The sequence below is a fragment of the Cryptomeria japonica genome, chromosome 4, assembly GCF_030272615.1.
Source record: "Cryptomeria japonica chromosome 4, Sugi_1.0, whole genome shotgun sequence".
NCBI lineage: Eukaryota > Viridiplantae > Streptophyta > Pinopsida > Cupressales > Cupressaceae > Cryptomeria > Cryptomeria japonica.
The window spans coordinates 169418080-169706437 of record NC_081408.1 but is presented as its reverse complement, the minus strand read 5'-3'; the positions used below and the strand labels follow the sequence as shown (position 1 = coordinate 169706437).

The 288358-nt window shown below is 37.7% G+C and overlaps 2 protein-coding genes across 3 annotated transcripts; one reads left to right on the top strand and one right to left on the bottom strand.

The window, feature by feature from the left end:
* The first annotated feature begins 92184 nt into the window (after positions 1-92184).
* On the top strand, positions 92185-277467 carry LOC131048987 (uncharacterized). Of its 2 annotated transcripts, XM_057982981.2 has the most exons (9): positions 92185-92527; positions 134716-134820; positions 136160-136241; positions 136522-136603; positions 185537-185576; positions 185681-185815; positions 241656-241799; positions 242020-242108; positions 277098-277467. In XM_057982981.2, exons 1-9 carry the CDS (start codon positions 92259-92261, stop codon positions 277127-277129), a joined length of 978 nt encoding a protein of 325 aa, XP_057838964.2. In that variant the 5' UTR covers positions 92185-92258; the 3' UTR covers positions 277130-277467. The 2 variants fall into 2 exon arrangements, with proteins under 2 accessions (XP_057838964.2, XP_057838963.2); XM_057982980.2 differs by lacking the exon at positions 277098-277467 and having other exon boundaries at positions 242020-244299.
* Positions 277468-278026: 559 nt separating this feature from the next.
* LOC131048988 (probable 2-oxoglutarate-dependent dioxygenase AOP1) lies at positions 278027-280376 on the bottom strand. The gene is made up of 2 exons (XM_057982982.2): positions 279862-280376; positions 278027-278873 (listed from the first exon to the last, which is right to left on the bottom strand). The coding sequence occupies exons 1-2, from the start codon at positions 280239-280241 to the stop codon at positions 278276-278278; spliced, it is 978 nt and encodes a 325-aa protein (XP_057838965.2). The 5' UTR covers positions 280242-280376; the 3' UTR covers positions 278027-278275.
* Between the last annotated feature and the right edge of the window lie 7982 nt (positions 280377-288358).

Below are 288358 nucleotides of genomic sequence, written 5' to 3'. Positions count from 1 at the left end.
TGTGAGCTTAGCGGGCCAGATATGGGATTATGCCCTAGAGATTTTGGATGCTGGCATGACAGATGAGTTCGCCAGATTGTTCGCCACGCGGGCAGTGGCGAGGATATTAGATCCTGAAGAGATGCGGCCTTCATTTGATGATGATGATGATGATGATGACGAGGGAGGTGAAGATGATGAGGTTGATGGAGATGGTGGAGGAGGATGACAAGGGAGAGGAGATCAGGGGAGGAGAGGAGATAGAGGGAGGAGAGGAGATAGAGGGTTGGAGAGAGCAGTTAGACGGGCGGTGATGGACAAAGGGAGAGGCAGGTTGGCCATTGGAGCAGGTGGAGAGGGGAGAGTGGGGGAGGTTCTAGCTGCATTGGGGGGAACTGACAAGGTGACACAGCCAGTTTAGAGGAGGTGGACAGATGTGCTCCCACCTCCAACACCGAGGATAGGCAGAGGGAGAGGGGATACTCTTGCACAGGTACCCCTACGGGTCCGAATCCCTACTCATGTGGGGGATGCACAGATTAGGACCCTACAGATGATGGTACAACAGCTGCAAGCACATCTATTGACGTACCGGCGGTAAATTGCTCAGCTGACCACTGAGCGAAACACGGAGATAGAGCGGCGAGGTCGAGCGGAGGAGCTTGTAGCGAGCGTGCAGAGAGCAACAGTAGGTGGTCCAATGAGAGACACCTTGAGAGAGCTTTCTTTGAGAGCTCAGGAGGCCGAGTACTACTGTCGCCACTACGAGGCTGCGGTACCTAGGGATCACCGAGTGCAGAGCTTCACACAGTCGAGATCGAGCTGATCTCGAGAGACTGGGTCACGGTCAGAGAGCCGAGGTGTGACAAGGCCACCGAGACATGATCCCCTTGGAGATCCAGGGGTGGGGAATTCGAGAGCGAGACCGTCTCCGTCAGGAGATAGTCATACTTGAGAGATGTTGTCTCCGTTATATTTTGATCATTGTATTTATTGTGTATTGGGCACAGATATGACAAATGTTGTACATTTTGATCATTTTTTAGATATATATATATATACGACACCATTTTCTTTGATCATGTTGTGTGTTATATGGATGCATGTTCTATGTGGCCTTTCTTTACTTCATGATAATGCAATGCTTAGATAGATGATATGATGCATGATGTAGGATGTATGTTGTGAAAATGTATCTTGAAAATGAGATGTATGATAATGATATGATGTTAATGTAAGAGTAAAATGATATGCAACTTTAGGAGTAAGATGATAATGATGTACAACTAATGCAAAATGATATGTGACTACTTGTAAAATGATAATGCAACAATGTTAAAATGATATGCGACTATGTTAAAATGATATGCAACTATGTTTTTGGAGCATCCTCATTCTGCATTTGCCATCCTGTTATAACCATATGTTATTTTCTTTTGAGATAAGTGTCATCATTAAGCATTGATTTGTGTGGGATATGTTTGAAAATTTATACAAGCATAATGGTATAATTGAACCATAATGGCCTGAGAAAAATTTACATGATTTTTTTTTTTTTTTTTTTATTTTTTTTGATTTTGCAAGATAGCACAAGCGTCAAGGTATAATTGAACCAGGACGACTTGAGTGCGTATTGCGTATAAACAAACAAGATTAAACCATTTGTATGTGCAAAGTGGATTCATGTCCTCAGTGATATGCTTGGAATCACGTCTCGAGACAAGTATTTACACAGTACAAATGATCGCTTCCCAGACAGAAGACTAAGAAAATATTGGAGTTGCCCCCTGATCTCTAGCTTTGAAGCTTTTAGTGAGAAAATGCAGAGAATCCAATCATTTAAAAAGTTCAAAATGCAAAAATAGTCAAGATTTTATGCTATAATGCAACATTTATTACTTCAGAAAATCATCCATCTCTGGTATTTCTTGTGATGCTTTGTGGTTGTTTTTGCGATGAAGTTTTAACTTTGTTCATTGGATGCGTTGTTTCGGAGGTTTGCAAATAGTTTCGATGTCTTGAAAGTGTTGAAATTTTTGACGATTTATTGCCTCTAGCTAAGTGTGTCTCTTGTCGTGAATATGTACAGTGATTTCCAAGCCATGGTGGAAAGTGGATATGGATAGACCAGGATAGTGACTATGCTAAGTATGTCCTGAATGGATATTTGTTAAGTGTCGGGCGATGGCCGATAGTGTTTTATGGTGAAGATAAGGATGTGGATATAGATAGAGGAGCCATCCTTTCACAATAGCGTCTGTTACCAAGTTTTCACCAGTTGCTTTTATTGTACTTTTTTATTTTCTTTTTCGGGATTTTTTGATTTTTTTTTGTTGTTGCTTATTTTGGCTTTTTCCATGCATTAGACTGCTCAAGTGTAGTATTTCTTCAGATGAATGTTGTTAGTTGGTTCTTCGAGCACATCTCCTTCTGAGGTTGTGAGCTGATAGGCACCTAATCCATAGACTGATATGACGACATAGGGACCCAACCAGTTAGGTTCAAACTTCCCTTTCTTTTCTCGATCTTGCTGATTTCTTGGATTTTCTTTGAGGACTAGGTCACCAACTGTGAAGTTGCGAGGGATGACCTTGTGATTGTAGATCCTGCACATGCGTTGTTGATATGGTTTGAGATGAGTGTAAGCATGCTGACGTATTTCATCTAATAGTTCAAGTTCTTGCAGTCGGTTGACCCGATACTCTTCATCTAGGATTAAGCCATTTAGAGAGACTATGAGAGACGAAATTTCTACCTCTAGTGGTAAAATAGCTTCGGATCCATAGACCAATGAGAAAGGTGTTGCTCCTGTAGGTGTACGGATGCTGGTTCTATATGCCCAAAGTGCTGGATTGAGTTGGATGTGCCAATCTTTGCCCGCATCATTTACTGTTTTCTTAAGGATCTTCAGTATTGTTTTGTTGGATGCTTCTGCTTGACCATTTCCCTGTGGGTAGTATGGTGTAGAGAACCGATGTTGTATTTTGAATTGTTCACATAGTTCTTGAACATCTTGGTTTTTGAAAGGCCATCCATTATCAGTGATAATGGAACTTGGAATACCATATCTGCAAATCAGATAGTTTAGGATAAAAGAGGCAATTTGTTTTCCAGTCACTGTGGTCATTGGGATTGCTTCTATCCACTTGGTGAAGTATTCGGTTGTAGTTATAATGAACTTGTGTCCATTTGAAGATGAAGGATGAATTTTGCCAACCAAATCCAACCCCCACTGACAAAAGGGCCAAGATGTTGTAAATGGCTGCAGTTCCTGTGCTTGTGCATGTATTAGATTGCCATGGATCTGGCATTTAGGACACTTCTTGGTGAAGTGGTAAGAATCTTTCTCCATTGTAGGCTAGTAGTATCCCATCCTTAGAAGCTTTTTAGCAAGAGTAGTCCCACTTGAATGTGTTCCACAAATACCTTCGTGAAGCTCGTGTAAAGCGGAATCAGAATCATTACGATAAAGGCAACGAAGAAGAGTACCATCTAGACCTCGACAGTACAAAGTATTAGCGGTAAGGGTATAACGGGCAGCTTGCTGGATAAAATTACGTTTCTAGTTATGGGATTGGTCAATGGGTAAGATGTTGTTCTTGAGATAATCATATATTGGTCCATACAAAGGGGAATCTGAACTAGTTAAGGCATAGACGACATGGGATTCAGAGTGGTCATAGGCTGGGGAGAACAGTTGCTCTACCATAAACTCGCAACGACTCTGTTGCTCTAGAATTTGTAGTAATGAAGCCATAGTAGCCATGGCATCGGCTACTTTGTTGTTCAACCTTGGTATCTTCTCGAAGGTGATGTGTACGAAATATTGCTTGAAGTCATCCACCATTCATTTTTAGGGTAGTAGCTTGTCATCCTTTATTTGATAGTCGTTGTTGATCTGATTGATGACTAGTTGTGAATCTTTGTAGACCATTAACTCTATGATTTTCCATTCTACGACCATTTTGATGCCTATAACCAATGCCTCATATTCAGCCACATTATTCGTGCATGGGAACATAAGCCTATATGATCTCGATATAGTGTGTCCCTCAGGAGTGATGAAAAGAATGCCAACACCTGAACCGTGTTGGGTGTAGGATCCATCAAAGTATAAAGTCCATTGTTTGGTAGAAAGAGCAAGAATGTCCCTATCCAGAAATTCAATCTCCATAGTTTGTTTTCTTGGTAGCGGTGCTTCAGCTAGTTGATCTGCAATTGCTTGTCCTTTGATGGCTCTTCTTTCTATGCATTGGATGTCGAATTCACTAAGAATCATGACCCATTTAGCCAATCGTCCAGTAAGAGCTGCTTTGCTGAGTAGATATTTGAAAGGATCAATTTTTGCTACTAGCTTAATGGTGTGTGCTAGCATATAATGTCAAAATTTCTGAGATGAGAAGACCACTATTAGACAAGCTTTCTCAATGAATGTGTAGTTGAGTTCATAGCCATTCAATGTCTTGCTGATGTAGTAGATGGCTCTTTCCTTTCCTTGTTGATCTTCTTGTGCCAATAATGCCCCTACTAATATATCTGTTGTTGAGATATATAGGATAAGTGGCTTTCCTGCGACTGGTGGTACTAGGACTGGTGGATTCATCAGGTACTGTTTGATTTGATAAAAAGATTCTGCACACTTGGTCTTCCATCTGAATGGTACATTTTTATGTAACAAATGGTTAAATGGTAGACTTTTATCAGCTAATTGAGCAATGAATCGTCTTATTGATTGAAGCCATCCTTGTAGAGATCTGAGTTGACTGATATTCTTTGGTGGTGGCATTTCCATAATGGCTTGTACCTTGGCTGGATCTACTTCAATACCCTTAGCTGAGACGATGTAGCCTAGTAACTTGCCTGATGTAACCCCGAAGACACACTTCTTAGGGTTGAGCCTAACTTGGAATTTCTCCAATCGATCAAAGATCTTTGTTAGGATGTTGAGATGTTCTGCTCTAGTGAAGGATTTAGCTAGTAAATCGTCCACGTAGTCTTCCATAAATGTGTGCATCATGTCATGGAAGATTGTTGTCATTTCTCTTTGATAAGTAGCCCCTACATTCTTTAAGCCAAAAGGCATAACATTCCAACAGTACGTTCCCCAAGGACAGGTGAATGTGGTTTTATCTTGGTCTTCCGGGGCTATTTTGATCTGATTATAGCCTGAGAAACCATCCATTAGTGAGAGCATTGCATGGCCCGCTATGAGGTCTACAATTATGTCGATGCTGGGCAGAGGAAAGTCGTCTTTTGGATAGGCTTTGTTGACATCTCTAAAATCAGTGTAGATTCTGATACTGTCGTCTGGTTTTGATACTAGTACTATATTGGAAATCCATTCTGCATAGTCAATGGGTCAGATGAATCCGACATCTAATAGTTTCTTCATTTCAACTTTGACCACGAGTGCCACCTGTGGATTCATCTTTCGTAGCTTTTGTTTTACTGGTTTAATTCCTGGAGAGATGGACAAGTGATGGATGATTAAGTGTGGATCTATTCCAGGCATATCGACATATGACCAAGCAAAGTTAATTTGCTTTTCTTTAAAGAAAATGATAAATGTTGATCTTTCCTCCTCTGTCAGAGATTCTGCAAGGTGTATTTTTTTGACTGCTTCTGTGGTACCAATGTTGATTGATTGAGTGGTCTCAATCAATATGGGTGATGGCTCATGAAAGTGCTTCGGAAGAGTGTCAAGTCTCCTATCTTTAGGTGCCTTGAAAAGGTTTTCACCCTCAAATGTGTCCTTTATTTTTACTTTTTTGTGATCTAGAGTTGCCATTGATTGGTTTTTAGCATCAAATCTTTTACTTGATTCATTTTTGTGACTAAGAGACTTGGCACTCCCTGATTTGTTGATATCGTTACTTTGTTTGCTGGTAGAGCCTGTTTCTAGATTAACGGTACATAGGTAGTGGATAATAGACTCATCGTTTGGGAAAATTGGTATATCATGTATCTCGGGTTCATCCCAGTCAATGAGGTCAGGAAAGACCAGTGATAAGGAGTCGTTCGATGGATCAAGTTCTGCTACTGTAAGTATCAAGATAGAGGTTTCATCATGATTGGGCTTGGTTTTAAAGAAGTCCAGGATTTTGTTGAGCTATTCGATGGTATCATTTTCCATATAGACTTGTTCATAATGCTTTTGTTCGCTTTCCTCGGCGTCATAGATATTTTGTGGTCCAAATTCAAGAGGTTTGTCTTCTGTGTTATGCTCTTCCTTAGAAAAGGGTATGGTGCCAATATTATTAGGGATATCTGTAGTAGCATTTGAGCAGGTACCCCATTCATATTCATTGGAATCAGTCTCTGAGGCATCATCCCAGATTCTATCAGTGCTATAAATAGGTATGTTGTATGGTGAAAACAAATCTTTGATGATGGATACCATTTTGATAGTTTTTGTTGATTCGGTGTCAGATCTGGCTTCTACTTTCTATGTTTGTTCATAGACTATGCCTCCTCGAGGAGAAATAACGGTATCCAGAGATGATTTTATTTGTTCTTGAGATAGTGGTGTTTGAATATGAGCTACTGCTGCAGATATGGCCTTCTTGTGGCTTAGAAGCTTTTCTTGATGTAACTTTTGTTCTTGACGTTCCCGTGCCTTGCAGATTGTTTTTGTTGACTCGAATAGTGCTTCCTGCCAGGATTCTTCTTTGTACTTCTTCTTTTCTTTCCATTGTGGTTTTGTAGTTATGCGTGGCAGCTTTCTTAGCAGGAAAGTGATCTTACAACCCAACCTTGTTTTGTCTCTATTGGGTTGTGAAGGAAGATCTATGGGTTCAGTGACTCCTTCTTTGCACTTCCCAATAGGTCCTTTACAATCATATCCCATTTGCTGCATGATTAAGTATCTTTTTCCATATAGGTGTGTTGGTAGAACAATGTCCAGAGTAACTGCTTTGTTATCTTCTTCCTCTTCTTTGTATAACCAGCTAAGAATGTCCTTATCTTCTGATTCATGTGCTAGAGTGCCCAATTGGATGAAAGTACCATCAAATTTGGTGATGGGCTGAGTTACTAGATGCGTTGATGTAGTAGGCAATCCATGAGATCTAGGTGATGTTGGTAATTTGGCCAAACATAGGGATTCCAAAGAGTATTATCCCATACCTTGGTCTTTGATTTGCATTTGTTGCTTGAAATCTCCAGATAATGAGTCGGGCTTTGCTATTTGTAAATCTGATGTTGAAGATCTCTGCTTTTCTCTATTATGAGGAACTAAACTATCTTGGGCTACCCCCATTGCGTTGCAATGTTGAAAGGGGTTGTGATCAGCAGATATGGAGATCTCTTGTCCGTCATAAGGAAATTTGACACACTAGTGATACGTAGAAGGCACTGCTTGCATTTCATGTATCCAGGGTCGCCCTAACAAAATATTGTAGGTGAGATCTATGTCTAAGACCTGACACATAGTATCCTTTTGCACTGGTCCAACTTGAATGGGTAACATCACGGTTCCTTTAGATGACCTCTCCTCATCATCATATGCCTTTATGGTAATCTTCTTACGGGGATCAATAGACTCTTCTGAGAAGCCTAATGCACGGATAAGCTTTAAAGTACATATATTAAGTCCAGCTCCTCCATCTATTAAGACTCTTTTTACTCAGTGTTTATAAATGATGACTTCAATATGGAGAGGAGTGTTATGTGGATGACTCAAGGAAGTATTATCATGCTCTGAGAAGGTGAGGTTATGAGGTCTTGTCATATGGGAGATCATGACTTGAAATCTGTCTCCATCCAGATCTTGAGGTACATTGGTTTCCAGTAACACTTGTTCCAATATGTTTTTGTGTTTGGGTGATAGTTTCAGCAATTCTAGTATGGATATCTGAGCGAGAGTTTTGCGTAGTTGGTTAACCAGGTCATATTGGATCTTTGGTGTAGTAGTTGTAGGCGCGGTATGTCCTTTTAAGACATATCTCTGAGTTCGAGTTGTTACATTGACAGATTCATGATCACACTGATCTCGGATGGTGATGACGTTTACCTGATGATCTTCAGCTGATATGTGATTGATGGTGTTGTTGTAGATATGGTTGATATGAGCTCCGCGTGTATCGTTTGAGGTTGAAGCTCCATCTTTGTTGTAATTTGGAAGAGGGTTTTTAAAGGCTCCGTGGTCACCATTTGTTTTGAGACCATCTACCGTTAAGTCACCTCGATCAATCATGTCTTGCACAATGTTTTTCAATCTCATGCAATCGTTCGTCCGATGACCCTTGTTACGATGGAAATCATAATAGTGTGAATCATTCCACCGAGGTGGTTTGATTTGGGGTTCATAGTTGCTAATTGCAGGCAAGGAGAGAATCTTGTTTGCCAGAAGCTATCTGAATGCTAATTCTAGTGATTGTCCCAGTGGTGTGAAGACACGCTTTTGGAAATTGTTGGTGTTGTCACGTGAATTGTTGTTAGGTCCTGGATTTGTGGTTTTGCTTTGAGTATCGTTGGTGTTGTTTGTGTTAAGTTGTCCCTAATTTCTATTTTGTGCATAGGTGTTAGCGTTTGGATGAGCACCTTTAGGATCTTTCGTAGCTTGAGGATTTCCAGATAATGCAAGTATTGGTTGCTTAGATTTTGGATCATGCAATTCATTGTTGCCTTCGTTTTTGTTTTGAGTCCAGAATCGAGATTTGTCAAAGTTATTGTTGTTCTGGTTATTGTAGTTTGATGAGTTTGTTCCTTCCTTGAAGAATTTGAGTGTTCCCTTTTTGACACACGCTTCCTCTACTTGAATGCCATTTTCAATCAATTTAGCGAAAGATGGTATGCATTGAAGTTTTAACCTATAACTCATTTCACCATTCAAGTTATCGATGAAGATTTCCATTTTCTCCTTTTCGGGAATATCTCGAGGATATCGTGATACCATACGTCACCAGCGTTGAAGGAATAGCATGAATGTTTCGTTGTTCTTTTGTTTAGTGTTGCAGACATCTAGCATGGTTATAGCATGTTGAATGTTATAGGAGTATTGTGTTATGAACTTGTTAACCAATTCATCAAATGATATGACAGGTGGCGTAATTTTGGATAACCATTCCATTGTTTGCCCTCCCAAGCTTCTTGGGAATAACCTCATCAGATAGGTGTCATCATGAGCAAACTCTAGACTCATGGTACAGAATTCTCTGACATGATCACAGGGATCACTTTTTCCATCGCACTTGTCAAATTTAGGTACGTTTGAGTTTGGAGGAAAAGGGATCATGTGCAATCTCCTGTCGAAAGGATAAGGATAGATTTCGTTTAAAGAGTATCGTACTGTTGTCCCTTGTTGCATGTCCTGCATTTGCCTTTGTAATATTTGCATTTGTTGAGTAAGGGCAGCCAAAGGTACATTGTTTTGCCGAGGGAATAGTTCTTCCCTTGTATTCATCCTAGGTTGAAACGGTGTTTGGAACGGTATGTTTTGCTTGGGAAAGTATTGTTTTGGTGTATGTTGTTCTGGTATGTTTTGATCCGGGATGTTTTGTTTAGGGTCTCGTGCTTCCCTTTCCCATTGTCATTCTTGATATTCATAATGTTGAGGGTGTGTCCTAAACACATCTGCATCAAGATTTTTAGGGAGTTTTACTCCTTTACTTGTGAGCATGAGCAAATATTTTTCTTTGTCATTTTCCATGAGCCTTTCTACAAGCTTTTGGAATGAAGTGCTTTCCTGACATTCCTGAAGAAGCTCCTAAGAAATTTCAGTTTCCTCTAGGTGTGGACCTTCAAAAGGATTTGACAACCTTCGATTCATACTAGACTTTGTGTGTGTCTCGCTTTGTTGGTTTTGTTGAGAGCGAGTAACAGGCATTTTAGTATAAGCTTTCAGTGACGAAGGGGACAAAATCCTCTTCGATGTGTTGCTCGGAGGTTGGTGGTTCTGGTCGGGGTGTGTTATAATTGATACACTCATCGGGCAAGAATGTCGGATTGATCCTTCCTCCACGGTTTATGATTTGATTAAAAGCAGACTTTTGACAATATGCCCTAGTTTTTAAAGGCTCTTTGTCAAATTCGTTGAATTTGTTTTGGATATAACGTTTGACATGATGAAGGAATACTCAATGAGATTTGAATAGTTGATGATTGATGTATAAAAACTTATTTCTCTTGATGAATTTGGAAAAACTAGGTTGTTGTTTCTTCAAGTTGATGTTACGATAAAGATTCTTTCTTCTCAGAATATGGGGATTAGTCATGCATGAGTGATCAATGGTTTCCTTTGATTTGTTTGGATTCAGTTTGATCTTGTTTTGAAAATTCAAGTTTTACTCCATCAAAATGAAGATTTAGATGCCCCTTCACGACAAAGTGTGTCAAATGATATGGATAAAAACCTCCCGATATGGAGACTTGATTTGACAACCTGAAATATTTTAAACAAGTGTTTTTGAGATGGAATCCATGAGATGGTAAAGGATTCTATTGATACTGGTGATGAGGTTTACAGATTATGATAGGATAGATATGTTGTATCGTGCGATTAGTTTCAGATTTTTACAACGTTTGTTTTGACACAAATTCGGCTCAAGAAATAGCTTCTAAAGTCTCATTTTCGCTACTCCGCTTTGATGGAAAATGATGTTGATGGAAAGAGGCTTCTGAAAATGTTTTCAAAAATTTTAAAATTCCTCACTGTTTTGCCTCCCGCCTTTTCGCTTTTGGTCATGCGCTAAAAGAGAGACAGGATGCGCTACCAAATTTACTTCACACGCTAAAAGAATGACCACACGCGCTAGGCTGCCCCCAGACATGCCCTAAAAGTTTTGACTATTTAAAATTTTATTCTCTGTTTTGAAAGGTTATGCACTAGTATGGGCCTGCTATGCGCTAACTGTTAACCTAATGCGCTAAAGTTTGGTTTCCATGCGCTAAGCTGATGCTTCAACGCGCTAGATTGTTTTTCTGATGCGCTAAATATTTAACACTATTTTGGACTTGGGTTTAAATGCTACTGTTTGGAACAGACGCGCTAATTTGATGGTTGGATGCACTAACATAAATACCCTACGCGCTAAGAAGTTGTCCCCACATGCTAATCTACCCTGATTTTTCCTTTCGTTGGTTTTTCTGCAATTTTGGGATTTGATTGTGAGTTTTTCAGCTTTGATGGATGATTTTCTGAAGTAATAAATGTAAGCACAACACAAAGAAGACCACCATTTTTGCGTAATCTAACAAAAAGTGTATGTTCTGCAAGGATGTGTTCAAATCCTTAATGTTTTAACAGGTTTGGATATGAAAAACACACTTCAGAAAGACTCTTTATTCAAAGGTCATAAATAACATCATAGCCCACTAGTCTTGATACTCCGTCAGCTCAAACAGCCGTGTCACCCCCTAGAGGGCGCCTGTTTTTTTGCCTTTTGCCAAAAATTAACCCAAAGTGAATTACTTCACAATTGAGCAGTTATCTTAGGAGATATATGGTGAGTAATCTTGGGGGTGGATTCTTCCCCACCCTTGCACTATGATGTTATAAATGTCTGGTTACTGACTCAGTTCAAAGTTTCTATTTCTATGGTTCGTAATCAGGCTTCCCGTTCGGCCGTTAGTGATAAACTCCCTCGAGGCTTCCCAACCTTTAGAACCAAGGCTTTACATATCTCGAGGATACTGGGGGAAGGCTAATCGTTGCGCGCAACTGTTGAAAAGGACTTTTGCCACTTTTCACTTTTGATTATAGTGGGCTGGAACACTTGGCGTCAAAGTCGTTTCCCACTTAGGTCGTTCCCTTCACACCAACCATAAACGGCTTTAAGAGTTGATTTCAACTCCTCAGGAAGGCAGGCCTGCTAAAGGATGTACTGCTTTAAAATAAAGAAAGCTTTTAAGAGTGGTCTGGCTTTTTGATCACCCAGTTAAGGGGAGAGCATATACCTTCCACTTTCGAAACAAGGCAAACAAGGTTCTTTTTAAGCCTTCAATTCAGTGATTTGCTAACCTCTATTTGGAGATGTTGCTCCAAAAAAAGCATGGTGTTTAATTTTACTTCCCCAAATTAGTGATTATTTAATCTAAGGAAATAACCGAGTCAACAAAGCAAAAATGTTCATTTTTGGTCAACAAAGAAAAATCGGTAAAAAGGGGGAATTTCTTCCCTCTTTGATTGTAACAAAGCCTTTTAGGTGAGGTTCTTTCCTTTGCACCGAAATTGAAGATGAATCCTTTTAAACACCAAAGGATGGTGAGGTTCTTTTTATTGATCTATTTTTGCAAAAAGAAATTGTTTGTCTTGTTCTTTTTAGAGCCCAAAAATAGGTTTTCTCCTATGAAAGCAAGAAATGTTCGATTTAGTGATTCTTTTTATAGCCCAAAGGAAATAAGTGAGTTTAATTCTTTTAAGAATAGAAGAAGTTTAAAAATTTAAACTAACTTAACTAAGCTAGTGAAAATACTAACTATCTTAAATTCTAAATGTTTAAGCTCCCACCTGCAACAATTTTTGTTAGAATCTTGCAAGAAGACAAGTTGAAAATGTTAGATGTTTGGTTGACTTCAACAAGTCTATTTTCCTATTTCTGGTTATAGATTTTGGAACTTTGATTTCTGCATGTTTTTGGATGTGTTATAGAACAAACTGTACGTGCTACATAATAGTCTTGATGAGCTAAAAGAAGTCTTCAACGCACTACACTATTTTCGGGATGCGCTACTCTATGTGTCGAAAGCGCTGCTCTGTTTTTCATCCGTGCCGAGACCTACAGGAAAAAATTTAATGGATATGCCCTACTAAATAGACTTGACATGCTAGGTGAGGGACCCCACGCGCCAAACAATGAACCAGATGCGCTAGGCTGTTAACCAGATGCGCTAGGAAATGATTCCCACGCGCTGATTTTAGTTTTCCGCGGACCTGCAAAAGTGGATATATTTCAAAACCGATTAGAGACGTGGGTTTGAGCCCCACGGTGGGCGCCATAAATGTATGCGGGAAAAGTGGGTCGATAGAACTCAATATGTGAAAAACGGAGCTCTATGGAGCCTTGCTCACACACCCACAGGACTTCTTGGTGCAAGCTATGGAGTCATGAAGTATGGCTCAGCTTCCCAAGGTTGGTTCCATGGTTCTTTATCTTGCACAGTCCCTCAAACCAATGTTTTCTCTCTCAGATCACTGAGCAAAATGGTTTAGGGATGGCAAATGCAAGAATGAGAGATGCTTTTGTTGATTTTAAGATGAGATGCATCCTAAGCTATGCATGATTCTAGAAATGCAATAAACTAGCTATAAGATGACAAGATTAGTATAAATACTATCCTAACATGATATATTAGTCTATGATTAAGCTAAATGATAAAGAAAGTATTCTAAACATGCATATTTAGACTAATTCTTAGTTAAAAGAGAGGCTAAATGATGAGCATAAAATGAGATATAAAAGCTTGAATGGATTTGAGTATAAGTGAGATGCTAAAGACTTGGATCCTTTTCTTGGAGGAATGAGAGCTCTATTTATAGCAAAAATAGGGCAATGGATGGTTAGGATTGAAAGAGGCAATCAAGGGTTGAGTTTGAAAGTTGGGAATCCATGTTTGCAATTGGCACCAATGAAATGGTGACAAATGTCAACATAGGGTTGGGTTGAGAGAAGGGGTTGGAGACATTAAATGCCTGAGAAGACCTCATGGTTATCCTAAGGGGTAAGGGTTAAGCTTAAGTTAGGGTTACCCATTGGATTAAGTTTTAATCAAAGGATAAACCCTTGTGCAAATGATTAAGCATAACCATGGTCAAAGCAATAAATGCTTGATGAGACCCTTGGGTTACATGGAGGTTGAGTTTATGGAAATTCTTTAACCATGTAAGAAGGTTTGAGTTAACCATTAATGGTTATGAAGACTTTGGGGACAAAATTGTAAGAGTCCTTCCAAATTTGGGGGCATTCAACAAGTTAGCTTGTTGAATGGATAAAGGCTTTAATGCCTTTTGAAGACTTTAATCCAAATTTGAGAAGTGACCTCCTCAAATTTAGGTGAAAGGGATGATGGATGTGTTTGGGGTAATTAATTAGGATTAGAAGAATCTAGAAGAGGTTAGAATGAGGGTTAGGATGCAAGTGGGAGGTGTAGGATTTTGCAAGTGGGTGGAGAGAAAATAGGTTTTATTAAAATAAATTGCTTTATTTTAATTTGGTTGTAATTTAAATAAATTAGATTTATTTAATTTAGGATAACTATTTTAATTAAATTTGAATTTAATTAAAAAGTGGGTATGGGCTTTAATTGAATAAAATGAATTATCCTATTAAATGGTATAGTGGATTTAATTAAGTAATTTACTTAATTAAATAGAGGAATGCGGATAATTTTAATTAAATTGGATATAATTAAACACAGAAATGAACATAAAATATTCATTTAGGAATATGGTCATTTTTATACGTCTACATCTACAAAAGATGCTTGTAACGTTCAAATGCTTAAATATTATTTTGCAAGACATAGAAACTATCATTCATCCAAACATGCCTCTACATCGAATAATACTCCTCATTCTTTACCAATTATTTTACCTTAAGAAAACAATCCGTATCCTTCCACTACAACACCTTTTCATACATGAAAAGAGACAAGACCTAGTGTTATTGACAACCAATAAAAAATAGCTACAAGAATCTTTTGGAGATTGAAGTGTGATAGGCACGTTATATTTCCTTTTCATAAAATATAATAATAAGAACGAAGAAGGTGACAAGTATTGTATTTTTCACCATTATCATTCTCATTCTCTTGCTAATTATAAAGCTTTTGTTCAAGACCAATATGATTGAGCTCGCATAGCTCTTACAACTAATCTTGCAATTTTTATTGGTGAAGAAGTAGTGCCTTAGCACTCCATTCACCTTATTATGTTGTTCCTTTCCCTATGACATTAGTAGTTAACTTTATTGGGGACTCTTTGTGATGTGTGGCTATGCATCTAAAATTCCAATAAAACTCGAACAACAACATAATTCTTCCTTGTCTCCTTGCTCAGGGTACAAGGATAGTATATTGAATTCTCTCTCCTTTTTAAAGATTGCCTCTTCTTCTGAGTTATATTTCATAATTCGATGTATTTTCTCACATTTAATTGTTCTTCATGTGAGTACATGTGTATTCCTTAGTTAGGACCTATTCTTTGCTTGAAGTGGTGCATCTTTTATGTATAATCTCTCATTAGAGTGAGTGAAATCCTCATCTCTGTCCCTATGCTTGGGGGAGCATTTATTCTATCTTCTATCTCTTATCCTTTCTAAGGATCCACTTTTCTTAGGATGAGCGGTGTCTGCTTATGATACTATTTCATTCCTTATGTGAAGTTGTTTGTTTTCTCAAGGATTCTCTCTTACGCAAGAGGTGTATATCCTTGTGTGAAACCTCTTCTTTACTTGATGATGTATTTCTATTATAAACAAACCCCTTAATTAGGGTCAAAAGTGTGTTGGCCTTCATGAAGGATCCCTTTACCTAGCAATAGGAGGAAGGTATGAATTCTTGTTCTCCTTCCCTTTTTCAGTCAATGATATTATTTTTGTTCAAAATATCCTCTTGAAGGTAGTTTTCTTTGAGAAAAGATATCTTCCTCCTCCTCCAAGGGATTCCCTTTACACATATTGCAAGATACCTCTTTTACAACTATCTTTCCCTTGCTTATAAGAGGCATGCCTCTATAGCTTTAATTTATGTACATTATTGCCTCAAGGATATCTCCTTATTGATGAAGGTGTGTATCCTTGTTTCTATATTCTTTAAGATATTGACATACAACTATGTTGACATCTTAAGGGGGGGGGGGGGGGCATACATCACACCCTCCTTGTACTAGGTCATATTTTTTTATTTTGTATGTCTTATATAGATTGTTGCATGCTCAAAACCAGACCTAACTCTTAGATAATATGCTTCATTCTAAAAACTAGAGGCAATAAAATATGCCTTATACGGGGTCTACATGCTTGAAACCAAATCTGACTCTTAGACAAGATGTTTTCATTCTCAAAACTAGACATATTGTTTTTCAATTGCATGTCTCATACAGGTTGTTGCATGCTTGAAACCAGGCCTAATGTCTTAGATGAGATTTTTAACTCCTAAAATGAAATGATGACATATGCAACATGGTGAGTTTACTAGCATAACACAACTTGCTAGTTCTTTCAACTCTTCCTTTTTTATCTTCTTTAAGGTAGGTTGACTACCATAACACAACTTACTAGACCTATTCAACCCTCCTTCTATGGCAATTTTTAGATGAGTGGAACTAGCATAACAAAACTTGCTAGATTATTTTTTACTCTCATTCTCTACATGAATAAAACAACATAACACAACTTGTTCCATAATTATTCATGTTCTTGTGGATCACCTAGCATAACACAACTTTCTATCCTATAGATTCCATGGTCTCTCTTGCATTTTATTCTCATGGATCATCTAGCATAAAACAACTTGTGGTGTCCATATTCTCTCTTGTCTCCTTCCCATGAGATCAAAGATTTGCTACTTGTTGGATCATGGTTCATCACTTGATGCACGATCTTTCTCTTTTCATGTGACCATTTGTGTTCTTGTAATAGCATTCTGAGAATGAGATTAGTGGTTGAGACATTTTGATTAAATTGAGGTCTCTTAAACTAGTTGACTTGGATCTTTTTATTTTTAGTACTAACACCCTTGAGTTATGTTTCTTTTATCTTTTGTTTGTATTTGTTGTGTCTTTGTCTTGTTTTGTGTGTCCTTGCATGTGATTTTGTAAGTAAATATCGTAAGATTGGGGGCTTGGTTCCTCAAAATTAGTGATGTCCTACCTCTTTGTGATCTCACTCCCAGTTGATTCTCTCTCTCTCTCTCTCTCTCTCTCTCTCTCTCTCTCTCTCTCGTCTTTCTACTTTACCATGAGTATTTGCATAGGATCACACTCCTGTTAAATTGGGGGCTAAATGCAGTGTTGTAAATTGTAACCAGTATAATTCACACCTCATATTTGTGCTCCTACTTTAGTGTGTCCTATCTTTCCTAGGTTCACTTTGCCCCTTTTTACTTCAAACTTGATATCACTTGTGTACATGGTTAAGTTGACCTCATTCTTGGGCTATGCCCCCTTTATTTGGTGTCTCCTTATCCTGTTGTTGGAGGACAAGGGTGCTATGATGCCCCTATCTAGACCATGGCGCTTTGGTCCTCCTTAAATAGGACCCATTTTAAATGTGGTTGGGCATCCCCCTCCTCGATGGATTTTGGTCCTCGTGGCTACACTTGATCGTTGGAGGTCATCCTAATCAACAATTTACTTAGGGAACCCTATATAAGGACATCCTATCAACTCATTTTGGTATCCACAATATACCCCATATTTTGTGCATCTGTCAAGTATTCATCATCAAACATTCTCGAGCATTCAATGTAGCATTTCATCCCTCCATATCCATGAATCATTGTAGAGCAAATTCATATCAATCTTCCTACAAGCATATGTGTTAAATTAGGTCATTTGTGTTCATATTTTTGTCATGCTATTGCATTCAACATTCGTGATCACATCTAAAGAGCATTGCATCATCTATCTTCTTTCTATTGTTCATATTTGAGGTATATCTTCCAACGTTTACTTCAATATTTATATTCAATTCAAGGTAAATTCCTAAACTGGGGCTTGACCTAAGGCAAAACCCTATCCACAACCCTTTTTCTCTCTTTCTATGTGTAGGAGATTGATTCAAGAGCTATGATTGAAGATTCTAACAGAATTGACAAGGATGAACAGGTTTATATTTTGAAGGAGCGAAAAGTGGAGAACCAAGGTGACTTACCACCACTGTCCTGAGAATTTTGCCTGACCATCCAACAGTGGATCTAGTGCATCTTCTTGATCTGAAAAATGATCCCATTCATCTTTTAGAAAGTTACAGGACAAAAGCGACCTACCATCTTGGTCCCTACAATTCAGCCCAAATTTACAACAATAGGTCTTGATTCTCCTCTTCCTCTTAGATATATATTTGTGGCTTTGTCTATAATAATATGTTATTACTATTTCACTTCAATTATCCATTTCTTTGCCCTAAAATTTACAATATAATTCTAATTTCAATTATAAAAGGGGAAACAACCTATTGCTAAATTTAATCAATATCTCACCCCTTTTTCCTAATTGAATCGTGGCTAGATCTATTAAATTTACCTCCCCTTTCTAATGTAATGGTCTATTAAGGAAGATTAGTGGTTTTATTATCTTAATTGGTGAAACCCTAATTTTAAAACCATTATAGGTTGGTGGAAATTGGGTTTTAAATAGGGTATCTCTATCACAAAACACTATTCATGCTATGTAATTATTTTTTAAGACCAATGAAGGAGAGCTACCCCTACAACAATAACTTACCTTAAAAACAATAAGAAAAAGATTAAGATTTAAGACAAATGATTGTGAATGGTGAATTATTGCCTATGTTTTAGGCTTCCAATAACCATGAAACATTTATAATTGAAGATAAAATGCATATATAAAAATTTTATATAGAAGAAGGTCATTTTTATTAACCATTCAATTGGAGATTTGACTGTAAAATGATTTGTCTTTTAACAGTGATGTAAGCAAAACATCTATGTCATTTGCTATTTTCTTCTCTTCCTAATTGTAGTTGGAAAAGTTCATATGAAAGGATTCCATGTATGTTATTTGTTGCAACATAAATTTATTTTATCAATATTATATATTTGGAAACATTTGAGATGACTACAACTTGTTCATGGGCCTAGGCAGGATGATCTGTCTTTGCTGTCAGCAAGTGTACAGATTAAAGATCAATGGGAACCATAAGAGGAAGGATGGATTAAGGTAAACATTGATGATGTATCAAAAGGTAATCTAGGTGATTCGGGTGCAGGGGTGGTGTTTAAGAATTGGTATGGAAACATTTTAGCATTGGGAGCTCAAAGACTGGAGAAAGACACGAACAATGAAACAGAGGTTCAAGCAACTCTTTTGGTGGTTGACTGGGGTTTAAAATTGGGATTTTAAAATATTCATTTGGAAGGGGATTTATTGATAATTATAATTGTAATTATAGAAGGAGAAACATAGGCATGGTTCTTAAAGACTTATTTAAAAATAAATAAAAAATGATTTAAATTTTTTTAGAGACTTCAAAGTCTCTCATGTACGAAGGTTTGGGATGAGGTGGCTGATGTGCTGTCTAAATGGGCCACATCATTCAATGTGTTGCAGGAATGTCACCTTGAAGATTTTCATAACCTGCAAACATATGATGTGGTGGGAGAGTATGATTTTATGAGAACCCCTACATTCAAGCATGTACGAAGAGGTGGAAGTTAGCCATGTTAATTGGCTCAGTATGGTGGTGGATTTATTGTCGCTTTGTTCAACAAGGAATGTTTGTACAATTATTACACTTATTACAATGAATTTATGATAATGTATTGATTAAAATGGAAACTACCGACAGTGAAGAACGTTGGAGTCGGGTAGGGTGGTGCGGATTTAATGATTAAATTGTAGGCTATTAACAGTCAGTGAGTAAAGTCTCTGTTCAATTTTTCGTTTATCTTCTCCATAGGTTGGATTGAAGAGCGGGCATGGTAAGGATTTGAAGGTGGCGTTAATGTAGTGTTCAAAGCAATGGAGGTGAGATTTACACTAAAAACAAAGAAGAAGTTAGTCCCCTTTGTGGGTAGGGTCATAGCCAAATGGTTGCAGGGACTTTTTATGTTCAATGATGAAAGACTGGTGGAGGCGATGAAGTTAATCATGGGGGAGGTCATTGTGCATATAGGCCATAGATACAGGACAAACATGGAGACATATTCCCTAATTGTAACATGGGGTCTACAGTTCGAGGATTCAATGGACAAGGTGAAAAAGATTTTGCGAGCTGTCATTTCAGAAGAGTATCCATTGGGCATGGACTCTATATTCGAATGGGAAAATCCTGGAGTGGGTATTGATGTCTTCGAAGGAGTGAAGGCACCATTTAATTACATACCCTTTATTAGATGGAAAGAGGACAAAATGAAGGCGAGATTCAGGGCCCTTGCAAAACAGGGTTGGGAGGCTTTTAAGACTGTTGTTGAATTGATGAGAGTGGAAGTTGTGTTAAAGGCGATGAATGAGGTGACCAAGGTGGCGGTGGGACATGAGATGAGATCGAGAAAGAGAAAAATGGATGCAATGCTTGAATTGTACAAGTTCTAGGATGGCTCAGAGCCAAATCTTTAACTGCAATATTTCTTTTAGTGTTTCTTTAGCCTGCTAGTAGTCTATGTTTAGGATTGCAATTATGTAAATTATATACTGTTTGAACTTTGACTATTCTCGAGTAGCTAATATGCTCGTTTTGATGGTTTTTGGGATGAATTTTTGGGGGATGTATTTTGTGATATTGTCAGACCTTGATCGGGAGTATGGTCTATTTTTCAAATAACCAGGGTGGATGCATATTACCTATTGTAATCCTTTTCTCCTAATATTAATAAAATCTATATATTACTGACCAAAAAAAACATTTGAGATGAGTACCAAAGAACTCTATAGTTTAAGAGCTCAGTTAGGATAAATAAATAAATAAATTTCAATATAGATATCACTCGATGTTTTTTACATAGATTTTTCTAAATATAGGAATGTTGTTTTATAATTTTATATTCATTCTTATTCTTACCTTTAGAAAAAAAAGGATTTTATCTAGAAACATTATAAAATCCCATTACGTGAATGCATTTAATTAAGAAAAAATAATTTAGTTAGGTATTAAAGATGAATTAAGATTTTATTTTTTAAATACTTTAAAATTTAAAATTCTAAAAAATAATAATTTGACTTAAACTTTGATGATTTGATATTTAGCGTCAAATGCAATGACAAACATAAGAAAAGGATTTACTATTTTTTTTTAAATTTAAGTTTGACCTAAACAAAAAAATATTGAGATATTGTGAGTTGATTGTTTTTTCGCTATGGATCACTAGTGTAGGCACTTAAATATTTCCCTAGCGTGTCTAGTCCCTTTAATTTAGTCAATTCCATCACCTAGGACAAGGGGCCTTCACCTAAGGTCTTCTACACTTAAATGAATAATCATATTATTTATTCAGTTTCATTTTCCCTTATCGCATAAAAAATAAATAATCACTATTTCCACCTATTTTCAACTTCACTCATTCCAAGAATAAAGGGCACCTAAGAACACTTTTCCTTGTGGTTCTATTATTCTCTTTACCAAATCCAACAATATAGGCCACCTAGATGCACATGTAATAACTCGTTGTTTAGGTGTTTAGACTATGTTTTATATTTACTCTTCATTTTGATTATGACGCTAAAAACTTGAATTAATAATGAGAATATGATGATGAATTGTCTTTTTATCACTTTGATATTGTTTTGAATTGGTGTTCATATGAAATTGAATTATACTAGGATGAAAAAGAATGTTATACACTATCGATATATTCAAATGTACTTGTGTAAATTTTCAGGGACTAATTACCCCATTGGTTTGATGAGGTGGATGGAGGAGACTGTTTTCCCCTTTAGTATTATAAGGGAGATTATCACTAAAGACAGAGTAATATATACAAAATGAAATTCCAAGGCTATCATTGTTCTCAAAACACACACTCACATAATTTAATTTGGTTGGAGTGATTATTTATATTTGTCATGAGATGTTTGATTGTAGTGCATTAGTTATTCTTATATGTGTGTTTCAAAATATTGAAATATCATATTTATTACTTTATCTACACATTGATGTTTGTGACATATTTCGTTGGAAAGAATGATGTTAAAAAGATAAATATGTTTGTCAATGAAAATAATTATCCATGAATACAAAATATCTTTTCTAATTTGATGATATCACTACTTAATCAATATCTCCATATTTACGAATTGGGCATGACAAATTTTTCAATATGGTTTAAAAGCATTTTGGTATACTTGTTATCCCCAATTTTAGCTTCGGTGAAAACATGAAATAACCCCTACAAATTCTGTGCAATTTTTAGCCCATGTGCTCTAAGCACAGTGATCGAGGTAAAGTTCCATTTTCCTCATTCATGACTCAGCCCTTGAGAAATCGTCTCAATTTGAGTCTCAAGTTGTCGATCTAAAAGATTGATTGTCTTTTTATGAGTTAGTTTTTATTTTTCTATGTATTTTCAAAGTTAAAACTTTGATTTTGCACATGTCTTAAGACTTCAAGCATTTCAACATTACAAACCTGAAATACACATGTTCGTGCATTTCAGGTTTGTAGCCCCAAAATGCACTTACTATGATTTGGCACAAATTTCATTTATTATTAAGTGTTTGTGTTTGAGTTGATATCTTTGTTCTTTTTATTTCACCTCTTGTACATTTCAATTTCATTATTTTGTGCCCTTCTCTTCATGCTCTCCCGGTGAAGTGTGCCCTAGCCATTTGTTGATCGATTGGACAATTTTGCAAATCAGATTTTTAACATCACATTTGTGTCTGTCATTTTTCATGCATTTTTCTTCCTTCCTTTGTTTTAATTTAAATTTTACAAAATACAAACCCTATATTATTTTAGTTTGTTGTAACAATAATGTTAGGGGTTTTGTGTTTTAATTGTTGAGTTGTATTTTCAATCTCCGAGTTATTTTTTCTTTCATTTTAGATTAATGGTTATGATGTCATTCATATTTGAAACTCCCAACGACATCATTCTCTTTGTTTTCATGTTTCTGTTTATAGTTTCAGTATTGTGCAAATTTTTGATTCTGAAAAACACCCATTGTATTGCACTACATATTGTTACCAAACATGTAGATCAGACTTAGAACTACACACAATTGTTTCTTCTCATTGTAGTTCATACTTGTAAGTCTGATCTACATGATTGTTTCTTGCAACAAACATGGTGTAGTTCGGAATTGTAACTCTAAACTGCATGTTTTACCAAAATCTTATCACATGGGTGTAGTTCGAAGTTACAACTTTGAACTACACCAAAATACCTTTGAAAACTTTAACATGGGTGTAGTTTGGGATTGTAACTCTGAACCACACTTAATCATTACATCAACATGTGGTTTGATATTATAACCTCAAGCTACACTTGTCTTATCATTACACTTGTAAAAATAGTGTAGTTTATAACTCCAAACTATACCATCTTGAATAGAAACTCAATTTGCATTGTGTAAATCACTTTTGTGTCCAACTGACACCCTTCTATCTTCAAGGTGAAATTTGGGTTTTTGAATCCAACTTCTGCAAATGATCTTCTTTAAGAAAATTATTCAAACCAAAGAAACATTTCTCACGAGACTCTATTTCAGTACATGACGATAATCTTTCATACAACTTTAAAAGATTTGTTCCAAATAATGTTACAATTTTAGCTTCTTGACCAATTACGAAGTTGTCTCCTAGTAAGACGACCATGAAGTTTAAAAATCAAGATCCTCATCTGATCTTTTCGCCTTCCTTAGTGTAATCAAATATAGATAACATCAGAGACACTAAGATAGGTCATGTAGATCTTGAGGAGTTTTTGAAACGGGTCAAATAGCCTTCACAGTATTACAAAATGGAATCAACCATTAACAATAGCATCCATTTGGCTTCAGCCTTTCCCATGTTTGCATAAAATCTAGAATTTGTACTTGTAGTAGCTAACCATTTTAATCCTAAAAATAGGAGTATAAAGGATGCAGATGGTAAGAAATTCATCAGGCTAGACGAGGATTAGTTCGACATTGTCTTCAAATGTCCAAGTATAGACAAGTATGTTAACATAGATATGCAATCAGCCCCAACTTATTATGATAATTACTTAGACAAGTGTCGAAGGAATATGAATGATAATTGGCTAAAAACTCCAAGGCCTATTATTGTGAGATGGCCCAAAACCTTCCACCCTAGTGATTTCATAGAAGAAGAGAATGATTTGGTTACTCTTCTCAGTAGGGTGAAAGGTCTTCCCATCTTTGATACATATCATGAATGGATGTATCATTATATTCATGTCATCGGGAAAAAAAAAGAGAAGATATTTTGGGTAAATAGATAAGTGATACATTATGTTGTCAATTCTCCAAGGTACCTATTGCGTTGAAGTTCTTCATGACTTCATATTTGGTGTATGTCACAGCTTCAATGAGACATTTTTCAAGGCTATCTATAGAAGAGGATATAAGACATGTTCTAATTCATGAAATTATTCTCAGCTTGTTTTGAAGAAGAGCTTGCATCATTTCAAGAGAGTTAACATATACTTTCTTTCATTACTATATATGTTCAATAAGGATTTACAAAATAAGAGAGTGTATGATGAGGCTTGAAATGTTGTCAATCAATATGGGTGTGTGATCTTGCAATTTCCAATGTTAAACTACCCAAGGGTAGGATGTTTTAATGGTCAGCCTTTCATGCTTCCAAGGTATCCATCCGATAAATTAGTCTTGATGGAGTTCACTCTACAAATGGTAGCAGTGCGTGAAGGCCAATTAAGTTCTCACAAACCTCTTTTCAAATTCTCACTGACTATTGGAAGGTATTCTATTACTTCATTCTATAAACAAAAGGCAATGGATGAAGAAATGAGAAGTTTTACAATGAAACTTTTCAAGTCCAAAAAAGACTTCAATTACAGAGGAATGAAAAATAGATTGAAGAGGAACTATACTCATGTGCACCACATAGAAGACATTTAGATTGATTGTAGAACAAAGGAATATATTATAATACTCGATTACTATCACCTTACCTTGCAACAGATAAAGAACTTCAATCCAGAAGATTTTCCAGAAGGCCTAAAAGATGATGGGAATATTTTGGATCATATATATGAGAGCAATAAGATTGTTGATATGCCACTTCTACTCATCCAATGGTCTCAAGAGGAAGTTACTTCAATAAGAGCCAAGTTTCAAAATATCCTTGCAAATACAAACATCCAGCTGACACAAAAAGGGATCTAATTAAAACCCTTCACCAATGGATCAGAGGATGATATTGTTGAACCTGTTGGAAGGACATCAGAGCTCAAAACAAAGAATAAACAAGATCTTACCGCTTCATAGAAGACTCCCAAAAATAAGTTTACTTTGGGAAAAGGTAAAGGTGAGGTTCAAGGTGAATCCTCAACTCAAGTTGCTCAATAGAAAAAAAGAGACAAAAGAAGAAGAAGAGTATGAAGGTGAACCTATTGATGAAGAACAACTAGAGAAAGACAAACTACATGATGATGAACATGAAGAGGAGTACGATGAAGAAATATTTCCATAACCTCATAAAGCTTTTCAAGAAGAAAAGACACATGGTTTCATTCCTCGGGTATCATATTCTTCTCCAACTGCTATACCTCCACAAGTTTCTAGCTCTAAGTCTATGCCTTTCATGTCCACAATTTCATATACCTTAGTTGCTCATAATGTGGCCATTTATAATATCCATTCCTCTACTATTGTTGAATCTACTTTAGACACTCTACAACACAATATTGAAAATATGTTTTCTTCTTTACCAAATTTGTCTAAAGTGTCCACTGCAATGCTTGATGATTTTGACAAGTTCATGTTAGAAATTGGACCTATGCCAAACGTGTCGACCACAAAGATTCCATCTATTTTTTTGACTTTTATCCCATCGATTGTAACCATTGTTATACAAGGGCAAGAAAATTCTTCTCAAATAATGGATGCAGGCGTTGAAGATGATTCTTACTTTCCACCTTGGTTACTTTCAAATAGTCCTAATAAGAAGAAACAAGCCATCTCCCTGGATGAAATTGATTTCAAGCAACTTGTTCGTGTTAAGTCGGAGACTACAAAGAAGGCTAAGACCATTTCAAGGGTTAAGGTGGATAAATCCAAGAATAAATATGAGGAGATCATCATGCCTCCTCCCGATAAGAGCATTCATAGGATTCAACCCATGGATTATGCCATAAGGAAAATGGAATTGGGAAAACAAATTCATGAGAGTTCGAAGGTGTAGCGTCCTAAAATTGCGACACTTGCAATTTTGACCGCATTTCGGTCTTCACAATGGCGACGCAACATGGAACCTGAATGGAGACCCCGAAACTTGCTCACGACACCAAAAATTGCATTTTCTTGCACCCTGGCCTGATCCTCCTTTGCACCCTGCTGTCCCGGGAGGTGGGACCAGAGCGCCCAGCGCCCTGGTCCTTCAGGACCAGGGTGCCCAGCGCCCTGGTCCCCCAGGACCATGGCGCCCAGCGCCCTGGTCCCTGGCCCTATTTTGGGCCCGGTCTCCTATGGGACTTCGGGTCTTTTTGTTTGCAATTTGGAAAATAATATTTCCTAGTCGGCCTAAGGTCGGGAAAATCAGTCTATTAACCCTAATTGGCAAGTATATAAACTACTTTTCCTCTCCCATTTTGGTAGATGAAAAAAAGAAGGACATATGTGTACAAGCGTGGAAACGATATTCAAACATTCAAGCATTCAAGCATACAAACATTCCTTCAAGCAATTGATCATTCTAAGTCTCCATTCAAGGCTAAGTGTTGCATTCAAGACAAGGATTCAACCATTGAAGAGGAGATCACATACTACAACATACAACACACAACAAACAACAACATCTATACCTTCGCACATAAGGATACAAACATCCTTACAACAAGGTATTAGTACTTGTTTTACATTGCAATCATTTACATTTACAACATTTCTCATTTCTTGGTTAATTCCAAAACCGGGGTTTGACCTAAAGGCAAACCCCTAATCCCTAACCCCCCAATCGTCTTCACTTTTCTGTGTGTAGGTTGCAGGTACGCGGCTGAAATTGAAGATCTGGAATCCTTGTGCAGAGACGAACAGATCCCCCTTCATTTCGTGGATTTTTCAGAGGACCGTGTGCACGCCGGGCACCATCGTCCCGTCAACTTTTGCTCAAATTTGCAGGACAGCGCCGTATCGACATTTTACAGCTAATTCCAGGTCCGTAGCTTCATCCTATATCCCTATCTCAGTTTATAAGCGAATCTTTCTCACTTTCTATGCATTCCTAGCTTGATCATTCTATGCACATTCTTTACAAAAGAGGGTAGCCTTGCTGTCTTAACCCTTGAAACTCATTTAGAATCCAATCTTGCATTGTGTGGGATTGGATCTTGTGGTTTTCAACCCCTCTTTTGAATGTAAAGTCTCCCCTAAGTGAAAACCATCAACCCTAGCAACCTCCCTTCTCTCTCCTTGGAGTTGGAAGAGGGGAGAGCAACTAGGGTTCGATCGATTTTTCGCTTTACATTTTGGTGAACCCGACGTGAACATCCTTTCTGATTATTCATGGTTAGATTTGAAAATTTGATTCCTTGATTACATTTCCATGTTTGATCTTTTGCAAATTTTAGAGGTTGATTGCATAAAAACCCTAAAATTTCTTTTTAGTAATTGAACTTGTGAAATATATAATTGTTAATGCTTGTTTCAGATCTACCCTTCTATTGCAAATTATCAATTCATATCTGTGCTTTAATTTTGAAAATTAAGTGGTTAAGTGTCAAAACCCTAATTTTTGAAACCCTCTTGATTCAACCTTTGTCCGACAATTTCACTGATCAAAACATCTCCAAATCAGCTGTAACTTTGGATTCCGCAACAAAATCATAAAATCTTTCATCCCCGAAAATTTGGAAAAAAGTTGCGAGGACCGTGTGCACTCCGAGCGCCATCGTCCGCAACATTTTTTTCTGAAATTTCGGGAGCAAGATCTTACTGTATTTTCCTGCTAAAATCCAAAATTTTGGCTGATTTTATCAAATCTAACACTTTCAAAATTACAGTCAAAGTTGGTCTTGTGATTGCTTGGTTTAGGGCTTCTAATCGTTCAAAAATTGTTGAAATTGAAATTTTGTGTCAAAATTGTGTTCTTACTGTCCTAAATCTGAAAAGTGTGTTTGCATTCATTCAAAATTTCAGTGCTTTATTCAAAATTCTTGCAATTTGTGACTTTTGAAATTAAGTGCTTAATTACAACAACTTTGATTTCCGCTTTCAAAATTGAATTTTGCGTGAAATTGAGTCAACTTTTAAATTTCAAAACTTGCATTGCTTTTGGTATTCCCTCTAAAATCATAAAATTCAAAATTTCAGTTTCCCTCTCTTTTTCAAAATTCAAATTTTGCACTTTTCGACAATCTGGGTAGGGTTCAATTTTGAGATTGCAACTTTAATTTGGCCTATCTACAGATCGTAAAATCACTAAATTTTTTCAGGTTAGCTTTAAAATCATCATAACTTTCATCCCTGCAAATTTCGAAAAAAGTTGCGAGAACCGTGTGCACTCCGAGCGCCACGGTCCCTGACATTTTTTTCGAAATTTCGGGAGATTGTCGTGATTGCATTTAACAGCTTAAATCTAGAAGATTGGCTGATTTTACTAAAATTTGCTACCTCTAAATTCAAAATCTTCTCTCCCTTTCTAGTGCATGAGTTTTACAACAATAAGCCCTACTTACACTATTCCCGTTAGACGAAGCCGTAGAATTAAGTCTTTCCGAGGTTTAATTACTGAGGAGATGGAACCTAATTTGAATAGCCTTTTTAACGAGGACATGGGTAATTCCTCTAATCCTCCTAATGATGAAGAAGCTCTCCATGAGGTTTCTGTAGAACAACTTACGAAATTGGATAACCAATTTGACGATTTTCGACAATGGATGTCTCAAGAATACCCCGATAGTCAAGCTCTTCCTTTAATTGAGGGCCTAAAACATATGCTTCAAAGTGATAAGAATGGAATTGATATTTTGCGTGGTATTGCACACATTGTGGATTCGAATGTGATGCCTATAAAGAGTTGTGCTGAAAATTTAGGCTATACACAACCTCCCACTCAAGTCAATCATTCTATTCCTTTGACAACTTCTATTGCTAGCATACCTACCTTTACATCAAACATAATGGCTACTTCAATACAAGACATTCCCCCTATGATTACCAGTCATGGGGGCAATCCTTCCTCTTCAATTAACCCTCTTCCTTCATTTAATCCAACTTCTTCATTCATTCCTTCAATGAGTGTCCCTATTACATCTCCACAAATGAACATGACGCAAGGGGGCAATTCATTCAACCATTCCATTCCTCCTTGTAGTGTTCCTCCTTTCCAATCCTCTCCTATGACTAACTATCATAGTGTCCCGCCACCTTACTCTTTACCTTCTTTCAATAACATAACACCTCCATCTCAATCTAACACATCTAATATGAACTCTTCGACTGAAGCGACCATTAATAATCTTGCACAAACTGTCTCTTCTTTATAGCAACAAATTGCCTCTATGAATCAATCTAAGTTTAGTGTGCCCACATTTGATGTTGCAAGCCCACTTTCTCTTGACATTGTTCGAGCTATCCCTCCTAAACAAGTTGAAATCCTGCATTTGGAGCTTTATAATAGTAAAGGTGATCCTCTAACACATGTTAAGACTTTTCAAACAATATGTACCGATTTTGCTTATGACCAAAGGTTGCTTGCAAAATTGTTTACTAGGACATTAAGAGATAAAGCCCTACAATGGTATTGCTCGTTGCCTTCTTATTCTATTACTTCTTTCAAACAACTTGCAAATTCTTTCATTCAACAATTTCAAAACAATATAAGTCCTAAAGTTACTTTGATTGATTTAATGCATTGTAAACAAGGTGTTAAAGAAAAATTGACTGATTTCATTGGTAGATATAAGCATTTGTATGCTCAAATTTCTTTTCCAGTGCCTGACAATGATATTCAAAGAATCTTTATTTCTAATTTACAAAAAGATATTCGAGACAAACTTTTGTTTTCTGAGTTTACTTATTTCCAACAGTTGTGTGCAACTCTTCACAATTATCAACTGACTGTGAGTCAAATGGAACAATCACATCCTATGGCTCCGAGTGATAAGGGTGATAGCAGTCAACAACCATTTGGAAAGTTTAAACCGAACAGAGATTCCATCAAATTCAATGAAAACATCATCAACAACAATGTGAATGCAGCATCAGGTGTGCCTCCTATTTCTAAGTTTTTCAAGAAAGAAAGAAAGTATACTCCTTTGAATGAATCATTGCATAGTATTATGAATAAGTTATTGGAACAAAATGTGCTTACTCTTCCTCCTATAAGGCAAATTGATCCTGCAAAGATAAATTCACCTTATTTTGATAACAAAGCTTTTTGTCAATTTCATCGTCAACCTGGGCATGATACTGAAAAATGTTTTTCTTTAAAGGGTAAAATTCAAGATTTGATTGATAATAATACTAACTCTGTTTCGGGAGTGAATGATAAAGGCAATACATCTGTAGCTCCTCCTAACCAAAATCTTCAGATTTTTACTGATCCATTACCTTCTCATACCTCTAATGTGATTGAGACTAATGATTCCTCTCTCTCATCTGATGGTCTTGTGTCTATGACTCCGAATGTGATTAACTTTGTAGAGCAGCAAGAAATCCCTAAAGAACCTTCCATCACATTTGATTCTAGTGAAACTATCAGGGCACCCGATGGTCCTTTATACATAGTTGCAAAAGTTAAGGATACACCTTGTCGTGGAGTGCTTATTGACCCTTCTTGCATGGTTAATGTTATTACTGAGGAATTTCTTTTTACTTTGCAATTGAATCAAGTGATCTATGACAAAACAGATGTGATTGTGAAATTATTTGATGCATTTTCTTCTCCTGCAATTGGTTCTATTACATTACCTATTGAGGTCCATAACAAATCCCTTGATGTGAACTTTGCTATTATTCCTTCATCTGAACAATTTCATGTGAAGCTTGGCTATCCTTGGCTATCTTCCATGAAAGCTATTGCTTCTCCTATTCATAAGTGTTTGAAATTTCCCCATAATGGTAAAGTTGTTACTATCAATCATAGTCTCTTTAAACCAGCTGAAAGAACTTCTAGTGTTCCTATTGATTACTTTTGGCCTAAACAATTCCAATCCCTTCCTCCGCGAAGTGATCATCTTTTCAAATCTTATCAGAAGTGGAAAACAGATATGATCCTATCTCTAAGTGAACCTAGTACACCTAAACTTGATATTCCTATCGTTCTTGAGAAGGAAGTTCTTCCTTTGAAAGATAAAACTAATGTCTTTCCTCAAGAAGATTCCCAAACCATTCCTATGGATGTGACTATGTCTATGCCTAATAAACCTTCTAAAAGTAGACCTATACCTCCTCGTCATGATGGACTTGGTCTTCTTCCTAAACCAAAAATTCCTCCTTTATACGGAGCAGTTCCTCCTCCTTCCTTTTATAGAGAGAAGAGACCTTCCTCTTCTCCTATTATCCAGCCTAAGAGACCACAACCTAAACACCCAAGTGATAAGGATGAGAACATTCCTCCTCCTCAATCTTCTCCACTTCCTACTAAGACTAGACTAAATCGTTCTGCACGTGAACGCCAACGAAAGCGTCGTCTTAGAGCTCAAGCAGCTGCTTCTCAAACTTCGCAATCTCCAAAAACACCTTCAACAAGCATTATTCCATTTTCTCCAAAATCTCCTAAACATAAGATGCATGATGATCTTGATCCTGTGCGAGTTAAAGACCCTATTTTTATAAATCTTGATGATGATATAAATGAAAATGTTATTCATGATGAACATGTTACTCCTCTTGCTTCTGATAGTGAATATGAACTTGTTGATATTGATAACCATTTATCTAACGAATTTTCTAAAGCACTTATCCTAGCTCCTAGACAAGAACAATGTGGCTTGGAACATGAACATAGCCCTTGTTTGGATCTTGTGATAGCTCCATCTGCTGTGTTGGATGTTCCTCCTCTAGCATGTTCCCTGCCTTCCCGAAACATTGATCAGGAAGATCGGGGGGTAGGTGACGTGCTAGACTAGTTACATTAGCATAGCAGATTCTCTCCTCCTCTCTTTTGTTAATTCTTCTATGTGTTATTCTCATTCTTCTATTTGTTGTCCTTAGTGTGTTCTACTTGAGGATGATGCAAAGCATTGAGATCTCTTTTGGTCTCTCTCATGTTGACTCAAAAGACACATGTGTTCCCTTCTTCTAGGTGACCTTCCTTGATTGGGGAATGAAGAACAATTATGCATACATACATATGATATATATACATGAACTATCATACAGCATACTGACCCTGAGGAAAGTGAAGTCACCTCGTGCTTTGTGTTTTGTATCTATTATCCTTGGGTTTATCTCACACTTGGGGGCTAAATCTTTGTGATAACGTGCTCCTTTCCCTTCTCATTTCTTATGTGTATCACTACGTTAAAGAAATCACCCCCGTTGAGGCATGTGTGATCACTTTAACGTAGGGGGGCATACACCCCGTCTATCCCTACAGGATACTTGAAAATTTCTTGGCGAACTTAGCTTTGCCTTGAAAATTTTTGGTATTTTTCTTGCATGACTCATAGTGAGGGAACCTTACTACTGACAGTCATGGTTCTCCCTCGTGATCTTCCCTTTTACTTTGTCAATCGAAGTCGTAAGATCCTTAGTCCACTGGGGGCTTGGTTTGTCTTGCCTCCTTGACGTGGTGAAAGTCTTTCAATGTTGTTTCCTTGTACTTTACCAGAAGTATGGGCGTACGCTTATACTCCCGCTAAAGTGGGGGCTAAATGTAGCGTCCTAAAATTGCGACACTTGCAATTTCGACCGCATTTCGGTCTTCACGATGGCGACGCAACATGGAACCTGAATGGAGACCCCGAAACTTGATCACGACACCAAAAACTGCATTTTCTTGCACCCTGGCCTGATCCTCCTTTGCACCCTGCTGTCCTGGGAGGTGGGACCAGAGCGCCCAGCGCCCTGGTCCTTCAGGACCAGGGTGCCCATCGCCCTGGTCCCTGGCCCTATTTTGGGCTCGGTCTCCTATGGGACTTCGGGTCTTTTTGTTTGCAATTTGGAAAATAATATTTCCTGGTCGGCCTAAGGTCGGGAAAATCAGTCTATTAACCCTAATTGGCAAGTATATAAACTACTTTTCCTCTCCCATTTTGGTAGATGAAAAAAAGAAGGACATATGTGTACAAGCGTGGAAACGATATTCAAACATTCAAGCATTCAAGCATATAAACATTCCTTCAAGCAATTGATCATTCTAAGTCTCCATTCAAGGCTAAGTGTTGCATTCAAGACAAGGATTCAACCATTGAAGAGGAGATCACATACTACAACATACAACACACAACAAACAACAACATCTATACCTTCGCACATAAGGATACAAACATCCTTACAACAAGGTATTAGTACTTGTTTTACATTACAATCATTTACATTTACAACATTTCTCATTTCTTGGTTAATTCCAAAACTGGGGTTTGACCTAAAGGCAAACCCCTAATCCCTAACCCCCCAATCGTCTTTGCTTTTCTGTGTGTAGGTTGCAGGTACGCGGCTGAAATTGAAGATCTAGAATCCTTGTGCAGAGACGAAAAGATCCCCCTTCGTTTCGTGGATTTTTCGGAGGACCGTGTGCACGCCGGGCGCCATCGTCTCGTCAACTTTTGCTCAAATTTGCAGGATAGCGCCGTATCGACATTTTACAACTAATTCCAGGTCCGTAGCTTCATCCTATATCCCTATCTCAGTTTATAAGCGAATCTTTCTCACTTTCTATGCATTCCTAGCTTGATCATTCTATGCACATTCTTTACAAAAGAGGGTAGCCTTGCTGTCTTAACCCTTGAAACTCATTTAGAATCCAATCTTGCATTGTGTGGGATTGGATCTTGTGGTTTTCAACCCCTCTTTTGAATGTAAAGTCTCCCCTAAGTGAAAACCATCAACCCTAGCAACCTCCCTTCTCTCTCCTTGGAGTTGGAAGAGGGGAGAGCAACTAGGGTTCGATCAATTTTCCGCTTTACAGAAGGAATATTCTCAAGTAGCCTTTGAATCCCTTGTAGAAAGGTATGATGGAGATAAAATAAAAAAGGATAAGCTTAAGGCACAAGTGGAACAACTCGCCACTATGCTAGTTAAGATAACAAAATCTTCTGAAATAATTGAGCCAATGACTTTGTTAGTGGATGAGGAAGCCATAAAGCAAGTTGAGCGAGTCACCTCTCAGAGAAAAACAATCAATGAATGGTTAGACCGGATGCTTAGCAAAGAGACACATCTTTTGAGCTCTATTGTCGCATTAATCAACAATCTAGAAAGTGTGAAGTCCAAAGTGGACAAAGCACTGGATCTTCTTTCTCAAGAATTGAAAACATAAGAAAAAGACTTTGATGCCTGGTTGAATTTGAACAAGTTTTAATTGAATATCCTAGTTGATAATGGAGTACTTCCCACTTGAAATATGTACATTGAACAATGAGAGGCCTTGGAACATAACTTGAACACTCTAGAGTGGCTTATCAAGGATATGTGGAAAGTATAAAAGGAATGTATTGATAAGGGGAAATAAATTATTGAAAAGATATCATAATTCCCATGCACATTCGTGGATGAAAATTATAAGACTCTTCATGTGGATTCGATCATCACAAAGTTTAGTCTTCTAGTGTAAGTGTAGAAGCTGACAAAAAGGATTTCTCCATATTCTCAATTGACAAGCTAGTGGATTTTCAAGTAGTTCTTGATAATTTGGGGTCTCTCCCAAAGAAACATAAGAAATGTTATATTGGTTTGGAGGATTCCATCAATTAGGTTCAATTCATTAGTAGTCACACCCAAGGAGCTAATGAATAAAAAATGAAGATTGCATTGTATAAGTTTGAAGAGTTTTTGAAACAAGATCATAATGGAAAAGAAGTGTCTGATGACACTTAGTTAATTTTATGCTTTAGTTATTTTGCATATAGGATTGCACAAGTCCTGAGTCAAATAGAACTCTACTTTTTACTTAGTCATAGTTAGTTGAACGTTTCTCTAATTTTGCTCATAGCCCCTCTCCTACATATATGAGGGCATTCATTATAAATATGGATCTTTATGCATAACAACAAAAATCTGCCAGTTTGTGTAGCATTTCAAGACTTTGAGCTTATTTTACAAATCAATTTCAAGTTAATAAAGGAGCAATTGTGCATTCAATGTTTTAGTTGGAGAATTTTCTTATGTGATTACAGTGTCCTTATGTCATTTTGGTTACATAACCCGAGTTTAACTTGAGGTACTATGATGTGACTATTCATTTTAAAGTGAGTTTAAATCTGCTTTTGATAGTATTAGAGCTACAATATTGGAGTTAGATATAGTAATCGACAATTAATTTGAAGACAATTTAAAGTCTTTGAGCTACAAATTATCTCTTCTTTATAAATCTAAAGCTTCAATATACTTGTGAGTCTTTGTACTTCTATATATTATAACTTTGTCATTAGTTTGTAAAAAGGGTTGTAGAAGTCTTTGAGCTTGCGCAAACTCCTTAATCATATTGTGCACTGGTACTACATAGGGATTTTTTTTTGTTTAGTCTTGTGGTATCAATTATTATTGTTTATTATTGTTCATAGTTGTAAGTCTTGAAAGAACTTATTATGAAACAAGAGAATAAGAAGAATGCCAATCCTAAAATAAGATGAATTTATGAAAGTAACATTCAAGTCATTAGTATAGTTTTATTTCCTAATCAACAGTTATTTGGTAACAAGCAATAAGAAGGTAGCCTCCCCTCTATGAGGAGTTATTTAATCTCACACACTATGGTTGAAATTGTAATTTTGTAAACCTTTCTAGTTTACAAAATTTTCACCCAGCAATACTATTTCCCACATATATCAACAAAGAAAATTTGTAAAAATAAAGTTATAATCACCAAATTAGACTTGCTTTTTCTCACATCAATTAAACCAATTATCTAAAAATGCATTTGACTTGCTTAAATTATAAAAGATTTAGAGTGTAAATCTTGGTGAAAATGTTTATTTGATGGTTTTAAACCACATGCATCAAGATGAGGAATAAACAAAGCATCATTTAATATTTTCTTAATTTAATTTTTGTAAAAATAATCAATTAACACAATCTCTTCCACATATAGACTATGCTAATTATTAATCCAAAATAAATATACATTTTTAAAAATAATTTAATGAAAGCAACCCTATCCCATAAAAAAATGAAAATAAAATGAAGAACCCAAATAGTCCAATAGAAATAAAATTCTTTCATTTCATCCACTAAACGTGTTTGAAATTATTGAATGGTCACTAAAAGAAGAATAAAAAGAACAAAACTAATTCCTTTTTAAATAATTTTTTTCCTTCTCAAAACTTTTTAAAAATATAATAATAATACATTCTCATTAAAATAAGATAATGATACAAGATGGCGTGTTAATGGGCTGCTGAGGGCTAATCTTCAGAGTAAGGGCAATTCAATCCCGGAGTGGACTCTGCCTAAGAAGGGGTGGACTAAGATTAATTTTGATGGAGGATCGAGGGGTAACCCAAGAACCTCGGGTGTTGGGGTGATTGCTCGCGATGATCGGGGTAACATTCTAGCCATTGCGGCCAAGAGATTGGTGGATGGATCGAACAATGTTGTTGAATGTCAAGTAGCGTTGGAAGCAATCCTAATGGCTGGGAAATTGGGAGTCAAGAAAATTCATTTGGAAGATGATTCTCAGGTTGTGGTGAATGGGATAGCTCGAGGGAGAATGGAAGCGTGGTTTTTAGACAAGCAGGTGCATAGAATGCAACTTCTGCTAAACAAATTTGAAGATTTTAAGGTAACTCATGTCCTTCGGGAAGCAAATTTGGAAGCTGACAAACTTTCCAACGTGGGAGCAAATGGTTCGTTGGAAAATATGTTTAGTATGTTTGAGGACTTTAGAGATTGTAGTCTTCTTGAGTAAGATTTTGAGTTGATGGCTTTTTTGGAAAAGTGAACCCAAGCTCGATTTGATTTGTCCATTCGTAACCTTGGCTCTGTGGGAATTTAAGTCCCTCATGGTGTGTGTTCTTTAATTTTGCTGCAAGTGGCCTTGAGGTGTTGGATGATGATAGAGGCGAGCGGTGTGAGTGACTGGTGATGATGTTGGGAGTTATGCGAAGCATGTGAAGCTCTCATGACATGTGATGGAGGCGGCTTTAAAGGCCCTTTTGTTTTGATTCTTGGCATTTTATGGTGAAAGCTTGGTGTTTGGCAGAGTGCTCAGGGTTTCATTCTGTGCAGCAGAGAGATAGGATGGAAGCAAATTTCTCGTTGGAATCGAATGGACAATTGCCTGCCTTTCGTGGGCCGGTCTCGAGGATCAGGGTTTCGAACATCTTCAGAGTGGATGGAGACATCTTCTAGAGGGCAGTTAGGCTACTGTTGGGAGAGGAATTTCTTACTCAGGATTGGCGACCTAGAACAAATCTTGACATTTTGTCTCTTTTTATTGCTTTGGCCCTGCAAGTGGGGAAGTCAACTGAGGAAGTGCAACGGATTACTTCCGTGGTTTTAAGACCCAAATGGGCAGGAGGTTTGCAGGATGTGGTGGCCCGTGCTATCATTGGTGTGGGGCTGAAGATGGCGAAGGGTCCGAGCAGGAGGATTGGAGTGGCTGTTGGGGAGCTGCAGCCTTTTGTCGTCTAGTCGGCTTCTCAACTGGTCGCTTTACAGGAGGAGGACGCAAGAAATGGCTAGGCTGACATCATGAACTTTGTTCGCCAGTTGGGGTCGACTGAACGTGTTAAGATCCACAGGAAGGTGACTCCCATTCGGTCCGAGGCCCTCCTGGATGAAAATGGGAGGCCTTTGGTTTGGCACTAGCTTCCAAAGAAATCAGCGAAGGTGGTGGAGCGTGGGTCGTTGTGTGAAAGCAGGCCTGGAATGGTGCCAGGTGGTGGGAGTGCGGCGCAGGAGGCTGGTCCCAGTAGGGTTATTCCCAATTTCTTAAGAGATGAAGCTTTAGGATGGTTTCGTTGCTAGGTTTGGGGTTTGTTGTGTGGTTTTTTGTATATGTAAGCGACCCCTTTTATGGCTATGGGTCATAGTAGGATGATGCTTGGGTTGTTTTTTGTAGTAGGGGCGTGACCCCTTGGTATTGCAGATTGTCTATCTACTCCTTGGATGTGATACTTTTCTATTTTAAGCAATATAATACACTATGTTATCGATCAAAAAAAAGTTAATGATACAAGACATTTTTTTTAATGCACATTCTTGTTTTAAATCAATAATATTAAAATATTATCTTCTTTTTCAATTCTTTGTCAATAGAGCTTAATATGTTATTAAATTGACTCTCTACATCTAATATAACTCAATAGAGCAATTCCAATTTTATCACAAAGTTAGAATATCATAGAATCATAAACGGATTACGAATGAGGGATATTACAACTTCATTCCCAATTGTATAATCACAGAGTGTCTCTCCTCCTTTTTCTTTTGATTCAAATTGTTTTTGAACTGTTGTTCATAGGTGAAAGAAAGGTCTTCTAAAATATGTATCTGTGTCACATGCCCAAATTAAAAATCCAAAAGGTAGATTAGTGGTAGGGGCTTAATTATTTTGCAAGGTGATAAATTAGGAATTATCAGAACCTTAGAATCCCCCCCACTCGATAGTTGAATCTGTATCTTATTCTATCTCGATTCTAAAACTATCTAGCAAGTTATTCTAGTGGGTTGCTTGCCTTCATGAATAGTAGGGGGCTTGTCCTCAAAATTTTATGGGCTACTCACCCTAGAATTCAGTTGGGGGTTATCCTTGTGAGTTGCTCACCTTTAAATAGTAGGGGCCGACATGAACCATAGTTGAGACTCAATTCTAGCAAGCTTCTCGAATTATATAGTTATTCTAGTTCCCTACTATTCTAAAGGGCTAGCAGGCTTCTCAACCAACAATTCTATGGGTCTACTTGAATGGGGGCTCTATTGTTCTAAATTAGGATGAGTTCATTAATAAACTTTCTAGAACCAATGAATCCTCGATAGCTCGATTAGAGGGGGCTAACACTATAATTTTATATAGTGAGTGGGTTCTCAAGAGGACTTATCCTATATCCACCCACCCTACTTCCCAAGTGTACATTAATTAATTAACCTACTATCTCTAGAATCTTTCTCTATCTTTGTCTTATTCTATATATAACATGCTTATAACGTTGTGGGGGCCCACTATTCGCCAAGTAGGGTAGGGGGTTAAAATCCTCTCACCCATCCGAAACTATTGAGTCCCTCCCACCCTACGTACTGCCCCCCAACAATAGCCAAATGTTGGAGGTAGGACAAACTCTATACATAGCATGGGTGGGGGGGATGAAACCTTTCTAGTTTATTTTTTTGGTTAATTTGGACATTTTTTGTCTCATCTATGGACTTTTTTTGTCTCATCTATGGACATTTTTTGTAAATGATCCATACCTTTGTTTATCGCTTATTAATCAAAAATATTAATTTAAAAACTACTATTGAATTTCCCAAGATATTTCTATGAAAAATTGGCCATATTTTTTCAACTAAAGGAATATTTGTTTTGTGACATATCTTAATGCATAATTTTGCATAGATTTGTGGTTGTATGTCTTTTTATGACATTGAACTACTTTTTATGAAGGGAGTGCATATTTTTATAAATATAAGAAAACAAAAAATGATTTTTATCAAAGATTTTATAAATGTTCTCCTAATCTAGAGAGTAAATATTAAATTTTATAAAAAACAACATAAAATGATTAATCGGCTCATTCATGGGCCTAGACAAGATGATCCATCTTCTTGTCCTTCTACTATACAAAATAAGGAACAATGGGAACCACCAGATGAAGGATGGATTAAGGCGATTTTTTATTGAGCTAAAGTCTCTCATGTACGAAGAACAGGGAATGAGGTGGTAGATGTGTTTTCAAAGTGGGCTACATCATTTTAAATGGATAAAGCAACTCATATTAAAGATTTTTGTAATCTTCGGACTGGTGATGTGGAGGCGGATGCTTACGTTGTCGTGCATATTCTAAAAATTGGCAAGTACGGAGAAGGAGGGTGGCGGACATGCTTAATGGATAGTTGGCAAATGGATTTATTGCTACTTCAGTAGGATTAGAATTTTTGTAACATGCCAAGGACAATGCTTTTATGATTTTACATTAATGAGCAGGGTAAATGATGATGTGTGTAGGAGGAATGTTTCTGAAATGGCGGTGCAATGATAGCTGCTATGACTTTTTAGATGTGTCTATTTCCTTGGTAGGTGTTTCCTTTTTTATCTACAAGCTCCTCCTTATCTCACAAAGAGGTTTGGGCGAGGTTGTGAAGGTGGTGGAATTGTTGAATTGGAAGTAATGGAGGCTAGTTTTACATTTAAAATTGAGAAGCGGTTGGTTTCCTTTGTAGGATGTGTCTCAAACATAAGATTGTAGGGCCTATTTTGGTTCAAGGATGAGAGGCTAACTGAGGCAGTGAAATTGGTTATGGGGGAGGAGATAAATTGTATTAGTCACCACTATAGAACAAACATGGATTTATATTTGTTAATGGCTACGTGTGGTTTGAAATTTGAAGACACAATTAAACTGTGAAGATGGTGATGAAGGCTCTGGTTCCTGAAGAATATTTGTTGGTTATGGACACCATATTTGAATAGGCAATGCATAGAGAAGACTTTGATGTGGCTAAAGGAACCAATGAAGAAATTCCTTAAGATAATTTGCCATTTGTGCGATGGTAGGAAGGTGAACTGAAGGAGAGGTTTAGGGCACTAGCAAAGCATGGTTGGGAGGCATTGAAGACCTTCATGGACCTGATGTGAGTGGAGGCAAAATTTAGGGAGGCAATGGAGGAGGCTAGATGGGAGGTGGGATGCAAGGTAAGGCTGATAAAGAGGAAGAATGATGAGGATAGTGCACTACCCAGGTTATAAGGTGGTTTCGCCTGATTTTACCATTTATTTTATGTTTGTTTATATGTTTGATGCAATGTTTGAACTATGATTTGTGTTCTGGTTTAAATGGTAGTTTTAGAATACTTTTAGAAGATGCTAATATGACTATAATCAAGCAAATTTCAGGCTCGTTTTGAAGACTATTTGGGTATATAATGTAGATTTTTGATATAGAAAGGATGTATGGGTTGTTATTTGATGATCAGGGTGATTTTCTGGTTTGCAATGTAAGTTGGATACTTTTATTAATAAAATCTAAATATTACCGACAAAAAAAAAAACATACAACAATTAATTTTCATGTTAATATATCATGTTACCTCAGAACATTACAAACATGCAATAGTATTCAATATCATTCAAGATATTAATATAACTAGCAATTACACCTTGGTGTGCAATGGGTATGTCAAAGAGGGGTGAAATGTCAATTATAGAAAAAAATCATTCTATTTTTTGCATGCATTTGTGTAGTACATGAGCGATAAATTAGTAGGTCATTTAGAAAATAGAATTGATTCTACAACAAGGATATTAATAAAGAAGTGATTGCTTCAAATGAGTTATGCATCCTCTTAGAGATATCTAAACATATGTGCAACAAAATTTGTGAATCAGAAATATCATTAGGTTCCTAAATAAATAGGCTCATGTTGTCTTAGAGAGAGAGAGAGAGAGAGAGAGAGAGAGAGAGAGAGAGAAGCAAACAAATAGATAGAGAGAGGCAGAGCTAAAGATAAAGAGAGAGAGATATAAAGGGAGAGATATAGAGGATAATATATAGAGAGAAGTAGAGATATACAAATTGAGATGGGGAAAGGGAGAAAAATAGAGTGAGACAGAGAGAGGGAGAGAGAAAGAGGAACAAATGGACATGTATGGGAAGAGAAAAAGAGAAACGAACATATGTGAGAAAAGAAGGGGAAAGAAGGGTAGAGAAATAGATAGAGAGAGAGATGGAGACAGATAGTGTGTGTGTGTGAGAGAGAGAGAGAGGGGGGGCGGGAGTAGGGAAAGTGATAGGGAAATGAGTTTCAAGGTTAGGGTTCAATTTCGTTAAAGGTTTGGGTTCAACTTGGTATAGGGTTTGAGTTTAATTTGCTATATGATTAAGGTTCAATTCAATTTGGTTTAAAGTAAACATTAAATTTGTGGTAGGGTTCAATATGATTTAATTAAGTAGGATTTATTTTGGTTTAGTATTAAGGTTAGGTTGAATTTTACTTATTGTTGATATAAATATTAAAAAATATTTTTAACATAATTTATTTTTTTTTTTTTTTATCATAATGTAAATTTATTATTATTATAATAGTATTGTATTTTTAAAGTCTATTACCACATTAATATTATAAAAAAAATTATAGATTTAATTATTTAATAATTATTTTATTTAATTGTGATACAATATATAGTAAATTACATATAAAACTGTATTTGATAGATACAAACATGATAAAAAATTATTTATTCTATTTAAAATATAGAAACATTTTGATTCTCATTTTTTTTTTACTTAACTTCCCTAATTTGTTCATACAAGATTATATATATATAACTTCTCTAGATTTCTTAAAATTAATTATTTTGTTATTCTATTTATATTTATAAGTATATAAAGATATTTTTGATCTAATCTTAATTTATTTGATGTAATTATATTATAAAAAATATCCAGGAATTGTGAATTATGTAATCCTGGAATTTTGGCTCCAAAACACAACTCCCAACATTTTCCTTTCTTGCATGTTTGTAGGTACACCAAAACGTCATGAAATTTAAATATCCAGGAACGTCATGAAATTGTGGATAAAAAGGTGATAAATGGATATATAAAGAAAAAATATATATATCTAATGGAGGGAGTTTGCCACCTCAAGGATGATGGATCCTTGAGAACAAATTGTCCTTCCAATTACCTCTGTGAACTGGCTCTAAGATGAGACAGGGGATAAATCTTAGAGCCAGGGGATAACAGATTTATGCAAGAAGTGTCAGACACCCAAGAAGCGTCTCTAGACGACTCTGTAGAGCCTCTGTCCTTGGGACGAGCGTGCAGATATAGGAAACCAGTGCGATGCGTTGTCATCCTATATGGACGAGGTACAAAGTTCATACATAAATCTCTAAGTGCGGTTATGATACAATAAGAGTACAAAAAATAATGAAACTAAACTAGTAAACGCGATATACAAAATAACCAAGATAGAATGGAAGGATAAATGGGAAGGAGGTAGACAAAAAAAAGTTCCATGCTATGAAGCCTCCCACAAGTTAATCTCCTTTTCATAGTAGGGTACCTACACACATGCAAGAAAGGAAAATGTTGGGAGTTGTGTTTTGGAGCCTGCCTAAGTCATACCCCCGTTTTGGTGTTTCCACCTCCACAGACAACCTAGGAAGCCACAGGAATGATAATATGATAAAGATAATTGAATTTTGCAATACAAGATGGGAAATGAACATTTGGAAAGTAAAAAGGAGAGGTTTAAGAAAACTCCCCTTTCACGAACAGTTACTAGAAATGCTGGTGTAGTGTGCTTGAGATGTTACAACAATGGTGGTGTTGGTGAAATGTTGTCCAAAGTGGTCTCCAAGAGCTTAACCTCCAAGCAGATTGGTGAAATGTTGTCCAAAGTGGTCTCCAAGAGCTTAACCTCCAAGCAGATTGCCAAACTTGTTAAAGAATCCCCCCAAAATGCCTCCAAAGTGAAAGATAAAGGCCCAGGAAGGAATTCGGACGTCGCTGGGTGCATGCAAAGGCGTTACGATTCCTTTCGGGTGCAGGCGTAATGCTCAAACAACTACCTGCGAACTGTCAGATTCACGAGACCTTAGCACGTCATGCGGATGTCTCTGTGGCACCCCTATGTCCCTGAAGGTGACAAATTGGCGGAGTTGGTAATGCTTCGGATAGAGTTGACATTTATGGTCTGAGTGGACAAAAGGACATGATAGCGGATCCTAACCTCCGATGACATGGAGGAAAAATGCCTTTTGTCACATTAATTACAAGGGATAATATTTTTTATATTACATTTTGCCCCCACTTTAGCCAGCATGCCTTCGTCGAGATATGCGAAGCTAAAGTAGAGGAAGGTACATAGAAAGTACAATCACGATAGGGAGGCAAATTTTCATTAATTAGTTGAGGTTGCCCCTAGTGAGATGATGTCGAGATTTGGTGCAGATGTTTCTATTTGGTACATCTCAAACACACTAGCTATAGACTAGCGTGATGGACGGTAAGATAAAGAAATGGATAAGATATCGTAACAAAAACAAACCTTGCTCTAGAGGAAAGCCCCTAGCTACAAAAAGATACGAGATAAGAAACCACCATTGGTATAAGATACGCCAGTATGGGTAGCAAGGTGCGTTATGCTAGATGGCCATACAATAGGGTGTGATATGTCGGTATGGATAACCATACGATAGGCCAGATAAAGATAAAATTTTGCTAGTATAGGTAGCAAAGTGCTAGATAGCCATGCAATAGGGTAAATAAATTTGGTAAGTAGTAGATTGGCCCCTACCAAGGCAAACAAGAGAGATATAGATCAAGAATGGTTTGGCCCCCATGCAGGCAATCTTGGAAAAGAAAAAGATCAAGTGGTTTGGCCCCCACCTAGGCAAACATGAAAAATCAACTTGGCAAAGGAAACTGATACAAGAGCTAAAAGATAAAATGCAGATATGATGGCCCCCCCTTAGATTGATATGCGTGGAAGGCATGTCATTCTAAGGAGAAGAGGAGTTGTGGCACGTCAACATGATGAGATGTTTTCGTGGAATGCTACTAATAGATAGTGACACATAAATGTCCACAACATCAAAAGATGCAATGCAAGAGGACAGGGGGATCTGATAGTTTGACATTGGAACCCATAGCAGTGTCAAAAAAATATATAGTATCACTACGAGATGGATGTGTATATGGTGAAAATGGATAACAATAACAACAATATTGAAAGGCTAAATGAATCCAACCACAAAACCCTAGCCTAACAATGAACAAAGATCCACCATAACATATGAAGATTACCTAAGACAATGCAAATAATTCAAAATCACAACGATTATACCATCACATGTCCAATAGGGTTTTGATCTCCATTCTTCCTATCTCCATTGATCTTGCTTGATATATTTGCTCTCAGATTTTTATATGCACAAGAGCTCAACAAAGAACGGAATGTGGTTGCAAGTAGGATCGTAGTGTAGCCAAGTCTTCAAGATTAGTCATTAGCATGAGTGATTAGGGTTTGACAATGAAGGAAGCATCTCCTTAAATAGAAGACACAATATGAAATGGAGGGTTAAGATTGAGAGGTGTAAAAAAAGAGGTCGGCTAGGATTAGAGGGTAGGTAAAAGAAATACCAAAATAATGAAAGAGGTAGGTAGTGTAGGAATTAAGAGATGAATGACATGTGTCATGTGTAGAAAAAGATAATGAATTAATTAAATAAATAAAGATTTATTTAATTAATAGAAGAAATAGGATAATTAAATAAATAAAATATTTATTTAATTTAGGAAAGGATAATTTAAATAAATAAAATGAGAAATAAGGCTAGAAGAGGATAAATGAATTAATTAAATAAATAAAAATTTATTTAATTAATAGAAGAATTAGGCTTAGATAATTAAATAAATAAAATATTTATTTAATTAATCATGACAATTTTGGGTGTCTACAGGATGTATCATCATATTGCCAAATTTCTCAGATTTGAAGAAGAGCCCATGAAGACAAAGAGAAAATAAAAATTTGGGTCAACATGGAAGAATGCAAAGAATGCCCCCAACACTTTGCATCATCTCTGAATGTCAAAAAGCAAGATACAACAAATAGAAGAAGGAGGTAAACAAATAGAAGAATGTGTATGACATAAAATCCCATGTATCTGAGTACCTATGAAGTAACTCGGGTCCTTTAGGAGAGCACAATAGTTAAAAATAGTCAACCTCCCTTATCCAAGTACCTATAGAGTGAACTAGGTCCTCCGGGAGGGAACAAATAGATAAAGCAAGTACAGGACTGAACACAATAACAAACACATGCAAGTAGATGGAAATAAAAAATAAAAGTCCTAACAATCAACCCTTAGGGGGGATCATACTATAGGAGATCATCATCCTCAAGAAGAGCCTTGTCCTCCCAATTGAGGTCATAGGGAGAAGGGGGGGTGAGTTCGAAGAGGGACTATCGCAAGGGCCACATCAGGTTCCTTACCAGTAGCGAGAGCAAGAGAAAAAGCAGCAGTGACGTCTTCGTTTACAAACTCAGGAGGTGAGGGTCAACAATCGGGTCAAGATCATAGACAAGGTCGAGATATCCTCCAAGGAGCCAAACATGCAGGACTCCGTGGAGGAGGTAAGTGACTCACTTAGAGTAGATGACACAAGAATAGGACTGGTGGCCTCTCAAAGAGGAGCAATGACAAACTCAGGAGAAAGTGGGGCCTTCTTGATTATACAAATAGAAACAGGCAAACCAATAGGCACTGAGATAGGCAAAGGAAGGGATGAAGAACATATTTGTGAAGACTTGCACCGTCGAAACTCTGGAATAGGGCCTTCTTCAAACTTGTGTTTACATGAGATTAGAGTGTCAGCCCTCCTATCAACTGTAGTAGGTTGAAGGACCCTAGGAAAACTCACATGCTAGAGCGGTGGAGAAGCGGGCATGGTAGATAAAGCTACACTAGGTACCACCTGGGTGTGACATGTTAAGGGGCTGGGACAAGGGAGGCATGTCCAACAAAGAAGTGATAAGAGGTGGCTCCAAAGAAGGCATGATGAAGAGCTGCACCTGTTTAGAGGGAGGGTGATTGAAAGCCCCTGAAGTAGCAGGGAGCAAGACCGAGACAGGTTGAGAGATGGGAGGAGCCGAGGGAATAGGCTCTAAAATAACAGCACTAGGTGGCAGAGCCACACTAGCCGACTGTAAGACAACTTCATGCTCACGAGCTCGAGCTCGTCGAAAATGTTTACGTGATTCTGACGGAGGAGAGGACCACCAACCGAAGCTAGAGAAGATTCAGGAGCATTGTGTTCCATAGGAGAGCCCTCTAGAAATGTTTCAAGGATGGGAGAAGTCCCAACTGAGGAGACGAGAGGTACATCCTGGAGAGGTACCACATCCATAGCAATGGGTGCTCGACCTCGTTTCTCTTGAGGAGAGATTGGAGGAACAGAGGGTCCCAACACGGGTTGTGATGAAGGGACATGAGAAGAACACTCCCTATTCTCATAACGAGAGGGTCGAGGAATATCGACCTTCATCGGGAGCTCGAAGGGAGGGCGGGCTACATACTTCAACGACTTGGGTGTCTTTCCCTTGGCTACGTTGGGTACAGTCATGGGAACAACAAACATCGTTGGAGGTTGTGCAGTTCTAGGTGGATGCAAAAGTCTATTTGAGGGACTAGGATTAGCCTTGACCCCCGGTGATGAGGAGACATGAGGCACTACCCACTCCAAGAATAAAATCGATGGAGGAGAGGTCAATGCAAGAGGTGGCAACAAAAAACTAGGTTGTACAGATGCAGGGGCCACCTCCCCTATTTTATACTGATAATAAGCGTGGTACATTAAATCACCGCAGGGAAGCATGCGTCCCACCAAAGCAGGCCAAAAGTGGTCCAACGAAAAATCCCCATGGGCAATTAGGGGTTCGTATCTAGTGTCCTGGATGACATGCATCGTGCCCTCATGAGGAAACTTGAGACATTTGTGCACATCTGAGGGGACTGATTCCATAGCAATCAACTAAGGAATGTCGAGTTTAACTCGAAAGAGGTCTGATTCGAGAATGATGACGAGCACAAAGGACACCAACTTAGGTCCTATGAGGACCATCAAGGTGATACTGCCCAAGGGGTGGATAGAGAACCCATTGTTCATCCTCAGAGTTGCGCAACATTCATCATACGTCAGTCTATGTAAACCCTTCACAAAGAGAGTCTCCTTTGTGATAACATTGACTCTGCTAGATGGGTCAACCATCACACCTATGAAAATTTGATCGTTCAACTTGGTAGGGACATAAAGAGGAGAAGAATCTCCATAATACAAGGCATCCAGAGGCATATATGACAAGGACAGATTAGATACCTTCCCCTTTTGGGTCGGAGGTGAGCTAATGGGAGTTATGGTGACCATGCTCACATATGGACCATCATCTGAAAAATGATCCGATGCAGAAATAAAGTTTGTCGAATGCAGAGGGAAAGGATTGGTATAAATCTACAAGTCATTGTTGGTTTTATCAATAGACTTGTTTGATTTATGCTTCCATGCATCCACCTTGATTGCACCACTGTCAATGTGTTCTTGGACAACATGTTGAAGATGATAACATCGCTCAGTGTCATGACTAGGCACATGATGATAAAGAAAAAACTTCGAACCATCGTACCAATGTGGATAAGACCGACCCTCAGACAACGATTTTATTTTTAGAAGGGTAATAAGGTTATCCTTTAGCAACCGTTGCATTATGCTCAAGTAGGAGTCATTCAACTTAGTGAAGACTCTATTTTGTTGCGGGGCTTGCAGAACCTCCATAGAAGGAATAGTCGTAACATTAGCGACAACCTTATTCTTCCGGGACCCATCCGCAGTAGTTCCTAGAAAGGACCCATCGCGAGGGTTCGAAGAAGTATCGCCGAACTGCGACACAGTGTGTTGGTAATCAGTGAGAGCAAAGCACATGTTAGTGAAGTTTTGATATCAGTTAAGAGATAATTTCTCCCTCAATGTCGGCTGCAGATTGCCGATAAACATCCTCTACAAATCACTATCTAGAATGGCAAAGGGGATCTTGGTTGAGATAGCTTGATATCTCGAAATAAAATTAGTGATTTTTTCATTGGACTTTTGTTTACAATGAACAAGGTTAGCGATAGTGACCATCCTACCAATGTTCACTTGAAACCGTTTAAGGAAAAGATCCATAACCTCACCAAAGGTACAAATAGAGTGGTCAGGTAAGGAACTATACCATTCTAACACTGTACCCTTGAGGGAATACAAGAACAGTTTCAGCAACATGAAATCTAGACTATGATAGTCACTACACATAGTCATGAAAGAGTCTATATGCACATTTGAGTCCCCATCACCATTGAGCCTATCAAACTTCAAGGACTCAACAACAGTTGGAAGGATAATATTCAAGATTGTAATGTCAAGGGGACTCTTCCTGTAATACGCAAGCACAGATGATTGACCAGAGGCAGAGTCCAAGTTTGTCAGTTGTAATTGCAACTACCCAATGTTTTGTAAGATTGTATTCGAGACAAGATTAGAAGGTGAAGGAGGTGGAGGTGGGCCAGATCTGCCGCCACCTCCACTGATGTGGTGCTAGCACTGATTATTGAAACCTGAGCATTGACAGAGGTCAAACTTACATGCCTCTGTAGCCCAAAGGAGTAAGTGAAGCACTAACACTAGGTATGGTGGAGTCCACCATGTGCGCACCCAAGCCTGGAATGCTAACACTAACCTCGGAACTAAAAGGATCATATTGATTATCCAAAGGCGGTGCATCTGCTAGGGGCACATGGCTTTTAACAATCATGGACAAAGCCCTCAACATCTCCAAGACTCTCTTGTCAAAGATTAACATATCTATCAAGGTACTCACGACATTCCCGGCCTAGGGGGGAAATTCTCTGTTCAAGAAACCCTTAAAGTCTCTCAAATTTTGCTCCAACATATTGATCTTCTCAAAGTCTGCAGTGATCACAGAATCGTGATCGACTAAAGGAGGGGAAGACAAGATAGAACTCCTAGGAGAGTTAGGTTATGAATTAGAAGGAGAAGGCTCCCCAGTCAGAATAGATTTTAGACTATGAGAGGTCAAGAACTCATTGGGATCGAATGACTGCTCACCCTAGATGGTGTCAGGTAGAGGAGGACTATAACAATCAAGGGGAAAACTCTGCCTGGACAAGCTCTTGACTACAACTATTGTTGCAGTTTGAGTCGTAAAGCTCATAGACAAGCCACACGATGTTTAGAACCACACTACAGGGACACCTAATGATAAATGGGAGATGCAAAAATTCAAACTAAATGCGAATGAAAGTTTTTTTGTTTTTTATTTTTCTCTTCTTTTTTTTTTTTTTCTTTTTCTTTTTTTTGATAGTTTTCATATTTTTAAACTTTTGAAAAATTAAAATACTAAATGCACCTAAATGGAGCGAAAAGCAAGTACTGCAAAGATAATCTTGGTTCACGTCAAGTTCACCAAAATGTAATGGAGGGAATTTGACACCTCAAGGATGATGGATCCTTGAGGACCTTCCAATTACCTCCGCGAACTGGTGCTAAGATGAGCCAGGGGATAACAGATTTATGCAAGAAGTGCCAGACACCCGAGAAGCATCTTTGGATGACTCTGCAGAGCCTCCATCCTCAGGATGAGCGCGTGGATCTGGGACACCAGCGCGACGCATTATCATCCTATATGGATAAGGTACAAAGTTCATACAAAAATCTCTAAGTTCGGTTATGATGCAATAAGAGTACATAAAATAACAAAACTAAATTAGTAAACGCGATATAGGAAATAACCAAGATAGAATGGAAGGAAAAGGGAAGGAAGTAGACAAACAAAAGGTCGACACTATGAAGCCTCATGCAAATTAATCTCCTCTTCACGACATGGTACCTACACACATACAAGAAAGGAAAATATTGGGGATTATGTTTTGGAGCCTGCCTAAGTCAAACCCCCATTTTGGTGTTTACATCTCCACAACCAACCCAAGAAGCCACAAGAATGATAATATGATAAAGATAATTGAAAATACAATACAAGATGGGAAATTAAGATTTGGAAAGTAAGAAGGAGAGGTTTAAGAAAACTCCCCTTTCACAAACAATTACTGGAAATGCTGGTGTAGCGTGTTTGAGATGTTGCAACAATGGTTGTTTTGATGGAATGCTATCCAAAGTGGTCTCCAAGAGCTTAACCTACAAGCAGATTGCCAAACTTGTCAAAGAATCCCCCCAAAATGCCTCTAAAGTGAAAGATAAAGGCCCAGGAAGGAATTCAAACATCGGTGGGCACATGCAGAGGTGTTACGATTCCTTTGAGGCGCAGGCCTAACACTCAAACGACCACTTGTGGACTATCAGATTCGCAAGACACTAGCATGTCGTGCAGACGTCTTTGTGTTGTGCCTATGTCCCTGAAGGTGACAGATTGGTAGAGTTGGTAACGCTTCAGCCAGAGTTGACATGGATGGTCTGAGTGGACAAAAGGACATGATGGCAGATCCTGACCTTCGATGACATGGAGGAAAAACACCATTTGTCACATTAATTACAAGGGATAATATTTTTTTATATTACAATATATATTGTTGGACATTGTTGTCGCTAGGATATGTTGTTGTCATTGATGTCAACATATTCCTGTGTTTTGGTGTTGTAGAGAATTGTTTTGGTGATCTGGTGATTGCAATGAGTTGATCTGGTTGGTTTATCTATTTGGCATGTTGAGTCAACTAGAGATACTTCATTTTTTATTGTTTTCATGATGCTATGTGATGATTTGATCAAGTTGAGGATTATGATATGGAGGTTGCTTTTCAATGTTCAGTATTGTAGTGTTCCGGTGTTTGATCCATTGTGCACTGTTATGATCATACCTTGTGTTGCATATTTGGGAGAGTGTTTGGGATGTTCGTGTGTATCTTTATTTCATATGGTTTGTGATTTGATGCTCTGTGAGCTATCTTTCTTGTCTGAGTTGTTGTTGTTAAGTGTTCTTAAGTGTTAGCATGTTTATCAATGAAGATTTTATTAAGTGGTGTTGGTGTAACTATTGTGGATGGTTCTAACATTCTTGTTGATGTTCCCTAATCATGTCCTATTTGTTCTGATGGTCTACATTGATCATTGTGCATGTTCTTGACAACCTTCTGGGTCTGGTGATATTCTTTATTTTATGAGGTATTTCTCATGGTGTAACGTGTTGTGGCTGATCTTGGCAAGATTCCTGGTGGTTGTGCGTGATTAAGGAGTTGATTTAGGTCCATGCTATTTTTTTCATGATATTGTATTGGTTTGGTAGTTGATTTATATATCATGTGGTATAATTTTGTAATTAGGTATTAGGGGTTTGGCCGATCTTGTAATCAAGATTGCTGATTTGTATAAATGGGTGTAATATTCATGTAATTTAGGTGTTGGTGTCGAGTCTGCATTATTAGAGAGTGGTGTATGTGTGAAAAAGTGAATTCATCTTTTGATGTGGTGTATTGAGGTGAGAGTGTTGTAGGGTAGACATATGAGCTTAACTAGAACTATCATCAGGCATTAGCAGATGCAATTTTTGTACTTCATCTTTGTCGGATTGTAGTCTGAATATCCTTGTAAGGTAGTGAACCTTCCCTGAGGGTTGTAGCCTTTTGGGTCATTATAATTTGAGCAATAAGCTCTAGGTAGTGTGCCTTAATGCATGTGTATTCCCCATTGTTATATGTACACATACTATTGCAGAGTATCATCTCATTGTGGGTAGGTTCCCACCGTGGTTTTTCCCTTAATCGGGTTTTCCACATCAAAAACATTGGTGTTATGTGTGTAGTTGTTGTTGTTGTTATCTTTATTTTTGTTGTAGTTGATTAGATCTGCGATTGTGGTTAATTTATTTAATCTGGTAAAAACTGATTCACACCCCCCCCCCCCTCTTAGTTTTCCTGTTGTTGCCAACAAGTGGTATCAGAGCTAGATATGTGATGGCAACCTATATGTTCAAGAAGGAGAGTCCTATATTTGGTGGAAATAATTATACTGTATGGAAGGACCAGATGGAAGTTCATTTGAAGTGTCTTGGAGAAGATTATTAGAAGATTACAAAGAATGTCTACAATGTTCCTCCTAATGGACCGATTACTGCAGATGAAATCAAGGAATCTAAACATAACATAAGAGCTAAGGAAGCATTGCTAAGTGCCTTAATTGATTTAGAGATGACTAATGTGACGGGACTTTAGACTGCACATGCGATATGAAAAAAGTTAGAAATCTTATATGAAGGAGATGCACAAGTTAAAGTTGCTAAGTTGCAGAGTTTGAAAGGAAAGTATGAGACATTGAAGATGAAAGAAGATGAGAATATAACATCCTTTATGGCTAAAGTGAATGAACTTGTTATGAACATCAAATGTGTCGATGGAACTCTTAAGGAACATGAGATTGTTGCTAAAGTGTTGAGATCCTTGCCTTCTGCTTACAAAGCTAAAGTTGTTGATATTGATGAGATTCAGAGTGTGACTACTGTGACAAGAGATATGTTTGTTGGTAAGATAGCTGCATTTGAGCTGAGCGAATTTGGTGAATCACATGGTAAATTTGAGACTGCATTTAAAGGCTCTGTATCCGAGAAGTTTTTGTATGATCTGGGAGAGAGTTCATCTAGGGTTTCAAGATATGAAAGAGAAATGAGAAAGATGGAAGAGCAGGAGAGAGGACTGGATGAGCTTGAAGCACTTATTGCTCAGAGATTTCCTAAGGGAGCCGGTAAGTATGATGGCAAGTTTCCTTTGAAATGTTTCACTTGTAATAAGATAGGACATTTTGCTTCTAAGTGTCTTGAAAGAATGTCTAGGTATGATAAGCATGAAAGGCATGATATTTTTGGTAAGCATGATAGATATCAAAAGCATGATAAGTATAAAACTCCCTATAAGCCTAATTGGAAGTACAAGAACCAGAAGGGGTGTTATTATGCTGCTGATGAAGGTGTGATAGACGAGGAATCAAAAAATGAGAATTCAGGAGATGAATTTGTATTTATTGCTATCAAGGAAGATCATCCAGTATCGGTGAATCCTACGAGCTGCATTATTGAGGAGAAAAATTTGGCTACAAGATTGAAGAAAAAGATGAATGGGTAATTGACAACGGTTGTTCACATCATATGACAGGTGATAAAAGTAAAATTGTGAATATGGAAAGGTATGATGGTGGTGTAGTGAGATTTGGAGTTGATAAGCTTGTGTGTTTTGTGGTTGAGGTTCTATATCTTTTGATGGTAAGAATAATACCGATGATGTCTTATATGTTGAAGGTTTAAAGCATAATATTTTGAGTGTTAGACAGATGGTTGACAAGAGATATTATTTGCAATTCAAGAATGGTAAATGAAAGATTCTGAATGCCTCCGACATGGAGATTGCAACATGCACTAAGACAAAAGGTAATATCTTTCACTTGAATGCCGGTGAGAAAAGTTGTTTGATTGTACAGATTGATGAAAGTTGGTTCTAGCATAGGAGGATGTGTCATGTTAACTTTGACTATGTGATAAGGATAAGTTCTACTCAAGCTGTTAGAGATTTGCCTAAGATTGTAAAGCCTTCTAATATGATATGTAAAAACTATGAGTTGGGAAAGAAAGTAAGAACATCATTTAAGAGTAAGTTATACAACTAATGGACTGCTAGATCTTGTGCATACTGACTTCTGTGGTCCTACAAGAGTTAGAAGTATGCAGGGTGATAGGTATTTCATGTTGTTGATTGATGACTACTCTAGAATGACGTGGGTGACTTTTTTAAGGGATAAATCAGAAGCATTGGAGAAATTCAAGATATTCAAAGCTAAGGTGGAGACTGAGATAGGGTTGAAGAAAAAGTGTTTAAGATTTGATAGAGGAGGAGAATTAACATTCAATGAGTTTGATACATTTTATGAGAGGAGTGGAATTAGAAGATAATTATTTGCTTCTAGAACCCCTCAGTAGAATGGAGTTGTGGAAAGGAAGAACAAAACTATCTTGGATGCTACTAGGATGATGTTGATTGAAGGAAATGTTGCACAAACCTTTTGGAAAGAAGCTATTAGCATAGTTGTTTACACATTCAACTGGGTGCATATAAAAGGTGATTCCAGTAAGACTCCTTATGATCTATGGTTTAGTCATGTCCCTACAGATAGATATTTCAAAGTTTTTGGAAGAAAATGTTATATCAAAAGAGACAAGAATATAGGAAAGTTTGATGCAAGATGTGATGAAGGAATCTTCTTGGGATATTCTACTAAGAGCGAAGTCTACCAATGTTACAATAAGAGGCTGAAGAAGATAGTGGAAAGTGCAAATGTGAAGGTTGATGAATGTCATGGGAAGCAGATCAGAGCATGTGGATATGAGATTGATGATCGAGATATTATTTCAAAGTCTGCACAGATTGAGATCCTAAAGTAGAATGCTCCGGTAGAGATAGTTAATTTGGATATTGTTGCTACCGGTGAAGAAGTTCAAGAGCCTGAGAATCAGAAGACTTCGAGGTATGTGAAATTGAATCATTTTGAGAATCATATTAGTGGTGACAAAAATAAAGGCATGATGACTAGAAGAAGACTTATTGCTGAAGAGATATGCTTGATTTCCAAGATTGAACCTAAAGATGTTATTGAAGCATGTAAATATGAGAACTAGATAAAAGCTATGGATGAAAAGTTGAATCAAATTAATGAGAATAACACATGGGAGCTTGTTCTGAGACCTAAAGACAAGATTGTGATTGGTACTAAATGGGTGTTCTTGAATAAATTGAATGAAGCCGGTGAAGCGGTGAGAAAAAAAGCAAGATTGGTGTGTAAATGATTCTCGCATATGGAAGGTATTGATTATGAGGAAATTTTTTCTCTTGTACCTATAATTGAAGTTGTTAGATTGTTTCTTGCATATGCTACTTACAAGAATTTCAAGGTTTATCAGATGGATGTCAAATCATCCTTTTTGAATGGAGATTTGGAAGAGGACCTGTCTACATTGAGTAATCGAAAGGATTTTCATTATTAGATGAAGGAAACATGGTATGCAAATTGAAGCTAGCATTGTATGGACTAAAGCAAGCCCCTAGAGTATGGTATGCTAGATTAGATAAGTATTTGATGAAGTTGGGATTTTGTAAAGGTATTGCTGACAATAATTTATACTTTAAGGTTGAGAATGATAACATTTTGATTGTTGAAGTATTTGTGGATGACATTATTTTTGGAGGAGATGATGACTTGAGTACAAATTTTTCTAATGCTATTCAAAAGGAATTTGAGATGTCTATGATAAGTGAGATGAAACTCTTCTTAGGGTTGCAGATTACACAAACTGGTAAAGGTATTTTCATCTCTCAATATAAGTATGTGAAGCAACTGTTGAAGAAGTTTGGGTTAGTTGATTCTAAACCTATTGGAACTCCTATGGTGACTAGATGCAAGTTGTCTAAGAAAGATGAATGTTAGAAAGTTAATCAGGCCTTGTACAAATCTATGGTTGGTGGACTATTGTACCTGACTTAGACTAGAACGAATATTATGCATGTTGTTTGTCTTTGTGCTAGATTTTAGACTGATCCTAAAGAGACTTATTTTATTGTTGTGAAGAGGAATTTCAGAAACTTGAAGGGAGTTGTTGATTATGGGTTATGGTATCCAAAGAATGATAATTTCATGCTATGTGCCTATACAGATGTTGATTGGGTAGGTGATATAGATGACTGGAAGAGCACTACCGTTGGGGCTTTCTTTTTGGGGAAGATGTTGGTTTCACGAGCAAGTAAGAAATAAGATGCTATATCTCTCTCTACTACTGAAGTTGAATACATTGTTGCTACTAGTAACTGTACTCAGGTAGTTTGGATGAATCAGATGTTGAAGGACATTAGAGTTGTGTATGATGAGCCTACTATTTTTTACTATGACGGTTCAAGTGCTATTAATATTTCCAAGAATCTGGTACTGCATTTTAAAACAAAACATATATCAATTAAGTATCATTTCTTAAGGGAGAATGTCAGTGATGAGGAAGTTAAATTGGAATATGTATCTACAAAGGATCAGATTGTAGATATTTTCACTAAGCCTTTGGTTGCAGATGCATTTGTGTATCAATCTAGTGAACTTCATAGTCTTATTTTCTAAACTGGGTTGATGATTTGGTGCTGCTACTTAGCTCGGGTAGTCAGTGTGTTGTTCAGATTTGTGAGTTTATTCTAAGGGGGAGAGTTTATCTAGTTTGGGGAGAGACAATTGATTTGTTTATGTCTTTGGCATTGTTGTCAAAGGAGGAGAGAAGCATGTGAAAAATTGTCTTATCTTTGGAGGTTTATGTGCATGATCTTAGGGGGAGTTTGTTGGAGTTTACTGATGGTGATTTATTCCTTTAAATTGATTGTTTTTCACATTCATATGTTGCCATCAATGTCAATGGGTGAGATCATTAGACATTGTTGCTCCTAGGCTATGTTGTTGTCATTGGTGTCAATGTATTTCTATGTTTTGGTGTTGCAGAGAATTTTTTTGGTGATCCCATGATTGCAGTGATTTGATCTGGTTTGTTTATTTGTTTGGGATGCTGAATCAACTAGAGATACTTAATTCTTTATTGTTTTCATGATGCTATGTGTGATTTGATCAAGTTGAGGATTTTGGCATGGAGATTGGTTTGCAGTGTTCGGTATTGCAGTGTTCTGGTGTTTGATCCGTTGTGCTCTGGTATGATCATATCTTGTGTTGTAGATTTGGGAGAGTTTTTGGGATGTTCGTGTGTATCTTTATTTCAAATGGTTCACGATTTGATGCTCCGCAAGCTATCTCTCTTGTTTGAGTTGTTATTGTTAAGTGTTTTTGAGTGTTAGCATGTTGATCGATGAAGATTTGATTAAGTGGTGTTGGTACAACTATTGTGGATGGTTTTAACGTGCTTGTTGGTATTTCTTAATCATGTCCTATTTATCCAATGGTCCACATTGATCATTGTGCGTGTTCTTGATGACCTTCTAGGCTCGGTGATATTCTTCATGTTATGCGGTATTTCTGATGGTGTAACGTGTTGCGACTGATCTTGGCGAGATTTCGTGTGGTTGTGCATGATCGAGGAGTTGATTTAGGTTCATACTATGTTGTTCATGATATTGTATTGGTCCGATGGTTGATTTATGTATCGTGTGGTGTAATTTTGTAATTAGGTGTTAAGGGTTTGGCCAACCTTGTAGTCAAGGTTGAAGATTTGTATAATTGGGTGTAATATTCATGTAATTTAGGTGTTGGTGTTGATTTTGCATTATCAGAGAGTGGTGTATGTGTGAACAAGTGAATTAATCTTTCAATGTGGTGTATTGAGGTGAGAGTATTGCAGGGCAGACATATGAGCTTAACCAAAATTGTCATCAAGCATTCGCAAATGCTATTTTTGGAGTTCATCTTTGTCGGATTGTAGTTCGAATATCTTTGTAAGGTAGTGAACCTTCCCAACACCCATTATATTGACATAAATAGTTGGCATGGGCTAGCACACACTATATAGAGATAAAAAAACTTTCCATTACATTTTCAAGTTTCAGTCACTGATCTATTCAACTACTAGAGGCCCATTTCTGCATCGCCTCGATATTATATTTTCGTATCTAATCACATAGATCAAAATGGTTCACCAACCCACAAAATCATGAAAACCAACCAATCAAAATCCCTATACAATTTTTAATTCTACATACAAATTGAGTGGCATCCTATTCCAAAATGATACCCTCAAAGACACAAAAGTGCACACAACTCTCAAAATAGTTTGTCATAAGTATCTAAGCTATATATCAAATACAAAAGGAGCTTACATTGAGCAGTGTGTGAAGAAGACAACTGCAAAGATTCACTCTGCAACTCTAGTTGTTTCTAGGGTTTCAACCCCACATGCAGGGGTCATGGCTCTCTGACCGTGGAGGAGAGCATATGGCCTCCTCCATACAAGTAAGGGTTTTGTGGTTTTTTTAAGTGATTTGTATTTATTTCTCTTGCTTTTCATTCTGGCCGCCTCACTATGTTTTGCATATGTGTTATTATGGATGGCATTCTGGAAACTAGAACATTAAAATTGAACGAGTTGATGGAGGTTTCTCCCACAACTACTCTGGAGAAACCTAAATCTTTTAAGGTGGCCCTTATTGATTCCTCATCATTTTCAATCACCGAGTCAACTTCCATTAAGGTTAGGGTTTCAAACTATTCTTCAAGTAATGATGGAGTCGAGGGAGGAAATGGTAAGCACTCTGGCCCTGATTTGAATACTCTCTTTGTTTCTCCTAAATCTTATATGTGCAAAGCTATTAATTGTGAGAAAGATAGGCTTAAAGAAGTAGCCATTTTTCTAGCATCCACATATATTTCTAATTGTTTGGCTTGTAAATATATGGATGAATGACTTAAAAATATTTGGATTAAGAAATTAGGGTTGCATTTGTCATTTTGTTGAATTATTCAAAAAGGATTGTTTATCATTTTTTTCAATGTATATAAGTCAGAGTTGGGGGTTATGGATAAACAATTTTGGTGTATCAACAAATGCACAATTAGAGCCCTGAGACGCTCTCTCAACACTGTCTATGACGAGGTTCTTGCCTTGTCATGCCCTAGATGGACAGTTATCAAAAACCTTCCACCCCTACTTTGGAGGTTTATTCCACAAATGCTTACTTTTGTTGGTCGTGTTCCAAGAGTGGACAACACTCGCTCCCTAGTTCCCCATCTTTATGTTAGGGTTCTTATCTCACTTGAACCTGGTAAGGACCTCCCTAATTTTGTTGAAATTAATTTGGACAATGATCGAGTTATGGAAGTGGATGACTAATATGCCAGATATCCCTTTGATCATAGGTGGTGATTTTAACATGATTGAGAATCCTGAGGATAAAGTTGTAGGGCTCAATATGGATTGGAAAAGGGGAAAAATTTATTGGGAAATGATGAAGGCTAAGATACAACTCTTTTCCCCCCATTAGGCTTAAAAAATGAACACAAAAACATATGGTATACTTGGTGCAATTCACAAAAAAGTAGGAAAAGGATATACTAGAGGTTAGATCGATTCTATGCTCATAGAAACACTTGCTCATTCATCTAGGATGCCGACGGATCCTCTGTTAAGGTGCTCTCCTACACATTATTAGATCACAACCCAATTATTTCCCATGTCACTATTAGCCTCCCCTTAGCCCCCCAACGTATTAAAGCTACTAACTTCATGCTTAACACCAAATTGCTTTTGAATCAGGATATCAAAGGCACCATGTTTATGATTGACAGATCAATAAGTGGGATTTTCACACCCCATCTGCTATCAATAAAAGTAATAAAAATATCAATATTTGGATAATTCTTTGCCAAAATATTGGAAAGAAGTTTGCCAAGGATGGTAGGAGGAAAGAGAAGGAACTCATTGACATTTTGTTGGCTCAAGAAGACGCGATTTAAAAATATCCCAGTAATGTTGATCTGTCTCTAGCTATAACACAGACCAAGGATAGTCTCAAGAACCTACAACATAAGAAGACTCAAGGGAATAAAGTAAGATCCAGACTTAACTGGCTACAACATGGAGATAAAGGGTCAAAGTTATTCTTTAATATGCTTAGGCAAAAAGAATGCATAGAAAGTATCAATAGAATTTGGGAGGAGGGTGTTGAAATGACTGATGAAGAAGAAATCTTAGATGCCTTCATGACATACTATGATAAGCTCTTCACTTCAGAGATTTGCAACATTGATTCCTCCTTTTCCCTTGACAGATGATGCAAGGCTCTTATCCCAAATAAAATCTCTCCCAAAGGCTTTGATATGCTCAAGGAAGTTGTGTCCTTGGGTGAGATCTGCTCAGCCATTAAAGCCTTGGACAAGGACAAATCTCTAGACCCATATGGTCTTCCTATTGAATTTTATAAAGAGAATATTGAATGGGTTTCTGAGGATCTCTTACAGGTTTACCAAGAAGCCATAAACAAGGGATCCTTAGGAGCCTAAATCAAAAAGGGGGTTATAAATTGATCCCAAAAGATGGGGACAAATCCCTCATGAAGAACTAGAGACCCGTCACTCTCCTCAATGTATCCTACAAGGTCTTGGCTAAGATCCTAACACTTAAAGGAAGATATATCTTGGAAGGTCTTGAAGGAATTTTACCTATTGTAGTTAGTAATACTCAAACAAGATTCATTAAAGGAAGATATATCTTGGAAAATTTGATTACTAGTTGGGAAGCCATGAACTGGGCTAAGATCTCCAACCAGAAGGCTACTACGTTTCTTATTGATTTTGAGAAGGCTTATGACTGTGTAGAGTGGGACTTATTACTCATGATGCTAGATGCTTTTGGTTTCCCAAAGGAATTTTGTCATATGGTATCAATTTTACTAAGCGATGCTTCCACTCATGTCAAGGTTAATAATGCTAGATCTCGGCCCATCTCCTTGAGTAGATCTATGAGGCAAGGTTGCCCCATTGCACCCATTCTATTTGTTATTGTTGTTAAGGATTTATTCTACCTCCTCAGAGACTCCTCCTTATCCCCCAAGGTGAAAGGAATCACCTTGCCCAACAACATGGATCTTATTAACATCCAATTTGTAGATGATACGACCTTCTTTCTAAAGTTGGAAGAGAACAACTAGGACTCTCTCATGTCCAAGATAAAAGTGTTTTGTGATGCTTCTGGAGCAAAAATATCCACCCCCAAATCCATTCTTCTGGCTTGGGATGATTCCCCCACCAAGTGGATGCACAAATTTGGCTTTCAATGTGGTAGCCCTTCCAAGAAAGTGAGGTACTTGGGCATACCATTTGCGATGAATGCCTTCCTTAAGGATATGTGGCACTAGATCATATTTAAGATAAATAATAAATTGAATAAGTGGAATAGGCATTATCTTTCTTTAGCAGGAAGGTTGCAAGTGTGTCAAAAGATCCTCTCTTCCTATAACATTTACTATGCCTTGATCTCAATGTTTAGCAGTTATCAGGTGAATGAGATCCAAAAAAACATTAGAAGTTTCCTTTGGTCTGATGGTAGAGGAAAGAAAAAGTGGCACTTTGTGAATTGGAAATAGTGTTGCATTTCTAAGTCCTTGGGAGGTTTGGGACTGAAAGATTTAAAAATCCAAGGCATTTCCCTTGCAGCCAAATGGATCCTTCATGCACTCGAGGGAGAGGAACCATGGAAGGTACTTATTAGGAATAATATCAAGCTTGTTGTTCCAAAGCAAGCCAAATCTTGGAAGATGCCCCCCTTTGGTGATTTAATTGCTGGAAAATTCCCTGTTTCCCCTACGGGCTCCAATGTCTTCGAGACAATTCAGAAGGCTCGGGAATTCATAAGACACCTAGTTGCTAATAGTGGGGTCACTTATAAACACAATACTATTTGTGGTGAAAAATTTATCTGGTGGAATTTAATGCATAAAGATAAACCCCTTGCCCTAATTCAAGTTTGCTCTCGCAAAAAATGGGCACAAAAGGGAATCCATACCTTCAATGATATTTTCTATAATAATAATCTCCTCTCCTAGTGTGATATCAACCAAAAATTTCATATTCTTCCTAATTGGTCGATCTATGCCATGATTAGAGAGGCCAATTCCATACTTTATCTACCCAGAGCATGTAGCATGAGGGATGATAGATTCCTCTCATACACATGGGTGGATGGATTAATGTTGAAGAATAATAAGGCCAAGATGATTTATCAGTCTTTAATCTCTAACTCTGATATTATTGTGCATCTTAACTCTATATGGAACATGCAACACTCTAATAAGATTTCGAATAAAGTTTTTTCTCTTCTTTGGCATTCTAATATCTCCCCTAAGAAAAAATGTTTTAAATGGCAATTGTTTCTTCATAGACTTCCTATTAAATATTCTCATAATAATCTAGTTATTTGTAATTTATGTAGAGTTCCTGGAAATATTATGCACATATTTTTTGGTTGTACATTTGCGTGACATTTGTTAAAGGAATCTAGAATACATTTGGAATCAACGTTAATAATGATTTTTCCCAGTTGGATGTCTTGCATGGCTATATTAAAGGAATGTAAAAAGATTGCAATATATTTTGGCTTATTCTTTCCTGTCAAATATTATGGATTATATAAAAATTTAGAAATGAATCATTATTTCAAAACTAGGACAGATTGCTTACTGAGTCTCTGAGGAGACTCATATTCCACACTGTTGATATGCAGTTTATATTGATCATCAAGCTTACCCTCGAGAAGTTTGAGAGATTCATTAACGAAGGTGAACTCTGTGTCTACTATGTCAGAGCCCTCCCATGGCTATAATTGGTCAAAGTTCATCAGGGAAAGATCTTCATTTGTGAGTGCACTGGAGGCTTGTGTGAAGGAGATTAATGAAGGTAAAAAGACAAAGCAGCAATATCATGATCATTAACGAAGGTGAAGTCTGTGTCTACTATGTCAGATCTCTCCCATGTCTATGCTTGGTCAAAGTTCATAGGGGAAAGATCTTTGTTTGTGAGTGTGTTGGAGGCCTGCATGAAGGAGATTAATGAAGGGAAGAAGATGGAGCAACAATACTATGACTCGCTGGCTGAGGCTAGAATTTTACAAGGATACAAGACTTCTATCTGGATGTAAGGTCCATTGGGTTGGACCGCATGGATGGATGCCCGAGGGGATCCTCGACAGTCACTTTTTGTCTTCTTTTCGCTAATGTGTGGTTCCACTGTCTAATTAAGCTTGTCTACTATTAGAGTTAATCTGTAATTTTGAGAGTCAGTGTCCATGTATGAAAGCTTATATATATAACTGACTGTTACAACTGTAACTCTCTATACCTATTCCAATATATATTGTATTTATCATGATGTATAGTTGACTATGATGTAATCTCATTTTAAGAAGGTTAACAGTCTATATCTCTACTTGGGTAAGTTGTAATTGTTTACTCTTTATATTTAATATAAAAAACGAGCTTGCATTTCAAAGAAATTTCATTTATTTGTTCTTGGTAGCATCACATGCATGTTCCATTTGCACAACCCCTATTCTTGGGCCCTCATTTGCGATCATCTTTGTATACACTTCCTTAATTGTCACTCTAAAGTCGTCATCCTCTCCAATGAGTTCAAATAATAGCTCAATTTTGTCTATGTTTTCTATACTTTTACTGGTTTTGACAAGGTTCTATATACTATCTAAGTCCTAAAACTTTATTAAATAGTGTTCCTATTATGTTTCCATGAACTTGACAAAATGGCATGAGCTTACCCTTATATATATATTCCTTTTATTCTTAAAAATATGATCAATGATGAAGTGACCATGCTATGTGATTTATCCATATTAATCTTGCATGGAGTTAGATAAATGTTATTCTAACATGGAATAGATATACCTTTGTTTTGTACATGCTAATGACATGATGCATGAGTTAATGAAGAATAGGAAATGGTCAAAGATTCACGGCGTGGGAGTTCATGCTAGTTAGTTGGTTGAGGACAAAGTCTTAACACAATGAGTATTGAAGAAGTCAATAGTTGGTTATCTACAACTTGGAGAGTGTAATAATGAAACTTCGGTATTCATGTTTGTAGGAGAATAAATATAGGAGAGATAGTTATGGTAGATTTCCTCTGTAATTGAAACAACTTGATTGTTTCCTATTCAGAGTGTAACTCTTTGTCCTCTTTCTTATGTTGTAATAAATGGTGTCCTCCTAATGTTCTGGGAGTGGACATGTCGGTGGTTAGAGTTAGTTACGAGTTCCTTTGGTATAAATAAGTTCATTTATCCCTTCTCAGGGACAGTGAACATCAACTATTGTAATGTTCAATCCTTAGTTTTATTGAAGAACAATTTTTAACCAATACTATGGTGTAACAAGTATTCTCTAATCAATAAGATAATATTTCAGTTCTCAGCACGTAGTTGAATTTTGGGAAGACTTGCTAAGGGGGCCCACTTAGCGAGAATTTGATCCTTTGTATTTAGAAGTTATTTTCCTTCAGTATTTAGTTTGTTGTCTTGGAAATTAACTGTTCCTACAGCGACTGGAGATTATCTCGTGACTGTTCCTGCAACCAAGGCAAACAGAGTAGTTTCCTACTTGCAAGCTATGGACTAAGTTATTTTTTTGAATTCAAGGTAGATTCTATTAGTGAATTTTAGTATTCCTTTTTCCATGCACTTTACTTTCAAAAACATTTCCTTCTTGGTAGAATGACTACAATAGGAACTTTAATGCATATACTTTGCTGACCCATTTCAAGTATACACCCCGGGATGACAAAATATGAGCTCTTATAATGATCATACAACTACTTAGTATGGATGTCCAATCCCTAAGTCATGGCCTCAAAGTCTAGTTATTGGAACCATTAGGAGAGCCAAACACTCTCCATCACATGACTAGAAGTTTTGCCTTCATGTATGCTTTGAGCCATTCACCGACCTCATTCATTGTGATCCCCATCATTCACTAACTCAAAAGTATCTCCCAGTTATTAGTTATCAATAGTTCGAACTTGTTATTTTGGGCATGATTGATATATCATCGTAATTATTCTTATTGATACTTGTGCCTTCGTCACCTTTTTTGAATTATATCAATGTATACATTCTAGCCACATTACAAATGTGGGGGCATATTTTCAACCATTGTCCTCAATTGTGTGAAAACAACCTCATCTCATCTCAACACGAGACACCATTCTAATTCCTTTCATTCACAACCTTCTTTGTCAACCTGTCAACCATGCCATTACTCTGTTTGCACACCTGCGTCACCTTAAATTCCTCAAACATTTTGATTAATTCTCTTATCAGTCCTAATCAATGGGAAAGTTTCCAATTTGGGGTTTGATTCTATCTTGTGGCAATGATGAATACAAGTAAGTCACCTACCAGGTGAACATGGTTGACCTTCAACTACAATCCTATCTGTAGTCCCAACAAAGCCGCCTCAAACTCTACTAAATTATTGGTGGATTGTCCAATATACTTAGCTCTCTCTACCACAATCTTCCTCGATTGATCTCTCACCACACAATCAATCTCGCTTGGCCTTGGAATTCCTTTAGAGGCACCATCGAAGTTTATTTTGATCCATCCATTTTCCGATGTTGTCCATTGTATTCCCAATCTAAGATTAACATGAAGAATAACCTTCCTTAAACTATTAACAAGAGATTTAAAGAGAATACTTTTGTTACTATATTAAATTTTATAAACGTGGAAAGATAATTTTGATAAAATCTTAATTTATTTGAGTTTTTCTAGATCCCCTTATATGAAAAAAGGGTGACAGAGAAAAATGCTGAAAAATAATGAATGATCGTGATATTTTGAATCATCTAGCACACTCTTAGAACAATTGTAACCGTTGATCTCAAAAGTTAGGCATAATTATACAATAGAAATGATGTAATGAACAACAATCTCATAATATTCCAATATCAATAACAATACTTATCATTTAAAATATTAAAAGAATAAAAACTCTAATCAAATTTTTTAATACATTATAAATTTTTTAAATTTTGTTTTTGAAGGACTATATAAAAGATAAACAAATTGTAGACGTATAAAAATGACCATATTCCTAAATGAATATTTTATGTTCATTCCTCTATTTTAGTTAAATTTAATTTAATTAAATTACTCACATTCCTCTATTTAATTAAGTAAATTATTCAATTTATTTAGTTAAATTCACTAGAACCTTTTACATCATTTAATTGAATAAATCATTTTATTTAATTAAACCCTTTTCTATCTACTTATAATTACATTTACATTTAATTAATAGTTCATTACAAATTGAATAAATCTAATTTATTCAAATTCCCAAATTACAACCAAATTGAAATAAAGCAATTTATTTTAATTCATTCTATTTTTCCCTCACCCACTTGCATTTTCCTACATCTCCCACTTGCATCCTAAACCCTATTCCTAATTTCTTCTAGAATCCATCTAATCCTAATCAATTAACCTAAATCCATCCATTATCCCTTTTCCCTAAATTTGAGGAGGTCACTTCTCAAATTTGGAGTAAATTTTTCAAAAGACATTAAAGCCTTTATCCATTCAACAAGCTAACTTGTTGAATACCCCCAAATTTGTAAGGACTCTTACAAATTTGTCCCCAAAGTCTTCAAACCATTAATGGTTAACTAACCCTTAGTGGCATGGTTAGAGACTTTTTGACTAACTTAACCCACATCTAACCCAGGGGTCTCATCAAGCATTTATTGCTTTGACCATAGTTATCCTTTTAACCTTTTCACAAGAATTTATCCCTTGGGTAAAAGCTTTATCCATTGGATAACCCTAACCTAACCTTAACCCTTACCTCCTAGGGTAACCATGAGGTCTTCTCAAGCATTTAATGCTTCTTACCTCTCCTCTCAACCAGTCTTATGTTGACAATTGTCACCATTTCATTGGTGAAAATTGTAAACATGGATTGACAACTTTCAAACTTGACCCTTGATTAACTCTTTCAATCCTGACCATCCATTGCCCTATTTTCACTATAAATAGAGCTCTCATTCCTCCATTTTGAGGATCCATGCAAGCTTTTAGTGTCTCATTTATGCTCAATTTTATCAATACATCTAGTCTCTCTTTGCAATAGGAATTAATCTAATATAGAATTTTAGAATATTTCCTTTATCATTAGCTTAAATCATTAACTCGCATATCATGCTAGGATAGTATTTATACTAATCTCATCATCTTATAATATAGTTTATTGCATTTGTAGAATCATGCATAGGTAGGATGCATTTCATCATAAAACAATCTTAAGCATCCCTTGTTCTTGCATTTGTCATCCCTAAGCCACTTTGCTCAGTGATCTGAGAGCAAAGGCATTGGCTTGAGGGACCTTGTGAGATAGAGAACCATGGAACCAACCTTGGTGATAGGGAGCTTGAAAAGACAAGTACTCACAAGGCTAATTTTGTTAATAAGAGTCAATTTACAACCAAAGACTTGTGGAGTTAGCTATGAACGACTATTCAACCCTTCTTGTTGTTATAATACCAATTACTCCATGGTTAACTTGCCAATAAACTCCCTTTTGGGTGATGACTCTTGCCCATCCATAGTTCTACTCAAATTTGCTTATTCTTTCTTACTGCACATTCTCAAGTTTGGCTCTTGGGGTCTTCAAACTTAAGTTTCAGAGTGTAATAGGGCTCTTCCACATGGAAATGAAAGGGCAGCAAGGTATTTCTCAGCTTTGACTATTCACAAACTTTGTTTGAGGTCTTTAACCCTTGGTTTACTCAAGACTTGCTAACAAGCTCTTCTACCCCCAATGAGGTTGCATACTGTCTAAGGCTCCCAAATAACATTTTTTGATCTGTTAGGAATGCTCTCTCATTGTTCCATAACCCCAAGTTTTCATGCTTTAGACAGAAAATAGTCTTTTTCTTTGTGTGTTATGCAACAATGGCTACTAGCCCGTGGAGGCCTAATTGGCCTTGTTTTACTCACCTAGCCCAATGATGGGAATTTCCACCATGAATATTGTTTGGAATGTTGTTAGGGAGGTCTATGCTCAAGTATTTTAAAGGTTTAGTTCACTGTCTTTGCACTTTTAGGACTGTCCACATTTGGTGGCATGTTTTAAGGGTTTGGTAGGGTTTTGAGCAAGTAACTTTGGGAAACACTTCTAACTCCTCTCTTCACACCTCCTCAAAGGATTAGGACCTCTGCCACAACTCAAGGAACCTTCTCCTGATGTTTTCCTACAATCAAAATGCCAAACACTTGGCAAGCACGTGAGAAACCAGTAACACTGCACTTTTCATAGTCTTTTCTCTGCCTTTTACTAGTCAGCAACGTCTTCACTTTGGGACCTGCAAGAATGAAGTATTTGGAAATGGGAAAACACCATTAAGAGGTCTTAAAACATGTATCTCTTCACATATTACATTGCCTTCAAGATGCAAGGCTTGGACTATGCTCAACAAGCATTCCATGGGCATTTTTGCCATTTACAAATTCATGAAAACAGTGGACTCACTGTTTGGTTACAAAAAGAGAAAGATTGAAGTAAGAATAGTTAAATTAGCCATCCAAGAAGATACTCAATGCCCATGGCCAAATCTCCAGGCCCTTGTCACATTCATTTGCTCACTCAAATTACTTTTGAGTGCAAACTATGAGTTTTGTTAAAGTTACTAGCCAAATGACAAACACTTGCCTAGTTATCACTCATTTGCATATTCCCAACATCTCTCTGGAAAAAAAAGAAAGAAATGTACATTATATACACATGGATAAACTTGGAAGAGTCCATTGGAGGGATGCCAGACCTGGATCAACCAAGTTGATTCATCTTGCAACTCCAAAACCCTGGTAGGGCAGCAGATACACAGTTTACAATGATTTTTATTCAAACACCTTGCAAAAGACAAAACACTAAAGCAACTACATGAGAAGTAATATTATATCTACATTTCAACTTCCAAGAAGTTACAATATAGATTTGTACAGCTACAGTACGGATTGATGTTCAAAAGGAAGGAAAAACAGTCATAAAGACAAAAACAACATGTTTCCCATTAAGAATCTCTTTGCAAATACAATCAACAACCCTTCCAAAAGTAAAGGGAGGCCTTTTATAGTTTTCCAAGTTGGTGAAAAAGCCTTGGTATGGACATGAGGCTTTCATATCTTCATTTTTCAAGAGAAACTCAAAATTGACAACTTTTTACAATTTTGCAAGCCACATGACAACTTTTTTTTTTGCTCCAAGATGCATTTTTCACCATCTGAACTTACCAACTTGTCTAAAAAACTTAGACATGACTAAAAACACTAAACAAACATGTTTCAATTCTCTTGAAGATATTAAGAGACCTTTTTGGCAATTTTCCACATTTTTGCCAAAAATTGTCAACTCAAGGCCTGAAATGCAAGATTTGATCTCTTAAGCCCAAAATGAGATCAAAACCACTACAAATGACTCAAAACAACCTAAAACAAAAAAAACAACCTAACACAAGACTTTACAAACATAAAAGCATAAAATACCCAAAAATGGAGTTTTGACTCAACTAGGTGCTCCTGCACCACTTGGGAAGTTGAGTCATTCTTCATGACTCCATAACTTGCACCAAGAAGTCCTGTGGGTGTGTGAACAAGCCTCTTTGAGACCACATATTCACATTTTAAGTTTCAATGACCCACTTTTCCCACACACATTTATGGCACCCATCGTGGGGCACTACCCCATTAATCAAATCGGTTTTTAAAAATAAACACTTTTGCAGGTACGCGGGAAACAGGAATTAGCGCATAGGGAACATCCCCTAGCGCATTTGGTGAATCTTTTAGCGCATCCAACACACTATTTAGCGCATGGGGTATATTTTCTAGCACGTGCAGTCTTTACCTTAGCCCATCATCCCCACTAATACTTTCTTGTAGGTCTCGGCGCGGGAGAAAAACAGAGTAGCGCATCTAAAACACAGTTTAGCGCGTCGGGCCTGTCTGATCACACATCCAGATGGTCTCATAGCGCATACAGTTTGTTCTGTAGCGCATCATAGACAGAGGCAAAACTAAAAAAACTATAACTGAATGTGAAATTAGACTTGTGGAAGTCCACAAAAACCCACATGTTTTCTAACAATTTCACTTGGTATTTTGCAGGGTTTTTAACAAATTGTTCTTACAGGTGGGAACTTAATTTTAGGATCATTTAATAAGTTTAATTTTTTGCTAACTTAGTTAAGTTAGTTAGGATATAAAAATTCTTTGTGATTCTTGTTAAAATTGAACTCACTTTTGTTTAGGGCTTTAAAAAGAACCACAAAACAATTTTTCCTTGCTTTTCTAGGAGAGAAAATTTTCAAATTGGGTTTTAAAAAAAACAAATCAATTTTTTTTCAAACTTTGCAAACAAATGGATTAAAAATAACTTCACCATCCTTTGGTGTATAAAAGGATCAATTTTAGGTTTTAGCAAAGTAAAGAATCACACCAAGTCCCAAAAAGTCTTTTGCAACTAAAGAGGGAAAATCTTCCCCTTTTCAATCGATTTCTTTTCTTGATGAAAATCGCGTTCATTTTGTTGACCAGGGTCTTTTAAAATAGATCAGAAAATCATTGCCTTGAAGGGTTAAAAAGAACACCATGTCTTCATGGAGCAACATCTCCATATAGGATTAGCAAATCATTGCATTGAAAGGATAAAAAGAATTTGTGTACTTTGTCTCGAAAGTGGAAGGTATATGCTCTCCCCTTAATTGGGTGATCAAAAAGCCAAACCACTCTTAAAATCTTTCTTCATTTCAAGCATTTACATCCTTTAGCAGATCTGCCCTTCCAAGGAGCTAATAACTCTTTAAGCCATTTTTATGGTCGGTGAGAGTGGAACGAACTAAGTGGGGAACGACTTTGACGCAAAGTGTTCCAACCCACTATAATCAAAAGTGGAAACTGACGAAAGTCCTTTTCAACGGTTGCGCGTAGCGATTAGCCTTCCCCCAGTATCCTTGAGATACTTAAAGCCTTTGTTCTAAAGGTTGGGAAGCCTCCTGAGGGATTTTATCACTGACGGCCGAACAGAAAGCCTGATTACGAACCTTAGCATAGAAACTTTGAGCCAAGTCAGTAACCAGAAATTTGCAATATCATAGTGCAAGGGTGGGGAAGAATCCGCCCCCAAGATCGCTCACCATATATCTCCCAAGATAACTACTCAATTGTGAAGCAATTCACTTTGAGTTAATTTCTGGCAAAAGGCAAAAAAATGGGCGCCCCCTAGGGGGTGACACGACTGTTTGAGCTGACGGAGTATCGAGACTAGTGGGCTATGATATTGCTTACGACCCTTGAATAAAGAGTCTGATTGAAGTGCATGATGTATCTAAACGTGTCAAAACATTGAAGATTTAAACACGTCCTCTCAGAACATACACTTATTGTTTAGATTAAGCAAAATGGTTGTCTCTTTGGTGTCGTGCTTTCATTTGTTACTTCAGAAAATCATCTATCAGTACTAAAAACTCAAAACAAATTCCAAAAATCACAGAAAAACAACCAAGTCAAAATCTGTCAGGGCAGTTTAGCGCGTGAGAGCAACTTCTTAGCGGGTGGGGACCATCTTTTAGCACATTAAACCTACTTCTTAGCGCATTAAGACTTAACATTAGCGCTTCACTAGAATCCAAAATCAAGAGTTTTACATAGCGCGTTTTGAAAACAGTTTAGCGCGTTGAAGCATCAACTTAGCACGTGGAAGCCAAACTTTAGCGTGTAGGGGTTAAACGTTAGCGCATAGGCGACCCATATTAGCACATGACCTTTTGAACCAAGACAAAAGAAAAATAAATTAGTTAGCGCATATCAGGGGGTAGCGTAGCGCGTAGAGTCCTTTCTCTAGCGCTTTGAGAATTTTCTGTAGTTCATTACGTCTTTGTTTTAGCGCATAGTCAAAATCAGAAAAACAGGGGGCAAAACAAAGGTCAATTTTGAAAATTTTGAAAACAAATTTCAAAAGTTTTCCTTCATCAGCGTGAACTTCATCAAACAGAAAACCAAAAACAGAGTATCAATAGTTGTTTCTAAAGCAAAATCTCCATCGAACAAAGTTGTTTAAAATCTGAAACTAGTCGCAGGATAAACATATCTCTCCTATCAAAATCAGGAAACGTCATCACAGGTGTTAAATAGGTTCTTTAAATCAAAGGAATTTCTATCCCAAAACACACTTGTTTTAAAACTCCAAGTGGTCAAATTGAGTTTCCATATCGAGAAAGCTTGTATTCTATATCATTTGACATGCTTTGTCGTGAGGGGGCATCTAAACCTTCATTTTGATAAAGTAAAACTAGAGTTTCCAAAACAAGCTAAACTAAATCCAAAATAAATCAAAGGAAACCATTGATTGCTTGTGCATGACTAATCCTCATATTCTGAGAAGAAAGAGTATTTATCATAACACTAAATTGAAGAAACAACAACCCAGTTCTTTGAAACTTGCTAAAACAAATAAGTTTTAATACATCAACCGCCAACTCTTCAAGTCTCATCACACATTCCTTCATCATATACGATTATATCTTCAAAACCAAACAAACAAATTTGACAAGGTACCATTGAGAAGTTGAGTATTCTATCAAAAGTCGGCATTCAACCAACAAATAAATCGTGGAGGAAAAATCAATCCCGCATTCTTTCCCGAAGAGTGCATCACTTATAACATACCCCGATTTGAACCACCAACCCCTGAACAACACGTCGAAAAGGAGTTCATCCCCTTTGTCACCGAAAGTTTTTACTAGATGCCCACTGTTACTTGCTCTCAATGAAACAAACAAAGCGAAATGCAACCAAAATCAAGCATGAATCGAAGATTATAAAATCCTTTCAAGGGTCCACACCTAGAGGACACTGAAATTACCGAGAAAATCCTTCAAGAGTGTCAAGAAAGTGCTTCATTTCAAAGGCTTGTGGAAAGGCTCATGGAAAATGACAAAGAAAAATATTTGCTCATGCTCACAAGCAAAGGAGTTAAAATTCCTAAAAATTTGGACATTGACATTTTTAGAACAGAATCTCGACATTATGACTATCAAGAACGACAAAGGGAAGAAGAAGCCCATGATCCTAAATAAAACATACATGAGCAAAATCTACCAAAACAGAACTTACCCGAGCAAGACATCGCTAAATCAAATATACCATTCCACACACCATTTCAACTAAGAACTAATACAAGGGAAGAACCCTTCCCTCGACAAAATAATGCACCTTTGATTGCTCTAACTCAACAAATGCAAACGTTACAGAGACAAATGCAAGACATGCAACAAGGGACAACAGTACGCTACTCCTTAACATAAATTTGTCCTTATCTATTTGATAGACGACTAAACATGGTGCCTTTTCCCCCAAACTCAGACATTCCAAAATTTGACAAATATGATGGGAAAAGTGATCCTCGTGATCATGTTCGAGAATTCTGTACCATGAGTCTTGAATTCGCCCATGATGACACTTATTTGATGAGGTTATTTCCAAGAAGCTTGGGAGGACAAACAATGGAATGGTTATCCAAAATCACACCCCCCGTCAGATCATTTGATGAACTAGTCAACAAATTCATAACTCAATATTCCTATAACATTCAACATGCTATCACTATGCTAGATGTTTGTAATACCAAATAGAAAAACAATGAAACATTCATGGTTTTCCTTCAACGTTGGCGGCATATGGTTTCGAGATATCCTCGAGAAGTGCTTGAAAAGGAAAAGATGGAGATCTTCATCGATAACTTGAATAGTGGGATGAGTTACATACTCAAACTTCAATGCATACCATCTTTCGCCAAATTAATGGAGAATGGCATCCAAGTAGAAGAAGCATGTTTCAAGAAAGGAACGTTAAAATTTTTCAAAGAGGGAACAAACTCATCCAGTTACCAACAACTTAGACAAATCCAGATTTTGGACCAGAAACAAAAACACTGGAAATGAAGGAAGTAATGAATCAAATGATCTAAAATCAAAGCAGCCCGTGCTCGCGTTATCAGGTAATCCGCCAGCTACAAAGAATCCCAAGGGTGCTAACCAAGGCACTAACACTTATGCATCGAATACCGGTCAAGATCAACTCAACACGGACAACACCAACAATGCCCAAAATAATAACACCAATCGAGGACCTAATCCAAACTCACGGGGTAGTGCAAACAACTTTCCAAAACACATTTACACACCACTGGGGCAATCACTGGAGTCAGCATTCATAGAACTCCTGGCAAACAAAATTATCTCCTTACCAGCAATCAACAACTTTGAACCACAAATCAAACCACCCTGGTGGAATGATGCACACTTTTGTGATTTTCATCGTAACAAAGGTCATCAAACAAATGATTGCATGAGATTGAAAAACATTGTTCAAGACATGATTGATAGAGGCGATTTAACAGTTGATGGTCTCAAGACAAATGGTGACCATGGAGCCTTTAAGAATCCTCTTCCAAACTACAACAAGGATGGAGCTTCAACCTCGAACAATACACGTGGAGCTCGTATCAATCACAATTACAATAACACCATCAATCATATATCAGCTGAGGACAATCAAGTAAACGTCATCACAATCAGAAATAAGCATGAACATGAATCTGTCAACGTAACAACCAGAGCTCAAAAATATGTCTTGAAGGGGCATATGTCAACAGCAAACACCATACCCAAAATTCAATATGATCTAGTCAGTCAACTGCACAAAACTCCTGCTCAAATATCCATACTGGAGTTGCTGAAACTTTCGCCAAAACACAAAGACATATTGGAACAAGCGTTATTAGAAACAAATGTACCTCAGGATCTGGATGCTAAAATATTCCAAGCCATGGTCGCTCATATGACAGGGCCTCATAATCTCACTTTTTCTGAGCATGATAATATCTCATTGAGCCATCCACACAATACTCCTCTCCACATTGAAGTCTTGGTCTGCAAGCATTGAGTCAAAAGAGTGTTAATAGATGGAGGAGCTGGACTCAATATCTGTACCTTAAAACTTATCCGTGCATTAGGCTTCTCTAAGGAGTCTATTGATCCATGCAAAAAGATCACTATCAAAGCATATGATGACGAAGAGAGATCATCCCAAGGAACAGTAATGTTGCCAATACAAGTGGGGCCGATACAAAAGGATACTATGTGCCAGGTCTTAGATATAGAGCTCACATACAATATCGTAATAGGCCGACCTTGGATACATGAAATGCAAGCAGTACCTTCTACTTATCATCAGTGTGTTAAGTTTCCCTACAATGGGCAGGAAATTTCTATATCAGCAGATCACAATCCTTTTCAACATTATACTGATATGGGGGCAGCCCAAGACAGTTTGGTTCCACACAACAGAGAAAAAAAAAGTAACTCAGCACCAGATCTTCAATAAGAAAAGTCTACGTTACTATCTATGGATTTCAAACAGAAGATTAAAATCAAAGAGCAAGGCATGGGAGAATACTCCTTGGAGCCTGTATGTTTAGCCAACTTACCAACATCCCCTAAATCTCATGGATTACCTACAGCATCAACATGTCAAGCAACACAACCCATCACCAAGTTTGATGGCACATTTATCCAACTAGGAGCTCTAGCATATGAATCCGAGGAAAATGACATCCTTAGTTGGCTATACGAGGATGAAGAAGAAGACAGAGTAGCTACTATGGAGGTCGCTATACCTACACACTTGTATGGAAAAGACTACTTGATCATGCAACAAATGGGATACAAGGGCAAAGGACCTATTGGAAAATGTAAGGAAGGCGTCACAGAACCATTAGATCCTTCAGCACAATTCAATAAAGACAAAAATGGATTGGGCTTTGAACTTACTCTACTACCAAGGAAACCACCATGCAAGTATCAAAAACCCCAATGGAAAGTAAAGAAGAAATACAAGGAAGACTCTTGGCAGGAGGCACTATTTGAGTCTGCATAGACAATACGCAAAGAATGTGAAAAACATGAACAAAGACAACATCCCGAGAAGCCCATCAAACAAACAAAGGAAGCATCTACTGCAAAAGCACATCATATTCAAGAACCAATATCCGAAAAGGAGGAATCACCTCCTGATAAAATCATTCCTCCCCGAGGAGAGACAGTATATGAACAAATGCAAAGAGTGGAAGCAGGATCTGACACAGAATTAGAGAAGACTATCAAACTAGTATCGATCATCAAAGACCTATTCTCACCCTACAACATACCAGTCCACAGCACTGAAAGAATCTGGGATACTACCTCTGAGACCGATTCTAATGAATATGAATGGGGTAGCTGTTCTAATGTTATTGAAGATATTTGTGCAAATAATAGTCATACACCCATCTCTCAAGAAGAACGCAACACATAATCTAGACCGCTTGAATTTGGTCCATAAAATATCTATGATGCCAAGGAAAATGAGCAGCAACATTACGAGCAAGTCTATATAGAAGATGATACCATCGAAGACCTCGACGAAATCCTTAACTTCTTTGATACCCAGACCAATCATGAAGATACATCCATCCTGACACTTACCGCAACAGAACTTGATCCACCAAACGACTCCTTACTGCTTGTCTTTCCTGACCTCATAGACTGGGAAGAACCTGAAACTCACGATATACCAATTTTCCCAAATGATGAATCCATTATCCATTACTTATGTACTATTAACCCAGAAACAGGCTCTACCAGTGAACAAAGTAACGACATCTGCAATCAAGGGAGTGCCAAGTCTCTTAGTCGCAAAAATGAAACCAATAAAGGATCTACTGCTGAAAACTAGTCAATGGCAGCAATAGATCACGCAAAAGTAAAAATAAAGGATGCATCTGAGGGTGAAAACCTTTTTAAGGCACCTAAAGATGGGAGACTTGACACTCTTCATGAGCATTATCATGAGCGATCACCCATATTGATTGAGCCCACTCAATCAATCAACATTGGTACTACAAAAACAACCAAAAATATTCACCTGGCAGAATCTTTGACGGTGGAAGAAAGCTCAGAGTTTATCCAATTTTTCAAAGAAAAGAAAATCAACTTTGCTTGGTCATATGCAGATATGCTCAGGATTGATCCACAATTAATCACGCATCACTTGTCCATTACTCTAGGAGTTAAGCCAGTCAAGCAAAAACTGCAAAAGATGAATCCACATGTGGCACTCATGGTCAAAGCTGAGCTGAAGAAATTATTAGATGTCGGATTCATTCGACCTATCAACTATGCTGAATGGATTTCCAACATTGTACTAGTATCAAAACCAGATGGCAGTATCAGAATATGCACTGAAATTAGAGATGTCAACAACGCCTATCCCAAGGATGACTTTCCTTTGCCCAGTATCGACATAACTGTAGACCTCACAGCAGGCCATACAATGCTATCACTAATGGATGGTTTTTCAGGCTATAATCAAATCAAGATAGCCCTAGAAGATCAAGATGGAACAACGTTTACCTATCCTTGGGGAATGTACTGTTGGAATGTCATGCCTTTCGACTTAAAGAATGTAGGAGCAACTTATCAATGAGCAATGACAACAATATTTCAAGACATGATGCATACCTTCATGGAAGACTATGTGGATGATCTATTAGCTAAATCCTTCACCAGAGCCGAACATCTAAGCATCTTAGAAAATATTTTTGACATATTAGAGAGATTCCAAGTCAGGCTCAACCCTAAGAAGTGTGTCTTCGGGGTTACACCACGCAAGTTACTAGGCTACATAGTTTCAGCTAAAGGTATTGAAGTAGATCCATCAAAGGTACAAGCCATCATGGAGATGCCACCGCCTAAGAATATCAGGCAACTCAGATCTCTACAAGGACAACTCCAGTCAATCAGGAGATTCATCACTCAACTAGCAGATAAAAGTCTCCCGTTCAATCATTTGCTACATAAAAATGTGCCATTCAGATGGGAAGCCAAATGTGCAGAATCCTTCTATCAAATCAAGCAATATCTAATGAACCCATCAGTTCTAGTACCACCAATAGCAGGGAAGCCACTCATTATCTAAATCTCAACAACAGATATATCATTGGGGGCATTATTAGCACAAGAAGATCAACAAGGCAAGGAACGAGCTATATACTACATCAGCAGGACATTGAACGGATATGAATTAAACTATACATTCATTGAGAAGGCTTGTCTAACAGTGGTATTTGCCTCTCAAAAGTTATGACATTACATGCTAGCGCATACAATTAAGCTGGTTGCAAAAATTAATCCTCTCAAATATCTACTCAGTAAGGCAACTCTTACAAGCAGATTGGCTAAATGGGTCATGATTCTCAGTGAATTTGATATCCACTACACAGAATGACAAGCTATCAAAGGACAAGCAATTGCAGATCAACTGGCTGAAGCACCACTACCTGGAAAATGAACTATGGAGATCGAATTTCTAGACAGGGATGTCCTTGCTCTCTCCACCAATTAATGGACCTTTTACTTTGATGGATCCTACACACAACATGGCTCGGGTGTTGGAATTCTGTTCATCACTCCTGAAGGACACACTATACCAAGATCATATAGGCTTATGTTTCCATGCACAAATAATGTGGTTGAATATGAGGCATTGGTTATAGGCATCAAAATGGCCATAGAATGGAGAATCATAGAGTTAAAAGTCTACGGAGCTTCACAACTAGTTGTCAATCAAATCAACAATGACTATCAGACAAAGGACGACAAGCTGCTACCATACAAGCGAATGGTGGATGATTTCAAGCAATATTTTGTACACATCACCTTCGAACAAATACCAAGGTTGGACAATGGAGCAACTGATGCAATGGCTACTATCGCTTCACTACTGCAAATTCCAGAGCAATAGAGTCGTTACGAGCTTCCAGTAGAGCAACTGTTCTCCCTAGCCTGTGATCATTCTGATTTGCATGTTATCTATGCCTTGACCGGTTTGGACTCTCCATTTTATGGACCGATATACGATTATCTTAAGAACAATATCCTACCCATTGACATATCCTGAAACAAAAAATGCAACTTTATCCGGCAAGCCGCCCATTATACTCTTACTACCAATACTTTGTACCGTCAAGGTCTAGATGGTACTCTTCTTCGTTGCTTTGTTTGTAACGAATCTAACTCCGGTTTACATGAGCTTCACGAAGGTATCTATGGCACACATTCAAGTGGTACTACTCTTGCTAAAAAGCTTATAAGAATGGGATATTACTAGCCAACAATGGAAAAAGACTCTTATCACTTTGCAAAGAAGTGTCCTAAATGCCAAATCCATAGCAATCTTATCCATGCACTAGCACAGGAACTGCAGCCATTCACAACATCCTGGCCCTTTTGCCAGCGGGGACTAGACTTAGTCGACAAAATTCATCCTTCCTCTTCAAATGGACACAAGTTCATTATAACTGCAACATAATACTTTACCAAATGGATTGAAGCAGTCCCCATGACCACAATGACTGGGAAACAAATTGCCTCTTTTATCCTTAATTATCTGATCTGCAGATATGGCGTTCCAAGTTCCATCCTCACAAATAATGGACGACCTTTCAAAAACCAAGATGTACTAGAACTATGTGAAAAATTCAAAATCCAACATCATTTCTCTACACCTTACTACCCACAGGGGAATGGTCAAGCAGAAGCATCCAACAAAACAATAATGAAAATCCTAAAGAAAACAGTGAATGATGCAAGCAAAGATTGGCATGTACAACTCAATCCAACACTTTGGGCATACAGAACTAGCATCCGCACACCTACAGGAGCTACACCATATTCATTGGTATATGGATCAGAGGCAATTTTACCCCTGGAGGTAGAAATTCCATCTCTCAGAGTCTCTCTGAAAGGCTTAATCCCAGATGACGAGTATCGAGTTAACCGACTGCAAGAGCTCGAACTTTTAGATGAAAGATGCCAACGTGTCTACACTCATCTCAAAGCATATCAGCAATGCATGTGAAGGAGCTACAACCACAAGGTTATTCCCTGAATTTTTAAAATTGGTGGCCTAGTACTCAAAGAAAATCCCAGAAATCAACAAGATCGGGAAAAGAAAGGGAATTTTGAACCTAACTGGTTAGGTCCCTATGTCATCATATCAGCGTATGGATTAGGGACCTATCAGCTAACAACTCCAGAAGGAGATGTGCTCAACAACCCAGCTAACAACATCCATTTGAAGAAATACTACACTTGAGTAGTCTAATGCACGAAAAAAATCAAAAATATCAAAAAATCAAGAAAAAGCAAATAAAAAGGTACAATAAAAGCAACTGGTGAAAACCTGGCAACAGGCGCTATTGTGAGAGGGCAGCTCCTCTATCTATATCCATACCATTATATCCACAGTAAAACGCTATTGGCCACTGGCCGACATTTTATCACAATATCCCTCCAGGACATACTTAGCGTAGTCACTATCCTAGTTTATCCGCATCTCACCATGGCTTGGTAATCACTGTACATATCCACATTGAGAGGATCACTTGATTAGAGGCAGTATTAATCAAAACTTGCAATGCGTTCAAGATGTCACAAACTTGTCGCAAACTCAGAACATCATATCCAGCAGACAAAACTCACACAATCGCAAAACCACACATTGATCACTTAACGGGATTCACGAAATATGATGGATGACTTTCTAAAGTATCCAATATTGCATCTTGCATAAAGTTTTGACTATTTTGCACTTGAACTCTTTTTGGATCCTCTAAATTTTCTCAACGATGCTTCAAAGCTAGAGAACATCGAGGAGACCCCAATATTTTCTTAGTTTTCTATCTGTGAGGCAATCATTTGTACTGTGTTGATACTTGTCTCAAGACGTGATTCATAGCATATCACTAAAGACACGATTCCACATCACACATACAAATGGTTTAATCTTGTTTGTTTATACGCAATCCACACTCAGGTCGTCCTGGTTCAATTATACCTTGACACTTGTGCTATCTTGCAAAATAAAAAATCATGTAAATTTTTCTTAGGTCATTATGGTTCAATTATACCATTATGCTTGTATAAATTTTCAATATATCCCAAAACAAATCAATGCTCAATGATGATACATATAAAGAAAGCAAACAACATGTGGCTATACAAGGATGACAAATGCAGAATAAGGATGCTCGAATCAATTAGTTGCATATCATTTTACAATTAGTTGCACATCCTTTTACAATTAGTTGCATATCCTTTTACAATTAGTTGCATATCATATCATACATCTCATTTTCAAGATACATCTCACAACATATCATATCATACATCTCATTTTCAAGATACATCTCACAGCATATCATTTCATACATCTCATTTTCAAGATACATCTCACAACATCATACATTATCACCTCCTATTCATCAACTATCATATCACATACATATATCTAAGAATTGCATCATCATAAAATAAGCAAAAGCATATAGAAATCATGATCCATAACACATCACATGAGGATCAAAGAAAATGGCGTCATATATATATATATCTCAAAAAATGATCAAATGTACAAAATACGTCATGTCTGTGCCAAATACAACACAATGATCAAAATACAATTGAGACAACGTCTCTCAGGTATGACTATCTCCTGAGGGAGATGGTCTCGCTGCAGATGTCCCAACACTTGGATCTCCAGGTGGATCCTATCTAGGAAGCCCTGTCACGCCTCTTCTCTCCGTCCTCGACCAAGTCTCTTGAGATCGACTAGATCTCGACTGTGTAAAACTCTGCACTTGACGCTCCCTAGGCACCACATCCTCATAATGTCTCCTATAATACTCCGCCTCCTTGGCTCTCAAAGCTAGCTCTCTCAAAGTGTCTCTCATCGAGCCACCTACTGCCGCTCTCTGCAAACTCACCGCGAGCTCCTCTGCTCGACCCCACCGCTCTATCTCCATATCGCGCTCTATAGTCAATTGAATAATCTGACGCTGATGCGCTAACAACTGTGTCTGCAAAAGTTGCACTGACAACTGTAGCTATCTAATCTGCGCATCCTCCACACGCATCGGAATCCGCATCTGCAGGGGTACTTGTGAAGGGGTACCCCCTATCCCTCTGCCTATCCTCGGTGCTAGTGGAGGTAAAACATCTGACCTCCTCCTCTGGGTCGGTCGTCTAAAGTCATCATACCCTCCCACCATCGCTATCACCTCCCCAACCCTCTCCTCACCCCCAACTCTAATGGCCAAACCTCCTCTCCCTCTATCCACTGCCACCTGCCACCCTACCCTCTCACCCCTCTGACACCACCATCTCCATCTCTCTCTCCTCTCCTCCCCTGATCCAATCTCCCTCGATCCAATCTCCTCCTCTCCCCTCGCCGACCTCGGCCACCTCCTCTATCACCACCTCCTCCATCATCACCCCCACCGTCAGCACCTCCCTCATCTATCTCCTTACCAACCTCTCCTCGTTGATCGTCCTCATCATCGTCAAAGGCGGGAGCCATCTCCGCTGGATTGGATATACGGGCCACTGCATGCACTGTGAAGAGTGTTGCAAACTCGTCAATCATCCCTGCATCCACTATCTCAGGGGCATAATCCCAAATCTGGCCGGCTAAATGAAAGAGCTCCTCCACTGCCGTTGCGCTATCAATCGTAGGTCCCCAATCCAGAATGTCCTGTCTCCGTCGAGTATACAAACATGCTCCCTGTGGAATACCCTGTCGTCGACCATACTACTGCAGCACCCAGCTATGCAAAAACCTCTCTATAACAAAGGGCGTCCGTCCTATCAAATACCTGGACATGAACACATGGGGCATCTCCATCCCGTCCTCTACCCATACCTCACAACCTGTATATGATCACATGATGACTGTATCAATGTCATCCAACACTCTCCTCCAATGCTATAGTTTTCCCAGCTTATGTTGGACAACTATCCCCCGATATCCGTATGCATACACACACCTAATAGGCCTATCTCTATCTGCCAATGGCCTAGCTGCGAGAATATGCTCCCACGCCCATACCTGTAGCAGTGTCACTCCAGCTGATAAACTACTATAACCCAAATAGACCACTTGATGCAAATCCCTGTATAAGTGGGCCAACATAGCCAACCCCCATGCAAATCGACAACCCTGTGTCACCATGTCCTCCAGGACCAACCCCCATCCCACTACTAGTCCCTTCGACCTACGGTCGGGACATAAGAACCCACCTATGAAACCTGCCAGCACGGATGGTAGAGGAGCGTAATCCAAATCAATAAACTCGTGCCACGGGATCTCATACCTGCAAATCACATCATCCTGAAAAACCCAGCGAAGAGCCTCTGTGCCACCCTCCTCTGTCTGCTCATAAGGTAGCAGTGCACCTACCACATGAATTCATAGAATCCAGTAGTAATCCTCAGGCGTCACTGTGATCTCACCTGTCGCCAAATGAAAGGTGTTTGTATCACTGTGCCACCTCTCAGCCAATGTTGTCAATAAACCCCAGTTTATGATAAACCAATACATCTCTAATAAGGAGGATAGGCCACACCTCTCAATAATATCTCTATCAGCCTGTGTCAATCATGGTATCAATGACCACGGTCTCAGAAATCGCTCTCACGACTGCACCACTCGAAGGCGCTCCTGTCAAAAAGCAAAACAAGTCCAATATCATTTTCGTCATCAACACATGGATATCCAAATCAAATTCATATCAAAACTTGAAACTTTGAAAATCTAATCAAGTTCCACATCATATCAATCCATTTTCATATCCACAATCATATCAACTTGTAACACAACTCAAGTTTCACAATCATATCAACTTGTAACACAACTCAAGTTCCACAATCATATCAACGTGTAACACAACTCAAGTTCTATAATTATTGCAACTTGAAAAACAACTCAAGTTCAACACATCTATATCAACTTGAAACAATTCATATCAAAAACATCCATCTCAAAAACCAATTCATATCGAATCCACATCAAATCACATATCAACTTGAAACATAGAAAATCAAATCAAGTTATATTAGAACTCATATTGGACAACTTATCAAGACAATGACAACAAACACACAGACTAACAATTTGCACCTATCCCGGCAGAACTGGCATCAACCTACCAATTTTCTTCATCCAAAAATCACACTATACCAAAATTTTATCCCTATGCGCTAAACAAGCTTGTCTATGCGCTGAACTGCTTATCATGCACTAATCTGTTCTCCCTAAGCGCTACCCAATCCACCATATGCGCTAGCCAACATCTACGTACTATCCCTTTTCCCCAATGCGCCACCTAACCTACCCCAAGCGCTAAACTATCATATGCGCTATTCTATCCTGCTCTTGCGCTACACATCTAACCTTATGCGCTAGGTCACACCTACGCGCTATCTAGACCTACCCATGCGACCCCCTAGAAACCCTATGCGCTAAGTATCTCCTATACGCTACCCGTTTTACCCTCGGCGCTACCCTGTGACCCCAGTGCTCTAAACTAATCCTACGCGCTATCCTAATATTGTGATGCTCTACCCTAAACTTTTCGGACGCTACCCTATTCATTAAACCCGACGCGCTACGAAATCTATCGTATGCACTACGCTTTGACCCCGACGTGCTAAAACGTAAAATCCGCGTGACAAATTCACAAACATGATAAAAAATGACAAAATAAAAATCCAAAAGGGGTCAAAAGGGTTGACTTATCGGTGGTCCATACACGGCAGGCCTCCGATACCTCCGAACGCGCTCGAATCGATGAGAAGAATACAAAACAAGCATGTTGACTTTTCTCCAAATGTCACTCTCTCCAAAGTCAACAAGCACAAATGAGACAAAAAGGAATCACTTTTTCCCTTTTATAGGGTAAATCAAAATTAGGGTTATGTGGAGGAGCGCGTAAATTGCTCGTGGTGTCTCATACAACCCCACCAAACATCATTATCGCGAGATGAATCAATTTATCGCATTCAACATAGACATAAATTTAAAAATGCCATTGAATTTATTAAAATTATCAACTCAAAATTTTCAAAATTTTTGATTCATCTCCCGAGGGGGCATTATCAACATCGTTCATCAAATCTGGGGCACGACATAAACATCTCGACATAAAAATTGATCATAATTAAATCATGACGACTCATCATTTTCTTTGAATCAACATGTGCACACACGTCACTTCAAAGAGGGGCAAAATGTAGATGTATAAAAATGACCATATTCCTAAATGAATATTTTATGTTCATTTCTCTATTTTAGTTAAATTTAATTTAATTTAATTACTCACATTCCACTATTTAATTAAGTAAATTTTTCAATTTATTTAGTTAAATTCACTAGAACCTTTTACATCATTTAATTGAATAAATCATTTTATTTAATTAAACCCTTTTCTCTCTACTTATAATTAAATTTACATTTAATTAATAGTTCATCCCAAATTGAATAAATCTAATTTATTCAAATTCCCAAATTACAACCAAATTGAAATAAAACAATTTGTTTTAATTAATTCTATTTTTCCCTCACCCACTTGCATTTTCCTACATCTCCCACTTGCATCCTAAACCCTATTCCTAATTTCTTCTAGAATCTATCTAATCCTAATCAATTAACCTAAATCCATCCATTATCCCTTTTCCCTAAATTTGAGGAGGTCACTTCTCAAATTTGGAGTAAAGTCTTCAAAAGACATTAAAGCCTTACCCCCAAATTTGGAAGGACTCTTACAAATTTGTCCCCAAAGTCTTCAAACCATTAATGGTTAACTAACCCTTAGTGGCATGGTTAGAGATTTTTTGACTAACTTAACCCACATCTAACCCAGGGGTCTCATCAAACATTTATTGCTTTGACCATAGTTATCCCTTTAACCTTTGCACAAGAATTTATCCTTTGGGTAAAAGCTTTATCCATTGGATAACCCTAACCTAACCTTAACCCTTACCTCCTGGGGTAACCATGAGGTCTTCTCAAGCATTTAATGCTTCTTACCTCTCCTCTCAACCAATTTTATGTTGACAATTGTCACCATTTCATTGGTGAAAATTGTAAACATGGATTGACAACTTTCAAATTTGACCCTTGATTAACTCTTTCAATCCTGACCATCCATTGCCCTATTTTCACTATAAATAGAGCTCTCAATCTTCCATTTTGAGGATCCATGCAAGCTTTTAGTGTCTCATTTATGCTCAATTTTATCAATACATCTAGTCTCTCTTTGCAACAGGAATTAATCTAATATAGCATTTTATAATATTTCCTTTATCATTAGCTTAAATCATTAACTAGTATATCATGTTAGGATAGCATTTCTACTAATCTTGTCATCTTATAATCTAGTTTATTGCATTCGTAGAATCATGCATAGATAGGATGCATTTCATCATAAAACAATCTTAAGCATCCTCGTTCTTGCATTTGTCATCCCTAAGCCACTTTGCTCAGTGATCTGAGAGCAAAGGCATTGGCTTGAGGGACCTTGTGAGATAGAGAACCATGGAACCAACCTTGGGAAGTTGAGTCATTCTTCATGACTCCATAACTTGCACTAAGAAGTTCTGTGGGTGTGTAAACAAGCCTCTTTGAGACCACATTTTCACATTTTAAGTTTCATTGACCCGCTTTTCCCGCACACACAAATAAAAAACATACATGAATAACATTTCAAAAATTATTAATCTAGGAAAAATGATCAAAGACTATATAATTATTAATAATTTTTATGCGAAAGCCATTCATTATTTGAGATAGATGATTTGCCTTTTAGGATTAATGACTCAAAACATCCTATAGTGATGCAAGACAATTGGAAAAAATCTAATTGTTGAATAATTGAAGTGACAAATTTTGTACATACAACTAACATATATTAGCTACCAATGTAACATAAAGACGGGGAGATGTCTATCCAAACACAGCTAACGTTTATTAATAACAAAACATTATAATTTTAATAGAATAGATGCATGTCCAACATTATAATTTTTAATAGAATAGATGCATGTCCAACATAAGGAGACACCTTTGTTTTCATCCTGACAAACATTCATGGTACAATTTAAAGATATCTCCAAAGTAAGAAATCCCATTACATTTGCGCAACCATGTTCCATATGGTTATGTATACTAGTTATTCAAGTCCAATTTTACATTCACAAATGGGTCTTTGACAATATCCTACAAGCTGAGTACTTTGCAAAGTCCGTTGAACATATCGATCACTTCATCATCGGTCCTCATGGAGCTCTCAATAATCCATGCTCTCCTTATAACGTCCTCCTCTCCCTAAATTGAAGTATTCATCAGCAATACATAGTATGAAATATGCTTGGTTATTTTTGGCCGCCACGCCTCTGTGGCAATCAAATTCCTCAAGATCATCTTGAAAAAAATTGCGATAAAAAATCATGGGCAGAGAAGAGCCCTCATTTTCTTAAGAGCCCTCATTTTCTTATCAATAGATAGTTTTTCCTTTGATGGAATAGTTTTTCCTTTGATGGAACTCCATAACAAGGCATGAACTTGATACCTGAATTAAACAACTTAGAAGCCAAAGAGTTTATAAATGCTTTGAGAGACCACTCATCATTAGGTTTTTCCTCAATCTCATTTTGTTTTTTTATCACATGGAGTCTACAACTAATGTCCTTCCCTATATTTGCCTTCACCAGTTTTTATTGGAATGCAAATAGTAGATAATCCTTTTTAGCACCTTGTTGGGGTTTATCCTCATGGCATGAGGCTAGGTTTTCTTCTATTAAAACTATGTTACAATTAGGATGAGGGCTTGCTCATTTATAGTCCATCATTTTGTCTCTCTAAACACCAATGAATGATCATTTGTAAAGCATATCTATTTCCTTGACCCAACACTACCTTATAGTTTCATGGTCCCCAGATTCAACCAATAAGGCAGGAGTCATAGAGTGAAGGGTACATTGCCATGGAGACAAAAAGAAAAGGGAAACACCTAAAAATAAAGAAAAGAAACATCAGGTGTAAGGAAATATGACCACACAATCGTAAAAATGTAATTTGTAGTCAGTTGCTATGTTACGTGCCAAGGGAATCATTTGCTAAAAAAATGAGCCCATGCATGCCCATGTTGTAAATTTGAATTGTATAACTCTAAAAGAATGAGTCTCGTTGGAATATAAAGAAAAAATGACTTTAATTGGTACATCATCTGGAATTTCACATTGAGATATAATCTTCTTGTCTTTGTTTCATGAAACTTCCAATATATATCCTTTATCCTACAACTTTTCAATTAGAGAGAAATAAAAGCTATAATAATATTTATAATTTTGAAATTTTGAGAGTTACGAGTTGGTAGAGATTTTGTGAAATCTTTAATTGACAATTTTTTTGTATTGATTAAATAATATAGAAGAAAGAAGATTACATATAAATATTCTCAGATAAATATTGAATCAATTATGAAAAAGTGAATGATAACTTGACGTAGATACTATTGAACAACATGTAGGAAAAATAGGTAACAATTAGAAGAAAGCAAACAACTGCTGAACATCCATAGGAAAAATGACTGCTATTTTGATTTACGATAGACAAAAACAATAACGTATTTGGAAAAATGACTGCTGTTTTGATTTACGATAGACAAAAATAATAACGTATGTGCTCTACTTTCAAGATATAATAACCGAAATAATCTAATTGCATGTGTTGTGTAGAAAATAAAATATATTTTGTATACTAAAGTGTGGCCCACTAAATGTTGATTCAAATAGTAATTGCTTCATCTTTACACATTCATTGCTAGCAGATGATCTTATGGTTTTATTTCAAACCTAAGGAAAATGTGAAACTTACATAGAATTAAACCAATACATTATTAGAACCATATAACGAATTTCACATTAGAGCCACTTTATGCAATTTTGGTTTGATTCTTCTTTTCAAATGTGCCCAAATATTACATATATTTAAATATTGCATTTTAGATAATCAAATACAAAAAAAGAAGCCATCATATAATCACAAAGAAAGAAAAATAAACCACAACTCCAAATGATATGAAGAACTTAAAAAATATAGCCTTTTTAATTTAATGATCCTATCCAAGATAGGTTTCCACAAAAAATTGGGATATTGTAAGAATGAACCATTAGGCTTCTTTTTTCCTAGCTTGATTGATTGTGAGAACCACAAGATCTTACTCCATAGGCTTCCCATGTCTATAATGAAGCTTCACACCCAATTCATCATTAACCAAAGATACATTCTACATGCCTTTATTAAACTTGCCTTCCATTAAAACATTGTTAGAGGAGGCTCTACCTAATAGTTGAAATTGATGAAGCTTACAAAATATTATGTGAGTCTTGGCTAAATAGTCCCAAAGAAGAATAAGTGTGATTTTCTTCAAAGTCTACTATGTCATCCCCTATTATAACTTAATAAAATTGGAGTATGATCCTTTCAACAAATAAAAGAACCTCACAAATGGCTCTAGCAGTGTTTGTAAAAATGTCACAACCATCTTGAAGAATGAGATTCTATAGAGTCACTGTTGATTATATTTCTACCTACATTAAGTTACTTCCCCAATATCCTTCTTGAACTAATATGCCTATTTTAAACATGTATCTTGCCAAGAGCAGTATGTTGAACACATAGCTTCACTAAAAATATAAATGGCATAGAAAACACATGCAAGGGTTGCCAGGACCCTTGTATTATTGTTATTTACCATTCAACAAATATAGTGGAAACAATTGAAGTTCACAAAATTTTACCTATTGTAAATAATGTATAATGCGAGCTACAATGTGATCATTATAAATTTCTTTCACTAATGTATTTTTCATGCAAGTATAATTCTACATACTACTATTAAGTGAGACACTTTACATGTGGGTAATGCTGGTGAGATCTATTATTTTTAGGTTCAAGGCAATTTATATAGAAAGGGATTTGTGTTTAGGTTTTCGCACAATTTTTTTTATAGAGATATGAGGAAATCAAACCCTCAAGGGTTTCAATGGGAGTGTTCCAAGCCATTTATTAGGTGATATTTATAGTTGAGAAGTTGTTGAGATGGTTGGTCTCCTTGAAGTTCAAACATGAATTAAATATGAAAAATTTCATTTGTAAATTTTTCTAAAATGTATGAGATTGATCAAATATGTTGGCACACTTAAATCTCTTAAATGGTAACACAAAGCATACAAGGCACAAGACCTCATCGAATATCTCCTTAACCCTAGAGTAGTAATTGCCCACATCATCCATCTTATATCATTGGTAAATAATACCTACAAGGAAATATATCAACAAAGTGAACTATCTATTATAAGCTGTGGTAACCTAGAGTATGCTACGTGTATATATACTTTCAAAATATAGTTTAACTTTCATTTTCATGCTCCCCAATGGACCACATTCGCAAGAAACCCATTTCATGGATAGTTTCCTTCATAAGGTTGTCGTTGGCTGCATTAAGCCTCTACTTTTTTGGACAGTCAAGTGCCCAATTGTTGGGCTTGTCATACACAAAGAAAGTCTTAGCTTTCCTCTGCATTGTCATTTATTCTGCATCCTTCTAGGAGTTTTACCCAAATCTCTTGTTGCTCTCTCCATATCTCTATATCTCTCTCAGATAATTGTACACCAAACATACACTAATATTGCAAGGAAATTTTAATATTATTACAAAACATAATTTAATAACAATATTTTTAGTAATAACCAACAGAAAAAATGCATATTATTTAAATTCTATTTAGTAGTGCATAATAATTTACAAATTAATTTAACATTTTTTATAGTTAAATTTATAGCACACCTCTCATTTATATATCTACTCCTTCCCATACCCATCTTTCCCTCTCTTCCTCTCTCTCCTTATCACTCCCTCTTTCTAAATCTCTCTACTTCTCTCTCCTCTGTCTACCTCTCCCTCCTCACTCTCTACATATCTCTCTCTTTCACACTCACACTCTCTCACACACACCCTCTCTCTCCCCATCTCTCCCTCTCTCACTCCACCCCTATCCCCCCCTCTCTTCCTCTCTCCCTTTTCCCCTGTATATCTCTCTATCTTTTTTTATCTTTCTCTTCCTCTCCATCTCTCTCTCTCTCTATCTTTGTCTCTTTATCTTCTTCTATCCCTCTATCTATTTGTCTCTCTCTTCCTCTCTCACTCTATCTTCAACTCTACCTCTATATTCCTTTCTTCCCCTCTATCTCTAGACATTTTCCCATCTCTCTCCCTCTCCCTCTTCCTAGACCTCTATTTCTACATCTCTTTGTATCTCTATCTCTATCTCTATCTCTTTATATTTATTCTTTCATTTCTCCCTCTATATCTATCTTAGTATTTCTCCATCTATCTATCCCTATATCTCCCCCTCTCTCTCTCTATAACTTTCTATCTCTATCTTTATCTTTTGATCTCTCCCTCTCCGCCTCTCTATTTATTTATCTCTTCCATCTCTACCTATCCCTGTCTCTCATCTCTCTTAATCTCTCCATCTCGTCTCCATATCCCTATCCTCTTCCATATCCATCTTTATCTTCCTCTCTATCTCTATCTCCTCACCCCCTTGTCTCACTCTTTCCCCCTCTATTTATCCCTTTCCATCCCTCTCTCTCCCCCTAGATCCTATTGGTAATAGAACCTGATGATTTCCTTAATTCATAAGTTTTATTTCGCTCATTTTTGGATTCATGTAAGTGGATGCATAATTGATTTCAATCTATTACTTCTTCATTCAGACCTTTGTTGCACAAACAACACCATGTTTTTTGGATTCATGTAAGTGGATGCATAATTGATTTCAATCTATTACTTCTTCATTGAGACCTTTGTTGCACAAACAACATCATTTTCTAAATCAATTATCGATTGACCTTATATACTACACAAATATATACATAAAAAATAAAAAAAATATAACAAAATTTTCTCTAATTTATCTTCCTAATGTATAGCCATTGCACACAAAGGTGTGATTGCTAGTTAAAATTATATTAAAGACTTCGTGCCGTTGAACAGAAAAATCAATTACATCGATATATTAACCTCTCGAATATACGCTTCCCTCCATTCTTCCGCTCTCCATTTACAAATGGAGCCCCATGTTTATTACAAAAATCTTCCTTTGCACACCATTCAACGACGTCTTCCTACTTTTCCATTCGATTCCCATGTTGAAGGCCAGCGTTTTAAGCTCTTAACCTGCAAAATCCGCAAGCTTCGAAGGCAAAGTACGCAAATTCGTATGAAGGTTTCACTTACAGATGGAATTGAAGCCCCCGTTTCGAACAGACATATATTTATATTTGGCATGGGTTTCGTAGGGCAGTATTTGGCGGAGCAACTAAAAAATAAGGGCTGGTAAGAATTATGAACTCAATATTTCTCGTTCCTTTCTTTTTGTATAACGTTCTTTTATTCTTTGCATTTCAGTAACTTTAAAGAATTGTAAAACATGGCAAACACTTTGTTTTGGTGAGTTTCTAAGTATCCAGAGTCTATGAAAATAGAAGATGTTTCTGGAGAATTTGTGAAAGAATGTTTTTGAATAGATGGCTCACATTTTCCTAGCTGATTCATCATCAGGACGAATATATGTTTTAGTTGCATATCAAATTAATTTTTATTGTTTTAACTAGAGGAGGAGTTTTGAGCTTTAGTATTTATCGAATTTTCCAAAGATTCATTGGGTCAAACTCTAAACTCAGCAAACTGGCATACTCCAAGGGTTATGCCTTCGGGCTTTGAAATGAGCCCGCTCAAAGCCTGCACAGCCTTTTGGCTTGTAGCTTTTCTTCCCATTTATTTTAGAAACATTCTAAGAGATCAAAAACCAAGATACAATAACTTTGGTTGACACGGTAAATTTAGAATTCACGTAGAATCTGGGGAATTTTCTTTTGAATAAGAAGTGGGTCCTGAAGCAAAAACTTGCAGCAACTTAATTTCCATATGCACTGAATGGATCAATGTAGAACATTTCATCTGAATACATATCAATTCTTGAAATTCAAGCCAAAAGAAATTTGGTATTCTGCATGTGTACACTTCATTGCAACCGCTACTAGACCATGGCCGAACAGACTGTGTATCGTGACTCTGGAAAATCCAATTATATTTATTTTAAGTCGGTGGATTTTGGGGTTTCAATAATGCACTATAATATCAGAACTTAATTTAGGGTTTGTAAATTTCAGAAGAGAGGGATTGAAGGAGCAGTAAAAACTTGGTGTCGGTTTTTTAAAATTCAGCAGAATAAGAGGGATTGAACAAGTATTCAAGAAAGCTCAATGGCATCCACAATTTCAGCATTTATTGCTTAAGCCAAATTATTCAATTTTTTAATAATTTGTAAACTGTGAACACTTAATACCGTCACGTACCTGAGGCCGATTTGCAGCTCCTAAAGTGTTTTTAAACACTAACACATAATAATAAATATAAATAATAATATTATTACTTAGCCCACCTAGACACTTGTTTTGAGCGCCAACTTTAATATTAATTTGAAAATAATAATAATTCTTAACTGACCTAGACACTTGTTTTGGGCGTCAACTTTAATACAAACAGTTATATATGTAATTCTGGCTGGCTGGACGAAAGTAACTGAACTTGGCATGAATTTCAGGAGAGATTTCAAATTGGTGTTGACTGGGACGAAAACCCTAGCTGCCCTCAAAGGTTAGGATGAAAACCCTAACCTTGACTTGCTGATTTCTTTATATTTCTGCAAATTCATTCTATTCAAAAACCTTGTTGACTAATCTAGCTAGAGTACTTACCAGGTCTGATCACCATTGCGATTGGAGATGATTTGTACAACATCAAGGTCGCAGGCCACTATATTTGCCATCTGGGCACTATCATAAGCGACTTCTCAGAGTATTTTTTGCTGGCAGGCACTGGAGGAAGGTGTATAACAAAAATCCTGGGGCTGTTTGGCCCAGAACAAGGGTCATCTGCAGGGTGACCGGGTGCAGTCTACAGCCAGCAAGATCACAGCTTTGGAAACCTCAGAAAAAGGGTCAATTGGTATTAATGTCAGGTCTGCACCAGAACCAGCTAACAGGGCTATTCCAAGGTTGAGGATTATCAGTTCCATTGAACGATTGAAATGAAGAATTGGGAACACAGATTCGCCTAAACTAGACAGCCAGGGTGCTGACCTTTAAACCCAATTAAAAGAGGAAGATATTGGATTCCAGTTAGTTCCCCAGATCTGGGCACATCAACAGTATAGGAAAAAGCTGCTACCGTCCGGATAAATTACATTCATTTGTCACACCTGGAAACTGTTGCATTGTAATCTTTAGATTGAATTAATTGAGATAAGTCATACATTTATGCTTCTAGCAAAGGCTGCTCAGTTATATTCTTTCATATAATTCTGCTGTACTAATTTTCAAAAAGGATTTAGTGTTTCATTTGAGGATAGTTGTGCTGGTAAATTTATATTGGCTGGTCAGAAATCTTTGTCAACGTTACTTACTATAGAAGTCAGAGATTTTGTTTAGGGTTGCTTGCAGTGTTTTTAGAGCTTTTGTTTCTGCTAGCCTGTGGGTATGTCATGCAGATTTATGTAGAAGAGTGATTGTGAAATCAGGTACCAGGAAAGGGAAAGGAGAAGGAAGAAGCCATGGGTGACAGGAATGAGAAAATCAATCTTCAAGAGGTCATTAGAAACTAATACAGAGAGCTGGCTGGAGAATTATAATCCTCCATAAGAGAGTCTATGTCTGAGATGGTGAGGATTTTGAGGGAAATGAACCAGCAATGGAGTGCTGGGATGTCTAATTCCAATGGGAATGAAGGAAGTCACTCTGCCAATAGTGGAGTTGAAGTGAATCCTCCAGCCAAGACATTCATAGGTAGATTCTTGCAAAAAGGAGAAGACCCACTTGAAGAAGAGCAGCAAGTACCACCTAATTTTAATGACGAGATAGCAAGATATTAGGCTGATTATAGTGCTCTAAGCCTAGCCATCCGATGTGACATGCCATTCATGGAGTATTATGACATGAAGACAAGAAATGGACATAGAAGGAGAAGGTACGAAGAGAAGCCTTGTACGTACATACAATATTGTTTGGGAAAGATTACAATACTTTTGATGGATCGGGAAGTTGTTTAGTTAGAGCATGGCTGCATAAATCAGATACATAATTATCTTGAACCCAGTTTTTGAAGAAGAAGCCAACAAGTTTGCCACCTTGCATCTCGAAGGTGTAGCCCACGAGTGGTGGTACCATGGCATAGTGACCTAAGGACATGATTCAATCACTACCTTAGAAGAGTACAACCAAAGATTGATGGAGAGATTTGATATAAAGGAATTGATTGGTAAGTTTGAGGAATTCAAAATTGGCCATGTCTATAGAGAAGGCAATGAGGCAGCGGACAGGTTGGCCAAAATGGCCATAGAAGATATAAATGAAATTGAATGATTGGTGACTCGGTGAGGGTGGTTTCCTGATGGCCACGTGGAGAGGTGATTTGGAGAAGCCATGTACTTTTTGCGAGTCTAGTTTTCAACAATATGATGGGACTTGGAAGGACAAACGCTCTCCTCAGCATGAGGTACAACGAAGTTGGGCAAAAGAGATTGACGATAGGTGGACACAAATTGGGTTAAGATTAATATGAGACTAGGCAATGGTGGCAGCCTAGGCGTGTCGATTAATTATGACATGATCTAGGCCGAAAGCAGTGTGCCAAGTAGTAATGATGACAATACGGATTAAGCTCACAAATGTACGATATTGTCCAAATCAAATCCCTCAAGATAGGTTTTAGATTTTGATAGTCATGTCAGACAGCTAAGCATTGTTTATAATGCCAAAAATCATCATGAAGAGACATGGTGAGCTACTTGAAATAGACACAAACGGTGATTGATGACTAATTCTATGTTGCCTGCTCAAAATTGTGAGCGATGGACATGCCTATCCTTCTTGAATCAACAAAATAGCAAATGGCCTTCTTAGGCGTGGTCAACGATTGGTGTCCATACTCTCTTCGGGCCATCCTTTGGTTCTCCATGCTATCAATCTATTTTGGGGGGTGAATTTCTTTCAACCTTTCACAACTACCAAGTTAATACACATGTGACAACCATGTTTCTTGCTATGATCTTGTATATGGGGGTGTCGAAGTCAAGAGCCAAGAAATTATGCCAAATGCTTTTCAAGCATGCCTTGGAGAAATTGATGTTGTCTTGGACAATGTGGATGGCGATTTGCCCATTCCATTGTTGCAGAACTACTATATGTTGAAAGGTCACGGTGCAAAGGTAAGGAAGTTTCTCGTTCAAAGCTATAAGATTTTCACAATCCATTCAAATCTTGTATGCAGTTTCTAGATTTGATTGTGTGAGAAATTTTTGACTATCAAATGATCAAACATTTCAAATCACACTCTGTGATTCATCATTAGGATGCAAGAGAGTTCAAGGAGTTGAAAGATAGTGAGTTGCAGACCAAGGCATCAATATAAAGAGGGGTATGAGCATGAGGAACAAGGAAACCCAAGGTCAAAGAATAATTAAAAATATATAAAATACACACAATAATAATATAAAATAATAATAATAAATTGAAAGACCAAATAAGTAAAAATAAGGAAAAAACAAAGATAAATAACGTAAGACCACTAGTGCATAAACCAATAAATAAATAATAAATTTAAAAATAAAAATAAAAATGAAAATAAAATAAAATAAAATAAATATAAAAATATAAAAATATATGTATGTGTATACATATGTACATATGCAAACACACTCACACCACACGCATATATAAATAACATAATTAATAAAGTAATCAATCAACAAGAAAATACACCAATCTCAATACATAAATGCACAATAAATATAAAACAACAAAAACCATGTGTGTGTGTATGTATATATGCATATATACATATACATATATACATATATATATATATATATGTATATGGTCAAAAATTTCTCACCCAATCAAATCCAGAAACTGCATACAAAAGGTTTCCCATTGTTCGCACCTTGGAACCAAAATTACTCGAAAGGGATGGGGAGAGATGGAGAGGAGCATTGGCTTTCTTTTGTGACTGTCTTGGATCTCGTCATGCTCAGAGGATGGGTGGGTCAAGAAGTATTTGAAAGCAGAGGGTTTGTTGGAGTTAGACTCTAAGTCTGACGCCAACCCGAAATTGGGCCTCTCCTCCCAGGGGGAGGAATGGATGAAGAACGATGGTTGAGATGCGGCGGAAATGGCAAACAATTTTGCACACGATGAGTGCGAGTTGGAATGTTTGGTGGTGGCTAGGGGGATGGCTGCAAAGAAATCATGAGCAGAAGGTGTGTAATAGCTTCGGGTTGGGAGGTGCTTTGCTTCCCATTTTGGTGGTTTTAAGATAGTGATAACAAGTTAATAGTATGTCAGCATTACTACCTAGGTGATCGATATAATTTGTATAGAGTAATACGGATGCAAAAGCATATGGATTTCAAAGAATCGATGTTGCTCAATTAATCGAGGAGACAAAGCTCCTTTAAATAGAGTTACAAAGACAATGTTTCTAAAAGAAACAATCGTTAAATATAGGCGAAATTAGAAACAACTTAAATGACCATTAATAACACAAAGAGAAAGATATTATTCTAATACCCTCCTTTAATGGTCATCATTCTAACTACCAAGAGAAATAACAGAGAAGGTTGCCCCCTTCTTCTCAGAACACGCTACAACAGAAGACAAGAGCCTGCCACTAACTTTGCCACTTGAGCTGAGTCTACCACCAACCCTCCCAGAAACTGCAGAACTTCTGGAGATACCCAAAACAACACCAACCGTCCAACCTGATGTTGGAGAACTGTCCCTCCTTGTAACCAGAGACACACCAAGAACAGCTATCACGATTTTGAGGAAAAAATTGGCAAACCCACCAAACTATTGCAAACGAGCAAGATGCCCGAAAATAGACTACAAATAAGAGACTAGTGCAGATGTTCGCACAACAACTCCAGGGGCGACGAAAAACAGACTGCAGCAAAGTACAATTTTTGAGGAAAAAATCATAAACCCTCCCATGATTTTTTTTTACAGGGACAAAAAATATTAAAAAACCCACAAATTTTTTCAAGGGAAAAAAATATTAAAACCCATCAGAATTTTTTTTTAGGTAAAAAAATATTAAAAACCGAAACAAACATCAATGCCCATAAGCCATCTTCACGCTTTTTGAGGCACGAAAAACGAGGTATTGAGAAGATGCTAAGTGCACAAAACCTGACTGCCTTCCAGCATCAAGTTGGTCAATGATGCCATCTTGCATGTTTCCCAATGCATGGAAAACGAAAAAACTGAGAAGAGGCACTGGCACAGAATTCAAAAAATTCGAATCCCAATGCAGAAACAGAAGCATATGTAGGTTCAGACTTCAAAAAATGAAGTACAGCGGGCACGAATTTCAAGAAAAAAATTCTGGTTGACCCAGAAAAATCCGAAGACAACCTAGAAATCCTTGCAAAAACCCAGAAAGAATCTGTTGTCGGAATCTAGATCCGCTGGCTCGAAAATCGAGGTACCCAAAAATTCTGACGACGACCCAGTTGAGATCTCGAAAAACCCATCACGAATCCGTGCTCAGAAATTTTTTTCGACTGAATCTGCAGGGTCAAAACCCTAGCCGAAAATGCAGATTTCCGTCCAAAAATGGCAGAAAAAAATCTGCAGGCGGGAAAAAAAACCTGTCGCGTGGTTGCGTGAAATGTAGGAGAGACGGGTCGCGAGAGAGGGCAGAAAATAGCGAGAAAACCCTAGTATCTGCAGCCAAAACGAACTGCCAAAGTAGCAATTTCGAAAAACAAATAAATTTTTCAAAAAAACTGTTAAAAATTTGTGACGAATTTTTAATTGAAAAATTATTTTCGAAAATAACCAAGGCTCTGATACCATAATACAGATGCAAAAGCATATGTATTTCAAAGAATCGATGTTGTTCAATTAATCAAGGAGACAAAGCTCCTTTAAATAGAGTTACAAGGACGATGTTTCTAAAAGAAACAATCGTTAACTAGAGGCGAAATTAGAAACAACTTAAATGACCATTAATAACACAAAGAGAAAGATATTATTCTAATATAGAGTGCTTGTCTCCAATTTGGGTCTTGGAGACTGCTATAGTTGTATAGGGATATTTTTGTGTAGTAAAGGTTATGGGTTTGGGCTACGGGGTGGCTATATTGTCCCCTCGTTAGATCATACGGTAAATCTCATAGTCTGCAGATCAAAAGGGTGGAATAGTAGTCCAGACAAAATGGACAAGATGTAATAGTTTTTTGATATTAATATTAAAGGTGTTGCCCTTTAGCAACTATTAAATTACCAAAAAAAAAACTTAAGAGCTACAAGGTGGCCTCGGGGATATAACAGTCCTCCCCTACCAAGATTGCTTGTCCCCAAGCAATTTCAATCTTGAATGCTCAAAAATCTCCACACCTTCCCATGTCACATCCTCAAGTGAAAGATTCCTCCATTTCACCAAAATATACCCTTGTTCCTCAACTTCTTCTCTCTTACATCCATGATTGCCTTGGGTTTCAAAATTGATTTCCCTTAATCGCCAAGTAGTGGCAACTCAAGTGATGGTGTGACTTGTGGTCCAAGGGCCTTTTCCAAGCATAATACATGGAAAATATTATGAATTTTGTTGTTTGCAGGAAGTTCCAACTTGTGTGCAACCTCACCAATCCTCCTTATAATCATATAATGCCCATAAAATTGTGGTTTCAACTTCTCTACACCACTTCCCTTGAGGGTAGATTGTTTGTAGGGTTGTAATCTCAAGAATACCATGTCTCCCACCTCAAAAACCCTTTAGTTCAATGGCGATCAGCATACATCTTTTGCTGATTTTGGGACTATTGTAGGTTATTTTTGAGTGCCTTCTCAAAGTCTAATCTTTGCTGAACCAAGTCTTTTGCTCCTAGGACTCTACTATCCGAAAGAATCAAATCCATGAATGAAACAACATCATAACTATAGAGTGCCTTCAAAGGTGTCATTACTATAGACATGTGATGAGAAGAATAGAAGCAATACTGTCCAAGATGCATTCATTTGACCCATGTTGTTGTCCTCTAACATAGTTTTTCAAATAACCTTCAATCCATTTGTTCACAATTTTTGTTTGCCCATTTGTTTAAAGGTGACAGCGTACTACTTGGGGTCAATTCCATGCATGTTAATAGAAAGAGATCTTGCCTAAATAGGCTGATAAATTTGTTGTCCCTATCGCTCACAATGTTCCTTAGAAAACCATGAAATTTAAAAATCTTCTATAAAGAATACATCAGCCACTCATGGAGCCTTGTACTATGAAGATATAGCATGAGAATGAGCATATTTAGTGAAACTATTAACAACCACATAGATACAATCCTTACCTTACAAACTTCAATGATTCTATGATGAAATCCATGGAAATACTTTCCCATTTCTAATGGGCAACAACTGCAACAAACCAAACAGAAATCCACACTCAATTTTATTTCGTTGGCAAACCACCCTTCCATGAAAAACGTTTCTTCACTTGCAATTATGTCTTGTAGTACCCTGGATGACCAACAAGTGGTGTGTCAAGACATGCCCTCAAAATTATCTCTTTCACCTTCAATTCCAATACAAGATACACCCTATTCTTGTATAGGATGAGCTCATCAAACACTTGGTATCAATCATCATGTAACTTTCTAGCAAATGTGTTCTTGGCATATTCAACAATTATAGAAACCTTCCAATCAGCAAACATATCAGTCATGAGCGTAGAAATAAAGTTTCCTAGAGAGTGCAGCATCCACCACATTATTATTTTCCTTAACATAATCAATGTCAAAAGCATAGAGTTGCAACTTAGCCATTTTTGTTGTCTATCATTCAAATCCTTCTGATTGAGGAAGAACTTCAAGCTGTTATGATCTGTTTTCGTCACAAACTACCCACAAACCAAGTATTGCTGAATTTGGTCAATGCATACATGATGGCTAACATCTCTTTGTCATAAATAGAGCTGCTCTTCTCCATCTCCTTGAGATTCCTGCTCTCAAATGCTATGGGTTGTCAATTCTACATAAAGATTACCCCAATCCCCTCTCATGAAGCATCACATTCTAAGACAAAGGGAAGTGAGAAATCAGGAAGAGCCAAAATAAGAAATGAACTCATTACCTGATTCAGCTTGTCAAAAGCTCTGTGTGTTGAAGTGCTCCAAGTGAAAGCCCCCTTCTCAATCAAGTCTGTCAATGAGGTTGCAGGCTGTGAAAAAGCCTTCACAAATCTTCTGCAGTAGCTAAAAAGTCCCACAAATCCTCTCAAACATGATAAATTCCTTGGTTTAGTCCAATCCTAAATCCCTTTGATCTTCTCCTTGTCCCCACTAGCCCTAGGCTTGAGCTCATCTACCCCCCAAATCCTCGTCAAAAACAACTTGTATGAAATGCATTTGTCCCTTTCCCAAACACCAGTGGCTTGACAGCCATGGCTCTCTACAAGTAAAGCATAATTTTTTCCCTCATGATTCATTTGGACTCCTCAACCTTGTTCAATTTTGGGGGTAGTGTCTTAGGTTGAAGGAAACTTTTATAAGGACGCTTCATGTGTTGAATCAGTGGTGCATTCTTTGAGTGAAATTTGCTCTTGGCCACTAAATCCTCCAAATTCAAGGTTCTTTTGATGGCCTCCTGCAAGCAATTCGAATCAAATTCCCTTACCAAACCCTTGAGTGGTTCCGATAGGCCCTCTACAAAAAAAACTATGAGCCTACTTTCCCTTACATCTAGAACCATCACCAATAGCCTCTAAAATCCTGCCACATAGTGCTCCATTATGCCCTCTTGCCCTAATTGTGCTAGCTCTCTAAAGTGAATCTCTAGATCCTTATATCCAATTCCATCGAGTCTAGGATTGCCTTTGCAAGCCCCGTTGAAGTTTATTTTAATCCACCCAGCTTTTGGGGCGTTCCATCGAGCCTCGTTTCTCGCAGTCATGGGAGATTTCACCCTCCCTTCATTAATTGGTGGAACTTTCAAACCTGGAAAAAAACTTCATTACTGCATCATCCCAACTGGTAAAGATGTTCTTTTTGATTGGTTTGTTTCTTGCTGCAGATTTGATCGATTTCACTATGTGGGCTTCGATTTTCTTACATAGCATTCCAATTGGCATTTCCTTGCCTTGGAAGATCCTTCGATTCTACTCTTTCAATATCTCCCATATTATTGTTGAGGGCGTAATAGTCCACAAGCTACAAAATAGTGCTTCACTGGGTCGCTTTGGCCATATATTAAACCAGTCCATGAGATCTTGCAGGATAGAGCATTGAAACTTGAGTTTGGCCATGAAATACTTCCAACATACCCTTGCATATTGGCAACCCAACAATAAATGATTCATGTTTCCAACTCTTTTTCACATAAAATATATCTCCCAAGACCTTGAATTCCTAACTTTTCTAGTCTATCTCTAGTAAGAATTCTCTTTTGGATGGCCATCCAAGCAAACATTCCAGCCTTTGGGAGACAATGCTTATTCCACAACAGCTTGCTTTGCCAATTCTGTCTCACCACAACCGCTTCCTTTATCTTGTACCCAAACTTGACTTTATAAATCCCAGTGTTAGAGCCACACCACCTTATCCTGTCAAGCTTGCATGATGGAGTAAAGTTTTTGTTTTTGATGATTGTGTTGAGGTCTTGGTTCTGTTAATTAGGTGCATTTAGCTTCCGTAGTGAGTGCCATCGCCATTTGGCAACTCCATTCTGAGCGATGATGGTGCCAGAGTCTTTCACCTTCCTTCCCCAAACTCTTATGGTCTCCTCTTTGATTTCAGCCAGAGTGGGATGGCTATTAATTGGTTCCAATCCTTCCCATGAATCCATCCAAAAGGATACATTTTGCCTATTCCTAATTTCCCATGTGATGTGCTTTGTGATTGTCTCTACATTTCATCATATAGTTCCCATATTGCCGATCCCTTGGTAGGGTCCCTTGTTGTCAATATGCGGGTTGACTCATCCAAATCCAAATATTTCCTTTTAAGAATTTTCACCCACTAGTGCTCCCCATTTGCATATAAATTCCAAACCAGTTGGGCACTTGTTGGTGTCTGTTTTATCATCTACCAAACATTAGAATAAAATATCCAAAGACACTCTATTCTCTCTTGAAAAATCACCGCTTATGCTAATATCATATGGCGATTCCAAGGTTTCTTTTGTCAGGCCTTGACATGCGGATAAGTTCAATGGGTGTTGTGATATGCTGGTAATACACAAAGGGACTTACGCTTGGAATGTTCAATTCACAATGGAGGTTTAGACAATGAAGCTCTATCATCTAGGACTTGGATCACGGACTTCAAGAAAAATGAAAAGGAGATAAGGGTTCAGAAATTCAACCTATTCCTAAGAATTCAAGAGACGACATTGACTAGGTGACTTCAATAACAACACTTTGCTTCGCCACGCTTAGGACAACTACACAAAGTGAGTGCAATCTTCAAGGGATGTGCTTATGATTTTCATACTTATGAATGATACCAATAGTTGAACAATATTACTCAAAGTAGAAGTTAAACCTCCACAAAATAAGCTCAAACTAACTTTATACAATGAACAAAAAACATCCATTCATCAAAAGTATGAGCGGAAATTCACCATAAATCAATACTTATCAAATCTTGCATTCTTCTAACATACATGAAATAAAATCTAAACTATGATGAGGGATAAGAACAATGCAAATTCAAAAATAAAAGAGGTAATCACCATCAATTCGAACAATGTATTACTTATTACTTTGGCAATCATACGCAACAATTACTTATCTCAACATGTTTTGCAACATGCTCCCATAATTTACAAATGAGGGGTTGAGCTCAAATAGGCTCCCCAATTAGAATTCAATGGCTAGGATTGATTTTCAATCAACAGTCTAGATTACAAAATAAAACCCTAATTAGGGTTTGCTACAACTAACTACCTCTCGACCAATGAGAAAATTAAATCTGAGGACACTTGTCCTTCTCGCTAATTATAAACCAATAATAAAATAGAAGGTTGTTGCATTTTGAAGTGTGCCTTCTAGAAGCTTCTGGATAAGTCAGGTTCGTTGAACTTGGAGATGTTGACTTGGAACAATCTAACTGTTGAGTGTCCTTGTATTCTCCAATTTGTGAAAAATTGCTTAAGTTTGGAAATTTGTTTGGAATAGTCTTCTTGCCACTATCTGATCTTGATTGGTTGTTTGTCTTTGACTCTTCAAGAGATGAAATCCTTCAAGAAGTCTGGAATTTCTTTCTTATATTTTGCCAAGTTTGAAAACTTTCTTTCTTGATTCTTGTTAACCCTTGTGCCTATGCCACAATGGACGAAATTGGAACTTTTCTGTGAAGTATCTCGCATACTTCGCCAAATTTTGGCTAGTCAATTTTATTTTGTGGCACTTTCATGTGGATCCTTCAACGCCTAGCCAAGATTTTGACCATTTCCATGCTTTGACACACTTTGCCTATGGATTTGCTTTCAATTCTAGAGCTGGCTTGTGCTGAGTAGAACAAACTCCGCCCTTGGACAAGGATTTTATTCATCTTCTCCTTACTTTCCCTCTTTATTCTTCTTCTTTCTTCCTGTTTCTCTTCCAACACTTAGTCAAAATTTAATTCTTTTGGTTGCGGAAAATTCCATACTCAGCCATTTTTTATGTGTCAAACTTTTATTTTTCAACCCGTTCGTTTGTTTGACCCTTGATTTCATATGCCACTTTTGTCAAATCTATTTTTCCTAGCCATTTTTGTGTCTTCAGCACGACAAGTCAATTTTCTTCATGTCTTATCCTTGAGCCATAGGCAAATTTTCATGTCTTGCTTTTGCATCTTCACATATTCCATTTATGCCTAGTCAACTTGGAATGTTTATGTCTATCCTTCTTGGCAAACTTTGTGTAATTCACTTTATTAACTTGTATTTTCTTCTAACCTTGTCCAAAGATCTCTTTGCTTTTCTCTTTCAACCTAGTCTTTTATGCCAAGTCGGACTTGGAGCCTTTTATGCTAAGTTGGACTTGGCCAACGTTTTGCCAACTTCAACTTGCCTAAGTTGGACTATGCCATCTTTTAATTCTTTCTTGCCAAAACCTTTTCTTTTCTTCTTGGGCGGACTTGGAGGAAGCCTTGCCATATCTTTTTCTCCTAACCATATCTTTTTCTTTGGCGGACTTGGAAGATGTTTGGTGACATGCTCATGCTTTATTTGTTTTTCCAATGTTTGCTTTCTTTTGTGCCAAATTTTGAAGTGCTTTATCCATCCTAACCCATGGGTGGAGTTTACTTGACCTTAGGATTTTCCCCTTGACTGTAGATCGGAGTTTGATGTTCATTTGCCAACCTTTTTGTGCATGGGCGGGGTTTGAAGAAGCTTAGACATTGTCTTCTTATACTTGGCAGACTTTGAAAGTCTCTTGCCAACTTTGTTTGCTTTATCCTTTGCCACTTTGGCGGACTTGGACAATCTCTTTCCAAACTTGCCTTGATTTTGGAGGGCGGACTTGGACAGCCTTGTGCCAAGTTTTTGGCGGGTTCAAGAATCTCATGCCAACCTTGATGTGTTTGATCATGGCGAACTTCATGTGTTTGATGCCAAGGCAGACTTGGCTTATCATTCGACAATTATTTCCTTGGCGGACTTCACATGTGCCTCAACATGTTTGTTCTGTTTAACCTCAAGTAGGAGTTTGTTTTACTCTTGCCATGAGTTTCTTAATTGAAGGTAGGAGTTTAGCAAGTGTCGGACAACTTGTTTGTGCATGAGGCGGACTTTGAAGAGTCTTAGCCATCTTTGACAAGGCGAACCTTGGTGTGTCTTGGACATGCTTCCTCTTCATGCTGCCTTTGCCATCCTTCTTGACCTTGGCGGACTTGGAAGTCTGTGTGCCATTCTTGAATGCGCTTAGGCTTTGACATGATTCCAAGCTGATCAAACCTTGTTCTCTTATCATGGGTGAATTTTAACTTGGACAAGCATGTGCCATCTTCCATGCTTCTGGACAAGGCGAACTTTAACCTTTGTCTGCCATTCCTCTCCTTGGTGTGTCTACCTTTACTTGCAAAAACACATGAAAATTCCATAATATTTTCAGATTTTAATTCTGATTTTTAATCCTCTTTTCAGAAAATTTCAGTTTCAGCCTGTCAAAAGGTTAAGTTTCTGAAAAAGCGGACTGAAAGTGAAGGATTTGGTCAAGAAATTGATAAAATTGAGAGAAATAAGACAAAGGTAAGAAAATTCAGCTGGATTGAATCTTTGAATACTGAAATTTACCTTCAACTCTAAATTTCTGTGTTAAAATCTAAAAAAAGCACCTAATTTCTTGATTTCAACACTAAAAGAATTTTATTCTGGAAATTTTCTCTTCAAAAATTCAAAATTCACAAATTTTGAGAGAAAACTTCTTCTCAACTGCTCTCCAAATTCTCAACCTGAATAATGAATTGTGAAAGTGAATGGTTGAAAATATATAGAATTTAGGATTTTTAAACTTAGAAGTTTTATTTTTGTTTTTTTTGTTGTTTTTTTTTAAAAAAATTATTTTATTATTTTTTTGTGTTTTTTTGTTTTAAGTCTTGCCAAAATGGAAAGTTTATTTTCTTCTCAAAATTTCATCCTTTGCCAAAAATGCAAAGAATCTTCTGAATTTCTCTTGAAAATAATTTTTCTAGTTTTGGAAAATAATTATAATTTTTTATGTGACAAATTTACTTTCCAACTTGCTTTACACTTCCGTGCCTTAGTTTATTTTTTATTTATTTTTTCTTCCAACATGGTCTAACCTCAAGTAGGAGTTTAACTAACTCTTGCCAAGAGTTAATTAACCATTGGTAGGACATTTTTGCTTGATCATGAGGCGGACCTTGAAGACCGTCAGACATCCTTGTGTGTGAATGAGCTTAACCTCCGGTAGGAGTTTGATTCACCACTGCCATGAGTTCGTTAAACGTTGGTAGGAGTTTACCAAGTGTCAGACATTTTCACTTGGACAACTTCCTTATGCCTTGGTGGACATTGATCATGCTTGGACATCTTCCATTCTTGACATTCTTGGGCAGACTTGACTGATCATCTGCCATTTTCATTTCTTCAACTTAGGCGAAATTTTTAATGTGTCATCTCCCACTGTTACCTTCATACTTGATGAGCAGTTTATCTGGAACAAAACCCTAATTAGGGTTTCTACTTTGCTTTTTGCTCTTGGAGAGCTAATTTTCGAAATCTGAGAACATGGGCACTGATCATATGGCTGATCTTTTGGAACAAAACCCTAATTAGGGTTTGCATTTTGCTTTTTTTACCCTTAAAGACCAAATTTTTAAATTATGAGAACATGGGTAGTAATAATACGACCTAAAGATCAAAACCCTAATTTTAGAAAAAAGCAAAAAAAACAAACCCTTGCTTTTTATACTCGAGGCAAAATTTCTCGAATCTGAAGACATGGGCAAGACTGAAATGACCTGAAGAACAAAATCCTAATCTCAAAAAAAAGCAAAAATTTTGAACCTTGCTTTTTACATCTAGAGAGAAGATTCTCAAATTGCGACAAAATGGGTAGTAATAAAATAACTCGAGGAACAAAACCCATATGCCACTTTCAAAAAAGCAAAAAAAAAGCAGAAATTTCTAAAAATATCAAGTTTTTAGAAATGACCCAAAGCAATTGCGATCCTCGTCCTTCACCTCGTCCTTCAGACCTTCTAAGCACTTTGACAACATTCAAATGCAATTCTGAGCAAGATTTCTCTATTTTACTTGGGATGACCTTGAAACTCTAACTCTTAAACTCTCAGAAAATGAACTTATGAAACTGCAGAGCTAGGACAAAACCCTAAAAAGTGAAAAACTGGGGGTTCCCATCTGCGATGGGGCGATGTGTGAATTAGGTCACAACCGCACCCATGGCCAAGTTCATAATAGATAGTTGCCTTACACCCGCACCTCCTGCCTCCTTTGGAGTGCAAACCCTGTCCCAAGAAATCAAAGGAAGTTTCCGTTGCTCCCCCTTCCGGCTAAGCTCTTAAACTGTTTTTATTTTTAAAACACTAACACAATAACAAATAAATATTAATAATAATTATTATTAATTTAAAACTATTAATAATTCTTAGGGAACCTAGACTCTTGTTTTGGGCGACAACTTATTAATTAAATTTGAAAATAATAATAATATTTAGCTTATCTAGACACTTGTTTTGACCCTTGGGCACCAACTTTAATACAAATAGGTATATATGTAATTCTGGCTGGCTCAGCAAAAGTAACTGAAATTGGCTTGAATTTTGGGAGAGATTCCAAAGTGGTGTTAGCTGGGATGAAAACCGTTGCCGCCCTCTTAGGCTAGGACAAAAACCCTAGTCTTGTCCTGCTGATTTCTTTATATTTCTGCAAGCTCTTCTTTTCAGAAACCTTGTTGGCCGATCCAGCTAGAGTATTTATCAGTTCTAATCACCATTGCGATTGGAGAGGATTTGTACACCATCAAGCTCACATGGTACTAATTCTGCCATCTGGGAATTATCATAGGCAATTTCTCAGAGCATTTCTTGCTGGTAGACACTGGAGGAAGGCATGGAACAAGAAACTTGGGGCTGTTTTGGCCCAGAACAAGGGCGATCTGCAGGGCAACCAGGTGCAGTTTGCAGTCAGCAAGATCCCAGCATTGGAAACTGTAGAAAAAGGGTGAATTGGAATTAATATCAGGTTTGCAATATAACCGACTAATAGGGCGATTCCAAGATTCGGGATTATCAGTTCCATGAACGATTGAAATGAAGAATTTGGAACTCAGATCTACCTAAACCAGACAGCCACACTACTGACCTTTAAGCCCAACATCAGATCTCAGTTAGCTGCCCAGATCTGAGCACAACAGCTATATAGGAAAAAGCCACTACTGTCTGGATAAATTACATTCATTTGTCACACCTGGTACTAATACATTGTAATCTTCAGATTGAGTTAATAGAGATATATCATATATTTACGCTTCTAGCAAAGGCTGCTCTGTTATATTCTTTCATATAATTGTGCTGTACTAATTTTCCAAAGGACTTAGTGTTTGGTTTGAGGGTAGTTGTTCTGGTAAATCTATGTTGACTGATCAGAAAATTCTATTAAGGTTTCTTACAGTAGAAGTCAGATATTTTGTCTATGCTTGCTTACAAATACACTTTCCTATATAGAGCTGACTAAATGGAACCTAAAAAATCAGAAAACAGGAAAATATGGTATATGCTCTTAAAAGTGTGAAGATCTACTGGAGAGGGGGAAGGGGGATGGAAGTTTTCAATACCTGTTAAGAAATTACTTTGAAGCCCTATTGTGGGGACCTGCAATTATATTTAATTTTTTAATGTGTTATGAATATTTTTAAATTTCTTTTTTCATTGATTATCTAGATTGTAAATTGCTAAGAAATTGGACTGGAGGGAGAAAATATTTCTGTACCACAACACTATGACACTGTAAATAGCTTTGAATTATCACAAGCAGCCACAAAGAAAATTAAGGAAAATAGTAAATACACTTCATATGACCATTGTCTTAGCGAAAACAAAAGTAACATGTTCGTAGTATTCAAATATATGTCCTATGAATTTCTATGTAATGATAATGGGGACATTCCTAACCCATTTTTGTGTCCTTAATCACAATAAAGCTGTGAGTAGGCGAGTGGTGAGGTTGGGGAATAAAATGAAGGTCTGTGCATTCAAGCTTAACAAATGTTTAACGGGGCTAACTTTGAAGGTCAAATATTAAAAAATTGACCCAAGATTATGTTACACAATAATGCAGTTCAAACCTAGGCTGGATTATGTCAGAGAATGACCATAATTTTGTCCTTATCAATTTTTTTTTTCTCAAACATCTAGTGTTTGGGGTCACAACATGTAGGGCTGGGTTTTGGTTAAAATATGCAATCATTGCTTTATTGTGTTAGAAATGCATTAAACTGCACTCGCATTGCTCAATTTCAAGTTTGAATATGACAATTATAAAATTGTAAAAAACAGTTTTTTTTTGTTTAACTTAAGGGTAATATATATGCAACCATTACTAGGTGCAAATCGATTTATAGAGATGAACAAACCTCAATCTTTGACATGTCACTACATGTGCATGCCTGCCAAGTTGTGGATCTCCTTATTGGAATGTGAAGATTTGGTCTTAAGGCACTCCTTTATGACTGGACTAGTTTACCCTTAGCCACTACCCCTTGGACTCTAAAAAAGTTTTTTAGTTAAAAAAATTGTTAGAATTTGAGATTAGGTTTGGGCAAAGAACTGGGTGAGTTTTGTGCTGTTTCAAATTTTTGAATTGAAGAATAAGTATAACACATTTCTTAATAACTTCATGCTCTATTAAAAACATTATAATAGTTTAGGTTGTGAATAATTTCAAAATTAATTAAAAAATTCATCAAAAATAGTATAATGAAACTTTAGGTAAATTAAATGGTCAAAATTGATTTTCAAAAAGAAGTTTGTCATTTGTTTTAATTTTTTTACACTTCTGCTCAAGCTTCCATTGTGCCTGGATTTGAAGTTTGTAGGCATTTATGTAGTATCCCTTGACTAATCTGACCTCAAGTTGTTGATTAAACCCTCAAGGAATATTGTCGAACACTTTGCACACAAGGTCTGAACTTGCTGACCGGTGATTCTTTTTTGGTATTTTCAATGAAGATAATGATAGTATGCATTCAATGGACTCAAATGAACGTGTGCAAATGATTGAAATGAATTTAGGAAGTAGTACAAGGTATATATAATGTAATAAGATTGCTGATATGCACCTACAGCCAAGGGACATTAATGCAAATACTTGGCAAGCAACCTACCTATGCAAATAAACACCTACAGCAAGGAAGTATTATAACACACAAATCATATGTACCTCCAAACTCTTTTATCGCAGCATTTTAAACTGATTACAATGTGGTGCAGGAGCACCTTTAAACCAAACCATCACTCATGGTATGCCATGAGTATAAGGATGTAACTAGGTGTTTAGATGTGTCAAGGTCCTGAGTATGGACGTCTTTTGATTTTGAACTTTTGTTTTGTAATAAGACCCACTTTGTAAGGCCATTGACATGTTTGGCACTTATAAGCCTATATGGTCAAATCTGGTCAATAGGGTTGAGAATGAATATGTAATGTCCCTACTGGTTAGAGATTACTGTCCTACAAAACAGATTGTTAGAATACAACATATATATATATATATATATAAACCATTTTTAATTTGCAATCCATCTTTAATACTTAATTAACATGATCATAATTTTCATCTAATAAAAAGGATATGAATGCCATACGAAAGTATGTCCTTAGGCGGCCGTGAAGCTCGCCTTCTTGGAACCCCTTGGTTCCAAGCCCTTCAGGAAATCGAAGATGAGTTCGAATCCTGTCTTGGGTGTAACCTCCAAGCCATCCAAGGAAGACCCTTGTCTATTCATTGCCTTGGGTGATGCCTCCATCATCCAAGTCCTCAGAGGGGACCGGCCAGATCCGTCTCTTCTTGGTTGAGTTTAATCAACCAAGCCATACATATGCATATCAGTTTTCAGTATATATACTGCCCTAGGGATTATCATAATCCCTCCCTTAGACCAAGTGAGTTTCCTCCCTATAGCCTCCAACATGTAATCACATTTATAATACATTTTTGCATTTGATTACTATTTTCCATTCCATAATCCACATTTACAAATTCCTGATTTAACATGTATTCCCTAACATATATTCATAAAATGTTCATTAATCAATATTCACATTTATTTCTTTAACATATATTTCTACTATTCATTGATATGTATTTATTACTTATATTCATACATATTCATCAACACCTAAGAACCATTCGTTAACATATATATTAAAATGTTTGTTACTTATATTCCTCAACATGTGTATTAAAATATTCGTTATTAATATTCATTAATATATATATTAAAATATTCATTAATATATATATTAAAACATTTATTAATAATGCTCATTAATATATATATTCTAATATATATATTAAAATATTTATTAATAATATTCATTAATATATATATATTCTAATATTCATTATTGATATTCATTAATATATATATTAAAATATTTATTAATAATATTCATTAATATATATATTCTAATATTCATTATTGATATTCATTAATATGTATATTAGAATATTTATTAACTATATTCCCTCATATATACATGGTGACATCATTACCTGTCTGCACCCGCAGTATTAGATTTCGGTCTGCGGTTCCTCCTTGTTGTTTCCTAGTCTTCCTTCCACCTCCCGCTCCTCTGCCCCCCCTTAAACCGCATGCTGCTGTTTTTGTTTATACCCCGTGAAGGGTTGTACCCCTCCACGGGTCCCCTTCCGCATGAAGGGGTGCGGTTGTAATCGCATCCCGATTACCGTCGCACCACTTCGTGCGGGGGTAATCGGGGGGAGGGGGGCTATGCTTAGAATAGGTTGTTCAAAATACCTTAAGTATTACCTTGCCTTATTACCATTTAATATATTAAATGTTAAATGACACTTTCTTTATTATTATATATATATTAAATTTTAAATAACACTTTAAAATATATTAAATATTAAATGATGCTTTTCTTTATTATTTTATATCAAATATATTTCCTTTATTTTTAATGTATTACTTATATTATCATTTTAACCATTTATTTACACTAACCTAATTCAATTAATCCATACATTAACATTATTAAGTATTTTTACATCCGGTGTAAATTCTCTTAGAGTGCCTATATGTCCTTAATCATGATCGTTGACTATACGATTAGTGTTCTTAAATGGTGGTTCTTGCTAAGCACAATACTTGAACCCATCTATAATAATGGTCTTCCGATTACATTCGCAATTTTGTCTCTTTTAGAGACTCCACAAAATTGAGGACCTCTAGCGATGTAATGTCCAATTAAATGTTAATGTCAATTAGTCTAAATACTATTCTTGTTTGTTGGAGAAAAAGCATATGATTACTTTGTATGTATTCTTTTCACCCATCCTTATTATTTACGGAATATTATTAGTTATAACTATTAATAAATGTTAATTAAATAATAATACTTAATAAAAAAATAAATTTCAAATATTCCTTCGTTGGTAATTATTATATAAAATAATAATTTCTTCTTTTAGGGTCTCTCTCTCTTTCTCTCCGTATATGTATAACGATCCAGAAGGGGACATGATAGAATAGGAATAGGAGTTTTGAGTCTTTTGAGTCACTTTGGATCATGTGGAATCCAAATTAGTTGGATTGTTAATGTGGATGATCAAAATTGTCAAGTTGACAAGAATGTTGACAACATAATGTAACCTTTGTCTTTCGGCCAACCACTCCTCCCAGTGGTCATAAACTTTCAAAAATCAGTTGGGGGAGTTAGTTGAGACATATTTAAGTCCCACAAGGTCGAAGACATGATGGATAGAAAAGGTTAAAGAAAGTTTGGAGATTGAAGTTGAATGAAAACACAGATTTTCCTGCAAATTCACGTTCTTTGTGCAATTCTTGTAGTGTTGTCAGATTGGGAATGCAGTAATTTGTGCATAGAAACATGGTGGGGTGTGTTAAGATCATTTTGGCTTTGGTGGCATTCATTTTGGCGGAGTTTGTGATGTTCTAGAGACAGATCTCTGCTACTGGGTCTGAAACCCTCTTCTCACCTAGGGTTTCATGTTCAAATGTCTCTAACTTGACTCTCCCTTGTGGAAGACTCTCGGCTTGGGGGAAAGACAAGTTTAGAGGATGTATTTTAAGATTTTAAAAACCTTATGCAGGAGAGTGTGGAGAAGTGAGAAAAAATTGACCCTAGCCGGGTATCCTCATGTGACCGGCCTGTGTTGAGAAGCAAATTGATGCATACAGTGCAGATTTGGGATGGATCAGCCAAACCGATGCTTGAATTGTTGTTCGTAGAGTAAGACAGTACTTCCAAAACCATAACCTGACTTGAGGAAGCCATCGGTGGTGTACTTCCTTTGCAAACCTGTCCAATTAGGCCTATAGACCTAATATGACTGATTTGGGGTTCAGGCATTTATCTTGAGGGTTGGAATCTGAAACTTTGGAATTTTGAAGAACTTCCAAAAGGGTATCTGAAACCTCCATTTGTTTGGGAATTCCTTTGTGAGTTTGGAGAAGTAAGGTCCAAAAACCTATTAGGTTGACCTAATGCACTTAGGCCTTCCTCACTAGCCCAATTCGGACAGCCATGGTTGTGGGGCTCATGGGTTGTTGAAACTTGTTGAATTGGTGTATTTATGTGTTGAAGAAACCCTCTAATTCATCCCACAAGTTGGTGAGTTCATTCCATGTGTTTGGTGATACCCTAGCCTTGTAGGTGTTGGGCTTAAGGGGTTGATAGATGGATCTTGTTACACAAATTTGGTGTGATGTCTTTTCTTGTATCGAGAAACCTCAAATCTTGTCATGAGGGGTAAGTGGAGCCTAGTGTGTGTGTCTAGGCCTAATAACACCAAGTTTCCTTGTTGACTCTGCATCACAATGATTGAAAATGCATAGGCATTATTGCGAATAGTTGGCATGCAACACTTTCATACCCGGATTTCAATGTCAATGATTGCAGGTCTGAAAGTATTATGACAGCAAATTCTGGAAGATGATTGCAGCATTCTTTGTGATACCAATGTGGTTAAGAGAATAGATACTAACAGCAATAAATATGTCACCAATGATTGATCTTCGAATGATAAACAATCTGCTCTCAAACCCTTGCCAAAATCTGGAAATAATCACTAAAAATCAGCACCAAGACCATAGCGTTATACTATAGCATGGGCACTGTAGCGCCACTGTAGCAGCAAGATTAAACATCTGATCTGCCCTATACTTCTGATTCAAAACTTCACCAAATATTCTCAAATTGGACCTTTGTATGAAGCTTTCTCAAGCAATAATATCAGCTGGTATTGCACAGCCTCAAAATTGGCCAAACATTGAAGAGTTTTCGTTCTCCAATGCTGTAGATGATTGAAAGCTCCACACAATGTGGCGATCATAGATGGCACACTTGCAGAGTACTTGGCGAGTTTCAAAAACTCGCCGAGTTTTTGAGCTCTGCGAGTTTTTCTGACTTTAACTCGCAACAAAAAACTCGGCGAGTAATCGCTGAGTTTTTTGCAAAAACTCGGCGGCGAGTTTCTTTCAAAAACTCGGCTAGACTAAAAAAAGAGGCCCAAACAAGTGAAAAAAATTGGTCTCTCCGTCAGGATTCATATATGGAATATAACATTTAAGTATAAGAAACTTTCTTCTTTCTTATACTTTAAGTTATATTCCATATATACTGTCAGGATGTTTGAGAGTGGTTTCGGACCTCCAAGAGTTATAATGCAAAATCTAGTTTTTGGAGGATTCTTCAATTTTCCAGACTTAGCCAAATTTTAGGATCCTTCGGCGATGCCCGTTGACCCCAACTTGGGGGTGCTGCCCCCAAACCCTCGTCAAAAAATATAGGGGGAAACTGTGCTGATGGAAGTAGGGAAAATTTAACCTCCGAGTCTGATTAGGCTCCATATAACAACATAATTAGCATTGAAGAAATCCCGGTATTATACATTTTTGAGTTGAAAGTTTGAAACTATGAGTATGAATGATGAAATTTCAAATATGATGAAAGTTTGAAACTAGTTTTAGCTAGAGCTGGGAAGAGGAAGTTGTATTTACTTTTGGTTTTACAAGAACTATTTACTATTTTGCTTCCAGCCATCAACATTTCTCATGAGGATGCGATTTTGTAGACACTTTGCATTTAAATATATCTAGAATCAGCTTGTTTCTTTTGTGTTATCATTTATTGACTCATTGGATGCATCTTCTCATTAAATTTTGCAAAAAAAATGCATTTTTTTATTAAAATTAAGCGAGTTTTTACGTTGCCGAGTTTTTCGCCGAGTTTTTCCCGAGTTTTCACCGAGTTTTTTTCTTAGGGGCTTGGCGAGTCGAGCCGAGTCGCGAGTAGTTCAACTATGATTGAAACCCTTGTGTATTTCTACATTCAGCTCTCATATCCAAAATCACAAGTCAAAATAACATCAATAATGAAATCTAATTGCTTTTTTAGCGCTTTTATAACCTCAATCTCCTTAATAGCATATAAATCCACTTTCAAATCCACTTTTAGGTTTTTAATAAAACTTTCTAATATCTCCTTATACTTGGGCGCTCAACTCAATAAATATAAATGTACTTTAACTTGCTTTTAATTGAGGGTCATGGCCCCATTGGACATAAAGTGACTTTAAAATCTTTATAATATGGCTTTAATATAATTAAAATAACATAATTCCATGAATACTCATTATTTCTCGATTTCGTCTGAACTTGGGAGTTAACCTTTATGTCCACTGTGCATCCATCTGCCTTACTAAAAATAGTAAGGGTCCCTCTCGATCAACTACTAACTTACTATAAATAGTAAGTGTGTGAAACAGAGTCAAACAAAGGCCAAACTGAACCAAACGAAGAGCAATCCTGAACACTTGATCTCCGAAATGGGAATAAGCCTCCTGCATTGCTCATTCGAACCCTCTAACCATCAGTCTTAGCCTACGATTGCCAATAAGAGGCTAATCCAATCATAAACCATATCATCCCAGAAAGGGGACATTACAATTTATTTGGTTGGTTGTGCCATGAAAGTGGTTTGCACATTACTTATTGTTTATTGTTTATTTTTTTGTCTTCAAATATTTTTGCCCTCCCTTTTTATAAGAAAATTTCTGTGCAAAATTTAAACACATCTATAATACCATTATCTTTTAATATAATCGATGATAGATTTAAGGTGATCATAATTAAAATTAAAAAAAAACACTTGATTATAACAGATTTGGTTTTAGAAATCCATTTGTTTCCATTCTGTTCATGGTAGTGTTAAAGTGTCGAGGTTGAACATTAGTAATTGATCTTTTGCCATTGGTTACTGGTATGGTCCGTTATCTTCTACTTGTGTTCTTGCCTGCTAGATTTTATGGATTTGCAGGTTTTCTAAGCACCAACTAAGAACCAAATTTAAAGATCTTAGATCTCATTAAATATTATTAACTAAAAAATAACAACTCGTTGAGATTAGGTAGCTTGATAGGGCTTAGGTCTTGCTAGTTGTGTAATGTCCCTAATTGGGATCTCTTTTCTATTTTTCCCTGAAATCACAAATTCAGTAGATAAGGAATGAAGTATATTTAGGAATGCACAATTGCTCACTTTAAATCTTGATTTAGATCCAAGCACTTTATAATTATCAAAGTCTTCTGATTTCTCTTACCAATTCTGAAATTGGATAATCTTCCTTGTTTGACTTGTTAATGCATTAGTAGCCTCTGCAAGATAAGAACCTTCTAACTCAGTAATCTCCTATATTCTGTTTACTCATTTCATGCTTTATGTTTTGATCACAATCATGATATTAATATTGAATTAGATTGACGACCTGCTTAACTATGTTAAGCGTCAATCTATAATGCTATCAGGCTATTAACCCGATAGCATATTAATGTCGATCCATATCGGCATTAATATGCTATCGGGGTATTAACCCGATAGCATACATTGTTATTGTTTATAATCCACATGCTTTGATACCAATTCATAATCAGGTATGTTTTATCTGTAACAATTAACAATTAACATAACATACCTATCGGATATGATTACTATTATCATCAGCAATGATACCGATTCATTATCGGGCATGATATAAACGTTGTTATCATTAATGATGACGATTCATTATCGGGCATGGTATAAACGGTGTTATCATTAAAGATACCGATTCATCATCGGGTATGTATGAAGCACCGATTAGTTATGAATCGGCTGTTGTTAGTAGGGGTCACGACCAAGTGACATCTTGGTCGGACATGTCTACAAGACATGTCCGATCAAGGTGCCACTTGATCGTGGCCACACTAATACTTATACATCATTCCGATCAAAGGAGATGACATCGAAATCAATAAATGTTCATTCTCCTTACCTGCAGTAAAAAGAAAAGACTACAATATTAGTATCATTGACATAATATTAAATTAAAATACACCAGCTTGCATATAACCTGTCCATTAAATTGGAAATTACATTACATTTACATGGTATCAGAGCCAAGTTGATCGAACTTGAGGCTATTTAATTTCGTGAAACAAATTTAAGAACAAGGTTATATACTACATCACATTTCTTCTAATTGCCAGTGCTATTAGATTCGAAGATAGACTCGGAGGTGGTGATGATTTTTTAGCCTGGAAATTCAGAATTCAAATGATCTTAAAGGAGAACAAAGTGGATTCGTTTGTTCAAACTAAAAATGATCAACCCGAGAATGAACCTGACAAAACAGTATGGATTGAAGGAAATGAGAAAGCAATAAAAATAATAGTTGATGGGGTGAGAAACAACATAATGCCCATCATAAGAAAACATTAGACAACTTACAAAATGTTCAAAGCTCTTGAAAGCACATTTGAGATATCAAATGCAAGTCGAACTCTAGACTAAAACGAGAAATAAATCATATCACCATGAACAAAGGGGAGACAATCAACGCCTACTTCATGCGGATATCAGTTCTAAAAGATGAACTTGCAACTCTGGACTACGAGATCCGAGGCAAAGAGCTAACACTCATTGCTTTAGATGGGTTGCCTAGTGGATGGAGCACATTCGTCCAAGGCATCAGTGCAAGGTCCAAATATCCCAAATTTGAAAGATTAAGGGATGACTGTCTCCAAGAAGAATCAAGATTGAACAAATTAGAAATGAAACACAAGAATATAGATGAAGACTTGCAGGTTCTAAACACCAACTCCAACAAGCAAAACAAGAAAAGGCAGTTTAGAAAGAGAAAAGGTCGTCAAGGCAAGAACACTCCAAAGAAGGACTTATCTCATATTCAATGTTATAGATGTGATCAGTTCGGACACTTCGTTGCAAAATGCCCAGAAAGAACCAAGAAACATGCTACATTTGTCAAAGCAGGGAAGACTAAAGGAGAAGATGACTCTGGGAAATACGTATTCTATTCAGCACTCACAAGTCAAGCTTCCAACAAAATCAACTCATGGGTAATTGACAGTGGTTCATCCAGGCACATCACTGGGTTTAGAGAAGCACTTGATTCCATGACAGAGAAGAGTGATGAGGGTGTAACCATCGGAGATGACTCCACATATCCAGTCAGAGGAGTAGGAACCTGCACCATCAAATTGAAGACAGGCATAACCTTACAGCTTGAAGGAGTACTATATGTCCCCGGTATCAAAAGAAACCTGGTTTCTATATCAGCACTGGAAGATAAAGGATACAGAGTGACGTTCATGGACAACAAAGTATTGGCCTGGCCAAGGAACTCCTCCATCAAGAAGGCAAAGACCATTGGACAGAGACAGGGTTATTTGTATGAGCTGTGCACGGAAACCAATCTAGCTCTAATCCATGAAGCCACTAATGCAAATGAAGTTTGGCATAGAAGATTAGGCCATCTGAATTTTAGGGCTTTATCTTCAATGGGAAACCTTGTCACAGGTCTACCCAAATTAAAGCAAGATCATTAAGGGGCATGCAAAGGATGTGCCCTAGGTAAGAATACCAAAGGTGCATTCCAAAATAGTACTAGGAAAACTAGCAAAATTCTAGAGTTAGTTCATTTTGATGTATGTGGACCTATGTCCGTATCCTCTCTAGGGGGATTCTTGTATTATGTAGTATTTGTTGATGACTACTCTAGGAAGACTTGGATCTACTTTCTGAAAAGTAAAGAATCAGAAGAGATCCTCTCTAGGTTTAAAGAATTTAAATCACTAACTGAAGACCACTCAGGAAACAATTTAAAACCCTAAGAACCGACAATGGGGGAGAATACACATCAGATTCATTTAAAGAATTTTGTATAGATAATGGGATTAAGAGGGAGCTTACTATACCTTATAACCCTCAACAAAATGGGGTAGCAGAAAGGAAAAATAGGACTATAGTTGAAGCTGCCAAAGCCATGATACTAGATCAAAACCTTAACACTAATCTCTGGGCTGAAGCTTCTAGCACTGCTGTATATATACAGAACAGGTGCCCTCACTCCCATTTTGAGGATAAAACTCCTGAGGAAGTGTTCACTAAGATTAAGCCTGATATTAGTGACCTTAGGATATTTGGATGTCCTGTCTATATCCATATACCTAAAGAAAAGAGACTAAAACTAGAACCTTCTGGAAAAAGAGGATTGCTTGTAGGATATAGTGAAACCTCCAAAGCCTACAGAATCTATGTACTTGGTCAAAGAAATATTGAACTAAGTAGGGATGTAATATTTGAAGAAGACCTAGCTTTCAAAAGAGCTCAGAACTTCATAGAACCTGAAATCTACATTCCTACCTTTAACTTAGATGAAAATCCTGCCCCTGAGTTTCAGAGGGAGAATCTAGATGAAACTGAAAATGAAAATGAAAACACACCTAGAAATATCAAGAAAAGACCACTATGCGCCACCAAAACAGTAGAAGAAGCTCAAAGGTTTGCTGCTCCCTCTGGAACCTTCAGAGAAAGCAAAAGACCTAACAAGTTTACTAGCTATGTTGCTCTTATGAATGACTTATCTAAAAACGAACCTGACAATGTAACAGATGCCCTTAAACATCAAGTATGGAAGGATGCTATGTTTGAAGAGTATCAATCCACAATGAAAAATGATGTATGGGAAATTGTCCCTAGGCCAACTAAGAAGTCTGTTGTTTCTTCTAAATGGCTCTTCAAGATCAAACATGTAGCAGATGGCAGCATTGAAAAATATAAGGCAAGATTTGTAGCCAGAGGTTTTTCTCAAAAAGGAAGGGATAGACTATGAAGAAACATTTGCTCCTGTAGCCAGATATACCTCAGTAAGGGCTATACTAGCTATTGCAGCAACAAAGGGATGGAAGGTACATCAAATGGATGTAAAGACAACTTTTCTTAATGGAGAGATATCTGAAGAAGTATACCTAGAGCAACCTGAATTGTTTGAGATCCATCATACAGAATCTCATGTGTGCAGACTCAAGAAAACCCTATATGGGCTCAAACAAGCTCCCAGGGCCTGGTATGAAAGAATTGACATATATCTATCAACACTAGGCTTCTCTAAAAATGAAGCAGATCCTAATCTTTACTACAAACAGAATAAAGGTGATATGCTAATAATGATTTTATATGTTGATGATTTATTAATCACAGGAGAGGATCATCTTTTAGATCAATGCAAGAAAGAGCTATCCAAAGAATTTGATATGAAGGACTTGGGATTCCTTCATTATTTCCTAGGGTTGGAAGTATGGCAGAATCCTGACAATATTGTTCTAAACCAAGGCAAGTATACATTAGATATTCTAAAGAGATTTGGAATGCTCAACTGTAGACCTATGACCGCTCCAATGGAAACCAATCTTCATAAACTTAAAGAAGCAGCAGCAGAATCACCTTCAGTTGACCCTACTCTATATAGGCAAATGATTGGGTCTCTTATGTATCTGGTAAATACAAGACCAGATATCTGCTATGCAGTAAATGCCTTGAGTCAGTTTATGTGTGAGCCAAAGGAAATACACCTAGTAGCAGTAAAACACATTATGAGATATTTGCAAGGCACGTTAAACCTTGGTCTCAAGTATAAGAAAATTAATCTTAATCTACACGGATTCTCAGATTCAGATTGGGCTAGAAGTGTGACTGATCGGAAAAGCACCTCTGGGTGCTGCTTCAGTTTGGGATCAGCCATGATATCCTGGATCAGCAAAAAGCAGTCTTCTGTAGCGCAAAGTTCCACCGAGGCTGAATACATTGCAGCCTCCATGGCAGCCCGAGAAGCAGTGTGGCTTAGAAAGTTGCTTGTGGGATTGTTTGGCAATCCGATGAAACCTACTATCATCCATTGCGACAATCAAAGTTGCATAAAACTTTCAGTAAATCCAGTGTTCCATGATAGATCCAAACATATTGAGATCCCATACCATTATGTGCGAGATATGGTAGACAAAAATGTGATCAAATTAGAATATGTTAGTACAGGAGATCAGACTGCAGATATTCTGACCAAACCACTTTCTAGAGTGAAGGTTGATCATTTCAGAAAGGGTTTAGGTATGATAGAAAGGTAATCTGCCTTGTAAATAAGATGTTGAAAATGTAAACTTCTTTTGTCATGTTGAGACATTCTGGGTTTTTACCCCCTGTGCTCATGTCTAAGAGGTGACGATCTCTCAAATTATGAACACTTGCATGCAGACATCGTAAGGTGACGATCTTATGATTCTCAAACCAGTTATCATGTTAGATCTCTGGTATGTCATGGATGTGCCATGATGCTGTTGTGATAAAATATTTGAATGAAATGTTTGTGCACATATCACAACTTGGATAAGATGAGAACTCAACCATCCTCATATGTTTATCCTCCGTATTGCGTGTTTAGGCAATACTGATATCATGTGTTTAGGTGATATCTTGTCATACTAAAATGATGAATCTACTATCTCACATAGATTGGTGATACTCTATGTCACATACTTAGGATAATGTTTTATGTTTGTATCCTATGTTCTTATGGTACTTCATATTATATGTATAGATGATATATATTCTTGAAGACTGACACTTTGAAAAAGAAATGTGATGCAGGTTACCTTATCTTCCAAAAGCTAAGAGGAAGTGTTAATGCATTAGTAGCCTCTGCAAGATAAGAACCTTCTAACTCAGTAATCTCCTATATTCTGTTTACTCATTTCATGCTTTATGTTTTGATCACAATCATGATATTAATATTGAATTAGATTGACGACCTGCTTGACTATGTTAAGCGTCAATCTATAATGCTATCGGGCTATTAACCCGATAACATATTAATGTCGATCCATATCGGCATTAATATGCTATCGGGGTATTAACCCGATAGCATACATTGTTATTGTTTTTAATCCATATGTTTTGATACCGATTCATAATCGGGTATGTTTTATCTGTAACAATTAACAATTAACATAACATACCGATCGGATATGATTACTATTATCATCAGCAATGATACCGATTCATTATCGGGCATGATATAAACGTTGTTATGATTAATGATGCCGATTCATTATCGGGCATGGTATAAACGGTGTTATCATTAAAGATACCGATTCATCATCGGGTATGTATGAAGCACCGATTAGTTATGAATCGGCTGTTGTTAGCAGGGGTCACGACCAAGTGACATCTTGGTCGGACATGTCTAAAAGACATGTCCGATCAAGGTGCCACTTGATCGTGGCCACACTAATACTTATACATCATTCTGATCAAAGGAGATGACATCGAAATCAATAAATTTTTTTTCTCCTTACCTGCAGTAAAAAGAAAAGACTACAATATTAGTATCATTGACATAATATTAAATTAAAATACACCAGCTTGCATATAACCTGTCCATTAAATTGGAAATTACATTACATTTACATGACTCACTTCCTTTTTTTGTATGATTTTCGATTGTCTTTTCTTCCTCTCGTTCTGCTCTATATTCTGCTGTTTCTGCTTTGTTTAATTAGGTCTGCTTTTCCTTCCTGATTGATCCTTTCTTCCAAGAAGAGGATTGTCTGATATAGTCTTCAAGAGGAGGCGAAAGGTCACACCCTTTGCCCAGAAACCCTTCCTCAAAAGGAGGCATCTCCTTAACATAATTGCTGCAATTAATTACAAGATAATTATATTTATATCAGATTGGGGCGACCTTAACATTTTTATTATTCTTTCTTTATTATTGTTGGCCTCTTCTTAATTCCCAAACCTAGTTGGCCTTGTCTGGCTATATATTTTATCTAGTCCTGGTTGGCTCCTTAATTGATTGCTCAGCCAGGACATGCAATTTATATTTGTGAAGTCTGCGATTCCTTTTAATGGTGTTGTGCTTTGGCGGGAGTATGACACTAGGTCGGCCCTAAACTTGCAAACCATTATCATTATTAACGGAGGTTGCACTCTGAGTTAGGGATATGACAAGTTGATACATATAGAAAATTGAAGTCATTTATTTTAATTATTTGAATTAATAAATAATTTCCTTTTGTGCTCACAAGATTTGAAATTTCCAAATATGGAATAGGAACACATCCTTTTTACTTTGGGTTCCAAAACATGCAATATATGTTCGTCTTGGGTCAAGATACATAAGCATTTGCTCATCAATTCACTCAAAAACAAGTGCATCTAGGATACATCTCAAAGCTTAATTCATATGGTTGTCTCTTTCACTCTACTAGGAATACATTTTCTTCTCTTCTCTCATCCTTTACTTAGGGTTCTCTCTGGAGGTTCAAGCAATCCACTCTCCTACATATAACTGGAGGATGATGATAATCACCTCGGTAATTATTAAAATTATTGAAAATATTATGTGTATAGTTGAATCAGCTCATTAGAGGGTTGTTCTTTCCATGTAAGACAAACTCGGTATTTTAGGAGGCTTTTAGTTCACTGGAGCTTCATTCTCTGCAGGTTTTTAATTCACATGCAGGTATCAACTAGAAGTTTGACAACAATCAGGTACCAACTTGGCCGAGTCAATTGAATATTTTTTTATTCTCACATCAAATTGTGGCCAAGTTGAAGGTGGCTTTGTTTCTAACATACTCTATCAAATGACAAATAGATGCCTCTGGAAGGTGGCTTTGTTTCTAACGTATACATTCAGAATAGATGCCCTCATTGTGTATTGTAAGGATATGATTCCAGAAGAAGCATTTTCAGGGATCAAACTTGATATCAGCCACTTGAGGATCTTTGGTAGTTCAGTATATGTCCATGTTCCTAAAGAGAAGAGAACCAAGTTGGAACCTTCTGGGAATGTAATATCCCTACATTAATAATACCATTATTACCATTTCTTTCCCCTTGCACTTAATATATGTATAATGATTCAATAGATTATAAATGAATTATTACTATTATTGTATATGAAATGATTATAACATTAGGTATTCATATCAATATTAATATTAATATTTATTAATCTTAATATTAACATTAATGTATGTGAACTAACAATATTAATAATATTACCATATCTACATTGAACTAAGAAATGATATTAAAATATTATCATTCAACATATATAAACCTTATATTAAGAAATAACATAGAAAAATAAAAAGAGAAAGAAATATTAATAATGGTCATACACGAAACGACACATTAGTATCTATTTTTAAGATGCATTCTTTCCTAAAAGAAGTCACACCCATATTCAAAAAGGAAGGTGTGACTTTTCAAACACCGACGGGTATATTAAGATGGGCAAATTTCCAACCAAAGGGGAGGAGGAAGAAAATAAGGGAAGAGGATTGCAGTACTGGGCACAAAGGGTGACAGGCTGGAGCAACCTTATTGGTGAGTATACCTTCCTCAATTGCTGACTGTATTCAACAACAACTTAACTCAGTACTTTCATTAAATACGATTCTATTCTTTGTGAAGATTTTCTTATTAATAATATTAACAATGAAAACAAAGCAATAATAATGATAATAATAATATATATATGTATATATATAAGAATATTGGAAAGAACAATGGAAATCTGAGCAAATATATGTATACGTAAATAAATTAGAGATCTGTTCTGCACAACAAATAAACAAAATTAAAGATTCACCAATCTAATAAATACAATGGATTTAAATATCTGAAATGTGACTTCAGTAATTAACTATAACATTCTGAGATAAGACTGAAAAATCAGTCCACGCAGTCTTGTAATATAATTTCTTAAAACTAATCTAATCTTCAAACTAATTTCGTATTTCTCCACATCCCCAAGGGAGATGGGAGCTGCTAGGGAGGGGCGGAGTAATTCCATCCGATACGATGCCCCAAGGGTGAAAGACTCCTCCTGAAATCTGGGCTGCATGCCCCAAGGGTGAATGGATTGAGTTCAGTAATCTGGGCTAACTTGAGAGTTGGTTTCAAGCGCCCTAGATAGCCAAACCCTCTTCTGGGAATAGGGATGGAACAGTAGGAAATTAGAGGATGATTTTTTAAGAAGTTCTCTTATAAGATGCGGTTAATTATGCCTAATTAAGGTAGTAACATAGATATTGTTGGTTAATTGGCAGAGTATAATTAGGGGACATTATAGGCAAGAAAGAGATTCTTGTGGGTTACAACGAAACCTCTAAAGCTTTCAGAATTTACATTCTAGGTTAGAAGTAAATTGAGTTAGTAGAGATGTTACTTTTGAAGAAAATAATGCATTCAAAAGATCTAAAGGTTCCATTATAGAGATTGATAATGAAGTTAATGATAATCAAGACATGGATATTGATCATGATACTGAGATTCAAAGGGAGTCTACATAACCTGTAGAACATAGTGATCCAATTGAGCCTATGGATCCTACCGATGGGCCTAGAGATATCATCGTGAGTAAGAAGAGACCCCTTTGGGTGAGGAACACCATTCAAGAGGTAGAAAAGTTTGCAGCTCCTAGAGGCCCTTTCAGAGAAAGTAGGAGACCTTAGAAGTTCTCCAACTATGTTGCATTAATGTGCAATATCATTAAGACAGAACCATCTAGCGCTGAAGAAGCCATGAATCAACAAGCATGGAAGAATGCCATGGATGACGAATATCAGTCTATCTTCAAGAACGATGTTTGGGATATTGTGCCTAGACCTAAAGGTAAGTCAGTTGTATCCTCCAAATGGTTGTTTAAAATTAAACATGCTGCTGATGGAAGTATTGAAAAATACAAAGCTAGATTTGTAGCTCCTGGATTTTCTCAGAAAGAAGGCATAGATTATGAAGAAACCTTTGCCCTTGTTGCTTGATACACTTCTATTAGAACTATCATAGCTATTGCTGTAGCTAAAGGATGAAAATTACATTAGATGGATGTAAAGACAACTTTTCTAAATGGTGTCATTGAGGAAGAGGTTTATATCGAGCAGATAGAAGGTTTTGTGACTCGTGAGAAAGAATCTCATGTATGCAGATTAAAGAAAACACTATATGGTCTTAAACAGGTCCCTCGTGCTTCGTATGAAAGAATTGACAAGTATTTGGTAAGCTTGGGTTTCTGTAAGAATAATGCTGATCCTAACCTTTACGTTAAAGTATTTGATGGTGAAATGCTAATTCTGGTTTTATATGTGGATGATTTATTTCTAACTAGTGAAGATCATCTCATTCTTTGATGGAAGAAAGAATTGACTTCAGAATTTGAAATGAAAGATTTAGGTCTCATGCATTTCTTCCTAGGGTTAGATGTATGGCAAAGATCTAATAAGATTATTCTAAGTCAAGGAAAATATACTATTGATATTTTGAAGAGATTTGGAATGTTAGTGTGAGATTTTGCCAAGATCAAGGGCTCAATGAAAAATATAATAGAGAGACAAAATATTGATAGGAATAAATTGTATTCTATCAAGATGAAAATACTGATCAACTGGATCATCAAGTGTTACATACAATGAATATGAGCTTGCTTATATAGGCAAGGCTATATGGATATGTGAGCACACAAACATGACATGTGGCTCAATAAGAAACAAGGGTAGGTAGGAAATAGGTGTGGGTAGGTATGAGAAACAATATAATATTCCACATGAGGTGGATCACCCACTGAATGTGGAATGTAACAACAAGATAAGTCCACAAAAGGTGGAAATTCTCCTACACACACTATCCCAATGTGGCACAAACACCCAAGTGTCTCATACCCAAACTACTATAAAATGCATTTCCTAAGTAAACTTAAGTAAAGTGTAATAATATCCATGATGAATAATTATTTACACCAACACCCCCCCTTAAGTGCAACTTAGGGGAATGCACTTAAGTCTACAATGCAACTAAGCAATGCAAGATGAGTCCCGACTACTAGGCCATGTTAGGTACCCATTTACAAATGCAAACACATGCAAACCAATGCAATGAAATCTCTCACAAAGTGGGGAAAGAGAGAAAAACCCAATGGGAAAAATTCCTCCCCCAAAAGAGAGATAAAAACTAGATACAAAGAACTCTCATAGAAGTGTGTGAGGAACAAAACCCATGCGAGGAAAAAGTCGCTCCCATATGAGAGAAGAAGAAGAGAGACTAGGAAGCCCCCCCTCAATGTGGAATCTGCACCAATGATAGAAGTTCGATGATGAATGAAGAAATTGCTCCACGAACATCGAACCACGTTCCTCCCCTTAGGATTCAAGCATGAAGGGAAGATGAAGAAAAAATATTCATGATGAAAGGAATCTCTGAAAACTGCTCAAGTGTCCCCATGTCGATGCTGAAGGTTACCCCCTCCAAAGGTGGTAAACTGCTCCACATTGCTGAAAAAGGCACTCCAAGATGTAGTGGAGAAGAATGTAGAACAATATCCGAAGACTCATATGTCTCCTCAAAAGATAAAGAGACGTCCTCCAACTGTTGGACAAAAGTATCCACAATCATGTCAACCTCTAAAGTTTGATCATGTAGAGAATGCACAAGAGGTTCAGAGTGATCCCTCGCAACAATCGAAGAAGGATCATCTTCATCAAAGAGAAGATGAATATCATCAATGATGTCTCCCAAATTTGCAATGTAGGACTCCACAAACAAACTTGCAATGTCTGTCAAGTAGGCATCCCAATCAACTGAAGCTGGAAGACATGGAATATCCTGCTGCACTGAATCACAAGAAGGCAAAACCGTCGCACTAGCTGCATCATTAGGTGCAATAGGTGGTGTGATATCAAGAGAAGGAGATGAAATGCAAGGCTCAAGAATGGGGTCACATGTGAGAATCCCCAAGTTCAAGTGCCCAATGTTCTCCTCAAAATCTGAATCATCAACATAGGAAGAATCAACCTTATCAATAGGACCAAAATGTGAAAAAGAGTACAACTGAGATGCATGATCAACCACCCCAATCGCAATGATAGCTCCACTCTCCAAGTCTCTAATGATAACTGAATCAAGTGTGAACTACACAGTTTTCCTAGTTGCTCTATGTGTGATTTGATAGATGGAAAGAAGATTGTTTGTCAAGTGGGGTACACACAACACATCATTGAAGGAGTTATCCCCAATGGCAATAGATCCTTTCCCAATCACATCCATGTATGTATGATTGCCCATCAAAATCTACAACATGTGGCAAGGCTCAAATATAGAAAACATAGACTGTGAAGATGCCATATGATGAGAAGCCACTGAATCTAAAAGCCATCTCCCTGAATCATGACTTGTAGTAGCACAAAGAGCTTGTCCCTTTCCTTTATTTGTCCCAAAAGAGTGATCCTTTCCTTTATCCTTGGAAGAAGAAGCCGATGTAGACATTCTAGAAGGTAGGTTGATTTTGTTCTTCTCAAGAAGATTCTTCAACTCATCAATATCCTTCTTATAACAATGATGTTCATCATGTCCTGACTTCTTGCAATATCCACAAAAAAGATTGTCCTTATATGATTTCCTCTTAGGTGAGAATGGTGAATCACCTTGTTGTGGAGAGGAAGATTGTGCTCCATCTTGTTGTGGTTTTGACTTAGGTTGCTTTTGATTCTTTCATTTTCCTTGTTTGCTTTGATTCCCTTTGTTAGCCACCAAAGCTTGTGACTTTGAATATTTGAGAATCCCCATCGTGGTCAACTTAGATTGCTCAAGTATCAACATCTCCGTGAATGAATCAAATGAGGGAGAAGTGTATGAGGAACCTTGAGCTAACCTATGGGTGTGAAAGCTAGATACAAAGGATGCATACTCTGAAGGAAGCTTGTCCAACAAGTTGTAAACCAATTGAGCATCCTTTTTGTCAATTCCACAATCCTTTAGCTTTGCTCTTAGCTCATTTGCTTTTGTGACATAATCTTGGATTGTATCAAAATCCTTGGGATCTAAAGTTGTGAGTTCACCATCAAGCTTGTAGCCCTTAATCTCATCAACTTGACCATACAATTTTTGAAAAATATCCCAAGCCTCTTTAATTGTGGTACACTTATCAATGTGAAAAATGAGATCATCTGATACATACTTTCTAAGAGTTCCGAGTGCCATAGCATTTTTAGTAAGCCATTCAATTTGAGCATTAGGATCAGCCTTAGGATTAGGTGGTGCTGTAATAGTTTCATTTACATAATGAATGAGTCCTTTTTCCATTAGTTTACTCCATGCCTTAATCTTCCATGATGCATAATTATGAGGAGTTAAAAGTGGAAATTTAGGAGAACCCATAGCACCAAAATGAAAAAACACAAGATAGAGAGAGGCACAATCACACAAGACACCCCCCCAAAATACTCAATCAAGAACACCCCCCCCCAAAAAAAAAATGGTGATTTGACACTCTATACTTAGTGCATATACAATGGGCCACTTGCAAAACAAGGCAAAGTGGACTTCTGATTTCAATTTACTTCTTCTCAAAAGAAGATATAAGGGACTTCAACAAATATTGCTAGTGATCTAAACTGAGATCCAAGCGAAATACAAGTACCAAATATGCCAAGAATGGCCAAATACTGAAAGTACAATTTCTACTCAAAATCACTACAAACAAATGGCATATTATGAAAGTAGATGAAAAATTATGCACTTTCAAAAAAAACGGCACCTGAAAAGGAGGTTCTATGACTCCAAACGAAGCCTCCGAAGTTGCAAAATCGGGGATTAGATAGGTACGGTCATGAAGATCTGCAATTTCTGAAAAGTCTGTCCATCCAAATCAGAAAATTCTTCCACCACTGTGAAGAGCACGAAATTCTAGCCCATTTCAAAAAAATTTGCACCAAAAAAAGAGCAAAAATGAGCAAGATATGGCCTTCCAAAGTTGAACTGCAAAACTGAAAAGCTCAAGGAGAGGGGGTTAAAAAAATTTCAAAATACTGTTGACGTGGCGCTGACGTCAGCAAATCATGAGCTTAAAATTGACGATCGTATGACCGTCATCAGACTGTCATTCCCCCTTCTTGTTGTACGAATGATGACGTCATCTACTGACGTGGCAGTGTTGACTGAGCAAGTGATGTGGCGGTACGGTAGGCAAAGGTGTTCGATGACGTGGCAGAGGCTGATTGGATAGGTGGTGTGCCACGTCATAGTATGGAAATGTTGTTGAGGTGGTAGAGATCTCTGCGTGGCTCGGAGTCCGTGTGGGGCCTGATAGGAAGAGGTGTCAGCGGGGAGGCTGGGTCCAGTTGGCAGATAAGGTTGGCGGTGTAGTGGCCGAACGACGGCGTGGGCTCGGATTGGAGGGACCGACAAGGTTGCGTTGGAGTGGAGTAGGGCTGTCGAGCGAGGGCCGGAGTTGGGAAGCTGTGCGGTGGCCGGACGGCGGGGTCGGGGCCCGGGCCCGGAGCGCCAGTGGACGTGGAGCCGGTGGAAAAAGTGCCGCCGGGCGGTGGTTGCATTCGTTGATGGTGGGAGCACGGGCGGAAGTTTGCCGAAAAGGAGGTGAAAGGACTGCAGAGGCTGTCGGGAGAAGAACGCAGCACAGTGCCTGGTGGGGGTTGCGTTGACCTGTGGCTGTCGGAGTACGAGGGCCCTGCAATCTGTGGATAGAGTATGGAGGTCATGGGGGGGTTTGCAGACCCCCCAAAAGATTTTTTTTATTTTTATTTTTTCACTGTCGCTTTTTTTCGAATTTTTTTTTTCAGAAAATAATTTTTAAATTTTTTTTCGAAATCCGTACGACTATAGTCAAATAGGCAAAAAAATTTTCTCACCAAATATAGTCGACTTTACCGTGATGTCCAAATCGCTGTATGACGCCCCCAAAAAATGAAGATCCCCAAATCCGAAAATTGAAGCCTCCAAAAATGACTAATCAAAGATGCCCTTTAGGCTCTGATACCATGTGAGATTTTGCCAAGATCAAGGGCTCAATGAAAAATACAATAGAGACACAAAATATTGATAGGAATAAACTATATTCTATGAAGATGAAAATATAGATCAACTGGATCATCAAGTGTTACATACAATGAATATGAGCCTGCTTATATAGGCAAGGCTATATGGATATGTGAGCACACAAACATGACATGTGGCTCAATAAGAAACAAGGGTAGGTAGGAAATAGGTGTGGGTAGGTAGGAGAAACAATATAATATTCCACATGAGGTGGATCACCCACTGAATGTGGAATGTAACAACAAGATAAGTCCACAAAAGGTGGAAATTCTCCTACACACACTATCCCAATGTGGCACAAACACCCAAGTGTCTCATGCCCAAACTACTATGAAATGCATTTCCTAAGTAAACTTAAGTAAAGTGTAATAATATCCACGATGAATAATTATTTACACAAACAATTAGATTGTAAACCTATGCTTACTCCTATGGAGACTAACCTGAAGAAATTAAGTACATCTGCAGTTGATTCAGGTTTTGCAGATCTTACTGAGTATATGCAATTGATTGGATCCTTGATGTATCTAGTTAACACTAGACCTGACATTTGCTATGCAGTGAGTGCTCTTAGCCAGTTCATGTGTGAACCAAGGCAGGTTCACCTTGTTGCAGCCAAGCATATCTTGAGATATTTGCGTGGCACAATTGGCTATGGCTTGAAGTACTCCACCAATACAGTCATTACCTTGGAAGGCTATTCTGACTCTGATTGGGCAGGAAGTGTTACTGATAGGAAGAGCACTTCTGGAGTTTGCTTCAGCTTGGGATCCACAATGATTTCCTAGTGCAACAGGAAACAGTTTTCAGTAGCATTGAGTACCGCGGAAGTAGTATATATTGCAGCTTGTGTGGCATCTAGAGAAGCAGTGTGGCTTGAAAGCTCCTTCCAGGATGGTTTGGATAACCTTGGGAGCCTACAGTTATCCATAGTGATAACTAGAGATGTATAAAGCTTTCTATCAACCCTGTGTTTCATGACAGATCAAAGCATGTGGAAACTTAGTATCACTATATTCGGGATATGGTGCAAAGGAATGCTATTTTAGCTGAAGCACATCAGCATTGATGAGCAGACAACAAATGTTCTCACCAAGCCTCTTGCTCGAGTAAAGTTTGAATACTTTTGAAACAAGCTTGGAGTTGTGGAGAACGAAGCTCTAGCCGAGAGGGAGTCTCAGCATCAGTGATACATTAAGTTGTATCATCCACCCTCTGCGAGTAGGCATGGTGGTAATGCACTCTTCTCTAGGAGAAGTTTGAGGTGAAAGCCCTCTTCCACCCTTTGTGAGTAGGCATGGTGGTAATGCACTCTTCTCTAGGAGAAGTTTGAGGTGAAAGCCCTCTTCCACCCTTTGTGAGTAGGCATGGTGGATCCACCCTCTGCGAGTAGGTATGGTGGATGTCATGGAAGAAATTCCATGACTTAGCACTTGTGCTTGTTCACTCTCTGGGAGTAGCTATGGTGAACGTCATCCATGGGAGTAGCCATGGTGGTTGTGTTCATTTGCATTTTCATGGGAGTAGCTATGATGGTTGTCACTATGTGACTTGGATATTGAGAAGGACTCCTTCCTAGATAAGAGGGAGTGTTGTTGTTGTAGCTAGGTCGGGTCCTTCTAGGGCCGACCTAGCACGATTAAATGTCTAAGTGGCCTGTCGCCCTTAGCCATGATAAATGGGCGAATTAATTATGCAAGATGATGTAACTTGTAATGTATTGGTTTGGTCCTAAATGGGCAAATTAATTATGCAAGATGATGTAACTTGTAATGTATTGGTCTGGCCTCATTTGGGGCGATTCATATAACTTGTAAATATGATGTAACTTGCAATAGGTCCTGACCTATATGCGTAACTTGTAACTCATAATGTAATTCTTGGCACCAAAATATGCAAGGCCGACTAGAGGTCTATTGAGGTAAAAGAAACCTATATATGCAAGGTGATTTGAGATCAAATCAAAATCCATAAGCAGCGAACTACTTCTGATTAAGATCAGCGAATTATCTCTTGATTAGGCGAATCACCTAGGGATCCTGAATCTGTCTAAAGGCTGGCGAATTTGTATTCCAAGCTGAGCGAACATCTTTCAATGCTGTCAAATGAAGTTACAGTGACAGCAATCTGCATTTGAAGGATCGTCAAGGTCATAGCATTTCAGATAAGTCTGCCCTAGCGTGGGAATGTTGTAATTGTGCTAGTGTGTTTGATCTAATATAAACTGAGATAATTGTTGCTGGGTTTTTCACCTCCAAGAGGGAGGTTTTCCCAGGGTATCTTTGTGTCTTGTGTGCATTTTGTGTTTTCTGTTTGTCACTGTCAATCTGATTACTAAAATTAACAGTGGGCAGTTTGCAGGATTAAAATATTTTATTTGTGTTCAGCTTGCAGTAACTATGAGAAGTGGCTTTGTTGATCGATGGTGTAAGTTAGTATGATTTTTGATGATTTATTTTTAATTTGTATGATTCATCCGTTGGATCTTGTTTTAATCCAATTCAGGAGGGTCTCAGGAACCTGCACAAGTGAAGAGAAGAGAAAATTACTGGAGGAAAAAGGATATGATGCATTCTTATTCAAGGCAGAGGATACTCTGCAAGAACTCAAGTAAGTACATGAACTTATCCTTTTGAGGTTTAATGCCCCTTAATTGTACTTGAATCCCAAAGTCATGAACTTAAACTCAGAGGGAAGCCTGAGTTTTTAAAATTCAGGAGCTGGCAGTCTCATTGTCTGACGATTAGCATTTTACTTTCCTTCCTGTGTTTTTACTATTTTACGAGAATTGTGCATAAACACTCATGACAGAATAAATGTATATTCTGTTCTGTTTTCCTGTATAGGTGGGTTTTGCGAAAGAATTTATGTGGTTGCATGAAATTTTAACATGTTTTTCAGGATTAATGAAATGGAAGTACACGTTTCAACATTTTTTTGTATGATAGATGCATTTTCTATTCTGTAACCCATCTTATTGGCTGTCCTCATAACATATCTAAAGGGGACTCTGTCAAATGTAGAGGCTAGATGTAGATTATTGCTAAGGAGCTTGCCAATTTGCTGATATCATCTCTTTATGGGGTCTCATAAGCCAGCTTGCTTGCTGTCTGGGCTGTGACTGACCTTTACCTTTTTATGGCAGTATTTGGAATTTCATAAATGTTTTAAGAGTCAAGAGCTTTTCACATTCCCTACCTAATGGCCATTGTCACAGCTACATTAGTTGAGGATACTGATTTGGAGCTTGAAAACTATCAGAAGCAGTAAAGAAAAAGGAGGTGTCTGTTTCAAGTGACAACTATTTGCACAGGCTTCAAGCAGGAGAGGGTCTGTTCAGGAAAGGTCTTTATATAATTATCGTTGGATAGCTTGCATATCCATCCTTCCAATTGTCAGTAGATAGAAGGCTTCAAATTGTGAGAGCTGTTTTGGAGTCTCTAGCTTATGAAGCCGCTAAACCCTTTGCTGTTGTGTACACTTGACAATAATAACAGAAGATGATGAGACACAACACATTATTATTTGTTTGAGACAGTTTGAAATTGGTGTTTCCAATTAAATGTGTGTGACACATGAGAATGTGTGCTTCAGTGTTTCTATGTCTTTGAAATAACTTGTAGTCGGATTTAAGCTTGATAAATATATAAATAATTTTCCTTTATTATTAAATTTGTTTTAGCTTTAGAAATTCTTTGATAAACACCATTAGCTATAATCTATGTTTTGGTTGATTCATTTCTCATTTCTTTCTCTACGAGGCATCCCTTGTTTTGCAAAATTCCTTGATTTTACAATCATGATTGCAATCAATTTATGATGTCTTCTTTTCAGCACTTCCAGCTGGATGTTTAAAAGACAAATGATACTTCCCCTGATCTGATTTCTTTTTGGTAAGTTCTTTCTTCTCACCTTTCTGAAACTCGCATTGAAATGAATTTGATTGCAGACTAGCTGGTGTGAGAGCCCTCTATGATGCAACACACATCATGAATTCGATTCCTCCAAGCATTGAAGCTAGGAAAGATCCGGTCAGATCATATCTTGAAGTTTTTTGTTTATGTAATTGAATTTATTTTGATTTTTGCAGTAATTGTGGCTCAACATGTCGAATTATTAGTATTTTTTTGGCTTAAAGATAACCAGTCAACATTTCAATACCCTCTCCACCCAAAAATGAAAAGATGTCAAATGTCTTGGAAATAAGTTTTTTTCATCAACATGGAAACATTGAACACTGTATTCTATTCTGAAATTATTGAAATTTGTATGCCTGCCACTTTTTTGTCAATTACACATGATATGTGGCAGGTAATATTTCAACTTGGACAAATATTACGGCAGGCAATAGTGAATGGAAATATTTGTTGGTTAGGTTACTTGTCATCAACTAGTAAGTATGATTCTGTTTCATTAAATTGCCATAGTGCATAAGCCTTTCCATTGGTATGAGAAAATAATTGCACAGATTATATCCAGTGCTTTCTGCTATTCTATACATTTTCGTTTGATCAAAATTGCTATAGTGCATGGTATTTTCATTTAGTTGGATAAAATATCCATATGGATTGTGGCCAGTGATTTTGTTGTTGTATATCCAGTGCTTTCTGCTATTCTATACATTTTCCTTTGATCAAAATTGCTATAGTGCATGGTATTTTCATTTAGTTGGATAAAATATCCATATGGATTGTGGCCAGTGATTTTGTTGTTGCTTGTCTCATCACAATATACTCTCTGGTATAGTGATCAAAAGCAGAGCTTGTGTACTCATTTTTTGTCTAAAGACAAGTTGTTAAATGCTCCCATAATTTGATCATATGCACATTTATGATGTTAAGTGGGACATAAAATGGCCTTTTGGTAATTTTATAAATTGAATTTTAAATTGCTTCATTACTTATAAAATTTTATAAGCATGTTAGAATGGCCAGGTTGTGATAATTGCTGATAAGTAGTGCATATGTGGAGTTTATAATCATGCTGCATCCAAAAGCATCATAATTCTGTAAGCCTTTTATAGAACAGTAAACACATTTCTATGCACAAAGTTCATAACATTGATGGAAATGAAAGAGCTTAGGCTGTATTGAATCATTGATGTGCATTTGCATATCATAAAGCAGTACTTTAATAGAATTTTTTCCAACACATGAGAAAACCACAAGGAAGCATCAAATAGGAATAATGATCCTGTTGATTACTACACTGAGCATTTGACAATTTGGCGATGACATTGTTACACCTAGGTCATGCCATAAACTAGCCAACCTCTTGGGAACCATTATAGTAATATAGCCCATAGCACCTTTTACAGGTTCTTTCAAAAGGAAAGCAATGATTGCTAAAATAGGTTAGGAAGTCAGCATCTATGTTACCTCAAATTTCAGATAATGACAATGACATTCAATGCATAAAAATGAACAGAACTTTAGTCATGTAATGAATATCAAGGATTCAAGAGTTTCTTTGCTATCTCATTGCAATAACAGTGAGACTCAGAAATGTTTATGACAGCAGCCATAATTCACAGACTGCACCTTGTATAATCCAAGCTGAGGCTCAAATGTTTATGAGAGTGCAGTTCTTACAGGATAGCTTGATGCTATAGTGTAGAAAAGGTTTGCATTGGAAGACGCAAACTTTTCTTACATTAGGCATTACTCTTTCATGCTGAGTCTGAGGATTATGGAAGTCTGAACTGCTATGTACTGGAAACCATACACAATATTCCATGAAATGAAAATTCACCACCTGCACCATTATAGCTCTGCTCTTTACTGAGCCCACAAGGAAGGAAGCTTCTGTTTGAGGAGGATTGTATCACAGCTTGCCCAGGACAAAAGGTGTGAACTTGTTATAACTCACAACTCAGAAAGTCCCCCAAAGGAGACATTTCGGTTCTTGTAACTGTTCCTTTAAAACCATTTACAAAAACAAATTATATGATCTTTCACTTTCGTGCAGACAAAATGTCTAGCTCATTAAAATGAATTAAAGCACGGACGTTAAAATAAAATTAAAATTGAAAATACTTCAGCTTGAAAATGACATGTGGAAGACGATTATGGTAAATTGCATGAGCTTGATAAATTTTAATGATGGAACAAAGATTTCGCTGTTTCAAATGTACTGCAAGTGCATTTTACTAACATCTTCTCCTGCATTCTCTTGAATCCTTCATCAACTGCCCATCATTATGACCATTTTATTCATTACTCTTATTTTCACTTACAAATACTGCTATTTCTATTACTTTGGTAGCTATGCTTATTGTCTTCATTCCAAAATTAAATCTCCATTGAAATAGCAAAACAGAGAAGCAATTTTTGATCCTCCTTGCAATCAGGCTATGAGCTTTGTATGTCTATGAATCTTTGTGCTTTAGCAAATCAATCTGCTACCTTTCTTTAATTCACCCTTGTGCTACCAACAAATTTTGTGGGGGGTAATGTGTTACACCAATTATGTCCTTTTTGTGAGTCTTCATGAGATGTTCTAGTTTCCTAGATTGTTGACTGAAGCAATGGATATTCCTGTCTTTACCAACACAGTAAGTCTACTTTTTCTTTCAATGAAACACATGCATCAATAAAACCTTCCTCTTCCAAAAAGGCTATAAGTTCCTGTCTAAATAAACACAATTTGTTTTGGATCTGGAGTTATGTATATAATTGTTGATGTGTCTTTTGTACACGACCAAACACAAAATAAAATACCTAAAGGTACCTTATCCTCTCTTGAACAAAGTTTCCCGACTGCTGAAGATCTCGCCGAAGGATCAGTCGGAGTAACTCCAAGGTTCTGATATGTAGGTTCTCTATGTGTGGATAAGCTCTTTGTGGTATGATCTGATTTTGCTGGAATCACAAGGGGACTTACTTTCGACGACTTGAACGTCTGATTTGCTTTGGATATTACTGGAACATGGAATTTCACCGGCCCTTGATTTTGAAAAAAGGAAAAAGGATAAGGGTTGGAACGGGATCTATTTCTAACACTAAGAACGTAAGAGCAATGACTGACCTTTGATGAAATTCTATCTAAGTCTTGCTTTGACATCCTAGGATCATCTCCACAAGATTAGTGCGATCTTCTGAGGAAAGCTTTATGATGTTTAGATCATCGCTACAAGCATGGACACCGTTAGGTTGATGCATATCAATGAAGAAGTGATAATTAAAGTTAAGCTTAAGCTGAATGATTCTAGTTGACTACGCAAGGCAAGTCTGCAATCAACAAACCGCTAGTAGTATGGATATACGAATTTCACCGTTGATCATACAAATTTCTTGCATTCACCTAATAACATGAAATCAAATTTGAGAAGTATAGAGACCATGCAAATTGTTGAATCGACCCATAGACTTCACCATTTCTTCAATGAAGTTTACAAGTCTTTTGCAACAATATCTTGGCAACAATCTTTGCCTTCTCTTTCTACTCTACTCTAACTATTTCCTACTCTCCGACTATTCACTATTAACTAACTATTAACTATTAACTCACTATTAACCGACTATTAACCTTTACAAATGAGGAGCCAGGGCTTTATATAGAGAACCCTTTACAAATAGATGGCTCTGATTGACTTAGAACCAATGGCTAGGATTACAAGATAGAAACCCTAATTAGGGTTTGTTACAACAAACTTCCTTAGCCAATTAGAAAATTACATTCCTGGAGCGAGGACCAATAGGAAGCAAGGGTGGGTACATCGAAGTTAGTGCCGCCTCCGATAGATTAGATACATTGAATCTGGTCTTGCTGAGGTGGACCAATCCGACCAGAGGAATGATGACTGGGATGCCACCTTGCCTAATGATTGTGACTTGGTTGATCCTCCCCTGTCTTTGATATGATGAATGATGTACTTCCTTGACTCCCATATGCTTGATGGAGCTTCCTCATTGTCAAGTGTTCTTCTTTGGTAGCATACCTCGCCTTGAAGTGTCATTTTTCTCTGTCATCATGTGGTTTCTTCATGTGGTAGAATGAGGTCTTGAGGCTAGCTTGCAACTCCTCGAACACTTGAAGTCTTCCAACACTTCAAAGCACCTTGAGTCCTTCCTTTGTGCATGTGGAACGTCCTTGATGATGATGGACTGGTAGAGGTCGTTCTGGCCTTGGCCTGGTCTTCTTCCATCTGCAAAACCAACCAAAAGGTGATTAAGCACATATGACATATTCATTTCAACATAGCGTTTTCCACCTTAAATCATTAATGAGAAGACATCAAAATGGAATTTCGCTCAATATCCTCTCCAGGGACAGGCCCTATAAAAATTTCGCTCTGGACCCTTTGGAAGGGTCAAGAGTGAAATTTGCATTTTTGCTCAAATTTCATCATTTCTTCACTCCAAAATGCCTCCAAGACAAGCATATGCTATCCTTCTCTTCACCAAAGCCTAGGAATCCACAACTTGACCTTCATTGTAATGTCCTCGAGTAAATGTGGTCTAATTGTGGTCAAACATGGAAAATATTAATTACTTTATATTAATATCTCATTCATTAATATAAATAATTAATATTATATGTTCCTATTTATTAAAGCATTTTAATAAAGCATTTCATTAACACCTTAACTATTACGGGAATAAAACCAATTTTTGGTGAATAAAAGGATGGCTTCGGGAGATGGGATTTATGCGTGGAAGAATAGATTTGAAGCCTGTGTGTGTTAACACACATCTTAGAGATTAATAGCCTTTCGTCAGTCCTCGACTGAACTATTGGTCATACGATTTTGGGGAAGAATCAATCTTGCTATTTACAGAGTGAAGTTCACAGTGATCCGTGGTTTATATTGCAGAGTGCGTATTAGTGCAAACACAAACAACGGAATCGCAGGTAGCAAACACAGCGTGACTCAAACTAAACTTCGGAATCATGGGAAGCATACACGGCGTCACACAAACTATCACCAGTCCCTCTGCAATCTACAAACACTGCAACGTCTAAGCGGGCCTTGGTAACCCGATATTGGGTAGTGTCGCGGACGTTTGCCTTACTGCATATGGGTAGTGCCGTCAATTAACATGGAGGAAGAGATTGCCATCATCGCGGTGTGGAGGAAATGGAAATCGTGTGGAGAATTTCAGAGTATTTGCATACAGTAGAAGTGCAGTGTCTTCAAACCTGATGCATATGTACATACATTATACGCTCTGGTGAATCGGCTGCAACCAGAAATGTATCATTTTGTCCTTCTATTGAAGGGTTATGAGTCAACGTGAAGTCTTAATCAACGGACATTACTATCCAACCAGGTGCATCATAAAAAAACTTATCTACCTTGTTCTCTGAAGGAATAAATTGATATCAATGTCTGTTTTAGTGAGTTATATGTTTCAGTGATTACTAAAATAGAGTTAGAATCAATGCAAATAAGGAAGACCCCAAATAAAGAAAATAATGTGTAAGGTGTTCATTTTCCACCTTTGACTGTGCTGCATAAATAATCTTCTGCTATGTCTTGGTTATGCAACTGACTGCAATCAAAGCCTAGTTAGGGAATTTTACATTCATCATGAGCAAATTAGGTGAAATTGAGAATTTCAATCTGGACCCTTTGGAAGGGTCAAGAGCGAAAGTCTTGATTTTGACTTGATCCCTCATTTCCTTCATTCAAATTCACCTTACAAGGCAAGAATACCTCGGTCCACCTTCAACCATGCCATAGGAGCCAATGTTTTAGCTTCACACAAGGAGAAAATAGGTGTTTTGAGGAATTTCGCTCTGGACCTAGGCCAAGGATAGGACCTATAGGGAATTTCGCTATGGACCCTTTGGAAGGTTCAGGAGCGAAATTCTCCTTTTGGGTTGATTTCTACCACTTCATCGCCTCAAACCTCTTCTCAAAGGCAAATATGCATCCAAGTCTTCCAAACCATGCCTTAGAAGTTCCAAACTTAGTCAAGTTAAAGAGCAAAATAGAGGAAATATGAATTTCGCTCTGGACCTTTTGGAAGGGTCAGGAGCGAAATTTCTATTCTAGGTCAAAATCTTCATTCCTCAATGCTTTCAATCACTTCCTGAGGCAATAACATATCAATCTACCCCCACCATGTCCAAGGAACAAGGATGTTAGCCCAAACAAGGGAGAAAATAGTGTCTAGGGAGAATTTCGCTCTGGACCCTTTGGAAGGGTCCAAAGCGAAATTTGACATTTTGGTCTCTCCGTCAGGATTCATATATGGAATATAACATTTGAGTATAAGAAAGAAGAACGAAGAAAGATATAAGGAATGTCACTTATACTTTTAGTTATATTCCATATATACTGTCAGGATGTTTGAGAGTGGTTTCGGACCTCCAGCAGTTATAATGCAAAATCTAGTTTTTGGAGGATTCTTCAATTTTCCAGACTTAGTCAAATTTCAGGATCAGGATGACATTCCAGACTTGGCCAAATTTCAGGACATTTGAAGATCAGGATGACATTCCAGACTTCATCACTCACCAATTTGACCTAACTCAGATCTTCAAAGATGATATTCACTCACCAAGCTTCATTGACCTCCTCAAACTCAAACAAGACACAATTAGCAACAAGAGAAAAACCTTGTCCTAAGGAAGACTTTCAAAGATGACCCTAACCCAGAGCATCCATTGACTCACCTTTAGCTAAAACAAAGCCTGCTATCTTAGTGATCCCTTTGGCAACACTTAGCATGCAAAGGCTAATAGACAAAAACCCTAAAAGACCTAGAAAAAGAAACCCCAGAAAGCAAAAAAGTAGGGGTCCCCATTTGCAATGGGGCGATGTGTGAATATGTCACAACAATAACCAAGCATTTTAGCCAATAAAATGTTGTTTAGTTGTGTGATTGTCTTGTCAGCTATCACTGCTTTTTGTGCAACCAGTTCTGTTCCTTTTAATCACTGCTGTGTATTGCGGCCATGCAATTGTGCAGTCCCTTTTACCTGTTTGATTCAGATATTTGCTTGCTCATGACTTTATTTCTCAGGACCTTGGTAGAGCAATCTTTTTTGTCCCACAAATCTATGCAATTCGTTCCAAACTCTGGACAGAATTTATTCATTAACTTGTAAGAACTCAGCCTGTTGTCTAGTTTTTGCAGATGCTTGTGGCATTTTTAGACTTGGGAATGATTTCATCATGGTAGAGTACATGAATCTGTCCAAATCCAGCCTCTATATTCTGAGACCGCATCCCATCTTGGTGCACTCAGCGAAGTAATGATGGAAGACTGTGGTGTCCAGATTTTCACCTATCACACAAGACTTAGAACAAGGCAGTGTCAGACCCCTCTATTCTCTGCCCTAAAGTATTTCATTTCTCCCGTGTATGCTACAACATCCAATTTCTTTTTGTTGGTGAAAGGACAGAGTTTAGAACTCCTTTTGGGTCCTGAAACTGGTTTAAGAACTCTTGAAAATGCGGGTGACCTTTCAAACTTTTCTTTTGTTTTCCTTAACATGGTGCAAATAGTGTTTCGGCCTTTCAAGTAGTTGTGAAAACTAAAGTGGGTGCCGAAGGAAGTTGTGAAACTTTTTATCAAAAGCTAACAACTTAACTTTTTCTGCCCTTTTCTTTGCTTTTGAGTGGCTGGCGGGAAATTGGGTGGTTGTGACAACCTTGTTGGGTTTCGACAAGTCTTCTCAACTTCAATAAAATTTCAACACTTGGTTCACTGCTTGAAGCCAAAAATGATTTTTGAAAGGTTTTAAGATCAAAATAAACCTTGAAACTCTATAGCTAAAATCCAGAGTTAGAAAATTGAAAATTGAATATCTTTTTACTGGGAGTACATCTTTCCATGAAATTTTGACCGGATAATGTATGATCACTCCGGAGCATAACGCAGAATTTGTTTTTGCTTCAGGCACCTGAAATATTAATTTTGACATTTCCTAAAACTTGTCTTGCAGAAAATCAAAACTTTAAAATCTTCCCAACGACAAGGAGCCCTATCATGAAAATTGGCCATATTGGATAAAATGAAGTGAAGGTTGAGTCTGTATCAACTATTTCACATTTTCAAAATTAACTGTTTTGTGATTGGCGGATTGAAATGGTTAGGGTGTGCTGGGAGCTATTTTGAGCGGGCTTGGAAGGTGCTTGTGATGGTTTGAAATGATAACCAAATAGGATATGCAAGTTAGGAAAATTCAAATTTGGCGTTGTTCAAAAGCAGGCCAACACTCACATCCTAGAATATTGTCTCTTACAAGTCTCTGTTTGCAACCTCATAGAACCACTGTTGTTGTGGGTTTTACCTCCCGAGGGCATTTTGCAAATTAGGTGTACAAATCACTTCACTGCATGATCACAGGATGATGCTTCTTGCTATTACCTCTGTTTGCTCTTTGTAGATTCACCCAGCATTAATGAATATAGGACAATATTTTTCATGGATGTCATGTCTATGCTTTGCTTCAGCCATGACATTCTATAACAATGCTTCTACAACTTGAGCTTTCCATTGGAAATAAACCTATTTCCATTGTCCTAGTGATAATTTTGCCTGCATGCAAAGTTGTCTTCGATCTTAGAGAGAAGTCAGATTATTGGTATCGTTAGAAAAACTTAATCAGATGTTGCTTGTCATCATACACATCTATTCAGGTTCAAGGAATTACAATGCTCGCCTTCTCTTGAATCCATCACTTGTAAGAAGAAAGCATAGAATAAAGAAATCACCAAGGAGTTGTGGCCTTTCGCTGACCTCTTTTTCGAAAGCAATTCTTTGTTAAACTCTTTGGATGAATGGAATTGCCTACATGTGGTGACACAATCACAACCTCAATAGTGTTAGCTGTTGCCGCATGCTCTTGAGTCATGGGGTTTTGAGTTGTGACATAATCTTGACACGACTCCTTTGTAGTGTTGCACTATGTTACTTTTCTGGATGAATGCTTCTTATTCTAAGACGCTTGATTATTTAGGGAGAGAGCATTGATCATATTTGTTAGAAGGAACACTGGTGCTATCCATTGTTGCATTGCACACCACTGAGTTGGTAGCCCTCAATATCCTCCTGCACAGAAATCTTCTGAAGTTGCAGGCTCCCTGGCCAATCGGTTGTGCACATTGAAGTTCAACACAAATACTTTTCAATTGCAGGCTAGACAGTTTCTAGGAAAGTATACTCATTTGTACTTGTTGGTGTGCATTTTATCACCCACCGAACACAGAATAAAATGTCCAAAGACACTCTATCCTCTGTTGAACAAAATCACCGCATATGCTAAGACTGCAAGAAGATCATATGGCGATTCCAAGGTTTCTTTTGTTAGGTCTTGACGCGTGGATAAGTTCAATGGGCATTGTGATATGCTGGTAGTACACAAAGGGACTTATACTTGGCTTGTTCAATTCACAATGAAGGTCTAGACAACGAGGCTCCATCGTTTGGGTCTTGGATCGTCGACTTTAAGAAAACTGAAAAAGAGATAAGGGTTTAGAAGTTCTAATCTATTTCTAAGAATTCAAGAGATGATATTGACTAGGTGAAACCAATAACCACGCTTTGCTTCGCCACGCTAGGACAACTACACAAAGTGGGTGCAATCTTCAAGGGATGTGCTTTTTTCATGTCATGAATAACTACCATCAAATCGAATAACATTCATCCAGACAAAAGTTAAGCATCCACAAAGTAAGCTGAGACTAACTTTACACAATGAACAAAAATCATCAGTTCATCAAAAGTATGAGTGGAATATTCACCATAAATCAATACTATCAGATCTTGCATTTGTCTAACATACATGTAATAAAATCTAAACTATGATGAGGGATAAGAACCATGCATACTCCAAAATAAGAGAAGTAATCACCATCAATTCGAACAATGCATTGCTTATTACTTTGGCAGTCGTAAACAACAATTTGCTTATCTCAACATGTTTTGCAACATGCTTCCATGTTTTACAAATGAGGGGCGAGCTCAATTTATAGGCTCTTCAATTACAATTCAATGGCTAGGATTGATTTCGAATCACCAACTGAGATTACAAAATAAAACCCTAATTAGGGTTTGTTACAACTAACTACCTCTCGACCAATGAGAAAATTAAATTTGAGGACACTTGTCCTTCTGCTAAATATAAACCAATAAAAACATAGAAAGTTGTTGCATTGTGGAGTGTGCCTTCTACAAGCCTCTGTGGATAAGTCAGGTTCATTGAACTTGGACATGTTGACTTGGAACAATCTGATTGGTTGGAAGATGACGAGGCACCACCTTAGAGTGTTGGATGTCTTCCTTGGTCACTTTGTTTTTCTTCCACATGCTTGCCTTAGAATATCTTTTCTTGCCGACGACTTTGTCCTTTGCGCTTGCTTCGTCCTAGCTTTGATCTGGGATTCCTCTCGAGATTTTGATCTCTTCTTCTCACTTGCATTTGAATCTTTGAGGTTTGGAAGTCTTCCCTTGGAGCAGATGTCGGGACTTGAAGTTATTAAAATCTTCTTTCCTGATTGCTTTGAAATTCCTCCTGCTTGAATTGGATTGATATTATTCCTCTTAATTCTCCAATTTGTGTCAAAAAATTGCCTAAGTAAGGAAATTTGTCTGGAATACTATTCTTGTCACCATTTGATTTTGATTGGGAGCTTGTCTTTAATTCTTCAGGAGATGAAATTCTTCAAGAAATTGCCTTGATTGCTTCAATAGGTTTGGGATTGTAGATGAAATCCCCCAAGAAGTCCGGAATTCTTTCCTATATTTTCATCAAGTCTGACGACTTTTCTTTCTTGATGCCTTGAATTTGGAGAAGAATTCCTCTATCCATTGGCCACAATGGAGGAAATTGGAATTTTCTCTGTGAAGTATTTCCCATATTTAGCCAAATTTTGGCTATTCAATTTCATTTTGTAACACCTTCATGCGGACCTTTCAACACTTAGCCAAGATTTGACTCTTTTGTTGTGGAAAACTCCACACCTAGCCATTTTTTTCTCTTCTTTTCTTTTTTTTTCCTTTCCTCTTGGCAAATTCCAACACTTGGGTCAAATGTTGGAAATTCCTTTCCTTGCTTCAAAAAAAATCCACTTGTTGTCTTCGAAAACCTTCCTTCATTGAACTTGGGAGAGAGAGCTTTTTCAACTTTCAAACTTGAGAAAGAATGAGAATGAAGATGACATGTTGAAATTGATACGAGGTTGAGAAGTTCGATCCTTTTTAGCATCTTTATATTCTTTCTTGGGTTCATCGAACGTAGTCCTCTTCTCATCTTCTTCCTAATGGCAACTCAATCCCTTCAAAAGACCTCAAAAGAAAGTTTCTATTCTTGTTTCTTGGTGCCACTTCACACCTTGTCCTCATCTTGTCCATGTATTTGCAAGGAATCTTTTTTGAAATTTATGTGTTTAGGAAATTTTCCTAAGCGTTGGGCAAATTTTTGAGAAATAATTCTAAGTGTTTAGGCGAATTCTCTTCTTGACTTTCAAACTTTGTCAAACCTTTGCCTAGGTTGAACTTTACCATGTGTTAGGTCATTACATTTTTGACCATGGCGGACTTGATGTGGCCTTAGGCCATGTTTCTCCTTATTTTGGCGGACTTTGAATGTATCCATGCCATTCTAACCCTTTGGCTGACTTCATGTGCTTTTATGCAGGGCAGACTTTGTGTGATATCATGCCAAACTTACCTTTTTGGGTGGACTTGACCACTTGTCATGCCAATTTCTTCCAAGTGTCAAGGCAGTCTTGATGTCTCTTCATGCTAGTGTAGGTGGAGTTCATCTTTGATCAAGACATTTCTTGCCTTGTGTTGGGCGGACTTGGCACCTTGGCAAGACATTTTGCTAACTTCTCTTGGCGGACTTTGCCATGTTTCACGCCAAACTTGTTTTTTGTTGGGCGGACTTGCTACCTTGTCATGCCATCCTTACTTGAACCTTGGGTGGACTTCACCCTTTGGCAAGCTAAGTGGTAGGCGGAGTTGAAGTGCTTCCATGCGGAGTTGAAGTGCTTACAATTGTTGTCCATTTGGTTATGAGATCAATAAAATATTGAAGTTATAGTGTTTTATTGTAATACTTGTGGCTATCTTCATGATTGTTTATCTTCTTGAATCACTCTCAGTTGAGGTAGCATTTAAATTTTAAGTTTGAAGGATGAATTGTTGTGCTTGATCTTTGATAAGATTCACATTCCAAACTACTAGCTTCTTACTGATTGTAAGAACGCCTTGTGTGGTCAACTGGAAACATTGAGATTGATTAAGAATTCAATCATTATTGGAAGTATTGATATGTATCTCCATGATAGTATCTATATCCTTGATGATTTGAAAGTTATTGAATCCCCTTAGAAGATCGCATCAATTCCAGTAGAGTTGTAATCTCTTGGCGATACTGAAATTGGTAGAATTTTATCAAGTCTAGCCTTCATTGAGTCATTCTTAGGATTAGTTTAAGTATCTCTTCCTCGAAACCCTTATCTTTTGATATTTTTGAAAATCCGTTAGTGTTAGGAAGATCCTATTCCCTCATTTGAAAGGAAGTAGCACGGACAAGCTTTCTCTGAAAGTATGTAAGGCCCCTTGAAGAAATAGCAACACAACGACCACTAGTGCTTATGCACAAGTAGAGATCCTACAAAAAAGAACCTTGAAGTCATCCCGATTGATCCTTTTTGCGACATCTTCAGCATTCGGAGACTTTATTCAAGAGAGGATAAGATACCTCTGGGTATTTTATTCTGTGTTTGGTCATGTACAAAATACACATCAACAGAATTCTCATTCTTGACCAAAAATCAACATTTTTTCAACTTGAAACTTCTTTGCAAGGTAGAACTCCATCCTTCATTACCCTAGGAACAAGGTTTCATGTCCAAGAAAGGTCAAAAAGTAGGTTTATAAGGAATTTCACTCTGGACCCTTTGGAAGGGTCAGGAGCGAAATTTCCTTTCCTGGCTAGAATCCTTCATTTTTTCAAGGCTTTCAAACATTTCCAAAGTCCAAACATGTCCACACTTCCCTTCAAAATGCCTTGCAACTCAAAATTTGGTCAAACTAGGGAGGAAATGAGCCTTAGGAGGATTTTCGCTCTGGACCCTTTGGAAGGGTCAGGAGCAAAAATCACCATTTGGGCTTGATTGTTCATTTTTTAAACTATAATTTTCTCCTGGAGGCAAATATAGATCGTTTTCCATCAAAGGAGCAAGGTTTCAAGCCAAAACAAGGGAGCAAAAAAGGTTTATGATGAATTTCGCTTTGGACCCTTTGGAAGGGTCAGGAGCGAAATTCACTTTTGGGCTAAAATCTTCATCTTTCAACGCTTTCAAACATCTTCAAGAGGCAAAAACAAGCTATCTCCCTTCCATTCATGTCAAAAACTTGACCTTCTTCACTGCACAATAAGAGCTTTTGGGAATTTCGCTCTGGACCGTTTGGAAGGGTCAGGAGCGAAATTTCCCTTTTTGTCCAAAATTCCTCATTTACTCATGCTTCCAAATCTTCAAAGGTGACAAGAATGTTCAATCCTCCCTCCAAGAAACCCTACACATCACAATTTATCCAAAGTTAGGATGAAATGAGCTTTAATAAGATTTTCGCTCTGGACCCTTTGGAAGGGTCAGGAGCGAAATATCCATTCCAGGCCAAATTGTTTACTTTTCATGCTTCAAACCACCTCATAAGGCAAAGTTAGGTCTTTTCCCAAGCTAGGAACAAGGTTGCGAGTCCATCCAAGGCAAGAAATAGGGTTTATGATGAATTTCGCTCTGGACCCTTTGGAAGGGTCAGGAGCGAAATTCTCCTTTAGGCCAAAATCTTGTTCTTCAAAAATCCACCAATTCCATCTCAAGGCAAGATCAAACCAATTCATCCTCAAACATGCTCTGGAAAGGAACACTTAGCCAAAACTGAGAAGTAAATGTGGTCTACCAAGGATTTTCGCTCTGGACCCTTTGGAAGGGTCAGGAGCGAAAATCAAGATTTGAGCTTGATTCTTGACCTTTTGAACTCCAAATCTCCTTGAGAGGCAAACAAAGATCCTTCCTCATGCATCTCCACCTTGGTCTTGATTCTTGCTAAAGGAAAAATGAGTGTTTTCAAGAATTTCGCTCTGGACCCTTTGGAAGGGTCAGGAGCGAAATTCTCCTTCTTGGCTAAAATCTTCACCTCATCCACCTTTACTCACCTCCTAAGGTTAGAACATGTCAAGACACCCCCAAACATGCCTAAGGAACTATGAAATTGGTCTTGACAAGTGATAAATTGAGGTGCATAAGGATTTTCGCTCTGGACCCTTTGGAAGGGTCAGGAGCGAAATTCTTAATCTTGGCCAAAATCCTGACTTCATTTTCACATTTCTCCATCCAAACAAGTGTTTTGCCTTCAAAAATGCCTGGGAACGAGTTGGTTCTAAGTTTGGGTCAAACTAGAATGTCTTATGGAGAATTTCGCTCTGGACCCTCTGGAAGGGTCAGGAGCGGAATTCGCTTTGGACCCTTTGGAAGGGTCAGGAGCGAAATTTGGCATTTTGGTCTCTTTGTCAGGATCATTTTATGGAATATAACATTTAAGTATAAGAAAGAAGAAAGATATAAGGATTTCTTATACTTTAAGTTATATTCCATATATACTGTTAGGATGTTTGAGAGTGGTTTCGGACCTCCAGGAGTTATATTGCAAAATATAGTTTTTGGAGGATTCTTCAATTTTCCAGACTTAGCCAAATTTCAGGGCATTCTAGACTTTATCACTCACCAACTCGACCTAGCTGGGACCTTCAAGAATGATACTCACTCACCAAGCAAGACACAATTAGCAACAAGAGCAAAACCATGCCCTAAGGAAGACTCTCAAAGAAACCCTAATTCTGGGGCCCTGTGGACTCACCCTGGCTCAAGCAAAGCCTGCAATCCAACGATCCCCTCGACAACACTCATCCTGCAAAGGCTAACAGACAAAACCCTAAAAGACCAAGAAAACAAACCCTAGAGAGCAAAAAGCAGGGGTCCCCATTTGCAATGGGGCGATGTGTGAATATGTCACAATAGTATCATATATTTTTCTGAGTTTGTGGAAGCTGCTAGTGGCTGTTTACAGCACATAATCCTGTCATTTTCTCTCAGTAATCTTTTGTTTTTGAGTTGCTGGTCCAAAATTTGTTGCAAAGCTGCAAGCATGAAGGAATTGTAATGTCTATTTTGGGTTGCTATGTAAAGCTAGTATTTTCTATCTTTGCTTCCAGAATATGGTAAGAATTTCTGTTGTATAAGGCATAGCAGCATTAATTGTTTGGGGAATTAATTGGCAAACCAAAAGTATAAGATTTTTTGAAAAAATTGGGGAAAAAATGGATTTACAAAAAAATGTTAAAAATTGAAAAAAAAAAAATCAAAAACTACTATTTTTTGAATTTTTAAGGGCATTTCCATAGCATAGAGATATTGTAAGCAAACAAAGAAGAGACTTACAACACATGAATTGCAAAGTTGCATCAACATGGATACATATATGGGTACATTATCCAATAAGGATATGACTATTTTTCAAGACCCCCTAATATGGATACGGCTGAGCTATATATATATATATCTATGTATGTATGTATGTATGTACACAGACACACAAACATATATTGTTAATACGGGTATGAACAGATAGCTGGGTGTCGAGTGCCCTACTTTATTGATTTGTGCATGTGACTGGGTTATGTTGCCCCAATTCATCTCAGAATATAACAAACTATAATTCGTTGGGGTTCTAGTCATTTATCTGTAGGGGATCGGCGCCAAACCCACCCACCTTGGGGCCGAGTCCAATATTGAGTTCCTATCTAATAGTTTCCTCTTATCCTTTAGTCTTCGCCTATATATAATATTTAACTATTAATCGTTGTTAATATATTAAATATAATTAAAAAATATACTAACAGTGATTAATAGTTATATTTTATTCTAACATTCCTTTCACTTGGGATTTTAGTTAGAAAATGTTGGAGTTGCAGAGAGGAGGCAGGGGAAGAAAATGAAGAAAGGAAAAAATCTGAAGGAGAAGGGAAGATTTTGGATGAGGAGAATTTTGGTGATGAGGAAGATCATATGGGAGCATTAATCATTAATGTTTCAGGGGAAGCGTTGATTGACAGAACCCTTATGGAAGATTCGGCAGTTATTTGTAGATTCATTGGTTCTAAGAGGGATAGGGAAACCATAAGAAAATGGATTAAAAATTCATGGAAGATGGAGCATATTCTGAAATTCCTCCCTAAAGGCTTCTTTATTGTGATTTTTTCTTCGGAGGATGATAGAGATTTTTTTTTTACAATGGGGTCTATGGGGATGGAGGATTGTCCTTTGTATATGCAAAGTTGATTCTCCTCTGTATATGCAAAGGTAGCATGTTAATTTCAACTTGATAATTTTATATCCATATAATTCTCTTATATGGATTAGATTGTATAATTTACCAATTGAATATTGGTCAGAGGAATACTTGGAAAAGATTGGTAGAACATTAGGAACAATTATAGATATTGATACAGAATTGGTCAATGGAGATTCCTACCTGTATGCTAGAATAAAAATATTAGCGGTCAGAAAAATTCCTAGTGAAATTAGACTCTGTGTTCAGAGTAAGCATTGGCTGCGAAAAGTAGAAATTGAAGAAGAAATATTTTTTGTCTTAGATGTCATAGTAGGGATCATATTGAAACTAATTGCAATAGGAATGTGAAGAGGAGGAGAAAATGGGTCCCCAAAGCAAACATGGAAACCCTAAATTTGGAGAAACCAATAATAGAAAAGACGGTTGCAAGTGATTTGGTTTCGAAAGAGAACGGGGTATGTTCAGGATCAAAGAGAATACAGGACAATAATTTGCAAGGAAAAGTAGAGATGACAAACTTTCCTTATAATAAGATTGATAAAAATATATTGAGGGAGGAAGGGAATAGAAGTTCAAAAAATATTACTATTAGAAATAAATCAGTGAGCATTGAATACTGAAGAAATAGTATTGAAAAATTTTAGGTTCAGCCTCAAGCGAAATTGCCAAAATCTAAGGGTAAGGATATTCATGCAGAAGTTAACATTCATGAAACAAATGTTACAGATAAGGAGGAATTATCATGTGAAAAAGGGGAATGGGATTCGGGTAAGGAACAAACAGAAATGGATCATCTTGATACTATTGATCCGAGATGCATTAGCCAAGCCATGGCTTTTTATTTGGGTAGATCAGGGAAGAGAAGAGGAAGAAAGACCTATAAGCAAAAGAGGGAGGAAGAGGCCACCGAAAAAGGCTTTCCAAGCATTAAGCAATTTCTAGTGAAATGCAAGGGAGATAAATCCTCCCTTGGACAACCATGAAAATAATTGCTTGGAATGTCAGGGGTATTTCTGCGCCTGACAAAATACATCTTATTAGGTGTCAGATGGAGAGGTTGATGGCGGATATCTTTTTGTTACAAGAAACTAAGATCCATGCTTTTGTTGGAGAGGTGTATGCAAAGTATTGTGAGTTATGGAAAGGCATTTTTGTTGATGTGATTGGTTCGGTGAGTGGTCGGGGGGGTTTGTGGAACCTGGACAAGATTGATATTTCTCTCATTGAGTATTTTTTCCAATGGATGCTTTGCAGGGTGATGCTCAAATCAAATAATAAAATCTTTCACATATTTAATGTGTTTGGTCTGACCAAGATGAAGGAGAAATATTACAAATGGTAGGACTCTGGAGTAATCAAATTGTTAATGATGAATGCATTATTCTCGGGGGAGATTTTATTGCACTATTGGACCCTAGAGAAAAAAGTGGAGGTATTTCTGGAGCGCACAAAGTAATGATTGATTTTCAAAACTTTGTTGCGGATATGGATGTTGAAGATTGCATTTCAAAAAATGGAGTCTTTACATGGAATAATCGGAGGGCTGGCTTAACGAGTATTGTGGATAGGCTTGATCGGTTCTTTGTGGGACATGGCTGGATGGGAGATCAATTCAATTGTGAAGTAAACATTTTACCTATTTTTGCTTCTGATCATTTTCTTGTTTGATTAATATTAAATCTAGTGAAGTCCAAAGTTTGGTTTGTTTAAATTCTCCAATATGTGGTGGAGAGATCCATCTATGGAAGATTTGTTGAGAGTGATGGGAGGAGAGTAATATATTTAATGGAACCGTTTCATTCTATTTTATGAAGAGACTATTTTTTGAAACAAAAATTGAAAAATTGGAATGTAGAGAGCATTTCTAAAACATTTTTGTTGAGGAGAAAGTGGAAAATGAGTTAGAAGGATTGAATGAGAGTTATAAGGATGGGTATGTATGTTGAGGATTTGAAGAAGGAAAGAGAACTCAAAGAAATAAATTCAGAATTATTGGCTAGGGAAGAGATATATTGGAGGGAAAAGGCTAGAGATAATTGGTTCGCTGTAGAGGATCTCAATATGAAGTATTTTCATGCGTTGGTCAAGAGCAGAAGAGAGAAATAAAATAGCGGAGATTCATATCAATGACACGGTGGAGATAGAAGAGGGAGCGGTGGATCATTTTAAAAATCTATTGGATGGTCAAAGGCATACTTTATTTTGAAAAAGGGTGGAATTATTGGAATATATTCCTTCTCGTATTGGGGAAGAAGATGATAAGATGCTTATGGAAGAATTTTCTCAGGATGAATTAAAAGTGGCTGCCTTTTCAATTACAACCCGAAAAAACTTTTGGTTCGGATGGATTCCCAGACAAATTTTACCAAAAATGCTAGAATTTTATAGGTCAAGATGTGAGAAAAGTGGTAGAGGATTTAGGAAGAAAAAAAAGATTTGTGAAGGATTTGAACAATATGATTATTGCTCTTATTCCCAGAAAAGAGTGTGTAAAATTTTTGGAGATTATCGACCCATTTCTCTTTGCAATACAATTTACAAAATTATTACAAAGGCATTGGCAAACAAATTTTAAAAGATTTTGGAAAAAATTATATCTGAGGAACAAAATGGTTTCGTGCCAAAGAGAGAAATCATTGATGATATCATTATAGTAATGAGGTAGTTAACATGATTGACAAGGAGAAAACTAAAGGTATGCTTATTAAACTAGACATAAGTAAGGCTTATGATCATGTAAATTGGAATTTTATTCTTGTGGTCCTAGAGAAATTTGGTTTTGGTGCTGATTGGATTGGATTAATCAAAGCATGTATTTACTCTCCTCATTATTTTGTGTTGGTCAATGGTTTGCCATGTAGTTTTTTTCTGCTTTAAATAGGCTCCGCCAAGGCGACCCAAGTTCTCCCTTTTTGTTTGTGACAATGGTGGAAGCAATGGGCAGATTCATTAAAATGTGGAGAGAGAATAAAATTTGGAAAGGTATTTGGGTTTCATAAGACTTCATTATCTCCCATTCACAGTTTGCTAATGATACGATTTTGTATGGTGAAGCCTCGATGAAAGAAGCAAAGATCATCAAGGGTGCAATAGAAAAGTATACTTCTGTTTCTGGTCAAATTTTCAACAGGGATAAATCAGAAGTTTATTTTTTTAATATTAACAAAACCATTCAGAAGAGGATAGCTTATCATTTAGATTTTACCATTGCTTCTCTCCCATCAAAGTATTTGGGAGCTCCATTAATTAGTGCAGGATGTAGATCAACACATTGGGAGGAAACAATTAATAATTGCAGAAATAAGATAGCATTTTGGAAAAACAAATGGTTGACGTTGGTTGGAAGGATTTTGATGATAAAAACAATTTTGGCAGTTGTTCCTACTTTTGTGATGCCCTGTTTCAAGATGACTTGCAAGGTAGTTAGTAGCATTGATGGAATTATGAAGAGATTTATTTGGGAAGGATTGATAGAAGAAAGAAAGATTCCATTGCTGGGGTGGGGTTTGGCCTGTCAACCCAAAGAATATGGGTGTGCAGGATTGAGTAAAATGATTAAGCAAAATTTGGCATTAGGGGCTAAGGTTATATGGAAGATTTATAAGCAACCTGACAAATTGTGGGCATGTATTCAATGGAACAAATATCTAGATCAAGATGCACCTTTAAGAATTCTCACATGGGCAAATTCAGAAGGGGGATATATGACCAGGAGGTTCCTATGGGAGAGTAGATAAATTATTACTAGCCACTTATCTCAGAGAATATGCAATGGTAAAACAACAAAACTTGGACAGAATTGTGGAATGGAGAGGAAGCTTTAATTAACATGGTTGCATCAATGGATTGGATACCTAGGGTAATCGAGAGATCGGGGGAAGTGGTAGCTGACTATGACAGTAGAGAGACAGATTTAATGGGAGACTCTTTTGAGTGGATTAATATGGAGGGGCTGGGCATTCTAGACAACAAAATCGAAACAGTAAAGAATGCACTAAGGAAGAGAAAAATTTGGTTATCTAGTGAAGAGGATGAAGTCTTTTGGTGTGTTGCTTTGTCATGAAAGTACTCAGTGAAACTGGGATATCAAATTTAGAATGTGTGTAGTAATATTAAGTGTGGATGGCCTCGAAATTTATGTTGGCAATTCCTTTATGCTTCCTAAGGCGGGAGCTTTCTTGTGGACGACCCTTCATGGGTGTATTTTGACAAGTGATCGATTGCAAAAAATGGGTATACAAGGACCAAGTGTTTGTATGTTTTGCTTTGATAACAGTGAATAGTCCATATTCTTTTAAATTGTCCCTTTGCAAATAAATGTTGCGACTGGCTATTTTCTTCCTTGGGATGGACTAGTATGAGACAGCACAGTTTGCTCCAATTTATACAAGGGTGGCCATGCAGAGACATGAAAAATACATGGAGCGATGTTTGGAATATTGCGGCTTCCATGGTGGCTTGGCACCTCTGGAAGGACAGGAATAGGAAACCTTTTCTAGAAAAGGTACTTCCGGTGGCAAAGGTTATTAAGAAAATTGAAGGAGGTATTTGTGAGGTTACGAATTCAAACCAAATGATTGAAAAGAATTTAGTTTTTACATCATGGGATTCAAAGCTTCAAAAGAAATGGACTAGGTTCAAGCCTCTAGCTTATTTAGTCCCAAATAAAGGTAAGGTTAGAAAGTATGTTAAATGGAAGGTTTTGGCACTGGGAAGACTCAAATTGAATTTTGATGGGGCTGCAAGAGGGAATCCGGGAGCAGTAGGGGCTGGATGTATAATTAGAAATGATAAAGGAAAATGCATCTGGGCCTTGGCTAGAATGTTGGTATAGCCTCAAATAATGAAGTAGAATTCGAAACACTAGCATGTGGTCTGAGGTTATGTATTAGCAAAGGGATTAAAAATATAGATATAGAAGGGGATTCGTTACTATTTATCAATGCAGTTACTAAAAATGATATTGAAAATTGGAAGTTAAAAAAATGGATGAAAATAATACAAGATGATTTAAAGACAATGGATAGTGTATCCACAGCTCATGTATATAGAGAAGCAAATAGTATAGCCGATAAAGTTGTTATGGTATAGAGTTGGACAATAAGGAAAAGATACGGTCATTGACAGAGATTTGTAAGTGATTTGATTAAAGCTGCTAGTGAAGATTGGCTGAACGGATAGAGGCTTCTTCGGACCTGATTTAGACAATGACAATAGTACTTGCAAGTATTTTTGGCATCTCAAGCTCATATGGTTTTGTAAAAGGAGCAGTATGTAGAGGAGGCGAAGGATTTGTTTACAAAGGACCAGTCTTGATTGGATTGGATCTGCCAGGATGTGCATTTGAATAAAATATCTCTGCCAAAACGCAGATCCTTGAAAGTCGGGGAAGATGTTTCCAGTTCACTGATGGTTTATATAAACCGGTTCATGGTTAAAGACATCAAAAGGATCTGGTCTATATATGTGTTTCTTTTGCAGGTTTGAACGTAGGGCATGGCGGGTAGAGTCAGCTTTGGGGTCATTTGCAATTGCCCAAAGGAGGACGTGGATAATGAGTTGAAGAGGCTTTTTTTTGTTGGAAGAGGACTACTTGCTGCCTGTGGATTAAAGCGTTGTTGGAGCAAACTTTCTTTTTGGTGGCCATAAACATGATGGTGAGCTTTTGAGCAGGTTCTTTACCATCATTGTTCAGGCCACGAGATTGCAATATAAAGTAGTAAGGTTGGCCCATCGTATCTTGAAAGAGGAGCTCAAAGGAGGAGTTGTTGCAGCTTTACAATCAGTTGAACCCAACCCCAACCAAGGATATATTGCTGAGATCTTTGATGCAAAGGCTGTTGCAAAGAAAAATAGGATGGAAGAGGCTCTCGGATTGTATCGAGAGGGGCTTGACAACAATACTATTGTTCCTTTCCTGAGTATGTTGGTTTATATGGAGATTTATTCTCCACCTCTCAGATGGAGAGGATTGATGTTTAAAGTGAAAGGATCAAAACTATTTTTCGTTGGATGTACTAGTTTTTTTAGATTAATATAAAGAGATCTACCCCCATAAGTATAAGCTTATCGAAAAAAAAGAGAGATTTTTTTTGATCGATCAAAAGCAAGTTATATTTTATATAGATTTATATTTTTTTTAATTATATTTAATATATTTTATTTTAATTTTATATTCATATTTAAATATTGAAATATTTAAGTATTATCTATTTGTTATTTTTTAATTATATTTAATATATATTCTAAACTTTTAATTGCTGTTAATAATTTAAATATAATTAAAAAATATATTAAGAATGATTATTACTTAAGAGTTATATTTTATATGCATGTATATTTTTTTAATTATATTTAATATATTTTATTTTAATTTTATATTTGGATTCAAATATTGAAATATTTAAGTATTATTTATTGTTAATATTTAATTTTATTATATTTTGTTTATTTTAATTTTTAATTGAAATGTAAGGCTGACTTTATTTAACTATGTGAAAAATATTGAAATTTATTTTCATTTTAATATTAGAATCGCTATATTTTATTTTAATTTTATATTCAGATTTAAATATTGAAATATTTGGGTTGGGGGCCTAGCTCGATTGGCGAGAGCTTCCGGTGGTGAAGCATGAGGTCTAGTCTCCCCCCTAGCCCACGTGGTACTAGAGGACGTGTCGCACCAACGCCATTGGTCACGTTAAAAAGTTTACTTCACGCACTGCAGTTTATAGGGGGGTGCTTTACCCGATTCCTATCGTCTAAAAAAAATAAATATTGAAATTTTTAATTATTATTTATTGTTACCAGTTAATTATATTATATTTATTTGTTTTAATTTTTTAATTTAAATGTAAGGATGATTTTATTTAACTACTTTAAAAATATTGAAATTTATATTCGTTTAAATATTAAAATCGCACTAAGTATGTTGCACATTAAGAAAATTATAAATATTAACCGAAAAAATAAAAGTGGAAACTATAGTTTGTTGGCAACAATGCAGTAGACTGAGGGGGGGGGGGGGTGAATAAGTTTGCACCAAAAACTTCTGCAACTCAAACCACAACTTAGATTTGATAATGAACAATTAAAGCATAAAACAACACCTCATCAATAACACAGATAACACCAAGATTTTTGACGTGGAAAACCCTCTTAAGGGAAAAACCATAGTGGGAACCTACCCACAATGAGATAATACCCTGTTAGGAGTAAGTGAAATATTACAATGGGGAATTGTTGACGTGTATTTTGTACACTATCAAACACAGAATAAAATACCCAAGGGTACCTTATCCTCTCTTGAGTAAAGTCTCCGAATGCTGAAGATGTCGCGAAAAGGATCAATCGGGATGACTTCAAGGTTCTTTGTTGTAGGATCTCTATGTGTGGATAAGCACCAGTGGTCATTGTGAATGCTGTTTCTTCAAGGGGTCTTACGCACTTTGAAAGCTGGTCTGTGTTACTCTTACTTGATTGCAGGAACAGGAATTTCCTAATACTAACAAATTCTCAAAAAAGATCAAAAGATAGGGTTTTCAAGAGATGAATTCTAATCTAATCCTAAGAATGACTCAATGTAGGCTAGACTTGGTAAGATTCTACCAATTTCAGTATTGCCAAGGAATTACAACTCTACTGGAATTGATGCGATCTTCTAAGGTGATTAGTGATTTTCAAATCATCAAGAATTATAGATACTATCATAAAGATACATATCAATATTTCAATAACGATTGAAGGTTCGAGCAATCTCAATATCTTCAGTTGACCACACAAGGCGTCCTTACAATCAGTAAGAAGCTAGTGGTTTGGAACGTGAATCTCACCAAAGATCAAGCACAACACTTAGTCCTTCAAAATTAAATACTACTTCGACTGAGAATGATTCAAGAAAGTAAACAACCATGAAGATAGCCACAAGAATTGCAATAAAACACCATAACTTCAATATTTTATTGATCTCAAAGCCAAAATAGACAACAATTGTTCGAAATTCTTTCTTCACTACTCAATCTTGCTACAAAATAACTTTCTTCTCTCCAAAGCTCTTCTAACCTCTAATTACTAATCTAATTTCTAATGACAAAATGAAAATGAGTGAGGGTATATATAGCATCCTCAATTACAATGGACGGCCCAGATCAAAAGAAGATCAATGGTTGAGATTCTGACACCTAAACCCTAATTAGGGTTTGTTACAAAAAGTTCCCTTTTTAGATGAACATAATTAAATGCATAGCCAAATATTTAATTGGCACAAAAGTCGAGGAAACATAGACCAATGATAATTAAGATGCCACATCATTCTATAACAACCTTTCTTCTAGAACCTTGTTGCCTTTCCAATGCTCTTTCTTAGCATATGCAATGAATCTGGACACAATTCCTTCAACTTCAACAATGGGAATCTCAGGAAGATTCTTCATGCGTTCCTCCAAGTGGATAACCTGATCAAAGGCAGTGAGAAGAGCCGTTTCCCATCCAGGTTCGAGTTCTTTGATCTTCTCAATCAGGAGCACAGTAGTGAACATTAGATCCCGTTGCTCATCTGTGATGACATTCTCATCTTTGCAAAAGATGACCTTGACTCTCTCTTCCAACTCTTGGAGGTCCACATCCATCTCAACCTCGATCCTTCTGCCAAGAATGGTACACAACACTTCAAACACCTTATCCTGAATTGGATGGATGACACCTTCAACTTGATTGCATTTGGTGCTGATGTCTTAAAAAGAACCTCTTTCATCTGGAGTAGAGTTGACCACTGAAGTAGGTTATGAGCTCCTCCATCCATTATCTTTTCTTGTGCTAGGATCTTCCTTGGTGTTTGCCTGATTACTTGCAGAACAGGAATGATAACATCTCTAGTGTGAGCGAAAGCGGCTACAGTTATCATTAGGTTGTGGACGATCTCAAGGACCTGGATAGCTTGGTGGATTGTCTTCATCATTCTTGTTGTAAATTCAACAACTACCGTGTGGGATTTGTCAATCCAAGAGCTCATAAGCTGAACCAAGCTCTTGACTCTTTCTGCCTCGCCAACCGATTCAAGGGGAAGTGCTTGCACAGGAGATACTGCTAGATCCTGACGTCTCAAGGGTTGATTGGGATGACTAAAGTAGCCTCTCCAAGCACCTCTCTCTCTCTCAAGCTTTCTATTCTTTTCCATTTCTTCTTTAAGTTTGCCCTTAAGTGCTTCAAATGAATCGGTTGCCTCATCCATTGCCTGCTCAGTAGTGAGTGGGCCCAGCTCAAATGTTTCTACATCATACTCATCTGCAAGAATTTCACCTTCATACTTGTCCACTACTGGTGTAGCTATCTGCAACTTCCTAGATCCTGTCTCATCCCTTATCACTTTGGACATCTTCGTGGCCTTCGTCTTCTCCGTTACTTCTTGAGAATTTTCTATAAGGATCTCTAAGTCAATTACATCTTCTTCATCTTCAATCACAATCACCCTCGTCAGTCTCTCTTTCAACCAATCTGGAATGGCAGATTTGGTCTCTCTCACTTGTATTTCCTTAGGTAATGGTTCATCTTCTCGGAGAGGAGATGTCACCTCATCATCATTTTCCTGATCCTCCTGTAGCTCATCAATTTGTAGCGGTTGACTTGATGAATGTTGAGGTGTTTGTCCCTTCTCTAGTTTATCATTCTGTACCATGGATTCCGTAGATTCATCAATCTCTGGTACCATCTTCTCTTGACCTTCAGCTTGACTTGCCTTCTTTCCATGTCGAGAAGATGTGCCTCATGGGCGATCCCGATTGGCCTCTTGCTTCTTCTTGAGGGTTCTCTTTTCTCAGGTCTTTCTTTCCTCTTTGAGCCTCTAGGATGAGAATTGTCTTCACTTACGCTCGCTCCTCCTTCTTCTGCTCTTTCCTCCAAAGTAAAAGTCATTGGTATGTTCTGCTCTCTTAACTTTTGATGTTGTACATCCACCCATCTGCGAGTACATGACAAAACTGGAGCCATCAAAGCTCTCAAGTCCGAAATCTCAGGCTCACTCCAATCTATCTTCACTCTCTTATCTTCTTTGTCATAGGATGACTGGAGATGTCTGCCACTGCCCTGAGCTTGATCGGCTACTCTGTAAACTTTGCATTTCCTTATGAAATCTAAAGGTAATCTGGAATGCATCTTTCTTTTCACTTCTAAATCACTTGAGAGATTCATCCAAAAGTCTTCCACCTGAAACTCATGTCCGTACTTCCTAGCAACTGTCTCCTCCATATAACCATAAGGATCAAAATTCTCCCATGGGGCAAAGAAGGTGAATGAATACAAGGCTAATTCCTTCTCTGCATCCTCCGAAGCTTGAGTATTAGGACATACCTCAATTGAATTCCCCAATATGATAGGTACGGGAATTCCATTTCCATGCTTGAGTCTGGATACCCTTGCACAAGCTACCAATTGTTTGGCTACCTCAAGTAGCACTATTCTATCTGTCGGATATCTCGGCAACATGTAGGGAGGTGAAGGACATCCTTGAACTCTGATGTATGTAAACTTTTGAAACTGGATGAACCATGCACCATACCTCTTCATAAGCTCTTGGGCATCCAGAGATAGTTGATTGTGAATCCCGCCTTGCAATATCCTAGTGCTGTTCATCGTGAAGGTATCATTGACTAACTTGTAGTCACTTCCAGGTGGATGATGCAAATGAACATAAGAGTCACAAACTCTCACTTCTCCGGGTCCTCTTCCGATCACTCCTCTGTGAGGTAGCCCTCCATACTCAAAACTCCTGATCAAGGCATATATGACATATGAGCTCATGTGGAACGACTTGGTAGGCCTTAGTCTTCTCAACTGCACATCCAGGCAATTGCTAATAATCCTGGCCCAATGAATCGTTCCTTTCCCTTGGACAATCACTTGAATGAAGTAGAACATCCATTTCTCGAAGTAGAAGGTTTGAGGAGCCCCTCTAATTCGATTGAGCAAAGTTATCAAATCTCTGTACTCCTCTTGGAAATCAATCCTATGCGGTGTATTGGGAATCTTGTTCAGGCGAGGACGACTTTTGAGCAACCAATTCTTGTTGATGAGATTCAGGCAAGTGTCGGGATCATCTTCATACATTGACCTGGCTCCTTCTAGGCTTTTGTAAATCATATCTTTATGCTCTGGAAGATGGAGAGCCTCACTTATAGCCTCCTCTAAAGGGTAAGCCAAAGTGTTTCCTTCCTTGGATATGATCGATCTCGATTGTGAGCCATAATGGCGGGCACACTCGATCCTCAGCTCATGACACTGGACTGCTGGAGGGAAACCGGCCGCCTTGATGATGCCACTTTCAATTATTCTCTTCGCGACAGGTGATGGCTTGCCAATGTAGGGGACCTCTCGAAACTTCTTCACATTGAAGTTTCCCAAGTTGGTATCTCCGATATTGCTCCATTTGGACACGATCCTAGTCTCCAATTCTTCGTTCTTCTGATCTTCCTTCATGAGAGCCGGGCGACTAGTAGATTGTCCTGCCTTTGGAGTCGCCATCTTGACACCTACACAACATTTCACAATTAGTAATATATCTTGAAGCGTAGAAATATAGAGTAGAAAGGAAGATTTAAGATTTTAATTAGGAAACTTCATGATAAATCTTGAGTTATCATTTCCTAATTAACTACGCGAAACTTAGAATTTTCAAAACAAAAGTTCAAAATTCAAATCCTCAACAATGGTGTCAAGATGATTTCGCCATACCTCCACTTGAGTATTAAACTCTAAGAAATGATGCAAAAATAGGTGAATTTCGCTAGGCAAAATGTAGATCAAAGTTCTCCCTTGAATAAAATGCGCCTCCCTTAGCCTTCAAGAGAATCAACTCCACTTCCTTCTAGTCTCCAACACTTGAAAGAAAATCGCTCCAAGCAAACCAGATTTCGCACCTTCAATTAGCCTTCCAAATTCGCGCTTGAAGCAATGATTGAATGATTTGAATTGTGAAAAAAAAAACACCTCCAATATATAGAGCGCTCACCACTTTGCTCCCTCTAGGCCAACTTGGCAAAAAGAGGTTAAAAATAAATAAATTTCAAATAAAAGGGGGGCCAACTTGGCAAAATAAGTGAAAATAAGGCCTTGTGCGCTCCACATTTAATTTTAATTTAATAAAAATTAATTTTAAATGCCTTCACAATAAAAGTTCGATTTTTAAAGGCTTAAAATTAATTTATTAAATGCCAAAATGTCTTTATTTAATGCCAATTTAATTTTAATTTTTTCAAATGCCTCAAAATTAGCAATTTTGGCAATCTAATGCAATTTGGAGAATATTAATTTTTAAAACAAGGCTTAATGAGATTTCATGAGGATTTCGCCCTGGACCCTCTCTGAGGGTCAGGAGCGACTTTTGATTTTTAGCCTTGAATATTCCACATTTCAACTTGAAAATCTCTTGGAGGGTAAATTGATATCCCCTCAACTTGTTGCACTTCAAATTTGACATTTTTTATGAGGAAAAATAGGTGAAAATGCAAATTTCGCTATGGGCCCTCTCTGAGGGTCAGGAGTGATTTTTCATTTCTTGCTCAAATTTAGCACTTTTCCACCTCCAAAATTTCTTCAAGACATTTCAATTAGGTCCTTTCACTGAATTGCAAACTTATCTCAATCCAATTTTGGAGAAAAGGTGTGATTTTGAAGTTTCTCGCTGTGGGCCCTCTCTGAGGTTCAGGAGCGATTTTTCATTTCTGACCAAAATCATCAAGTTTTAAATGCAAAATAATATTCATCTTGCTCTTGGAGGTCTCCTTGCCTTATCCTAACCTTGCCTTAGCACCATTTTGAAGAAAACATACATTTTTTGAAAATCTCACTATGGGCCTTCAGTGAAGGTCCATAGCGATTTTTTGGTTCTAGGCAAATTCCTTCATCTTTTAATCTTCAAATCACCTCCAAGGCATAACACATCACATTCTCCTCCTGTCCAAGAAAATTTTTATCTCCATTCTTCAAACCAAGGAGAGAAAACTGGAAAGTCGCTATGGGCCCTCTCTGAGGGTCCGTAGCGATTTTTGTAATTGCCTTCAAAATATTGATTCTCAACGATTTCTTTTCACTTCAAGGCTTTTCAAACATCGTTTCTAACCCATGCCTAACCTTAGCTTTCCTCAAACTTGGATGACAACTTCCCATTTTAGGTTTTTTTGCTGTGGGCCTTCAGTGAGGGTCCGTAGCGATTTCTCGCTGTGGGCCTTCTCTGAGGGTCCGGAGCGACTTTTTCATTTTGGGTTGATTTCCTCTTGTGTTGATCCTCCAAATTATATTCAACGGATAGAACTTGCCTTCCTCCATCCCCTCCAATCATGAAATCACTTTGATCCTGCAAGAATAATGCAAATTTGAAAATCTCGCTGTGGGCCCTCTCTGAGGGACCGTAGCGATTTTTGCTACCTGGACCAAAATGTTTCACTTTTCATCTAAAAATCACTTTGCCAAGGGAGATATTGTCTTGTTCTTTGCTATGAATAAAAATTCATATCCAAGAAAGGTCCAAAAATGTGCACACAAAGAAAATCGCTGTGGGCCCTCTCTGAGGGTCCGTAGCGATTTTTCCTTTCCTGGGCAAAACTCCTTCAATTCATCATCTTTGATCAAATCTGGATACTTCATTATGTTCATTCTATCCTTCATCATGCTCTTGACCTCTCAAATCGACCAAATAAGGCTTGCAATGATCCTTATAAGATTTCTCGCTGTGGGCCCTCTCTGAGGGTTTGTAGCGATTTTTCTGTTTTCAACAAGGTCCATCATTTTTAGCCAAAACTTCCTCAGGTGGGTGGAGAAAGTCATTTATTTTCCATTTATGATCAAATCTTGGTCTCTTTTCATTGCAAAATGAAGGAAATCAAAATCTCGCTGTGGGCCCTCTCTGAGGGTCCGGAGCGATTTTTTCTTAGTTTCCAAAATTCACCATCTTTCACATCTTCAAACCTTTCAGAGCATTAAGTCATGTTCAATCATCCTTCCAGGAGACCCTGCACAAAGTAATTTAGAAAAGTCAGTGACAAATATGACTTAAACAACATTTTTGCCCTAGACCCTCTCTGAGGGTCAGGAGCGATTTTACCCTTTTAGGCCAAACTGCTTCAAATTTAAGTCCCAAACTGCTTCACAAGGCAAAGTTCGGTCATTTTCAAGGTCAGGAACCAGTTAGCAAGCTCATCAAAAACAAGAAATTGCACTTGGGATAAATTTCGCCCTGGGCCCTCTCTGAGGGTCAGGAGCGATTTGTTTGCTTCAGGCATCATCTTGCTTCAAAAATTTGATCAAAACTCACCTAGGCAAGAACACACAATTTCACCTTCAAAAAATGCTAACACTTAGTCAAAATTGGATTTCACCCTAAAAACCTTGATTAGACCTAACCTGAGACCTATTTGACTCTCCTAAAAGATCTACCTTATTTCAATCATTTCGAATCTTCAGGAGGACGCTTAACAACTTTCAAAATTTGACTGGACTCAGCATGAATAACATCCAAAAGAAACCCCTAAGGTTTAGCCCTAGTCCAGACAAACAACTCACTCACTCAAAACCCTAAAAGCAGGGAGAGCAACAAGCAAAACAAAAGCGAAAAAGAGGGGGTCCCCATTCTAATGGGGCGATGTGTGAAATGGTCACAACAGGAATGCACATGCATTAATGCCCAGTGCCTAGAGCTCACTGCTCAAAATAAGAAACCCAGACAGGCTACAACCTTTACGGGGAAGGTTCACTACCTTACAGGAAGTCACCTTGACTTACAAAAACATTCAGATTACATCCCGAGAATCATGAATTGATAAAATAGCATCTCAACATGCCTAAGTATAGTTCCGGTTAAGCACATTGCCTGATTTGCTTTGCAACACACTTCTTCACAAACTCGCTCGACTGTTGAATGATTAGATCATTATTCGCACATACAAATACCTTTCTCAATGATTAGTTACCTCACACAATGATTACAATGCATATTTATACACATCATCAATCTATGTTTCAAGGTCGGCTTACCACACGTTACATAATACAAAAATATAATCATACATGCCAAAATAATGCATGCGGACCAAAACAATGTCAGCTAAGACATTGTCTAGACCTAAACAACCACCGCAAATAAGAAACACCTCCAAGAATAATGCCCCAATCATCCGCAACACGCTACAACAACGAAAACATCGCATAACATGAAGAACATCAGCGGACCAAGAAAATCTTCAATAACGCTCACAACAATCAATGCAGACCACCAATATGCATAGCACACAATCTAGAAACATCCTTTAGGCAACTTGAATCACACCGCAACAACCACAACACAAGAATCATCATCATCAATATACTAGAGCACAAAAACATCAACATAACTGACTGTCAAACTAAACGATTTGCTTATGGATCTCCAAATCATGAACCACTTGAACTAAGGACACATATCAACGTCCCAAACTCATCCCACACATTCGCAAACAAGGATATTCTGGATCATAACATACGGATTTACCAAAACTTGCAACACTGAACAACTGAAAAACCAACTGCGATACTGGATCTCACAACTCAATCAAATCATCATGCGGACCTCTGAGACTACAATTGGATCAATTGAAGATAAGTATCTCACGACCCATTAAACCGCATCAGCTCATTTGCAACATACAGGCTCAACATCACATATGTTGACATTAATGGCAACATATCAACCAATATCCAACATAGTTCTCATTGGAAATAAATCGAACTTGCTTTTACTTTTTTGTGATCCCTCTTCACTGGTATGCGTTCCTTGCTTCCCTAGTGCGTTCTTGAGTAGATTTTGAGGTTTTACTCTAAGAGACACTTAGATGCGGAATAAAAATGTTGGAAGACGATGCTGTTAACTTGCAGTGCAATGCCATCGACCAAACACACTCAACAACGATGCCGTTAACCTGCAATTCCACGTCGACATACTTCTTTTACACAATTTCATGCTTTTTCATCACGTTTTAGGGTTTTGCGGTGGGTTTCTTTATTTGTGATTTTTTCCTAGATTATTCTTGTGATTTTTTCTTGACTTATCAGGAGAAAAAGATGGAAAAAGCGCTGACTGATTTTATGTGATTTTTTGGGGTAAAAAATCGTCAACCTTCTCAATCGTTGATTAATCGCGGCTAATTGCGATTTTTTCCCTATGTTAGCTTCTATTGTACAAGGTGGGTGTGGGATTGGCTGCCCTTCATTGGGTGCTGGATGTTTGCCTGCATTATTTGGTATGAGAGTGAGGAGAAGACCTTTGGTCATTGTGAATTTTTTCTTGAAGAATTCTGAAGAGTCAGTTGCAGTTGGTGGAAGTCCTACAATTGTAGAGGATTAAGAGGTAAAGATGGCTCCTGGTGATGTTGGTATATCAGAGGGAATAAGAGCAATAGTCGCAAGGTTGGAAGCCTTGGAAATGGCCCAAAGGAGAAGTGTAATGGTTGATAATGTGAGTGAAGATCAAGTAGTACATGAACCAGCTAAATGAGGTGGAGAATATATGAATGAACCCTTATAATGGCTATCTCTTATTGGAAATCGACTATGGGTAGAGACTACATGTTACAATGGAAGGTTGAATGCAGAGGAATTGCATGATAAAGTAATTTGAGTTTGAATCTATAGAAGACCTATAGAAGGTGAGGTTGGCAAGTACCAAGCCAAAGGGTAATACATCCCTTTTGTAGGATCATATACAAATGGATTGACAAAGGAAGGGAAAGGAGAAGATTCAAACATGGGATTAGATGTGACAAAGACGAAACCAAAGTTTTTGCATTTTGATTATCATCTCAATTTGTTGAAGCAGCTACAAAATCTAAAGCTAAAGGAACTAAATGTCCAAGCATACACTGAAGAATTTTATTGGCTTAACATCCAAGTTGGGCGTGTGGAAGAAACCACAAAACAAGGTTCAATGTACCTCAATAGACTTGAATACTAGTCGAAGATTAGATGAGTATTTGGTAGAATAATATTTATTTACTCTGTTAATGGTCAATAATGTATTTTGTTAGGTGATATCTTAATTGCCTTTTGCAGTGTGTAGGTAGTTAGTTGGGTTAGTTGGCATATTAAATATCTAAAATATTTTATATGCCTATATATTGTAATTTGTTCTCAGTTAATATGAACAAGATATTTTACCAGTGAATTTGATTCTCACATGGTATCAGAGCTAGGGCACAAAACCTATTTTTCTCAAAAAATCTACATGTTTTTTAACGACCTAGGGTTTTTGCAACTTCGTCTAGGGTTTTGACCCTCTGTTTGAAGGCAAATTTTTTTTTCGATCGCAGATTCTTGGTGGGTTTTTTGAAACCTAAACTGGGTCACCATCAGATTTTTCTGGGTCTGCAGATTTGTTTTTGGGTAAGGTTTCTGCACATTCGACTAGGTTTTTGACCCTTCAGTTCAAGTCGAAATTTTATTTTGATTGCAAATTCTTGGTGGGTTTTTCGAAACCTCAATTGGGTCACCATCAAATTTTTTTGGGTCTCCAGATTTTTTTTTCTAGGGTTTCTACAACTTTGCCTAGGATTTTGACCTTGTTTCATGGCAAATTTTTTTTCCAGTTGCAAAATTGTTGTGGGTTTTTCAAGAGCTCAACTGGGTTGTTGGATTTTTTTGGGTGCATTGTTTTGCATGCCTCGTTTTTTGAGCCCACAGATTTGACCCTTCATTTTCAAAAAAATTATTCTGATTGCAGTCTTTTTGGGTTTTTCACAAGGATGTAAGGATTTCTGCCTCGAAAATCGTGCTAGGGTTTTAGTTTTTGCCTCTGAATCCAATTTGCAGAATTTGTTTCTAAAACCCTCTATTTTCATCCTTTGGTTTTCATGCATTCATGCCTTCACCAGTTCGACCTTGGGGTACGTGATGGCATTGCTGACGAACATTATGCTCAAAAGTTGTCAAAAGTTCAATGGCCGCAACTACAACACCTGGAAGCAGCGTATGTTGACGATTTTTGAGTACTAATGTCTTAATGCAGTTGTTCTAGGCACGTCTCAACGTCTAGACATTGCTAGAAAAGATCATGACAAATGGGATGAGTGCAATTGGGAAGCTGTCATGCTCATTAAACTCTCCATCACCGATGAGTAGCTACCTCAGGTACCGTCCGGAAAAACAATGAAGGAGATATGGGATCATTTGAAGAGTCTCCATGAAACCTCTGACAAGAACAGAGCATTCTTTTTGAAGAATATGCTTTTTTGGATTATGATGGACGAGAGGACACCTCTGTAGGATCACTTGACCAAGATCAAGGACATCCGTGACCAACTTGAGGTGATTGGTTGCACAATGGAGGAAGAGGACATGGTCGTCATTACTTTGAAGAGTTTGCCCAAATCTTATGAGCATTTCATCGAAACACTGAATATCACTTCCATTGACGTCGATTTGAAGTTTTGTGATCTTTGTGACAAGCTTTTACAGCAAGATCGGTGGCACCAACAGTACCAATTCTCCCTCCACCGAGCAAGTGTTCTCTGCCAAATCTTTTGCTAAGAACAAAGGGAAGGCTCAATCTTCTCAGCCGAAAGGCTCTGGTTCTTCTTAGGACAGCAACAAGAAGAAGAACATTCAGTGCAATTATTGTCACAAGTTTGGTCACATGAAGGCCGAGTGTCAAATTCGATTGGCTTCTGAACAAAAGAAGCATGGAGGGTCTCAACAGAAAGCAAATGTCGCCGAACACTCTGAGCAGAAAGAATCTGCTTTCTATGATTTTATGGCCAAGGGAACAACAGATCCAGTACACTCTTTTGCCTGGTATATTGATTTAGGAGCTTCGCGGTATTTTACTCATCATCTGGATTGGTTCACGTAATTTGAACCATTTTCGGATTCAGTAATCTTCAGAGGAGAAGAGTACACAATTGCTGGTAAGAGTACTGTCCAGATTCACTCAAGAGGTAGAAATTCAATTTTTCTTGATGTTTACTATGTTCCAGGCATGGAACATAATCTCCTCTCCGTCAGTCAGATCATGAGGCATTCTCCTCAATTAGATGTTGTCTTCAGTCTGTCCATCTGCAACATCGTTGATAGGGAGACTCGTACTACAATCGCTATGGAACTTGAAGATCATGGTTTGTATAGACTTGCTGATTTCGGTGATTCTCAAGAGCATGCTTTGGTTGCTAGGAGTACATCCATCAAAACGCTTTGGCATCAACGTTATGGGCACTTAAACGCGCACTATCTCTTTTAGTTATATCCAGAGGGTCTGGTAGCTGGTCTACCTGAGATCCAACCTCAAAATCATGGAGTTTGTGTAGCCTGTCAAGCTGGGAAGCAGCATCGGACACCATTCTCGGATGGTGATTCTTGGCGAGCCTCCAAGTTCCTTCAATTGGTTCACGTTGATGTATGTGGGCCAATGAACACTTCGTCTGTTACTGGTTGCAGGTACTTGTTATTTGTTGATGATTTCAGTTGTAAAATATGGGTGTATTTTCTAAAAAAATAAATCAGATGTGTTCAATACATTTCAGTAGTTTAAGGCCTTAGTTGAGAAAGAGTCCAGTTCTCAGATTGTCACTCTAAGGTCAGATAATGGGGGGGGAGTTTTGTTCCAATGACCTCTACATTTTGTGCTACACATGGCATTAAACACCAACTCACCACACCATACACCCCTCAACAGAATGGTGTAGTTGAATGTAGCAATCACACCATTACTGAAATGGCTCGTTCTATGATAGAACAGAGAAATGTTCCTAAGAAATATTGGGCTGAAGCAGTTTACACTGCAGTCTATTTGCTAAATCGGTCACCTACACATGCCGTTACGAAGCTGACTCTGGAATAAGCCTGGTCAGGACGCAAGCCTAAAGTGGGCCATTTGAAAGTCTTCGGTCCTACGGCTCATGTATGGATTCCAGACGCTAAGCATGCTAAGATGGATTCAAAAAGCCAAACACTTATGTTTACTGGTTACAATGACAACCACAAGGCCTATAGGTTGATTGATGTAGGGACATCGTCTCATTTTTAGTCGTGATGTTGTGGTTGATGAGACTACTGGTCTATTTATGCCTTCTACTATTCCTAGTCCTGCGAATGCATTCTGACTCTGAAGATGAGGAATCTATCGATCCAGCACCAGCTGATTTTTCATAGGATTCACATCCAGATGACTTTGTTCCAGAAACTCCAGGGGATGTTGTTCCTCCAATGCCAGATGTTGGTACTTCTACCCTCAGGCCTTAGTGGTGGGCCAAGACTATAGGAGATCTTCATGATGATGAGCTTATTGAGGGTAGATCCGCTTGCAGAAAGAGAAAGCAACATAATACAGTCAACTTTGCACTTATGGCCAACATTCACAGCGTCCATGAGCCCCAAACATATTCCGAGGTTAAAGGTATTCCTGAGTGGGAAAAGGCTATGGAGACCGAATACCATAGTCTTTTGAAGAATCACACTTGGATTCTTTCTGATTTGCCTCCTGGGAAGAAACCCATCAACTGTAAATGGGTTTACAAAGTCAAGGATCATGCAAATGGTACTTTGGATAAGTACAAGGCCAGATTGGTTGCTCAGGGTTTTACACAGCGGGAGGGCATTGACTACAAGGAGACTTTTGCTTCTACTGCCAAGATGAGTACCATTCATCTTCTTCTTGCCATTGCAGCTCAGTTTGGATGGAAACTTCACTAAATCGATGTTAAGAGTGCATACCTCAATGATGGGTTGCGGGAAGAAGTTTATATGACTCAACCCCTTGGCTTCAAGGTTCCTGGTAAGGAACATCAGGTTTGCAGATTGGTAAAAGCCCTCTATGGCCTGAAGCAAGCCCCTCGGGCTTGGTACTTCGAGATTGATCAGTATTTGGTTGAACATGGTTTTCAACGCAGTCCCTCTAACACTAATATGTATGTCAAACTTTTCGGTGATGAGATTCTTTTTCTTGTTGTCTACGTGGATGACTTGATCATTACTGGAAATCCAGCACATTTGATTGCCACAATCAAACAGGACTTGTGCCAAGCTTTTGTCGTGACAGATTTGGGGCTTCTCCATTATTGCTTAGGTGTCGAAGTGTGGCAGACTGATGACAGTATCTTTATTTCATAATCCAAGTATGCCCGCAGTTTGCTGGATAAGTTTCAAATGCAGGATTGTAAACTTGCTTCCACACCTATGGAGAAAGGGCTAAAGTTATCAACCAAGTTTGATTCACCTGCAGTAGATGAAACAAAATTCAGACAGCTAGTAGGCAGCCTCATCCGACCTGACATCAGTTTCGCTGTCAGCTACATCACTCGCTTCATGACAGCTCCATAGGTTGATCATTGGATTGCAGGGAAGCGAGTATTACGATATGTGAAAGGCACTTTAGACTATGGCATTTTATATACTAGGTGCAACGATTTAAAGCTGATTGGTTATACCAACTTAGATTAGGCAAGATTGGTGGATGACAGAAAATCCACTTCTGGGTACGTATTCAGTTTGGGTACTGGTGCCGTCGCTTGGAGCAGCAGGAAGCAACAGGCCGTGGCTCTTTCCTTGATTGAAGCCGAATACTGGGGAATAGTTAAGGTCACATGTGAGGCATTTGGCTTCGAAGGATGCTCTCTAACATGCAGATGCCACAAACAGGTCTTTCTCCCTTGTATATTGATAATCAAGGGGTGCTCAAATTGGCCAAAAATGCAGTCTTTAATGAACGTACGAAGCATGTCGAGCTTCATTGTCACTACATCCGCCAATTGGTAGAAGACGGATCAATTCAGTTGCAGTATGTTCCGACAGCGGATCAGATTACGGATATTCTCACCAAGTCTCTGAGCCCGAATAAATTTGTAAAATTCACGGGGCAACTTGGTGTTTTTGACAGATTGACCATTAAGGGAGGGTGTTAGAATAATATTTATTTACTCTGGTAATGGTCAATAATGTATTTAGTTAGGTGATATCTTAATTGCCTTTTGCAGTATGTAGGTAGTTAGGTGGGTTAGTTGGCATATTAAATATCTGCAGTATTTTATATGCCTATATATTGTAATTTGTTCTCAGTTAATATGAACAAGATATTTTACTAGTGAATCTGATTTTCATAGTATTGTCATGGTGATGACAATATTGTAGGCCTATCAATATGCCTTGAATGCTAACGAAAAGTGGGTGAGAAAGCAATCAAATGACTTCAAAGGGAGTAGAAAAGGACAAGCTAATAGTAGGGGAGAACTAAGTAGAGAAGTTGACACTTCTCAAATTGGTAATACGAGCCAAAACTTAAGGGAAGATGGGAATACTTCAAGAGGAAGAGGTAGAGCAATCACTAGTTATAAGTGTGGAGAGATTTGTCATAGGACCTTTGAATGCCTGCAATTGTAGTAAGACAACACTACAAGAGATATAGGTAGAAATCATATTGCTCAAGCAAATGAAGGCAACATTGCTTCATTGGAACACATGGAGGAACTTAAAGATGGTGAGGCTCAAATATTTAGATGGGTGGTGCTGAACTAAAGAAGGAGAAAGAGCCATTTCAAAGGTGTCCTTTTAGAACCATATATAAGTTTGGAGGTAAGTGTTGCTGAGTCATTGTTGACAATGGGAGCATGGACAATTTAGTGTCCAAAGAGATGGTGGAAAAGCTTGGGCTAGAGAGTCTCAAGCATCCCAATCTTTACAAAGTCTCAAGGCTTGGGAGCAAGTACCAACTCTTGGAAGTGAATAGTGTTTGGTCAATTTCAAATTGGTGCTTATAGAGATCAGATTTTGTGTGATGTTATGCTTATGGACGCGTGCCATGCTTTGTTGGTATTGATGCTTGAAATTGCTTCCAAGACAACAGCCTTATGGGAAGTTCATTAAGCAGGGGACTTAATGCGCTTTAATGAATGACCTTGGGGATTTTAAAAGCTGGCTCTTCATCCATATGGAAAGGGAAAAGGGAAGAGAAAACTAAAATTTAAACTAATCTAGATGATGTACTAGAATTTAAAACTCAACTTCTGAGGCACAATAAACTATACATTGAATGCATAATTCAAAAGGCTGAACTATCCTTTATTACCATAACATTCATTCTAGATCCACTGCCAACATAATATATTCTAAACACAACCGACACTGAAATGAAAGAGTTTAAAACATGATCCATCCAACGGAAATTATATTCAGAATTATAAAAGCTGAAACAGATGCAGAAATATCAGTCTTCGTTACACTCGACATGAAGCATATTATAATGCATAAAGAGTTTTATTGAAAGGCCGGAATTTGGCACAGTCCAAAGTATCAAAACACAGAAATAAAATGCCAAAGTCTGAATAACATCAAAATCTTCTTTGAACGGTGAACCTTCTGAAATGACCACCAAAATTCTAATTTAAAGCCTCCCTGAATGTGGACGCAGATCTCCAGGTAATTGCCCTCCTCGCCTGATCACGTGACTCGTGACACTTTTTGTTTTGCCTTTTTATGCTCATGACAGATCATGATGGCTTTATAACCGTTTCCACCAGCGAATGGTTTCCCAAACGCTCTGCCCCCAAAATTAATCTCCACCGTCAGTGGTGGCCATCTCATATTTTTTGCATTCTCTGGCACCTTTCTCCCGAATATCTTTCACTGTCATGTGGCCACTAAACGGGTCTTCAACTCCCCATTTCTTTCCTTTCTCAAACAGGTCTGCCGGCCTAACACGTGGCGTCGGGGCTTTAGACTCTGCCTTTTATTTTTTTGAAAGAATACCTGTAGACATGACACATGTCAAACCCCGATTGACAATGAGCAGGCCCACCGAAACCAAAATGCTGATGAAGAACACGTGGCAACAAAACGGAGCTCTGCGCATACATGAGGAAAGTGCCTCATCAAAATACCGCCCGCTTGATGCGTGGCAGTATAGGAAAAGGATATGAGCATCGTAAAGAGGGGCCCGACAAAACAAGAGGGATCCACAGGAAAATAAGGGACTTATTAACAGTTGGGAAGACTGTGGCAGTTTGATTTAGAGGCTATATATAATGGAAAGCACAATGTCTATACCATTTTGAAGAATGGCTGTAAGAACCCTTACTAACTTTGCCCTTAAATCATTGATTTCTACCCTTGGGAATTTTGTCAAACACTTGTCTTGCAAAGTCTGTACTTGCTGTTATGAGTTTTCTGTTTGTATTGTTTGGGTCTTGTACACTGCAATTAATGTTTTGAATGCCTCTAACCATGAAAGATTGACTAACAATGTCATAGAAATGATATGCCAATTGATTTTGATGCATATAAGTAACTAAAAATAACAACTACAGCTGCTTGACAAATCATCAAACACTTGGCATGCAAACTAGAAATTATGTGGCAGCAGCATAATGAAGTTTTTATTAGTTATTCTCACACCAAATTGTTACAAAGGTATAACATGTAATTTCCAAAACTTATGACAGCAAAATTAGAGAACCTGATATGTAAAATGCTTGCTGCAAATGATGGTCTCCACTCTTCAATGGACTGCCAATTAAACACGTTCCTGCTGTAGCTACGAATAATTTGCCAATTAAATGCCTGATTTCTTAGCACTGTAGCACATCACTATTCACGCCACTGTAGCATTTCACTATTCATGGATTACTGGGGCGCGAGTACTGTAGCGTCTACTGTAGCATGGTTACTGTAGCGTCTACTGTAGCGCGGGTACTGTAGCAGCAATTGTATCTTGAAATGATTGCTTCAATTCTGATTTTTAATGGCTGCCAAATGAAACTGTAGGTCTGCAATTGATATATATTCGAAAATCTGCATACCCTAGATGTCTTCCCTTCTTTTTAATGCCCAAATAGAACTCCAGAATGAAGCTCTCCTGAAATGCCAAATTCAGTGGATATTTCACCACCTCAAATGGTTGCAACACTGAAGAATTGTCGCTCTCCAATGGTTGACTGAATCAGAAACCCTTGGCTTCTTCTCCCAAGTTCATAACAAACAAATATCAATTCTCTGGATGGATGATATAAAATGAGCTCTTAAGTCCCTTTTTATTCTTTCTTATGAGAGCTCGAACACTTTCTTGGCCAATGTGGGATTAAAGACATATTCACACATTATAATATTAAAGTGACCTTATTATTATAAAGTTACTTTATAACTTTATAATAACATTAAAATATTTAAATAAATCACTTAAGTCACTTTTAATTAAATTAATTAAATATAAAGTCACCTTTTTTTATTTTATTTTATTTAATGACTTAATAAGAAATTAATTTAATCAATTTCTCCTTATTTCTCCACTTAGCCTTCGGAGAATGTAAAGGCTAAGAACTCCACTGAGATGCTAAAAAGGTGGGGACATTACAATGGCATAAATTTTACTTTGAGACCATTAAAAGAAAGTGGAGAGGTAAGTAACAGTTCCATAAAATGTTTGAATTCAGATAAAATGTTTTTAGACAAGGTCCTAGAAAATAGGATGAAGGAAGAACATTCTTTCAAGAAGTTAAAGGAGTGTAAACAAAAAGGAGCAGCTGATGGACATATACAAAGATCAGCTCGAGAGGCCATAGCAGATTTGAAGAGGAATTGTGAAAGTCAAGAAAGAAATGAGAAAAATATTTCAGAACCATGCTAAGTTTTGAAGAGGCTCATAGCAGAAGAATATGAGGCAAAACACTCCAAAGGAATTAACGTGACATCAATTTTGAAGGTGATTTGTGTTTTAATTACATGAAACAATCATTTATGGCAGTGAATGTGGAAATTGTGTGAAACTAGATAGAAATGGTAGTAGACTCCAAATGGGATAAGAGAACAAAAGTTGAATCTAAAGAAAGGCCGACAAAGAGACACTATGGATCTGAAAAAAGCATGACATCACAATTCCGAGTTTCACAAAATGCTCATGAGCCTTAAACTCATGGAACATTTTCATCTACCTGGGGTCTCTGACGCAGGAGCATCTAGGCTTAGAAGCAATCCTGCACAAACAAAAAAATATTTCTTACAATTTTGCTCATCTGTCCTCAAGTTTCTATGTCTGCAGGGTGTGTGGGTGTTGGCAGTTTATTATTCCATTTTTAGAATGGTGACAGCAGCAATATTTTTGTAAATAATGAGGTGGCAGGTTTGCCCCCAGTCGGCATCCCTCCTATTCCATTTTTTCTTTAATCTTGGCATTCCTAATGTTGTGGGTGGTAGCTGTTGTTTTTGTGCTGTGGTAATTTTTAGAATTTGCTGAAGGTTGTGGGCAGATAAGGAGAGAAGAAAAGAGGTTGCAGCAAGGAATAAGAGGAAAATGAGAGTCTAACTTCAAAGAAAACAAACACGTCTGCTGTAGGAGGGTGTATGGATTGATTGAGGACTGGACTGTCAGAGGACTGTCAAGTGAGTGAGGGTGATTTTTAAGTGGTATAATATAGTTTTCCAAGTTTGTGGAAGCTACTAGTTGCTGTTTACAGCCTATATATCCTGTCAAATTCTGATTTTGTAAGGTATTATAGTTCTATGGGTCAAGTGTCTATATCATGCTAATCTTTTGTTTCTGAGTTGCTGGTAATAAATTTGTTGCAATGCCGCAAGCCTAAATGAATTGTTATGTCAATGCCAGGTTATATAAAACTAGTATTTGTTGTGATTGCTTCCATAATACATTAAAAGTTTCTGTTGTGTAAGATGGCTGCAGGAGTGGCTTCTTCCCTTCATCCAGCACGTAATCTTTGTCTTCATTACTTCCAGTAGTGCTGAAGTCAAATAGCTGAATAGGCTGCTTTCTTTATACCTTTTGATTGCAAATCCTCTTTAGGCTCTTTCACACCAAATTCAACAATATCTGCATTGTGCAAGGCTATTGAGAAATGATATCTTTAATGGTTGACCATGCAAATAATCTGCATAGGAATGATCAACCATTCCCTAGGTGCATCTTCACAAAAGGTTAGCCTTTGTATCTTTGCACTTGCAGCAGGCAAGGCCCATGCACACATATAACAGCTTCATTTCGATGGCCAAGTTCTTGGTCTAACTACACTATACTCACGTTGAGCTAAACAACAACCAGCACTGCATTAAGGTGCTTGTCAACTATGCTCAATGCAATCTTGCACAACACAACTTTAGCATTTTGTGGCACAGGCACTTTAGGCAATGACCAAGTCAATGACTAATACTATGCATTGTTTTGCATTCCAACTTTTGCATATAGAGACACATTTCTCTCGCCAAAGGATGCACAGGTTCCATGACACCCTCTCTATTTTAGTGCAAAAGTACAGGGGTGACCTCTCCTTGGCTTTTGCAAACAGGCATGGTTAGGAAAGTTAGGATCATTGGTTCATACATCAGTTATGCGAACATATTTTGGACCTTCATTGGTTCTTGGGTAGAATTATGATTGCATTTGGCCTTCATTGATTCTTAAGATTTCATAAAAGCTTCCAGCATTACATTTGCTACTTATCAGTAGCCATGTGCATCGACAAGCTGCATTGTGTGTGCAGTCAGTGCCACTTTTTATGCTAATACCCCTGGGTCTCTCTAGCATAATGAGAATGTTGCTCTACAAGAATATGTGAAGTGATTTAGATACAACCATGCAACAGTTCAACATGACTTTTGTTTTTTTAGATCAACATCAATGAAGTTCTTCCCTTGTGCACTAGACACAATAGAGGTGCTTGCTTTACATGATAGGGCAAAGGATCCATGTATAGATCTGTGCAACTTGTGCTCTTGCACATCAGTTCTACTTTACTCTTCCCATGCTGTGTTATTCCCTTATTTGCAAATCTTGTAGCACTAGGATGTTTGCCCATAGTCGACAATCTAGCAGAATGACATTGTGCACAATTGTGCAAGCATTATTCCCAAGAAGCTTTGCATGAGATAAGGCAAGAAAACTGTGCATACATTGTTTAATTACATCGCGCGAGTGCATGCAAGCTTCAATTGTATTGCACCACTTTTGGAGTAACAACAACATTGTTAGCTCTTGCAAAATTTTGAAATTGTGTGACTTGCACATGCATTTACACCAACACACTCAGTTCAATACCATATGCTTTAGACACGTGGCAATATCCTTAGCCACATCATATAGTGATCCAATTGGCACCTTGTGATTCTAACAATTGTCAATTGCCCACGGCTCCATCCACATGTAAAGGGAGCCATACATACATGACATCTGTCAACCTTATATTTGTAGGCCTAGCTGATGGCCACTGTATTACTTGTATAAGGTTTTTGTTAAATTAGGTGTACGCATTACTGCATTGCTTGATCACGTGACCATGTTTCCTGTCATGATCTTTGTTTACTTTTTATACATTCACACAACAGTGATGGAGAAAGGACAATATTCATGATGCATTTGTTGTGTCAGTAGTTTGCTTTAGCCATGCTATTATATAACAACGTTTTTGTAACTCAAGCTTTCCATTGGCTTGATATAACTTTGCTTACATGCAAAGTTGTCCTCTGATCTTGGACAAAAAATGGATCAGAAAAATTCTGAAGCTCTTGCAAAATTTTGAATGTGCGTGTGACTTGCACATGCATTTACACCAACACACTCAGTTCAATACCATATGCTTTAGACATGTGGTAACATCCTTAGCCACATTATATAGTGATCCAATTGGCACCTGATCTTGGATAAAAAATGGATTGGAAAAAATCGGACGCTTGTAAAACTGATTTCTGTAGCTGTCAAAAAATAAATTTAAAAATTGCAGAAAAATCTAAATTGAACTCTTTATATTGTCAAGACTGGAACATACAAAAAATAAAACATAAAAGGTTTGATCTTTAGGTAAGAGGGAATAGAAATTTATTGAGAATGTGTGGATGCCATCTCAGGCCCAAATATCCAAGGCAGCTTGAACACTTCCCTTGGTCCAAGATGGTCTTAGTAGAGCTTTGCACAGCTTGCATCTATCATATGTTTCCAAGGCTCAAGGGCATATTTATAAGCATTTCTCCTTCATGATTTGTTCACTTCTTCTGTGTTAGTTGGGGTTGATGAATTCATTGTCCAAGAAGGGCGTAGCTACAGAAGAAGGTGAACTTGGTTGGCTACACAATTATTATCTGCATAAAAGGAAAATGGCTCATAACAGTCCCTCTTCCCCAAAATGTTTGCCCTTAAAGAAATTATAGAGTTGGATCTTTAAAGTTTCTAAGTCTTTTCAGCTTCATGAGATTTTCTTTCTCTTGGTGAACGTTGCTTCTTGGATCAGATGGCCAATGATGATACTCTAGTAGCAAGCAGAGTCAAAATATTTTCTTCTATTCAAGGAGATATGTATTTGCAGTGGGAATGATCTTGTACTGGATTAATCCTCTTTGCATGCCGAATAACTTTCCCCTTGGAATGTGAAAGGTCCTTGACCTTTGTGGGATTGGCTTCAGGTTGTAAGCAATTTTTTAGAATGACCGGAAAACTCTCAATAACTGGAGCAGTCACAATATAAGTCTTGAAACTTGAAAGCATAGTGAACAAGTGGTTGAGCTCTGAAGAAGACCCCTTCTCAAATGATTTCAATTTTTCACTCTCAATTAATCTGTTTTCTAACAGCATCAAGTTTGAATGTTCCCAATATACCAGATTATGTGGTCTGCTTGCATTCTTACATTTCATGAAATATTTAAAAAGATAATGATAGCAAATACAGAAATACTCTAAACTGAAATCAAGGGAATTCTTTCAGAAATATGCAGCTCTTAGTTTTACTATGAACAGGAGCACGAAATTCCACTTCTATTCTATTATTAAGAAGATAGTAATGCCCAGCATTGAATGGTGCTTAGTATTAATAATTTTTGCATTTAAAACAAATTACAATGCCAAACTGAATTAAGACCAGAAAGAACAGACTGCTGCAAGAATTTAAGGCTCTATGGAGTCAATCAGCACCCACACTGCAAGGTACGCTCCTGTCTCCAAATCGCTTCCTCAAATCCGTTCGATAGTCAGGTGTAAACAAGCTCAACTGATCAACGGATCCTGTCATTCTGTTGAAGACCCCCGATACACCCTGTAGCAAATACCTTGAAGACTTGACCTGCAATCAAGAACGAAGTAACTGCTCCAAGTATGGAAGGCAGCGTAATCCTATATTCTCCGCACATAAAGAATATTATGCAGAGTCGAGGACTTTCACAAGCTATATAACCTTGAATAATCTTGTATTAACATTCACAGCTCTCAAAAGCTTGAATCTTAATCGCATTCACCTCTCAAGGCTCCGCTCACAAAATACCCACACTAGGAGGTCAATTTCGTATCAGACTTCAGCTCACATCATACAGAAAATCCATGCTCTGATAGAAAAAGCCGCTACAGGTTGCACATTCTTCATAGTTCCGCAAAGTTGCAAACAATATTATCAAGAGCCTCTGTCAAGGTTTTGTGGTCAACTATTAACACCGCAGAAATATTATAATGAACCTTAGACTTCTCAATTATTAAATGCCCCGATAAAATAACCATATAAATATTTAACCTCAAATTATCGGACTTCCATTGAGTTAGCACACTTAAGTAATATCAACAATTATTAATCAAACCACAAAGATTGCCAATATTGAATAACCATAGATATCAATATTAATACTCCACACAGCAAATATAAAATATTTCACTGAAGATATTCAGAAAATAATAATCTTTTCCCCCAAATAAGATATAACCATCGAATACCTCAATTCTGTAATGTCTTTATTATTGCAAATTTGTCTCTAACAGTGGCTTAACAATTTTGGCACAGATGTAGACTCCATCATGAATCCACCCACCCCTTTGGAAGAGCTAGGTTTTCGTCCAACCCTTCTGTCAAACTCTTGAAGGTTTTCGTCCCCAGAAATCATAAATTATCATATCAAATTCACAAGCATGATTTCCCACAACCCCAGGAACCTCCTTATAAAGACCTCCAGGAATTTTTTAAAGGTCTAGGTCGACTTTATTATTTGTCATGACTGGAGAACTTTTTTTAATAAAGTGACTAATTTTATTATTTTCACATTATTTTATAATTAAATCAATTAATTGAAGTCATAATTTAAAAATGAATCCGATTTTTCGACAACTTAAACAATTAATTTAATTAAGCCACTTAATAAAAAATTTGGGGACATTACAATCTCACAGTTACCAAATACAGCTGGATCTTTTCGACTGGCTGGACCTGTCCAATTTGGTCTGGACTTTTCAGCTCCAGAAATTTAGCCCTCGTTGATTTCTAATTTTTTGACATCTCGAAGAGCCAATATTTGTGCCATTGTTGGGTCATTAATTGCAAAAATTTGATGAAGATCATAACTTTCCACCTCAGAAATTTCTTTATTGGTATCAATGGCAGCCTTTGGAGAATGTGTAAGTTTTAAGAATCACACCCTTTGATCTTCTTCATATGATTGGACATATTCTAAAAATATTCTATCTGGAGTTTTTTCATTATAAGATTTACATAAGAAACAGTAATGTCAATGAGGGCCAGTAGACACTTTTCTTCTTCAAAAACTCTGCCATTGCTAGATGCTTCCTTCCAAGGCCACAAAAGAGCTCTGATACTAGTGTTATGTTTGTAACAGAAACTTTATTTTTTGAGAGGGAGAAACACTGCACATTGATTGTCAAATTTGTAAGGCCAATTAGAAAATATCAAACTATTAAATTTGCAGCTCTGTAGCTCTTTATGATGGCTGTAGAATGTATAGTTGGGGAAAGGGATTTCACTCTTGTATATAAAGTTATATTCAATTGTCATATAGAACAATATATGCATTATGAGTCACTCTTTAACATTTTTGAACATCTGATCATAATGATTAAATATTTATCATGTATGTGTCATGTACACTTTTTCCAATCCACAGTTATTTAGTGGATGGACTGTCAGTGTAGGATTAGCTTATTGTTACATTCAGTTTTTAGTTAGAAATATATGTTGCATTTTAGGAATAACGTGGCTGAGTTTTGTGGCTTCCAGTTGAGCAGTAATCTTATCAGTTAACACCACTGATTATGGGGTGGATTGATGATCTAACTGCCACCAATTTAGGAGAGATTGCCTATGATTGTGGATTGACAGTTTTGAGGGAGTGTTCTTCAGTCAGATGGCTACATTTAAAGAAATCAGTTAGTTGCCACCAGTTGTGAACTGACTTCCAATGTTTGAGGATCATTGGAAGACAGGTCTATAAAACAGAGCATACACAAGAAGAGAAGGTGCTTTTGGAAAATTAGCAATCATTTCAGTGTTTGTGGCATTGCTGCAGTAGCTAAGTACATTGGAGATACCCTTCAGGTGTGAACCTATCACCTTGTGGAAACCTTAAGCAGCAGTACCTATCAGTAAGCATAGATTTGTAAGCTTGAAGTACCGTGTAAGTTGTATTAGGCTTGTAGGCTTCCCTTTGTATGTATGTTGTAAGCAGTAAGTTATAAAAAACCATTAAAAAAATTAATTGTTGCTCGAGTATTATGTCTGTTATTTGTGCCTTTAGTAGAGTGCTATCCAGTATGCCAATATCTTATCCTTACCATTGTACTTTGTAGTTTGTACTTTGTACATAACAAACACCTTCTTAGATGTTAAGCATATTTAACACAGTTTGCTCATATGAATATATTTATATTTATGCTGTTGGTATGCCTTCTATGCACTTTCTTGAAGTTCATTTCCTATATTCATTTAAGTGTTGAATCTTAGCTATCCCTTAATGTCATCGAGTTCTCTTTTTCACCCATAACAGAATGTCATTTGTAATATTAACCGTTTGAATTTTATGGAATTTGTTCTGATGGACTTTCAATGATATGTATATTTGTAGATTATGGTACCTCTTTTCTGCTTTATACAGTATCGAGTATCCACTGTAATTTGGATGTCTCTCTAGTTTAACCAGCATTTCTTAATGCTAGTTTGTGCTTTTTAATGCAAGTTCAAATTTCAGTTTTATGTAAAATTTGATAGTATGACAAAAAACTAAATGAGCAAGAATTTTTTTTACAGGATTGTATGGTCACTGGGGTGGTGATTGGGTTGATGAAGAGTAAGTATAATATTTCGCATTCACTGTTTGAACTGGCAATTTGGACTCAATTATCTACTTCAACATCTGCCTTCACCCTACAATTTAATGGGTGTGCATTGCAGTTCTCCAGCAAAATCAGAAGATAAAATATCTTTAGCGAGGTTGGATGCTGAGAAGGCATGGATAATACTAGGGAAAAATATGGGTGTTCCAACACAAGTATTTCGTCTTGGGGGTATATATGGACCTGGGAGAAGGTACACTTTATTAGCTTGAACCATGAGATTGAAATGAAATAAACTAAATATTACAGAAAGGAAGTGACAGCTGTAAAAGTAACAATATAAATGGAATGATATGATAACAGTTGTGCAATCACTTAGTTTCTCTTCATTCTTTTGCCTGTATTTTGTTTCAAGCAGTTCACAAAAGACTTCTTGTCAGAGGAGTTAACTTTAACTGGAAACTCATAGTATAAAAAATAATCTCTGCAGCTTTGCACAGTTACACCGTCACCCTCAAATTAAGCATAATTTGTTCCTATCAAATGTAAAATTGTCAATATTGTTTGGCATGGAGGAATCGGCACTAGCTGGGATTCCACTTCCAAGGTCCTAATTACTTGCTCCTCTATAACCTCCTGCCACATGAGCTGCCCTTACTCACGCAGTTGTCCAGGGATTCAAATCTGCAATCACTATTTGTTTCTTTCAATGGCTTGACTGCCTGGTTTTATGCTCCATGGGCATAAAATTGTCAGTACTGCTTCTATGGAAACCATATCATATACATATTTCTTTTTCCCTTCTTGAAAACCTACGTAAAAAAAGCTCTGAAAAAAGTTGAGTTTCACATGCTAACATCACATAAACTAGTGTTTAAGACTTATAAAATGTAATCTCAATTGGATGCTAGGATATTTTCCAAAGATCATTAGTAAAATGATAGTTATTAATAATTATGCTCTTGTTTGCATGGAAGTAGTATTCATCTTGTTTCTATAAAATAGTTGTTAGAAGTCATATTTTAGCTGTATTGAAGTCATTTCAACTTGTAAAGAGCTGGTTTTGACTTTGCTTTATGGAGATAAAAGCCTTTTAAAAAGTGTACCAGACATTCAAAATATTAATAAAATAAGGAACAATTCCTCTCTTCTCTCTGTTATCTCCATGAAACAATCAAATATCTACTTAAGTTAGATTTATACATGCTTAGAAATTCCATTTTTATTTTCTCTCACTGTTCAAAAACTTTGTACCAGAAGCATTGGTTCTTGTTGACTGTCCCAAGACTAAATTGAAATTTCTGTTTAGAGATTTTCTGAACATAATTTATGTAAGTAAAATTTTGTTCAGTAGGCTTGTTTTCATGTTTATGAAACTTCAAGTATAAGTATTTTTACTAAGAATTTTTGAGGGAAACATGCCTAGATAATGATTGTATATTATTACTCTCAGATTAGCAAGACAGAAGTCTCAAATGCACTCTTAGTAAAAATATAATGCCTGTAGTTGCAATAACCTGCCAAAATGTATATTTAGTGTGTGATTAATAGAAGTATATGAAACATTTGAAATGGGAGCGTGAAGGATATGCTTCAGAGTATGTATTTTAATGATACCATTGTTATTGGATAAGATGTTCATTTTGGGTTGTGTCTACATCTTATGTATGTTAACATTTATTTTGTGGGGACTCAGGCTTTTGTGCATGCTTTCCCAGTAGGAATCACATACAAACTGTTTTTCTATTATGCAGAAAGCAAGCCAACACCAATACATTTGACATTTCTGGCAAGTTAGTGTTTCCCTGGTGTGAATCAGAGGCTAACAAGAGGAGGTCAGAGACTTTGATGCAAAGGTAGAACCTTTGTACATTGATTCTTAGAACCAAATTGAGAAAGGTAGCGACAAAACAAAACTATCCTCAAGTTTAGAAGCAATATTCAAATAAGAAAGATCAGGATAAGCTAAAGTCCATAGAATGAATAAAATGGCCGTCCACAGAATGATGCTGTTGAAATCAGCTTGTTGCTGGGACTTGGGGCTGGCCAATCCTCTTTTTGGCAAAGCATGATTCCCTCGGGAGGACTCACTGATTTTCTGGTTCTGTGCATACGAGGACAGTTTTAAAGCCTTGAGCAAATAAATTTTGTTTCGTCAGTTTGACCAGTTTCCAGCAGGAAGATTACAGAGAAAACAAAGCCAAATTGTTGTAGTACAAGATGTTGGGGTACTGTTGTGACCATTTCACACATCGCCCCATTAGAATGGGGACCCCCTCTTTTTCTTTGTTTTTTTTGCTTTTCCTTAGTTAGGTTTTCTCTGCTTGCTGGGTTTTCTGAGTGAGTGAGTGGTTGCCTGGACTGGGTAGATTAGGGTTTCTCTTCGAGAGCCCGTCTTAGGGTTTCTTTCAAGATGAGTCTAGCCTGGTTTTGGGAGGTCATTAGTTGTTTGCCTGGAACCCTAGGTTTGCCTTGGGGGTTTAACCTTTCAGGGGAATGAAGATGGATAGATTGAGTGAAAGAGATGGTAGGTCTTAGGTCAGGGTAAGCTTGGAATGTTGGTTTTCTTGTCAGAGTCCTGTTTTCCTCCAGGTCAGAGTCGATTAAGTGGAGTCAGTGGTCAAGGAGAGATGGAAGTGGAGATTTCAGAAGTTGATGAGCAAATGCACTTGATGATGATTGAAGAAGTTTTGAAAGGATATCCAAGGTTTGAAGTATCAGAATAATGGAAGTTAGCCTGGAAGAGGAAATTAGCTCCTGACCCTTCCAAAGGGTCCAGAGCGAAATCCTCACCTGACCCCCAATTTTGGCCTAAGGCATGCAGAATGAAGTTTTTTTGAGTCAAGTGGACGACAAGTAGACATGAGGGAGTTTGGATGAGTTGAAGTGAAGAAAATGAAATTGAGTGTGAATAAGCAAGCAAAAGGTGAATTTCGCTCCTAACCCTTCCAAAGGGTCCAGAGCGAAACTCACAAAAAGTCATGTTTTTCTCCAAGATGATGTTGAGCCAAGTCAGTGATCAAGGTGAATGGACCTTGGAGATTGCCTTAGAGAAGGTTGTCAATCAAACAAAGGTGAGTTTTGACCTAGAGAAGGAATTTCGCTCCTGACCCTTCCAAAGGGTCCAGAGCGAAATTCTCATTATCACCTAATTTGCCCTTGGTAGAAGCTAAAAGGTTGAATTCCTAGACTTTGTTGAGCTAAAACAAGCATATGCACACCTTTAAGAGGATTTTGGAGTAAGAAATGAGACAATTAAGGCAAAATCAAGGAAATCACTCCTGACCCTTCCAAAGGGTCCAAAGCGAAATCTTTGAGGAAGCCTATTCTTCACCTTATTTGGGATAGACAAAGACATGATGACAAGATCAAGGTTGTGAAGGTGATGTAGTGACAAGGTTGTGAAGATGTTGATTAATGGAGTAAAATAACTAAGTGAATAATAAAAAAAAGGCCTCCTTGGAGTGACCTAAACCATGGACATTCTAGTGTCTAAGAGAAGCATCTTCTAGATCTACCTTGCCTCTTCAAAAAATTCACAAGCGAATCTCTTCAAGACACTTTTTTCCTATTTCAAATCATTTGCTAAGCCTTATCTTTGATAAATAATGCAAATATACCTTGATTAAACAATTCCTAAGATTGGCAAATTTTAAAACTCAACCTTTAGGCGTTAAAATTATCCTAAAATTAAAAAATCCACACTTCGGCGCTTAAAGCATTTTATTTTTGTTTTTTAATCAAGTCAGCCAGCTTGTAGAGGGGTTTTATTTTATTTATTTATGCATTTGTGAAGTTGGCCTATGGGCAAAGTGAGGTGAGCGCCCTATAAAGGAAGAGTGTATTTTTGATTTTTTTTAAAATCATTCGTTCATTCCTTCTTATGCAAATTGGAGAGCAGACCTAGAGGTGTGAAATTCCAGCAGATTGAAGGCAAATTTCCAGATTTTGGAGGAAGCTTGAAGTGAAGGTTGAAACCATCAAAGGGAAGGATCTGAAGTTCAAATTGAAGACCTTTGTCCAGCAGATCTCCATTTTCCTATATCCATTTTTTTCAAGGTTGATAGCTAAAAAATCAAGGAAGAGGTGCGTATAATCAGATTTTTGAAGGCATGTTGAAGATTTAATTTAATTTTCCATATCAATCCTTTGTAAGGTTAAGTCTTTCGCAATCTGATTTAATTCACAATTAATATCAATTTGAAAATTCATAATTCTAAAGGTTTATCATATTATTTTCAAATTGTAATCTTTTTATTTCATTGAAAGGTCTCAAATCTCCTATTTTAAGATATCATGTTCAAACCTAACTTATGCATTTCTTGTAGGTATCAAATGACGACCCCCAAGGCCAGTGGATCCACTACCCGACAGGCTCTCATCAAGGAAGATCAGAAGAAGGATGATTTGGAGACCAGGATCGTGTCCAAGTGGAGCAATATCGGAGACACCAATTTAGGAAACTTCAATGTGAAGAAGTTTCGGGAAGCACCCTACATCGACAAGCCCTTGCCTATTGCCAAGAGGATAATTGAGAGTGGCATCATCAAGGCCGCAGGTTTCCCTCCTACAGTCAAGTGTCACGAGTTGATGATTGAGTGTGCTTGGCACTATGATTCACATTCGAGGATGATCGTAGCCAAGGATGGAACTATCTTAGCCTACCTTTTAGAGGAAGCCATAAGCGAAGCTTTTCATCTCCTAGAGCAGAGAGACATGATCTACAAGAGCTTGGAAGGAGCTAGATCTATCTACGAAGATGACCCTGATACATGTTTGAACTTCATCAACAAGAATTGGTTACTCAAGAGTAGACCTCGCTTGAACAAGATTCCCAATACGCCGCACAAAATTGATTTCCAAGAAGAATTCAGGGATTTTATAACCATGCTCAATCGGGTTACTGGTGCCTCTCAAGCCTTCTTCTTCGACAAGTGGATGTTCTTCTCCATACAAGTGATCGTCCAAGGAAAGGGAATGCTCAATTGGGCTAGAATCATTAGCAACAACCTAGACGTGCAGTTGAGGAGGCTAACCCCTACCAAGTCATTTCACATGAGTTCATATGTTATATATTCCTTGGTCAGAAGTTTTGAGTATGCAGGGCTACCTCATAGAGGGGTTGTTGGGAGAGGACCCGGAGAAATAAGGGCTTGTGATTCTTATGTTCAACTGCATCATCCGCGAAGGAATGACTACAAGCTAATCAATGACACCTTCACGATGTATATCACCAGGACATTGCAAGGAGGGATTCACAATCGAATGTCTCTGGAAGCATAGGAGCTCGTGAAGAAGCATGGTGCATGGTTCATTTAGTTTCCTAAATTCACGTACATCAGAGTTCATGGATGTCCTTCACCTCCGTACATGTTGCTGAGATATCCTACAGACAGAATAATATTACTTGAGGTGACTAGATAGTTGGCAGCTTATGCAAAGGTATCAAGGCATAAGCATGGAAATGGTATCCTTGTACCCATTTTACTAGGGAATTCAATTGAAGTGTGTCCGAATTCTCAAGCTGTGGAGGATGTAGAGAAGGAGTTGTCTTTATATTCATTCGCATCTTTTGCCTCGAGGGAGAATTTCGACCCTCATGGTCACATGGAAGAGACAATTGGAAAGAAGTACAAACATGAGTTTCAAGTGGAGGACTTCTGGATGAATGTCCAAGATGATGTAGAGGTCAAAAGAAAGATGCATTCCAGATTACCCTTGGATCTCATCAGAAAATGTAAAATTTACAGAGTAGCCGATCAAGCCCAGGACAGTGGTAGATATCTCCAATCGTCCTATGAGAAGGAGGATAAAGAGGTGAAGATAGATTGGAACGAGCCAGAAGTTGCAGACCTAAGGGCATTGATGGATCCTGTTTTAAAGTGCACTCGCAGATGGGTAGACGTACAACATCAAAAGTTGAAGGAGCAGAATGTAGCTATGACATTCACCCTGGAAACAAGAACGGAGGAAGGAGAAGCAAGTGTGAGTGAGAATACTTCTCATTCCAAAGGATCGAAGAGGAAGGAAGGACCTGAGAAGAGAGAACCTTCCAAGAAGAAAAAAAAGGTGAATCCTGATCGTCCACCGAGTACATCTTCTAGGCATGAAAAGGAAACAAGTCAAGGAGAAGCTCAAGGACGGATAGTGTATGAGATTGATGAGCCTATGGAATCCATGGTGCAGAATGATAGACAAGGTAAAGGACAAACACCTCAGCATTCATCAAGTCAATCTCTCCAGGTTGATGCTAATGAGCAACAAGAAGGAAGGAACGATGATGAAGCAACATCTCCTTTCAGAGAAGGTAGACCTCTGCCCAAAGAGATACAAGTAAGAGAAAGAAAGTCTTCTATTCCAGATTTGCTAAAGGAAAGACTGACAAGGGTAGTTGTGGTCGAAGAGGAAGACCAAGTATTCGACTTGGAAAGTCTCATAGGAAGTTCCCATGAAGAGCTAGAAAAGAAGAAGGCTACAAAGATGTCAAGGGTAATTAGAGATGAAGCAGGATCCAGAAAGGTACAGGTAGCTACACCGGTAGTGGACAAGTATGAGGGTGAGATTCTAGCAGAGGAATATGATCTAGAGACATTTGATCTTGGTCCACTTACCTCCGAGCATGCCATGGAAGAAGCAACTGATTCAGTGAGGGCACTTAATGACAAACTCAAGGAAGAAATGGAAAAGAATAAGAAGCTAGAAAGAGAGGTTAGTGCTTGGAGAAATTATTTTGGCCATCTTAATCAACCTTTGAGACGACAGGATCCAGCAATATCTCCTTTGCATGCACTTCCTCTTGAATCAATAAATGAGGCAGAGAGGGTGAAGAGCTTGGTCCAACTCATGAGTTCTTGGATTGATGAATCTTACAAGGTAGCCATTGAATTTGTAACAAGGATGATGAAGACAGTTCATCGGGCTATCTAGGTTCTTGAGATCATTCATAATCTATTGGTAATTGTAGATGCATTCGCTCACACTAGAGATGTTGTTATCCCAGTCTTGCAAGTGATAAGGACGCCAAGACAGATGCTAGCACAAGAAAAGATAATGGATGGAGGAACTCACAGCCTTTTGCAGTGGTCAACTTTGCTCCAAATGAAGGAAGTTCTTTTCGAAGACATCAGTTCCAGATGCAGCCGAGTTGAGGGCACCATCCACCCTATTCAAGACAAGGTGTTTGATGTATTGTGTACAATCCTTGACAGAAGGATTGAGATCGAGACTGATGTAGATATCCAAGAGTTGGAAGACAGGATCAAGAACATTTTTTGCAACAAAGAGAACATTGTCACAGAAAGGCAGCGAGATCAGATGTATGCTACTATGTTCCTGATTGAGAAGACAAAAGAACTTGAGCCCGGATGGGAGACGACCCTTCTCACTGCTTTTGATCAAGTCCTCCACTTGGAAGAACGAATGAAGAATCTTCTTGAGATTCCCATTTGTAAGAACCCAACTTGGCTCTCCTCTGCTGACTGTTTCTTTTGAATGCAATTGATTTGAATTTGTTTTGGTTTTTGAATGTTTATGGTTTTTTTTTTTTTTTTTTTGGTAATAATGAGCAATGATACAATACTGAAATAAACTCCTATGCTTAAAATAATTCTGAAACAATAATATTACTGCTGGAATTAATTTATGAGACTATCAAGGGAATGTTTGTTCTGTTTTATGGCCAATATGCCTGAAAAACAAATTCATTACAATGTAAGATAAAAAACCTGATTTTTGCTGTCCCAGTAGATGAAAATCTGCAAACTGCAAATTTTAATCTTAAATTTTTTTACTGTTCACGCGGTACTATAGCAGTCCATTCACGCGGCACTGTTCACACGGCACTGTAGCAGTCCGTCCGGGGGTACTGTAGCAATCCGTACCGTACTTGTTAATCACCAAAATTTCTTCAATAAATCTGCAATAATTTCTTGTGAATTTATTTTTCAATTCTGCACAATTAGACCCAAATAATACCTTTGAATGAAGTCTTCCTGAAACCAAATATCACTGAATATTTCATCAGCTCAGATGGTGAACATTGAAGCAACTATGTCCTCCAATGGTGGCTGAAAACCCTAGTCTCCAGAGCAAAACCCTTTCAATTTCACAATGTCAAAAATAGCAAAATAGCGATCCTTCCCCTTCTTTCCAAACTGTTGTGACCATTTCACACATCGCCCCATTTAAAATGGGGAACCCCTCTTTTTGCTCGTTTTGCTCGCCTTTCGCTTTGCTTTTTAGGGTTTTGGTAGTGTGCCAGTTGTCTGGATTAGGGTCAAGCCTTAGGTTTTTTTTATTTTGACGTTTTCAGGCCAGAGTCCAGTCAGTCTTGAGAGCTTTTGAGCTTCCTCTCGTAGGATGCAATTTTGAATAAAGTGAATTCGCCAGAGGTCAGGTAAATTTGTCTAAGTTCAGTCGGAATTTTGAATGAAAGTCTAAATTTGTCTAAGTGTTGATCATGAGATTTTTGATTTTTGTCCGATTGAGTGATTTTGACCAAATTTTGAGAATTTTTGATGATTGATCCTGGGCGTTGGAAATGACTTGTTTTTGCCTTGTGAAGTGACTAAACTCGTAAAATCTTGATATTTTGACCTGTGGGAGCAAAATCGCTCCTGTCCCTCAGTGAAGGACCGGAGCTCGTTTCTCAAAATTTTACTGTCTCTGCAGGATCAAGACAAATCTTGAATTGGAAGTGATAAAGGGAGGGATGATCTTTCCGTTGAATATAATTTGAAGAATTTCGCAAACACGGAAATGTGCCAGGAGTAAAAATCGCTCCTGTCCCTCAGTGAAGGACCGAAGCTTAAAATCCAACATTGTCTTGTCCTTGCAGGATTTGAACGATTTGATGATTTGAGGAGAACCAAGGAAGTACACTTCATCAGTTGAATATAATTTGAAAGCGCAAACATGAGGAAAATGGACCAAAAATGCAAAATCGCTCCTGTCCCTCAGCCAGGGCCAGGGTGAACTTAATGATAGCTCCCATCCCTCTCCCAGGGACCAGAGCGAAATTCCTCATGAGGCATGTTTTAGGCAAAGATCAAGCAAGTTTAAAGTTTGAAGCAAGAAAGGAAGGTGTAATGAACCCGTTGAAGACAAATTGAAGATTACAAGACATCAACAGCAGACTCAAATTGGCCTAGGCACTCCTGTCCCTCAGTCAGGGACCAGAGCGATTTTTGCCTTAGGTCAATTTCTCGCCAAGTCTGAACAAACTCCCGGCCAAGGATGAATGAAAAGGTGCACAACGAGTCCATTGAAGATAAATTTTGAAGTTAGCAAAGTGTGATGGAGCTTACAAGTGCAAATTCGCTCCTGTCCCTCACCAAGGGACCAGGGCGAAATAGTGGTTATCTTGCCTTCATCCCAAGTTTTAGATCACTCCAAGTCAGGATACAAGGTGGTAATGACGTTTGAAGTGTCTCGACGAAGAACAAAGTTACAAAGACCGCCAAAATTGAAGGATTTGCACTAAATGCCTAAATTCGCTCCTGTCCCTCAGTCAGGGACCTGTTGACGTGTATTTTGTACACAATCATACACAGAATAAAATACCAATAGGCATCTTATCCTCTCTTGAGAAAATAGTCTCTAACTGCTGAAGATTCGCGTAATGGATCAGTTAGGTAGACTCCAAGGTTCTTTTAGTAGGGTCTCTACGTGTGGACAAGCTTTTTTAGTGGTATGATGTGATTTGCTGTTTCCTCCAAGGGGTCTTACGCATTCTAAAGCTCGAAGATTTTACTAAACTAAAAGGAACTTTCAAAAAATAGCAAAAAAGATAGGGTTTAAAGAGGTCTAATCTAGCCTAACCCTATGAATGACTTAGTATGGACGAGATTTGGCAAGACTCAACCAACTTCAATTTTGCCATAAGATAACAACTCAATTGAAATTAGTGCGATCTTCTAAGGTAATATAATGGTATTCAATGCATCAAAGATCAAGGACACTACTACGAAGGTACATATCCAAGACACAATGATAATTGAAGATTAAGGACTCAAAGTGTTCTCCAGTCGACCACACAAGGCGTTCCTACAATCAGCAAGAAGCTAGTGGTTTGGATTACGAATCCTACCAAATATCGAATCTCACACTTAGTCTTTCAAATTAACAAACTACTTCGATTGAGCACGATTCAAGTGTATCAAACAACCATGAAGATAACTCAAGAAATTTGCAACAAAACACCATAACTTCAATATTTTATTGATTTCCAAATCATCATGTACAACAATTGCTTGAATTTCTCTCTTCAAGACTCAATCTTGCTACAAAATAAAATTGCTTATAACTCTAATCAACTATTGACTCTTACTCTATTGACTCTCTATTACACCATTAACTATCATCAAATGAAATGAAAAATGGGGGTATATATAGCATCCCCAGTTACAATGAAAGGTCCAGATTGAAAGTAAATCAACGGACAAGATCATGACACCTAAACCCTAATTAGGGTTTGTTACAAATGACCTCCTTTTTACTGAACAATATTAAATACATAGCCAAATATTAAATTTGGCACAAAAACCTAGGAGGTATCAACCAATGAGAAATAAGATGTCATGTCATCTGTAACAACCTTTCATCTAGAATCTTATTCCCTTTCCAATTCTCTTTCTTAGCATATGCAATGAATTTTGTCACGATTCCTTCGATTTTTGTGATTGGAATCTCGGGAAGATTCTTGATACTCTCTTCTAAGTGGATGACCTGATCGAATGCATCTAGAAGAGCTGCGTCCCAAGTAGGTTCAAGTTCCTTCGTTCTATCAATCAGGAGCATGGTGGCATACATCTGATCATACTGTTCATCTGCAACATCTGCGTCCTTGCGAAAGATGATCTTGATTCTATCCTCAAATTCTTGCATATCCACATCTGTCTCGACCTCGATCCTTCTGCCAAGAATGGTACGAAGTACCTCAAATACTCTGTCCTGGATCGGATTGATCACCTCCTCAACTTGACCACATCTAACACTGATGTCCTCGAAGAGAACACTCTTTATATGGAGTAAGGTTGACCACTAAAATAAACTGTGAGAATCACCTTCCAAGATCCTCTCCTGCGCTAAAATTCTTCTGGATGTATGTCTTATTACTTTCAAGACAGGGATGATAACGTCCTTGGTATGGGCAAATGCAGCTACTGTTACCATCAATCTGTGGATTATCTCAAGAACTTGGATAGCCTGATGAATAATCTTCGTCATCCTTGTAACAAACTCTATGGCCACTGTATGAGATCTATCCATCCAACTACATGTACGCTGGACCAGGTTCCTGAATCTTTCTGCTTCATTGATTGATTGAAGGGGCAATGCCTGCACTGGTGATCTAACTGGATCCTGACGTCCCAAAGGTTCATTGATGTGACTGAAATATGTCCTCCATGCACCGACCTCTCTCTCAAGCTTTCTATTCTTTTCCACTTCTTCTCTAAGCTTGTCCTTCAATGCTTCAAATGTGTCGGTGGCATCATCTAAAGTCTGCTCTGCTGTGGATGGTCCTAACTCAAAAGTTTGTATATCATATTCCTCTGCTAGGATCTCACCCTCATATTTGTCTGCTGCTGGTGTAGCTATCTGCAGTTTTCTGGATCCAGTCTCATCTCGAATCATCTTGGACATCTTGGTAGCCTTCTTCTTTTCTGTTACTTCATGTGAGCGTCCAACAAGGCTCTCTAAATCAATTGCATTGTCCTCGTCCTCTACTACGATCACCTTAGTCAATCTTTCCTTCAACCAATCTGGGATATTCGATCTTGTCTCTTGAACTTGAATCTCTTTATGCACTATTTCTTCTTGTCTGGGAGGAGATGTCATTTCATTGTCTTCTTTGTCTTCATCCAACTCATAGTCTTGGAGAGATCCATCTAACGAAACATGCTGTGCCTGTCCTTCCTCCTGTCTGTCATTCTGTACCATAGACTCCATGGACTCTTCTACTTGAATTGTTCTATTCTCTGATCTAGAAGAAGTACCTGGTGTTTGATCTTTGTTGGCACCCTGCTTTTTCTTGGAAGACTCTTTCTTTTCTGATCTTTCCTTTCTCTTCGAACCTCTCGGATGGAGATTGCCCTCACTGGCACATCGAGGGTTACCTTCACCTGAATTCCTAGGATTGGGATTGCCTTCACTCACACTGGCTCCACCTTCGGCTGATTTTTCTTCCAAAGTGAAAGACATAGCTATGCCTTGTTCTCTCAACTTCTGATGCTGAACGTCTACCCATCTGCGAGTACAAGACAAGACTGGTGCCATCAAAGCATCTAAATCCACGACCTCAGGCTCATTCCAATCCAACCTTATTGTTTTGCTTTCTGTATCATAGGAAGACTGGATATGCCTGCCATTGTCTTGAGCTTGGTCGGCCACTCTGTAAATCCTGCATTTCCTGATGAAATCCAAAGGCAATCTAGAATGTATCTTTCGTTTCACTTCAAGATCATCTAGGAGGTTCATCATAAAATCCTCAATCTGATGCTCATGTCTAAATCTTCTACCGACCGTCTCCTCTAAATGTCCAAGTGGATCAAAGCTATTTCTCCAAGCAAAAGAAGAAAAAGAATACAAGGCTAACTCCTTCTCTGCGTCATCCATGGCTACGACATTAGGACATACCTCAACTGAATTACCCAAAATAATAGGTACCTGAACTCCATTCTGATGTCTGTGTCTGAATGCCTTCACATATGCTGCCAACTGCCTTGTTACCTCAAGTAACACAATTCTGTCTGTCGGATACCTCGGCAACATGTATGGAGGTAAAGGACATCCATGCACTCTAATGTAAGTGAATTTGGGAAACTGAATGAACCAAGCACCGTACCTCTTGATGAATTCCTGGGCATCCTGAGATAATCTGTTGTGAATCCCACCTTGCAACGTCCTTGTGATGTTCATCGTGAAAGTATCGTTAACTAACTTGTAGTTTTTGCCTGGCGGATGATGCAAGTAGGTATAGGATTCACAAGCTCTGACCTCGCCGGGTCCTCTTCCAATCACTCCTCTGTGAGGTAGTCCTGCGTACTCAACACTCTTGATCAAAGCATAGATGACGTATGAACTCATGTGGAAGGACTTAGTAGCCCTGAGTCTCCTCAATTGTACGTCTAAGCAATGGCTAATTATCCTAGCCCAATGTATCGTACCCTTTCCTTGAACAATCACCTGGATGAAGTAAAACATCCACTTCTCAAAATAGAAGGCATGAGGTGCTCCTGTAACTCGGTTGAGCATAGTAATCAAATCTCTGTATTCCTCCTGGAAATCAATCTGGTGCGGTGTGTTCGGTACCTTGCTTAGACGGGGACGACTCTTGAGTAGCCAGTTCTTGTTGATTATGCTTAGGCAAGCATCTGGATCATCATCGTACACTGATCTGGCTCCTTCAATGCTCTTATATATCGTGTCCCTGTGCTCTGGAAGATGGAAAGCTTCACTTATAGCTTCCTCTGAAAGGTATGCCAAAGTGTTTCCCTCATTGGACACAATTGTCCTGGACTGTGGATTGTAGTGACGGGCACACTCGATCATCAACTCGTGGCACTGAATAGCTGGAGAAAAACCGGCCGCCTTGATGATGCCACTCTCTATTATTCTCCGGGCGACAGGTGATGGCTTGCCAATGTAAGGGACCTCTCGAAACTTCTTTGTGCTAAAGTTCCCCAAGTTTGTATCTCCAATGTTGCTCCACTTCGACACGATCTTGGTCTCCACTTCTTCGGTCCTCTGATCTTCTTTCATGAGAGTTGAGCGACTCGTAGATGCTCCCGCCTTCGGGGTCGCCATACCTACACAACATTTCATTATGAGAACTAGATTTTGCAATAAATAACATAGATTAGAGAGAGAATTTTTTAGGAAACATCATGATAAGTCTCTAGAATTATCATTTCCTAAAAAAAAAACAACGATGATTGAGCTAAGAGATTCAAAATTCAAAACTTCAAAATTTAAAATATGACGATGAGTAAATAAAGCAATAAAATCAAATCCCCATACCTCAATAGAGAGCTAACTCTAGAATGCAAAAAGACAAAAAATCGCCTAGGCAAAATTGAGGACGAATGATCATCAAAGTTATCTCCTCAAGAAAATCCACTTCGCCACCTTGGTCTTCAACGTGATCTTCAAATATCGCCTCTGATGTGGTCTTCAACTCTTGGCAAATTCACTCAAATGAAGTATCGCACCACCTTTGATTACTAACGCCACCCTTGGATTAAATGGAAATTCGCACTTCTTCAAACACACTTCGCACTTCCTTCCTTCTCCTTAATTCGCATGTAGAGGGATAAAAAAAATAATGATGCGAAAACAATAGTTTTCACCCTCCATATATAGCGCTTGCACCTCTCCATTTACTAAGGCCGACTTGGTAAAATATAACAATTTCAAACGATTTTTAAAGATTTTTTAATTAAATAACAAGGCCGACCTCCATATCAAAGCGCTCCATTCGATTTTAATAATTAACTAATAATTAATTAAATGCCTCTCGTTTTTAATTTATAAATTTCGATTTTTTAATAAAGGCAAAATATTTAATAAATGACCAACGCCATATTAAATGCTAATTTAAATAGGATTTTCAATTTTATCGAACTTAGCATTTAAGGAAAATTTGAAATGTTTATTTGGCGCCAAAATTATGAAAACGAAAGGGACGTACCTCATCGCCCTGGTCCCTTGGAGAGGGACAGGAGCGATCCATGATTTTGTCATGTTTTCAACGTTCATCTCCTCCCTTTCCACGTTCAATATCGATCATTTTGATGGGTCCTTCGAATTAGATCGTCTTGCATGTGTGCTTAAGTGCCTTTGGGTGTTCATCGCCCTGGTCCTTGTTCAAAGGACAGGAGCGATCTCCATTTTTTCACGTTCAATATGCATCTTTGATCTTCGATCTTTCATTGTGAAGCGAATATCATCTTTGCTCGTTTCTTCTACGCTTGTTCCATTTGTTTGCATGTGGTGTTTGGACATTTAGAGGGATCATCGCCCTTGTCCCTTGGAGAGGGACAGGAGCGATCCATGTCTTTCTCCATAATCTTGGCAATTTCTAACTTCAATCTTCGTTGTGATGTCTTCCAAACGCCGTCCTTTACCATGCCCATCCTTGCTTTGCCTCGACTTTGAAGGAATATGAGTGTTTTTGATGGGATCGCCTTGGTCCTTGTCCAAAGGACAGGAGCGATATGAGCTCTTTAGCATATTTAACAATGTTTGGACGTTCAAAACACTTGCATGTGATCTTCAAACGATGTCTCGAACCTTGTATGACCTTGTGAAGTCTTGACTTAGCACACATTTGAAACAAAATGGAGAGTCCAAGGCAAATTGCCTTGGTCCCTTGGAGAGGGACAGGAGCGATATAGTCTCTATGTTCAACTTGGTGATTATTTTACGTTTGAAATTTTCGTGTATCACCTTCCTATCATACCATGGACCTTCTAAGACCTTGCAAAACTTTGACCTTACGTAAATCTTGCATGAAGTGGCCAATATATCCAACATCGCTCTGGTCCCTTGGAGAGGGACAGGAGCGAAGTTCATCATTATGTGTTGGTTCTTGTTTTTACCAACTTGCAATCATCTTCATTACGTGAAATGATGTCCTTTCGGCTCTCTTGGTTGCTCGAAACTTGATTGCCTTTTGAAATTTACGCCATTATAGAGATATCGCTCTGGTCCCTTCCCAAGGGACAGGAGCGATCTGGGTCTTAGATTGTAAATCTCTTCATTGTGATGACCCTTAAGTGCTTGTGCTCGATGAAGATGTCTTGAAATGTCCTTGCCACCCTCGTTCCTTGACTTAGATCGATTTCAAACTTAAGTAAAAGGCAATATAACCATTGTATCGCCCTGGTCCCTTGGAGAGGGACAGGAGCGATCCATCTCTTGTGGCCTTCATTTTACTTTGTCAGGTTCCAAATTTATATTCAACGGACTCGTCATGCTCTACTCCATTCATCCATGCCTTGACATCGTCCGCAACTTGGCAAGAAAATTAATTATAACAAAAATCGCTCTGGTCCCTTGGAGAGGGACAGGAGCGAACTAGGCCTTTTGGGACCCCTGTGGACGTTTTAAAATATTCAATTTATATTCAATGAGTTCATCTCACGCTCTTCCTTGCCCTTGGACGTAAACTTATCTTGATTTTTGCCTGGATTTTGCTCAATGAAGGACATCGCTCTGGTCCCTGGGAGAGGGACGGGAGCTATAAGGTACTTCGCCCTGGTCCCTTGGAGAGGGACAGGAGCGAACTTTACATTCTGGACCATTCTCCTTTGTGTTAGCACTTCAAATTATATTCATTTGGTAAAGCATCTTCCTTTGGATCTCTTCAAATCATCAAGTCAACGAAATCTCGCAAGGACAAGGCAAAATTTGATTTGTAGCTCCGGTCCTTCACTGAGGGACAGGAGCGATTTTCCTCCTGGAGGCGTTTCGGTGCTCATGAAAATCTTCAATTTATATTCAATGGAAAGATCTCGCCGTTCTCCATCACTTCCAATTTGAAATTCGTCTTGACTCTACAGGAATAGTGAGAGATTTGGAAGAGAGCTCCCTTCCTTCACTGAGGGACAGGAGCGATTTTGCTCCTACAGGCCAAAATAACATGATTTTTCACATTTTAACACTTCACAAGGCAAAAACAAATCATTTCCAATGCCCAGGATCAAAGATCAAAAAAGTCAAAATTTAGTCAAAATATTCAATCGGACAAAAATTCACACTTCTCTCTCAACACTTAGACAAATTTAAGCTCTGCATCAACATTCCAATTGAACATTAGACCATTCTGGCGAATTCATTGCATTCAAAATTTGCATCCTAGAAAAGGAAGCTCCAAAAGCTCTCAAAAACGACTGGATTTTGGCCTGAAAAGACAAAAATAAAAACCCTAAGGCTTGACCCTAAATCCAGACAACTAACTGACTAACAAAATCCTAAAAACGAAAGCGAAAGACGAGGGAAAAACGAGCAAAAAGAGGGGGTCCCCATTTGCGATGGGGCGATGTGTGAAATGGTCACAACAGGACCAGGGCGAAATTTCTAAACATGCTTAAGTTTTGGATGTCGATCACATTTCAATGGTTCAAGAAGGATCAAAAGACCTCATTCTACATTGTGAAGGCAATTGCAAGTTGATAGAAGCAAGGATGAGCCCAGGACATCAAAGTTCGCTCCTGTCCCTCAGTCAGGGACCAGGGCGATAATCATCATACTAGCCAATTCCTTCAAAAATCACGCCAAGTCAAGGACATACAAGGTTGCACAAGGTCTAAGGTGTCTTGAGAAGATGATATGAGAGGAAAGCAAACATCAAATGGTGATCAATTTGAACAAGGAGACAAAATCGCTCCTTTCCTTCAGGCAAGGACCAGGGCGATTTTCATTAAATCACTCGTTTTCCTTCAAAATCATGACAAAGCCAGGTTACACAAGGTCGAAGATATCGTTTGGAAGGCAATGAACAAGAAGCAAAGGTTGAAAGATAGCAAATGTTGGCTAGAGCATAAAGTTCGCTCCTGTCCCTCACCAAGGGACCAGGGCGAAAACCATTTAAACATCGAATATGCCTTGTTAACGACAAGTAGAATATGCATGAAGTGAAAGGGTAACGTCATTGCTTGCCTAATAATGAAGATTGGTGATTGAAGTAGCAAGATCAAGGAGAAAACACCAAGATCGCTCCTGTCCCTCACCAAGGGACCAGGGCGATATCAACCTCAGGAGGCACTCATCCACAAAATCAAATCAATCAAGCTCGAGGTTCTTAGCGAAAATGCCAGTTTCAACGTAAAGATGGAGGTTTTGAACGTCAAAGGCGAAAATCAAAGGCTAAAATGGAAGTTCGCTCCTGTCCCTCAGTCAGGGACCAGGGCGATAATGGTTTGTATCTTTCCACCATCTCCAAGTTTTGGCGTTAAAACATTTTTTGAATTTTATTAAATGCTAGAAAAATCGATAAATTGGAATATTCAATTGATAGCATTTAAAAATTAACGAATGAGCATTTAATTAATTAATTTTTGCCTTTTAAAAAATCGAATTTATTAATTAAAAAAACGAAGGCATTAATTAATTAATTATTATTTTAAAATCAAATTTGAGCGCTTAAGTTTTATATTCACAAAGTCGGCCTTGTTTTTTTTGATTAAAATTGCTTTTAATTATCTTATATTCACCAAGTCGGCCTAGGGTAATAGAGGGATTAAGCGCCTATAAAGGAAGGTGAAAATTTTCATTTTCACATCATCATTTCACTTTCATTCATATGCGATTTGGAGAAGACAAAGAGGTGTGCGATTTGTATTCAAAGTGGAGCGAATTTCCATTCCAAGCAAGGTGCGAACATCATCCAAAGAAGTGCGAGTTGGAGGTGAGGCGAATTTGCTATCATCGACATTGAAGACCCCTTCCAAAGGTGGCGAATTACTAAAGAGGACGTTCATTTGAAGAGAGATCACGTGGGAAAGCTTCAAATTATAAGTTTTGCCTAAGCGAATTTCTTGTTTTGCATTTTAGAGTTAAACTCTCAAGTGAGGTATGGCGAGGATCCCTTGAATTTTGAATAATTTTGATCGTCATTGCTTCAAATTTTGAATTTTGAAATTTTGAATTCCAATAGCTCAATCGTTTTTTAGGAAATGATAATTCAAGGACTTATCATGAAGTTTCCTAAAATTAATCTTTAATCTAATCTAGTTATGCATTGCAAAATCTAGTTTCTTATTGTGAAATGTTGTGTAGGTATGGCGACCCCGAAGGCGGGAGCATCCACCAGCCGTCCAGCTCTCATGAAGGAAGATCAAAAGACCGAAGAAGTGGAGACCAAGATCGTGTCGAAGTGGAGCAACATTGGAGATACCAACTTAGGCAACTTCAGCACGAAGAAGTTTCGAGAGGTCCCTTACATTGGCAAGCCATCACCTGTCACCCGGAGGATAATTGAAAGTGGCATCATTAAGGCGGCCGGCTTCCCTCCAGCAGTACAGTGCCATGAGTTGATGATCGAGTGTGCTCGTCATTATGATCCTCAGTCCAGAACGATCGTGTCCAATGAGGGAAACACTTTAGCTTATCTTTCAGAGGAAGCTATAAGTGAGGCTTTCCATCTTCCAGAACACAAAGATATGGTCTACAAGAGCATAGAAGGAGCCAGGTCCATGTACGAAGATGATCCAGATGCTTGCCTAAGCATCATCAACAAGAACTGGTTACTCAAGAGTCGTCCTCGCCTGAGCAAGATCCCGAACACACCACATAGGATCGATTTCCAGGAGGAGTACAGAGATTTGATTACAATGCTCAACCGAGTCACAGGAGCCCCTCAAGCTTTCTACTTTGAGAAGTGGATGTTCTACTTTATCCAGATGATAGTTCAGGGAAAAGGAATAATTCATTGGGCTAGGATGATTAGCCATTGCTTGGGCGTACAGTTGAGGAGATTGAAGGCTACCAAATCCTTCCACATGAGTTCATACGTCATATATGCCTTAATCAGGAGCTTTGAGTACGCAGGACTACCTCACAGAGGAGTGATTGGAAGAGGACCCGGCGAGGTCAGAGTTTGTGATTCATATGTCCACTTGCATCATCCGCCAGGAAGCAACTACAAGCTAGTTAATGATACCTTCACGATGAACATCACAAGGACGTTGCAAGGTGGGATTCACAACAGATTATCTCAGGATGCACAGGAGCTAGTGAAGAGGTACGGTGCTTGGTTTATCCAATTTCCGAAGTTTACTTATATTAGAGTTCATGGATGTCCTTCACCTCCATACATGTTGCCGAGATATCCGACAGACAGAATTGTGTTACTTGAAGTAACGAGACAATTGGCAGCTTATGCGAAGGCATTCAGACACAGACATGGGAATGGAGTTCCGGTACCTATCATATTCGGCAATTTAGTTAAGGTATGTCCTAATGCTTTAGCCATGGATGACGCAGAGAAGGAGTTAGCTTTGTATTCTTTTTCATTCTTTGCCTTGAGAGAAAGCTTTGATCCACATGGATATATAGAGGAGACAGTCGGTAGGAAGTTTAAGCATGAGTATCAGATAGAAGATTTTATGATGAATCTCTTAGACGATCTTGAAGTGAAAAGAAAGATGCATTTTAGATTGCCTTTGGATTTCATCAGGAAATGCAAGATTTACAGAGTGGCCGACCAAGCTCAGGACAGTGGCAGACATCTCCAGTCATCCTATGATCGAGAAAGCAAATCAGTAAGGTTAGATTGGAGTGAGCCCGAGGTCGTGGATCTAGATGCTTTGATGGCGCCAGTTTTGTCTTGTACTCGCAGATGGGTCGATGTGCAGCATCAGAAGTTGAGAGAGCAAGGCATAGCTATGACTTTCACTTTGGAAGAGAAACCAGCCGAAGGTGGAGCTAGTGTAAGCGAAGGCAATGCTAATCCCAGAAATACAAGTGAAGGCAACCTTCGTAGTGCAAGTGAAGGCAATATCCATCCAAGAGGTTCAAAGAGGAAAGAGAGACCCGAAAAGAGAGAATCTTCCAAAAAGAAGCAAGGGGCCAACCGAGATCGTTCATCCGGCACATCTTCTCGACCAGAGAAAAGGACACTTGAAGTGGAAGAATCTATGGAGTCAATGGTACAGAATGATAAAGAAGGACAAGCACCGCAAGGGTCACCAGATGGATCTCTCCAAGATTATGAGCTACATGAAGATAGAGAAGATAATGAAATAACATCTCCTCCCAGAGAAGAAGAAACATTACATAAGGAGATACAGGTTAAAGAGACAAGATCGGCCATCCCAGATTGGTTGAAGGAAAGATTAACTAAGGTGATCGTGATTGAGGACGAAGACAATGTAATTGATTTAGAAAGCCTTGTTGGACATTCTCAGGAAGTTACAGAGAAGAGGAAGGCTACGAAGATGTCCAAGATGATTAGAGATGAGACTGGATCTAGAAAATTACAGATAGCTACACCGGTAGTGGACAAGTATGAAGGTGAGATCCTAGCAGAGGAATATGATATAGAGACATTTGAGCTAGGACCAGCCACAGCCGAACAGACGATGGACGATGCCACTGATTCATTTGAGGCCTTGAAGGACAAGCTTAGAGAAGAGATGGAGAAGAATAGAAAGCTTGAGAGAGAGGTCGGTGCATGGAGAACATATTTTAGCCATCTCAATGAACCTTTAGGACGTCAGGATCCAGCAAGATCACCCGTACAGGCACTTCCCCTTCAATTAATTAATGAGGCAGAGAGATTCAGGAGTATGGTCCAGCGTATGAGTACTTGGATGGACAAGTCTCATACAGTTGCCGTAGAATTTGCAACAAGGATGATGAAGACTATTCATAGAGCTATCCAGATTCTTGAGATTATCCACAACTTGATGATAACAGTAGCCGCTTTTGCTCATACCAAAGATGTTATCATTCCTGTCTTAAAAGTAATCAGGCAAACATCGAGGAAGGTCTTAGCGCAGGAAAAGATCATGGATGGAGGACCTCACAGTTTACTTCAGTGGTCAACCTTACTCCAGATGAAGAGTGTTCTCTTTGAGGACATCAGTACTAGATGTAGCCATGTTGAGGAGGTGATCAACCCGATCCAGGACAGAGTATTTGAGGTACTTCGTACCATTCTTGGCAGGAGGATCGAAGTTGAGACAGATGTAGATTTGCAGAAATTGGAGGATAAGATCAAGGTCATCTTTTGTAAGGACGCTAATAGCACAGATGAGCAACAGGATCAGATGTTTGCTACCATGCTCCTGATTGAAAAAACTAAGGAACTTGAACCTGGATGGGACACTGCTCTTCTTGAGGCATTTGATCAGGTCATCCACTTGGAAGAAAGAATGAAGAATCTTCCCGAGATTCCAATTGCTGAGATCGAAGGAATCGTATCAAGATTCATTGCATATGCTAAAAAGGAGCATTGGAAAGGGAATAAGATTCTAGATGAGAGGTTGTTATAGATTACATGGCACCTTAATTGTCATTGGTCTATGTCTCCTAGATTTTTGTGCCGAATTTAATATTTGGCTATGCATTTAATATTGTTCAGTAAAAAGGAGGCTATTTGTAACAAACCCTAATTAGGGTTTAGGTGTCATGATCTTGACCATTGATCTGCTTTTGATCTGGACCATTCATTGTAATTGAGGATGTTATTTATACCCTCATTTCATTTCATTTTGTAACTAGAGATTAGATATCAGAGAGTTTGATGTATTAGAGAGATTAGAGTTTAGAAGCAATTTACTTTTGTAGCAAGATTGAGCTTTGAAGAAAGAATTCAAACAATTGTTGTATATGATGGCTTTGAGATCAATGAAATATTGAAGTTATGGTGTTTTGTTGCAATTCTCTTGGTTATCTTCATGGTTGTTCAATTTACATGAATCATTCTCAATCAAAGTAGTGTGTTAATTCGAAGGACAAAGTGTTGGACTTGATCTTTTGTAGGATTCGCTTTCCAAACCACTAGCTTCTTGCTGATTGTAGGAACGCCTTGCGTGATCGACTGCAGATATTTGAATCACTTAACCTTCAATCGTTGTTGTATCTTGGATATGTACGTTCGTGGTAGTGTCTTTGATCTTTGATATATTGAAAAATCATTTGTTACCTTAGAAGATCGCACCAATTTCAATTGAGTTGTTATTTTATGGCAATGTTGAAGTTGGTAGAATCTTGCCAAGCCTTGTCCACATTAAGTCATTTTTAGGGTTAGACTAGATTAGACCTCTTGTAAACCCTATCCTTTTGTTATTTTTTTGAAAAAGCTTCTTTAGTTCAGCAAAATCTTCGGCAACGTAAGGCCCCTTGATGACACAGCAATCACAACGACCACTGGTGCTTATCCACACGTAGAGACCCTACATACAAGAACATTGGAGTCATCCTAACTGATCCTTCTTGCGAATCTTCAGCAGTTAGCGACTTTATTCAAGAGAGGATAAGATGCCTTTGGGTATTTTATTCTGTGTATGATTGTGTACAAAATACACGTCAACACAAACTCAACGCTATATATCCTTTTTGCAAATCGTACCCTAATCCTCTTAATTACAATTTTGCTTGTAGTTTCATTTAATTTCACTTTGGGTGTCTGTTGACGTGTCTGAAATCGCATTGCTGCAAATTCCATACGGCCAACGCAGAATAGAATAAACTCACTGAGTATCCTACCCTCTCTTGAAATAAGGGAATCCCTAATGCTATTTTCTACGTTTTGATCAATGGGGATAACCTCAAGGTTTCTTTTGTCAGGTCTTGACTGCGGGATCTCTCAGTGACTTGATGTGTTTTTGCTGGAAACACAAGGGGGCTTACGTTTGATTGGCAATTCCATATACGAATTCCTAGGGACCACTTACGATTTTCTTTCAAGTGATGTTGGTTAATTTGAAGCTGATTTAGCAGGACTGCAGATTTCAAAGAAGGGGATAAAATTGGGAGGAAAGGAAGGAAGGGTAGGGAGAAAGAGAACAGTAAATGTTAACTAGGACAACAGATTTACCCAAGCAGACAGACACCTCCGGGAAACCAAATTAAGCATCATCAGTCATTCAGACACAATGTTTGCATAAACTCAGTGCAATCTTCAAAGGAGAAACCAGATTTTCATATTATCAAATACAATATTAGAACTTCTACATCCATGATATGTGTTCATTTGATAATCGAACTGAATCATAAAATAGCCCAGATTAACCATGCAGAAAGGAAAGAAGCAATCAGCTATCCTCTAATGGTATGGACTGTGAAGATTCTATCAGATGCTTGGTAAGAACGGCTGTGCAAAATGAATAGACATAATTTAAAAGCTTTCTAATTTAAATGAAGAAGGAGACCATGCACTCACAAGGAAATTTGAAGGTAATTTTAATCCATTGTATTAATTCCTGCAAAATTTCTTCAGAGCTTTCGCAACAATTCAAGAACTTCCTCCTAAAATGAGGGAAAACCAGTCCCCTTAAATAGGTTTCCAAAAATGGATGAATGGCCAAGATTTAATCTAGACAAGTGGCCCAGATTCATCCTTACAAAAAGAGGGACCCACACTCATAAATAGGGGGATAAATATCTACAACTACCCCAAAAGGAGCAATAACTACCAAAGGATAATTACAACTTTTGAAATAATCCAAAAAGGGAGGTGCACAAAAAACTTTACAATATGTTGACCAAAAGTCAACTGTCACCTTTTTGGGACAAAAGTGCACTTTTTAAGATTTGGAGGAAAAAGGGCATTTTTGAGAAACTATTTTCTCTATCCTGGTTTCACATTCCTTTTGTAGAAACTGGTCTTCGCCATGCAGGTATTCTCGCCATAAATCACGACCTGCTGCTCGTTCCTCGCGGACATATTCCTGAAACTTGATGCATAATTGGAAGAGGGGATTAAAAGGTGGCATGGGAGGGTGGCGAATTTTGTATTGCATGCCTTCGAGATACTGGTCCACGTGCCTTAAACCGTCCTTCCAGCTGGAGCGATTACGCTCGAAGCACAATATGTCTGAATGGAACTGACCAGCAAAACTCAAGTCTTCAATGGAATAAGAAGCCTTATCTGCTCCCAACCTTTCCTCCCAATTCGGCCGGATTACACTGTCGGACAGGTCATTTATCCACCTCGAAACCATTGATCGGAGGATGGTCTTGCCTAATTCTTGCATGTTCCCCAGAATTGCCTCACATGCGTCATTTTCTTTGTCAATAATTTCCTGGGCATCGTTCTTCATGGTGACGGCCCAGTACCATTCCTTGAGAACACTGATGCTATGGGGATCCAGGATGTCAGGCAGTGTGGGAATTTGTGTATGTGTCCAGAAAAGAGCTCTTAGGAGGGGAAGGGTAGAGGCTGCTACTTCATGCATGTGAAGGGATTCCCTCTTTATTTCCAACAGCCTGACGAGAGTGAGCTCTCGATGGAGAGCCATTTCCTTTACTTCTTTGAGGATCTGTTCTCCCTTTTTCTTGATGTCTTGCACCCATTACTTAACGGCCTTTGCGGTATCCCGGATTCCTTCAAATTCAGTTGTGGTCCTTTGCGCCAACGCCATTGGGGGAATATGGGATTCAGAGGGGTTGTGTAGTGGCCGTAGGAGCTTATCGATGTATCCCTCGGCTTGTTCAGCACGGGCCCGATACATATCCTTTTCAGCCGTGACTTCCTCGAGCTGTCTGAGTATGTTCTACACTGAGTCCTTAAATTCCTCCTTTTCTTGCTCTTTTGTAGCTCGTCCGATGGGGACAGTCGTAATGCTATAATCTGCCAGGGTTATTTGATCTGCTGGCTTGTTTACGGGCGGGGTAGCAATATGAAGAGTGCGGTTCCTTTGCCCATCCTTGGTTATCTTAGAGTATGTTCTCGGTTTCTTCTTCCCTTTTGCTTTTGTTTGATCCATTCGTGAGAAGATGTCTTCAAGGTCGATGGGCGCCTTGGTGGCGGCCCTGCGCTGAGCTCTGGCGATCAGCCACTCTTGAGGCACTGTCTGGGTTGAGGATAGGGTTAAGTTAGCACCTTGTTCTCCCATGCTTTCAACTGGCTGATCACAAATTAACAGCTGTCCCGCCATCGGAGGGGTGGAAGGAGGAGGAAGCTCCTTGTTTGCATCTGAGTTCTCCCCTATCTCACTGAATAATTGTCTGACATCTTCCTGTGATGGTGGCTCCTTGGTTCCCTCGAGCTCATGGATCTCGTCTGTTCTTTGTTCCCCTTCGACAGTTGAGTCGTCCTTGGCTGCATGGAGGAGTAGCAATTCGTGGCGGCTCTGCTGGGTAGGTTCATGCACTTCGATCCCCTGGGTGGATGGGATTTCTCCTTCCTCTATTTGGTCACCCGACTTAGTCGGATTGGGGCCCTTTTGCTCGGTGTCCGGCATATCTGGAGCAGGAGGATCACTGGCTTGGAATGCCTCTATGTCGCTCTGGGAAGGCGGAGCAGGTATGCAATCCAAATCTATGGCGTCGTCGGACGAACTGGGATCCCTTGAGGATGAAGTGGTCTCTGGCCTTCTTATGGGAATCTTCTCCCTCCTTGTTCTCTTGGACGTCCGAGTCCCTCTGCAAGCCTTAGTTTTCTTCCTTTTCTCTGGTTTTTCAGCTGATGTCCTTTCATCTTCGGAAGACTGAGAGTCGAAACTGCCCATCAGATGGTAAGTAAACTGGACCCCTTCATGGACTAGCCTCTCGATCTGGTGTTGTAACCATTGATCTGTGTATCTTGCCGGGGCTGCCATGACTGCTTCGAAATCCGTGATTGGGTCTTGAGACCAATCAACGCCTGGCAAGAGATGCCTTACTGCTTCGAATTCCCGGACTTGGAGACAGTTCCCTGAGTCTGTGAGCTGATCCGGGACCCGACGGTACTCAAAGAGTCGCATTTGCTGCACACTCAATCTAGAATATTCCCGTCGCCTGACTTCGTAGTCATCAGAGCAATTTTTCCAGTAATCTTCAATTGACTCCTTTGCTCTGTAGCACCTACCGTAAGCTCTCTTTGCCAAATTGTCATGATCAAAACATTTTCTCGGAAAATGTTCCTGTAGGCCATAGGAGGCTAGCTCTGCAAGGGATTCTTCTGCTAGGGTGGGAGTTCTCAATTGGACATCATGGTTGCCTATGATCATTGGAAATGTGAATCCAGCTTGCTTGCTCTCTCGTAACAATATGCCGGCAGGGCGTGATTGTCTCGCCACCTTCATGAGGACTACTTTATCGGTTGGATACCGCGGAAGTCGAAGGGGGGCACCTTCAAAGCCAGCAATTCGGATGTAGGAGAATCTTGGGAACTGAATAAACCAGGCCCCATACCTCTGCACTAAAATGGTAGCTTGCTCTGAGAGCCTTATGTGTAACCCTCCCTGCATTAGCCTGACTAGGCGCATTGTGAAGGCGTCGTTGACACGTTCGTACTGTCCAACCGCGTAAGCCGGGCTGCTCTTTTCCCTTTGAGCTATATCCTGGTAGTGCAGCTGCGGGTAGCAATCATAAACTTTTACCTGACCAGGCCCATTCCCGATCTCACCTTTCATTATTAATCCTGGCAGTGGCTGGTTCTTTGCGAACATATAGACCAAATAGGAGGTCATGGTGAAATACTTCTTTGTCTCAAGCTCAATCAGCTGAGCGTGGATGTTATCACTTATGATCTGGGCCCAGTCAAACTTAGACTTTCCGGCAAAGACTTGTTCTGTAAAATAGAACATCCATTCTTCAAAGTAGTTGGACTTAGGAAGTCCCATGACTCGGCTAAGTAAGGTGACCATATCGCCATGTTCATTATGAAAGTCACTTCTGGGGGTCTTTTTGACAATCCTGGTGCTTGAAGGCCTTTTCTCTTTGAACCATTCTTCGTTAATCAATGCCCTGCATCGGGCTGGGTTCATATCATACGCCCCCTGTGCCTCGTCCATTGTTGTAGCTATGGGATTATTTGGAAAGGGGATATCAAATGCATCACCGATAGCCTCAGGGGAGAAGTCGGCAATAGTGATATCTTCCAGAAGCACTAATCTGGACTTTGGCTCGTAATGTCGAGCAGCTTCCACTACTAATTCATAGTTCTGGATTGCTAGAGGAAAACCTGCTGCTTGGGCGATGCCACTTTCCATCATTTGCCTAGGCCTGCCATATGCATTGGGTGAGAAGACCCGATCCCTGAAATCCTGAATATCAATGTGGCCAAGGTCGGTGTCACCAATATTGTCCCAGATGCTCTGGACCTTTGACTCTCTTAACCCTCCCCTCTGATACTGATACTTCATTCTTTCAACTTTCCGTGGGATGTCTGATTTGGATGCTCGTGAGGTTTCTGCTGCAGCGGGTGTTTTTGATGATTCTGCCGCTGATTTAGGCATTTATCCTGCACAGCCAGACACGGATTACAAGGTGATACGAGAATGACGATGCGGGTTAGATAATAACAGAAGTGTTTCAACAGACCGAGATTAGTTTAATATCATTCTGGGCTAACAATCCGATTAACTTCAACAGCATCATATTCCTGAAGATTTATGACTAAGCATTCTTACTCTCGAATTTTTTGGGATTAATTTTAACAACGGCAAAACATGAGAATTTTGAAAAGAGATGCAGTTTCTGGCCAAACCTCGGGAATGAATCCTAAATTTTGGATGTTCGAATGACGGAGATGCAGACTCTAAGCATTTCAAATTTTGCGTATTTTGCCTATTTGATTCACACATTTTAAATGACCGTACGCGATAAAGCGTACTTACCTGATTGGAGCGAATGATGGGTGATTGCCCGACCTTGTCGCGCGGGGCGAGCGGATGACCCTGCAAAATTTGAATCCCAACGGTTATCCCTCCTGTTCAAATTTTCGCGGTTTGGAGGATGAAAGAGGATTTATCAATTTCACATGGTTCTGTGCCTAGCAACCTGAATTTTAAATGGTTGATGGGAGGATGATGCAGTGTCTTACCTCCTTGTTTTCGGATTCGAGAGTTCCTTTCGAATTTTGAATTGTATCCTTTGAATTTTGACAAATTGGAGGTTTTCGAGTCTAACCTTCGCGGGTTTGCTCGCCCTGGCCTCCGCGTTACACACTGTGCCTTCTGCGTTAAAGTTTTGCTTGCTTTTTGGACTTAGCTTTCTGCGTTAAAGCTTTGCTCGGAGCTTTTTGGTCTGGAGAGATGATCGCACTGTTTTGCTTTTAAACTTTCACCTTTGTTGAAATTCGGACGCGGGGGTCCGAAATGGGCGTTTCGCACTGCGTTTTTAAAACCTAACTTTCGCCTTTGTTAAATTCGGACGCGGGGGTCCGAAGTATGCGTTTTGCACTGCGTTAGAACTCGACTTCGCCCTTTGTTGACATTCGGACGCGGGGGTCCGAAATGGGCGTTGCACTGTGTTTTTAACTTGACTTCGCCCTTTGTTGACATTCGGACGCGGGGGTCCGAAATGTGTATTGCTGTTGCTTTTAAAACCTAACACTTTGCCTTTGTTAAATTCGGACGTGGGGGTCCGAAGTGTGTATTGTTGTTGCTTTTAAAACCTAACACTTTGCCTTTGTTAAATTCGGACACGGGGGTCCGAAGTGTGTATTGCGCTATGTTATGTTTCATTTCGCCTTGGTTGTTATTCGGACGCGGGGGTCCGAAGTGTGTATTTCGCTATGTTTTAAAGTTAACTCTTTGTGCTATTCGGACGCGGGGGTCCGAAGTATGCGTTTTGTTGTTGCTTTTTAAAACTTAACACTTTGTGTTATTCGGACGCGGGGGTCCGAAGTATGTACTTTGTTATGTTTTAAAAGCTTAACACTTTGTGTTATTCAGACACGGGGGTCCGAAGTATGCGCTTTGTTGTGTTTTAAAAGCTTAACACTTTGTGTTATTCAGACACGGGGGTCCGAAGTATGCGCTTTGTTGTGTTTTAAAAAGCTTAACACTTTGTGTTATTCGGACGCGGGGGTCCGAAGTATGCGTTGTGTTTTAACTTTATTTCGCCTTGGTTGAAATTCGGACCTAAGGTCCGAAATGGCTATTCGCCTATATGCTTTAAAACTTAACTTTCACTGAAGTTCGGACCTAAGGTCCGAAATGGCTGGGCAGTGTTATGTTTTAAAACTTTAACTTTTTGGAAATTTCGGACCTAGGGTCCGAAATGCGATTGCCACCTTATGCTTTCAAAATTTTGAATTTTCACCTTCGGACGCTTAAATCGAAAAGGGGGAGCACATAACGTTTCCCTTTTTACCTCAACTTGACTTTCGCCAAGTTCGGACCTGGAGTCCGAAAAATGTTTGCATTACGTTAAGCTTTGAAATTTTGGAACAAACTTTCGGCATTTACGCCCGAAAGCCAGATCAGTCAAGAGGACTCATTGGTTCATTATTCCAACGTCGATCAGCTTACGAACTGATCACGAACTCGCTCGAGGAGACACGAGAAACTCTGCTTCGATTCTCGGGATGACGATCAAAAAAACTCAAAACTGGAAAGGGGGACCCTATCGGCGACAGGGGGCGTGTGCAACGCACAACAGTGTCAAAACGATTTTAATCATTAAATGGGCATTTAAGTTTAATATTTCAATAATCTGGCTCAGATAATTTAATAAAAAACATGGCCCCGTCTAATGATGAGTTGACCCTCAAGTTAAGTGATTATAATATAAAGTCACTTTATAACTTTATTATTAAATCACTTAATAATAAATGCTAAGTTATTCAAACTTGTCTAACTCCATGAATACTTTGAATTTAGCTATGCTGTCTGAAACTCGAGCTCACCAGTTGACCACCCATATGACCGTGATGTCTGCTAAAAATAGCAGGGGTCCATCTCCAACTGCTAAAAATAGCCTGACCAAGCCAAACTCAAAGCAAAACTCATCATAAACAAACTCTGGCAACCCAGAAGTGTACTCTGCTCTGTCCCCGGAAGATCTCCACGCCAAGGTGACCCTCTATCCAATCCTACTAGCTTACGAGGGTCTTTGATAGGCTAATCACAAGCTAGAGTGATGTCTCTAGCTAGAAGGGGACATCACAGTCCGCCCTCCCTGAAATTGCTTGTCCTCTTGCAATCTCAACTCTGGATGCTGTAAAATCTCCTCGCTCTCCCAAGTAGCATCCTCTACCGACAAATCCTTCCACTTCACCAAATATTCCCGGATGGTACGTCTCCTCAAGTTCCTCTCTCTGAAATCAATGATAGCCTCCGGTATCAAAACAAGTTTTCCCTCATCATCCAGGGGTGGTAGTATTGTAGAAGGCACAATATGATGTCCTAGCGCCTTCTTGAGGCGTGACACATGAAAAATGTAATGAACCTTGCTCTCCGCCGGCAAATCTAACTCATAAGCCACCTCTCCCACTTTCCTGATAATCCTAAATGGACCATAGTATCGTGGCTTAAGTTTCTCGGCACCACTCTTCTTGAGAGTGGATTGCCGGTAAGGCTGCAAAATAAGATACACCATATCTCCAACCTCAAAAGTCCGCTCAGTCCTCTTCTGATCTGCATACTGCTTCTGCTGATTCTGTGCCTTAGTTATATTATCCTTGAGAGTCTTAACAATGTCTTGACTCTCCTGTAACAAATCACCTGCACTGGGCACTCTATTGTCACTCAAAAGCAGATCCATAAAATTGGGTGCCTCATACCCATACAGGGCCATAAAGGGTGACATCTGAATAGACATGTGATAAGTGGTATTGTAGCAATACTCACAGAGATAAATCCACTTTACCCATGCCTTCTGTTGCCCTGCTATATAATTTCTAAGATATCCCTCCACCCATTTGTTCACTATCTCCGTCTGACCATCTGTCTGAGGGTGGTAGCTAGTACTCGGAGTGAGCTCTGTCGCACACAACCTGAATAGCTCCTGCCAAAAGTGACTCATAAACCTGCTGTCCCTGTCACTCACAATGCTCTGAGGTAAGCCATGTAATCTGAATATCTCCTTGAAGAACAACTCTGCCACTTGTGTAGCAGTGTATGTAGCAGTGATCGGAAAGAAGTGTGCAAACTTCGTAAGGCCATCCACAACCATATATATGCAGTCCCTGCCTTGGGCTCTAGGCAGTCTTGTGATGAAGTCCATAGACAAACACTCCCACTTCCTATCAGGAATCGGAAGTGGCTGAAGTAAACCGGCTGGATAGGAGTGTTCTTGCTTATTCTGCTGGCAGGTGGGACACTCCCTAACATACTGAAGTACCTCTGCTTTGAGCCCTTTCCATGTGAAGCGCTCTCTAATCTGCCAATATGTCTTGTAGAAACCAGGATGTCCTGCCATAGGTGAATCATGAAAAGATTTCAGAACCATCCTCCTCACTGCTGATCCTGGAACCAAAAATATTCGCCCTTTGTAAATGATGAGCTCATTCACAAGGGTGTATCTGCTGTCCTGAATAGTCCCATCTTTGAATCCAGCTGGCCAAGTATCCTTTGCATACTCTGGAAGGATCAAGTGTCTCCAATCCTTCGATATGTCTGTCAATAAGCTCAAATGGGGTCTACGTGATGAGACATCAGCAACTACATTCTGTGTCCCCTTAAAATATGTAATGTCAAAGTCATAGGACTGTAACTTGCTCACCCACTTCTGCTGCCTATCATTGAGATCTCGCTGCCCCAAAAAGTGTTTTAGGCTATTATGGTCGGTTTTGATCCAAAATTTGCTACCTACCAAATATTGCCTGAATTTAGCCAAAGCATGCATAATGGCTAACATCTCCTTATCATATATGCTGAAGCTCCGCTCTGGCCCTCTCAATTTCCTGCTCTCATAAGCAATAGGGTGCTTCTCCTGCATAAGCACCGCTCCAATGCCCTCTCCGGAAGCATCACAGTGTAGCTCAAAAGGTTTGCTGAAATCTAGTAATGCTAACACTGGACAAGAAGTCATCAACTCCTTAAATTTAGTCATCAACTCCTTAAATTTCTCAAAACACTCCTATGCCTCAGGAGTCCACAAGAAAGCTCCCTTTCTCATCAAATCTGTCAAGGGTGCTGCATGACTGGAATATCCAACCACAAACCTCCTGTAGAAACCACATAATCCTAGAAAGCCCCTCAACTGTGTAAGGTTCACCGGTGAAGGCCACTCCACAATGGCATGAATCTTTTTCAGGATCCATACGCCCTCTGCACTGATGATGTGACCCAAGTACAACAACTCTGTCATGCCCAAATCACACTTCGACTCCTTTGCATACAAGGACTCTCTACCCAATATATCCAACACCGTGTCAAGGTGAACCAAGTGCTCCTCCCACGATCTACTGTACACCAAGATATCATCGAAGAAGACAAGTACAAATTTCCTCAACTGAGGATGGAAAACCCGATTCATTGTTGCTTGAAAGGTAGCAGGTGCGTTAGTTAGCCCAAATGGCATAACTACAAACTCAAAATGGCCACAATGGCATCTAAAGGCTGTCTTCTCAATTTCCTGCTCTCTAACTCTAATCTGGTGATAACCTGATCTCAAATCTATCTTTGAGAAGAAGCAAGCTCCATGAAGCTCATCTATCAAGTCATCGATCCTAGGAATGGGGTACCTGTTTTTAATTGTCTTCCTATTAAGCACCTTGTAATCAATGCACATCCTCAATGTCCCATCCTTCTTCTTCACTAAGACCACTGAAGAAGCGAAAGGAGACTTACTTGGTCTAATGTGGCCCATAGCAAGTAACTCCTTTACGGTTTTTTCAATTTCATCCTTCAACCTCTTCGGGTGCCTGTAAGGTGTAATCATGATGGGCATAGCCCCCTCCTCTAACTCAATGATGTGCTCAATACCCCTGTCTGGTGGTCTACTTGGTGGAATGTCATTGAACACCTTAGAGTGTTTAACTCTAAGCTCATGAATATCAGGAGGATATTCAGTCTTCTGCTGTCCCTCCTGTGATGGCATCAACATGCACTCTGCTGCCCACTCTACCTGATCATGTCGAATCAATCTAGCCATCCTCCGGAAAGAAACCATCCTGAGATCACTGTCCCTGATTGCCTTAAGAATATGTGTCTTCCCATTCACTTTAAACCTCATCTCCATCTCCTTGAGGTTAAGAGTGAACTCCCGAATATCATGGAACCAACTCATCCCAAGGACTATATCTGTATCTCCCATAGGCGCAACATAGAAATCTGCCTTAAAGTCATAATTATTAACTTTCAATGGGAGTCCAGTGATCTTACGATCACATTTGAGAACATAGCCATCAGCTACCCTCACTCTAATTCCCCCAAACTCCTCTATTTGTATGCCACGCTTCTCCACCATCCTAGCATCAATGAAATTATGAGTGGCACCTGTATCAACCAAAGTTATAACTCGCTGTCCAGCAAGCACTCCTCTCATCCGGAATGACCCTTCCTGCCTAATACTAGTGAGACGAGCTTCCCTAAGTTGCCCATCTCCTTCCCCATCCTTGGACTCCATTTTAGACAAAGTTTTCAGCCTTGTCTTCCTCTTTTTCACCATCTATTTCCTCTATATCAGACTGCTGGTCTGAATTATCTGATTCTGATTCCTCATAGTATGCCCACATAACTCTGTTAGCTTTGCCTTTTGGTCTAAGAGGACAATCATGGTTTGCATCATAGGGTCCCTTATAATAGTAGAAACATAATTTTTTCTTCCCCAAATCATTTAATGTTTCCTTGTCAAAAGGTGCTGAAGTTTTATCTTTAGAATCATTTTTAAAATCAGTCCTCTCTGGTTTTTTATAAAATGGTTTGTTATCCTTACTAGAAGATGCTCCTTTGGACTGAAATTTGTTTGTTGGGACTGCATGTTCCATACTTCTTGCCTTTTTCATAGCTTCCTGTAAAGAAATAGGATCAAATGCCTTTATCCAACCTCTCAGTGGTTCGGATAGGCCCTCAATGAAAAGAACTATCAATCTACGCTCCGAAATGTTTGGCACCATGACTGCCAACCGCTGAAATTCACCAATGAAATACTCCAAGTTGCCTGTTTGTGTTAGCTGTGCTAAGTAAACCTCTGGATCTTTCTTGTCAAATCTTTCAACCAACCTATCCACGAAGTCCTGGTACTCTGTCACCTGATTATGCTGAAGTGTTACCATACCATGGTACCACCAATCATGTGCTACTCCCTCCAAATGCAAAGTGGCATATTTGATAGCTTCAATCTCTGTCATTGGCCTCAGTGGCAAAAATGTGTCAAGCTTATGAATCCAAGCTTGAGCTGTCATCTTACCACTCCCATCAAATGTAGGCATAGTAAGCCTGCCTGTAACCCTATTCAGCTCACTATTTTGACCTCTAGGCCTCCTATCATGTCTGAGTGACCTATAATGCTCTCTCCTCTGATTAACAAACCTCTCGAATGTCATCCTCTCTCGCACCTATGGAGCTAATAGATCCCATTTGTCATTCGCAGCCATGAGGATATCTGCGAACATCTCCTCTCCTGGTTCTTCTGTAGTGTTGACGTGTATTTTGTACACTATCAAACACAGAATAAAATACCCAAGGGTACCTTATCCTCTCTTGAATAAAGCCTCTGATTGCTGAAGATGTCGCGAAAAAGGATCAATCAGGATGACTCCAAGGTTTTTCGATGTAGGGTCTCTACGTGTGGATAAGCACCAGTGGTCATTGTGAATGCTATTTCTTCAAGGGGCCTTACGTTTTCGAATTGCAGGAACAAAAATTTCCTAAAACTAACAAGTTCTTTAAAAAAAAAAAAGATCAAAAGATAGGGTTTGCAAGAGATAAATTCTAATCTAATCCTAAGAATGACTCAATGTAGGCTAAACTTGGTAAGATTCTACCAATTTTAGTATTGCCAAGGAATTACAACTTTACTGGAATTGATGCGATCTTCTAAGGTGATTAGTGATTTTTCGAATCATCAAGAATTATAGACACTACCATGAAGGTACATATCAATAGTTTGATAATGATCGAAGGTTCAAGCAATCTATATATCTCCAGTTGACCACACAAGGTGTTCTTACAATCAGTAAGAAGCTAGTGGTTTGGAACGTGAATCTCACCAAAGATCAAGCCCAACACTTAGTCCTTCAAACTTAAATACTACTTCGACTGAAAATGATTCAAGAAAGTAAACAACCATGAAAGTAGCCATGAGAATTGCAATAAAACACCATAACTTCAATATTTCATTGATCTCAAAGCCAAAATAGACAACAATTGCTTGAAATTCTTTCTTCAATACTCAATCTTGCTACAAAATAACTTTCTTCTCTCTAATATCTAATTGCTAATATCTGACTATCTCTAATATCTCCTCTAATGACAAAATGAAAATGAGTGAGGGTATATATAGTATCCTCGATTACAATGAACGGCCCAGATCAAAAGAAGATCAACGACTGAGATTCTGACACCTAAACCCTAATTAGGGTTTGTTACAAAAAGTTCCCTTTTTAGTTGAACATTATTAAATGCATAGCCAAATATTTAATTGGCACAAAAATCTAGGAAACATAGACCAATGATAATTAAGGTGCCACATCATCTACAACAACCTCTCTTCTAGAAGCTTATTCCCTTTCCAATGCTCTTTCTTAGCATATGCAATGAATCTGGACACAATTCCTTCAATCTCAGCAATAGGAATCTCAGGAAGATTCCTCATTCGTTCCTCCAAGTGGATAACCTGATCAAAGGCCTTGAGAAGAGCCGCATCCCATCCAGGTTCGAGTTCTTTGATCTTCTCAATTAGGAGCATAGTAGTGAACATTAGATCCCGTTGCTCATCTGTGATGACATTCTCATCTTTGCAAAAGATGACCTTGACTCTCTCTTCCAACTCTTGGAGGTCCACATCCGTCTCAACCTCGATCCTTCTGCCAAGAATGGTACACAACACTTCAAACACCTTATCCTGAATTGGATGGATGATACCTTCAACTTGATTGCATTTGGTGCTGATGTCTTCAAAAAGAACCTCTTTCATCTGGAGTAGAGTTGACCTCTGAAGTAGGTTATGAGCTCCTCCATCCATTATCTTTTCTTGTGCTAGGATCTTCCTTGGTGTTTGCCTGATTACTTGCAGAACAAGAATGATAACATCTCTAGTGTGAGCGAAAGCGGCTACCGTTATCATTAGGTTGTGGACGATCTCAAGGACCTGGATAGCTCGGTGGATTGTTTGCATCATTCTTGTTGCAAATTCAACGACAACTGTGTGGGATTTGTCAATCCATGAGCTCATAAGATGAACCAAGCTCTTGACTCTCTCTGCCTCGCCAACTGATTCAAGGGGAAGTGCTTGCACAGGACAAACCGCTGGATCCTGACGTCCCAAGGGCTGATTGAGATGGCTAAAGTAGCCTCTCCAAGCACCGACCTGTCTTTCAAGTTTTCTATTCTTTTCCATTTCTTCCTTAAGCTTATCTTTAAGTACCTCAAATGAATCGGTTGTCTCATCCAGTGCTTGCTCAACCGTGAGTGGACCAAGGTCAAATGTTTCTACATCATACTCTTCTGCAAGAATTTCACCTTCATACTTGTCCACTGCTGGTGTAGCTATTTGCAATTTCCTGGACCTTGTCTCATCTCTGATCATCTTGGACATCTTGGTGGCCTTCTTCTCCGTTACTTCCTGAGAATTCCCTACAAGGCTCTCTAAGTCAATTACATTATCTTCATCTTCAATCACAATCACCCTTGTCAATCTCTCCTTCAACCAATCTGGAATGGCGGATCTCGTCTCTCTAACTTGTATCTCTTTAGGCAATGGTTCGTCTTCTCAGAGAGGAGATGTCACTTCATCATCATTCTTGTCTTCATGTAGCTCATTGACTTGGGGAGATCGACTTGACGTATGCTAAGGTGCCTTCCGGTTTTTAGGTTTATCATTCTGTACCATTGACTCCATAGATTCATCAACCTCTGGCATTGTCATCTCTTGTCCTTCAACTTGACTTGTCCTTTTCTCATGTCGAGATGATGTACCTGATGAGCAATCTCGATTGGCCTCTTGCTTCTTCTTGGAGGGTTCCCTTTTCTCGGGTCTTTCTTTCCTCTTCGCGCCTCTAGGATGAGAATTGTCTTCACTTGCGCTTGCTCCTCCTTCTTCTAGTCTTTCCTCCAAAGTATAAGTCATTGGTACGTTCTGTTCTCTTAACTTTTGATGTTGTACATCCACCCATCTGCGAGTACATGACAAAACTGGAGCCATCAAAGCTCTCAAGTCTGTAATCTCAAGCTCGTTCCAATCTATTTTCACTGCTTTGTCTTCTCGGTCATAGGATGATTGGAGATGTTTGCCACTGTCCTGAGCTTGATCGGCCACTCTGTAAATTTTGCATTTCCTGATGAAATCTAAAGGTAACTTGGAATGCATCTTTCGTTTCACTTCTAAATCACTTGAGAGATTCATCCAAAAGTCTTGTACCTGAAATTCGTGCTTGTACTTGTTACCATATGTCTCCTCTATATACCCATAAGGATCAAAATTCTCCCTTGAGGCAAAGAACGTGAATGAATATGAGGCCAACTCCCTCTCTGCATCATCCAAGGCTAGAGCATTAGGACATACCTCAACTGAATTCCCCAATATGATGGGCACAGGAACTCCATTTCTATGCTTGTGTCTGAATGCCTTCGCATAGTTTGCCAACTGCCTAGTCACCTCGAGTAGCACTATCTTGTCTGTCGGATACCTCGGCAACATGTAGGGAGGTGAAGGACACCCATGAACTCTGATATAAGTAAACTTTTGAAACTGGATGAACCAAGCACCATACCTCTTTACAAGCTCTTGTGCATCTAGACATAGTCGGTTGTGAATCCCGCCTTGCAATATCCTAGTGATGTTCATCGTGAAGGTATCATTGACTAACTTGTAGTCACTTCTTGGTGGATGATGCAAATGAACATAAGAGTCACAAACTCTCACCTCTCCGGGTCCTCTTCCGATCACTCCTCTGTGAGGTAGTCCTGCATATTCGAAACTCCTGATCAAGGCATATATGACGTATGAGCTCATGTGAAATGACTTGGTAGGCTTTAGTCTTCTTAACTGCACATCCAAGCAATGGCTAATAATTCTAGCCCAATGAATCGTTCCTTTTCCTTGAACTATCACTTGGATGAAGTAGAACATCCACTTCTCAAAATAGAAGGCCTGAGGAGCCCCTCTAACTCGATTGAGAAAAGTTATCAAATCTTTGTACTCCTCCTGGAAGTCGATCCTATGTGGTGTGTTGGGAATCTTGCTCAGGCGAGGACGACTTTTGAGTAACCAATTCTTATTGATGATGCTCAAGCAAGAGTCTGGATCATCTTCATACATCGACCTGGCTCCTTCTAGGCTTTTGTAAATCATATCTTTATGCTCTGGAAGATGGAGAGCTTCACTTATAGCCTCCTCCGAAAGGTATGCCAAAGTGTTCCCTTCCTTGGATACGATCGATCTTGATTGTGGGTCATAATGGCGAGCACATTCGATCATCAGCTCATGGCACCAGACTACTGGAGGGAAACTGGCCGCCTTGATGATGCCACTTTCAATTATTCTCTTTGTGACAGGTGATGGCTTTCCAATGTGAGGGACCTCTCGAAACTTCCTCACATTGAAGTTTCCCGAATTGGTATCTCCAATGTTGCTCCACTTTGACACGATCTTGGTCTCCAATTCTTCATTCCTCTGATCTTCCTTCATGAGGGCTGGACGACTATTGGATGCTATTGCCTTTGGGGTCGCCATCTTGACACCTACACAACATTTCATAATGAGTAACATATTTTGAAGCGAGTAGGAATGAAGATAAAAGATACTAATTAGGAAACTTCATGATAAATCTTGAGTTATCATTTCCTAATTAGCCTATACAATTTTCAAAAACTTAAAGTTCAAAATTCAAAATTTCAACATTGGGACTAGGATGATCTCGCCATACCTCCACTTTGAGAATTAATTCTAAAAAATGATGCAAAAATAAGGTGAATTTTGGCTAGGCGAAATGTAGATTGAAGTTCTTCCTTTAGCAAAATGCGCCTCCTTTAGTCTTTATAAGCATCAACTCCACCACCCTTTAGTCTTCAACACTTGAGGTAAATTCGCCCCAACTAGACCAGATTTCGTACCCTCTTCTTGATCTCCAAGTTCGCACTTGAAATAATGAATGAATGATGGATTAAATTGCTCAAAACACTCCTATTATATAGGGCGTTCACCATTTCATTTCCCCATAGGCTGACTTGATGAAAATAGGTCAAAAAATAAATAAAATTAAAAAAAAGAAGAGGCCGACTTAATAAAATAATAAAAATGATACCTCAAGCGCTCCCTTTTTTAATTTTAATTTCACAAAAATTAATTTTAAATACTGTTGTAATCAAAATTTCGATTTTCTAAGGCTCAAAATTAATTTATTAAATGCCATGCGCCTTTATTAAATGCCAATTAAATTAATTTTTCAAATATTTCGAAGTTGATGATTTTGGCATTTCATGCGATTTGGAGGATGTCAACGTTGGGATATGGCAAAAAATAATGAATGCCAATGACTTCGCTGTGGTCCCATGGAGAGGGACAGGAGCACTTTTCTCAATCTAGGCCTTGCATTCTTCATTTTCACGTTCAAAACTTCATCTAGGCATTTAAAATGGCGTTTTCAATTGGAGTCTTGAGTTTAATTCACTTGATTTTTAGGAGGACGGTGCCTTTAGGACATTTTCGCCCTGGACCTTGGGAGAGGGACAGGAGCACTTTTTCATTTTTAGGCTAGGATTCTCAAATTTTGAAGTCAAACCTTTATTCATCATGCTTTAGAAGATCCTTCCCATCTCGCACAACCTTGCCTTAGCATAATCCCGGAGGGAAATTGTTGATTTCATAAAAATCGCCCTGGTCCTTCAGTGAGGGACAGGAGCACTTTTGAGTCCATTGCACAAATTCATGATCACATTAACTTCAAATTACCCTCAATGCGTAGAACATCATATTTCACTCCTTCTTGAGCCTTGGTAATAAAAATATCATTTCAAAATGCAAGGTAAATGGGCATATTTAGAAATTTCGCCTTGGTCCCTTGGAGAGGGACAGGACCACTTTTGCCAATTGTCATCAAAATTTGCAACTCTTGCATCTCAATTCCACCTTGAAGCATTTTAAACATCCTTTCAAACTTGCACCTTGGGCTAGACTTGTCCAAAATTGGAGAGGAGGGCTAGATAACATGTTTTTCGCCCTGGTCCCTTGGAGAGGGACAGGAGCACTTTTGCAATTTCAAGCCTATCCGTCCTTTGCTAGCCTTCCAAATTATCTTCAATGGGCTAATCATGTCTTATTCCATTCATTTCAATAACAAACTTGTCTTGGCCTTGCAAGAAATTTACACTTTTTAGAAAATCGCTCTGGACCCTTGGAGAGGGACAGGAGCGCTTTTTGCCTTCATGGTATATTTCTTTGTCTTTTAAACCTTCAATCGCATCTAAGGCATAAAACATCATTCGTCCTTCCCATCGAAGTCAAGTTTTGCCATAAAATATCAAACAAAGAGAAGAAACTTGAAAAAGCGCCATGGTCCTTCAGTGAGGGACAGGAGCACTTTTTGTCACTTGGGTTGATTTACTCCTTTGTGGACCGCTTAAATTATCTTCAATGGACAAAACATGCTTCCCTTGACCTCATCAAATCGTAAAATCATCTTAATCTTGCAAAAATAGTGCAATTTTGAAATTCAAGCTGCGGTCCTTCAGTGAGGGACAGGAGCACTTTTTACCTTCTAAGCCAAATTGTCTCACTTTTCACCTCGAAATTCCTTTGCTAGGGAAGATTTCATCTTACTTCACGCTATGAATAAGAGTTAATGTCCAAAAAAGGTCTAAAATTGTGCATATAAAGAAAAGCGCTCTGGTCCTTCAGTGAAGGACAGGAGCACTTTTGACCTTCTAGGCAAAAACTCCATCATTTCATTGCTTTCAATCAAGTCTGGATGCTTTATCATGTTCATTTTGCCATCCACCATGCCTTTGATGTTTCAATTCGACCAAACAAGGCCAGGAATGACCCAAATAAGTCTTTTCGAGCACTTTTCCACGTTATCCTTCAAAATTCACCATTTTTGTGCCTTCAAAATCTTCAAAAATATCAAGTCACGTCCAATTATCATTCCGGGAGACCTTGCACAAAACAAAATAGAAAAGTCAGTGACAAATATGCATTAAATAACATTGGCGCCCTGGTCCCTTGGAGAGGGACGGGAGCACTTTTGTCCTATTTGGCTAAAATATTCAAAATTTAGGTCTCCAATCATTTCACAAGGCAGAATTAGGTCATCTTCAAGGTCAGGAATCAGTTAGCAAGCCCTCGCAAAACAAGAAATTGCACTTAGAATGAAATTCACCCTGGGCCTCCAGTGAAGGACAGGAGCACTTTCTCTATTTCAGTCATCGTCTTACCTCCAAAATTTGATCAAAATTTACCTAGGCAAGAATACACAATTTCACCCTCAAAATGCTAACACTTAGACAAAATTTGGATTTTACCCCAAAAATTCCCGAATCTAGACCTAACCTGAGACTTATCTGACCTTCCTAACAGACTCACCTTACTTCAATAATCAATCCTCGGAAGGATGCTTAATAACTTTCAAAATTTGACTGGACACAGCTTGAAAAACATCCAAAAGAAACCCCTAAGGTTTAGCCCTAGCCCAGACAGACCACTCACTCACTCAAAACCCTAAAAGTAGAGAGAAGAACAGGCAAAACAAAAGCGAAAAAGAGGGGGTCCCCATTTTAATGGGGCGATGTGTGAAATGGTCACAACATGTAGGTGCTACCTCAGGCTCATCTCTAATGAAGGTAGGACGTGTAGGCCTGTTTGCTGTCCTGGAATGAGTCCTATGAGCTCTAGGTGACCCCACTACACTCCTGTTATCCCCTTGCTCTTGATTCTGTCTGTCTTGTGGGTTCATGCGCTCAATCATGGTGGTGAGTGCCTGCAAGGCCTGAGCCATTTGCTGCTGTCCTATAGCCATTGCTCTGAAAAATTCCCTTGTTTCTTGCTCCTCATTCCTATTGCCTTTGGGTGGGCTACCCTCTTGCCTGTCACCCATGGTGCCCGGTAGCTTGTTCCCTATCAAACAAAGCTTGCCTGCGAGTGTAATATCTGTGAGAGCCAACCTCAGGCGGCTGCATGTGATTGCTAAACCCTCAGGATGGCAGGATTCGGCTCTGATACCAATGTAAGAACCCAACTTGGCTCTCCTCTGCTGACTGTTTCTATTGAATGTAGTTGATTTGAATTTGTTTTGGTTTTTGAATGTTTATGGATTTTTTTGTGTTTTTTTGGTAATAATGAGCAATGATACAATACTGAAATAAACTCCTATGCTTAAAATAATTCTGAAACAATAATATTACTGCTGGAATTAATTTATGAGACTATCAAGGGAATGTTTGTTCTGTTCTATGGCCAATATGCCTGAAAAACAAATTCATTACAATGTAAGATAAAAAACCTGATTTTTGCTGTCCCAGTAGATGAAAATCTGCAAACTGCAAATTTTAATCTTAAAATTTTTTACTGTTCACGCGGTACTGTAGCAGTCCGTTCATGCGGCACTGTAGCAGTCCGTACGGCGGTATTGTAGCAATCCGTACCGTACTTGTTAATCACCAAAATTTCTTCAATAAATCTGCAATAATTTCTCTTGAATTTATTCTTCAATTCTGCACAATTAGATGCAAATAAGACCTCTGAATGAAGTCTTCTTGAAACCAAATATCACTGAATATTTCATCAGCTTAGATGGTGAACATTGAAGCAACTACGCCCTCCAATGGTGGCTGAAAACCCTAGTCTCCAGAGCAAAACCCTTTCAATTTCACAATGTCAAAAATAGCAAAATAGCAATCCCTCCCCTTCTTTCCAAACTCAACGCTATATATCCTTTTTGCAAATCGTACCCTAATCCTCTTAATTACAATTTTGCTTGTAGTTTCATTTAATTTCACTTTGGGTGTCAAAACGATTTTAATCATTAAATGGGCATTTAATTTTAATATTTCAATAGTCTGGCTCAGATAATTTAATTAAAAACATGGCCTCGTCTAATGATGAGTTGACCCTCAAGTTAAGTGATTATAATATAAAGTCACTTTATAACTTTATTATTAAATCACTTAATAATAAATGCTAAGTTATTCAAACTTGTCTAACTCCATGAATACTTTGAATTTAGTTATGCCGTCTGAAATTGGAGCTCACCAGTTGACCACCCATATGACCGTGATGTCTGCTAAAAATAGCAGGGGTCCATCTCCAACTGCTAAAAATAGCCTGACTAAGCCAAACTCAAAGCAAAACTCATCATAAACAAACTCTGGCAACCCAGAAGTGTACTCTGCTCTGTCCCCGGAAGATCTCCACGCCAAGGTGACCCTCTATCCAATCCTACTAGCCTACGAGGGTCTTTGATAGGCTAATCACAAGCTAGAGTGATGTCTCTAGCTAGAAGGGGACATCACACCATTGCTGAGATTGAGGCGATTGCGTCCAGATTCATTGAATATGCTAGAAAAGAGCATAGAAAGGGGAACAAACTCCTAGATGAAAAGTTGTTATAGGATGATGTGGGAACTTTATTCCTATTGGGCTATGTCCTCGTTATTTGTGCCAATTCTTATTGGCTATGGATTGATAATGTTTATCTAAATGAGGACTTTTTTGTAATAAACCCTAATTAGGGTTTGGGTGTCAGAATCTCAGCCATTGATCTTCTTTTGATCCAGGCCGTTTATTGTATTTGAGAGTGCTATATAAGCCCTCACTCGTTTCATTTTGAAAGTTAGAGAGTTAGAATCGGAAAGAGAAATAAGTTTAATATAGTTAGCAGTAGAGAAAAAAGTTGTGAAGAGAGAAATTTGAACAATTGTTGTTTTATTTGGCTATGAGATCAATAAAATATTGAAGTTATGGTGTTTTATTGCAATCCTTGTGGCTATTTTTATGGTTGTTTATCTTCTTGATTCACTCTTAATAGAGATAGTGTTTAAGTCTTAAGTTTGAAGGACGAATGTTGTGCTTGATCTTTGATAAGACTCATATTCCAAACCACTAGCTCCTTATCGATTGTAAGAACGCCCTGCGTGGTCAACTGGAAACATTGAGATTGTTAAAGAGTTCAATCATTGTTGGAGGCATTGATATGTATCTTACTGATAGTATCTATCCCCTTGGTGATTTGAAAATCATTGAATCCCCTTAGAAGATCGCACCAATTCCAGTGGAGTTGTAATCTTTTGGCAATACTGAAATTGGTAGAGTTCTATCAAGACCAATCATCACTGAGTCATTCTTAGGATTAGTTTAAGTATCACATCCTTGAAACCTTTATCTTTTGATCTTTTTTGAAACATCAGTTAGTATTAGGAGAATCCTGTTTCCTCATTTGAAAAGTAGTTGTACGAACAAGCTTTCCCTGAAAGTACGTGAGATCCTACATAACAGAACCTTGAAGCTTCTTCGATTGATCCTTCTGCGATATTTTCAGCATTTGGGAGTTTTACTCAAGAGAGGATAAGATACCTCTGGGTATTTTATTCTTTGTTTGGTTGTGTACAAAAGACACATCAACAGGTACATAATGATTGGAAATGGGGAAACATTGGATTAGGTGTTGTTGGAGGATATAATGTTATATTACATCAATGCAATAATATTAACAATAGTAATACACATTTGGCTCTGTAAATACTAAATACATGACCTGATTCTGATTTTTTGATTCATAGACAGTTTTGAGGTGGTACTAAGCCTTTTAATCTGTGTTTTCTGTTCTGATGTAAGGCTGAACATCATTTGAAACACCGAACATCATGATTGATTTCATGATTTGGCTTTCTGATTGGCCTTATCAAACTTCCTCTGTTCATCAACCGTTCATCTACTACTTGTTGGTCAGTGACTTTTCTAGAAGAAACGACACTCAAATCTTCAAACTCAAATTGAGTTTGGACCTTGGTCTTCCAGCTGAATAATATCACCTCTCAACAATCAAGAGTTTGGAGGCATTATTTTTGCGTGTTTAAAACCATTTTTTCGACTATGAGGGATTCTTATCACCAGAAAATACAATGTTTTTTTACATCCTTAATTCTCCCCTATGATTTATAGTGTTGATGCAACAAATGTCATTGGTGTAGCTTTCTAGGTGTTAGATGTAGTAATTTGACATGATGGCTTTACTCCTAAATGCAAATTGGAGGCATTGTTTATACTGATTGTTACTTGTTTGTTCAGAACATAACAAATAAATGACACTTTCATTTCTTTTGGGAAAACTTTAGGATAAAAAAATTTTAAAAAATGAATTGATTTTTTTTGGCTTCTCAAAATGTTATCCAGCAAACTATATTGAAGTGGGATCTTTTAATAAAAAATAAAAAAACCTTAGTTTTTCAGAGGTATTTGGATTTTTTTTTTGTCATGAAAAAACACAGCACGTGGGCTACCTCCACACAATTTCTCCCTCACATGTGCACATCATGAAACTTGATACTGTTTAATCATGGTAGCATAATCAATCTTTTCTCTTATACCTTCCATTTGTTGCTTGGGTGTTCTACCATGGAGCCATTGGCCCACCTTGTGACCATTCCTTTTACCATCAGATGCGGCTCTTTCTCCAACAAGTACTCTTCTATGCTACATAATCTTATAATAGACCTGAAAATGGAAGGACCACATTTTATCACCTATTGATATACTCTTAATGAGACGAATTCATTTATAATTTTTGTATATAATGTGGTTTTCAACAAACTCAGGGATGTGCACATAGAGGTATGTGATAGAGAGCTGTATGAAGAACTTCACAAAGATCTTGGGATGTGTCAAATGTTCAAGTATATGCCTTGATAGCTATGTGTTTGATCAAACATTGAATAAGATAATAATTTTATTGTATTTTGCACAATCATTCCTATATTAATCACACTTTGCACTTATTACCTTAGTATGTATATATAATTAAAAATATTGTTTGACTTTATAATCAACTTTGAATTGATTGCCCGTGATCAGGTGACAGTTTGAGACCAAATCCTAAAGGTTTTTGTTAACTTTCTGATCTTTCTCTTCTTTTGGGTTCTTTTTGTATTCAAATCTTGCACTCTGTTGTGACCTTTTCACACATCGCCCCATTGCTAACGGGGACCCCCTCTTTTCCAGCTTCCTGCATTGTTGGGTTAGGGTTTTGGCTGCTTAGTGGGCAATTTTGCGTTTCCCGTGCCCGAGTCTTGGAGTTTTGATCATGCCTAGTGCCGTCTAGGGTTTTTGAAGTTATAGGATCAAGTTGCAAAAGTTGATATTTTAATGATCCTAAGTTTTGCTAAGTGTTCGACCATTTGAGCGTTAACGTGTTTTTAAACACGCGCATCAGTGATTTTAAAGTGCCAAGGTATTCACAGACCTTTTGGAGTTGTTTTCTCGCTCCTAAGGTATTATTTAAGTCAATTTCGCACTTTATTCCAATATTTTCCTAACGTTTCGCTCATATTTTTTGGAAAATTAGTCTAAGTCCAATTAAATTTAATGTTTCTAAGTGATTTTGAGTGGTTAAAATGTTAAAATCGTAAGGGAAATCCTTATTCCAAGGGTTAAAGGGTCAAAATCCATGCTAGAGGTGTTTTTCCCCTCACATTCCAGACTACCCAACCCATTTCCCCACTCAAAATCCATTCTACACATGGGTTTCCCCTGAAATCCATATTGGCTACTAATTTCGCCCACTGTTTATCCAGACTGCCATCGAATTTCCCCTGGAAGTGCTAAAATTTGGCTAAGTGTCAGGATTTATCCAGATTGCCATCGATTTTCCACCAGGAGTGCGGACTGAAGTGCGGACAAAGTTAAGGATAATTCCATGCCTGGGTTGATTTTCCACCAAGATTTTTGTGACAACTAAGTGAGGATTTTTGCCTGGATTTCTATCCAGACAGAGATCGATTTTCCCCTGAGAACTTTTGTAAGGATTTTTGTCCGGATTTTTATCCAGACAGGGATTAATTTTCCACTGGGAACATTTTGAAGAGTTTTAAGTCCGGATTTTCATCCAGATTGAGGTCGAATTTCCATCAGGGAGGTATTTTTCCAAGTTAAGTGAGTTTTGATTGTGGATTTTTGTCCAAACACATATCGAATTTCCCTTGGGGGGCAAATTTTTGCAAATTGAGTGCATTTTTGTCTGGATTTTTGTCCAAACTCACATCGAATTTCCCTTGGGAGGTTTTTTGTGTGCATTTTGATGAAATTGAGCATGGATTTTTGTCCAAGCATGGGTCGAATTTCCCTTATGGGGTAAATTTTGACACTTAAGTGATTTTTAAAGGGATTTTTCAATCCCAACCCAAATTGATTTTCCCCTGGAGGCTTATTTTGGATTTAATTTGCAATATTTTAATAAATAAGCCCCATTTTAATTGCTTTTAAATAATTATTAATGATTATTTAAAATTTAAAAGCAAAATTAAATAACTTGCAATAATCATTTAATGTTTGAACCTTCTAGAAGCAAGTTAGGGTTTCACCAAGCAAGTATTTATACACGTGTTTTATCCCACATTGCTTGTGTGGTGAAAGTGAGAGGTGAAAGCAAGTATATGACAGGAGACTTAGCAATATTTTATTATTATTTCTGCCAGGTGTCTCCATGAAAGCGATTTTTCTCCAAGTTGGGCGAATTTTTTAGCAAGGCGTTTTTGTGAAGTGTGGGATTGAGGATTTATTTACCTCCATTTTTTCTAGCTTTCTGATCTATTCCCCTTGGCTGCCATTAAAGATCAGTTTCAAAATTTCGATTTTGCTAAGTTTGGCGATTTTTTTCCAAATTTGGCATTTTTGGTGAAAGTTGGCAATTTCATGTTTGGAAACTTTGGTGATTTTTCCTCCACCATTTTTTGCTTGCTGTTCAGACCTTCATTGCTGCAGATTGCTGCCATTAACAACATTTTGAAAAATTCGATTTTCGCTAAGGAATGCAATTTTTTGTGTTCGGGGTATCCAATCCCAACTTGGGCGATTTTCCAAATTGCTGCCATCCTTGCCACGGCAGATCCAAGCTGCCATTGACATCATTTTCATAATTCCTTTTGAGCGCTAGACTTGGGAAAATTTCGATTTTGCTTGGAGGCCACATTTTGGTGAACTTTTCGTGCATTCTTGGTGGCTGCCATCATTTCCAGCCTGCTGATTCGCTTCAGATATGAGGTTTGTTTTAGATTTTGACCTCCATTAATGACTGCCATTAATTTTCAGACTTAAGTTTTTATTGCCCAGCCAATTCCAACTTAAACATTTAGCATTTGGAGGCATTTTATGGAGTTTTTTGTGCATTTTTTAGACCATTTTATCGCTGTTGCACGTCTGAGACTCCATTGGTAGGCGTTTGTCCCCTAAAATTTTCATTTCCAGCCACCGAACCAGTTTTGGTGAATTTGCTTGGGGCTGTTTCCTAAGCCATTTTTCACCATTTTCAAGGGTTTTAACCACTTTGCAAGGTGCTGGTAAGTCTGAAGTATCCAATTTTCAAACTTGTCCTCAAAAAATTAATTTTTACCAGCCACACTTTCAAGATTGATTTTATGCACATTTTATGATTGTTTTCATCAATAAAACTGATTTTTATTGATTTTATGCACATTTTCAAGATTGCAACATGTTTTAAAAGTTTGATTTTCAGGTTGTCTTCAGAATTTTTTGACCTCCATTGTTGATTGCGGAAGGTGTTTTCAGACATTCATTGTGTGAAAACACAACCTTTCACACCTTTCCGTAGTCATCATCAATCCGGTATACTCCTTTGCATTTTTTGCTTGCATATTTTCTAAGCTTAAGGAGGTATAAATGAATTTTATGGAAGATTTCCATGCCTTGGTGTTGTCACACTTTGAACGTAATTGATAAAATTTATCAAGTGTATGGATTATTTTCCTGACTCCATGCTCTAACTAGCTAAATCTTTAGAAAGTCAGGAATTTTATTACAAGTATTATTTATTTTCCTAAGTCTAACTTCGAGCTTCGTATGGGTGCGATGTCAAAGTTTGGATACAAGGAAAGGAAAGAACTATTGAAGACGTTGGAGACTGGATTTTATCCAGAACCTAAGATTTCATCCAGATGGAAGATCACTGATACAAACATGCATTTCCTAGACTTCAACCAGATGCAGCGTCGGATGTTCGGAGTCAGAAATCAAGTTCCGTCCCCAGCATATGCGAATATTATGAAGAGTGGCATCTTCCATGCCGCTGTATTCCCATAGTCCATACAGTGTAGTGAGTTGATCCTGGAGTGTGCACGATATTACGATCCGCTCACAAGAATGATCAAGAGTCCTAAGGGCGTAGTCATCGCCTACCTTGCTGAGGATGCCATTGCAGAGGTGTTTGGAATTCCACGCGGAACAGACATGAAGGATGTGACCAAGGAGGATTATGCAGACGAATACACGAAGATGGGTGTATGCAAGAGTTTAATTAACAAAGAGTGGATGATTGAGCCTAGGTCTCATCATTCCAAGGCTCCCAAGACACTTATGTGCATAGATTTCAAGGAGGAATATAGTGATTTGATATTCCTACTCAACAGAGTGATGGGAATGCCGCAGGGAGCAATATTTGATGGATGGATGTTCTACTTAATTCAGGATTGTCTGAGAGGAACACTAGTGAATTGGTCCAACAGATAATAGAGGTACAACCTATTCATGATATTGATGACTACCTAGCTAGGAGTGCTAAGGAGAAGGAGCCTAAGAGAGCGGAGATTTTATCGCACATAGCTAGAGATGAGACAGGAATGCGGATTGCACAGATTGCTGTTCCTAGAGCAGGTGTGACAGCCGACACTGCTACTCCTATGGATTTCCAGATCACTTCAGTTGCCCTTGGTCGTACATCCAGTAAACAGGAATTTCATGAGATTGGTGAAAACCTCCAAGCAATCAATGCGAGGTTAGACAGAGCAGTTGAAGAGAATGAAAGGTATAGAGAAGAGAATATTAGACTCAGAGAGTATATTGCAGGTACAAGGAGTGGGAATCCCACCCTTATTTCCCCTATTGCAGTTGACCATGGAATACATTCACACTACGAGGTAGCGAGAGGTACACACTCGGAGGTGGAAAAGGGGATTGAGAGCACAAGAAAGCAGGCAGATGATTTCCTTACTTAGTTTGTCCATGCATATGATAAGACAACAACGCTCGTATTTAGAATCCAGTATTTGGAGGGAGTTTGGGAAGAATTCCGGCCTATCCAAGAGAAGACTATTCCACGCCTCCTGGCATTGAAGAAGGTTCCTAATTCCACCTTAGTCAGTGAGAACATTGTGCACAGTGGAGACATATATGATTTCCATGGCTGGTATTGTGCATTAGCCTTGAAGAAATCAGCTTATGAGAATGCCCAATCGAGTTGTATGGAGATGGAAGGATTAATTCAGGACATTCAGATGAAAATCCTTGCCTCGATTGAGGGATTATTGGGTGTTGATGTTAGTGATGCTAGTGGTTTACGCTTAGCCGAATTAAGAGACAAGATGAAATTTATGTATTTTTGCCAGTTGGACTTTTTGAAGAAGAGTCAGATTGATGACTTGGTCTCTTTGTTGATTCATGTTCATAATTCGCAGAAGCTCATGCCAGAATGGGATAGCACTATGACTGCTTGCTCGGATTCACTGGACGTGATTGATTTACAGCAGGATACCTTGCCTAGCATTTCCATGGAGGAGTTATTTTTAGTATTGGCTAGATTCTTGGAGTATGCTAGGAGAGAGAGAGATGCATGGAGGAATCTTCTAAAAGATTCCCTATTAGATGACTAGGTATCTTTTCATTGGGCCATATGTTGGTTGCACCATTTTTTGATGTAACCCCAATTAGGACAATTCTAGAGTTTTGTTGGCATGATCTCGGTCGTTGATCTTAGATCAATCTAGGCCATCCATTTTGTACGAGACTCTATATATGCCTCCTTGTCTCTCATTTGTAAGAGAGAGTTTTTGTAGAATTGTTGGTATATGCTGCAGCTACTTGAATCCTAATCATTGTTCAATTGTTGGTGATTTTGCTCTTCAAGTGTTGTATTTGCATTCATGGTTCTCAATTCCTCCAAGTTAGATTATAATTTATTTTCATGTATGTTAGATTGAGTGGAAGATTTGTTGAATTCATTTGTGTGGAATCCTTAATCCATACCACTAGCCTCTTGCCGCTGGTAAGTGCACCTTGTGTGGTCAATTGGAATTTAAGTAAGCATAACTTCAACTATTATTCGTCTATTGGCAAGCATCAACTTGGATGGTGTCTACGTTTGATGGTGATAGTCTGAAAATCTTTAAGCATACCTTAGACAATTTCACTAAGCTTGTGTCAATACCTGATTGTGAGACCTTGCTTGGTTTGATTCCACTAGATCCATTCATCATTTCCTACATTCCTAGGATTAGAATAGACTTCCTGAACCCTATTCCTTTTGTCCTTTTTTTTAAAGAAGTAAATCCAGAGCCACATTGATAAATCATAAGTTGTTAGCACACCTATTCCTCATCATTCATGATAATCCAAACATTTGCGTAAGTCCCCAAGTGAAACACAGCAATTCACATCAACCACTGAACTTACCCACTCGTCAAGACCTGACATGTAGAAACCTTGGAATCACATTAGTTGATCTCATTCTTAGCATCTGAGGTGATTTTGTTCAAGAGAGGGTAAATTACCTTGGTACTTTATTCTGAAATGTTTTGTGCATAAAAAACACATCAACACTCCTACAGCTAACAGAAAAGAAAGATCAGAAAGAGCTAGAAAATCATTTCCTTGTCTAAAAAGAGCTAGAAAAACATTTCCTTTGTCTAACTGAGAAGAAAGACCAACCATCTATGCAGGATAAATGTGAAAATCAGGCACTGAAAAAGGAGAAAGTTGCTTGTAAGGAAGACCACCATTAACAAAGAGATGGCAGGTTGGTCAAAAAGAATTGCCCCTTGACTCCACAGTTCTGTTGTTTTCTCTAGACGTTAAAATTTTGTTCCAAGGACATGTATTCAACACTTGCATTCAATTTGTAGATTAAAATTGCTATTTGCTGTTGGTTCTTGTACCTTGTTAGTCCTGCATTGTTGCTAACAGTTTTGAAATAGTGTTGATGTGGTGGGTTTAACCTCTCGTTTGCTTGTAAGATTGACACTTTTGATTTTGTCTATGAATAATAATGAGTGTTGATAATTTGTCAAGGAGATTATGTACAATACTTACAAGATCTAGCAACTCGTCTCCCGTGAGAAGATAGGTCTGTGATGATTAATGCAGTGCAAAAGACTTCTTGGTTGGTTTATTAGCTTGGCCAAATTTGCACTTGGCAAGATCAAAGTTGTCACCCATGTATGGGTATGTGTGCAGCTTACATAGAATCTGTGCATATTCGTTCTGCTGCTCCATTTTTTATAGAATGATGATTGGGAATAGTTTTGATGCTCTCTGGTAGCTTTCAAGAACTTTCTGCATTAGGTGGAGTTTTATTTTGTGAGTTATTTATTACACTGTTTAATGTTTCTTGCTTTAGGCTCTTTTGGAAAGACTTAACGGGAGTGGGTTCCATGGCAGTGTTGGGAGCATGGATGGACAGCATTGGCTAAACCTGGGCTGTCGCCACTGTTCTTGGCAGAACCCATTATAATTTTTAAAAAAGAAAAATCTACTGTAGTAGATCATGGAGAGAACACAAGTATGGTCATGATACATATATCAGTTCTAAATTTTTTTAAGGCATTTGTACCAGAGAAGCAGTAATCTGCAAAAAATCGTGATTATAACCGATTAATCATGAATTGTGGAGCCAGCCAATTTTTACCCTGAAAAAATCCCAATTCCTGAAAAAATCGTTGACCCAATTTTCAATGTTTTTTTGCTTTTAAATCACATTAAAATCCCCCAAAATCGATAAAAAAGGTGAAAAAATTGTTGCAAAAACTCGCAAAAGTACCAAATTGCTCAGAAATAGTGATGTTTCCAAGATGGGAGTTAGCACAAAATTGGCATGTTAATACTTTGTTATTTTGTTCCTTAGTTTTCTTTCCGACCTCTAAAACACCTAGACAGAGGAGCAATGTTGGTCAATCAAATTTGAAAGGGCCTCAGTCATCCTAAATCATGGTGTCGTGTGAGATAGTGTCGAAGTAGTTGATGAATCTGCTCTAAATCGCAGCTTCGATATGACCTCTCTACACTCCCCGCCCATCGATTCTGATGCGAACAAATATATAATTAAAATATTATACTTTTATTTCAAAATTATAACTATTATGCACTATTATAGATGGCACTTTGACAGGGAAGGAGTGAACTCCTTTAGTTTATAAATTACAATTAATATTCTAAAGTAGTTTTAAAATTTAAACTATTATTGACTATTAATATATATTAATAGTTATATAATAAATTATAAATTAAAAATAATGTAAAATTTATAATGTACGTATTTAATTTTTAATATATAATTAATATATTTAATTTATAATAATATATTTAATTATAAATTAAAAAATATTAGTGTAAAATTTATAATGTATATATTTAATTATTAATATATAATTAATATTTGTAATTAATATATATTTTTAATTTATAGTTAATATATTTAATTTTTGCTCACATAGAGACATACAAATCATTATGTGAGCAATTTATCCAGAGTGCTCCATGAAATAAATCTGAATTATAACAGACAACCTGACATACTTGTAATAAGACAGCCTCAAACACAATCATTATCATTTGTCTCCACCTAAAATAGTAGTTGCAAGCTAGGCATTGCCAAAACCAGTGGTTTGCTCTAATCTTTTACTTCAACTAAACAAATGCCTGTTGTTGATTTTTACCCCATGTAGAGGACTAACCAATTGCCATTATGGAATATAAAGCATTGCAATTGTGGAATATAATTTGATAATCTCTCTAAAATATTGAATTAATCCTACAAAGCTCCTTGCCTCAATCACAATTGAAGACTTGGATCACTTCAAAATGACTTCCACTTTTATTAAATTCCTAACAGTAGCTGGATCAATGTCTGATAAATCTTGATCTCAGTTACTTCATAGACTTATATTTGGTGACTGCCTTCTGGAAAGGCTAATTGAATATTTACCTATGTAATCAGCAATATGAATATAAACAATAAAAAAGTATTTTCTACAATTCATGGGTTAAATTCTATTTGATTAGCTCTCTATATCTCTATGCTATGGAAATGCCCTTAAGTTTTGAAAAATAGTTTTCTCTCTTTTTCTACAATTTTTTAACTGATTTTTTTCCATTTTTCCAAAAAATCTTATACTTTTGGTTTTCCAATTTATTCTCCAAACGATTTTTGCTGCTATGGTTTGTACAGTTAATCGAACTTAATCAAAATATCTCTAAGCTCTCTGTGGGTTAAACTCTATTTGATTAGCTCTCTATATCTCTATGCTATGGAAATGCCCTTAAGGTTTGAAAAATAGTTTTCTCTTTTTTTCTACAATTCTTTTACTGATTTTTTTCCATTTTTCCAAAAAATCTTTGTACAGTTAATCGAACTTAATCAAAATATTAGCTACTCCAAAGCTTATTGAAATGTTCTTAAATTCAATATCACCTTTATTGTGGCTCAATATTGTAATGACTATATGGACGAGTTAATATTTTATTTTATTTGCTTTTATATTGTGCATCTTCATTAATTCTTTTCTTGATTTGTTTTTTTATTTAATATTTTATGATGGTTATTTATATGATATTATTTTTAAATGTTAAGAAGCAGTAAGCTAAAAAAGTATATACACATCTATGCACACAACAAGACACATACATGTATATATACACACAGAGACATACACGTACTCACACACACAGACTTACATACATAATCCTTACGCACAGACACACACATACACAAAGACACACATTCACATACATACAAATTGATTGATTGTATTTTGTATTGAATAATCAATTACCTTTATCAGTGTCAACTGCATTTTCAATCTCAACTGTGTTTTCAATTCTGTATATGTTTTACAAGTTATGTATATATATGTGTGTGGAGCTGTACCCAGCCATAACTGTAGCTGGAAATTGTTTTTGCCACAGCAGTCGATCCATATCCAAACTGGTAACTTAGTTATTACAATCTAGCATGCATTTTATATCTGTTTTTGTTTAATCAATGAAATTAATAATATATATAGCAAAGATTAACATGTAATCATGCTCCTGCTCCTTGTCACTTATAGAAATAGGTGAGCAACTAGAAAATGTTTTAAGGCTACCTGTACAACTATGGTAGAAGTTACCAGTGTGGATGTGTTACTGTATGGTTATGTACGTTGATTAGTTCATGTTCTATATGCACTCCTTTTGTGAGTATGAATATGCTTGCTTGCTCCTTTGCTAATTGGTTGCATATGGCCTTCTCTACTTTCATTCCAGTAGTGCTCTCTATCTATAAGAAAAATAGTGTTATTTGCCAGAAAAATGAAAAGCAATGCTGCTTTAGTGATTTACACTCTTATTTGTTGCCGCAGTGCTTTAGACACTATTATTAAACAGAAACATCAGGAGCTCTCAAGAAGTCAGAAGGCACGCAGATTAAATTATTACACATCTCGAATTCATGTTGCCGATATATGCCAAGCAATTCTTGCAAGTATTGAGCAGCCTTCTGCCGGGTACGCCATTCATTTAGCTAGGCCCTAGGGCATCTTTTCAGTACGCCTGGCATTTGGTTTCTAATGTTTTGTTAAATGTCTTTTTAAATCTTGTCAATCTCCATCAATATATCTTTACATGTAATGATTCTAGTTGCATTCTAAGGCTTAAATGTTTAGGGAACAGAGAATGAAGTTAGCTGTTGTTTTACCATTGATTTCAATTTGCTGTCTCCATCAGGAAAGTATACAATGTTGTTGATGATGATCCAGCACCTCGTGCAGAAGTCTTTTCATATGCCTTGTCTTTGCTTGAGACAAAATGGCCAGGTAATAAATGGGAAGCCGTGGAAAGTGGAACTTCAACAGGTGACATATTTGGAGAGGTTAATTGTTTTATGAATATATCAGAAAAAAGGGTTTCTAATAGAAGATTGAAAGAAGAGCTAAAAGTAAAGCTGCTTTATCCAAGCTACAGGTCTGGCTTGAAGAGTATTATTAAAAGCATGGATAGCTTACCATTTTAATTGATTCAACCATTAATAATGACAAGTTTGTTATTAAAGCATGGTCATTAATGAGAGAAGTTGCTCCAATGTTGAGCTTAATCTGCTCACTTCAGAATGATTCACTGGACTTAACAAATGGTACATGACAGTCAATATCTTCCTTTTTTTCACAAGGAAACATTACCAACAATTACCAAAGCTTCACAATTGGAGTGACAATGCCTAACGTTTGCAGGCTTTGGACGAGCAAACTTTAAGAAAAATTCACAATTCAGAACTGTAAAAAGGTATTCTTTTATAATTTGCAGATATTCTTTGACTCCATTCAGGTCAACCTGAGCAGATGCCTTGTGCACTTCCTTGTTGCAGTTCACACTCCAAAGGAGGAATGGCCTCATCGGAGGAGTAAACTCAGCCACATGAAGCTAGTTGCCGCTAGGGCACACAAATTATTCTCCATTTCTTGCCATTCCAATTATCTTCTCTATACCCTGACACCACTCCACTTTCACACAGTTATTCATTAAGCACCTCACAGAATCCCACGGCTCCAGTTCTAGACACCATGCCAAAAATATCGAAGCAATCTCGACATTGGTTTGATAACGGTACTGAGTATTCAGATATTCATTTCCCAAAACAATCTTAATTTTGGTGAGAAAATCATGATCTCCAAATTTGAATACATGCGTCAAGCATTTGTCTGAGATTTTCCCCCAGAAGGCAACCATTGGTTTGGTGGATTGCATGGAAAAAATTGCCTCCATGGTGCTCTCGCCTATGACTCCCTGCACTACCAACTTCTCAAAACTTCACAAAGAAGAAAGAGAGAGGCGCCCAACACAAAAACCAATTCTGCACCCTTGCAAATCAAATAAACTCCATGGTCAACCACTCTGCCACATGAAACATTAAATGAAGCATTAAAGAGCTTCAATAATCCGCCATCTACGAAGTAGTCATTAATGCCACTTTTGAAAACCTTCGCTTTGTATCTCCTGACAAATATAGAAAGTTGCAAAATCGACATCCCATCTACCATAGATTTCAAATTTAAATCTTACTCACTCGCCTTCCGTCGCCACCTCAATCAATCCTTTCCATTTAATGGTCATCTTTTGTACTATATGTCTTCCTTCCAGGAATTGCACAAGTTGGGGTCAAGTCATACTCCTTATGTTTAGATATCCAGCATGGCGAATCTAATCCTCGCTCCACCTTGGTGATTCATCTTCCTTTTAAATATGCCACCTCACCTGCTTGCAATCATGCTGTCTCGCCACTCTAAAAGAAAATATCACCTCCACAAAAATTCATCTACCTTCCCCTACACCCTAAGCATCAAGCCGCCCGTCGAACCATTTGACTTCACCTATTTGTAGGTTGAAAGGCATGTTGGCTTGCATATCAGCATCTTGGTTGCCTTCCCTTAACACATGTGACAATTTAAATCTCTGAAAAGTAGACAGTAGCTGTTTGATACTTTGAATAGTTTTATCAAGCTTCCAATTATCAGCTTTTCCTTTTAAAATAACATGCACTATAATTTGTGAATCTCCCTCTACATGGAGATTCACCACTCCCAACTTTCTCGCCATTTGTATCGCCAAGAAAGCAACGTTGACTTTTGCTTCATATGGGTATCCTCTCCTAAACGTTGATTGCAACTAGCAATAATATGACGTTGGTGATTTCTCGCCACACAGCCAGCACCTGATGGGCCTAGATTCCCTTTTGCGGCACCATCAAAATTCACCTTATTCCAATCCTGATTTGGTGGCTTCCATGATACATTACTGGTTTCTTTTTTCAAAGGATGAACCTTTTTAGGCCCATTAATAGGCCACAAGGAAAGATATTACCACCCTCATTTAATGGATTACTGATATATCACCTTTACAAAATTACTATTGCTTCTGAAAGGAGTGTAAAATATGGAAAGAAAAAAGTTGACATCAATTTTTTCTTGCAAATGTGGCTACCGGTGACTAACGTGAGGTATTCACAAGTCTATTTTTTATGTTCTTATCAAACTTCAACTTTAGTGGAGTTTTTGTTCTCCTCCATTAATTATTGCTGTGGAATTATACATTTATTTACCATGCTGATTTGATCCAATTTGATTTACTGAGTTTTAGGCTAAAGGGGTAATATGATTAACTAGCAAATAGTGTAGTGAAGTCTAGTCAATGATTTTTGTTTGTAATGCATGTTTAATGGTCCCAGGATGAATGAAACTATACATTGTTCCTTCATTCGAGTTTTGATTAAGATTATTATGAAAATACTTTGATGGGTATTAGGCACTCTGTAAATTATTCTTCATCATAGCGTATCCAATTAATTCTTATGGCAACATATTGTAGCTTTTTTGTTTTGTGATCAGTAATGAGAAGGAAGTAAAAAGGGAAAATCTTAGAAAAACCACAAAAAATGACGAATGAAGGTGGCCTGCTATTTAAATTAAAGAGTCCAATAAAACAATCTAAATCAGTAAATTGTTAGGTCTCATTTATAGAGGCCCATTTCTAGATCCTTAGAAACATGTTAAATGCCATAATTGAGGAGAAAAAGATCCCCAATGCTGGGTTTGACCTTGTGTTAAACACCATTTCAGGGATGAAGATGGGGAATGGCAGCATGAGGATCATTTTTTTGCGGACGGCGGGGGGATAATAATATCGTTTTTTTTTTCAAAATACTTTCTAGAGAGAAAGAGATGTCAATAATTGATAACGATAATATCAATATGTAAAAAAATCATGACAATAGTATAACACCATAATAAATTTGAAGGTTTTTAATATTTGATAAAACCATGGCTCTTTTGCTCCCCAATGGCTTTCCTACCTCTCTGAATTTGAACCTTGCTTCTCCTGTCGGTGCCAAGAATGACGATGGCCCTATACCGTCAATACGGTGTGCCTCTGCCCTGATGGTGTCCGTTGTAGCTGTGGTTGCCAATGGCACTACACAGTCTTCCAACTTGCTTGTCTTTGCTGTGCCCTTGACCGCTGATCTCCCCCCACTCCCCTTCCTCCTCGCATGGGGGTTGTTGGGTTTGGTGGTGCTTCCCACGTGACGCTTGCTGCTGGTTTGTCTCCCTTGTGTGATGCTCCTCGGGTGGACTCTGCTCCCTTGGTTGTGGGGGTTGTGGTTGGTTCATGCTCTCCCCCACTTGTGGATTCCCTTTTCGGGGGATTCGTTGGTGTCGACTCTCAGGGTGATGCTTCTCAGTCGGTTGGTATTGATGCTGTGGGTGCTAAGGTTCCGCCTAGACCTTTTGTTGGCAAGTGCAACTTTTCTTGTGCGGCTAGATTGGCTGTCCAACACTCCAAGTGGGTTCATCCTCTTCCATGTGCCAAATCCTCCCCTGTGGTGGTTTGTGGACAAGATATGGTGGACAACATTGGGTTTTACCAACGCTGTGTGTGCAGATTTCTTGGGCGCTAGCCTTCACCATCGGACCTCCACCGCTGGGTGAGTGACTCTTGGAGGCCTTTGGTGGCTCATAAATTTGAGCTTTTTCCTCGTGCTAAAGGCTTTTTCATTGCTTCTTTTACATCTTTGGCTGATCGAGATTTGGTTTTGGGCAAGTTGTGGGCTTGGGGAGTGCACTCCCTCTCTGTTAAGCCTTGGACATCTTTTAACCCTCTCATTGAACCGCTCAATATGCGTCCAGTTTGGGTTCGCCTTCCAAATCTCCCTCTTAATTTTTGGGAGCATTCTTGCTATGAGGCTATCGATAACTCTATTGACCATTTCTTAAAGGTTGATGATGCTACGTCTTCAATGGACCACACTATGTTTGTCCACATCTTAGTTGGTATTGACATGTCCTTGCCTCTCCTGGGAGATGTGGTTCTCATGTTTGGGGATCGGCCTTGGACACAACCGTTGGATTTTGAGGGCCTCCCCTTTGGCTGTTGGAAATGTTTCTCTACGGGTCATCTTGCTTCAGACTGCTCTATTTCACACCACAAAGGTGTTGCTAGTTGGTGGAAGGATGCTACTACTGATCACTTGACCATCTATGCTAGTGATCTTGATTTGTATGGCTCCTCTCGAGAGGATGAGGTGCCTCGTATTGCTGTTGTTGCTGCGGTCGATTCCATTGTGATGGTTCCTCCCACCTTGGTAGATTCAACTCCTGTCGCCTTTGACTTGTAGCTCTAGGCTACACCTATTGGTTTTGCTCATGATGCTGCTCCTCTGTTGTAGCTTGCTATTGTTCTACAATAGCCCCTGCTGTTTTGCAACAGTCGATTGTTGCCTTGCAGCTGCACTCTGTTGGCTCTACTGATGGTTCCCAAGCGAGGTCCTTATCGCTTGATCATTCTCTTGATGGTCCCAATGACAATATCGCTTGGATTGTTGTTTGTTGCAGGTTGAAGGGGAAGTCCTCCCGCCCCCCCAAACCCCTCCTTGTCAAGGCTTAGGTGTCCCTACCCCTCCTTGAGTTGGGTATGGGTTGTGGAAGGTTAGACAGGTTTCCTCTTTCTCTTGTTCGACCTTGTTTGTTCGGGGCTTGCTCCCATGTATTGTTCTCTTACTGCTTGTGGGCTTTGTATGAACGATCAACACCCTTGTTTTTGGTTGCTGCTAAAGTATTGTTGATAGTCTTTGACTATGTTAAAGGGTTGGTGCCCTAGTTAATGTTGCTTTTTAATCAAAAACATAATAAATTTGAATAAAGCATAATAACAACAATCTCAAACATCAAGATACCATAGGCTATCAATATCCAAAAGTCTCAAACATCAAAATACAATGATCTATGAGACAATCTCATTTGGGCTATCAATATCAAAAGATTCAAAATCATTTGTCTCTCTCTCTCTCTCTCTCTCTCTCTCTCTCTCTCTCTCTCTCTCTCTCTCTCTCTCTCTCTCTTTACGTAAATTGGATCATCCAATGGCAGCTCGACCATTATTGGTTGCACCTCGTCAATCTGCCTAACTTTTTCAAGACCAACATCCCAATGCATTGTTGGAGTTTGTCGATACTCAGTAGTTTGTCAATCCCGAAGTGTCAAGGCACTAAGATCTGCAATTGGTTTTTCAGCTCGTTTCGAGGTAAGCCCATTTCTCTTAATGGAGTGGATGAAGCCATGGGTGGACCAATTCCTCTTTGTAGCGGAGGAACTAGCAATCTGTGAGAGTAAATGAATGACAAGCTTCAACTTCGGTGTGTCCTTTCCATGAAATTTCTACCGTCCAATGTTGTTTTTTTGTGCAATAGTGGCCCTATTTGTTATCTAGTTGGTTGAATGTAGGACCTAGGAGATTGGAAATTGAAGCCACTACTCTTGAATATTGTTGCCTCCTCAGTGCTATATGTTTTATGAAGGGCTGGCATAAGCCTCTCTATCACTTCATCATCCTTAGAAGGAAGAATTTAGCTCGGTCTAGGTGTATGCTACTTTGGATTAAGAGCATAGGCAGCCATATGAAAAGGGGTGTTCACTGTGTTCCACCTCTTTGTAACAATAGGCATAATATGCTCCTCAGAATTCCAATTTAGCATCCTTGTTACAAGATTGTTGTTACGAATTGCTTGCTTTATTTGATCATGCATGCTATCAAAAGTCCCATAGATCTATCCAAGGCTAGAAGAGTTTGTATCCTCATACTTGATTACCCCAACAATAGGTGATATGATAGAGCAAATTTACCTGCATAATTTTTCTTATTTGATATTGGACCACCAAGTGCCATTAAGTACTCTTTCTCTCACCACCTTCCCTTCTTCTGTCTTTCATTGAGTCAAGTTGTTTTAGTCTCCACAAACCATGGATTGTAGAGCATCCTACACCTACAACATCCTCTCTAGCAAAATAAATTAGCTAACATATCTAGTCTCAATTGTTTTGAGGAATTCTTTCTTTGATTAACATTGAGATAATGTAAGTGAAGTGTGATGGTTACATACAAACATTTGTATGTCTCTAGTCTTTGCGACTGCTACCTTCACCCAATCTATTTTCCCAATGTCTTTAAAAATATTAGTCAAAGCATGTACATAGCATGGAGTCCAAAAAATATGTTTGTAAGCGCTCTCAACCATTAAACTTGTGAACTTACAAACATGAGCAATATCTTTCACAACTTGTACACCATTAGAAGAGCCAACCTCTTCTATGGCCTTATTCAAAATGACAAATTACAAATCAACATCCTTACGTTTCCCAAAACAATCAATAGCTCTAAGAAAGTATGAACTAGTAGGGTATATAACTATAATATTAATTAGTGGTTGATGTCAAATATTGGTCCACCCATCCATGACAATGGAACAACCAATCCTAATCTTTGTTTGTCTTATCTCCTCCATGAACATGTTCACTTTTAAATATTGTTTATCAAGGAAGGAGGTAGACAATCTATGATCTCTAGGGGGAGCATACGAGGGTCCAACTACCAATGCATCTCTCCACATAACTTTGAAATAAGGTGACCTTGCTAAATGAAATGGAATAACATGGGTATTAAAAAAATTGGGCATTGAATCATTGGTTTACTCAATTTTTTTTTCTCACATACAATTGTAGTGATCTTCGTCTTCCCTCTATCACAACTCTTTCCAACTGATACATTAGAACACGCATTCAAATTAGTAGATGACTATTTCTTATTGTGAGTTGTACCCATGATTCTCCCAATGGATTTGTCCATATTTGAAAAACCTTTCATGTTCCTCTTGGCTCGTCTATGTCTACCGTTGAGACTGCAGGGACTTCTATTTGTCCCAGCTCTCCTGTTGCTAGGTCGGGTGTGGTGGTTGGCTTTGGTGTGCAGGTTGCTTGCGAGGCTATGATTCGGCTTGCACTTGTGCTCGAGTCTATTGGCCTTGGTGGTAATGTTGTTGCTCGTGGTTTTAGGGCACACCTTCGTTCCTTTGCTAAGAACTGTGGTTATGCTCAAGCTGCTTGGTCTAGCTTTGGTCCTACCCGCCTCCAGCACACATTTCATCCCCTTCTCTGTGCGAAATCTTCTCCCATCATTGTCTTTGGTGAGGATGTTGTTGAGAGCGGAGCTTTCTTCAAGAGATGCGATTTGGCGTGTTGTTTCCCCTCTCTTTCTAACGCGCATAGCTGGGTTCTGACCTCTTGGAAGCCCTTAGTTTTGGGTAAGATCAAGCTTTTTCCTTGTGCAAAAGGTGTTTTCATGGCTTTGTTTGATTTGTCTGCAGATCAAAATTTTGTGTTGGGATGGTATTGGGCTTGGGGAGAGCATTTGCTTTTTGTCAAACTCTAGACTCCCTCTTTTAACCCCCTTACAGAGCCTCTTTGGATGCATTCGGTTTGGGTTATGATGCCTTACTTTCCTCTCCAATTTTAAGATGAATTCTGTTATGAGATCATTTGAAATCCTATTGACTGTTTTTTGGAGGTTGATGATGCCATGTCTCGCATGGGTCACCCAACCTATGCACACATTGTTGTTGATGTCGACATCTCCAAACCACTTAATGGGGAAGTGATTTTGATGGTTGGGGATAGACCTTGGTCACAACTATTGGATTATGAGGGCCTACCCTTCTGTTGTTGCCGCTGCTTCGCTATTGGTCATCTGGCTTTAGACTACTCTTTGGCGAGTAAGAAAGGCTCTGTTACTTGGTGGAAGGATACTAAGGAAGATCACTTGACTATTGGGGCTTCCTTTGTGGTGGTCTTTGACCAAATTTCTACTGAGCACCAAGTTGAGGGTGTTTTGTGTCTAACATTCCTTCCTGACATCTCTTTGGGGCCTCCTCCCGTCCCAAGTGCTAAGCAGGTTACTCCCTCCTAGCTACTGTCTTCTTTGGTGGTCACTAACTTGCATTATTCTCTTGCATCCCCTGGTTCGGTTGATGCTGATCTTTCTGCTGAGGGATCTCTTGATTCACCTACTTCTAACAAGTTGGATGATAGTATTGCCTGGATGGTTGTTTGTTGAAGGAGGTAAGGTCCTTCTCCTTATCCCCTTACTCTTTTTGGGTTGGTGAAAGAGATTTTTGTTATTCAGAGTTGGGACCCTTGTCTCTCGCTGATTCCTAGCTGTAGTCAAAAGCTCCCTCTCCCTTCTTCTCTGTCTCCTTTCATGAGTTCCCACAAGTTGGTTGCTCTTTTCAAAAGTCTCTTTTCAAAAAAGGGTTTGTCCTTTTTGAGTTTTTTATTTTCTTAGTGGTTTCACTACTTGTGATTGTGTGCCTTCATAGTTGTTATGTAAAGGTTCGGGCCTATCCCGCTTTAATCACATAGAACTTTGCTATTTCAACTTGCCATTCCAATGTTATTTCCTCACAAACTCTAATATCATGTCCACTCTCATCCAATAGATGGATTCCAACCCTAGTATAGCTCCCATGATAATCAATGTTGCAAACATGACATAGCTAATGCCTGCCATATCCTGCATTTTTACCCCTTATGACAGACAAATTTGTGGCAAACTAAAGCAATGGTTTCTTGTGGTTGAAAGGGCCTCTTGCAAATTTTTAAAGAGGGGGAAGGGCATGTGGCAGTCTTGTGGAATAGAAATTGGGTTTGGATTTTCAGAATTAGAATAAGAGTCTACTAATATTCTGTTGACTTTTTCATTGTCACTATCCTCATGACTGGCACTGTTGCTGTTGCTCATTTTGTGGTGTTTTTCTAATGATTGAAAGTTTGTCACCAAATCAATGAAAATATTTTTGAATTTACAAACTTATAAGCTAAAAATTTAGAAAACTTAAAAAAGATGCCATACCTTGGCTATAGCTTCAAATTTGTAGGTGATATTTTGTTTCAAACTTAAGCTTTTGCGAAATGTGACAAAATGTGTCCAATATCACCTTTGAATCCCCTTCCTCGTCCCTAAAACTATGTTGAAGCAATTGAACCCTACTAAAAATCCTCACAACAAGATGGAGTACACAACAAACAAGAAACACAAACAAGAAGTAAGTTGGGTTTTTCAAGTTTTGGGTTGTATTTTAGGGTTGCAAGATGGAGTACACAACAAACAAGAAACACAAACAAGAAATAAGTTGATTTTTCAAGTTTTGGGTTGTATTTTAGGGTTGTAAATTGGTGCGGGGCCACTTAAGAGTCACTCAGTTTTAGAAAAATGCATTTAATTTTTTTTCAAGTGGAAAACTTTGTTGCACCCACAAGGGATGTCTCACTGTCCTCGTGATGGTAGAGGGACATCTGAGACATCCCTAGTTGTCTTGGGGACGACCAGGCGTGCCCTCTAGTTTCCCATTTTTTCACTAATTTTGTAAGTATGGGGGACGATGAGAGGATGTCCCTAAACGTCCTCCTGTCTCCGAAATGCCATGGGGGACAAGGACATGGTTAACAGGCGTGGGGATGCATCCCCATGGAACCTTGGTTTGACCCCATTGGGTGGGACCATGAGAGAAGCCTATCCATCGTTTCTTTGACTTTAGAAAATGAAGTGAGTCATATTAGTGTATCATAAATAGTGTTGCAATAAGATCATATTCTAAAGAAGAGAAATCATTGTGATAGTTAAAAAATAAATAGCTTTATGTAAGTAGCATTGTGATAGTAAAGAAGACAAATCGTGCAAGATGGAGAAGGTAACAAATTTAATTGCCGTAACTTGGACAGCCATATTTTACTCGTGTATAAATATCTTTGAGCTTATATACTCTAGTTGATATCTAGACATGATTGTTGCCTAGATATGATTAAGGGATTAGAACTACTATAAAATGCAAATCGGTCAATATCAATGTAGTTTTGTATATTTTGTTTAGTTAATTTACAAGTTTCATATTCACAACCAAAAAAATTTCGAATTTTCAGGCTCATGATTATATTTGAATGATTTGTAGTTTTCCTATTTTTAAATAAAATTTGAAAATCTTATTATTCAAAAGAGCAAAGGTTTCATGCCCACACGATAGTGGCCTTACACGAATCAAGCACATGACTATTGGGAGGGGAGGGCGGTGCACAAGTGTATGGGTTTGTGGTGGAATTTTCCTTTGACTGACTTCTAAAGTATTCTAGTGTGAATGGTTTCTAATGAATGCCAGTTATTCAACGTTAATATTATGAGTTTTGCAATATTGTTTTCCAGTGCATTATAGTTGGAGGACAAATTTATTGGCATAGAAGGATGCAACGAACTAAGGAATAGATCAACCCCACCAAGCCTATAATTTCAGCAACATGGTAGTTGTATCATTAAGTATCAAAGCCTAATGATCATACCTTAGATTTGATTTTTTTTTTTCAAATTTTCAGCCTTTGATATACTTCGTATATTTGATAACCTTCACATTTATCACATATTGTTCATTCAGATTATTCAGCCTTGATATATGAGCCATGAATATATATGACACATGTTTGCAATCTGATTCCTAAATTTGTTTGGTTGTTTAAAATTTTAGATTACTCAAACCTTTGATATATTCCTTGTGTAAATCTGGCGATTGCCAAAACTATTGTGCTATTATTTTAGATTTCTATTCGGTAGTCTGTATCATCTCACAGCAAGCTAGGAGGCACATTGTGGTTGTTTAAGAGATTTTAGATAATTGATAGACATTCTTGTTTGCAAATTTTAGATTTCATATTTCAGGATTATCGTTGCTGTTCGGTTCTACACAGCTCAATGACACATTTCAACATTTGATCAAGTTCAGTGTCTTTTTGAACTAAGCTTTTTTGTTTCTAACTTATTAGTTTTTAATTGTTTAGTATCATTACACTCTATAGCTTAGCAATCTTATTTGATGGTTAATTCAAGTAGTCTTTCAGGTGTTCTAAATGACCTTGTTTTAGTATATTTGGCCACTCATGAGCTATACAACTGACAAAAACAATAAGATGTTCAATTCAAACTTGTGTAGCATATAAATTTATCAATCAATGGTTCACCTTAGCAACGTGGCTTTTTCTGCACAACCAAAATTGTCAGCTTCACTTCTTTCAGTTGTTAATGGCATGGAAGATTGTGTTTGTTACCATCTCTAAAGCACCTTTGTAACCACGGGGCACAATGGACTTCCTAGATGTTTGGGTACATGGCTTACAATGATGGACATTGTTTCTGAGACTAATTATTCTACACGTTCGAGTTGTGAGCAAGTCTTTTGGCTAACCCTTGACCATGATGCTACTTCTAATGGTTTCATCAATAGGACAAGGAAATGGACATGTCGAGCCTATTTCTACCACTCCAACTAGAGGTCAATTTTCTTCCTTGGTTCAACTTATAGTTTCAATACATTAACTTTGAATTTCATGTTGCTCATCACATTACTTAGTTGATAATGGTAATGGGTTGGGATCTTAAGAATTTTTTTTCATAGCTCTGTGATTGACTCTTCGCATCTCAACATTGACATCTTTTCTTTATGTTTCATTTACCCCCATATGTTATACTCTTAAGAGGGGGCACACTTGCAATTGAATTCCTTGGCTCAGATCCAACTCTATCCTTGCTACAAGGACATTTCCTAAATAAGATCTTTTGTGCAATTCCTTCCAAATATTTCGATCTTAGGTTGCAGCTTTTAGTTCTTGGATCTTCACATGAGTTTCTTCTTGACATTGATAGAGTTTTTTAGCCTTTCAAATATTTCAATCCATGGATTTTCAACCGTTGGAATTATATCCCATTGGGGGTTTCTTTGTCGTTATTTGTGGATTGCATGCACTTCACACCTTGCCAATTTATTTTTTCTCGAGGCCCATCTTTACAAATTTTGGGTGATTGTCATTTATTTAGTAAAATTGAGAATAATTATCGCAAAATAGGGAGGAAATGGTAAGCCATAACATCAATTGAAAATTCAATTATAGTACCATCCGAATAGGTTGAGAGCAATAAAGCAAGACAACTGTATAGATAAATATGAAGTAACTGAAAATTGTAGTAGAAATAATGGATAGAGAAATAAATGAGAGGGTTAGTGGACAACTAAAACAAGTATCAAATGTAGATACTAGTGAATTGAAAGTTAATTAACAATTGAAAAAATTGTAAAGGTAAATTAACAACTATAACAACTATAAAGGGTAGATTAAGGTAAATGAAAAGTAGGCAAGTAGCAAAATATATTGAATGACATTTTAAGGAACAATAATGCCAAATTGCATCTTACTAGCCAAGATAACTCACTTTGACCATAGTGTAGAGGCCTGAATTTGTCCAACACTTGATCTTATCTAATCCTAGCTAATGAAATAAATATTTATTATTTATTTAATTAATCCTATACCTTTATCCCTCACCCTTAATTAAATAAATTTATATATGTTAAATTAACTTTAGCCTTCACCTTTATCTTTCACCATTAATCAAATGAATTTACATTTTTTTTAACTTTGCCTAACCTTGTCCTACAAATCTTCCTACTATTAAATCAATTAATTAATTGATTTAAGCTAATTACCTTTCATTACCTTTTTCCAATTATTTAATTCCACATCACCCTTAATCCTTGACCATTCAATTTCAGCCCTTGAATTTGTTTATAAGATCAAGATCTAAATTTGTCATCATGTGACAAGGGTCCCTACCCTCCTCTTGCTCACACATGTGAGCATGAAAGGTCACTTGGTAGCCACCCTACCTCTTACATGTCATAAACATGTCACTTTCACAAGCCTTATACCTTTTACACATGTCATAGATATGTCCCTTTCACGAGGTTTCTCATGTGTGCTTACATATGTGTGGGCTCACTTACTCTTATACTTCACTCACTTGTCACAAGGCTAAGACTCCAAATTTGGGTCCACACTCCCATTAAATCTTAACCTTTCATTTGACATTGAATCTTGACCATTGATTTTTCTCATAAAAAAATCTATAAATTTGGGCCTCTTCTCTCATTTTCACCATCTCTTCATATGCTATCATCATTATGTCCATTTTATCATTCATTCTTCATCTATCCTATCCTCGTGATGTCTTTCATTCTATCCAATCCATCTTCATCCTAACATCAAGCTGCTGGTTTGAGCAACCACATTCCTCCCATCAACAACATCAAAATAGCAAATCAAGTGGATAAAGCTTTGGGTTTTCATTTAGTTTTATTGTTAGATCATTGTTTAAGTTTTACATTTCATGTCTTCACATAGGAGTAGAAATGCCATGAAAACAACTCACTTTGACCATAGGAGTGTAAACAATGCTACGTGATGGTGATAAACAACATTTCAACAAGGATGCTTCCAATGGTTGTCAAACATTCACAACAATAAGTTGTTGATTACTTTGAATAGCTTGTAGTGAGGAGTTGAATCTCCTTGTTAACCAATCAAATTGCTCTTGTGTAGAGGCCCCAAGAGAGGTCTAGAGAAAAGCTAGATTGAGGTAATGACCTTGGAAGGTCGGGAGGAGGGACCATTGGATGGTGCCTAATTGAAGCCCTTGTGGTTGAGACCCTAAGGATTCTTATAAGTTTACTTGTCACTCTGATACCAATATGATGCAGAATGACAAGTAAACTTATAAGAATCCTTAGGGTCTCAACCACAAGGGCTTCAATTAGGCACCATCCAATGGTCCCTCCTCCCGACATTCCAAGGTCATTACCTCAATCTAGCCTTGCTCTAGACCTCTCTTGAGGCCTCTACACGAGAAATTTGATTGGTTAACAAGGAGATTCAACTCCTCACTACAAGCCCAACCCCCTAAGACCTTCTCTAGCATCTATCTTCACCTTGCAACTAGGATCTTCAACATATGCCCATAAAGAACATGTGTGGGTGTGTTCTCATGTCCTACAACCACAAACCACACAATCATTCCCTTTGAGGGTATGAAACAAGTTCCCAATACTCTTTTGTTCAATTAGGCCTAGTAGGAGACCTACTTCAATTAGCCCTCCTAATTGACTTTTTGGCTTGGCTTTTTCGATTTTCCTTAACAATGGCCAAATAAGTCTCAAATCTTGACACCCATTTGGGATCTCCATGAAATGTCACGAAATTGCATATGGGTTACGAGTTTGACCAGGTCAACTGGAACTGTGTCAAACTAGGTTAACTAGGCCTATTCCATGTGGGTTGGCGCTCCTTTACAAATAGTAATTTATCAAGGCAAAAAGCCTGTTTTACTAAACTAGTCTATGCTTGGGGACCCTAAAATAACTCTTGATTCACACCCACACACTCCGTACACTTCTCTGCAACTCAATTTCTACACAAATTAGGCTTGTCACATCCGAATGCCAAGCCTAGGGTTTGGTGGCAAAGTTTATGGGTTGCTTTGTTGGATCCAAAACCAAGTCCAAAATACACATAGTGCCCTAATATTTCCCAAGAGATTGGCCAAATCTGATGAGAGAATGTCAGGTTAACGCCATTGAATTCCAAAACTCCAGGTTTGTGCAGTCTCTTGGACCAATCTTCACAAAACTTTCAGTACCTTAAACAAATGAATGCCAATCGAAACAAAACCAAAAGAAGTTTGAAGTTAACTCATATGACAATGTTCCTAAGGCATTAGACTGCTTCTTCCAATTCAATTATGGCCCTGCATTCACAGTGAACAAAGAACTTTTCAGGAAAACTTAGAATTTCTGCAAAACAACTCCTCATTCATACCAGACTTCATCATTACATCCAAAATCGACAACAAAGGACTTAAACATCCATCCCCTAACTGTCCCAAGAAAAATTTGAGTTGGTTGGACGTTAGAAGGCAACTAATCCAAGTTGTCATCAATGTGTAAAAAACACATGCTTACAACTTTGCACAATTATGAGGTGACTTAACAATTGTCACTACAAAGCCACTCAAAACAACCTATTAGGCTCATAATATGCCTAAGACTCCTCTATCCTCTATCAGACATGGATGTAAGTGTTTGACTCTCATGACCACAAGTGGTTCCATGAGTACATGACCTCAAAGGTGGCCAGTTAACCCCATGGTCGTATTACAAACAATGAAAAGAACAAAATGACGTAAATGAACATCGAGTAACCTTAACACCTGCCAAGGGATCCCTAGATCAACCTTGGGGTCTAGAGGGAGGGGTGCTCCTGCACCACTAGGGTTGGTGCAACTTTGGTGATTTTGTTGTTTCTTGTTTAAACTTATCCTTGGAAGTCAATTTAGGCATCTCCTTCATCATATCCCATTTCTCACTCAGTGAAATGTGTGGTGATTCTAGCTCCTACTCCAATCGTGGGTTTTATGCAACATATGACATTTTCAATTATACATTCTTCGTTATCATGCTACATAAATTTGGTTGAGGCATCAATTGAGGAATCCCTCGTCTCTACAATTTAAGGAGATAGATAATGGTGTTTTGAAGGATTGTACAAAGAAGGAAGAGAGTTCTTCCTAAATCTATTTTTAGAATACCAATCCTTAGGTAAAGGACGTGTAGATTGCAATGAAAGGGTTAGACAAAATGTAGGTTAGTTTGGTTGTTGTCCAATGACAACCTGGTTGTAGAATAACTTTTATAGTATTTATTGCATTGCCTTTGTAAAATCCCCTCCCCTCCCCCTTTCAAAACCTAATATTTCTTATTTTGTTGTGTTATTTTATTGTTGGCTGTCTATTTTTTAGTTGACGTTTTAATATAAACTAGCTTGTTAGAGCAATTCATGTAGAGCTATTTTTTTTGTATCTAGAGTTGTGCTTTTTTAGCTAAGTGATTTCACTTAGTCCATATCTTTAGTCGAGCTTTTTTTGAGCTCCTAATGCTTTTTCTTTAGTTCTTCTAATTATAGTTTAGGGCATCTCTTGCTTTCTATAAAGCAAGTTATTATGCATTGTAATCTTTATTTTATAATCTTTTCTTTTGAGGAATATAACATATCTTTCTTGCTACTCTTGTTTGTGGGGGGTGTTCTTGTTTGTTGTTTCATCAAGTGTAGGATTGTGTTGCAAAATTCAACATGGTATTAGAGTGTGGATTTGACAAACCCCTTGTCAAGCTTTACTGGTTTCTTTTTTCAGAAGTGTTGCAAGGTCATCAAGTGTGCCTTCTTGTGTGGATATGGAATTAGGCAATTTTTTATCATCTTTTGGAGCAAAATTAGCCTCACCATTGCATTTGCATCATCCCAAAACTTACAAATTGATTGTCGTTTTGTTGAAATCTAAGATGACGAGTTTTGAACTATTGTTAGTTGTTGTAGGAAAGGTTTTTTCCTTTTCCTCTTCCAAAATTCATAGTTTGTTGTGGGTGATAGATCAACTTGTTATTGACATGAGTTTGACTAAGTAGGACTTTGATGGTTCTTGTGTTTGTCTGTTATTTTGTTGGGAACTTCGTTGCTACTAATCTTGATCATGTTGCTTCTTAGTTGTTTATGGCCTATCAGGCCCTATTTCATCTAGCCTTTTGGGTACCTTTGTTTTGGGATGAAACCTTGTTTCCCCCTACTTTTGTTCAAGGGTCCACACCCTTTCAAAATAATTGATTATTTTAATTAAAAACAAATGAGTTGAATGCAAATTAATATTTCCGTAGAATGGTAAAAACTAAAATTGTTAGAAATATGATCTAAAAATCACTCAAGCAACTAAAGTATTGAGAATATTGGAGTTGAGGAAAAATCAACTCTACAACTCCCAAAGATCATTTGGATGCAAACCTGTCATGGAAAGAGAGAAGCGGAAAAGCTATGGAGGCCAGAATTCAAACATCCAAAAAAGAGGAGTCATATTGATTATGCAACAAGAATGCAATACAATAATTACAGTTGTTACGAAAATACAAAGAAAGAATCCTTATAAGAGGATACTCGAAACCCTAAAGGTGAAAACCCTAAAGAATTATAAGATTCCTAAGTTAAGCTTAAGCATAAAGTATAATAAACTAATAATTAAATAAATAATTATTAGCTAATAAAAGATTACTCTAACACCCCCGTTTAAGATGAACTTAGGGAGTAGCTAAAAAACATGTAAAAAATGCAGGAAAGCAACAATAGGTCTCGACAACTAGGCCTGATGATGTACCCAAGTACAATAAAATCTCTGTAAAGTATTGAAAAAGGAGAAAACCCCGTGCGAACAAAAATCTTCTCCAAGAAGAGATGAAAGCTCAAGCGAAGGACTAAGAAGAGAATGGAGAACACTACTGAAGCATGGAATCGCTGCAACCATTGTTGAAGAGTAACTGCTGATCTGAAGAACCTGCATTGAAATAGATTATGACTAGGTAGAGAAGATTGTAATATGCATGAGTGCCCTCAAATGACACTACTCGAATCAAATGGCAAACAAAGGCAAACAATTGAACTCGAAGATACAGATAACATAAAACACCAAAGCCTGAAGAGCCGATCAATCGAACCAAGGAAGCATTAGAACAACATGGCAAACCTCCCCATAATGCTGAAAAGGGAGAGGGACATTGAAAATAATGGCCAACAAGAATTGCATGACGAAGAACTAGGAAGAGCGAAGGTGCAGAGAAAGTAAATAGTGTCATGGAAGGAACACTCACTTGACACACATCATGAGGCTAATGTCGTGGAAGGAACACTCATGTGACAAAGGTAGATGACAAACAAAGGCAATCATCAACCCCCCCATGACATTTTTTAAGTAGTGCATGTATAGTAAGACACAAGATGTGCAAGATCCGAAGTATACAATGCATGATAACACTTTATCTTAGTGCATTTGCATAAATAAAATACTACAATGATAAGAAGAGACAAAAGACTGGAAATAAAAAGAACAACCAAAGACGAGACATCCTACTCAAAGAAAGAGATTCCAAGACTTGAAATATCCAAGATATTCACCAGAGTGTCGAAAAGAAAAAAACTGAATAAAATATACCTAGAGCAAAATCTGTAAAGCAAACTCATATGAATGGAAAGAACATAGAACGAGCTTTCCAATGATATAAAGTTTTTGAAAAATGGAGTTTAGATGCTCAAGTTATGTCTCCTGTAGTGCAAAAAGGAACCTTTGGGTTTGACAGCAAAAAACGCCATAAAAAAAGCAAACTAAAAAATTTAGACCTCCAGATCTGGATAGAGCTCAGAAAGAGATTTCCGACGATATAAGGTTTTGGAAAGAGCGCCTCCATATGACCAAGTTATGACCAAAAGAAAAAAAACCCCTTATAGGACATAAAGAGGGTAAAAAATAAAATTTTGACTAAAATTTTCTGACGCATTTGGAGGTACAGCTGTATGGATTTTCATGCCTTGAAAAATGTGCCAATAAAAAATCATGCCCCAAATGCCCTTGTTCATCGAAAATAGGCAAATTATATATAAAAACTCATGGAATCAACCTTCTGAATCCAATTGAGAGGTCCTTTTGGCACCAAAATGTACTAAAAAAACAGCTACCCCCAGAAATAGAAAAAAAAAAACTGCACAAACCCCCGAATACACAGATCTGAAGAACAAGTCCCAAAATCTCTCATGAAGAGAACAAGGGCATGCAGATCTGAAGCTCTGATACCATATTGGAGTTGTGTAATGTCCCCTAGTAAATGTGGTCTAATTGTGGTCAAATGTGGAAAATATTAATTACTTTATATTAATATCTCATTCATTAATATAAATAATTAATATTATATGTTCCTATTTATTAAAGCATTTTAATAATGCATTTCATTAACACCTTAACTATTATGGGAATAAAACCAATTTTTGGTGAATAAAAGGATGGCTTCGGGAGATGGGAGGTATGCGTGGAAGAATAGAATTGAAGCTTGCATGTGTTAACACACATCTCATAGATTAATAGCCTTTCGTTAGTCCTCGACTGAGCTATTGGTCATACGATTCTGGAGAAGAATCAATCTTGCTATTTACAGAGTGAAGTTCATAGTGATCCCTAGTTTATATTGCAGAGTGCGTATAAGTGCAAACACAAACAACAAAATCGCGAGTAGCAAACACGACGTCACTCAAACTAAACAACGGAATTACGGGAAGCATACACGGCGTCACACAAACTATCGCCAGTCCCTCTGCAATCAGGAAACACTGCAATGTCTAACCGGGCCTTGGTAACCCGATATCGAGTAGTGTCGCAAACGTTTGCCTTACTGCATACGGGTGGTGCCGTCAATTAACATGGAGGAAGAGATTGCCATCATTGAGGTGTGGAGGAAATGGAAATCGTGTGGAGAATTTTGGAGTATTTGCATATAGTAGAAGTGCAACGTCTTCAAACTTGATGCATATGTACAGACATTATATGCTTTGGTGAATCGACTGCAACCAGAAATTTATCATTCTGTCCTTCTATTGAAGGGTTATAAGTCAACGTGAAGTCTTAATCAACGGACATTACTATCCAATCAGGTGCATCATAAAAAAACTTCTCTGCCTTGTTCTCTGAAGGAATAAATTGATATCAATGTCTGTTTTAGTGAGTTATATGTTTCAGTAATTACTAAAATAGAGTTAGAATCAATGCAAATGAGGAAGACCCCAAATAAAGAAAATAATGTGTAAGGTGTTCATTTTCCACCTTTGACTGTGCTGCATAAATAATCTTCTGCTATGTCTTGGTTATGCAACTGACTGCAATCAAAGCCTAGTTAGGGAATTTTACAGTGGTATTAGAGCTTATAATTCTTGCCTGCCTGTAGGGTGTTCTTGAGTTGGAAATTCATGTAGAATCTATGCACAATTGAGTATGCACCAGGGAAATTATAATTTTCGGAATACTAGGGTCTGACAAAACAGATATCCAAATTCTCCTTTAGCACAGAGTAATACTTCTGTTCAGTTTGCAATTGAGAACAACCATACTGCTATTGACGAAGATATTATTTTTGAAACAAACAATATGGGAGAACCGGAAAACAATAGGGATCTCATAACAACTTTAATTAGAAGTCAACATATATGCAGGACAACGTCAACAAAATGACTAATTTAATGACCCAATTTATTAATCAGCATCAAAATAATGGAAATAATCAACACCATAATGTTTGGGGAAACAATGGGGGTAGAGATGAACATTCTGTTAATAATCAGCTGGAAAGAACAGGAACAACCAGACTTTTTATGCCAACGTTCACTGTTAGAAATGTGCAACCAGAAAACGAACCGACAATTAGAGAATTACAGGATGAGATACACCAATATTGGTTATTATCAGGTGATGATTTTAGATCAACCATGACATTTAGAGAGTACTTGGATGTCAGAATGAAACATAGGCCTAGGAGACAACGTGGGAATAACAGTGAATTGCAGAGGAAAATAGGTAAGATGTCTATCCCTTATTTTGATGGGTCAGGGAAAACAACAACTAGAGCTTGGATGCAGAAACTTGGCACCTACTTCCAATGAAATCCTATGTTGAAAGATGAAGCAATCAAATATGTAGCATTACATCTTGATGGTGTAGCACACAAATGGTGGCACCATGGGCAGGTAACCTTGGGTCATAATCAGATTGTTACATATATTGAATTCACTGAGAAACTTATTGATAGATTTGACTCTAAAGATCCCGAACTTAATCTTAAAGATTTAACTCAGCTTAAGCAATCTAGAACTGTTGAACAATACATTTCTGAATTTGAAAAATTGGCAGTTTTAGTAACTAAAATTTCAGAAAGACACAAAATTGTGATATTCATAGATGGATTGTCTGATTCGCTCAAAGGTTGGGTTAAGTCCTTAAACCCTTCTACTTTACAAACAGCTATTAAAATAGCAAGAGAATTGGAACCATCGTCAAAAGGGAAAGTTTTTAATAAAGCCCCACCAACTAAACCTGAAAATGACAAACAATCTTTCAATAAAGATAATTTCTCTAAAAACAAGTTAGATAAAGGAGAGAGGGAAGAACTCACAAGGAAAAAACTATGTTTCAGCTATAGAGAGTCATGGCAACCAGGACATAGATGTTTGGGAAAGGGAAAAATTCATTACATTGAGGTTGTGCCAGATAGTGACGATGAAGAGAATGTTAATCCTAATATAGAATCTGTACCACAAAACACAAAATTAGGGACAGGTACTAAACATGGAGAAGGGGTAATAGCATCTATGACAGGAACACCCCATTATAATATTTTCAGAGTTAGAGGAGTTTTGAATGGGCAGCGTGTGGTTGTCATGCTTGATAGTGGTTCTACTCATAATTTTATAGATGCAACTCTTGTGGAAAAACGTGGATTGCAAACTGAAAAACATGAAGGTTTTGATGTTAGAGTAGCAGGTGGAACTAATTTGTCCAGTACTCATAAGGTCCCTAAATTGAGTATTACTCTTGGCAATTATACTGTTACTGATGATTTTTATGTGATCGACTTGGCTGATACAAATGTTGTTTTGGGCATTCAATGGATGGAAACATTAGATGAGTACACTTAGAGTTTTAAAAGATTGGAATTTTCTTTTAAGATTGATGATAAGAAAGTAGTGCTTCGGGGTATGTCTAACAGTGGTCCCAAGATTGTTAGTGCTTAAAGAATGGAGGCTATTTTCAGACATGGTGATCTGACATGGTTCTCACAATGTTTAATTTCCAATAAGGTATCGGGATTTGAATCCAAAAATTATCAAGATGATTTGTTGAAAGTATTAGATTCACATAATCTGGTTTTCAATGATATACCTCCAGGAGTTTCGCCTGACAGAGGATTTGAGCATACCATTGAATTAGAGGAAGGTGCAAAACCCGTCATCACAACTCCTTAGAGACATCCTAAAACATTTAGAGATGAAATAGAAAAGGCAATTAAGGAATTGTTGGATCTGGGGCATATCAGGCCCAGTTCTAGTCCATTTGCATCATCAATAGTACTGGTCAAAAAGAAGGATGAGACTCTTCGCATGTGTATAGATTACCGTGCTCTTAACAAAAAGACAATAAAAAATAGGTATCCAATCCCTTGAATTGATGAGTTGTTAGATGAATTACATGGTGCTGTTTATTTTTCTAAAATTGATTTGAGGTCAGGATATCATCAAATTAAGTTAAGAGATCAAGATATCCATAAAACTGCTTTCCGTTGTCATTATGGTCATTTTGAATTCTTGGTTGTGCTGTTTGGGTTAACAAATGCTCCGGCAACATTTCAGTCTTGCATGAATCATACTTTTAACAAACAGTTGAGGAAATATCTGCTAGTTTTCTTTGATGATATATTAATTTACAACAAAACTTGGGAAGATCACTTGAAACATATTGATATTGTTCTTGGGTTAATGGAATCTCAATCACTTTATGCAAAGGCCTCTAAATGTGAATTTGGAATGACAAAATTTTTGTATTTAGGGCATATGATCAGTGCTACAGGTGTACAAGTTCATCAGGAAAAAATAAGAGCAATTTTGGATTGGCCACCGCCACAAAATCTTACAGATTTACAAGGATTCTTTGGATTATGCAGTTATTACAGAAGATTTGTCAGAGGCTTTTCATAGCTCAGGGCACCGTTGATAGATCTTACCAAAAAGGGGGCATTCCATTAGACGGAGGAGGCACAAGTTTTTGAGAAGTTGAAAGAGGTAATGAGTTCTTGCCCAATACTTGCACTTCTAGATTTTAATCAACCTTTTGTCTTGGAATGTGATGCATTTGGTGAAGGAATAGGAGCGGTCCTAATGCAAAATAAACATCCTATAGCGTATGAAAGCAGGAAACTTAATAACCTAGAGAGATTGTATTCTATTTATGACAAAGAAATGTTGGCAATCATACACGCATTGGCAAAATTTAGACAATATTTGGTTGGTGTCAAATTTGTAGTTAGAACTGACCATAACAGTTTGAGATATTTCTTGGGACATAAAGTCTTGAATGACAGACAGCAAAAATGGATCAGTAAGATCCAAGCTTATGATTTCGAAATTGAATATGTGAAAGGTAAAAACAATGTTGTTGCAGATGTACTATATAGAAGCCCTGAAATAAATGCATTATCTGTAGTAATAGCTGATTGGAAATCTTTATTGCTGGTTGAATATTCTAAGGATTCTTTTGCCTGTGATTCGCTAGATGGTAATACACAAGATGATAAATATAAGGTTGTAAATGATATTATCTATTACAAAGACATGATTTATTTGATTCCAGGATCAAAGTTGAAAGAGAAAATCCTCCAATCAGTGCATGATGTTCCTTTAGCAGGGCATCCCGGCTACTTCAAAACTTATCGACAGATAAGGGAAAGATTCACTTGGAAAGGTCTAAAGAATGATGTCCTTCGTTATGTCAAAGAATGCATCACTTGTCAACAAAATAAACCAGAGCATACGTATCCTGCGGGACTATTGCAGCCATTGCCTATCCCATAACAGAAATGGGAAAGTATATCTATGGATTTCATTACAGGCCTACCACGATCTAAAGGTAAAGATTGCATTTTTTTTGTGGTTGATAGATTAACTAAATTTGCACATTTCTTATCTATCACTACAGAATTCACAGTTGTTCAGCTTGCCGAACTATTCTTTCAAGAGGTGTTCCGTTTACATGGTTTACCAAAAAATATAATTAGTGACTGAGATAGCAGATTTTTGAGTATATTTTGGGGGGAACTTTTCAGATTGACAGGTACACAGTTAAATCACAGTACGGGTTATCATCCGCAAATTGATGGGCAGACAGAAATAGTAAACAAGTGGATTGAGGGATACCTTCGTAATTATGTGTCTGGACATCATAAAGCATGGATCCGTTGGTTATATTTGGGTGAATACTGCTATAATACTACATATCATATATCTATCGGTATGGCTCCTTTCAAAGCATTAAATGGGTATGATGCACTATCTTTTATTGATCTTGCTTTCGATCAGAGTAATGTACCCAAATCTCGTGATGTACTTTAGGAATGCCAAGATATATTGAAAGCACTTAAGGAAAATTTACAATGTGCACAGAATCAACATAAAATTTATGCTGATAAGAAGCGTGTTGAGCGTCACTTTGACATAGGAGATTTGGTGTATCTCAGACTACAACCCTATAGGCAGTCATCTCTCAAGCGTAGTGGGGCTGAGAAATTGAAGCCTCGGTTTTATGGGCCGTACCAGGTAATTCGAAAGGTTGGTGCAGTGGCATATGAATTAGACTTACTGGCCGAAAGTAGAATACATAGTGTGTTCCACGTATCTTGTCTCAAAAGAGCTTTAGGTCAACAAGTGAAGGTTTCAGAAAATCTACCACCATTAGATGAGGAAGGAAAATTAGCAATGATACTCGAAGTGATTTTGGAGACCCGTGATAGGCATTTGCGGAATAGGACAATCAGGGAATATCTCATTAAATGGCAGAATTTACCTTTAGATGATGCTACTTGGAAAAATGAGCAGGTTCTTCAACATCCAGAGTTACAGTTGCTTGCGGGCAAGCAACATTTGAGCAGGGGAGACTGTAATGTCCCCTAGTAAATGTCATCTAATTGTGGTCAAACGTGGAAAATATTAATTACTTTATATTAATATCTCATTCATTAATATAAATAATTAATATTATATGTTCCTATTTATTAAAGCATTTTGATAAAGCATTTCATTAACACCTTAACTATTACGGGAATAAAAGCAATTTTTGGTGAATAAAAGGATGGCTTCGGGAGATGGGAGGTATGCGTGGAAGAATAGATTTGAAGCTTGCATTTGTTAACACACATCTCAAAGATTAATAGCCTTTCGTCAGTCCTCGACTGACCTATTGGTCATACGATTCTGGAGAAGAATCAATCTTGCTATTTATAGAGTGAAGTTCACAGTGATCCCTGGTTTATATTGCAGAGTGCGTATTAGTGCAAACAAAAACAATGGAATCGTGGGTAGTAAACACTATGTCACTCAAACTAAACAACGGAATCACGGGAAGCATACACGGCGTCACACAAACTATCGCCAGTCCCTCTGCAATCCGGAAACACTGCAACGTCTAAGCGGGCCTTGGTAACCTGATATCGGGTAGTGTCGCGGAAGTTTGCCTTACTGCATACGGGTAGTGCCATCAATTAACGTGGAGGAAGAGATTTCCATCATTGCGGTGTGGAGGAAATGGAAATTGCGTGGAGAATTTCAGAGTATTTGCATACAGTAGAATTGCAGCGTCTTCAAACCTGATGCATATATATAGACATTATATGCTCTGGTGAATCCGCTGCAACCAAAAATGCACCATTATGTCCTTCTATTGAAGGGTTATGAGTCAACGTGAAGTCTTAATCAACTGACATTACTATCCAACCAGGTGCATCATAAAAAATTTCGCTGCCTTGTTCTCTGAAGGAATAAATTGATATCAATGTTTGTTTTAGTGAGTTATATGTTTCAGTGATTACTAAAATAGAGTTAGAATCAATGCAAATAAGGAAGACCCCACATAAAGAAAATAATGTGTAAGGTGTTCATTTTCCACCTTTGACTGTGCTGCATAAATAATCTTCTACTATGTCTTGGTTATGCAATTGACTGCAATCAAAGCCTAGTTAGGGAATTTTACAGGTTGAGGAAAAATCAACTCTACAACTCGCAGAGATCACCTGCATGCAAACTTGTCACAGAAAGATAGAAGCAAAAAAGCTATGGAGGCCAGAATTCAAAGATCCAGAAAAGAGGAGTCATATTGATTGTGCAACAAGAATGCAATTCAATAATTACAATTGTTATGAAAATACAAAGAGAGAATCCTTATAAGAGGATACTCGAAACCCTAAAGGTGAATACCCTAAAGAATTATAAGATTCCTAAGTTTAGCTTAAGCATAGAGTATAATAGACTAATAATTAAATAAATAATTATTAGCTAATAAAAGATAGTCAGACAGAGAATATTAGGAAAAAAGTCAAAAAATTCTAGATTTAGCCATTAGTCCTTTGAAATTGAAACATTCAATGAAACATGGGACATATAAGCGTTATAAAACATGCAAATGAAAGTTACCATGCAAAAATCTATCACTACAAGTATAATCAATATGAATGGAAAAGGGCCTTTCATACAATAGGTGGTGTTGCTTATGCTTATGCAAAGGTTGCCATATCCATGTAAGGGCATCAACATAATGACCAATTTCTTTTACAACAATTTAGAGGTATGAGGTATGTAAGTTTATGTCCAACTGTGCTATGTTCTCTTATGTTAGGGTTTCAAGCAGATCTGAAGCAAATATGAACTAACAATTATATGTAGATTTAAATACAAAAGATAAAGAAATAAAACAGGACACAGATAACACAGAGATTTAACGTGGTTCACCCAGAATGGGTTACGTCCACCATACACAGCCGTCCAATCTTTCTTATTATTGAGCAAAAACAGTACATCGATCTTGCAATGCCTTAAGCATCCCAACCGCTTATAACATGCGTTTTTAGGGCAACAAACAAAGTCGGCCTTTTTAGGGTTTTATTGCAATGTCGGTTTTCATCAACAAAAAAACGACAAATTTTTTTTTCTCGGGGGCTGTCGCCCTCAAACCCCCGCAGCGGGCTTCGCCCGCTTTCCCGAGGCCCAACTCGGCCTCAGACTCCGACGAGAATACGCGCTGCGTGTACAGTACTTTGCTGATAAGTCACCACGTATCAACACTCTTATTCACTTTTTACCCTATCTCTGAATTAAAATTTGTTTATATTCAACCCACCAATATGTTATAATCAAAGTATCAAGGCTTACGGAAAATTAAACATCGAAATGAAAAGCTGCACCTTAATGCTATGAAATCCAAAAGTTTTAAAACTTCAATAAAATATGAAGGTGTTAGACAATGGCCATGAAGACATTATGCTAAAAATTCATGGTCCTAAATTCTAAGCAACAACGATATATTGGAACATTTGATACAAAAAAATAGTATGCCTATTCTTATGATATTGTTGCCATATCAATGAGAAACATAAAGGAAATTTAAAATTTCCTCCATATGAATTTAGATTAATTAAGTAACCAACTTAATTTTCTTCTTTGCTTTGGCATCTTGTTCCAAATTACATATAGATTGTATTAACCCTACTAGGATGTTGCAAGATGCGTGCTTTTGATTATACAATCAAGAATTCAATAGTGAAACATCTTACATTGGAAGCTAAAACATACAAATTTGGCAACATGGAGATGAACATTTCAATGTAGTCTTCAACAAAAAGGATGGAGAATGTTGGGAAAATGGTGTCTCAACCTTGCATTTATAGAAGGTTACTATTTATAGTAAGTTTTCATTTGGGCACGAATTGGTTCAAAATTTTTCCCAATGCTTAAGATTGGTTAGATAAGTGTGCCGACAAATTTTCGTTACAAAATTATAATTAAATTTGAAGATATTAAAGTTTTTGTTTTTGAAGGGTGCGATGAAAGGTTAAATTTAATTTTGAGGATTTTAGAGGCTTCAAAACATCCTATAAAGTGGGTTTAGCCGGTTATGAGGTGATAGAACACTTCATGAGCTTTTCGGTGCTTCAAATAGTTCGTCAATCAGACACTCAATCTACAAGTTATGGCCTTCAGAAGTTTGTTCTCTTGAAAAAGGTAATTTAAAAATGCATTAGGCACATAAATGAGCTATAAAGGGGGAACACGTATTGATATGTGTTTTGACACATCATAGGGCATCTAGATTGGAGATAAGGCCGGTTCCACTTTATTGGGTGGTTTTAGTCCATGGTTTTGTAATACAATTTGATGGTTTCATGTATTGTATATCCTATATATGAGGTGCGTGAGATAGAGGTTGTGTGTAAGAGTCTTATAGCTATTTACCTCTGAATCTTTGGTTGGTGGTACTCCCATGAAGAGTTTTCTCTGCAAGTATATTGTTATCTATTATTGATTTTTGAATAATATATTGGACAACTTTTGAAGTGTGAGATTTTTTTTTTTGAAAGGGTTTTCCTCACGTAAATCACTGTGTTGTGGTATGCATGCTATGATGTCTATTTCTGTAAAGTTTATCTAATTATTGTTACGATCTGAAGTTTTTGCATTATCCTCCTCTCAAGGTTAGTGTAGGAAGTTGTTCCACTACTTAACTTCTTTACAAGTGGTATCAGAACTTGATCATCTTTGTTTTCAGTTGTGGGTTGTTGGGTTTTTTGAACTAATCTAGATTTGAGTGAGAGCTTGTGCAGAATATACTTTTTCCTCTTGTTGCAGGAATCTTTAGATGACAAGTTTGTTAAGGAGAATAGAGGTGGAGAAATTTTTTGGATGTAATTTTGAGACGTGGAAGTTGAAAATGGAGGATCTGTTAATAGATCGAGATCTGTGGGATGTTGTTGATGCCAATATCTCAAGACCTTCAGATCCTTTTGTGATTGCTCAATATGATGTTTTGGATCGTAAAGCCAAGGGTCGAATTGGATTGTGCCTGGTAGACTTTGTTCTAATCAATGTCCACGAAGAGACCTTTGCAAAGAAGTTATGTACCAAGCTTGGTGAAATGTATCATGCCAAATCTTTATTGAATCAGATTTTCTTGAAGAAGGAATTGTATTCCTAGAGAATGGAAGAGGATGGACAGATAACATACCACCTAGAAGCATTTAATATGTTGTTGTCTCAATTGGTATCTATTAGTGTTAAGATGGATAAGGAGGAGAAATGTTAGATCTTGTTTTATTCTTTGCTTGATTTGTAGGATTCTCTTGTTATGCCTATCGGTAGTACTTCTGTTGTTTTGAAGTCTAAATATGTAGTAGATTCCTTTCTTGGAGAAGAGATGCGGAGGAAGGTATCCTTCAGTTCGAAGGAAGCTTAATTGTTCGCGAAATACCTAAGGAAAAAGAAGGGAAGAATGAGAAGCGTAATAAATCTAGCCTAAAGGGAGATCATAATCTCTTGGAAAGTAAAAAATAATGTGTTGGAATTGCGATAAACAAGACGCATTCGTAAGGACTAGGAAGAAGAATATAAAAAAGAAGTTCGATTTTGATTCCGAGTTCGAAAAGGAATATGGTGATGCATTCATTGCAGTTTTGACTACTCATCCAGGTAATGATGCATGGTTGATTGACTCAGGTTCATCTTTTCATATGACTTCTAATAGAGATTGGTTTTTTGAATATGAAGAATTTAATGGAGGTAAGATGTACTTGGGTGATGATTCACATTTAGATATTGTTGGTCACAATAAAGTTAGAGTTAGGTTTTGTGATGGTAGAATAAAAATAATTAACAACGTGTTGCATATTTTTGGATTAAAACAAAATTTATTATCTGTGAACAAACTGATTGATGTGGGTGTGTAGGTAGTCTTTTCCAATGCAGGATGTAAAATGGTTAAGGGTGCTATGGTGATTGGTAGAGGTGTCAGATTTGACACTTTGTATAAGCTAGGGCATACACTGTTGAGTGTAATAGCACTTCTATAAAAATTAAATTTGTGGATACTTAATTGGAAAATTTGAGGGTTTCATCTACAATGGATGGACATGGATTTTGGGTACCCAAGGGTGCTCTTTCTTTTAAAGTAAAGTTACATGCAAAGAAGACTATGTTATGGCACCAAAGACTTGGTCACATTAGAGAAAAGGGTCTTAAGGATCTTGAAAAATAAAAACCTTTTTGAAGGTTTGAATGATTGTAATCTTGACTTTGATTTTTGTGAGCATGATATTTATATAAAACAAAACTGTGTTTAGTTTTACTCGAGTTCTCATAAATCTTGTGGTGTTTTGGATCTATTCATTCTAATGTGTTTGGTCTTGTAGATGTTCCTTCCATTGGAAAATCCACATATTATTTTTCATTTATTGGTTATTATAGTAAAGGACGCATGCATATTTTTTAAAGAGTAAATTTGAAGTTTTTAGTCATTTTAAAGAATTTAAAGCAATGGTTGAGTTGTAGACTAGAAAAAATAAAATGTTTGAGTGTTGAAAATGGCGGTGAATTTTTCTCTAATGATTTTGATAGATTTTGTAAAGAATGTGACATTAATAGACAAAAGACAACTCTGTATTCTCCACAACAAAACAAAGTTGTAGAAATAATTAACAAGAGATTGATAGAGTGTTAGGAGTATGCTGAGTGCTGTTGTTCTAGAACAAAAGTTTTGGACTGAAGTTGTTGCCACTGCTTGCTTCCTGATTAACAAGTCTCCTACATTAACTTTTGTTGATAAAACCCCTGTGGAAGCATGGTCAGGTCACAAACCTTCATTGATACATCTTGGAGTTTTTGGTTGCGAGGCATATGCACATGTGCCGAAGGAGAAGTGAACAAAGTTGGAGAACAAGGTTGTGAAGTGTGTCTTCATCGGATATAGTTATGGTTTGAAAGGATACAAGATTTGGGACCCTATTGCACAGAAGGCAATACATATTAGAAGTGTTATTTTTAGAGAAATCAATTCTCCTTACGTTCAATTGCAGCTAGAACTAACTAAACAGGAATATGTGATTCAATTACCTTCTACACTTGAAATAGTTGAATCGAGACCACTTGATAGGCAAGAAATTGAGGATAGCTCATCTAGCTCTGAATCTTTAGAAGAGGAGGAAGAACCTCCAACTCAGCTTGTTCGAAGGTTTGCAAGACATAAACAACCACTAGAAAGGTATTCACTTGATTATTGTAGATGTATTTTTGCTTTGAATACTAATGTGGATGAATCTAGATCTGTAGAAGAGACATTAGATATGAATGATGCAAAATCTTGGAAGATTGCTATGCAAGAAGAAATGACAACTTTGAAAAAGAATGATGCATTGAATCTTGCACCATTGCCAGAAGGACGAAAACCTGTTGGATGTAAATGGGTGTTCAAGGAAAATACCATTTCAAATGGAGGTATGGAGAAGTATAAAGCAAAGTTGGCTGCAATAGGCTACTCTTAGGTTTAGGGTGTTGATTATGGTGAGATATTTTCTCCTGTTGCAAAAATGACATCCATTAAATTTTTGTTTTCTATTGTTGTTACGTATGATTTAAAAGTTGAGCAAATGGATGTGAAGACTGCTTTCCATCATGGTTATTTGGAGGAGGATATTTATATGATATAACAAGAGCACTTTGTGGTAAGAGGTAAAAGTAATTTGGTCGGTAAATTGAAGAAATCTTTGTATGGCCTCAAGCAGAGTCCTAGGATGTGGTACTCAAAATTTGATACATGTGTTGAGTTTGAAATTTGAGCGTTCTAAATGAGATCACTGTGTTTATTATAAATCTGATGGTGATCATTTCCTGCACATTGCATTATATATTGGTGATATGTTATTCATTGGTAACGAAAAATATATGATTTCAGAACTAAAGTCTCAACTTGTTGCTAAATTTAAAATGAAAGATCTTGGTACAACAAAACATATTCTTGGGATGAAGATTAGAAGAGATAGAGTGAACAAAAAGCTATGGTTAGGCCAAAGTAAGTATGTGAATTTAGTTTTACAGAGGTTCAACTTGCAGGATTGTAGACCATTGTGTGTTCCTTTTACAATTGGAACAAATTTATCCATTTCAGATTGTCCTACATTCCCGTCAGAGATGGAAGACATGGGCATAGTAACTTACCCAGAGTGCAGTTGGAAGGTTGATGTATGCTATGGTCTGTACTAGACTCGACATTTCCCAAGCAGTGGGAGTTCTTTCCATATTTATGTCTAATCTTGGTAGAGTTCATTGGGATGTAGTTAAAAGAGTCTTCAAATATTTGAATGGTACCTCAAAGTATTCTTTGTGTTATCATGCTAATTTGGTAGGAGAGATGATTTCCTTTGATATTCATGGTTATGTGGATTCAGACTGGGTAGGTGATATTGATAGAAGAAGATGCACCAATGCTTATGTGTTTACTTTATTTGGTGGTGCAATTAGCTGGATGAGTAAGCGATAGGTTGTGGTTGCTTTGTCCACTACATAAGCAAAGCATATGGAAGTTACTCATGCTTGTATATAAGCCATTTGGCTTAAAAGCCTATGTTCAAATATTGGAATAAAACAAGGTGCAATGATAGTTTATTTTGAAAGCTAAAGCATGATCTGCCTAGCTAAGAACTCAACATTTCATGCTTGGACCAAACACATTGATGTCCAAAATCATTTTGTTAGAGATATGGTCGAAGATGGCAGGGTGAAGCTGGTTAAGGTAGAGACTTTGATGAGTGTTGCAGGTTCTTAAACTAAGGCTGTGAACATAGAGAAGTTTAGTTGGTGTTTGGAGTCTATGGGCCTCATGGCCCCTGACAATTAATTTATTTTGTAGATACTCCCTTTGCTCTTACAAGGTGTATGACAAGTGGAAGAATGTTGGGAAAATGGTGTCTTAACCTTGCATTTACATAAGGTTGCTATTTATAGTAAGTTTTCATTTGGGCATGAATTTGTTCAAAATTTTCCCCTAAGCTTCGAATTGGCTAAATAAGCATGCCGATAAATTTTTGTTGCAAGATCATAACTAGATTTGAAGATATTAAAGTTTTCTTTTTTTAAGGTTGTGATGAAAAGTTTAAGTTTAATTTTGACTTTAGAGGGTGTAACCAACATAGTGGGTTATGAGGTGATAGAACACTTCACGAGCTTTCGAGTGCTTTAAACGATTCATCAATCAGACACTCAGTTCACAAGTTATGGCCTTTGGAAGTTTGGTCTCCTGAAAAAAGAAATATAAAAATGCATTGGACACATAAATGAGCTGTAAAATGGAGGAACACGTGTTGATGTGTGTTTTGACATATCATAGGGCATCTGGATTGGAGATAAGGTCGGTTCCGCTTTCTTAGTTGGTTTTAGCCTATGGTTTTGTAATCCTATTTGACGGTTTCATGTATTGTATCTCCTGTATATGAGGTGCATGAGATTAAGGTTGTGTGTATGAGTCTTATAGCTATTGAGTTACCTCTGAATCTCTGGTTGGTGGTACTCCTATAAAGAGCTTTTTTTGCAAATATATTGTAATTTGTTATTGATTTTCGAATAATATATTAGGCAGCTTTTGAAGTGTGGGTTTTTTCTTCCGAAAGGGGTTTCCCCATGTAAATCATTGTGTTGTGGTATGCATACTATTATGTCTATTTCTGTTAAGTTTTTGTAACTGTTGTAATGATCTATAAAAGTTTTTGCATTATCCTCCTCTCAAGGTTACTGTAGGAAGTTGTCCCGCTACTTAACTTCCTTAGAAAGAAGACTTGTTTGTTTCTAGGAGGCACTTTATGTAATTTTTAGGTACAACTATCTCTCTTCCTACATATCTTACTACTAGCAAGAGCGACATTTTCGTTGAAAGCTCTATGCAAGAACATCCCTTGTCTAGCATTTGTCTTAATCTTGAAATGTTACCTTCATTTGTTATTGAATGTCATAATTTGATAATTTGTTGTTAAAACATAATTATTGATCATTTGAGTATTCCATGCTTATATTCATTTTCTTATCCTTACACCTCTATTGTATAGTCTTCTTTTGACCCCAACAACATTGCCAATAATCCATTCAAACACTCTTGTTGCACTCACTTTGCAAAACCATGCTCAAAACCAATGACTTGTTCATTTCTTGAAAGATTGTAGTACTGCAACATCATTTGATATTTCTAGCATATTTCCAAAAACATATTTTACTTCTAACATAGAAAATTCTATTTCTAAGAATTTCTATATAGATCTAGGTTTGTTGGACCAATCAATCTAAAAGTTCCTTACTTAATCCAATCCACAAAAAAACCATATTGACTATGTATTATTAGCCTTCCTTATTATGACTATTACTAGCATTCTAATATTTGGAACTAATAATGTTACATCCGATTTTTGTAATGTTCACATAAAACCCTACACGCTAAAATTACCAATGTATGTACTTGAATTGGTATCAACTTCTATAACTCAAATAATAGGTGATGCATGTTCCTAAACATCAATGCTTTAGTTCTTTTGTCAATCACCTAGGCACTTTTTAGGAGATTTCTCAACAAAATAATTACGAGATAGTTGATATGGACACTTGAGAAGACTTTAGTCATAATGAATAAGAATGTCTTCTTAATTGTTTCATTTTTATTTCTCAATATTTGTACCTTTAAAGCACAAATATATGACATTTTTCATGATAATTCAATTTAAAATAGATAATGTTCTATGTTAAGAAATTAAATGCATTCCACAATTAAATTTTATAAGATCTTGTTTCGATGCAAAATCCATTGATTTCACTTAAAATTTAATTCATTGACAATGATTAATTGCACTTAATGAAAAGAAATGTCAAGTCTATTCTTTGCTCAATATTAATGTTGCTTCTTGTTATAAATAATCACTTAAAAGTTTAGTAATTCCACCAACTTTGCACAAATTTCAACAAAAGAAAAACAAGTAACATCACTATTGTGAGACAACAAACATTTCTGAGCAAATTCATGACATGTTACACATGTTGGTGGGAGGAATAAGATGCAACACATCTCTTATAATTTTATGACTCTAAACACCTTTTTTTTTTCTCTATTGATATTGTTAAATTATCAAACTATATAACTGCATGTATACATACATACATAACTCTCTCTCTCTCTCTCTCTCTCTCTCTCTCTCTCTCTCTCTCCATATGTATATATGCATAAATATGTACTTTAAGTAGCTTGAGAGAGAAAATTTTGATTCAAGATTATTTTCAACTTTTGTAGATTCTTTCCAATTTCACTCATTTTATTATCAACAATAATATCTACATTTTACTTGTGTATAGTAGTATTAGTATTATTGTGATTTATATTGCATTCAAATAAAAATTTACTTCACAAAATCTATGTTACAATAATTTGTGCTTTTAGTGTTTTTTTAAAATTTTATTTTATTTTATTTCCATTAAATTCTCTTTTTGTTGAACCAAATTTGAGTTTTAAAAGTTTTATTTTATCAAATTCAAATTCTCTATAGAGACATGGAATTGATTATGGTAGCTAAAGTCTAGTGCTCTTCAATGTAGGTCACTTATCAAATCCACACGAACATTTTTAGTGAAAAAGGACATGCTTCAAGGGAGAAGAAGAAAGGAGATTAACTTGTTGAAAGATTGAAAATCATTTTGAATGAATGTAAAGAGAATATCAAGAAGAGATGGTCTTTTACATCGATGCAATTATGAACATATTAATAAGGCCAAACGAGTTCTACTTCATTGTTACATCCCTATAACCACCTTGAGCAAAATTAAGAAATTACGAAATTAGAATGGATATAAAAGGATGAGAAGTCCAAACAAATATTTAGATGTAGGGTTGTGAAGGTTATGGGTATAAAAAATTGTGAATTATGAATAAATATTTAGGTGTGAAGGTGTTGAGTGAAGATGTGTTAGCTTGAAGTTATATTTTTTCTTATATAGAGGAAGATGTTCGATATTCCTTTTTAATTCACTTTTATTTATTTAAAAAAAGATTTATGACATAAAACAATTAATAAGTTGCATGAATAAAATGTTTTGAATAAATAAAGATAAATAAATCTTAAACATAGTATATATATACAAAAAATCATATTTATATTTTTTAATAAAATGTATATTTATTTTTAAAATTCAAAATATATTTTCAAAATTGATATATATATATATAAAATTTGACATAAAATATTTTATCATATTAAAAACTCAAATAGAAAACCAGTGATCACTACAATTAAAATTTTGATGATTTGTATCTTCTCTTAGTATCTTCATAATTAACTACATAAATGTTAGTATCTTCAAAATTAACTATATAAATCTTAGGAAACTCCCTTGATTGTTCTTATCATGCATAGTACACTTTGTTTATTAAATGTGAGATTTTTAGTTTGCAAGTTCTTCATGACAATCAGGTAACCTTTTCTATACATCATTATCATCTCATATAATTCTCAAAACTTTTGCGCAGGAAAACAAAATAAAATAAAATTAGATAAACTTTACCAGAAAAGGTGAGCCATTAATGGCTAACAAAATAAAGGTAGCATGGTTATTAGTCTCTGTCATTAAAATATGACAGAAAGCAAAGTTTTTATTTTATTGAACGAAGCTGAATACAAGTATATAAGCTGTTTAAAAAGTAATATAACAGAACGTTGACAGTAAGCTGTTTAAGTAATATAACTATTAATTGTTCCATTACCCTTTTCTTCTAAGATTCATTCATTCAAAATGTGTGCAAAGTTTTCAAGGTACTTTTCTTCAGTCTCTGTTAAGAAACTCTGCCTGTTCATTAACCTCAACCGCTTTTTGGGCTGCCAGAAGTTACTGTAATCTGCATAAATAAAGGGTTTGTAAAGGCGAGGATGATCATTGTCCACCATCTGAGGAGGTGCATTTATGAGGGTTTCATCTGAGAAGAAATAAAAGAATGGCACTGAAACCCTAGAATAACCCTCACATACTACTCTGTGTAGTACATTGTGAATCCTGCCATTACTCCATGCTGTAAATGAATCACCCATGAATACCACAAGACTGTTATCCAGAGGTTTCACATCTACCCACTTCCCTGACTTGCTTTCAACTTGAAGCCCCCCTGTGCTATCTTGGTACATTACCACAATACAATTTTGGTCTGTGTGAGTTGTAGAACCTCCTTTTTTATGGGGAGGTGGGTTATAGTAGTTCATGCGCAGGTGACCCACAAATTGAAATGAGGAATAGTACTCGCTTAGCCCAAAACTTCTCAGGATCAGTTTGATGATATTGTTTGTAAGCTCTTCAACTCCACAGGTATAAGATTCTATGATTTTGCTGCAAGGTCAGCACATTATAATCAAATTGGGTTCTATCTTTCAAAAAAAAAAAAAAATCATCAGATTCCTACATCAACAAACTTCTTAGGAGATGGAAGAAAGGTCTTTTAAGTTTTAAATCTTTTTTTAAACTCAAGCTAAGAGTGTTGGGCGAGAGGTCAATTTGTGCAAGGTCTGATATCGTTCGAGTGGAACCCCGGGATCCCAGCTTTGCCTTTTGTTTGTAGTTTTTGCAGCTTGGCTGTGGCGTTACCTCACTCTTTTTGATCTGGTTGAATAGTTCTATCTATCTCATTGCGTATAGGTTTGATTATATTGATGTTTTACAAGAATTTTTTTATTATATTGTATAAGAGTTTGGACTCTTTCGAATCAATTTGATTATATTGTATAAAGATTGAAACCCTTTCAAACCAACAAATTTCAATAATATCTCCTTACTGTCAAAAGAAGGAAGAAAGGTCTTCTAAATCTGTTTCCCAATTCATGCTATAGTGTTGGGCTGCAGGATCTCATATTGTCTAAGTGAGATCCAACTTTATCCTTTTAGTCTGGTTGAGTGTTTGATTTCATAGTGCATGTTTCCTCTGTCTTTTCACTATGTTGTACAAGTTATTGTGCACAGTTTCTGATATTATTTGTATAAATTTATTTCTTCAATGTGTACTATCAAACTCCACCATTCATCATAAAAACAAAAGAACAAAATAAGACAAGACAAAAAAGCAAAACAATATGAGCACTATCCCTCATTTCATGTTGTGCAAGGTTCAGACCCTCTCAAACCCACTTATAATATCAAAATCAAACATCAATAATGTGGAAAAACTTAATTGATGGATTATGTAAGGAAAGGCTTCTATGATTAATTGTCAATTTTTTTCCCTAACTACCAGATTTCAGGGCGGTTCATCAGATTTTACACGAAAAATTTCTAGTAATTGATTGTTCAAAGAAAAAAATGTAAGTTTTTTTAATACAAGTACCGGATTTCTGGGTTTCCCTGAGGCCATAGATGCTCAGAAAATTTCTTGATTGCTGTGGGATCTGGCGCTCCATGGACACCGATGCTCTCATAGAAGGGCACCCCAGCTAAGTCGGCCATATAGCTGACATTCCATCCCCCTGAACCATGTTTTTGTTTTGTCTCTTTGGCAAGTGCAAAGATTTGTCGTGCAACTGAATCCATTTGATGAATAATCTCTTCCTTGATCCCATGATTTATGACCAGAAAACAACCCCATTCTTCACAAGCTTTCCTCAGCTGAGCAAAAGTGCTTTCTGTGTCATGATCATGGAGGCCATGATTTAGCAGAGAAAGGTCAATGATAGGTACTTGTTCTTCATCGTTTATCTCACAAGACATGGTGGAGATGGAGATGATGATTACAAGAAAGCCTTTTCTGTAAGAGTATGAATTTGACCTAAGGGTGCTGGCATAGAAATCTCTGTATCTTGAAAGTTGCAAAACAATTTAGAACTCCAATTTCTCAACAACTCGAGAAATCTCTATATCTTGAAAGCTGAAAAAAAATAGTTTAAAACTCAAATATAAATTATTTGAATCTTAAATTATTTTGCAACTTTCAAGATAAAGAGATTATTTTTTTATGGATAGACCTCCTAATAATATGAAATATTATTAAACAGAGATAATTGAATGCTTATCATTATATTAAGGCTAAAACCACTGCTCTAAAATAGTTTACAACTTGTATCTTTCACAGTTAATCGTAGAATTCAAACAAGACATTCATGCTGTAAAATTGAGAGAGCTTGGCACAAGACTGTACCACTACCCTCTTCTATAGTGCTCAATGATATCTTATATTTTTTTGATCGTGTTTTTATGTTGAATTTCATATCTTCTAATTTTCTATTGGACTAAAGTTAAAATGATATAATATAATATAACCATAATTAAATAAAATATAATATAATAATATTATTAATAATATAATAATATTATTAATAATATATTAATTAAATTTAATCTATTTTTTTAAAAGTTTATATATATATATATATATATATAACAGTCCATTATTCAAATAAAAGGCATGGGACATTTACTAGATTTAAATTAACATGATTTTATTTTTTACTAGATTATTCTGTGGTATTTTTGTTTTCTATATCTTGTAATTTTCCACTAAATTAAAGTTAATATAATATGATCATAATATAATAATATTAATAATCCCTTGTTTTTGATTAGTAAAGCAACATTAACTAGGACGTTGACCCTTAACATAGTAAAAAACCATCAACATACAACAAGCAACATCAAGAGATATGGTGTTGGCAAAAAGAACAACAACTCAAAGATAGTTAGAAATAAACACAGTCAGATAGGCAAGGAATCCTATCCAACCAGAGAACCGAAAAGACCCCACTCAAGGGGGGGGGGGAAGCCACCCAAACCCTAATGAGGGGGGGGGCGTGTCGGGGGGGGGGGGTTGGGGAAAGGGAGAAAACTTCCCCTTCCACTTGCGAGCAACCAGAGTCCATGCAATGCTGTCATTAGGTCCATCAAAACAGAGACCAACTGGAAGGGATATCACAGGGTTACAAATAGTGGTGTCAACAGGGTGCTGCACTAGAACGATGGGAGGCTGTTGTAGAGCAATAGTAGGCTGTGACGAAACAACAACAACAACAACAGGGGAACGCGACTGCAAAACATGAGAAGTAGAAGTGGGGACCTCAAGAGATGAGGCCACAAAAGGAGCAACAAGAGCATCAGTAGTCGTGAGGGGCACAACATCGACATCATCCTCATGAGAGGAGCCAACAAACGCAGAGTCAATGAAATTGATTGTTAAGTGATTAGCAGTAGCATTCTTCCACCAAGTAGAAACACCTTTGTGGCATGAAATAGAGCAGACTGAAGCAAGATGACATGTAGAGAAGCATTGCCTGCAACGGAAGGGGAGGCCCTCAAAATCCAGCAGTTGTGACCAAGGCATATCCCCCACCATAAGAACCACACCTCCCAGGATAGGAGAGGAGATGTCAATGTCCACAAGAATGCGGGCAAAGGTAGTGTGGTCCATTGAGGACGTAGCTTCATTGACCTTCAGGAAATGACCAATAGAGTTATTGACAACCTCATAACAAGAGTGCTCCCAAAAATGAAGAGGGAGATTGACGAGCTAAACCCAAACTGGACGCACATTAAGTGGTTCAGTGAGAGGGTTAAAAGAAGTTGTCCAAGGCTTAACAGAGAGGGAGTGCACTCCCCAAGCCACAACTTGTCCAAGGCCAAATCCTGATCAGCGGAAGATGTGAATGAAGTGACAAAAAAGCCTTTAGCACAGGGGAAAAAATCAATATTGAAAGCAACCAAAGGCTGCCAAGAGTCACTTACCCAGCGATGAAGGTCCGGTAGAGAAGGCTAGAGCCCATAGAATCTGCACACAAGAGCACAACATTGGTAGAAGACAATGTTGTCCATGACATCCTATCCACAAACTACCACAGGGGAGGATTTAGCATAGGGAAGAGGACAAACCCCCTTCGAGGGTTGGGAGGAAGATTTGGCCACACAAGCAAAGCTATGCTTGCCAGCAAGCTTGGGCGAAGAACCAACAACATCAACAATAGTCGACAAAACCGCAACCCCAAAATCCATAGGGTCAACAACAAAAGGACCCCCAATTGGAGAACTGGGGGGTGTGGGTGTTGCACTAGGAAAATCCCCATGGGAGCATGGGGAGCCGCAACAACAACCACCCAAGGAGCATCAAACCAAACAACAACAACAACAACAATATCAAACAGACCGTGAATCTAAGGAGCAGAAACCTCCACATGAGGAGTAAGAGGGGGAAGTTTGAAGATGAGGGAATGCCATAGACATCCATAACAGATGACACCGTAGGAGAAGAAACCACCATCAAAGCAGAGGCACCGACAACACCGTTCAAATTGAGAGAGGTGGGAGAGCCGTTGGGGAGAAGCGGGAGATACATTATTCGATTGACTTTCCCTTGTTAATAGGGTCTCGAAGGTTGATTTTCAACGTAATCCAAGGGATAATGCCAAATTGCCCAAGCCTAAAATTGGATGGATTAAAGTAAACTTTGATGGGGCATCTAGAGGAAATTTAGGGTCAAGTGGGATAGGATGCCTTGCAAGAGACCATGAAGGCAAAATTTTATGTGAAAGGAGCATACATCTGGGGGTGGTAAAGAATAATGAGGCAAAATTTAGAGTTGCACTTCTGGGAATTCAATGTGGACATTATATTGGCACTTGCAGGATCCACCTAGAAAGCAACTCCCTCAAAATGACAAATACTATTAGAAAAAATGCCACTCACAATTGGAAACTAGAAAAATGACTAAGATCGATTAAAGAAATTACATCCAAGCTTCTAGGGTTTTAAATCACACAAATATTGGTGATCCCACAATACTGGGTTGCACTTTTTGGTACATCCTGATTTTTGCTGAAATCATAATTTTTTTAAGAAAATATAATGATTTAAGCCTTAAGAGGTCCCATTCGAAGTAACTAATTTAAAAAAGTTAGATTAAAGTCTCTTAGATCAAAATCCCTTGAATAGAACCTCACTACTCTTAAACCATACCTATAGTGGAGTCTCCTTCGCATATATGAAAATACTGATAAAAAACCACTTTTACATTAGCTTTTGGAGGTTCAAATGAATTCATTTAATTTTTTTTTTTTTTTAAAAGTATGTAAGTCCTTATTATAAGCTTTCCAAATAGTATAACTTTTAATACATTTAATTTCATTAATATATTTATGTTTTATTTCTTATAAATGTAGTTTTTTCATCAAACATTAAGGATTGTGTTTCACACGTGGAAAAATTGAAAATTAGAGAATAAAAAATCGTAAGATATATCTTTTCCCTAGGTATTGATATCCTCATTTCAACACAAAAAGAAGAAGTTAAATCAAATGCCTACAAAAAAAGTTATACATTAGATAATACATCTCTGTCCAAATTACAATTACTTTGACTTCAAAAATTCACACACACACATATAACAAAAAATTATGGAAAAATATCCATGCACTAGATATTTGTGTAATAAATCTATATTGGTGGCTTCCTCAACATTTTATGTCTCTGTATAATTTTTACAATTTTTTTTTAATTGTGCATTGGAAGGAATGACTTCTTGATTCCCAAAACTTACGTTGTGCTCCTTACTGGGTTATATCCTCCTTTTTTGAAGTTTGATTCCATGTGGGTTTTGTGGTCTTTGCCACTTGTTGAACATGTTCTTGAATTCTCTCTTGGCTTGCATTTTTAGTATTTTTGGGTGTACTATTCTGGGAATGTTGTAGCCGCTATTTCTCTTATTTATGCCTCCACATAACTTTGGATGCTCAACTCTTGGTTTTCCCTCACTTCCTTCTCGTCGTCTTTGGCTCAAGGTAGATCTTTGCAGTCTTTATTTGGTGTAACATGTGTGTTCATCACTATGCAGATATAGGTAGATTTTGATGGGGCTCTCTTCTGCATGTGGTTGGGAATTTCATGCCCCTGCTTTCCTAGTCCATTGTTTTTATGACTCCATTGGTTGTTCATTCATTGCCTATTGTTGGTGGCATCAGGTCTCTTTCTTTAACCTTCTTTGGTTCCTATGTTATATTTTTCTGCACCCTTCTTTGTCTCTACCTTTACTTCGACATCGTTATGGCTTACTAGGTGCTGCTCAAGAAAATTCATTAAGATGCACGGGTGTGAAGACGATCTTTACCTTCACCATCCATTGTCACGAGGTGGAAGACACCTTGACTACCCTTCTTGGTCCCAACTAGATGCTTTTCAACTTGTCAGGCCTCCCCTCTTTTACCGCTTCATTGTTCACCTCCATGGTGATGGATCTCTAGTGGTTGAAGGACAAGACCAAGCCCTTGGTTGGCTACTTTGTCCATCCCTCATTGTTCTCTTGGGAGGAGCTCAATATGTCTCTATATAAATACAACCTCTTTGAGTGTCCTTTTGTCATTGGTGGCTTCCTTAACATGTCCTCTACCTCAAGTTCTATGCTGATTTCTATGGTAAATGGTCTGCTTAGAGAAGCTCCTAAAGCTTTTCACAATTGCGTACTACTGCATCTTTTTATGATTGGCAAACCCCTCGCATCTTGTGCTCTAACTCATTTTGATGCTATCTCTGAGCTCTACTCTCACGCGATGGTAGACCCCCATGGTTCCCCCTCTTCATTTCACAATCCTATTGCCATTGCTAGTGCCAAGGTTTCCTCTTCGAGTCCATGAGAGATGCTATTTTTGCTTTCTGTGAACTATTCCTCACATGGTCATCTTTTTTTGTATTTTCTACTTTCTATTGGGCTCTCATGTTCATCTCTTGTAGGCAGTTGGATTCCGCACCCCTCAAAGGCTATTTTTGATGTATGCCACGACTCCTTCGTCTTGGGCTTTTTTTCATACTCTTTGTGGAAGGTCGAGTTTTTTCCTTTTAAGTCCTCCCTTTCTCAATTTGTAATCTTTCCTTCTCTAATATAAATATTTAGTCTTAGGCCTTTTGCTTTAAAAAAATAAAATAAAATAATAATAATTTAATAGTATCTTAATTAAAAAATAATATAACAATTAAAATAAAATAATATAAGATTTTTAATGTTTATTTATATGACACTAACCCTAACCTATCCTTAAATCTAACCACATCTCTAATTGAACCTTAACATAACCATAAACTAAAGATTTAATCTAAGCCTAACCTAACACCAACTTTAAACATAACCTTAATCTAACCATAATCCTAACTCTAATTGAATAATATACTTAATTATAATATTAAAATTTGATAATAAATAATAACAATATTTTAGTTGTTATAATATTAAAATTTTTTATTTTAGTTAGGTTAGGTAATTTAATACTGTATCACTTTTAAATGGAATAAAATCAGATAATATTACAATATATCTTAGTACTTTTTATACAACCTCATTTCTCAAAATAAAAATAAAAATCAAATTACAATATATATAATTTTAACCTACAATGAATATAATTCTAAGTTACAATTTGTAGTGTCCTAAATTGTACTCCCTTACAATTTTGTCCTCATTTGGGCCCTGACCTTGGTGTTCATGTCCCGAGGCCTAATTAGAGCCCTGATTCTGCTCACATCATGCAAATAACTCAAAACCTTCATTATGCACACCTTTCTCCTCAATTTCCTGATCTCCTAATTGGTCAGGACTAGGGCGCTAGTGCTATATTCCTCCCAATCAGGACCCATTTCGGGGCCTCTCAATGGTCATTCAATTTGAGTGAGAATTCTAATCCCGTGTCGGCTCATGTCGAAAAATGAAGTTGTTTTTCAACAAGCATGTATAATTGAGGTCTAGCCCTCTCATTTTCACATACATGAATACATTCGATCAATCAATCAAGCATTCATATTCAAGTGAGCAAGCAATCAGTCTTCTTTTAAGCATTGGAGCAAAAGTAAGGTCAAGATTCAAGCATTGAAGTTGATATTCATGCTCTATGTTTATGAAGACTTCATGAAACCCTAATTCCTTTTGGAGACAAACAAATATATAAAAGGTATATCATTAGTGTTTCAGACATTATTCAACATTTCCCTCAAAAGGAAATTGTTTCCATTACAACAATTCATTTACATTTCAACTCTATTTCATGGTTAATTATAGTACCGGGGCTTGACCTAAGGCGAGCCCCTATTCCCAACCATTTTCCCTTCTCTATTGTGCACAAGAACAGGTGCAAAGATACAATTATCAAGATTGGCCTTATTCATAGAGACAAACAGGTTCACCTTTGGACGATGAAAATTGCGGAGGACCAAAGTGACAGGCATTCTGGCCTCGAAAACATAGGATGACCTTCTGTGAACAAATTTGAGCACTCTCATATTACTCAAATCCAGGTTTGTGGCTCAATCCTATGAGTGTAGCTCACTTTTTATGCATTTTTACTTCAATTCCAAGACATTTACCCTAATTTCAATATTTTCATAGTTCAACTTAAAAGAGGTTATCGATCATTAATCCAGTGAATCCAATATAAATTCTCAGTCCCATCCTTGTTGATTTGTGGCTAGATCTATTTGGTTGAACCCTCTTTAATGTGATGGTCTTTAAGAAAAAATTAAGGGTTTTACTTCATCATTGGGTGAAACCCTAATTTTTCACCATTACATTTTTTGTGAACCCGACATCTTACACTTTAATTTTCTGATTTATGTTCTCAAATTTGAATGTTTATTCTTTTCAAATTCAAATTTACATTTACAAGTTTAATTTTCAATTGAATATAAAAAATTTAGAGGTTAAATTCACAAAAAACCCTAATTTTTAATTCTAAAATTGAGCTTGTAGGTTGTCTAATTTGGATTATTATTTTAGATTTGATTATGTAGTCAATTTAAAATTCAAAATTTCCTCCTAGATCTCATTTCAATTGATTTACATAAATTTAGTGGTTGAATTTACAAAAAACCTAGTTTATAATTCTAAAAGTTATTTGTGGGTTGCATAATTTTTCAAATCAAATTTCAGATATGATCTTTATGATATTCTATGCTATGATTAGATGCATTTGTATTTCATATTCATAAATTAAATTACTTAATTAATTGGTTAATCAATCACTTTTTAAATTTTTGCATTGTTTAATCATAATTTTCAAAATTCAAATTCAAATTCCCCCCCTTTGTGCATGAGTTTCACTACCATTAGTTCTACCTACAATATTCTCGTGAGAAGTTGTAGAATTAAGGCTTCCCAAGGTTTAATTACAAAGGATATGGATCCTAATTTGGATAACTTATTTCATGAGAATGTTGGTGGTTCCTCTAATCCAACAAATGATGTCATTTATCCTCATTCATTCATAATTCTCATGATGTGTATGAGTCACTAACTGGGTTTCAGTTGATCATTGGAGAAGATTGACAATGAATTAAAAAATCTTCAACAATGGATGAGTTAACAATACCCAAAAAATGAGGCAATCCCATGGATTGAAGGATGAAAAATAATGGTTCAAAGTGATTAAATTGGTGTTGATTTGTTGCATGGTCTTTCTCATATTGTTGACACTAATATCATACCTATAATAATTTATGTTGAAGTCCTTGGATACACTCAAGCTCCAATTCAAGTCAATCATTCTGTTCCTATGCCTACATCCTTGCATAGTTTGCCTACGTTCACATCTTCTATCATGACTATTTCCACACAAAATGTTAATCCTACAGATGTTAGTTAATGAGGCAACTTTGTTAATCAAAATTATTTCATACCTCCTTCTATGAGTCTTCCATTTATGACCCAATCCTCTCCTATACCTACATATCGTAGTGTTAGACCTCTTTACTCTCAACCTCAACCTACCTACAACAATTTCACTCCTCCATCACAATCTAATATGTCCAATTCCAATCCATCCACCGAAGCAACCATCAACAACCTAGCCCAAACTGTGTCATCCTTACAA

Excerpts from the sequence above, each read along its gene's own strand:
- LOC131048987 (XM_057982980.2), top strand. The coding sequence starts at position 92,259 with ATGGAGCCCCATGTTTATTACAAAAATCTTCCTTTGCACACCATTCAA. Across the intron at positions 136,242-136,521 it reads TTGAAGCTAGGAAAGATCCG|GTAATATTTCAACTTGGACA; the intron begins GTCAGATCATAT and ends GATATGTGGCAG. Across the intron at positions 185,816-241,655 it reads ATATATGGACCTGGGAGAAG|TGCTTTAGACACTATTATTA; the intron begins GTACACTTTATT and ends TTGTTGCCGCAG.
- LOC131048988 (XM_057982982.2), bottom strand. The coding sequence starts at position 280,241 with ATGTCTTGTGAGATAAACGATGAAGAACAAGTACCTATCATTGACCTT. Across the intron at positions 278,874-279,861 it reads CAGGGAAACCCAGAAATCCG|CAAAATCATAGAATCTTATA; the intron begins GTACTTGTATTA and ends CTGACCTTGCAG.